The following is a 271,697-nucleotide window of genomic DNA, read 5'->3' as shown; positions in this document are numbered from 1 at the left end:
AGTTTCCTGACATTGAGAACAATTAACCAGTGGAACAACTTGCCTCCAGAAGTTGTGAATAATAAACCCAACACTGGAAGTTTTTTAAGAAGATGCTGGATAATCATTTGTCTGAAGTGGTGTAGGGTTTCCTGCCTAAGCAGGGGGTTGGGCTAGAAGACCTCCAAGGTCCCTTCCAACTCTGTTATTCTATTGTATTCTATTGTATTCTATTGTATTCTATTCTATTCTATTCTATTCTATTCTATTCTATTCTATTCTATTCCATTCCATTCCATTCCATTCCTATTCCTATTCCTATTCCCATTCCCATTCCCATTCCCATTCCCATTCCCATTCCATTCTATATCTGTATCTATATCTATGTATCTATCTATATCTATGACTATCATTAAGTGTTGTACCTTATGATTCTTGACGAACGTATCTTTTCTTTTTATGTACACTGAGAGCCTATGCACCGAGACAAATTCCTTGCGTGTCCAATCACACTTGGCCAATAAAGAATTCCCATTCTGTTCTATTCTACTCTGCTCTATTCTATTCTATTCTATTCTATTCTATTCTATTCTATTTATTCTATTCTATTCTACTCTACTCTACTCTACTCTATTCCTTCTATATTTCTATATTTCTATTCACACACATGCTCCCAACCAAGCTTCGTTTTCCTTGCACAGGTGTCAGTGGGGGGGCCTGGAGTCAATGCATTGGGTGAACCCAGTTCCTCTCTTTATTCACGATTTTTTTATTAGTTTGTAATGGAATGGCAGTGACATGAATGGGGGAGGGAGGGGGGAATGCTGCTCCCAAGGACAGGACAGGCCCCCATTTTCAGGGGCCGGATAGATGGCATTGTTTTAATTAATGGGACTCATAGCACAGAGCCTGTCTGTAATGTGAGGATCCTGACTTCTTATTTTTGGCCTCTTGGACGAGTACAATGTAGGAATATACATAGAGCATTTTTTTTTTCATCAGAGAAAAGTATTGGGAATGAAAACTCATAATTATTCGGAGCAAGAAACTTGGGCTGTGAATGTAAAACTATTTTGTAAACTTTTTTCTCTCCATCTTTTGAAGAGTTTGAGATTTATTATTAACTTAAGTAGAATTATAGGATTCTGGCCATTGCCTTCTCTTAGGAAGGTATCTGATCCACTATCTTCACCAAGCCTCAGTAGCAGGGGTGAAATGCTCCCGGTTCGGACCGGATCGCCTGATCCGGTAGGGATGGTGGCGGGTGGTTCGGAGAACTGGTAGCAAAAATCCCTGGGCCCCCACCACCACCATGCCCAGCTGAGCCGCACGATCATCAGAGGCTTTTTTTTTTTTTTTTACCTTTAAAAGCATTTTTTCTACAACCTCTTCCGACGAAAAAATGCTTTTAAAAGTAAAGAAAAAAAAGCCTCTGATGATCGTGTGGCTCAGCTGGGATCGTCAGAGGCTTTTCAGAGTATTTTTTTCTGCAACCTCTTGGCCGAAGAGGTTAATGTAAATGAAGCGGGCTCTGATAGATGACCACTGGATAACTTTCTATTCACTCTATTCTAAAAAGCAATGCATCCGGTTGGAAAAAGTACAAACTCAGCCAAAATCCTTTTGGTTCCTCTAGGAGGCCTCTAAGTTGTCAGAAGAAAGGAACATTCTAATGACATACAGCTTAAAGGTTGGTTAGGTCAAGGGGATCCACATGAGTTAAAAGTTGTCTATCGTCAGAGGATGATTTGAGTCTATGCTTCAGTAATCTACAAAAAGAATTATAACTGTTTTGCAAAGAAACTCAGTAATTAGGAAATGTCAATTAAAAATGACAAATGTATATGACCATATGAATTGCTGAGTTAACAGAATCCTTTGTCTAGAAGGGTATAAAAACCATTGTACCTAATTTCTTTGTTCAACGCTTCATGTACAGAGCTTTGAACCTATTGCGCAATATACAAATTGTCTCTGATTAACCCAAAAGTTGTGTTGGTCTTATTAAATCCACAACAAGGTGGTAAAAAAACTGCTTTGAAAAGTGTCTGACGAGCCCAGCTGACTTGCCTGATCGGCAGAGGTTTTTCAAAGCATTAGAAAAAATGCTTTGAAAAATTAAAAAAAAAAAAGTTGGCCACGCCTACCCAGTCACATTACCCCCCCACACACACCAAGCCACACCCACAGAACCAGTAGTAACAAATTTTACATTTCACCCCTGCTCAGTAGGTGGCAGTAGTTGTCTGACTTTGAAACCTAACCATGATTGGATCAGGCTGATAGTGGAGACTTGGATCACAGATTACCCTTGCAGAAAGTTTTGAAACATATTTTTTTTCCTTTGCAAATACATATATTTGTAAAGCACTAGCATTTTCATTTCAGAATCCACATTTTGCATGACTATTTGAGCTACATTACTTGAAAATTCAATCCAGCCTCTTTTGTGGTTTGTATAGGACCAGTAAAGGAACAAAGTTTTGGTTTGGTAAGGAAAAAAAATGAAATGTTGGAAACAGTCTGGGATTGTAAACAATAAAGCAAATTAAATTTCTATACCAGCCATCTCTCCTAAATGAGTCTAGACAGTTTAGAACATTGTAATAAAACCATATAAAACCATATATCCATCCAGAGGTGGATTTCAGCAGGTTTTGACCAGTTCTGGCGAACCGGTAAATACCACCTCCATCTACTCTCTGCCTCCCAAATCCCAGCTGATCGGAAGGGAATGGGGATTTTGCAGTAACCTTCCCCTGGAGTGGGGAGGGAATGGGGATTTTACAGTATCCTTCCCCTGGAGTGGGGTGGGAATGGAGATTTTACTGTATCCTTCCCCTGCCACACCCACCTAGCTGTGCCCCCCATACCATGCCACACTCACCAAGCCACACCCACAGAACCGGTAGTAAAAAAAATTTGAAACCCACCACTGATATAAACACTTGAATAAAAGCATGAATTAAAATCAGGTTAAAACTTCCAAGTTAAAAAAAGGTAAAAATAAATGCAAAAGCTAGGAACTTGACAAGGAAGTGGCAGTGTTCTTAGTTACAAAAAAAAAAATAGTTTGTCATTGCAATGTATTTCTAGTTTCTCCACAATTTAGATAAATCACCTGAAAAACAAAACATTTCACAACTTTAGAAAGATCAAATTTGCCTTAAGAGGAATATTTTCTTGGAAAATAGTTCTCTCTTTTTTTTACAGTGTTTTTCTGAGCCTCGGGAGTTTAAAATATATCTCAAGAAGGAAGGAGTGGCAGATCACTTCTATTCTTTGCCAAGAAAATCCTCCAGGAAGGTTATGCTTTTTATCGAATAACTAAGAGAAAATTGATTAAATACCAGTGAATACAAGGCTGTGCAACCTCAAGTCAACTGATTTGGCAGAATTTGCTCAACCTTTTCCATTCTGCCTTTCAGCAGTTTGAAAAGTGGACGAAGTAGATTGAATTACATGAGACAGATAATGTATTTTTGAACCAATCTGTGGTTAACTGAAAAATGGTTTATTTCAGTATTTCATTTTCCTGGGTTTGTACAATGCAGTGAGTACCAAATTTAACCATTCTGGCCAAGCATATTGTGAAGCAACGATCTGTATGTGTGAAAGCATGCAGAGTTGGTTGAATTAACACGCTATGATATGCCATAACATGGTTTCGTTTTAGCACACAACACAACTTGTAAAAAAATTAAAAAAAAAATAGCCTGGGTGTTTTATAAACCATTTATTGCTAAGCCAGTTAATGGCTACTCAATAAGCCATGATGAAGTCATGGCTTAGTACAAAGGGTGTATCCACCCATTATTGTAACCTTGAAGTTGGCAGCAGATGTGAAATAATGACCTACATTCAGAAAACAGAGAAGGGCAGGCAGCCTATTCCCTAATTAAGGAGTAATGTAAAATAATTAATTTCAATCATAGAACCATAGACCTTGGAGGTCTTTTAGTCCAACCCCCTACCCATAAGGCAGGAGTCCTTATAAGAGCAATGGCTAACCATTTTTTCCTCAGATGCCGAAAGAGTGCGCATGCGTGCGCGTGCCCACAACCATAATGCAATGCCCCCCGTGCGCCTTGACCCGTGTTTGCGTGCACAACCCCCCTGTGCTCCCTCACCCCCTGCGCATGCGTGTGCATCCCCCCCACGCCCCATTTTGGGCCTACCAGGCCTCCCTGAAGCCTCCTGGAACAAAAAACGGGATGCTGGGGGGGGGGAACCCAAAAATCAGCTGGCCGGCGGGAGGCACGCACACTTGTGCGGTGGAGCTGACTTAGGGCGACGGCTCGCGTGCCCACAGAGATGACTCCACGTGCCACCTGTGGCACACCTGCCATAGGTTCGCTATCACGGCCTTACACCATCCCGAATAAATGGCTCTTCAATCTCTATTTTAAAACTTTCGGTGTTGGAGCACCCACAACTTCTGGTGGCAAGTCATTCCACTGATTAATTGTTCTTACTATCAGGAAATTCCTCCTTAGTTCCAGGTTGAATTTCCCTCTGACAAGCTTCCACCCATTGCTTCTTGTCCTGCCCTCAGTGTGCTATAATACCGCTATTAAAGTTCAGAACATGTTTGTTGAAATTTTTGCCTAAGCACCTCTAACAATGTGTCTACCGCAGACAGATCTGTCTGATGTGACATACACATTATTACTACTAATCTTAATTGAATTCATCCAGGTGAATTAAAACACCGCAATAACACCCAAGCAAATAAAAATATTGCTACTGTTGTATATAGTTAATAGATATCTTTGCACCTGCATTGAGCTGATTAATTTCCAATCAAGTGTTAAAAAGTGTCAGCAATTTAAAAATCTCTTAAAGATGCTCAACTGCTATTTGCACATCTGATTGCCACAGCAAAAGCAAGCAGGATCTCCCCTTCTTCCTCATCTTATCATTTGTTGCTACTACACCCATTCATAAATAAACTTCGGGATTCAGATACGGCTGTATCCGGTGTGAGCTTTCCTTCTATAAAGCACACAGGAGAACAGGATGATGATAACTAATCCCGACAGACTGAAGCCAATAGTTGCTGGGATCAACTTCTTGTTTCTATCCAAAGTGCACTCCTCTTCTGCAATTCGGAAAAAAATATTAGACTTTAATAAAGAAGCATCATTTGATTCCACAGTGATTTTCATCTTCCACGGTGATTTTTATCTTAGTCAAATAAAGCTGTAGAGAATTATCCCAGACCTTGTGAGCACCATATGTGAAAGTTATCTTCGTACCAGTTAAAATCATTTCAACTATAGCAAATCCTTAGAAAGGCAGTTTGGTCTAGTGCAGGGGTCAGCAACCTGCGGCTCTGGAGCCTCATGTGGCTCTTTCACCCCTCTGCTGCAGCTCCTTGTCACTCAAAATATGCGTCACAACCGCCAATGTGCGACACCTGCCAGCATGCAATTTATTGAGCTTTTCAACCCCCGGTAGGCCAACCATGGATAAATCCAAGAAAATAAAGGTTTCAAAAGAAAACAGAATGTTTAATTCAACTACATATGCTAGTTTTGTGGCTCAGGAAATAGTCAGGCACAGGAAGGGTTTTGTGGCTCCCGGTGTTTTCTTTTCTGTGGGAAATGGGTCTAAATGGCTCTTTGAGTGTTTAAGGTTGCAGACCCCTGGTCTAGTGGTTGAGGCACCAAACTAGAAAGCCAGTAGACCATGAGTTCAAGTCCCGCTTTAGGGATGAAAGCCGGCTGGATGACTTTGGGCCAGTCACTCTCTCTCAGTTCAACCCACCTCACAGGATTGTTCTTCTTGTGATGAAAATAGGAGGAGGAAGGTGTGTTGCATACGTTCGCTTATCAGTTATTTATGTAAACAACAAAGGTATGATAAAAATAAATAATAAGGCTATGAATCTTGACAATTCCAATAAGATTGAAAGTGGTCGTGTTAGAGGCAGAGACCCTCTTCTAATTAGAGATGGAGACGCTTTGAGAACTGTATGCAACGAAATTCCATTTTAATCAGTGGTGGGATTCAAAAAATTTTAATACCAGTTCTGTGGGTGTGGCTTGGTGGGCGTGGCATGGCTTGGTGGGTGTGGCTTGGTGGGCATGGCAGGGGAAGGATACTGTAAAATCTCCATCCCACCCCACTCCTGGAGGAAGGATACTGCAAAATCCCCATTTCCTCCTGATCAGCTGGTACTCAGGAGGCAGAGAATAGATGGGGACAGGGCCAGTCAGAGGTGGTATTTACTGGTTCTTCGAACTACTCAGAATTTCCGCTACCGGTTCTCCAGAAGTGGTCAGAACCTGCTGAAACCCACCTCTGATTTTAATGTATGCCGGTCAGTGTACATTCAAAGTGACAATAAAGTTATTCTAATTTCTAAGTCTATGTGTTGCCTCCTGGTAGTCTGTACATCTGAAAATTATAAAAGCATTTGTTCTTTTGAGGGCTACTGGGAAATTTATTAAGGGAGTCCTATGCACATATTTATATGCATGCAAAATTGGTTTGGATTAAATGCAGCACGGCTGAGAGAGAATCAGTGAAAACGTCATCGCTCCGCATCTACCCCAAGACCTGGAGATCATGGTGTGAAAATGCCCCTTTGTGCCCTCAGCAGGAAACTCTTAATCATAGGAACCCCGGGGGTTGCATATACTAACCTTTTCCAAATTGGTTATTTACGATATCAAAGGCTTGAAGCTGGGAATTGGCAGCCTGCAGTTGAAAGTTGCTGGCCAAGCCCACCGTTTGCTTACTGAGACACTTGAAGGAGCTTCCCACAGATGTGGAAAAGAGGTGGTCGTTTTTAATTCCGTTGTACATAAAACCTGAAATTTGCAGAGAAAGACACATCACTGTTGATCTTTGCGGCTAATTTTATCTCTGGTGTATCTCTGTGTCTCTGCAATACCAAACCTTAAAACTAATTCCCGGTTTTTGCACAACACTGAGCTGTGCTTTAGATGACTCACCCCCAATAGTCAGTGATGGAGTCAACTGACTATATCGGGTTGCCGGGAGCCACAGCCACTCAGTCTTGGAAGGGTTGAGCTTGAGCCTGTTCCTCCCCATCCAGATCCTCACGGCCTCCAGGCACTGGGACATCACTTCAAGGGCATAATTGGGGTGGTCCCACAACACTGCCAAATAATTTACTAAGACTGTATTACTACTATTCTTCTCTTCCTTACTATCTATCTATCTCTATCTCTTCCCACTTATGACTATAACCATGTTGCTTGTTTCTTTCAATTTATATTGTTTTTATTTGCTTCCTAGTACGATTTGATAGCTTATTAGTAACCTTGACTATCACTGAGTGTTGTATCTTTTTATTCTTGATGAATGTATTTCATTCTCCTTATGTACACTGAGAGCATATACACCAAAGACAAATTCCTTGTGCGTCCAATCACACTTGGCCAATAAAGAATTCTATTCTATTCTAGTCTATCAATGGAAGTTTTTAAAAATAGATTGGAAAACCATTTGGGATGATATAAGATCTGCTTTGAGTAGGGGTTTTGGACTAAAAGACCTCCCCACCAAGGTCGCTTCCAGACCTGTGATTCTATGTTGTATTTGTAATCCAGCATTTAGTTGTGCCAGTATCTCAGGGAGAGATGGATTCCACTTTAGCAATCACCTGAATAGGTAGAAGACAACCTGGTACCTACCTTGCGAGAGAACGGTCAAAGAAGCTTCAATCATGCTGATATAATAGATCTTTTCTTTCTGGAAATAATAATGGAAAGAGAAATAAAGGTGTTTTTTTTTTTTTTAATCCCAATGACTTCTTAGTATTAGCTTGGATTCATGCATCACATTATGCCTTTATATTTTTCAAGGCTGATCTTTTGCATCCAGCAGCTTCACTGCTACACCAAGCTGACTTCACCGATTAGTTTCATTTAAGCTGAGCATGTTATGTCAATCTCCAGCCACTGTAGTTTACAAACTATAGGAGTTTAGCAATTTGTGTGAATTCAGCTAACTGTGCTTTGCTCTGCAAATCATAGTTAAGCAAAATGTGTTTTATCATTTATTTACACCAACTTATTATTTCTTTACGCCGAATTGCATGCCACCTTCTTCACCAGATTCAACAAGCTACAGGTCGTCCTCAACTTACAACAATTCATTTAGTGACCATTCAAAGTTACAACGGGACTGAAAAAAAGTGATGCATGAGCATTTTTCACACCACTGTTGCAAGCATTCCCCCCTTGGTCACCTGATCAAAATGTGGATGTTTGGCAAACAGTTCATATTTATGACGGTTGCAGGGTCATATGATCCCCTTTTGTGACCTTCTGACAAGTAAAGTCAACGGGGAAGCCGGATTCACTTAACAACCATGCTACTAACTTAACAACTGCAGCGATTCACTTAACAATGGTGGCAAGAAAGGTCGTTAAATGGGGCAAAAACAGCTGTCTTACTTAACAACAGATGTTTTGGGCTCAATTGTGGTCATGAATCAAGTACTACCCTGTTTCCCCGAAAATAAGACTCAACCAGAAAATAAATCCTAGCATGATTTTTCTGGATGCTCGTAATATAAGCCCTACCCCCAAAATAAGCCCCAGTTAAGATTGTCAGCCAGATGGTTGCATTTAGTACCATATTTTCCCCAAAATAAGACCTAACCAGAAAATAAGCCCTAATGCATCTTTTGGAGCAAAAATTAATATAAGACCCGGTCTTATTTTCGGGGGAACACAATACCTGTGCATAAATTATGGCTTATAGTCCACAGAGACTGGATTTCACATATCACACTGAACCTCATAAAGGCACAACATGTTGTGGCCCGTCAGTGGCCTGTGCGGATTGTAGCTGATTCTGACAGCGAGGAGGCTGGTGTGGTGCTGCACCAGCAGCCTGTGCAGCTGGCACTCGAGTCAGACAATGAGGAGGCTGGAGAAGATGTGGTGCCAGAGGCAGGGATTCAGCCAGGGCCTTCAGAACCTCCAGAAGCTCCTTTAAGTGAAGAGGACAAAGAGAAGGAGCCTCTTCTTGATGCACAGGCGCACAGAGCTGCCAAAAGGCAGGAGTGGCCCCTCAGGAGGAGGTCTCCTCGAAAGTAAGGCTTGGGGCTAATTGACCACTCCCTTAGCCTATTTAAGGAGGAACGCCGACTGAAGCAATTTGTAGGGAACAACTTTAGTTCATTCTCCTTCGCGTCTGGATTCTCTCCAAATTGCTTCTGAGCTTTCTGCCAACCTTAGTAAGATTGTGATTACTTTATCTTTGTTTTCTTGTAGACTGTTAAAAAAGTTTATTAACAGCCTTTGTTTGGAAAAGACTAAGTTATTTTAGTAAGTTTAAGTTTTGTATAGACTTTGTGTGTGCTGTGTTCTTTGGGGTCCGTAGCTGGGGCAGAACACAACATAAGGGACATGATTCTCCTCTACGACATCGTGAAGCAAAGGTCACCATTGTGTTTGTGTTCTGATGTGTGAAGCAAGTACATAAATTATGGCATTTCTGCAAATTCAATATGGTTCATAGTTCACTATTGCTCTCCATACCCTTCCTGGCACATCCAGGGTTGCATGCCTGTAACAAATAAAGCCTAAAGCAAGCCACCATATTATGGCTTACCACGATGGGTGAATTTGAGCCTTTTTCTTTGAATCAGTGGCTGCATTCATACAACACCCTTCAGGAGACTGGGGAAAGTCTTTTCAAATGCTTTTGCTAAGCACGATTAATCTTTTTCTCTCCACCTTCTTGGTCTAAAATCAACCCACTTGGTAGGTTTATGATTTCAAGTTTTGCACAGCTCAGAACAAAGTTTAATTCAGCAGTCTGTTGTGGCCCGTCAGCGGCCTGTGCAGCTAGTAGCTGATTCAGACAGCGAGGAGGCTGGTGTGGTGCTGCACCAGCAGCCTGTGCAGCTGGCACTCAAGTTGGACAGCGAGGAGGCTGGAGAAGATGTAGTGCCAGAGGCGGGGATTCAGCCAGGGCCTTCAGAACCTCCAGAAGCTCCCTTAAGTGAAGAGGACGAAGAGGAGGAACCTCTTCTCGATGCACGGGCACGCAGAACTGCTAAAATGCAGGAGTGGCTCCTCAGGAGGAGGTCTCCTCGAGAGTAAGGCTTGAGGCTCATTGGCCACTCCCTTAGCCTATTTAAGGAGGAACGCCGACTGAAGCAATTTGCAGGGAACAACTTTGTTCACATACCTTCGTGTCTTGTCTTGCTTATCTTATCAGCTTCCTGCAAATTGCTTCTGGACATTCTGCCAACCACAGTAAGCTTTCAGTATTATTCTTTGAATTCTTGGCAGCTGTTAATGCAGTTAATTAACAGCCGTTGTTGTAAAAGACTGGTTTATTTAGTAAACTAAGGTTTGAACGGACTTTGTGTGTGCTGCATTCTTTGGGGTCCGTAGCTGGGGCAGAACATAGTCTGATTATAGGTGTTTATTTATTTAGGAAAATTTATATAGCCACCTAACTGTCTCATGGCGATTCTAGGCAGTTTACAGAAAATCAAACCCAATATAGAAAAAATAAAATAAAAATAAAACGTAATAATAAAATAATACCCACCCATCTGCATTGTGTGAATGCCACCAGTCTTTATGGTATGGCCAGGTCTTTTTCTTTCCAAACTTTTTTCTATATTTTACCTTTTTTGAGTGCTCATAATGAAAGAAAATTAAACGTCACCTAAATACTAGGAATCCAGTAACTCAGATTCTGGTTGGTAAAGATACTTCTTGAGGAAATGGGGGAGAAACTTCATACCTACTCACATTTCAAGGAGCAGATTTCACCCTCCTCTTGAATCATGAAAGGATTATGCAATTCAGTACCTTTAGCAACACGGGCCTCGGAGGGCAATGGGAAGGCTTAGCCAACTCAAGATTTGCCATCATTGTTTCGCCAAAGCCATCGAGGTGCCTCTTAACCGCACCGCCTTTTCTAAGATCTTACTTGAGTGAAATAATACTTCACTTGCAGAGAAGCAAAGAGACAGAACAAACACTAGAAGCCGAGCCTTTATTTGAAATGCAGGGGGTTGGAGAGATAGAGAGGGGCTTACTCCATTATTCTGTACAGCAGGGCTGTCAAACTCGATTTCTGTTGTTTCGATGAAGAAAGACGCGTAGGCAGGAAGATGGTTCACGGGAAGGCCCCTCGGTGGGAAGGCCCCTTGTTCAAGGCACCCTGACCCCATTCAAAAGGCTCCCTTTTATTGTCATTTTACAACTATCATGGCAAAACATTAATCGACGTTTACTTGTACTGATTGGCTAAAGAAAGCTCGTGAATTCCATATGGACCCCTCGTGTTTCCCTCATGTTCTTTCCTGTGACAAACAATGCCTACGTGCTGGGTCCCCATGCCTTGCATATCTGAGATAGGGTCTCTGCCAGACATCCTGTCTTTACATTTCTGATAAGATTAGGACTTTGTGTTAACGTTGTTTAGCCAGCGTGGTTTACCGACCACTGAGATCACACCATCCCCACAGATTTCATTGAGGGCCGCATCAGGGTTGTGTTTGACCTCGGGGGGGGGCAGACATCACTCGTGTCAGGGCACCTGTGGCCTGAGCACTCTGCCAGTGAAAATGGGCTCCCGAGCTCCGTTTTTGGCCGCAACGGCCTCCTGCAGCCCTTTGCCAGTGAAAATGGAGTTCAATGCGGGGGGCTGCAGGAGGCATGCACACCGGGCGGCTGTTCTTCCAGTTTCCAGCACACGCATGCACACGGGCCAATTGGTCTTCATGCATGCATGCATGCTAGAAACCTGAAGACCAGGTGACCGGTGCACATGCATACGCCGGAAACCAGAAGAGCAGCCACCTGGCACACATATGTGCGCCGGGCGGCTACTCTTCCGGTTTCCGGCACACACACATGCATGCATGCATGCGTGCTCCCGTTTCGGCACTCGAAAAGGTTCACCAACACTGCCCTACACTATTTCTGACAGATGGCAGTCCAGTCTCTTCTTGAAAGCTTCCAGAGATGAAGCTCCCACAACTTCCAAAGGCAACTTCTGTTCCATGGGTTGATTGTTCTCCCTGTCAGGAAATTTCTCCTTATTTTCAGGTTGAATCTCTCCTTGTTCAGTTTCCATCCATTCTTCCTTGTCTGGCCTTCAGGTGCTTTAGAAAATAGCTTGACCCCTTCCTCTCTGTGTCAGCCCCTCAAATACTGGAACACTGCTATCATGTCTCCCCTGGTCCTTCTCTTCTCTTCACTAGACTAGCCATGCCCAGTTCCTGCAACTGTTCTTCATATGTTTTAGTCTCCAGTACCCTGGAGTCCCCTGGAGTCCCCTGTCCAAGCAACCTTGGTTGCTCTTCTCTGCACTCTTTCTAGACTAGAGTCTCAACAACTTTTTTATAGTGTGGTGAGCAAAACTGGTTGCAGTACTTTAGGTGTGGTGTTATTAAGGCTTTATAGAGTGTTAGTACATCATTTGATCTTTATTGTATCCCTCTGTTAATGCAATTTAGGATTGCATTAGGTTTTTTGGCTGCTGCCGCACACTGTTAGCTCATATTTAATTGGTTGTCCGCTAAGACTCCAAGATCCTTCTCACAGTTACTACTATTAAGCCTGGTTTCACCCCGTGTATATGTTATTGAAGCCCCTCATGTGCTCATGTGTCCACCATCTTGATTATTTGTATCTTCTCCTCTGCAGATACTCCAGATTGAATGCATTTGAACAAGCCACGAAGCACAGCTTACAACCGGATGCTCCCAGAAGTAGAGAAATGCATTATGATTCATCGTAATCCATGAACCATGAAAAATTAAAATAGCTTTATGGAACTGCCAGATTAAAAATGGAAAGGAAATCACATGATGGAAAATTGGAAGGAGAAAGGCAGGGGTGAAATGCTACCAGTTCGCACCGGTTCAGGCGAACCGGTAGTGATAAAAACTACTGGTTTGGGCGAACTGGTAGAAAAAAAATGCTACAAACTGGTAGTAAAGGTAAGTAGAACCCACCCCTTTGCAGTGGGGATGTATTGCATTATTTTATCTAGTATTTATTTACACATTTTACTTCACTATTCCCCAATGATACAACACATTTTTCTATCCCAGAAGTTTATAACCTACCTTTCCCTTAAAGAGATATATTGTGTGTCCCTTGGTATGTATTCTGTTTTCCATATCATATTTTACCAGCTTTATGTGATATACAGAACGGAGTCAATGGATAAAAAACATGACTTTGTTAAGGGAAGAAAACTACAGTTTAGAAACCTGTTTTAATGTTGGCTTGTTGATTCCAAGAAGTGGAAGCTTTGTGGCTTAGTCTTAGTTCGTTTTTATACTGTACCTAAACTTGTAACTAATTCACTAATGTTCAAAACAAGACTTAAGGAAGCTAGCTACGATCAATTTTCCATTGGAGAAGGCTGAATTTGCTGTGGTTTGGACTTGTTTTAGTTAAATAGGTCTGCATTTATTTTAGTCCTTCACTGGGGTTGTTGGCATATGCAAAGTGATACATGTACTGTATGTCGATAACTATGGTTTGAGCTCTTCTCTTGAAAGAACATTTGAGGGAGAATCTTATACAAATAAAACTAAAGCCAAGCATTTCACAACATTAAAGTAAGAAGTTCAAAGTCAATATGAATATGAATAGAACCCTTGTGGTGAGTTTAATTCTGTGTGTGTTGTATTTTCTACCTGCTCGATACACCATTTTGTGTCTTTAGGAAACTTGACCTAACTTCAGCAAAACAATTATTTAGCTATATGGATGTATCAATTGAATTAATCATGATTTTGTTAACCGTGGATTCTGGCATGTTCATTGAGTCATTTATTTGAAGAGGATTCCAAAGCCCTCAATTCTCCCATATACAGGTAGTCCTCGACTTACTACCACAGTTTGAGCCCCAAATTTATGTTGTGAAGTGAGACATTTTTTGAAGTGAACTTTGTCCTATTTCACGACCTTTCTTGCCACTGTTGCTAAATGAATCACTGCAGTTGTTAAGTGAGTAACATGGTTGTTAAGTGAACCTGGCTCCCCTCTTGACTTTGCTTGTCAGAAGGTCGCAAAATGGGATCACGTGACTGCAGGTCACTGCAATTGTCATAAATATGAGTCAATTGTTAAGTGTCCGAATTTTGATCACGTGAACCCCTGCCCCCCCCCCCCCCAGGATGCTGCAATGGTCGTAAATATGAAAAATGGTCAAAAGTCACCTTTTCAGTGCCGCTGTCACTTTAATGGTCATTAAATGAACTGTTGTAAGTCGAGGACAACCTGCCCCATTTCTGAAGAAAACCTTACCTTAGTAAAAATAAAATGAACGAAGCCACCTTCAAACGAGATGTTGAGCATCGATTGACCAGATCCACAATATCCTGCAGTGTGTGTGACGTTGGGATCAATATTAAAATATTCTAGATCGCCCTGTGAAATAGGCAAGACGTCAGTGCATTAATTTCAACCGAAAAACTGACAAATTATTATTGCTTACCAATTTAGAGCAAGAGAGAATGATTAGCTACACCTATTTGGTCCCCACATTACAGAAAAGATGTTGAGACTTAGGAAAAAGTGCAAAGAAGAGCAACTAAGAGGATTAAAGGCCTGGAGACAAAAACATATGAAGAACGGTTGCAGGATTTGGGTATGAATAGTCTAGAGCTGGGATGGCGAACCTATGGCACGCGGAGCCGTATCTGTGGGCAAATGAGCATTGCCCTATTTCAGCTGGCCAGCTGATTTTCAGGCGTTCTGGGCCCACCTCTGGGGGGGTGGGGAAGGCCATTTTCACCCTCCCCAGGCTCCAAGAAAGCCTCTGGAGCCTGGGGAGCAGTGGTGGGTTCCTCCCGGTTCGGCCCGGTTCGGCCGAGCCAGTAGCGGTGACGATATGATGTCACCGAACCGGTTCTCCCCCCCCGCCCTCCCACGTTATTCTTACCTTTTATTTGGTCCCACCCCCAATCTATTGCTGCCTCCTGAGTCCCAGCTGATGACTAGAGGGAAAAAAACTGTTCAAACTCTTGCCGCGGGGCTTCAAAGGGCCATCCTATAGCTGATCAGTGTTAAAAGCAAACAAAGGAGTCGGGTCGTAAGTGTGAGGACTGGTCGTAAGTGCGAGGACCTTCCAGAAATGACTCTGACCAGCTAGCCACGCCCACTTAGTCACATGACCTCTAAACCACACCCACAAAATAAGCCACGCCCACAGAACCGGTAGTAAAAAAATTTAGAACCCACCCCTGCTGGGGAGGGCAAAAAATGGGCCTACTTGGCCCACCATGCCATCGTGTGCCAAAAGCGGGGGAGCGCAGGAGGGTCACGCATGCATGCACGGTGGGACACGGCGCATTGAATTATGGGTGTGGGCACACGTGTGTGCGGACACCCCCCCCCCGTGCTCTCCCCGCTTTTGGCACACGATGGCAAAAAGATTAGCCATCATTGGTCTAGAGAAAAGGACTAGGGAGGTGGACATGATAGCATTATTCCAATATTTGAGGGGCTGCCACAAAGAAGAGGGGTTCAAATTATTCTCCAAAGCACCAGAGGGCAAAACAAGAAACAACGGATGGAAACTAAACAAGGAGAGAAGCAACCTGGAATTGAGGGGAAACTTCCTAACAGGGAGGACAATTACATAATCAATGGAAGAGCTTGCCTTCAGATGTTGTGAGCTCTCCATCACTGGAGGTTTTTAAGAAGAGACTGTAAGACGTCTGAAATGGTACAGTTTTCCTGAACCTTTTTGGCACGGAGTGCTGAAACGGGAGCGCGCGCAAGCACGCACACAAGGGAGTGCTGGAAACCGGAAGAACAGCTCCCCGGCGTGCATGTGCGCACCGGGAATCTGAGCTTCCAGTTTCCAGTGTGCACATGCACGCCAGTCACCTGGTCTTCTGGTTTCTGGAGCACATGCACACACGAAACCAGCTGGCTGGTGCGCATGCGTGCACCAGAAAACAGAAGCTCAGCTTCCATGCACATGCATGCATGCCAGGGAGCTGCTCTTCCAGTTTCCGGCATGCACATGCTTGTGAAGACCAGCTGGCTGGCGCGCATGTTCCCGCCAGAACCCAGGAGAGCAATGGGTGATACCTGGCATCACAGGTGGGTTCTAAATTTTTTTACTACGGGTTCTGTGGGCGTGGCTTATTTTGTGGGTGTGGTTTGATGATCATGTGACAATTCTTTAGGATTTAGCAGAGGTACTGGTTTACTAGGCTTTTAACTGCTTGCAGAGATGTACTGGTCTACTCATTTGTTTTTGGAGCGTTGTTTTTGGAGGCACCGGTCTACCACCACACTGCTGTTTAATACTGATCAGCTGTAGGGCGGCCCTTTGAAGCTCCGCGGCAAGAGTTTAAACAGTTTTCTTCCTTCCAGCTGATCAGCTGGGACTCGGGAGGCAGCGAATAGATTGGGGATGGGGCCAAATAAAAGGTAAGAATAACACGGGGAGGGTGGGAGGGCCCAGCTCCCGAACAAAGAGAACCGGTTTGGTGACATCGTATCGTCACCGCTACCGGCTCAGCTGAACCGGGCCGAACCGGGAGGAACCCACCACTGCCTGGCATGCCCGGAAAGATGGCTCTACATGCCACTTCCAGCATACATGCCATAGGTTTCCCATCACTGGTATAGAATCTCCTGTTTGAGTAAGGGGGCTGGACTAGAAGACCTCCAAGGACCCTTCCAGCTCGATTCTGATTCTGACTTCTCTCATTTTTTTAAAAAAACTTAATTTTTAGGGTCACCTGACTGGAAGCAGACTGGGGAAGACTGGATTAAACCCTTTCTGACAATACAAGGAACAAAAAGAAAGGAAGAGGGTGGGAAGAGCTACACAGCAGCTTACCGTTTTTGTGTTTGTAACGATCATCGTCAAGCCAACTAAAGCTTTAACACAATCTGCAGTTCCGTTGGAAACACTGTAAGTGCCCGTCAGAGCGGGTGATGGTTGAGGTGCCAATGTTGGTCCAGTTTGACTTGTTGGCGTAGGCGAAGAAGTCATGCTCTTGTGTGTTGCCGAACTTGTCTTCTCAACGGTTGTGTGTTTCCTCAGCTTCGTAGTGTCTTGCTCAGTAGCCCTGGAGACAGTCGTCTTATTCGCATTTTCCTTGGTTGTGCTCAGAACAGGAGTCACCTTTTTCCGACTAGCTGATAGCGGCGGTGTTGAGGTTGTTTCTTGAGACACCGTTCTTGTTTTGTGGGTTTCGGTCCAATCAGTTTGAGGCTCAGATGGCAAAAGTGTTGTCCTTGCAGCCTCTACGGGGTTCCACACAGCCTGTGATTTTGTCAGTGGAATGGACTCTGCCTTTAACATCTCAGCTGTGGGCGCTGAAGGAATTCCTCGTGCTATGCCATGGCCTAATCGATTAGCCAAAGCTTGTGAATGACTGTATGGACGAATCGTGGCTTGGGAATTGGAAGGAGGGGAGCGATCTGGAAGTGGTGCTCTCTGCAGAAATGAGGTGGGGCGTAGGGTTGTCCTACCTGGAGTCTCTCCATCCAGCACGTGACCAGTGCAAGAAAAAACTGCTGTAGACGAAAAGAGAGTTAGTTTTCCATCAGCTTTTGTTACCTTGTATGTCCCTGAGCTGCTTCATGTACCTCAAAAAAAAAAAAAAAAAAAGGAACACCTTTCTCCTTAGCCTAAGTTCTTGGTGTACCTTCTGAATTTGCTCACCACTATGGAACTGTAATTATGGAAAGATTATAATCTTTATTATTATCGCTTTTACAAAGCCTTGGTAAGGCCACACTTGGAATATTGCATTTAGTTTTGGTCGCCACGATGTAAAAAAAATGTTGAGACTCTAGAAAGAGTGCAGAGAAGAGTAACATAGATGATTAGGGGACTGGCAGCTAAAACATATGAAGAACAGTTGCGGGAACTGGGTATGTCTAGTTTAATGAAAAGAAGGAGCAGGGGTGACATGATAGCAGTATTCCAATATCTCAGGGGCTTCCACAAAGAAGAGGGAGTCAAGCTATTCTCCAAAGCACCTGAGGGCAGGACAAGAAGCAATGGGTGGAAACTAATCAAGGAGAGAAGCATCCTAGAACAAAGAAGAAATTTCCTAACAGTGAGAACATTTAACCAGTGGAACTGCTTGCCTCTAGAAGTTGTGGATGCTCCAACACTGAATTTTTTAAAGAAGAGATTGGACAACCATTTGTCTGCAATGGTATAGGGCCGGGATGGCGAACCTATGTCACACGTGCCACCTGTGGCACACGGAGCCATATCAGTGGGCACGTGACTGATACCCTAGCTCAGTTCCGGCACGCACAGCTGATTTTCAGGCCTTCCGGAAGTCGGCAAATGGGCAGGCCTCCAGGGCGGGTGGGGAAGGCTGTTTTCACCCTCCCCAGGCTCCAAGAAAGCCTCTGGAGCCTGGCGAGGGCAAAAAACAGGCCTACCAGGCCCACCGGGCCATTGCATGCCAAAAGTGGGAGGAGCGCAGGGGGGGCATGTGCGCATGCGTGGGGAGGGGCGGATGCATTGGATTATGGGTGTGGGCACGCATGCGTGTGACCCCCCCGTGCTCCTCCCGCTTTTGGCACGCGACGGCAAAAAGGTTAGCCATCACTGGTATAGGGTCAGTTACTTGAGGAGGGGATTGAACTACCAGAAGATCTCCAAGGTCTCTTCCAACTTTGTTATTTTATTTATTTATTTATTTATTTTATTTTTCAGATTTCTATACCGCCCTTCTCCTTCCGGACTCAGGGCGGTGAACAGCCAAATATAAAACATTCATACACAAAAGTTAAAATAGATTTAAAATAATTAAATAAAATTTGGCCCATAGTTTAAAACATTTCAATTAAAATCAATATCAAATTTAAAACCAACCATAAAATCAGAACAGCCCAGCTAACTGAAAAAAGTAGGTTTTAAGGGCCCGATGAAAAGTCCGGAGGTCTGGGATCACTTGTATCTCTGGGGGTAGATTGTTCCAGAGGGTAGGTGACACCACAGAGAAGGCTCTCCCCCTGGGGGTCGCCAGCCGACATTGTCTGGCCGACGGCATCCTGAGGAGGCCCTCTCTGTGGGAGCGAACTGGCCGGTGGGAGGCAATTGGTGGCAGAAGGCGGTCCTGTAAGTACCCCGGCCCTAAGCCATGGAGCGCTTTAAAGGTGATCACCAACACCTTGAAGCGCACCCGGAAGTCCACCGGAAGCCAATGCAGCTCGCGCAGGAGAGGAGTCACATGGGAGCGCCCCGTCGCTCCCATAATCCCCCGCGCGGCCGCATTCTGCACCAGTTGGAGCCTCCGGGTGCACCCCAAGGGGAGCCCCATGTAGAGAGTGTTACAATAGTCCAGACGAGAAGTGACGAGCGCTTGAGTGACCGTGGGTAGGGAGTCCCGATCCAGAAAGGGGCGCAACTGGCGTATCAGGCGAACCTGACAAAAAGCCCCCCTGGCTACGGCCGTCATATGCTCTATTTTGTTAGAGTTTCTGTTAGAGTTTATGCTGCTGGGAGGAGAGTGCTTTACATAAATCCGTTCAGAATTTCTCATATAATTTTGTGAATCAATTTCATACTAACTCTATTTCTACTGGAGTATTTCTTTCAGTTGCAAAAGAGAGTCACACAAGAGCCTTCAATTTCCTGTTTCTCACACTCTCCCATCACAGGGGGTTTTCCATACTGCCGAATTGAAAGCGTTTGCCTGCCCGTTTTTTGCATTGAATGAAAACAGTCCTACCACGAAATGTGCTGTGTGCCCATTGCCATTGGTTATCCTGCTGCAATTACTTCTATACAGGTGGTCCTCGACTTACAACGGTCCGTTTACTGACAATTCCAAGTTACAACGGCACTGGGGAAAGCGGCTTATGACCGCTGTTCAGACTTATGACCGTCGCAGCAGCTCCATGGTCACGTGATTTACATTTGGATGTTTGACAAACTGGTTCCTATTTATGATGGTTGCAGTGTCCTGGAGTCCCCTTTTGAAACCTTTTGAGGAGCAAAGTCAACGGGGAAACCAAATTCACTCGTCAACGTTGTTACTAACTTCACAACTGCAGTGATTCACTTGACAAATATGGCAAGAAAAGTCGTAAAATGGGGCAAAAGTCACTTAACAAATTTTTCACACAAAAACAGGGGTGAAATGCTTCCGGTTCGGACCGGATCGCCTCTTCGGCCAAAAAAATGCTTTTAAAAGTAAAAAAAAAAAAAAAAAGCCTCTGATGATCCCAGCTGAGTTGCCTGATCGTCAGAGGCATTTAAAAGAAAAAAAAGCCTCTGCCGATCAGGCAATTTAGCTGGGTTCGTCAGAGGCTTTTGAAAGCATTTTTTTACAACTTCTTCACCGAAGAGGTTGTAGAAAAAATGGTTTTAAAAGTAAAAAAAAAAAATGGCCATGCCCACCCAATCATATTACCCCCTCCCCACCAAGCCACTCCCACAGAACCGGTAGTAACAAATGTTAGATTTCACCACTGCACAAAAATATAAATTTTAGGCTCAATTGTGGTCATAACTTGAGGACTACCTGTATTTACTCATTGCAAGTCCCTGATTTCTCTCTAAGGTCCTGTCTAACCAAGATTAGTAAAAGATGCACTTGTTGAGGGGGCCAGTGACTCTTTGCCCAAGGTGGATTCGATAAACCTTGGATCTAAAATGAGCTCTCTCTTTTGCGTCACTTGAGATCCCAAGATTGCTTTAGAACAAACACTCATTACAAAAGTCCAAAGAGGGGAAAATGAGCACAATGTTCTCAGTCCCAACATACTTGGTTAAATACAGGTAGTCCTCGACTTATGAACCACAATGGAGGTCAAAATTGCCACTCTTCAATGTGACAGTTGCTAAATGAGTTTTGTCCCATTGAACGACCTTCCTTGCCGCACTTGTAAAGTGAATCACTGCAGTTGTCGAATTACTAAAACGGTTGTTAAGTGAATCTGGCTCCCCCCTTGACTTTGTTTGTCAGAAGGTCGCAAAAGGTGATCACGTGACCCTGGGATGCCGCAATGGTCGTAAGTGCGAAAAACGGCCATAAGTCACTTTTTTCAGTGATGTAGCTTAGAACTACACAAATGGTTGTAAGTCAAGGACAAAAGGTTGGAAAAAAGTTATTTCACAACAGATTTTTTTTCCCCACCCGTTGTTTACCTTAATCTCTGACAAGCCTACTTCCGGGATAGTGAAAACTGAATCTTCACTTGTATACAAACCAGTGAAGGGTTTCATTTTTTTTACTACCGGTTCTGTGGGTGTGGCTTGGTGGGTGTGGCATGGCTTGATGGGCGTGGCAGGGGAAGGATACTGTAAAATCTCCATTCCCACCCCGCTCCAGAGGAAGGATACTATAAAATCTCCATTCCCACCCCACTCCAGGGGAAGGATACTATAAAATCTCCATTCCCACCCCAATCCAGAGGAAGGATACTGTAAAATCTCCATTCCCACCCCACTCCAGAGGAAGGATACTGCAAAATCTCCATTCCCTCCCCACTCCAGGGGAAGGTTACTGTAAAATCTCCATTCCCACCCCACTCCAGGGGAAGGATACTGCAAAATCTCCATTCCCTCCCCACTCCAGGGGAAGGATACTGCAAAATCTCCATTCCCACCCCACTCCAGGGGAAGGTTACTGCAAAATCCCCATTCCCACCCCACTCCAGGGGAAGGTTACTGCAAAATCCCCATTTCCTCCCGATCAGCTGGCCCTCGGGAGGCAGAGAATAGATGGGGGCGGGGCCAGTCAGAATTTTTACTATCGGTTCTCCGAACTACTCAAAATTTCCGCTACCAGTTCCGCTACCGATTCCCCAGAACTGGTCAGAACCTGCTGAAACTCACCTCTGATACAAACATAATTCTAACACGTGCAAATAAAGTGTAACATGTAGCCAAGCCTGTAGATGTCTACTTACCTCCAGCCACGATTAGAAGAAATTCAATTAGTGGCTTCCATCGACTCATAATGCAACCACTTCAAACTGAATTATTGCGGTAAAAGAGGGATTGGATTAATGCAACGTTTTGGCCCTTAAGATGCCACAATGGTCTTGGTGGTTTTTCTTCCCGGCTACAGCAGGTTCATTTAGCCACTTCTCTGCAGAACAAAAAAAATCCACTGTTCCCTGATGAAGAGTTTTGAGCAAAGAGGAAGTGGTGCTCACGAAGAGTGAAATTTCTGGGTTATATAGGCAGTTGGTAAGTCACATGCGAGAAGGAAAGGGTGGAGAGAAAGCATCTTTGAAACATGTGAGCCTGCTTGCTAAAAGGCTGGTGGAACTGAAATTAAAAGCAAGATTTGCAGAAGTTATTGCCGGTTCATTTCATTTCCTTTGAACCTGCTTGTTAAAATTCTGCAATAGGCATTTCAGTCTGAGCAGGAGAGAATGGATCCCAGAGACAAATCCCGATTATCTAGGTAGGGACAATGTTTTCAACCTTAATCACTTTTCACTTAAGATATTGAAGGGAAACAATAATAAGGATATAATAAATAATACTAGGATATGATATACTGGTATACTAGATTCTGTAACCATTAGGTTCTTGTAATACACATATGCCTTTGTATTTGTATCACATATATTATGCCTTTATATTTGTATCTCCTGTAACAAACATATTCTGTTATTAGGCCTGTAATGTATCTGGTATTTGTCAAACATATGTCCCTGCCATTTGACCTGAACCCATATCAATCTTCTCCCTGTTTTTTTCTTGTGCCATCTAAGAGCATGGTACGTATCTCCAAGGGATAATTTACACCTCAGTCCTAATTCATGTTGATCTGGATAGACTCCTACTTTCCAGGGCCAGGGGGCCTAAGTGGCCAATTGAGTAAATAAAGAAATGCTCAAGATGACTAATTGGGAAGTTTCTATTCCCCCTTACAGGGCAACAAGGAATGCACGGGCCTGGATTGGGAGGCCAGAGTTGGATACTAAACTGACGTCTCTGAGGGTATAAAAGGACGCCATACCTTCCCCAACGTGTGGCTATCTCTATCTGTATGTTCTGGATATATTTCCACCCAGTATTTTGTTTTTGGCCATAAATACAATCTGTTTTTTTTGCAAGCCTCGTCTTGAGTCTCTCTCTTTGGCATTCTAGTGACTCAAGTGTATTTTGGGACCTTACAATATGTAAACTTCAACTCCCAGAATTCCCCAGCCCACATGATTGGCTAGGGAATTCTAGGAGCTGAAGTCCACATATCTTAAAAGTGATGAAGATTGAATGACGCTAATCCAGAAACATCTTGTTGATTCTCAGAAGCCGAAAGAAAATATTAAAAAGCCTTGTGGTTTTTCCCATCCTATCCCAAATCCTTTCAGATTATGGGAACCTTCTTTCCAGCACTGGTCAATTGAAACCGAGGAAGGATTCCTGCAGAATTTTAATCAATAAAATAAGTATTCCTTGCCTCTAATCACGGGTGAGGTTATCAAGCAGAAAAAAAATGACACGGCAGCATTAGTTTAGTTTTTAACTAGTTACCAGAAAGAATATTTGTTTCCCCATTAATTGGTTGTCATTACTTAAGCCTTGAATTGTAGAAGGAATAAGGTTTATTAACTGCATATTTCATAGTCATATTGAAAATAATATATGATAGTTGTTAGGGAATGGCTATTGCCTAACTGGTTGGGTTGGCAATATATATAAACCATCAATGCGTGTTTGCAGTCAAAATGTAATGTATAGCTTTAAGACTGTAATGTTGTATTACATCATACTGTATTCTGATTGGTTAGCTCTGTAGCCAACGTATTTAAGAGGAAGCTTGAATCATGGCTTATTTTTCTTATTACATTATTATTGCTACCTCTGCTCCTCTCTGCCTGTTCTCTCTGCATGATCACTGATTGATCATTGCTACTTGTTGTTTTCTACTGTTTTACTGATTGTTTTACTGCTATACTTGTTCCTGTTTGCAACTCCAAAAAGAACTGTTTTATTGCATATGACTGCAACAACTGGTAAGAAGACTTTGTTCTTGGAATATTCCTGGATTGACAATTTAACTATCTTTATCTGTGTATGACCTGGATTGTTTATTGGACTTTGCTTTACTTTTTCCTAAAAGTAAAGTAAAAGTAAAAGAATATCACAACTCAGTGTGTCTTTGTATTGACAGTGCTTAGTCACAATCACTCTCAGCCGTTTCTCATGTGCACAACCTTGCTACTCAAGGGTTACTCTGTGCATATTCCTTAACAATAGTGGCCTAAAAGGCCCTGATACAGGTTGCACTTTATCTTGTGATTTTTTTTAAATCTTTTTTTTAAATCTCCCAATATTATTCCTTATGGACCTTATGTATTCTTCAGCACAGAATCACATATTTTTCCCCCTTCCAGAATTCATGGAAGCTTTTCACAACATTTTGTGAAACGTTTCAGTTTCTGATCAGAGTTAACTGAAGAGATAACATTTCTAAAATGGAGAGAAGCTATCCCTTGTGAACTTCTTCAACAATTTCTGTTGTGCAAATAGGTGTGGCAACATGCCAAGCTTCCTTTAGTGAAATAATACATCTGAAATGTACATTAAATCTTTCCTAAAACCTTCTTGCCTCCTCGTGGACAAAATTAGCATTGCATGTATTTGTAGCGCTTAACAGTAAATCTACTTGGTTGATTTATTTGAAGGCTTCTTCCAAAGCTTTGATCTTGCCATTTCCTTGCTTAATTCACTGAATTGTAGAGGCCATCCATGGTCATTGCCTCCCATTTTTAACATTCACGCATTTCAGTGGTGGGATTCAAATTTTTTGACTACCGGTTTGGTGGGCGTGGCTTGGTGGGCGTGGCATGGCTTGGTGGGCATGGCTTGGTGGGTGTGGCATGGGAAGGATACTGTAAAATTTCCATTCCCTCCATACTCCAGGGGAAGGTTACTGCAAAATCTCCATTTCCTCCTGATCAGCTGGGACTCGGGAAGCAGAGAATAGATGGGGGCGGGGCCAGTGAGAGGTGGTATTTGCCGGTTCTCTGAACTACTCAAAATTTCCGCTACCGGTTCTCCAGAACTGGTCAGAACCTACTGAATACAACCTCTGATGCATTTCCTAGCAATGCTTCTTTTTATTTATTCCTTACTAGAAAAATCTGTTTAAGTATAGAAAAAAAGAATTAATCTTTTGACTGGGCTCTTTGTTGTACAATGTTCACAATTTTGTGGCATGTTAGCTATGGTCATTCCAACATAATAAAAAAAAAAGCTTTCTTTCAAAAGGCAACTGGACTTTCTTGTTTTGCTAGCAGACCTTTCTCTTCTCATCCAAGAAGCTTCTTCAGTTCTGACTGAATGATGGAGAACGGAAGAATGTATATCCCTTGCAGTCATGTGGTTGTTAGCCACATGCGGAAGAGGTTGTAAAAAATGCTTTTAAAAGCCTCTGATGATCCCAGCTGAGTTGCCTGATCGTCAGAGACTTTTTTTTCTTTTAAAAACATTTTTTCGGCCAAAGAGGTTGTAGAAAAAATGCTTTTAATAATAAAAAAAAGCCTCTGATGGTTGCGTGGCTCAGCTGGGCATGGGGGGGGCAGGAATTTTTTGCTACCAGTTCTCCGAACCACCCGCCTCCATCGCTACCGGATCAGAAGATCCGGTCCAAACCGGGAGCATTTCACCCCTGCTGAAGACCAATGTTAGTGCAAAGAGATTAGTGACAATTTTGATTTCTCCTTCATATTTAGAAAAGTCTAGAACTTTAGGTCAAACTCCGAGCTGAACTGCTTGCTTTTTCAATTCTTGCCTGCTGCATAAAGACTAGGGAGAACCTTTACATAGCTGCAAAGCTATGAAAATCTCACACATTCAGTTCCTATCCCATTATCACGTGCCATTCAGTCAAGTCTTGCAGCTTTGTGACTATAAAAGATGGGCCATGAAGTCATTATCAAGTTTCGATAAAACTTTTTTGTGTGTGTGTGTGGGGGGGGGGTTGTTGATTATTGGGAACTGAGTTTTGTGGAAACTGACTGCCGTTGGGGTATCTCTGCTGTCGTTATTAAGGAGCTCCTGACATTTTATAAGAGATTTTGATGTCGCCTTGCTTGTGGATGCATAGCTGGCTGGAGAATTCTGGGAGCTGAAGTCCACAACTCTTAAAGCTGCCAAGTTTGAAGGCCTCTGCTTTATATGTTATGCTTTTAAATCTATTTACTACAGCTAATAATGAAGCTTAAGATCCCTTTTTTTTCTTGGAAAGTTTATTGTCTCTGGATCCATAAGAACCAGTTGCCTGGGCATCTAATCACTGCCCTGACACTTAGCAAAACAATGAATCATGGCATACTTCTGACTAGTTTTTCATGCTAAACTGCCAGGTTTCCATAATGACAGCAGTGTTTGCATATTTTCTGTTAGATAGGTGTTGTGGTCCGCCAGCAGCCTGCGGACCTGGCAACGGAGTCGGACAGTGAGGAGGCTGGGAAGGACAATGGGCCAGTCCTGGAGTCAAGGGAAGGCCCGGACGAGGGCTCTGCGTCGGAGGCAGAGATAGAGCCAGGGCATCTGGGAGTGATGCGCAGACTCTGGAGCCTCCAGAGGCAGATAGCAGAGAGGCAGAGGAACAGGAGGAGCCTGTTCCTAGTGCACACATGCAAAGAGCTACCAGAAGGCAAGAGTAGCTGAAGAAAAAAGGACAACTCAGGAGTAATGCCAGAAGATGATTGGCCACTCCCATAAGGCTTAAAAGAGCAGCAATGAGCCGTTGGGTTCTTTGTAGAAAAGCAACGTTGATTCCAATGCTTCTTGTCAGCGTCTCTTGAACTTTGTGGACGTTTTTGCCAAGAAAAGCCTTTGGCCAGTTGTCGAAGACATCAAAGGTTGGTGATAAGGCCGATGGACTGGTTATGAAGAATTTTGTTTTGGACTAATCTGAGAATGAATTAATTCTCAGCTGTTTTAATAAAATAAGTTTGTTGAGGATTGAATTGTGTTTGGTAATCACTACTCGGGCCTTGGTCACAACAATTGGCTCCTCCTAATCAATGTTTAGCTTTCAGAAAGGAGATTTTTTTTCCTTTCACAAATGGGCAAAAGGTCCCTGCCTGCCCTGCTAATAATCTTGCTGTTGCATTTAACAAAAGGAAAAAGAAAAAAAAGAAAGAAACAACAGATTCGGTTGATTAATGCCAAATCTCCTTTAAGTCTTTGCATTTCGGTTTTATCTTCTGAGATGGATTGAGCTCAGCTTCACGTCGCGCTTAAAAGCAAGGGAAAAAAAAGATCGCAAGGGGTTTTGCAACATGGTATTTATAATTCTTAGAAAGTCAAAACAAAGGACTGGTTTTACACAGTTCGTAATGGTCTATTTACACAAAGTTCAGCTTCACACAAACATACATTTTTGGAGTACATTCATACATTCGGTCCTGATAACAAGAAATGAAGGAAGGAAGCAGAATTTCCCTGCTGCTCTTCCAAGCTATGATGAACCACAAATAACGTTATCCTCAACGTGGAAAACAAATTTAAAAATTACAGATCCCGGGCCGAGTAATCAAGGACATCTTAAGGGAAGAGATAACTCAAGTCAAGGCAGCGGCCATCAAGAGGATGCAACCAAAGCCCCGCCTCTTTTCTCTGTATAAAAAGGGGTGGGGCTTTGATTAGGGGGCCATGGCCGCCATCTTTTTTTCTTCTTCTTCCTTTTTTAACTCCTTTCCCGCAGACATCCCTGCAAATAACATTTGCAGGAGTTTTAGCAGCAAAATTTAGCAGCTCTGGGGCTAACACAGTACAGAGGAGGATTTTAAATACAGGTAGTCCTCAGCTTGTGACCACTACGGAGAGCAGAGGTTCCGTTGGTATGCAAGGCGGTTGATGATATGTGAATTTTGCCTGGGTTTTTTCCCCCCACGGTTGTTAAGTGAGTCACTGCACTTGTTAAAGGAATCACACGGTTGTTAAGTTAATCTGGATTTCCCCTATTAACTTTTACTTGTGGCAAATGGGGATCATGTGATTCCAGGACGCTGCAACTATTATAAATATAAGCCAATTGCCAAGCACCCGAATTCTGATCATGTGACAGTGTGGGGATGTTGCAGAAGTCGTAAGTGTGATCCCGCCCGGTTGGAAAGTCCCATTTTTCACGGCTGTTGTGACTTTGAACAGTTGTTAAACGAAGGGTGGCAAGTCGAGGATTACCTGTAGCGTGCTATCTTTCTGATCCCCAGATGTTTTTTTTTCCAAAGCTGTTCAGTGTATTTAAGGAAAGAATGGGAAAGCTAGGGAATGTAATGCAAATATAGCTAGAAGGTGCCACAGTGTGTTCCTAAGTGAATCTATCCATTGTGTCTGAACATGTTCTCCGTTCTGTAAGGGCAGAAATAGGTCCTGTACTGGATGCCAAGTTCAACTGTATTTTATCGCCAATTTTTTGCAAATTTCCAACCTCCTAATCGTGCCCCTAAAATTGGACAGGATAAGGGTTTTAAAAAAAAACAAAACAAAAAAAAAAACAAATCAATATGACAACCGTCTCTGGATCAAGGAAACTCAAAAGGACCCTGGAGGGTGCGAGTGTGTAACATGCATCTTCTTGACAAATGCAAACACACAGAAAACCAGGCTTTGCTTGCTGAATTGGAATGCAAGAATCTTTTCCTCCCCTATCTACATGCCTCAAAACTTGTTGTCACTGTGACTCCTGATCAGTGTAGTACTTAGGAAAGCAGAACAGAAATTAAAAGATACCCCAATGGGATTCCCTTTGTTTAAATCAGCGTTTGTCCACCTCAGCAACTTTAAGACGGGTGGACTTCAACTCCCAGAATTCCCTTGCTGGCTGAGGAATTCTGGGAATTGAAGTCGACCTGTCTTAAGAGTTGCTGAGGTGGACAAACACTGCTTTAAAGTTACAATCCCTCATTACCAGTCTTATCATACGTGCATGATTTAAAGAAGGAGTCTCCAACCTTGGCAACTTTAAGACGTGAGGACTTCAACTCCCAGAATTCATAGCTGGCTGAGGAATTCTGGGAGTTGAAGTCCGCAAGTCTTAACGTTGCTAGAGACCCCTGCTTTAAAGAACCAGTTTATACCACATAGGCTACACTCTTGTCTCATACTGTTTGGCTCAGTTTGTGTGATGGAATACCAGGTGATCTGGAAGCCCATGTGGAGCTTAAAACTCCTGAAACGGGCGCCTAACCTTGACAACTTTTAAGATTTGCAGACTTCAACTCACAGAACTGGCCAGCCAGCATTTCTCAACTGCTCTTGTCCCCAGCACCCACTTTATGACAAAGTTCCTTCCTCCGGAACGTCTGGTATCCCATGAGCCCTTGCATCAGGAAAGCATTAGCAAGGCTTCCCCTGTACCACTAGTCAGGAGTGGGCAACGATGGCCCCTTTACAACCTATGAACTTCAACTCCCAGAATTCCTGCAGCGGCATGGCTGCCTGGGGAATTCTGGGAGTTGAAGTTGACAGGTTTTAAAGTTAACAAGTTGGACATCCTTGCCCTAAATCAAGGTTCCAAAGTGGTCAGTAATGACCCCCCCCCCAAGGATTGATGCGACTATCCAGAGAGTTGCCGCTGTTGCTGTTATTATGATTTGTAGTACTATTAATTAAAGTCGTATTTGTTATTTTCATATAATAAATGTTTAGGGGTCGATAAACGATCAAACATTTCATGAAGGGGGTCGATGAGTCTGAGGAACGCTGCCTTAAACTAAATTGTAATGTTGCAAATTCAGCAGGAAAATGGCCTGACACAGTGGTTCTCAAGCTTTTTTTCCCCACAAACTCCCTTTAAATACCTTTTCTGGCCCACCAAGACTTAACTCAAGATTTAAATCATAACATTTTTTTCAAGCTTTTGTGGACCCCCCACTCTGACGACATTGTGGTCCCTCCAGAGTCTGCAGTTCATAGATTGAAAACCACTGGCCTAACATTTTAGCATAGGCTTATAGGACAAAGCCTTATTCCGGGAAATAATTCCGCTTTTATGGTGGGATTCAAGATCAGTCAAATCATTCAAGCGGCACATCTACCTATTGATGTGCCAGTCAAGAGGCATTGCTAAGACCCCAGAAATGCAACTTTCAGATTATGCGGTGTTGCCACATTCCAGGGATTGGAGAAAAATCTTTGGATTTCTCTTGATTGATCAGATTTTTATATAGCACTCCTCAATCATCCTATTCCTATGTTCAGAAAAAAAAAACATTTTTGAACATTACACTATAGGCAGATTTGTAGAAACCAGCTTTCCCCCTTCATCGTCAAAATGAAGAATTCATGCAAAATACTTTCACAATATAAGTCCCTCCCTCTGATGTTGACGTGCACCTTGAATCCTGCAAATTGCAATGCCTGGAGGTTTAAATGAAAAAAACTGGAGGTTTTTAAGGAGAGATCGGACAGCCATAGTATAGGGCAGTGAGTATTTCTCAACCATGGCTGCTTGAAGATGGATGGACTTCAACTCCCAGAATTTCACAGCCAGCATGACTGATGGGCTGATGGGTAAAATTGAGTTGAAGTCCACATATCTTCAAGCGGCCAAGGTTGAGAAGTATTGGATAGGGCCGTGATGGTGAACCTTTGGCACATGTGCTGGCAGTGGCACGCAGAGCCATTTCTCTGGGCATGTGAGTCGTTGCCTGTTGCTCTTCCGGGTTCTGGTGCGCCGGCCAGCTGGTCTTCACATGTGCGGGAGTGCTGGAAACTGGAGTAGCCGCCTGGTGCGCATGCGGGTGCCAGGAATATGATCTTCCGGTTTCCTGCACGCGCATGCCCACCGGCCACTTGTCAGCATTCTGATGCTGCCATAAAAAGACGAGGCTTGACTTTTCACCTACTTATTTTCTCTGTAGATAATATCCCCTAGGAGATGGGATGGGAGGGGGGAACATTCCTGTGGGGTGAGGTCAGAAGCTGGGGAGACTGACTTGGAAGATGGCCAATGAGAAGATGAGAATTGGGGAACGGAAAGGGAAGGGTTTGGGGGTCAGAGGGTTAGTATCGGCTACGACGAAGTCGGGGCCAGATCTGTCGTACTCAATAAATGGAATATTTCAGCAAAGATTAATTGTTTGGGAGTGCAATTTATTTGAGATGACATCGAAACCTGACACCACTTGGTCTTCCGATTTCTGGCGCTTGTGCATGTGCAAAGACCAGCATGCGCACTGGAAACCGGAAGATCATCTTCCTGGCGCACACATGTGCACCGGGAGCCTGCTGTTCTGGTTTCCGGCACACGTGTGTGGCTCCCGTTTTGGCACCCAGTGCTGAAAAGGTTCGCCAACACTGGGGTAGGGTCTCTGCTTGAGCAGGGGGTTGGACTAGGTCCCTGTATTCTCTAATCAGCCTCTGGAGCTTTTAAATTGAAGCAAGCTAATTTTATTTTATACTTATGGCAAACTCATGATATTGTTGAGAGGGCTGCAATGCTTCCCCCCCACCCCCGAAATATGACATGGCAAGAAACTTTCAAGCAACAGCACATTCTCCTTGGCAACCATTCCCTTTGCAAGTACCTCATTTTTTGGGGGGGGGGGTTATGGGGGAGAGAGACATTATATGGGGATTCATTAAATATTGGGGTGGGGAAGAAACTCTGTATCCTAATCCAGAGCCCAGCATAGGACAATGCCCAAACGCATTCCACGCAAGTGTAAAGCACTGAATTGCAGCATTAGACAGAACTGGATGCGAAACTTCCAGAGGGGGAACAAAGCTGGCATGTCGATGCCACATCCCAGAATTGCCTTCACGAAAGCCCTTTCCTCATCCCCTTTTTTGAGTTTTCACGCTACGTATTTGCTTCCAGTTAGCATCCAAAACACCCTGTAGAGACAAAAGATTACACATATAACCCAAAGCAAGTGACACCTTTCCCTGTTGTGCAAAGGTGTGGCCGTTGGCTCAGGTTCAGGAATTGCACTTTCTCCGTCGTCACTCAGCTTCGACTTTTTTTGGGGGGGCTCCCTTGGTTTTGATTGTCTTTGAGATAACAGCAGGTAAGTTAGATCGAGCCATGGAAAACGAGTGGCTGAGCAGCTGATCCAAACTGGCGAACGCTTTTCATTCCGCCCAACAGAACGACACCTTGAGGATCTGGTGATTTGAGTTTTGAGAATCCATCACTCCGCCCCGAAGCTGAGGGTTTATCAACCCAAACTGTTGTCGTCCGTCTAATTTAGGCTAATTTCGACAGTCGAAAATGCAGTGCAAAAAAAAATAAAAATGCATACGATGAGTGTGTTTTGTCAAATACTAAGGTAACTCGGACACCTTTGAAGTTTAGTCGATTTTGAAATTTACTAGATTCTTTTTTTTTTTTTTAATGTGTTTCACGTTGACAAAATATTGAATTGTGAAATCTGGAGCTTGGGTGAAAAAAAGGCAATTTGGTCCAGCATCGGCAGGTAAACAGAAAAAGTTGAACCCTGAGGAGATGTTTCCTGGTCTGCTCAGCTTCCAGCTTTCTGTCCAGCTGTTAAACTTCGGTTCAGCTCTCCCATCTTCATTTCTGAGTTTGTGGATGCAGAGCTGTGGGTATCGCTGTAGACATCTGAAATGGGAAAATGCACCAAGAGTATCAGTAATAACGATTTAACTTTTAGAGATAAAAAGTCTGTAGAGATTCTCAGTCATCCAGATCATGGTTGTCCCATAGGGGCTTTTTTAGGAGGCAACTGGACTTTCTTCTTCTTTTTCTTTTGAAGACCTTTCGCTTCTCATCCAAGACGTTTCTTCAGCTCTGGCAAGATGGTGGGGAATGGAAGGATTTATATTCCTTGCAGACAGCTGATCATTTGCATCCTTTTAGAACAGAGGTCCTCAAACTTGGCAGCTTTAAGACTTGTGGACTTCAACAACCCAGAATTGGGAGTTGAAGTCCACAAGTCGTAAAGCTGCCAAGTTTGAAGACCTCTGTTTTAGAGGGTCGTTGAAGCACTTGGAGGTTTATCTGTGTCCTCAGGATCGAGAGGGGGTTTCAGCAAGTTCTGACCAGTTCTGGAGAACCGGTAGCGGAAATTTTGAGTAGTTCGGAGAACCAGTAAATACCGCTTCTGAGTGGCCCCACCCCCATCTATTCTCTGCATCCCGAGTTCCAGCTGATCGGGAGGAAATGGGGATTTTGCAGTAACTTTCTCCTGAAGTGGGGAAGGAATGGTGGGTTAGAGTGCAGTACTGCAGCTACTTCAGCTGACTGCTAGTTCAGCAGATCAGCGGATCAAATCTCACCGGCTCAAGGTTGACTCAGCCTTCCATCCTTCCGAGGTGGGTAAAATGAGGACCCAGATTGTTAGGGGGCAATATGCTATTTAGTATACTGTCTTTGGTGTAAGCCGCCCAGAGTCCTCGGAGAATGGGTGGCATAGAAATATGACTAATACAATAAATAAATAAATAAAATAAAAATGGATATTTTACAGTATCCTTCCCCTGCCAAGCCACGCCCACATAACCGGTAGTAAAAAAAAATTGTATCCCACCACTGTCAGGGTCACCTGAGTAAGTGCTCCTGGTTCCTGTAGTCAGAACTGAAGAAGCTTCTTGGATGAGAAGCGAAACGTCTTCAAAGAAAAAACAAGAAAGTCCAGTTGCCTCCTGAAAAAAGAACCTTTGGGACAACCATGACCTGGATGACTGAGAAACCCTACAGACCTTTAGGGATGAACACTCTTTGAGTGGTGTGAGAATAGGAATGGATTTCCAGAGAAAAAAATTGCAGACCACAGGAACCAGGAGCACCACTCAGGTGACCCTGAGGACACAGATAAACCTCCAAGTGCTTCAACGACCCTCTAAAAAGGATGCAAATGACCAGCTGTTATAGACAGCATACTAAAAAGCAGAGACATCACCCTGCCAACAAAAGTGAGTATAGTCAAGGCTATGGTTTTCCCAGTTGCAATGTATGGGTGTGAAAGTTGGAGCATAAGGAAGGCTGAGTGCCAAAGAATTGAGGCCTTTGGACTCTGGTGCTGGAGAAGACTCCTGCGAGTCCCTTGGACTGCAAGGCGATCAAACTGGTCAGTCCTAGAGGAGATCAACCCTGACTGATCTTTAGAAGGCCAGATCCTAAAGATGAAACTCAAATACTTTGGCCACTTAATGAGAAGGAAGGACTCACTGGAGAAGAGCCTAATACTGGGAACGATTGAGGGCAAAAGAAGAAGGGGACGGCAGAGAATGAGGTGGTTGGATGGAGTCACTGAAGCAGTAGGGGTGAGGTTAAATGGACTCCAGAGGATGGTAGAGGACAGGAAGGCCTGGAGGAACGTTGTCCACGGGGTCACGATGGGTCGGACATGACTTTGCAACTAACAACAACAAAAATCTACATCCCCTCAAATTTGGGATATTCATGAGTACATTAATAGGATGAGAATAGTCTGGTTCACCAATGCTCTGTCTTCTCAAAGAAACAATATGCCAGAATTTTTTTTACTGCTTAGGAATGCAGAATTAAATTAGAAACATAAAACTTTTCAAACTTTGCTATGGCTTACCTGAATTACTGATTCTACAACTGCTGTTGGTTTCACTTTCTGCTGGTTGTAACAGACTGGATGGGATCCAGTCTGTTTTTTCCGAAACTAGCTTCTTCACTAACCTGAGTTTGGAGGGAGAAAAAAAAATAATTTCCTTTTTTTTCACATTTCAGCCACTGCTGGTACTGTATATAGCATGCAATCTTTCTGGGTTAATATAGGATTGTAATAAAGTTAGTCCACATAAAAATACTTCTTGCAGAAAGCAATCAGAGGTAGGGGAATGGTCAGAGACACATCCAAAATCTTATATATATATATATATATATATATATATATATATATATATATATATATATATATATATATATATATATATATGTATGTTCCAACATAACTCTGGAATGCCTTGAGCAATTTCAACCAAACTTGGTACACAGATGGCTTACTCTCTGGAAAGAAATACTATGGGGGTAAGACATCCCTAACACACCTTCGGGTGTGTGTTCTGTTAAGATACAGCCTGTTGTGCCTTAAAATGGCTTCTACTGTACTGCCTTAAAATGACTTCTACTGTGCAGCACAATGGAGTTGCCATGATAATGGCTTCACAGTACTCCACAAGCAGGCTCCCTCTGGTAAGGGGGAAAATCCAACATTAGAAATTACATTTGGTCTGGACATTTTCAACAAGTCTTGATTATTCTTGAGGACAAATGTATGGCTATGATCAATAAAACCAAGATCAGAAAAAAGCATACCAAATGATCATGGATCAGCTAGCAAAACAACAAGGTGGTATCATTTTACTTGATGCTCCTGGGGGCACAGGGAAAACATTTTTAACTAATTTAATTCTCGCCGAAATCAGGGCTCAGGGTGAAGTTGCTCTTCCTGTCTAATACAGGATTGGGATAAATACATACCTGGGCAACGCCGGGTTATCAGCTAGTTAATTATAAATTCATCTAATACCATTAAAGATGGATTTTTTTTCTTCCAGACAATCACTCCTTCCTTCCTTCTTCTTCAATTTCTGTTTTTTCAAGATTCAGCCAAGAACCCAGGGGAAAGCATTTTTTCCCTTTTAATTATGATTTAAAAATTGTATGAGCAAGTATATCATTTACTTACCATTGTCCATTCTCTCCTTCCTGAATAAACTGCACTAGATCGCCCTCTTCTAAGGTGAGGGAGTCTGGGAAGCAGGTATCAAAACTCCCTTCTACCCGGTATAGATTCGATCCCTAAAAATGAATGAAACCAAGCCACAGACAGTTATTTCTGAAAATAGCCAACGGTATGTCATGATACACTGCAAATGTTCATTAATATAAGCACGTTAGGAAAAGAGAAAGGAGGTATAAAAATATTATAAATATAAATGATCTACAAATATTTGGTACAGCAGTGACTACATTTTAATCTCTGTAATGGTATGTGAGAATGACCTTGGGGGACAGGAGAAAAAAACATGGACTAGACAATAGTCGATGTCATGCCACACCATACGATCTTTATATATTGTTGTTGCCCTCTAGCCTCATCTAGTGGCCGGAGAGACAAATATGCCCCAAGTATATTGTTTGAAGATGATCCTACCCATTTTACCCATCAGGCCACACTCTCAAACAAGTGCACGCTGGGAAACCAGACTCCATTTTTCTTTAGCATTTGGAGAAGTCAGAAGCACAAAGAAGAATCCATCTTAATCTGTGGCACATTGTCATCCAAGGACAAACCCAGTGGTGGGATTCAAATAATTTAACAACCAGTTCTCTGCCCTAATGACTGGGTGGGTGGGTGTGGCCATGGTGGGCGTGACCAGGGGGTGTGATAGACAGCATTCGGCCTCCTGCAGCCCCCTGAGAGCAAAAATAGGCCACGGGGGGGTGCCCATACCCCCCGCACTCTGTTTTGGGCCTAGTAGGCCTCCCTGCACTTACCTGGGAGCCAAAATGGGCACGTGGGGACCCCTGGACGGGGCAGGGAGGGGAGGGGCCAGCCAGAAATTTAACAAGCGGTTTGCCCGAACTGGCTCAAACTGGCTGAATCCCACCACTGGACAAACCCACATCCCACACAAGCATCGCCGGTGAGATTTAAATTGCTTGTATTTATTAATTGTTATGTTCAGCAGTAACTTAATACTGCCTATCTTGTATTTGGTTCTTGTTGTATGTATCCCTGTTTTCCCCCGTTTCACCATATCCTGTTCTTTCAATAAAGCATTCAGATCTACACACACGGTCTGTTTTATTGGAGGATAGGTGGGTTTAGCTGCATGTTGAGCTGCACACACAGACTAACGTGTAGTGGGGACAGAACAGTCAGATAAGAGGCATAAAGTTAATGCTGGTATTTCTAGGTGTTTTCTTGTCTGGACTCTCACGGCTGACATCTCTGACATTCTCAATGTTCTATACTTAGCGCTGAGGCTGAAGCTCAATTTAAAAGCAAGTTTACTGCACATATTCTTCTAGGCTAGGAGTCTCCAAACTTGGCAATTTTAAGAATTGTGGACTTCAACTCCCGTCTGGCTGAGGATTTCTGGGAGTTGAAGTCCACAAGTCTTAAAGTTGCTAAGCTTGAAGACTTCTGTTTTCAACTACCACACGTTCTCAAAAAGGTATTTCATTTGCACGTTAAAGGACACAACTCACAAAGACTGGCCTGAGAAAGAGTGATTGGCTCAAAGTTACCCAGAGAGGAGTCATGGTTAAGCACAGATTCGAATCTGGGCCTTCCTGGTGTCAGTTTAACTGGTTATAAAGGCAAACCAGTTGCCAAGCACCTGAAATAGAATCGTGTGACCGGAGGGGAAGTGTCGCAATTGTTAAGTACTAGGACAGGTCACAAGTAGTTTTTTTGAAGTCCATTGTAACTTCGTAACAGTTGTTAAGCAAGTGGTTTTTATGCAAGAAATGGTGATGATCTTATCCATTCAGACGTGCCAAACTCTTGGGGATTCTATGGGCCAGATCTCCTTACATCTTCTGATCTTGCACAATTTCGTTGAGTTGTTCTATGCTCTGGCTTGTGCCAGCTTTAATGGTGTCCAATCATTGTAATTTTGGGCGCCTGGTTTCCTTTTACCGCTAACTCTTCCAAACATAATTGTTTTCTCCAGCAAATGCAAGAACTACCTCTATTATTAAAGATCCTTGAAGCACCCAACCCAAAACCATCTTGGAAATAGACCTGTAGCCCGGAATTGGGTAAAACTGGTCTTTTTGACACGTCTAGATCTTGCACGAAGGTCAGAAGGATGTTACCTACATTAGAAGGGTGGCTGTCTTCATCCAGATCTGAAGAGTTTGAGAGGTCCTCAGTGCTGGATGGGATGGCTTCGAAGTCCTCAAATGTATCTAGCGATGGCATCTGTCTGCTCGGCCAACCTTCATTAAAAAAACACAGAACACAACAGTTGGCATTATCTCCTGTTGCGTTTTAGATATCAAATCAAATTTGATTTGATTTAGATAAAATAAAAGGTGTCTTGTAAATATAATAATAATAATAATTGTAGCCCCAAATTCAACTCCCCAAATCAGCATTGCATTCCTGGGTTGCTGGGATTTCTGTGTGCTGCTCAGCCATAGTGCCTAAGTCCAGCTACATTCCTGCTTTTATTTCTTTAGTTCTTGATGAACGAGATTAGCCCAATTTCTCTCTCCTAATATGCATGCGTTTATTAAAGTATTAAATGTAATCCTTTACCGAAATAATTCATATCTTATACAATGCTAATTTGTTCCTTTTGTTTAGAAGATTGTTTTTTCTAAAAAGTGCCAGTCCATCAATATTAGACAGTTGACAGTCAGCTTCTAAGACACGCGATATATAATATTTAGGGATTTTTGGAAGAAGAGATGATTTAAAAGTGGGATCGCGTCCTGTACGGTATTGGCTCAGTCAGACAGTTAAACACACCCGGAGAGCATCGCTTTATTGAAGATTGCAGTGTCAGAATCAAAACAGGTATTTCTTCTGAAAATCATAATCATGACAAAACGTAAAGGAATCCCTGTGGATTTTGTCAGTGTATAAGAGTTCATGAGTTGGAATAGGCATAGCAGCAAGATCAGCCAATGGGGGCTGTTTGGTGGTTCAGATAACTAGGAGCCTGGGCATGGCTTAGCTCAACTGTTCTGTATATAGGAGGAGTCTTGTCTCTTGCTGTCCCTGGCCTCTGTTTGTACCTACTTACAATCTTTTCTTTCTACCACGTTGGAAAAACCAGCATAGGTATTATATATTTGCCTTATGTGTTATTATATATATAAAGAAGTTTTGAATCCTGCTGAATTGTCTGATTGTGTGTGCTGCAACAAACTCTAACAGATTTTATTCATCTCCATTTCTTTAAGCTGGTGAGCCAGTGCTGTTCAAAGACATTTCCACAATCATCTGGCCAGCATGTCATCATGCTGCAGTGTAAAGTGTATGGTGAAACACGGAACATTGGGAACTTCCCACCAAAGTGGTACCTATTTATCTACTTGCATTTACATGCTTTTGAACTGCTAGGTTGGCAGGAGCTGAGGCACGTGATGGGAGCTCACACCGCCACACGACAGTAGGACTCGAATCACTGGAGTATAGACCTTCTCTGGACTCTTTTAATCATGACAACATGATGAGAATATCAGCAATGCATGAGGTGTGTTCTGAAAGAGACAACCTTTGCTTGACCATTTTTGGGCTCGGCCAGTTGTTAATATTTGGACGGGAGACCTCTGGAGAGCCCCAGAGACTGTGGGCATCCCTGGGAAGTTGGGGGAAAAAAAAAACATCCCAGAAGAAGACAATAGGCAACAATTTCAGCAGCGTTGCCAAGAAAACTGCCCTGTGTCCATGAAGTCACCAGGAATCAACTGGACTCACGAAGCAACATAGCTAAGTCAACCCTCTGAAGAGTTTATGATTTTCAAAACAGGGAGAAAGAAAACAGAGGATGGATAAATACAACTGAAGTCGAAGGTAGAAAAAAAGTTTAGATGGTCAATAGAAAATAAAAATGATTTTTTTCATGCTTTAATCAATCAAGAGGCTTCTGGCACAAACCTCAGTCAAGTTTTGAGACTATATTTAAGAATCTAGGGCTTCTTGTTGTGTAAAAGAGTTTCAGTCCATTTCATAGGGCTAACCCAGATAAATTTTCTCCATACCAGATCCTTTTTTTCTCCAAAGATGTTCTCAAGCGCATGAGCATCTGATCTTAAAAAGAATACTCTTGATTTCTTTTTACCTGTCTGTGAAGCTGATCTGGGTACCATTCTTGCAGAGGAAACGGCGTTGGAGTTAGCTTGAGCCAAGAGGGTGCTTTCAAAGGCATCTGGGATAGGAAGCAGAGTATTCTATAATTTTAAAAATGCTGGTTGGCGGCCATCTTAAAGATGAAATGGCGAGCATGCAAACTTTCCTTGACAAAGATCAAAGGTTGTGTTAAGGAAAACAGGTCTCCTCAGGACCCCTTACTTTGGATCAGTGGAGACTGTTAGATAGAACATCAACAAAATCAAGATGGCAGCCTCAGCTACGTAACCGAAGCCTCACCTATTGGTGTCTTTGCTATATACATTGACAAATTGGAAAGCAAGACCAGCTGCCCTTGGCAGTCACATTAAGAGGGGAGTGGACTGCGATATTTTTAGAGAAGGTTCTGCCAATTGCTTCTAAATTTCCTCAGAACATTTTAAAAAGCTGTTCCCCAACTGGGCCAATGCATGTTGTATGAGTTTATTTAGAACTTAACATTGAAGGACTGTATTACTAAGAGCTGTGGTGGCGCAGTTGTTAGAATGCAGTACTGAAGCCTACTTCTGTTGTCTGCCGGCTGCCAGCAGTTTGGCAGTTCGATTCTGACCGGCTCAAGGTTGACTCAGCCTTCCATCCTTCCGAGATCGGTAAAATGAGGACCCAGATTGCTGGGGGCAAATATGCTGACTCTGTAAATCGCTTAGAGAGGGGTTAAAGCACTATGAAGCGGTATACAAGTAGTCCTCGATTTACAAAAGTTCATTTAGTGACCATTACAACTGCATTGAAACATGTGACTTAGGACCATATTTCACACGTATGACCAGCGCTGTCTAAAGATGTCTCGATGGTCATGTGGCCGGCATGATTAAACGCCAAAGGCACATGGAACACTGTTACCTTTCCACCAAAGGTGGTCCCTATTTTTCTACTTGCATTTTTTTTTTACGTGCTTTCGAACTGCTAGGTTGGCAGAAGCTGGGACAAGTAACAGGAGCTCACCCAGTTATGCGGCACTAGGGATTCGAACTGCTGAACTTCCGACCTTTTGATCAACAAGCTCAGTGTCTTAGCCACTGAGCCACCGTGTCCCCTAATTGTGGCAAAATTGTGGCAAAATTGTGGCAAAAAAGGAGGCAAAAGTCGCTTAACAGCTGTCTCGCTTAGCAATAATTGGTCTTAACTGGGGTCGTAAGTTGAGGACTACCTGTAAGTCTATCTCACCTGTGGACTGGGATCAAGATAAAGGTATTATTATGGACACATGGGAGAGCCATCCTATTGTCTGGGAATGGTGTCATGGTTACCGTATTTTTCAGAGTATAAGACGCACCTACCTTTTTTGGTGAGGAAAAGAAGAAAAAGAAATCTTCCTTTGCCTCTGAGCAATTTTGCCACGTTGCAGCAAACAGCAGTCTGCTTTACTTTCATTTTTGTTTTCAGCATAGCTTGATTAGCACAAGGAAAAAAAAAATCTGCTCCAGCAATTTATCTCTTTGCAGCAAGCAGCAGAGCCCTGTGCAAAACAGCTGAGAGCAAATCAGCTGAGAGTCGGGAGGCCGATCCAATCAACTTGTGCTAATTAGGCTATGCTGAAGCTGAAAGGAGCTGATTTTCTTGCTGTTTGCTTGCAAGGAGGTAACTGCTACGAGGCACAGGCCAAAGGGTGGGGGCCAGTGGGTGGGTGGGGCTACATTTCACCTCCTTTTAGGAAGGAAAAACGTGCGTCTTATACTCCGAAAAATATGATAAATCAAACTACGGAAAGGCCAGGAGTCGCAAAAAATCTAGAGCAGGGGTGTCACACTCACATCGCCATGGTTTCGTCACGTGACGTATTGTGACTTTTTTCCCCTTTGCTAAACCGGGTGTAGGTGTGGCCAGCGCATCAGGCCCACGGACCACGAGTTTGACAGCCCTGAGATAGGCATCTGACATTTTCATAGAGACTTGAGGTGTCACAAACAGAATTTTCCTACCACTAGAGGGAGCAGTGATATTAAAATTCTCCTGCGCCCGGAATAATTTTATATCCTCTTCCACACTAAGTGAATGCTATAATTTTTACATTTTTGGATTTAAAAGAAAATATAAAGTCTGACAGAGGTTACATGCCAATGCTATTTGAACGTGGAAAGCATGCAGTTAATAAGTCACAGTAGGACTGCCAAGACATTTCGTGTGATTACTGATTAGCAAATAAAACAAGATTAGCATCAACCAAGCACAGCACAGGTAAAAAGATTGACGCAACAGGTAAGCATGCAGTCAAAGCCACTAGAGGTTAGCATTCTCAAAGACAGATGAAGGCAGAGCTGCATTTGTTCAAATATGACCGATGGAGATGGAGAAGATTAAGAATAGATAAAAGTAGAATGAATTGAACCGTGAACAAAAATAGATATTTTGTAGGCTGTAAGGCTGCCTTTGATCATGTCATTTTAGAGTTTCACGTCAAAACAATAACAGGTAAGGAGACAGGAGAAGTAGAACTGTGACTGAGTGCCTTAAAAAAATAATATTATATAGATTTAACTAATTGATTTGTTCAGTTGTGAAGAAAGTTCTCGGGTGAGAAGCGAAACGTCGCCAAGGAAAAACAAAGGAAGTCCAGTTGCCTCTTGAAAAAGCACCTTTGAGTGCTCAGAGATAGATATGACGGGTAATAAATACAATGACGGACAACCAACTAAGCTCATCTTGATATGGCGATTCAGAGAATGGTTTGAAATGTTAGTGGGTGATGTGAGAAAGGACAATCTACAAGTCAACAACATGCATGGATTCGGGAGCTGTACCTTCAAAACCGAAAGGAGTTGGGTCGCTTTTGATTTCGTGCCTCTTGACTTTAACCGCAGGAACAAGGGGACCTGTGTGAAGTTTGTAGATAATAAAGATTGGAAATACAGTTAGATGATGCCGGGCCTGCTCGCTTGGCTTGGAAAAACAGTTGCTACCAACCTGCTTTTCACTGAGGACCTGTATACCGCACGAGTCAAAAAATATTTACAGATCCCTCGCATCTTGGACATAAATTGTTTCAACTCCTACCCTCAAAACGACACTATAGAGTATTGCACACCAGAACAACTAGACACAATAACAGTTTTTCCCTAAACGCCATCACTCTGCTAAACAAATAATTCCCTCAACACTGTCAAACTATTTACTAAGTCTGCACTACTATTAATCTTCTCATCGTTCCCATCACCCATCTCCTCCCACTTATAACCTTATTGCTGGTATTCTTACGATTTATATTGATATTGTTTCCTGATTGCTTATTTGTTCCCTATGACTATCATTAAGTGTTGTACCTTATGATTCTTGACGAATGTATCTTTTCTTTTTATGTACACTGAGAGCGTATGCATCAAGACAAATTCCTTGTGTGTCCAATCATACTTGGCCAATAAAAATTCTATTCTATTCTATTCTATTCTATTCTATTCTATTCTATTCTATTCTATTCTATTCTATTCTATTCTATTCTATTCTAAAAGGGCTTAGCAGCTGATGGAAGAAGCACAATGTTGTGAGATCAGCAGCAAATTTACCCAATGCTTCGTTTTTATAAATTATTTCTGATTATTGAAAGAACCATAGGATTCCTATATAGGCTTGGGCTCAGACTGATCTCCTCTCTTAATGTTTTAAGAATTATTACATTTCATGCCCGTCTAGATGAGTTTCTGTGCGCATTAAACTTTAGCTAAGTAATCGTGATTCCAGCGCATGAAATTCTGTCTCTGTATTCTCTCCGACTGTAGAAAATTGAAGTTAAAAATGGATAGGACAACAGAGCCTCTAAATATTATGTTGACCATAAGAATACATTTTTGTATTGATAGATATTAAATTTCCCCTTAGTTTTTTCCCCCTTAGCGATTAAAGTTTGTTTAGTTTAGTTTAGTTTAGTTTATTTGGATTTATATACCGCCCTTCTCCCGTAGGACTCAGGGCGGTGAACAGTCAAAATAAAACACATACAATATAAAATTTAAAAAACAATTTAAAACATATTAAACAAATTTGGCCCATACTAATTAAAACACCCCATTTTTAAAAACAAATTAAAATTAAGCAATTAAAAAAGTTAGGCCAGCCCAACTTGTTGGAATAAAAAAGTCTTGAGGGCACGGTGGAAAGTGCGTAAATGTTGATTTACATCAGAGGTGTCAAACTCTTGTTTCATTGAGGGCCGCATCAGGGTTGTGGTTAAGCTTGGGGGCTGGGTGGATGTGACCGGGGTAGGCGTGGCCAGCTTCCCTACCTCCCTCCTTCTCATTCCCATCTCCCTCCCTCCCTCCTTCCTCCCTCTCTCCCTCCCCTCTGTCCTTCTCTCCTTCTCATTCCCATCTTTTTCCTTCCTTCTAAGGCTGACTGTGTTCCAGCCTGGATGGCAGCCATCAAGTTACAGATTAGCGCCTGGCTGGCCTGGCTGGCCTGGGCCAGAGCTGAGGCGCCGGGGGCCGGTCCTTCGCTGTCTCAAGGGCAGCTCTGTGGGCCAGACCTAGCCATGGGATCTGGCCTGCGGGCCTTGAGTTTGACACCCCTGACTTACATAAAATATTGCATTACCATGTTTTTAGTCAGATATATAACCTAGGACAGTGATGGCTAACCTTTTTGCCATCGCGTGCCAGGAGAGGGGGGGCAGGGGGAGGGTCACGCATGCACGTGCCCACGCGCATGCACACGCAACCCCACCCACCCCCGCTCCTGGCACATGATGGCCTGGTAGGCCCGTTTTTCTTTCTTACCTGATTCCAGATCCTTTCTATGGATCTGGGAAGGTCGAAAACAGCCTTTCCCACTCCCTTGGAGGCTCTACGGAGGCTGAAAGGGCCCATTTCCCAACTCTCGGTGGGACAGGAAGTGATGTTTTTTGCTGTCCCCAGCCTCCAGAACCTCTCTAGGAGTTTCTAGGAGTCTCTCTAGGAGTCTGTAGGAGCCTCTCTAGGAGTCTCTGGAGGCTGGGGACAGAAAAAAAGTCACTTCCTGTCCCACTGGGAGTTGGGAAATGGGCCCTTTCAGCCTCCGTAGGGCCTCCAAGGGAGAGGGAAAGGCTGTTTTCGCCCTTCCCAGATAAATAGAGAGGATCTGGAGCCAGGTAAGAAAGAAAAACGGGCCTTCCCCACCCCCCCAGGCCCTCCAGAGGCAGGAAACAGCCTGTTTCGCTACTTCTGGTGGGCCCAGAAGGCCCGAAAATCAGCTGTCCGGTGCGCGCATGCGCCCCAGAGCTGAGCTGGCGTGCCCACTAATATGGCTCCCCGTGCCACCTGTGGCACACGTGCCCTAGGTTCCCCATCACGGACCTAGGATAATAAAGATGTCCTTGAGTCAAACTCGGCTCTTGGTAATTGCATCCATCTCACACTTGGTAATTTCATGCAATTATCTCTGTCAGCAACTCTTCTGAAAAACTTGATGTGTTTTTTATTTGCCACTCTAAACTAAGAGCCCTGGGATTTTTCTGGAATTTACCCATCCAAGGGTTAACCGGGATGACCCCCACTTAACTTCAGAGACCCACTAAACTCAGTTAAGTATTGATAACATGCTGAGTATCATGACAGAAACTGAATCACAGGTTTCCAAGGGAAACTAATATTTTGGTAATCCAAAGGTTTTCCATGCAATATTACAAACTTGGCCCTTGGTTTTCGTCTCCCTTCGTCGCCTTTCGGTGTATCCAGAATATTAATTGGTAGGTTTACAATACTTTCCATTTGTTTTTCTAACTGACTGACATCTCACAAGAGGCTGGAGATGCATAGAAAACTGATCAAACATTTGCAAAGTTGTGTTTGGAAGAGGAAGCATTTTTTATGGCTGTCGTAAGACCCAACCAATCAACATGTTCAAATACAGAATTCTGCACCAAAATCAAAGAATTTCTTTCTCCCCCCCCCCCCCCAGGTTTGATTCGTATCAGAAGATTATATCATAGCATTAGAGGTAGTCCTCGCCTTAAAACCATTCATTTAGTGACCATTCAATGTTAAAACAGCACTGAAAAATACGACTTACAACCGGTTGTAACCGTACTTACAACCTTTACAGCATCCCCATGGCCACGAGATCAAAATTTGGGCACTTGGCAACAGGCGTGCATTTACAATGGTTGCAGGGTCTCTGCGGTTCCGTGGTGGCTATTTGTGACCTTTTTAGGGGGTTTCCAATAAGCAAAGTCAACGGGGAAAGGTAGATTTGCTTAACAACCACAATGATACACTGAACAATTGAGACAGAACAAAACAACAGAGTTGGAAGGGACCTTGGAGGTCTTCTAGTCCAACCCCCTGCTCAGGCAGGAAACCCTATACGATTCACTTAATGACTATGGCAAAAAAAGTTCGTAAAATCAGGTGCAGCTTACTTAAGAACTGCCGTGCTTAGCAACAAAAAATTCTGGTCCCAATTGAGGTCATAAGACAAGGACTACCTATTTAGCAAGTAGAGTTCCTTCATTGGGGTATTAATCTGTTGGCGCAACTACACAAATGGCAGTGTTATTCCAATACTAAAACTCTTGCTACTACAATGGCCCATTTCTCTGAGCCTTACAAGGTGTAACACCAGCTCTATTGTATAATTTTAGCAGTATTTGCAGCAATTTACATACAGGAAATTAAGCAATTAACGCAGGGGTGAGCAACTGTGGCCCTTTTACAACCTGTGGACTTCAACTCCCAGAATTCCTGAGACAGCCAAGCTGGCTCAGGAATTCTGGGAGTTGAAGTCCACAAGTCATAAAGGGGCCATATTTGCCCACCACTGAACTAATGGGTTAGTTAGTGTGTCCATACCTTTAGTTAGAGAAGATGTGTTAGTTGTGGAGTTGATGGAGGAAGCTAAGGAAAAGCGACGGGGAACGTCTCTCTCTTTAGACTCTGGATCTGGGAGAGCAGATAGATGCAGGTTAAGGATGAGGTAGAAACATGCAAAAAAATGAATAAATAAATTGAAAAGCAATTCTGCCCACCCTCGGTGCCCTTCAGACGATGTGGGCTTCAAGTAGAATTGTCCTCATTCTTGATTCGTAACATCTTATAGAATCTACCGGATTGCTGTGATGCCAAATCACTAAGAAAGACACATTTTATGGCTAAATTGATGGCCAGGAGGGCTTATAAAATATATTCACAAGAACAACTTAGCCGCAAAAAATGCCAGACGCTCACCAACAGGTGGCAGTGAGATCCTTAAATATGGAATTATTTGCTGCCATCTAGTGGTTACATTGATTTTTACAGCCCAGATATGGTAATGTTTCCATAACATAATTATGGAAGGTAAGGTAAGCCATAAGGCTTACCTCCACACCTGGGGGGGCGCTGGGGAAACACCCCCTGTTCACTCCATGCATGTTATCAGCACATTCTGTGAAAGGCACGGATGCACAACCAGCACAAACGGAAGGAATGGCTGTCGGAAAAGAAAACTTTACTGCAGTGCGTGAGGGATGGGAATGAAGCCGCAGCAGCGATGGCGGATGGCGAAATGGAATGGAAGACAGGCGTGGAGGCGTTTACCTTTGGGTAGGGCTCTGCGGTTGGAAAGGCCTTGTAATGTAAACCGCTTTCGAGCGAGAGCTGATCGCTCAAGGTTAAGGCTGGTGGAAGAATCGGCTAGGAGAGAGAGGCAGAGGAAGGAGAGAAGGAAGGCAAGAAGGGGTTAATCTGGCAGTTTAGGAAGACAGGCCAAGGTTCAAGCTTGAGGAAGCCAGGGGAAGGGACCGAGAATGGCTGGGCAGTTTGAGCCCACGGCTGTGGAGCAGGAAACGAGGAAGGAATAGGAATCTGAGGAATCAAGGAATCAAACCGGCCGAGCCAAACCGATATTCTCATGCACAGGATAATAGGTTTTAGTAGCTGGGCTTCATTAGTAAGCAAAATGGAAAGGGGGAGGGGGGTTTGCAATCCTGAAAGGACAACTCAGCGCAAAGTAATTTAAAAAAAGCAAACGTCAAGTGCCCACAAAACATCCCAATGCAGAGATTGGAAATTACATGCAGTCAAGTTTATACGGCATCCGTCGCAAAATTATCGTTAGTTTGTACACGAGAGGTTTTGGGTTTAAAGAGGACCACTATTGTGTATTCACAATGTAGCTGAAACTGCTGGCTGACGAAGATTATAGCACTTCCTCAGCATCCGTTCATTTGCTAAATATGAGAATAACTTTCCAGTTTAAGAAAACAAACGTGGCATACTGAAACAACAGCAGTTCTCTCGAAAATAATGACATGTTTTTCAAGGTAAAAGTTTTCCCTGTCCAGTTGCATTTGCCTCAATGGGGCAGTGCTCATCTCTGTTTCCTAGCCAAGGGAGCCAACATTGTTGGAAGACACTTCTGTGGTCACGTGGCCAGGATTGCTACATGTCAAAGGTGCACAGAAGCTGTTACCTTCCCATCAAAGTGGGTACCTATGTCAACTCTGAAGCTGCCTGACAAGCCATTTTGTAGCCAAAACAAAATAGTTTCCCCTGAGAACCAAGGACATTCTCACAAGGTGGCTGAAGAGAGGAGGAGTGAAGTTTCCAAGCAACCGGACAGCACCTTGACTGGACCATGTGACTGATTGTTTGGGAAAGTGGGGGAAAAAATTTACTTTTAATTAGTTGAAAACCATGGGAACCTTTAGAATCGGTTTTCACCAGTCGGTGAAATGATATATCCAATAAAACTGTTCTTTAAGGAATCTACCTGCCTCGGAGTTCTGGTTGCTATGGGTATATTACTTGGAACCCTGACAACCTATTTATCTACTCGCATTTACATGTTTCAAACTGCTAGGTAGGAACTGGGCAAGAATGGGAGTTCACACGATTACACAATACTTGGGTCTCGAACTGCCAACCTTCCAATCAACAAGCATCTTAACTTCTAGGCCATCACACCCCCATGAAATGTTATTAAGAATTGCTTAAAAATAACAAATTCAAAGCATTTTGTTGAATATAGTGTTGGTCTAGTAGAAAAAGTACACACTTCAGTTAGCAGCTGTGCTAATGCTAGAAGAAAAATAACAAAATACTAAGGCAAACAAGTTTCAATAAATGTCTCCTTTGAGTTGAGTTCGGCTCCTGAGGATGACTTCCAGCTTTCTTGGAAGTTTTCTATTAATTTTATCTCCTGAGATACTTTTTTTGACTTCTACTCCAGTCTACAGCCTTTCCTAGTGGTCTCAATTAACTTTCGTAAATCCGCCAAGTTTGCCCAACTGGGAAACAAGCAATATTTAACCCAATAATTTCATGAGTTGCATGCACAACAACTCGTGTAAGCTCCACTGTATCTTGGACAAGAGCTAGATTAATTTGCAATCCAGAATCAAAGGAAGGGATTTGAATTTTGAGCATGGTAAAAATAGGTTTCTGGGGGAAAAAAATAAAATCCAAAAAAGTTTGGATTTTAATTCATTATATTAAAATATTAAATACCTCACTTTTTAAAGTTTGTGACTTAAGTGCAGGAGGTGAAATTGAGATTAAAGAAAATTATGGAAATTAGGGTTTGCTGCTGTGTTTTTCTGTTGATTTGCTTTATTGATTCCTACTTAGCAATGCATGTACTCCAGGTTAGAAATAGGAAGGAAGGAAGGAAGGAAGGAAGGAAGGAAGGAAGGAAGGAAGGAAGGAAGGAAGGAAGGAAGGAGAAAAAGGTTTTCCTCTTATAAGATATAAGCTTTATATATAAAAAACCCTTGCTTTGGCTTGTTGATGTCAAACAATAAGGTTCGTCCTGCCAAATTAACTTAGCTGTTCTGTCTTGATCATACAATTAAGACAAGAGTTTCTGAAGGATGAAGGGAATTCAATGTGGTCACTTAGGCAACTCATCCCAGGCTCGCTATTATTCTCATGTACCTAGTAATCATCATTCTAAATAAAGCCGTAACAATCTTGTTTATCCTCATCTCACACCTGGAAACTGGGTCACTCTGGTACAAGCTATTTGTTTCTTGCTTCTGACGTATTTACCACGGACAGTTGCAATCATGCCATAGAACCCTTCCGAAAGAATCAGAGATTCCAAAACAGTGGAACAGGTGAAATGAATAAATTTACTTTGTTCAAGCTTCATACTGTTCCTCCTTGCTGTCTGGCTCTTGCTTACTTCAGAGTAGACACAGAGGGAACAGTATATGCAATTGAAGCCTCTGCTAACTTCGATAGTCTTTTTTTTTTTTAAATCCCCAATTCTATTCACTTTTAACTTTGTTCCCCGTCTCATCTGGAATGTGGTCCTTGAAACCTCTCCTCAGCCAGTTCAGGTTCGGGCAAACTGGTAGTTAAATTGCTGGCTGACTCCGCCCCTTCCCACCCTGCCCTTTCCAGGAGTGCCCCATTTTGGCTCCCAGGTAAGTGCAGGGAGGCCTCCTAGGCCCAAAACAGGGTGCAGGGGAGTGCAGTGCTCCCCCTGCAGCCCGTTTTCACTCCCAGGAGGCTTCAGGGAGGCCTCCTAGACCCAAAACGGGGCATGGGGGGTGTGCGGCGCCCCCCCTCCGCAGCCTGTTTTCGCTCCCAGGGAGGTGCAGAGTGCTGCCTGTCACACACCCCTGACCACACCCACCATGGCCATGCCCACCCCAGCCGGTCATTAGGACACAGAACCGGTGGTTAAATTATTTGAATCCCACCACTGACTAGGAGATGGAAGATTTTCTGCCCTTCTATAAGCATCATGAAATAAATATATCCTTGTCTGGATGGTTTATTTGGCTGGAATTATACAAGAGCTGAAAGATGCGTTGAGTATGGGGAAGAAAGGCCAAAACATTTGTGCACCGGATTCTGGGAAATAGGAAGGAAGGAAGGAAGGAAGGAAGGAAGGAAGGAAGGAAAGAAGGAAGGAAGGAAGGAAGGAAGGAAGGAAGGAGAAAAAGGTTTTCCTCTTATAAGATATAAGCTTTATATATATAAAAAACTCTTGCTTTAGCTTGTTGATGTCAAACAATAAGGTTTGTCCTGCCAAATTAACTTAGCTGTTCTGTCTTTATCATACAATTAAGACAAGAGTTTCTGAAGGATGAAGGGAATTCAATTTAATTTCTTCTCGGCCAGCAGGAGGTGCACAAGAGATGCTGTGATGATGCTACCCCTTCAACTCCTGCTGATTCTACGTCTCTCCCCATCTTCCCGTCTCTCCCCATCTTCCCGTCTTGCATTACTTCTTTGAGTTTTTCTATGCTCTGGCTGGTGTCAGTTTGATGGTATCCAGCAACCGTGTTCTTTGATGGTCTGTTTTCCTTTCACTGCTAACTCTTCCCAACGTAATTGCTTTCTCCAGTGGATTTCCCAGCATCACGTGGTCAAAATAAGTCAGACGCAGTGTTGTGATTTTGCCTTCAAGTGACTTATCTGGTGTTATGCACTCCAGTACTTGCTTATTAGTCAAAGAAATGCTCATGTACAGTATTTGTATAAAAAAAAAAAAAAGACCATTAAAATTTAAGGAAGAAGCTATCTAACTGGGTTCTGCTATTTTGTTCAAACTGAAGCTTTCTAGAGGCAAGAGGAGCTTAGAGTCTTGAAAAGGACACTCCTATTTTTTTCCATACAGCAGGGGTCTCCAACCCTGGCAACTTTAAGGCATGTGGACTTCAATTCCCAGAATTCCCCCAGCCAGCCAGCCCAGCTGGGGAATTCTGGGAGTTTGAGCTCCATGCGATTTAGAGGATGTTTTAGCTGAATGAAATGGACTCCCGGCTGATCTGCTCTACCAGGTTGTCCTGGTATAAGTTCAGATGAAGTGCTTCTCAAGGCCACCAGCTTAAGTGCTTTTACCTGCCACTAGCCTACAGCCAAAATAACCTCCCTTCTTCCTCTCCTCCTGCTGTGCATCAAATGTGGCTGGTTTTTTTGACCCGGTGTGGTAGAAACAATGCATCATCTCCAGGTGGCAAATGTATATTGTGGCAGGAATGCTCCCTCCTTTCTGTCACCAGTTGCTGCCCTCCAGGGTGATTTATTCTGGGCTGCTAGGCTGGCTGCCTCTTCTGAAAGAATGTGGAGGATGAGCCTCAGCGACTGTTATACAAGAGTTGCGATTATTTGTTTCCCGTGTCACTGGTGGACATCTCAAGGTTTTTTATTGTTAGAATAGTGAAACGATGGATCTTTTGCCTATCAATATTATCCAGGTAAAATTGACAACAGTTCTGCTAATCTTCCTTCCTTCCTTCCTTTGCCCTGCTGTCCTTCCTTCCTTCACCCTGCTCTTCTTCCTTCCTTCCTTTGCCCTACTGTCCTTCCTTCCTTTGCCCTGCTCTCCTTCCTTCCTTCTCCCTACTGTCCTTCCTTCCTTCCTTCCTTCCTTCCTTCCTTTGCCCTGCTCTCCTTCCTTCCTTCACCCTGCTCTCCTTCCTTCTTTTGCCCCACTCTTCCTTTCCTTTCCTTCCCTCTTTCCTTCCTAACTTACTTCTTTCGCCCTGCTTCCTTCCTTTGCCCTGCTCTCCTTCCTTCCTTTGTCCCACTCTTCCTTTCCTCTCTTTCCCTCCTTCCTAACTTACTTCTTTTGCCCTGCTCCTTTCCTCCTTTGCCCTGCTCTCCTTCCTTCCTTTGCCCAACTCTCCTTCCTTTCCTTCCTTCCTCCCTTCCTAACTTCCTTTCTTACTTCCTTTGCCCTGCTCTGCCTGCCTTCTACATTTCTTTCCTTCCTTCCTTCCTTCCTTTGCCCTGCTGTCTTCCTTCCTTCCTTCCTTCCTTCCTTCCTTCCTTCCTTCCTTCCTTCGCCCTGCTCTGCCTGCCTTATTTCCTTCCTTCCTTCCTTCCTTCCTTCCTTCCTTCCTTCCTTCCTTCCATCCATCCATCCATCCATCCATCCATCCATCCGATGGGAAGATGCCAAGTACAAGGGCAAAACAGCAGCTGGGCTCACACAAATGGTCTGTATTACAAATCCCATCTCAAAAGGCCGGCCTGCCACTTACAGCAAAGAGACTTGCTTTCCTGATATGGGATCAACAAGCAGAGAGATTCCCCAACCAGGGGCCACAGTCAGCACAGGCCAGACAGAATGCTACTTTTCATCACCACATCCCAGAGAGGAAGGGGTTGAAATCCAGAAAGGAATTTCTTACTCTGGCTTCATTTTCAGCCGGTGTATATAACAGCAGTCAAGAAACTCAAGATCGCACTGTGTATTTCACTGGAAAAAACATGCTGTGGAGGAGTCATACAAACTACAAAGTCAGTAGCTGACATAGGTTCGTATGTTTCTCAATCTACTGTCTACATCAGCGGTTGGTGATCACTGTAGTCTGAGTGGCATTGTACAATCTTGGTTGATGTACCAAACCGGCTGAATACCAGAGGTGGTATTCAGCCGGTTTGGACTGGTTCAGGTGAACTGGTAGCAGCGATTGTGGGTGGGTCCTGGCGTAATGCCATCCTATTTAGCCATGTTTTCAAGGCCGGGCGCATGCGTGGAAGGCGAACCGATGGTAAGAATATGTGAAACCCAATGCTGGTTAGGTCACAGGAGCCTCTCCTAGAATAAAATTATCAGCACTTTTTCTTCGGCAATCTCTCAAGTCTCAAACCAGAAAGCTAAACTCTTCCCAGAGTTGGGGAACTTGCCACATTCATCATCACTCTTAAATTTTTCATTTTAAAATTATTTTGGTAATTATTAAATCAGGTTGATAACTGTCAGACCTGCTTACGGAGAGGGAAAATATCTGCGTAATGGCTAAGAGTCAACACCAACTTGATGGCCCGTCATCAATCCATCTTACTTTACTTTACTTTACTTTATTCAAATTTCTATACCGCCCTTCTCCTTTCGGACTCAGGGCGGTGAACAGCCAAGATAAAAACATCTATACAAAACATCACAGTTAAAAAATAAAGTTAAAATAATTTATAAATTTGGCCCATAATTTAAAACTTGTCAATTAAAATCAATATTAAAATTTTAAAACTAACCCTAAAATCAAGACAGACCGGCTAACTGGAAAAAATGAGTTTTTAGGGCCCGACGAAAAATCCGAAGGTCGGAGATCACTCGTATCTCTGGGGGTAGATTGTTCCATAGGGTAGGTGCCACCACAGAGAAGGCTCTCCTCCTGGGGGTTGCCAGCCGACATTGTCTGGCCGACGGCACCCTGAGGAGGCCCTCTCTGTGGGAGCGAACCGGCCGGTGGGAGGCTATTGGTGGCAGAAGGCGGTCCCGTAAGTACTCTGGCCCTAAGCCATGGAGCGCTTTAAAGGTGATCACCAACACCTCTTGGGTGATCTTGGGTGATCTCCACATCTGGGGCATACAAAAGGCCCCAGGTTCTATCTTCAGCTGCATCAGTTAAAAAGGATGGCACATAGAGAAGTTGCAAGTAATACAAAAGTTGTGTTGTAGTTGTCTACAGGTACTGATCACTGGATTCCCCTATCCTTAGCCAGCTTAAGATTTCAGTACATCAAACGGGGAAAGATCAATAGAGAATAACAGAGCTGGAAGGGAACTTAGAGGTCTTCTAGTCCAACCCCTTGCTCAAGCAGGAGACCCTCTACCATTCCAGACAAGTGGCTGTCCGATCTCTTCTTAAAAGCTTCCAATGGTGGAGCACCCACAACCTCTGGAAGCAAGTGATTCCACTGATTAATTGTTCTAACTGTCTGGAAATTTCCCCTTGGTTCTAAGTTGGTTCTTTCCTTGATGAGTTTCCATCCACTGCTTCTTGTCCTACTTTCATGTGCTTTGAGAATAGGTTGTCCCTCTCTTCTTTGTGGCAGCCCCTCAAATATTGAAGCACTGCTATCATGTCAACCCTTAGTTCCTTCTTTTCTCTAGACTAACCATGCAACCGTTCTTTATATGTTTTAGCCTCCAGTTCCCTAATCATCTTTTTTGCTCTTCTCTGCGCTCTTTTTTAGGGTCTCAACACCTTGTTTCTATCGAGGCTTTATATCAAAGCTTTTTTTTTTAAATCAAGCTTGATCCTTTCCATGTTCCAACTGACCACATGAACTCTGTCCCAACTGAATATGCAAGGCCTATAACAGAGAAATTGTCAGTGTATTCATGACTGGCAGAGACATGATAACAAGGTCAGTCAATGGGAACTGTTTGGAAACTGAAACAGTACTTGACTGAAACAGCAAGGAGTCTGGGCGTGGCTTAGGCTTAGCTTAACTGCCCTGTATAGAGGAGGTTCTCTTGGTCTATATTAAACTCTGAGCTCTGAAGCTGCAAACTAGTCTGCTGAACTGAAACTGTTCTCTCCTCTGCCTGTGTTTGCTTGTCATCTCTACCACGTTGGAAGAACCACTCTTGTTATTGTATATATGTTTCATGTGTTATTATGTATATAAAGAGAAGTTAATGAATCCTGCTGCATCAGTTACCTGTGTGTGCTTTCTGGATTTGATTGCTGCAACAAACTCTGACAGAAATCTCTCACTCTACAAGAGCATGATAGAGTCAACAACTTCACTGCATCAATCCCTATTTTGATAGCCTAACTTCGCAAGAGTTTCTATCCCATGACCCCTTTCTTCTACCTTTTCGGTGAGAGGGTCTTCTGAACGGCCTACCTCTTTTCTGCCTGGTGCTGGGGCTCACGTTCCGCTTGTTTGACGTTTCCAAGCTTGAGAGTTCAGATTTATTTTCGCACAAACTCATGGATTTTCTGCCGTACCTTGTGGAGTCAAAAGAGATGTAACAAACATGGTTAGGTGACGGTTAACATGTTGAAAGGGATCTGTTGCAACAAGCAGAACATCTCAGTATGTTCTTACTGGGACACTTGTTTAAAAATGTTCCTTTTAGAATGGATCTGCGTGTGTACAGTAGTGGCCAAAATTGTGGAAAACTTTTGGGAAAAGTGTATTTTTGAGGTTTGATGGCTAATAACACCACTTTTTTGGGGGCAGTTTCAAGATAATCATATTCCACTGCTGGGAATAGTCCAGACCTTAACCCAATGCCGACTAAAGAAACTTGTTCGTCAGAAGCGACCCAGCAATAAAACCCAGTTAATAGAAGCCATCATTCAATCTTGGTTTCACACTATAACAGCTGCAGAACTAAAGACTTGGTTCACTCCATGGGAAGACCTTGTAAGGCCGTAATTCATGCTAAAGGTTACCCATGTAAGTATTAACTGACATGGTGATAATTTTTGTATATCTCATTTTTTCCTATGGTGATAGTTTTTGTATATCTCGTTTTTTCGATGGTGATAATTTTTGTATATCTCGTTTTTTTCTAGGTGTTTCATTTTTCTTCTTTATACTGTAACTGCTATTCTATTAGCAAATCTTTCATAAAAATTATTGCATAAATTATCTTTCCATTGGTATATAATTTTATGGTACTACTGCAAAAAAAAAAAAAGAAGTGGGGTTATTAGCTAGTTTTACATAATACACTTTTCCCAAAAGGTTTCCACAATTTTGGCCACTACTGTATGTAAATCCTGCATGGTATCTGCCTTGTTTAGCAACCATTCGAAGTTACAGCAGTGCTGAAAAAGTAAATCTGCAACCAGATTTATGACTATAGCAGCATCCCCTCAGCCATGCGATTGCCACTGGTGTACTTCAACACTGGCTTCCGACAAGCAGAGTCAGTGGAGAAGCCGGAAGTAAAAATTGCAAAGTTGTGTCACGGGATGTTTCGCTTAAAACACTGACTCACTTAAGAACCAAATGAAAAGAACTACATCCCAAGTCTGTCAACTCTGGAGATCTCTGGAGTTGAACTCCCAGAATTCTTCTTGGGGAATTCTGGGAGTTGTAGTCCGCACATCTTAAACTTGCAGAGTTTGACAAATACTGGTCAACAGTTGAAAACACTTGTGTGTGTTTCCCAAACTAATATAAGTGGCAGGAATGGTAAACAAATTCCCTGTTATGACAGCATCGGCAGATAAACCCAGTGGAGACAGAACTTGCAACATTCAACTGGCTGAACGTGGGCAGCTCTTTCAAACGCTAAGCCTGTTTCAACCTGCACAACATCTGTCCAACTCTGTGGGAAGCACCAGTCAGGCATCAAAAAGGCAGCTGGATGTCCAATCTTTCCTGTAGACCAAGCCAAAACGACCATGGAAGGAAATTGCAGAGATCAGAAAAGGAAGGGGGACACCATAGGAGCCTTGGTGGAGCAGCGGACTAAAGTGTTGTTAAGTAGCACTTAGCTGCCAGCTGCCTGCAATTACTGCGAGTTCAAATCTCACCAGGCTCAAGTTTGACTCAGCCTTCCATCCTTCTGAGGTAGGTAAAATGAGGACCCGGATTGTGGGGGCAATAAGCTGACTTTGTATAAAAAAGAACGCCGCTTTGTGGGGGGTGGGGGGTGAAAGCCCTACTAAGCAGGTATATACAAAAGTATGAAGGCTGTTGCTTAACGCATTGTAAGCCGCCCTGAGTCTCCGGAGAAGGGCGGCATATAAATCGAACCAATAAATAAATAAATAATAAATCTGCATTGGTAGCAAATTGCCAGCAACTGGTCCTCTTTGCAAAACATACATTTGGTGCCCACAACATCATAACATTTAAAAAAAAAATCCAACTTTTATCTGGGGTCCTAGTTCTTCCTACAGGGAGAGACCACCTATAATTCAACAGTCCAATTAGGAGTTGGGCAGATTGCAATATAATAATTCTTTTTCAATGAAGCATACTAGATTATATCAGAAATACTAGATATTTCTGAATACTAGATTAAATCAGAAATTATTTCAAGAGGAGAGGGGAAAATACTACACCTGGTAGTGCCAAGGACAATTTAACATCACATTTAACAGAATAACAGAGTTGGAAGGGACCTTGGAGGTCTTCTAGTCTACTCTCTGCTCAAGCAGGAGACCCTATACCCGTGATGGCGAACCTATGTCACCCATATCTGTGGGCATGCGAGCGTTACCGTAGCTCAGCTCCAGCGCACATGTGCGCACTGGCCAGCTGATTTTCGGGCCTTCTGATCCTACTAGAAATCAGGAAATGGGCCGTTTCTGGCCTCCGGAGTGCCTCTGGGAGGGTGGAGAAGGCCATTTTCATCCTCTCCAGGCTCCAAGAAAACCTCTAGAGCCTGGGGAAGGCAAAAAACGGGCCTACTGGACCCACCGTACCATTGTGTGCCAAAATGGGGGTAGCGCGGTGGGGTTGTGCGCATATGCGCCAGATGCATTGAATTATGGGAGTGGGCATGCGTGTGCACGACCCACCCGCGTGCCCCTCACTTTTGGCACGCGATGGCAAAAAGGTTAGCCATCACTGCCCTATACTATTCCAGACAAGTGGCTGTCCAATCTCTTCATAAAAGCCTCCAGGGATGGAGCACCCACAATTTCTGGAGTCAAGCTGTTCCACTGGTTAATTGTTCTCACTGTTTAGAAAATTTCTCCCTAGTTCTAAGTTTCTTCTCTCCTTGATTCGTTTCCATCTGTTGTTTCTTGTCTTGCCTTCAGGTGCTTTGGAGAATAGGTGGACCTCCTGTTCTTTGTGGCAGCCCCTCAAATGTTGGAACATTGCTATCACGTCCCCCGTGGTCCATCTTTTCTCTAGACAGATTAGACTAAGAAGGTGAAGCAATGAGTTGACGCCTGGGATGCTCTTTCTCGCATCCCACTAACTCAAGTGCTGCCATGCCTAACAACCTCTTTTTGTCTGGCCAGGTCTTCACGTCATTGTCTTCAATTCATTGAATTGAAGTCGGTGCGGCCACCAAGTCGGTGGCCACACCGACCCCCTGGAATGAATTACCCACTGAGCTCCAGACAGCCCCCGACCTCCGCTCTTTCCGCGGTGGCCTGAAGACATGGCTTTTTCAGCAAATCTCCTGATTTGCTGGGAATTTTTAGTTTTAACTGTTGGGGATTTTAATTGGATTATTTTAGCATTAATTTATTGTTTTGTTGTTTTATTGTTGTGAGCTGCCCTGAGTCCATCGGGAGAAGGGCGGCATATAAATATGAATAAAATAAAAATAAATAAATAAATAAATTGCCAGCCCATTGCTGGTTGTTGGAGATGGTTCTAACAGCTAAGCTTGCCTCTTTGGATACAGGTAAATCCTTGATTTACGACCACAATAGAGCCCCAAATTTCTTGCCACAGTTGTCAAAATCTCTCTGGGAAAGTAGCAAAGGATGATCACATGGTAGTGGCAACCATTATAAATCCACTTGCCGGTTGCCAAGTGCCTGAATTCTGATCACATGACCATGGGGAGGCTGTGATGGTCGTAAGTCCAAGGATAAGTTGTAAGTAACTTTTTTAGTGCTGTTCTAACTTCAAACAGTCGCTAAATGAATGGTTGTAAATTGATGACTACCTGTATAATCCAGCTGTTGATTAGACATAACACCTATGTACTTCTCTTTAGAAGGCCAGATCCTGAAGATGAAATTCAAATACTTTGGCCACCTAATGAGAAGGAAGGACTCACTGGTGAAGAACCTAATGCTGGGAACGATTGAGGGCAAAAGAAGAAGGGGACGACAGAGAACGAGGTGGCTGGATGGAGTCACTGAAGCAGTCGGCGTGACCTTAAATGGACTCCAGAGGATAGTAGAGGACAGGAAGGCCTGGAGGAACGTTGTCCATAGGGCCGCGATGGATCGGACACGGCTTCGCAACTAACAACGACAACAACATACCATCTCCTGGGGAATTCTAAATGACTTGTTTAGACCTATTATGGGAATTGCAATCTTCAAACATGCCCCATGTCAATTTCTTGTTATGTTTGATTAGTGAGGTATTAGTACTGATCTGGACTGCAAGTAAAGTCCTCAACTCTCTGCATATTTGTGCACACATAGATTAATGTATTTTTTTTTTTAGTTTATCTGGTTCACCTTTAAGAAATATGCAAATAAAGTTCCATAATTCTGCATTTATATTTCTGTAACTATCAATTTATACTTCTGGACATCTTTAATCAGGAAACAACCCAAATGTTTAGTTGAGTAAAATGCCACATGTAGAAAATGCTCTTGGCAATCTGTCCTTATGCCCTTGTCAGGCCCCCCTTTTTTAATGCATTCACCTCGAGGACAAAGCCGTGATGTAATTCACTTTGCAATACCGTCAATTCTTTAAAAACAAGATATAAATGTCATGTCATTATGGTTTTTCCTTAAGGCTGTCTTTGCATGCAGTGGATTTTTCCTCTCTGTGTTTCTTCCCTTGTGTGTAACAAATCAAAACCCAGCAAATTTTAAACCGGCTTTAATCCCTGTATGCAACTTTCTATAGCTTCGCTGGCCTCCTCTTTCTTCTAGAACCTTTATGTTTATTTTAGATTAAATTACATGACAGGCGTGACCATATGTCATGAAAAAAAGATGTTCTACTGCTTTATTCTGTAGGAGAAACCCAAAGCGGTTCCTGATAGTAGCTTTAGATTAGGCTTCTATACAGGTAGTCCTTGACTTATGACCACATAAATTGAGAGGCGGGGTCAAAAATGGTCAAGACGGCATCTACAACCATGTGAGTTTCCCTGCTTACACCTCTGAGAAACTAGGAGCCACATTCTGGTTTCCCGCTTCGGAAGCCACCAGAACTGCTGAGAAGTCATAGGAAGACGCTAGGCCAGTGGTTCTCAACCTGTGGTCCATGGACCCGGGGGGGGGGGGGGAGAGGGGCGATGTCATCACAGGCGGTCCCTGAATGCATGAAGAAATAACATGATTTAAATCTTGAGTGAAGTCTTGGGGGTCCCTGGCCATGGTTCACGGCCACAGAGGGTATTTAAAGGAAGTCCATGGTGAAGAAAAGGTTGAGAACCATTGCTCTAGGCCTTGGGGCCTGGGGAATTCTGGGAGTTGAAGTCCACAAGTCTTAAAAGTTGCCAAGATTGTTCTAGGCCACACAGTTTGGGTGTTCCATACCTGGAGGAGTTGGCTGAATTCATTGGTGCGTGATAAACGCTCTCTGTGATTCTTTGGTGAAGCTGGCTTGCTTCTGTCACAGGAAAAGAAGGAAAAACAAAATGAATATTTCATTTCTTCGCCTACTGGAACAAATAAACTTGCGGATAAGGTTTTTTTTTTTTTTTTTACAATAGTTAGACTTTTTTTAAAAAAATAGATTCCTCAGTTATGTTTTTATTTTATTTTATTTTAATTCACCATTTTTATACATGGGGCTATATATATGTTAAGTAAATAAATACATGGCATTTCTCACACCCTGGGTCTTTCCTATTACAACTTTAGCATGAACTGAAGGGATGAACAGGCAAGTGGCTGATCAGGGTTTTATGAATTATGGGGAAAGGAAAATAACTATTGAATTAGATTGTAGAGTGTCCTATATATTTTGATCTCCTTGGAACTCTTGTATTTCTGTGATCCACCGAAATAATCCACCTAAGGCATCTTTCAATAACATTTGGATCAGGGTAGTTGATGCAAAATCATTACCATATGATGAAAACCTGGGCTGAGAAGCACCTCTGTAATTGTTCGTTTGTATCCTGCCTTTATTATTTTTATAATATGTGTTATAATATTATAATATAATATATGTGTTATAATGTTAGTATATTCACAATGGCAAACATACTAACATTCCTTCCTTCTCCTATCTGATAGTGACTGACTCAGAGTTACCCAGCCAGCTTTCATGCCTAAGGCGGGACTAGAATTCACAGTCTCCTGGTGATTGGCCCAAAGTCACCCCGTTGGCTTTCATACCTAAGGGGGAACTAGAACTCACAGTATCCTAGTGATTGGCCCAAAGTCACCCAGTCGGCTTTCTTACCTAAGGCAGGACTAGAACTCACAATCTCCTGCTCATTGGCCCAAAGTCACCCAGTCGGCTTTCATATCTAAGGCGGGACTAATCTCCTGGCTTCTAGCCTAGTGCCTTAATCACTAGACCAAACTATTCCTAAGAAAATTTAGGGGTTGATATAGTGCCATATGTCAGTTGACAGTCATGAAAAAGACCCTGCAAGAATTACAGGAATTCCACTATAATTCCACTTATAACAGAATCTTAAAAGCCTGAAAGACTTTCCTTCAATCCCCATTTACACCAAACAAATTCAAAGTGGGTTTTTTTGAGTTTGTTTTCCATGCCTTCTTTTTTTTCCCATCCCCTATTTTGTCTTAACTGTTCCTGCCTATCTTCTTCAAGGTAATCTATGAATTCATCTGTATCTGGGGTGGGCAATTAATTTTCCCAAGAGGCCACATGAGAATCTGTGACTGCTGTGCAGGGCTAAGCCAATGAGGCTGAGAAGGTATGTAGGCATGCACACACACCCACACAAATGCCCCCAAGTCTGATCTATATCATACAATAGAAATTTTCAAGCTTTAATTCTAGTGTCCTCCTAGACTCACAGCTAAGATTAGAGCAACACCTGACTGCTGTGGCTAGGGGGACCTTTGCACAGGTTTGCCTGGTGCACCAATTGTGACCCTACTTGGATCGGGAGGCTCTCCTCACGGTCACTCATGCCCTTGTCACCTCATGATTAGATTATTGCAACACGCTCTACATGGGGCTACCCTTGAAAAGTGTTCGGAGACTACAATTGGTCCAGAACGCAGCCGCGCGAGCTGTTGTGGGTGCACCTAGGTACACCCACATTACACCAATTCTCCGCGAGCTGCACTGGCTCCCTATTGGTCTCCAGTCACAATTCAAGGTGTTGGTTATTACCTTTAAAGCCCTACATGGCTCAGGGCCAGGGTATCTTCGAGACCGCCTTCTACCGCATAGCTCCCAATGACCGGTAAGATCCCACAGAGTTGGTCTCCTCCGGGTCCCGTCAGCTAAACAATGCCGGCTGGCGGGCCCGTGGGGGAGGGCCTTCTCTGTGGCTGCCCCAGCTCTCTGGAACCAGTTACCTCCTGAGATCCGGACCATCCCCACCCTATTGGCCTTCCGAAAAGCGGTGAAGATCTGGCTTTTCTGGCAGGCCTGGGGCCGTTGATCTCGCTCTTGCGATCCGGCCATGAATGGCGTGAATGAGTCTTAATGTTTTTAATGTTTTTAATTCTTAAATGTTTTTATAATGAATTTAAATGCATTGTGAGCTGCCCTGAGTCTTCGGAGAGGGGCGGCATACAAATTGAATTAATAAATAAATAATAAATAAAATAAATAATTAACTGCTATTACTCTCCATGTGTGGCAATGGGAAAGGCATTTCATTTCCTTGATAAATATACACATATAAAGAATAGTGTGGCCATTGTTAGGGAATTTTAGCTTTCCAGATTTTTGAAGGGTATCATTTCCCATGAACCTCCAAGATGACCATGGAAGATGGGATTTGTAGTTTAACAATATCTGGAAGCCACAGTTTCTAGTTCCTAATCTAAATCTTGGGAGAGAAAAAAGAGAGGAAGCAATAGGAACATATGCCTAACTTTGTATCTGACATTTAAGATCCTTCAGAGATGAGAAATTTATTTTTCTCTGCCAGAACTGCTGGCACTGGAAGCCTTTAATTGATTTTTAAATTTTTTTTTATTGAATTTCAACATGCAAAGTCTGCTTTTGATGTGGGTTTTTCTTTGCCCTTGGTATGACAAGTAGGCTTAGTAACCCCAACACGTTTTGCTGCCTTGTTCAACATGATATTCGAAAGCCAGAGCTAATTCTGTCATGGGTAAAAAAAAGAAGAAGAAAAAAGTACATAATTTTACTGTAAATTAACATGGGAAACAATTGATGGACCTGATTCCCAAGGAAGTGAAATGTTATTGTTTGCTGTCTAACGTATTGCATAGTTTGTCCCGGGTTTCCTAGAAAAACTCGGATTGCTAATAAAAGCTTAGTGGGCTGGATCTGTCACTATTCAGACATGAACATTTGATGCTTGACTTTGGCTGATCTGGAGGCTAGAGGGAATGGCCTTGAATGAGGAGGAGCCACTGTCAAGGCAACGATCAATAAGGGCTCAAACTTCTTCTAAGATATGTGGTACCTCGCTCAATAGTGGTGACTGTGAGTGGTACTTGGAGTCCTAGTGGACAACCATTTAAATATGATCTGGCAGTGTGCAGCAGCTGCCAAAAAAGCCAACACGGTTCTAGGCTGCATAAACAATGGGATAGAATCAAGATCACGTGAAGTGTTAATACCACTTTATAATGCCTTGGTAAGGCCACACTTGGAATACTGCATTCAGTTTTGTTCGCCATGATATAAAAAAGATGTGGAGACTCTATAAAGAGTGCAGAGAAGAGCAACAAAGATGATTAGAGGACTGGAGGCTAAAATATATAAAGAATGTTGCAGGAACTGGGTATGTCTAGTTTAATGAAAAGAAGGACTAGGGGAGACATGATAACAGTCTTCCAATATCTCAGGCCAATATCTCCCACAAAGAAGAGGGAGTCAAGCTATTTTCCAAAGCACCTGAGGGCAGGACAAGAAGCAATGGATGAAAACTAATCAAGGAGAGAAGCAACCTAGAACTAAGGAGAAATTTCCTGACAGTTAGAACAATTAATCAGTGGAACAACTTGCCTCCAGAAGTTGCAAATGCTCCAACACTGGAAATTTTAAAGAAGATGTTGGATAACCATTTGTCTGAAGTGCTATAGGGTTTCCTGCCTAGGCAGGGGGTTGGACTAGAAGACCTCCAAGGTCCCTTCCAATTCTGTTATTCTGTTAAGAAACTAACTTGAGCATAGTCTCAGACAAGCGCCTTCTCATTCACCCGAAACTAAAAGGAGGGAATGGAGAAACACATTCCGATTTGCAATTCTTGTTTTTATAGCTGTTACAATGATAGTTTTGATCTAAACAGCGTTGGTTTCTCAGTCCGGTCTAACTTGTAGAGTTAACAGCCGGTATATCTGGAAAAACAACATAGCTACTTGATGTCCAAACTGTATTATCAGGAATTGTGGTAAATCCTGGAAATTGACTAGATAAGGTAGTCTTATGTGCATTGGGTTTTATGGAGATACAGCAGTGTTTCTAAGGGAGCCTTAGAACGTGGTTAGGATACTGGCTGACAATTGGCAAGCTCGCGTTTGAGACCCGAGTGCTGCTGTGTGGTGGAGTAAGCTGCCGTCACTTGCTTCAACTGCTGCTGACCCAGTAGTTTGAAAGCAGGCAACTGCGAGTAGATAGATGGGTACCACTTCGGTGGGCAACTTAACAGGGACATGAAAGTAGCATCACCAGTATTAGAAGGGACTGGCATTTGCTTTCTTTTTATATACAGTAACTTGCTCTGTTAGTGTAGGTGGGTTGGAGTAGGTGGGTTGCAGTTCCTTGATTAGGCTGTTTACTGTTAGCTTGTTGGTCTGTTGGTAGTTCCCTGATTGGGATATTGTTTACTTTTGGTCTAGTGTTGATTGTTGGTCTAGTGTTAATCTTGGTGTTAATCTCTGCTGATCTGGGTGTTGATTGCTGCTGAGGAGGTGTATTGGGCAAGCCAATAGTACCATGATGGCAAACCTATGGCACACAGAGCCCTCTCTGCAGGCATGCCAGCTGTCGCACCAGCCCAGCTCCACCATGCATACATGCACACCTCCCACTGGCCAGCTGGTCTTTGGGGTGCATGCGGGGAATGTGCGCATGCATGTGCGGGGCACTTGCACGGGGGACGGGGCACATGCACAGTGGCACTCACATTGCATTTGGGAGGTTCGCATGTGTGCGCTCCCCAGTGCCCCATTTTGGGCCTGGAAGGCCTCCTGCACCAACTTGGAAGCCAAAATGGGGCACAGGAGGTGGAGCGCATGTGTGTGTGTTTATGTGGGGGTGTATGCATGGGGTGCTCACATTGCATTTTGGAGATCCGGCACGCGTGCGTACATTCGCGCTCGTGCGCTTTGCGCACTCAACACCAAAAAGATTAAATCATCATTGCACTAGTATATAAACAGAGAGCAAACGCCACTCCCTTCTAACATTGGTGATACTACCTTTCATGTCCCTGTTAAGTTGCCCACCGAAGTGGTATCCATCTATCTACTCGCAGTTGCCTGCTTTCAAGCTACTGGGTCAGCAGCAGTTGAAGCGAGTGACGGCAGCTTACTCCACCACACGGCAGCACTCGGGTCTCAAATGCGAGCTTGCCGATTATCAGCCAGTGTCCTAACCACGTAAGCCACCGGGCTCCCTTAGAAACACTCCCTTTAGCATTGATGATGTTATCTAGTTTGGTAGTGAAACATCTGTAAGAAAACAACCAAGCTCGGAGAGTGTCAGGGATCCCGCAGAGAGGGATGTCTTAATGATAGGGATCCCTTGCCTATGACTTTGAAGGCTGCCTTAGCATTCATTCCCGGGGGACAAATGTAGGAGGGAAGGGCACAGAGGACCCTCTTCCCACTTTGCCACAGCTGGTACAGGATCAAGACAACAGTCAAGAGCGATGCAGAACAATCTGAGCAGCTGCAGCTTGGCTAAATATAGGTCCCAGGGGTTGCCTGGCCTCAAAAGCAAGGAGAGGAGGAAACCCTGGGGAGAGCTCAGGTTTTTATGGCGTCTTGTACTCCACACAATAGAAATATTTACAGGGAGGAGGGAAAAGTCAACGTGGCAGTATCCTGAAGTTGTATTGAGTGCACTGGAGAAGGTCATCCAAGGTGGAGGAAGCGAGGAAAAGCTGCTAGATGCGATGCTCCCACATTTGCACATATGTTTGCGCACACAGAAGCACAGCAGTAATCACATCTTGGTGGAAGTTCATGACTTTTTGCTGAAAGAAGGAAAGATTGAACTGATGATTTATGGGTCTGGGGATTAAAAAGGGTTAAAGAGGAAGGGGAAAGTTAAGATGGCAAGCCTTTGATGGAAAGAAGGGCCGAAGTGATTAATACTGTATTTTTTCTCACGTTTCTATAATATCTGAAGACTTAAAATGGACACCTAACGTTAAAAATGTCATCAACAAAGCTTATTCTAATTCTAATTCTAATTCTAATTCTAATTCTAATTCTAATTCTAATTCTTATTCTATTCTATTCTATTCTATTCTATTCTATTCTATTCTATTCTATTCTATATTTACTCTATTCTATTCCCTATTCTATTCTATTCTATTCTACTCTACTTTTTTTTTTTAAAAAAAATTTGATTTATATGCCGCCCTTCTCCGAAGACTCAGGGTGGCTTACAATGTGCTCAGCAATAGCCTTCATCCTTTTGTATATTTATACAAAGTCAGCTTATTGCCCCCACAACTGGGTCCTCAATTTACCTACCTTAGAAAGGATGGAAGGCTGAATCAACCTTGAGCCTTGGCGAGATTCGAACCCTGCAGTAATTGCAGGCAGCTGGTCTTAATAACCAGCTTAATAACAGGGTGCCTTAAACCACTGTACTACCAAGGTTCATTCTACTCTACTCTACTCTACTCTACTCTACTCTACTCTACTCTACTCTACTCTACTCTACTCTACTCTATTCCTTTTTGAATCTTTTTTGTCTTTTATACTCTAATTTTCTATACTTTGCTTGTATTAGTATGCATGTATGTTTTTATGGGTTGGTAGAAGCTATGGTTAGAAGGCATGGTTAGGAGCCCCACCTCAAGATGTATCGAAGGTAGCCCCTCACATTCTTGTTGAGTCTCCTGGTTAGACTGCTTATGTTTCCTTTACACAGGGCTGTCCTTGAATACTATCCAGAAAGATCAGCTTCACAAAATGTAGCTGCCTACTTACTTCCTGAAGGCTGGTTGCAACACTGCCATGGCACACCAGTGTTGTGAGGCCACAAGGCCAGGGGTCATTTGCCTTCTGCATCTCTCTTATATAAGGAGAGAGAGGGGTTGACCCCTCTGTGCTCCTTCTGCGGGTTCAAAGGGATGATAAAGAACACAACTGATTTGTCTATGGTTTAGGCACACTTAGTAGTTCTGGTAAACTATCTCGATGCACTCCAGTGAAGTGTGCTTGAAACATGTTTCTACAAGCTTTCAGAAAGGGAAAGAATGTGCAGTGTTGATGTGTCTCCCGGCTACGGTCCCCTTTATACGGCGTCCTCCTACCTCTGCAAGCTTCCAGTTGTCCTGTTAGGACTTTCCTGATCTCTGACACCCACGTGTTCTTCAGCTCCATAGACGCCGCCTGAAAAACAGGATACAACCGCAGTTACAATTACAGTCGCAACAGGATACTTAGCAATGGGATAGCGGCCAATATCTGCAGCTCAGGTGGAGGTTGAGGGTGGAGGCTCGTTCTCTGAGCTTGTGGGTTGGTTTCCGAATGTTTTGTTACCAGGCTAGGTACCATCTTCAGCGGAATTTAGGGAATGTCAGTGTTGATGTTCTTCTGCTTATAAGGGCTCAACCGACTCACAACCAACCCACACACACACACACCAAGCAGCACTTCATCTCCCAATGATCCTCACCTGACATGACCTCCCCATCATAAGACCCTCACCTAACGTGATCCACACTAGACCCTTACCTGATGTGACCCTCCCATCACAAGACCTACTGACCACATGAAGCCCTTATAAGCAGAAGCACACCAACAATGTGTTGTGACCCAGGCCCAAGTAAGTCGTAGGAAAATCAGTCCGTGAAAAGACAAACTTTATTCGAACAGCTGAGAATTACTTCATTCCCAGCGTCGTTCAGCTAAATTAAAGCAAATTCCTCCCAACACAGATTCCTCAGTCCTATCACAAACCTTGGTCCAATTAGGCAAACTGCCAAAGGCCTTTCTTGGCAAACGTTCAGAAGTCACAGATACAAAAATAAACGCAAGATGTAGACGAAGAAGAAGACGAAGCTACCAATGTTGTTTTCCGGCAAAGCCCAAATGCCGTTGCTGGTCTGTTTTAAGCCTTATGGGAGGGGCCAATCATCTCTTGGCCCTACTCCTGAGTTGTCCTCTTTGCTTGAGCTGCTCTTGCCTTCTGGCAGCTCTTCTCATGTGTGCATTAGGAACAGGCTCCTCCTGTTCCTCTGCCTCACTCCTATCAGTCTCTGAAGGCTCTGGAGTGCGCACCTCACTCCCCGATAGCCCTGGCCCCATCTCTGCCTCTGATGCAGAGCCCTCATCCGGGCCTTCCCCAGCCTCCAGGACTGGCCCATTTTCTTCCTCAGCCTTATCGCTGTCCGACTCCGCTGCCAGTTCCACAGGCTGCTGGCGAACCACAACACAATGACATTCCCTAAATTCCGCTGAAGATGTTACCTAGCCTCAGTGGTGGTATTCAGCCGGTTCGTCCCGGTTCGGGTGAACGAGTAGCTGAGATTGTGGGTGGGTCCGCCCACCCGTCCTGGCGTAAATACGTCATATTTAGCTCCGTTTTTGAGGCTGGGTGCATGCACGGAAGGCACACACGCGAGCAAAGCACATGCATGGAAGGCCGGGCACATGCGGGAAGGCTGGCACACGAGAAGTGTGCGTGCGTGCACGGGACGAACCGGTGGTAAGAATATGTGAACCCACCACTGCCTAGCCTGGTAATGAAATATTCAGAAACCAACTCACAAGCTTGGAGAACGAACCACCTTCCTCATACTTAGCAATTGCAAGAAATTCAGGCAGCTAAACAGTTTTGCATCTAATATGTTTTCCATTCTTTCCCTTCCTATTTATTTGGCCGTTTTTATCCTCTTGGAGATCTAAATACCTCCACCTACAGAACAGCAGAGTTGGAAGGGACCTTGTCCAATCCTTTCTTAAAGATCTCCAGTGATGGAGCTACTACAATTTCTGAAGGTAAGCTGTTCCACTGGTTAATTGTTCCCACTGTCAGGAAATTTCTCCTTAGTTCTGGAAATCTAAGCACTCTTTCCATCTTCTCCTTGAAGGGATGCTTACTGCAGAGTAACTTGTCAAAAGCTGTTCAACGAATTAGAAGTTGGAACGAACTGTGAACCAGGGCTTATTGGCTAGAAAACAAATATTAATCTTAGAAAGGGAGGAAGCCAAATCTTGTTCCTTTTTTAGTCTCTCTCTGTCCCCAAGGCTTATTTTCTCCTGTAATTCTGAATAATCAAGAATATGAATAATGTATTAGCGGGCGGTGGGGGGAAACATCTGGAAATGAAGAAAAGTGAAACTGCAATACCTGAATAATATAGACCTCTTCTCTGCCATTGTACCAGATCTCAAATTTCTTACAATCACCTTTGACATTTTCCGTAATGCCAACAGTGCTCATCTGTTCGAAAGAGAAGTTTGAATACAGAACACGATCATTGGTCATTGCAATACATTTTGTTTTTGTTTTTAAGTTCACCTTAAAAGCACATGAGCCAGTTTCCTATAGTGCTGTGATGGCGAACCTATAGCATGCATGCCACAGGTGGCACACAGAGCCATATTGGTGGTCACGTGAGCTCAGCTCCGGCACGTGCAGCTGATTTTCAGGCCATCTGGGCCCACCGGAAGTCAGGAAACAGGTTGTTTCCGGCCTCCAGAGGGCCTCTGGCGGGTGGGGAAGGCTGTTTTTGCCCTCCCCAGGTTCCTAGAAAGGCTCTGGAGCCTGGGCAGAGCAAAAAACGGGCCTACTGGGCCCACCGTGCCAAAAGTGGGGGGAGCATGGCGGGTCACACATGCATGCGCGGCGGGGCACATAGAATTATGGGTGTGGGCACACGCGCGACCCCCCTAGGCTCCCCATACTTTTGGCACGCGATGGCAAAACACTATCACTGCTATAGTGTTTAAGGTACTGACCTAGAAACCAGGAGACTGTGAGTTCTAGTCCTGCCTTAGGCATGAAAGCCAGTTGGGTGACTTAGGGCCAATAACCCAAAGGCCAGAGTGACTCTGGACCAATCACCAGGAGACTGTGAGTTCTAGTCCCGCCTTAGGCATGAAAGCCAGTTGGGTGACTTAGGGCCAATCACCCGGAGGCCCACAATGACTCTGGACCAATCACCAGGAGACTGTGAGTTCTAGTCCTGCCTTAGGCATGAAAGCCATCTTGGTGACTTTGGACCAGTCCCTTTCTTTCAACCCAATCCGCTTCACAGGGTTATTGATTTGGAGAAAAGAGGAGGAGGAAGGATATTATGTATGTTCACTACCTTGGGTTACTTATAAAGACTTTCTGGTTTTTCTTTGAAGACATTTCTCTTCTAATCCAAGAAGCTTCTTCAGCTCTGAAAAAGCACCTTTGGGACAACCTTGACCTGGATGACTGAGAATCTCCATAGACATAAGGCAGGGTGATAAATTTTAACTTTGTTTAGAGTTAAAGTTTGCCTTAGCATTAAGTCCTGGGGGCTGGGGGATATAAGTATAGCAGGGAGAAGGCACAGGGAATGTTGCTTGTTAACTACACTCACTCCTTACGTCACAGATAATACAATACACAAGCAATACAGAAGTCACAACGATGGTAAATTTCCAAGCACCTGCCAAGCAAAGTTTCAACCTTGCTCATGTTAGGAGGATACAATAAAAGGGAAGAATGTTGAATGAGAAGACTTTTGGGAGTCCCTTGGACTGCAAGGAGATCGAATTGGTCCATCCTAAAGGAAATCAACCCTGACTCTTCTTTGGAAGGACAGATCCTGAAGCTGAAGCTCAAATACTTTGGCCACCAAATGAGAAAGAAGGACTCAGTGGAAAAGACCCAGATGGTGGGAAAAATGAAAGGCAGAAGGAGAAAGGGGATGACAGAGGATGAGATGGTTAGATGGTGTCATCGATGCAATGAACAGGAATTTGGAAAACTCCGGGAGACAGTGGAGAACAGGAGGCCTGGTATACTATGGCCCATGGGGCTGTAAAGAGCCGGACATGAATTAACCACTGAACAAAATGTTGAATCCACTAAAGTGTAAGAAAGTGACATTCCTCTCAGTGTGGATTGCTTTGATTTCCACTTCATTATAGTCTACTACGGAATCCTTCTGCAGACGTTCTCTTGTTCTCTATATATCTAGAATTCAAAGCCATGATGATATAAATCGCAAACCACAAAACCTATGAAGTTTCTGTGAGAAGAGACTCACGTGGGGGTTAAAAAGAATGTTTGGTAGCAATACAAATGCAATAAAGAGGCAATTAGATTAAAACTAGAATGTGATGGGAGTGTCGAGGATAATCCCACCTTTAAAAAAAAAGGATGAAAAGTGAAGAGTGAAGTGTGTTTATTCCGGATTCTATTTGAAGTGTAATCTGGCAGCTATCTGCTCTTGGCCAGAGTAGTATTACATCCAACTCCATCTTCTCTTGTCCTTCCTAATTCCTTCAATGTTTCTTCATAGATCTGACTTTTTAGTTCCCTGGTCAGCTTCACTGCCATTCTCTGAAGCTCTTCCTCTTTGCCTGAATCCATCTTAAAGTGTGGTGCTAGCAATGGACATAATTCTGAAGGAGGGAAATCTGATCAGTTAAATGGAATCATGACTTCCCAACATTTGGAAAATATGTTCTGTTGACGAAGCCTTAAGTTAAATTTTCTTTCTTTCTTTCTTTCTTTCTTTCTTTCTTTCTTTCTTTCTTTCTTTCTTTCTTTCTTTCTTTCTTTCTTTCTTTCTTTCTTTCCTTCCTTCCTTCCTTCCTTCCTTCCTTCCTTTTCTTTTTGAAATGGCATCACATTTCTGACTCATATTCAGATTGCTATTCCAAGATCTTTTTTACATATAATATTGCCAAACTATGCTGTATCCAGAGGTGGGCTGCCGCCGGTTCGCGCGAATCGGTAGTTCCGACCAGCGGCTGGGTCCGCCCACCTGCCTTGGCGCTATCCCGTCCTATATAATCACCATTTTTTCGATGCCACGCACATGGGTGGAAGGCGCGCGCACACACATTTTCAGTTCTGGGCAAACCAATTATTACAGTATGTGATGCCCACCTCTGGCTGTATCTGCATAACTTAGTTTTTGTCTGTAATAAATGTTATTCTATTATTTTCAGCTTGCGTTTCTAAGGTATTCACGCTCAATTCATATTTGTCTTTTAGTGTTTTAAGTTTTGAATCCGTCTGCAATTTTATTTCAAGGGTTATCATCAAGCCATACATCCTGTATCAGTGCATTTTTTTTTCTATTTATAAATGAGCTTGTCTTTCATAATGTTTGGATAAACTCGTTTTTATGTTTGGCATAAAGCTTTTTCCTCTTGACACAGAAACTGTTTCACAAGGGCAATAGTTGAATTTTCCGTTGTTATGATTCTTTTGAACCTGGCTTGAAAAGATCTATCCTTGACTTCGGTTGACAAATGAACTCTTGAAATTCTAGAATAAGTAAAGAAACTGCTGAATTGTTTTGTCCTTGGAAAGGAATAGAATGAGGCTGTATCTTTATTTGCCAATTGATTCATCAAGTTTGCCAAGAAAAAACATTTTCAAGTTTGTTTTTTTGATAGTTCAATTGATGACTGTAAATAATCTTATTGTATATACAACGCTCATCAATGGATATAGGGAAACTCAACAGCAATAGTAATAGCAACAGCACTTAGACTTATATACTGCTTCATTGTGCTTTACAGCCTTGTCTAAGGGGTTTATAGAGTCAGCATATTTCCCCCAATAATCTGGGTCTTCATTTTACCGACCTCCGAAGGATGAATGGCTGAGTCAACCTTGAGCTGATCAAGACCAAAGGAATCGAACTCTGTCAGCATAATTAGCTGTGCCTCTAAGAAAACAAGATTTTTTAAAGCCGAAATGTCTATGGAGATTCTCAATCATCCATGTCATGGTTGTCCCAAAGGTGCTTTTTCAAGAGGCAACTGGACTTTCAGCTCTGAGCTGAAGAAGCTTCTTGGATGAAAAGTGAAACGACTTCAAAGAAAAACCAAAAAGTTCAGTTGCCTCTTGAAAATTGGATTAAGAGGGAAACCTAACACTAGAATTTACTTCCTTGTTTTCAGAATGAGTCATCAGAATTAACCAAGGAGATGGAAAGCCTCGGATGGAATTTTTCAATTTTGCCCAGGTAGTTTAGGGTTATAAGGGATCGTGCTGGAAATCTAGAGAATTTAATTTGAATATGATTTCTTTTAATTGCCTGATGCAAGAGTTTTTAATGCCGTTAATTTGATGGGCGTATTCCATCTTTTCAAAATACAAATCCTCCCCAGGCAACCTTCCTCTAGTAGTCTATTTGCACTAGCAAATAGTATTTTATCAGTAGATAAAACAAATATTATGAAGGCCAACGAAATCTCCAAGGCTCCCTTTTCTACAACATGAAAGCTTTCCCACCTGCAACTCTTTACAAGGAAAGAGCCAGTGTTACGTTCGTTTCAATGTGTGGCTTTGTTACTTTGATATATTTGTTGATTTAAAGGGGTTCTGTGGGGTCCTTGGTGCTCTTTAAACTTGGTGGCTTTCTTGCAGACATTTCACTACCAAACTAGGAAGCATCATCAGTGCTACAAGGGAGCGGGAGTGGGTTTTGCTCTTAATTTTTATATATGTCAAAGTATGAATATTCATAGACTGGAATAGGCAACAGATCAGCCTATGGGCACTGTTTGGAGACTGAAACATAGTATTTGTTGTATGGGGCCTAAGAGACAGTTTGGAGCCTGGGCGTGGCTTAACTATAAACTTGAGGGCACTAGCTTCTCCCTCCTCCATTTTGCCTTCTCCATTTTGTGCTTCCATTTTGTGCTTCCATTTTGTGCTGTGTTTCTCTTCTCTACAACGTGGAAAAACTTACAAGGCTATTGTAAGCCTGATGTGTTGTTATATATATAAAGACATTTTGAATCCTGCTGAATTATCTGATTGTGTGTGCTGCAACAAACTCTGACAATATACTAATGGTTTCCCCTGTCAGTTTTGGTGGTCCCTTAATTAGGCTGTTGTCTGTGGTTAGCTTGTTTATCTGTGTTGGTACTTTCTTGATTTGGGCACCGTTTACTTACTAATTAACGCTGACTAGTGTTAATTTCTGCTCATACAGGTGTTGATGTTGGTTTGTCCTCTGATTTTAAACTTCTCTCCCTTCCACCGTAAGAAATGATTTACCTTCAGGGAATTTTTAAAGCTGTAGGAAGGAGACTTCTCGTGACCGTCTGTGTTTTCTTCCCGTTTCTTGCAAAAAAGTAGGCTTTTTGCATATAAGAAGAGATGCCTCTGCATTGGCTTGAACCTGGCCAAATCTTTCACTTTGTTGTGTCCTTTCTTGTGGTCGGTCCAGATATTAAAAGAGCCCTGAAGGAGCAATTTACCCAGCTCGGCCACATCTCCCTAGAGGAAGAGAGAAACAGGACAGGAGAAAAACAAGAATAAAGCAAGGTTTTAATCAGTGGTGAAATCTAAAATTTGTTACTACCGGTTCTGTGGGTGTGGCTTGGTGGGAGGGGGGTAATATGACTGAGTGGGCGTGGCCAATTTTTTTTTTAACTTTTAAAAAAAGTTTCAACCTCTTTCAGCGAAGAGGTTGTTAAAAAATGCTTTCAAAAGGCTCTGATGATCCCAGCTGAGTTGCCTGATCGGCAGAGGCTTTTTTAAAAAGCCTCTGCCAATCAGGCAACTCAGCTGGGATCGTCAGAGGCATTTAAAAGAAAAAAACCCTTTTTTTCTTTTAAATGCCTCTGACGATCCCAGCTGAGTTGCCTGATCGCAGAGTCTCTGCCAATCAGACAACTCAGCTGGGATCGTCAGAGGCATTTAAAAGAAAAAAAGGGTTTTTTTCTTTTAAAAGCCTTTGACGATCCCAGGTGAGCCGCACAATCATCAGAGGCTTTTTAAAAAAAAACTTTTAAAAGCATTTTTTGGCCGAAGAGGTTATAGAAAAAATGCTTTTAAAAGTAAAAAAAAAAAAAGCTGCCTCAAGGTTATCTGGCTGGGAGAAGAAGGCAGTTGCATACCAATCTATGCTTGAACTAAAAACATCTTGCTTGGACATGATTGATCATGGGATGGGGTCAGCGATGGGAGGCAGGTAAGTTAGGGATTTTGGTGCATAATTCTCAGTTCTGGCTATGCATTACTACAATACACTTGACTTCTAATAAAATTATATCGTTCTGAATAAATGGAGCCAAGAATTGTTTCTATTTAGAAATTTAAGCACTGCTAGGTTTGACATTATTTTACCATTATTCTTTTTTTTTTTGCTCATAAATCTACTTTTCCTGGGAAAAGACAGTCCAAGACTGTCTTTCAGAACGTGGCACCTTCTAGATATTGTCTGAAATTCTCAGAATCAGAGCTCCAAGATACTTGGAGAGAACCTGGTTAAGGAAAACTTAAAATAAAATATCTTTATTTTAAGGAAGACAAGAAGATTTCAAAACTCTCCATTGTTTGAAAAATCAAGAGTTCAGCAACATACATTATCACAATGTTTCTCAAGCTTAGGCCCTTTAAGATATATGGATTTTAACTCCCAGAATTCCCCAGCCAGCATTTGGAATTCTGGGAGTTGGAGTCCACACATCTTAAAGCTGCTGCTAAAGTTGAGAAACACTGCTTTATTATTATTATTATTATTATTATTATTATTATTATTATTATTATTAGTTAATCTTTAGTGAGATTCACAGCCTTTGAGGCTGGTTAATAGCTCAGCAGCTCGAGTCCTAACCAAGGACCTAGGAACTGTTAAGGTATTGTCGGAGGATGTAAGCTGTTCCGAGTAAGGTGGTTTTTTGTAGAGTCAAAATGTTCAAGCCCGGCAAATTTAGAATTTCTAAATAGCGGGGTAGCCCTTTGGGTATTGCTCCAAGGGCTCCAATTACAATCGGGACAACACACGATTTCTTTTTCCACAGTCGCTCAACTTCAATTTGCAAGTCCCGGTACTTTGTGATTTTTTTCTTGCTGCTTATCTTCAACCCGTGCATCACCAGGTATTGCGATGTCAATGAATAATAATAATAATAATAATAATAATAATAATAATAATAATAATAATAATAATTTAAATTAATAATTAAAAAAAACTTCTTATTATTATTATTATTATTATTATTATTATTATTATTATTATTATTATTATTATTATTATTATTATTTCGGCAAGGCCTACCTCATAGCCTGTAATTGCTATTTGGTGCATGGAATCGTTCGCCGACTTGATGATATCAAGGACAGTTGCGAGAGCTTCTTCAAGTTCAGCAGTGCCTTCGGAATTCTTGCTGCATTTTAACATTTCCTGGTTGTAAAGGGAATTTAAAAAAAGCAAAGGTCACATCACAAGGCCTTAAAATGCTCCAGAATGTTGACATCCTTACATAGAAGGGAAAAAAATTTTTTTTTGTCAACGAAAGGAAAGAAAACAATGTTATATACAAGTTTATTTAATATCATTCAAAAATACAGGAACTCCTCAACTTACAACCACAACGGAGCCTGCTCATTATAGGTGTTGCGAAGGTTGTAAAGCAGATGATCACATGACCAGACCTGATTTTACACCATTTTTTGCATCAATTGTTAAACCCATTGTTTGCTATGGGATGTTTTTACCAAAACCATATGTAAACACCCAGTGGTGAAATCCATTTTTTTTTACTACCGGTTCTGTGGGCGTGGCTTGGTGGGCGTGGCAGGGGAAGGATACTGCAAAATCTCCATTCCCTCCCCACTCCTGGGGGAAGGAGATTGCAAAATCCCCATTCCCACCCCACTCTGGAGCCAGCCAGAGGTGGTATTTGCTGGTTCTTCAAACTACTCAAAATTTCCGCTACTGGTTCTCCAGAACCTGTCAGAACCTGCTGGATTTCACCCCTGTAAACACCACAATTTGTCTGAAATGGTATAGGGCAGGGGTGTCAAACCGGATCCTGCCCGTAGAGTGTTTAGATCTGGCCTGTGGGGCTGCCCTGGAAACAGCGAATGACTGGCCCGCGGTGCCTCTGACAGCAAAAACAGAGCTTGGGAGCTCTGTTTTCGGCTGCGATGGCCTCCTGTAGCCCTCTGCCAGTGAAAACAGCCGAGGAGGCCCACCTGAACTCCATTTTTGCTGGCAGAGGGCTGCAGGACATCGAGCTGGCCATGCCCACCTCGACCACTCCCCCTGGCCACATCCACTACCCCCCCACCAGCTCAAACACAACCCTGATGTGGCCCTCAATGAAATCGAGTTTGACACGCTTGGTATAGGGTTTCCTGCTTGAGCAGGGGATTGGATTAGAAGACCTCCAAGGTCCCTTCCAACACCATTATTCTGTTTCTGTTTCAATCATTTGTTTTGTTTTCACTCCACGCTCAGCATCAACCTTGGTAGTACAGGGGTTTAAGGCACCCTGTTATTAAAGCTGGTTATTAAGACCAGCTGCCTGCAATTACTGCAGGGTTCGAATCTCGCCAAGGCTCAAGGTTGACTCAGCCTTCCATCCTTTCTAAGGTAGGTGAAATGAGGACCCAGTTTGTGGGGGCAATAAGCTGACTTTGTATAAATATACAAAAGGATGAAGGCTATTGCTGAGCACATTGTAAGCCGCCCTGAGTCTCCGGAGAAGGGCGGCATATAAATCAAATTATTAAAAAAAAAAAACATGCTTTTAGAATGGACTGAATAGTCACCCTCTTGTGCAATTAAATACTGCAAAAATACGGTACTTTTATTAGCAGATGAACCGTTCTCTTACCTTCAGAAGCAACTGATATTTGGTAATTCTCTGGACCGGCTTTAAAAGATAAGCATCAAGGGAGAGTTTATGATCTAATTTCCTCTGACACTCCTGCAAAAAAATGTAAGAAAAAAAAAAGAGAGAATGAGGTGCTTCTGGTCTAACAAGGTATACTAAGAACTAAATGTTAGAAACCGGATCTAGCCCAATAACTCAAAGACATAGCCCAATTCTTTTCAGTAGTTTTATTGTTGGTCTGTTGGTACTGGAGGTCACTGACCTTGTACCTTTCTCTTTCAGGTATACATCTGGAATCATCTGTGGAACATGTGGTTGGCCCTTTTGTACCCAGGAGGAGGGGTCAAGAGGTAAGGAGTGGTTACAGGGATTATGGGATATGTGGTTAGTTAACCCTTGAAGGACCGGGTGGTCAGGGAGAAGTAATAGTTAGGCATTTATCATGACAAAACCCCCTCTAAATGCCTAACTGGATACCAGGGGTAATGTATGCGCACATACAGGAAATACACAAGTACAGACATGAATTACAAGCAAACACGCATTTTTGACATTAGGTAAGCATGTTGTTTATGTGGTAGGGGTTTAGTGAGAATATCTGCTGTTTGCTCCTCTGTGTCACAGTGTACTGCTCTAATGAATCCTATCTCTGAAAACTGCCTGACGTGTTTGTATTTAATGTCAATGTGTCTAGAACGCTGACCTATGGCATCGGCCCTAGAGATCTCTATTGCTGCTTTGTTGTCTTCGTGGATAACTATTGGATATGAGGGTTCAGCCCAGATGTCGCAGAGCAGGTCATCGAACCATACTAAATTGTTTGCGGCCTTTGATAGGCAAACAAATTCTGCTTCCGTGGTTGATGTGGCCACCAGTTTTTGCTTTCCAGTGTACCAATGGATGGGGCAATTGTTGAGTAGTAGCACGTAGCCAGAGGTGCTTTTTCTGCATCCTATGTCCCCAGCCCAGTCAGCGTCAGCATAGCAGGTTAGCTTTGGTTTCTCGGATGTTTCTGGTTCTAGGCAGAGTAGGGCATCCGCGCTGAATTTTAAGTATCTGAGTAGTCTTTTGATGGCGTTCCAGTGTATTAACGTGGGCTTGCTTACATGCCTGGACAGTAGATTGACGGCTAAGGCGATGTCGGGCCTGGTCCAGTTGGATATGTATAGCAGTGACCCTATCGTTGATCTATACAGTTTGTTGTCTGTGAAGGGTTCAGATTCCTCATACATGGTCTTCAGGAACTCAGGCTGCATGGGGGTCTCGCTGGGTTTTGCTTCGGACATGTTGCATTTGGACAGCAGCTCGATGATCTTTTCTCTCTGGGAGAGGCGGAAGCCCTTGTTGGTTTTTATCACTTGGACCCCTAGGTACCTGTCAATCTTCCCGAGTGACTTTAGGGAGAAGTGGCTACCCAGGTCGGTGGCGAACTTGTCACATCTGTCCTTGTGTTTGCTGATGTACAAGATGTCGTCCACGTAAACGAGCACACCCTCGAATGTGTTGTTTTCTCTCCTCGTAAAGAAACATTTGTCGGCTGAGGTGGCCTCGAAGCCCATGGATCTGAGGGCCTTGGCCAGGCAGTCATACCACCTTTTGCCTGACTGCTTGAGCCCGTACAGGCTTTTGTTCAGCAGCCAGGTTTGGTCCTCGCCTTTGTTGTATCCAGGCGGCGCCTTGACGTATATTTCTTTGTCCAACTCGGCGTGCAGGTACGCTGTTTGCACGTCGAACTGGAAGACCTCCAAGCCTAGGATGGTGGCTATCACCAGGGCGCTTTTGACGCTCTCCGCCCTGACGGTTGGCGAGTAGGTGTCTGTATAGTCTTCGGGGTATCTTTGGGCGAAACCCTGCGCGACTAATCTTGCCTTGTATAGGACCTTGTTGTCCTCTAATGTCTTGACCCTGAACACCCATTTGGTTCCTATTGGTTTTTTGTCCCCTGGAACTTGGGCAGGTGAGTATACCTGGAGGTTCCTTAGGCTTTCTGTTGTATAGCATCTCGTATGGTGTCTTATTGATAGAGCTTGACCACAGTCTATTCAGGGTGTAATTGGCGTAGTGTAATGCCTCTGACCAGAAATGCTGCCCCATCTCAGCATCCTCCAGGGCGCATCTCATCATGGTTTGCAACACCCCGTTTTTTCTCTCTGAGACTCCATTTTGGAAGGGGGAGAAAGGTGAAGAGGTGTAATGCGCTATGCCCTGCTCCCTCAGCCACCTTGTGAACTCTTTGGCCATGAACTCTGAGCCCCTATCGGTCATTATCTGCCTTATTCTCATGTTGTGTTGCATGTCTACTCTCCTGTGGAATTCTTTAAACCTTTGGAACACTTCATTTTTGTGTCTCAGGGAGTAGACATACCCGTACCTGGTGTAGTCATCTACAATCGTGAGGAAGAACCGCTTCCTATGTCCTACAGAGGGTTTCATTGGCCCTACCAAGTCCATATGCACCAATTGGAAGGGGTATTCCGTGGTTCGTTTGGATCCCCTGGGGATGGCCTTAACCTTGATCTTAGAACGCTTACAAACTGAACACTCCAAGTAGTTTTCGCAGTTCTTTACTTTGAGACCCTCGGTACATTCCGTCATTTTCTTTACAATGGGGAAGCTTATGTGTCCCAGTCTCCTGTGGAGGAGATGGGCGCAGTTATCATGCAGTGGCTTGCCGATAGATACGGACTTGCTTGTCTCCTCATGGCTACTTCCTGCCTCCTGCTGCACCCCCTCTGTTTCTGGATACTTATCTATCCTGTGGTTTGTGCTGGTATCAATGCCTTCTTCCTCTCTTGCATTGGGTGTGAAGTAGGGGAGTCCCTCGTGTATGGTTACCTTTCCTATCTCTTTCCCCTGCTTGATCAAGTGTGCCTTTCCATCTTTAAACTTTATTTCTATATTTGTGTCTCGTGTTAGCCTCGTGATGGCTAGCACATTGTGGGGAATCTCTGGTATGTACAGTACCTCCTTTAAGTCCCCTAGCTGTGTGATGTGTACGTTTCCTTTCCCCACTACTCTGACCTTGCTTTGGTTTGCCACCTTTATCTCTGAGTCTATTTTTGTGAGTGAGTCTAGCAGCTCTGGGTTACAGGTAGTGTGACTTGTGGCCCCTGAATCTAGAAGCCATGAGTTTCTCTCTATCTTGTGTTTGTCATCTGGGTCATCGTGCCTGATCCCGTACATGGAGCCAGAGCTACTCTCCCTGGAGTGGTCTCTGCGCTCGTGGTGTTTCTTGGGGTTGGGTGACCATCCTCGCCCCCTTTCCTTTGGGTACCTGCGTTCAGGTGACCTTCCCCCTCTACTGTCGTGCTGCCCCCTATCCCTATGGTTCCTGGGGCAATCCTTTTTTAAGTGGTTCCTCGATCCACAAGCATAACATTCTGAGGTATCCCTGGCCCTATCCTGGAAATCCACCCTCTTTGTGGGTCTGGGGTCCCCTTTGGCTAGTTGGCGTTCCCTCCTCAGGGTGTCCTCTGCAACAAGCTGACTGGTCAGTGAGCCTAGTGTGAGGTATTGCATGTTGAGGCTATTTAGTTGGGTCATGAATATGTCCCAGCTGCTATCAAGAGAGTTTATGATTATGCTTATCATGCTCTCTTCAGTGATGATTTCCCCCCTCTGCATGAGTTCTGTCCTTGCAGCATTCATCTTTAAGATGTGCTCACTCATGGGGACCCCTGCCTTATGCTTGGTGGAGTGGAACTCCCTGGATAGTCTAGTGGTGGTGGCTCTGCTTTGGCTATAAAACAGGTTACATAATTTTTGCATAATATCATAAACAGTTAGATTGTCCTCAATAGATGGATACATAGCGGATGGAATGGAGGTTAACATGATGCAAAATGCCCTGTGATGAATGCAGTCAATTTCCAGTGACCAGGGCTTTTGGGGAGGTTTGTTAGCTAGGAACAGTGCATTCTCTCTCATGAGAGCAACTCTTAATTGTTGGCTCCACTCTATAATATTACCCCCATCTAACTGCAGTTTTGGCAAATTGGCATAATTTGCCCCAGAAATGTTAGTAAGGTTACTTACTGGGGGGAGCTGTCCATGGTCCAAGTTGTGATTAAATTCACAATAAGGCTTTGGGATGTCTGTGGCCATTCTGTACTTGCTTGGATCTATGTAACTTGCTTCTCTTATTACAGGCAGGTACTGGGCATGCGCGAAGCTCATTCCGCGCTGGAGTCCATCGGGTGAGGTTCCTGTTGCTGGAGCTCCCAGGCCTAGGCCTAGGCCCGTCGGTGGGAGGCTGGACCCGCCTCCGGTGGGTCCGAAGATCCCTCCCTGAGGTGGACACCACTGCTGGATGGCCGGATCCCCGGCGAAGAAGGGCAGAAGGTGAGGGGGCGACGCGGTCGTAAGTCGAGGACTTTCGCGGGTCGGCGGCGCGGCAGCAGCGGAGGTCGTAGGTTGAGGACTTCCTGCTCCCGGCGGTTCGGCGGCAATGGCGGCGGCGGCGGCTGATCCTCCCTCGTGGTCGCTGGTCCCTGGTCGCGTGGACTGGCCTGATGGGTGTCGTGGCGTTGGTGAGTAGCCGGTCCTTCTCTTCTGCCTCGGGCCTCGCGTTGTCGGTGTAGCGGGTGGTGAGTTCGAGTCCTGCGGTTGACTTTTCCTGCAGGCGGGCGGTCTTTTGTGCCGGTTGCTGGTGCGCGCGGAGTTTTTTGTGGGCTGTGCCTCGGTTGCCTGGTCTCTGTTGGTTGTCCTGGCCTTCTTGTGCCCCCCGGGATTTTTCTTCGATTTATTGAGTGCCGCGGGAGGCTCGAAAGCAGAGCCTAGGGCAGCGGTGATGGTCTCGATTGCCTTTTGCAACTCGAGATCGGTGGGCGTTTTTCTTTTTGTTATTGCGATCTCTTCGTGGTCGCTTTCAGAGTTGGGCTCTTCGTAGTCACTTTCTGAGTCTCCCTCGTCTGTTTCGGGGTTCGGGCATTTTCGCGCCAAGGGATTCAAATCCTGGCTTCCCATTGGCTGGTGCTCGTCCCAAGATGGCCGCCGGGAAGGGGGCGCGGAGATGGATTCTGCCGGCTCAGGGTCATCGGGTTGGGGTGGCTTACCCTTTTTTGCTGGCTTTTCTTTCTCTGTGGTCTTTGGGGCCTCGATCGCTGCTTCTTGTTGCTCGAAGAGGCTTTGAAGGTCCGCGATGAGGTTTTCTTTGTTGCTGTTTCCCTCCATCAGTTTCAGGATGGAGAGTTTGAATTTATTCATTTTCTGTGCTGTTTCTTCTTCCGGGGCGATGATTTCCTTGGATGGCCCCTCTTCATCTGATTGTGAGTCCAGGCTGGAGTCCTGTTCGCTTCCAGCTTCTGTCTCCTCCATGGCTGTGGCTTCGGTTGCAAGCTTCTCAGCCATCTTCTTGGTAAGAGCTCTGGTCTGTGCTCTGTTTGCTTCTTCAGGATAGGTGTTGGGTTCAGTCATTGTCTGGAGTTATGGGCAACCGACCTCTGCTACCATTTTGTTAGAAACCGGATCTAGCCCAATAACTCAAAGACATAGCCCAATTCTTTTCAGTAGTTTTATTGTTGGTCTGTTGGTACTGGAGGTCACTGACCTTGTACCTTTCTCTTTCAGGTATACATCTGGAATCATCTGTGGAACATGTGGTTGGCCCTTTTGTACCCAGGAGGAGGGGTCAAGAGGTAAGGAGTGGTTACAGGGATTATGGGATATGTGGTTAGTTAACCCTTGAAGGACCGGGTGGTCAGGGAGAAGTAATAGTTAGGCATTTATCATGACACTAAATTACAAATGCAACTTTTTAAAAAAAGCTAAAAATCTTTTTTGCTTTTATAAGCTCAATGTCTTGGCTAGCCCATGGCCAATTATAAAAAAGGGGGTTATGTCTTACAAAAAAAATATATTTGCATGTCTTAGGGCAGGGGTCAAAGCCATTTGGACCCATTTCCCACAGAAAAGAAAACATCGGGAGCTACAAAACCTGGGTGGGTGTGGCCAACTCGATGTCACTCACTCCCACCCGGTCACATGACACACACCTCAGCCACCTCTATCCAGGTTTTGTGGCTCCCAATGTTTTCTGTGGGAAACAGGTATCTCTCTCTCTGCGTCTCTTTCTCTGCCTCTCTCTCTCTCAGGCTAGGCAAGGAGTGCCTGGAAGGGGAGGGCGAAGGGTGGGGCCAGCCAGTAGTGGGTTCAGCCAATAAAGAGCCACAGCAGGGGGACAAAAGAGCCACATGCGGCTCTGGAGCCACGGGTTGCTGACACCCATCTTAGGGAGATTAGATGGTATAAGGAAATAAACAGCACACTGTCCAAAGGTTTTTTTCAGAAGGCAACTGGACTTTGTTGTTTTTTCTTGAAGACGTTTCGCTTCATATCCAAGAAGCATCCTCAGTTCTGACTGAACGCTGGAGAATTAGAGAGCCAATGAACCATCATCTGCAAAGTGCTAACAACCAGATGACTGCAAAGGATTAAAAAAAAAATCCTTCCGTTCCCCAGCATTCAGTCAGAACCGAGGATGCTTCTTGGATGAGAAGCAAAATATCTTCAAGAAAAAACAAAGTCCAGTTGACAAATAGCACACTGGTACAAAAAAAAAAAAAAATACATTTACTGTATGTGTAATACGAGAGCCAATTTTAGTAGTTAAAGGTAATCAAACTAGAACCAGGCAAGAGCGAATCATTTTTGAAAAGGCTGCCAAGAAAACTGCAGAGGTTTGTCCAGGCAGTCACCAGAAGTTTAGATTGAGTTTCTACAAAAAAGAAAAGTATATAGCAGTTCATCTTTGTGATCTGCCCGTTTCAGCACGGTAAACGGCCAATTGCTATGCCTTTCCTGCAAAGAGATCTGGATGCTAACTTGCAAAGATCATTCATTTTGCTGACACACAAACTACCTTTGTTCCCAATTTCTAGAACTCCCATTGTTCCGGCCACAGACATGTATAGTGTGTTTGCCAGAGGATAGTTCAGGCAGCTACTGGACGGTCTTGGTGTCATTAGCGATTCAATCTCTCATGAACTAAGGCAAATATACGTGTCCCAGGATAATGTTGCAAGATCCAATGTTGGTCGGTCACTGGGACCACAGTTTTAGTCTTCCGATTTAGTCTTCCGAGTCTTTTGGACTCGTGCTGGAGCCCATCCTCAGGGAACTTCTCTCTACCAGAATGTACTGTATATATTCGAGTACAAGCCAAGTTTTTCAGCACATTTTTTATGCTGAAAAAAGTCCCCCTCGGCTTATACTTGAGTGAGGAAAAAATGGAGATACAGATGATGAGGAAGAATCCAATTTTGAAGGATTTTAACTCTTGTGTTTTAGCTTGGTTGCTGATTGAGCTAAGGTTTTAAAGGTTGTACTTTTAAAGTTATTGTTGATACCATATTGTTTTTGTTGAGCCTCTTTTCCACTTACAGAGCTAGTTTACTGTTTTTCTTTGAAATAAATATTCAAAAACATTTAACTTACTAATGCCTCAATTAATGTAATTTTATTGGTATCTATTTTTATTTTGAAATTTACCAGTAGCTGCTGCATTTCCCACCCTAGGCTTATACTCGAGTCAATAAGTTTTCCTAGTTTTTTGTGGTAAAATTAGGTGCCTCGGCTTATATTCGGGTCAACTTATACTTGAGTATATACGGGTAATAATATTCTCGTAAAGAGTAAGGGAGGTCACCTTGTTATAAATATGCAGGAACCATAATATAAGTAACGGGAGCTTAAACGTTATTGGACTCCTGGAAAATAAGATAATATTCAGAAGCAACTCAGTCAAGTATCTAGAATAGGATAACAGAGTTGGAAGGGACCTTGGAGGTCTTCTAGTCCAACCCCCTGCTCAGGCAGGAAAGGCAGAATTAAGAAACACTGATTTAGGCCAACCCCTTGCCTGGTGTGGGATCTTCTAACACACTTCTAAGACCTGAGAACAATGGTCTCTCAAGTTGGTTTGTTTTATTGAGCCTACCTGAAAAAAAAGGCTGTCTCCACACTGCCTCCAAAGAGCTTCTGACTTTGGCTTGTTTTGGCAATATTTTTCATAGATCTGGAGATCTTCTTTCTGCAATACAAAGGACATCAGTGTTGAATCACGTCAATCAACATACCCAAAGGAGAAGCTTTCTCCCCAAATAAATTTTGTAACTTTGCATCATGCTTATTGCAGATTTCATATTTTAAGAGCAAGCTTAGCTTTAGGTTTATGGGCAGGGGTGGGATTCAAAAATTTTAGCAACCGGTTCTCTGTCTGGTTGCTGGATGGCTTTCCTCGAGTCTGTGGGAGGGTGAAAATGGCCTCCCCCGGGCTCCGGAGGCCGTGTGGAGGCTGGAAACGGGCTCATTTCCAGACTTCCGGGAGGCCCGTTTTTCACCCTCCCAGAGCCTTCGTGCTAGCGCTGCACTTACCTGGCATCTAAAATAGGCCGCGTGGAGACTCCTGGGAGGGGCGGGGTGTGAGGGGCCAGTCAATCCTTGCAACTACTGGTTTGGTGAACCAGATATAAAATTAGCATCTAATTCGCCCGGACTAGTCCGAACCGGCTGAATCCCACCTTGCTTATGTGTCATGCTAAAATCAGGACTTTTTAAAGCCATTAAGAAGCCAAAACCAAACAATGTAATCTGAGGAACGTGCATTTTTTTCCACAACTTCTATGATATTTAGGTACCAGATCTGGAGTTTCAATGAAACACTCCCAGTCTCCAAAATAGCTAAGAGTTTATCCCTGCCTGCTCTAGTGATTTAAGTGCATTTTCACATCTTCTAAAGCCCTTATGCTTGGTGCTTGGTTGGCTCAACTCCCAAAAGCACAGCTTCAAAATCCACTTGACTCGACCGTCTTTGTCCATTCATGGTACCCCGGATAGGTTTGAATTGTCCCACGGGTTGATGGAAGTGAAGCCAATGTCATGAGCTGAGCAGATCACAATGAAGTGTTAATACCACTTTATAATGCCTTGATATGACCACGCTTGGAATACTGCATCCAGTTTGGGTTGCCATGAAATAAAAAGATATGGAGACTCTAGAAAGAGTGCAGAGAAGAGCAACAAAGAGGGTTAGGGAACTGGAGGATAAAACACGTGAAGAAGGGTTGCAAGAATTGAATATGTCTAGTTTAATGAAATGAAGGACTAGGGATAACATGATGGCAGTCTTCCAATATCTAAAGGGCTGCCACAAAAAAGAGGGGGGTCAACTTATTCTCCAAAGCACTTAAACACAGGACAAGAAGCAATGGATGGACATTAACCAAGGAGAGAACAAATCTAGAACTAAGGAGAAACTTCCCGACAGTCAGAACAATTAATCAGTGGAACGACTTTCCTCCAGAAGTTGTGAGTGCTCCATGACTGGAGGTTTTTAAGAATAGACTGGACAACCATTTGTCTGAAATGGTAGAGGGTCTCCTGCCTGAGCAGGGGGTTGGACTAGAAGACCTCCAAGGTCCCTTCCAACAACCTTCATGAAATGTTTCAGAAACAAATCCAAAACACAAAAGAAAAACGAACACCTAGTTTCAGTCCAAGCTCGGTTGATCTTGCTGAGTAGCAAATAGAACATTTTCTTATTCCAGATCATCACTTCTGGTTGTGGGAAATAGTAAGGTATCAGTTACACCATTGGTCACATCAGACCGACCTTTAGGAATGCACAACTCAGAAACTGATGTAGCTGAACGTACACAGGAAAGGGTGAAATGATAAATTGACAGGAAACTTTTGTAGTTTGTGCAAAGCTTAACCACAGTAGCTTATAGAAAAAGGTATACAGAGTAGGAGCATTATCTGGTAACCTTATTTTCTTAGGTTTGTACAAATAATTGACAGGAAGTTCTAGCCAAAGTAACCAAAGCTAGACTTGTGGTCAAAAGGTGTTACAGTAGACAAAGGTTCATCAGAGGGCTATGCTAAAAAAGGGAATGAATAAATAAATAAGGGGAAGGGGCGCTTAAAACATGGTAGTGGGAGGTGTAAACAGGGATGGAGATTCATGTGGGGCTATTAGGCATCTCACATAGGTTGTAAACCTTGTAATACCCAGCCACCGGGGAGGCAAGGGAGTGCTGGAAGAAATATCCATCTGTTGTGGTCTGCCAGCAGTCTGCAGAGCTGGCAGCGGAGTCGGACAGTGAGGAGGCTGGGGAGGACAATGGGCCAGTCCTAGAGTCAGGGGAAGGCCCGGATGAGGGCTCTGCATCAGAGGCAGAGATGGGGCCAGGGCCATCTGGGAGCAATGTGCGGACTCCAGAGGCTGACAGCAGACAGAGGAACAGGAGGAGCCTGTTCCTAGTCCACGCATGAGAAGAGCTGCCAGAAGGCAAGAGCAGCTGAAGCAAAAAGGACGACTCAGGAGTAAGGCCCAGAGATGATTGGCCCCTCCCAGAAGGCTTAAAAGAGCAGCAATGTCTTTTGGGAAGCAACGTTGCTACATTTGTTCCTTGCCACAGTCTCTTGCTTCTGAACTTTTGTCAAGAAAAGCCTTTGGCAGGGTGCCAAAGAAGACAAAGGTTGGTGATAAGGCCAAAGGACTGTTTATGAAGAACCATCTGGTTCAGTTCCAAGAGGGGAGAAAGACACCGGAAACATAGAGGCTAATTGGAAAGATGGTTTATTGATGAAAAGGACCACATGGGTCTGAGTTCCTGGTGCAGCTGACCACATGGAGCTTCCTGTTTACCGACCTCAGAAGGATGGAAGGCTGAGTCAACCTTGAGCCTGGTGAGATTCGAACTGCCAAATTGCAGGCCGTCGGCAGAAGTAGCCTGTACTACACTGCATGCTAATCACTGCACCACCAATTATGATTGCAAGATATTGCAAATGGTTGTAAATGCAGCCCAAATGTTAAGCTCCCATGACTTTGGGGATGGCCCAAACATTGAGGTCGTTTTAATCTGGGTTGTAAGTCCCATTTTTCTGGGTGCATCATAAATTTGAACGGTCACTAAGCAATCGGTCGTAAATCAAGGACTACTTGTTTTTGTTTCTCAAGTTGTGCAGTAAGAAAAGGCATGGGGGGGGAAGAGAATGAAAGATGGAAATGGAAAGATGTGGGGCAATGAAAAACTCTAGCATTGTCCTGCCAACTAACTGGAAGAAAAAAAATGTGATTTTTTTAATGTCTTTGGTTATTTGTTAACTGCCCAAGCAAGTTTTTTAACCTCACATGACATCTCATTTGGCTGCCCGCTGAAAGCCCAAAAGGAAGGAGTCAGAACACCGTCAAGAAACCAGATTAAAAGAAACACTGCGATTCACTTACTCTTTTTAAAAAGCACCGACCCAAAAGCTCAGGTTTTTCTATGCAGTTTTCCAGCTCTTTGAGGAAGATTCTGGAATGGAACACAAAATGAAAGCAAAAGTTTAAAAGTGGCTTTTCAGGTGAGGTTTTCTCCTGAATTTAAGCTACAAGGTCTCCTAGCAAGTAAGATTAACAGAGGTCTGCGGAGTATAATTTCAATAATTTTTGTTACTACTGGTTCTGTGGGCGTGGCTTGGTGGTGGTGGGTAATGTGACTGGGTGGGTGTGGTCAACTTTTTTTTTTTTTTACTTTTAAAAGCATTTTTTCTACAACCTTAAGAGGTTGCAGAAAAAAAATGCTTTTAGAAGCTTCTGACGATCAGTCAAGTCAGCTGGGATCGCCAGAGGCTTTTAAAGGCATTTTTTTTACTACAACCTCTTCGGCCGAAGGGGTTGCAGAAAAAAATGCTTTGAAAAGCCTCTGACGATCCCAACTGAGCTGCGCAGTCATCAGAGGCTTTTTTTAAAAAAACTTTTAAAAGCATTTTAAAATAGAAAAAATGCTTTTAAAAGTAAAAAAATCAGCCTCTGATGATCGCGCGGCTCAGCTGGACATGTGGGGAGGGCACAGGGATTTTTGCTACCGGTTCTCCGAACCACCCGCCACCATCGCTACCGGATCGAGCGATCTGGTCCGAACCAGGAGCATTTCACCTCCGGTACATTGTTGGCAGCAGGCCCAGAAATTTAGTCGTGGATGTGCACATTGGTTGTAAAATGATGTATTATTTTATGTTTTATTCAATTGTAAAGGAAAACACAGCTTGTCTGGACCTCTCACAAAAATTATCTGGCGAAATTTAGTTCCGTGCAAAAAAGCTTTGTTGAATGACCCTTACGTCTATATGGTAGCAGAAGGGAACCTAAGAACTGAAGTTTGAAAGTCATAATGACCGTATGTAATAGATGTTACGTACAATCCACGTGAGCTTTAAAATATCCAGATATATTATTTCCTTATATTAAAAATATTGCAGGTGGCCAGTTGTTGCAGTCCAGTCAGTGTAGTTATTTAGGACTGATGTTTTATGGCAGGGGTGTCAAACTCAGAGCCCGGGGGTCAGATTCGGCCTGCGGGGTGCTTAGATCTGACGCACGGGCCACCCTGGAAACATAAAGGACCAGCCTGTGGTACCTCTGTCAGTGAAAACGGAGCTTGGGAGGGCCGCACATGGCCTTCCTGAGCTCTGTTTTTGCTGGCAGAGGGTTGCAGGAGGCTGTTGCAGCCAAAAATGGAGCTTGGGAGCCCGTTTTTGCTGGCAGAGTGCTCGGGCAACCATAGGTGCCCCCACATGAGTGACATCGAGCTCGCCATGCCCACCCTGGCCACACACACACATCCGAGGTCAAACACAACCCTGATGCGGCCCTCAATGAGATCGAGTTTGACACCCCTGTTTTATGGCCTCTAGAAGACATGTCCTTCAAAGAAACACTTTACAGCTGTATTCGGAGTCCCACCACAAACCTGTTGTGAAATTCACAGATTTCTGAGAGGTTTCCAAAAAGAACTTCTTTCTTGTTCAAAACTACAGCTGGGATCAAGTGAATTAAATCAGGGTTGTCCATTTCTGATGCATAGCCCTATTTAAGAGAAAGAAAGAGAACAGTGAGAGGGGAACAAAACTATGAATAATGAGTAAAATATCAGAAGCAGAGAAATATCTTCTTCCCGCCCCTTCAGTCAGTTTTTCTATTCTAAGATTGCTTAAGAAATGTTAAATCTGGACCTTCCTTTTGAACTCAAAATAGATAAATTCTGCACCAACACAATCCAGATTTTGCAACTCAAAGATGTGAATTCCACCACCTCTACTCATTTCATAATATAAAGAAATTTCCCTGGTTTTCTCATTTTTCATCGTGTATTCCCTATCAACCTACTGGCTTTGAATTCCAGACATTTGCCTAGGTCAGTCTTTCTTAACGTCAGCAATTTTCAGATGTGTGGACTTCAGCTCCCAGAATTCAGTCATTTAATCTAGGGCACCAGAAGCGTCGATTCCATAAATAAATACATTTATTTAACACGTTTGTTTTAAAGTTCTGAAGCAGAGGTTCTCCTAACCACATAGGGGCAGTTTGGGATTTGAACTTTTGCAAAAGCAAAGAATCATGTAATAGATGAGAGGATAAATGCATGAAAATTGAGGTGCCACTTTTAAAAAGCAAGTATGTAGGTCCACATACTTTCACGAATAAAATCAGATAGTTTTACTGACACTTCTGAGGAGGAGTAAGGCAAAAACCTCTGTGCTGCTTTTGACTTCAAGTCTCGAAAGACACTCAACGTACCTCAATTATGCTCTGAAGTTCCTCCACGTAAGCACGTTCGGTTTCTATCAGTTCATTTATTATATGGCTGTGGGAAAGAAAGAGAGGGAGAGAGAGAGGGAGAGGGAGAGAGAGAGGGAAAGAGAGAAGGAAAAGGGAGAGAGAGAGAGGGAGGGAGAGAAGGAAAAGGGAGAGGGAAAGAGAGAGGGAGGGAGAGAGAGAGAGAAGGAAAGAAAAGGGGAGGGAGAGGGAGAGGGAGGGAGAAAGGGAGGGAGAGAAGGAAAGGGAGAGGGAAGGAGGGAGGGAGGGAGGGAGGGAGAGGGAGGGAGAGAGAAGAAAGGGAGAGGGAGAGAGAGAGGGAGAGAAGAAAAGGGGAGAGGTTGAGGGAGAGGGAGAGGGAGAGAGAGAGAAGGAAAGAAAGGGAGAGGGAGGGAGGGAGAGAGGAAGAAAAAGGGAGAAGGAGAGAGAGAGGGAGAGGGAGGGAGAGAGAAGGAAAGAAAGGAAGAGGTGGAGAGAGAGGGAGAGGGAGAGAGAGGGAGGGAGAAAGAGAAGGAAAGAGAGGGAGAGGGGAGAGAGAGAGAGAGAGAGAGAGAGAGAGAGAGAGAGAGAGAGAGAGAGAGTCAGTCAATATTTGTTAAGGAGCATTGTAATGAGATAACAAAGCTATAAATGAGAGGATGTGCCTGAATATTCAGACTTATTATTTATTAAGAACCTTTACAGGTAGTCCTCGACTTACAATGGTTCATTTAGTGACCGTTTATTACGACAGCACTGAAAAAAGTGACTCATGATCATTTTTCACACTTATGGTGGGAAAGCATGGTCACGTGACTTACATTTGGACGCTTGACAACTGACTCACCTTTATGAGGGCTGCAGTGTCCCAGAGTTACATGATCCCCTTTTGCGACCTTCTGACCAGCAAAGTCAATGGGGAAAGCAGATTCGCTTAACAACCGTGTTTCTCATTCAAGAACTGCGATGATTCCCTTCACAAATGTGGCAAGGAGAGTCGTAAAATTGGGACAAAACTCAACTTAACAAATTTCTCACTTAGCAACATAAATGTTGGGCTCAATTACGGTCGTAAGTTGAGGACTACCTGTATATGGCCAATCAACTCAGTCATGGTGATTCCCGGAGGCTTACAGAAACTAAACCCCAAATACAAAACCCAATAAGCCTTCATCCCCCTGGTGACAACAATCTAACCACCACTTGATGGGCTCCATTATCATCCTGCTGCCAAGACCATGTCTTTGGAGCTTTTCAAAAGAGTGGGGGCCAATTTTATTTCTGCAGGGTTGATTACAGGGAGGGAGCCAACACAGAGTGTTGTGGCCTGTACGCGGCCTGTGCGGCTGGTGGCTGATTCCGACAGCGAGGAGCCTGGTGTGGTGCTGCGCCAGCAGCCTGTGCAGCTGGCACTCGAGTCGGACAATGAGGAGGCTGGAGAAGATGTGGTGCCAGAGGCAGGGATTCAGCCAGGGCCTCCAGAAGCTCCCATAAGTGAAGAGGAAGAAGAGGAGGAGCCTCTTCTCGATGCACGGGCACGCAGAGCTGCCAAAAGGCAGGAGTGGCTCCTCAGGAGGGGGTCTCCTCGAGAGTAAGGCTTGGGGCTAATTGGCCACTCCCTTAGCCTATTTAAGGAAGAACACCGACTGAAGCAATTTGCAGGAAACAACTTCGTTCACTCTCCTTCGTGCCTCGATCTTAGTTCTTTGCAAATTGCTTCTGGGCTTTCTGCCAACCATAGTAAGATTAAGATTATTTATTCTTTGGATTCTTGTAGGCTGTTAAGAAAGTTAATTAACAGCCTTTGTTTGGAAAACACCACCACCACCACCACCACCACCACCAGGCTCAAGGTTGACTCAGCCTTCCATCCTTCTGAGGTGGATAAAATGAAGACTCAGATTGTTGGGGGAAAAAATATGCTGCTGACTCTGTAAACCACTTAGAAAGGGCTGTAAAAGCACTGTGAAGCAAGAGGGCTGTGAAAATATTTACAGACCCCTCGCATCCTGGGCATAAATTGTTTCAACTCCTACCCTCAAAACGACGCTATAGAGCACTGCACACCAAAACAACTAGACACAAGAACAGTTTTTTTCCCAAACGCCATCACTCTGCTAACCAAATAATTCCCTCAACACTGTCAAACTATTCACTAAGTCTGCATTACTATTACTATTAGTCTTCTCATCGTTCCTATCGCCCATCTCCTCCCACTTATGACTGCAGGACTGTAACCTTGTTGCTGGTATCCTTATGATTTATATTGATATTGTTTCCTGATTGCTTATTTGTAACCTATGACTATCATTAAGTGTTGTACCTTATGATTCTTGATGAATGTCTCTTTTCTCTTATGTACACTGAGAGCCTACGTACCCTATGCAACCCAATGCACCAAGACAAATTCCTTGTGTGTCCAATCACACTTGGCTAATAAAGAATTCTATTCTATTCTATTCTATTCTATTCTATTCTATTCTATTCTATTCTATTCTATCCTATCCTATCCTATCCTATCCTATCCTATCCTATCCTATCCCATTCCATTCCATTCCATTCCGTAAGTCTAAGTGCTATTGTTATTCCCAGCCTCCCTGCTCTGGTGGGATGGGTAAATGTAATTGGGAAAAGACAATCTTTCAAATAGGCTGTGTAGGGATTTAAAGACAACGAAGTGCAACCCAGAAGGCATTGTTATGAATTAGTATAATGTCAAGTATTTGCAAGCCATTGGCACATATATCATACAGACACTAGTGGAGGCAGGAAGTGCCCCCACCCCTATGTGGAGAGGAGGGGCTTACACTGAGTATAAAACCCCCTCTAACCTTTCCACCATGCTCTCTTTTACGTTTGTTCTCCATGAGACATGATCTTTGATAGGGGTAGTCACACACGCTGTGTGCCCCCTACCCTAATGGATATTAAGACAGCCTTTGTATATAGTTAATATGTTTTGTTATATGAATAAATACATTTATCACATTTATTCATGCATCTGCCTTTGGACTCTTCTATGCTCCTGGGTGTTTCTACGATCCCAATTTCCACAGAATGGTAGCAGAGGGAATGGTAGCAGAACTCCACTCCAGGAGCTGTTGAAAAGGCGAGATGCCCTCCAAAATAACCTGTGAGAGAAGCTCCCCTGTTGTGACCAGAGGCCTTCAACGGAGGAGAACTTCACAGCAGCCCCAGACTGAATCAACGATGGAAAACATTGAAGGGGGTTTCCATCCTGCTACACCCTGGCAGCCAGAGGCCACCCAGATGCAGCAAGAGATCCCAGGGGCTGAGCCAAGCGATGCTGGAGAAGGCTTCTTCAACACTGACGAAGAGGGGGCAGAAGGACCAGATGAAAGCCTGGACAGGCAAGTGGCTGAAATGTCAGAAGAGGAGTGCAGAGCAGCGCTCGCCTGCCTCCTGAAGACAAGGGCAGCAGCCAGAAAGAGGCCTGAGGAGGCAGCACCAGAGATGCCTGCCATCCCGGTAAGGACTCCCCTGCCTGATCTCTCCAAGATGGCGCCTGCCGCCAGAGAGACTGCCCCCCCACCCAGTTTCCCGCCAAACAAAATGGCCGCCAGGCCACTTCCGGAGGCAACTTCCTCCAAGATGGCTGCTCCCCTGGGCACTTTGCCAGAACCACGAGCCAGGCCCTCCCCAGCTCCACAACCCAGGCCTACAACGCCAGCCAGTCAGTTCAGCCTTCCAGCGGCCCAGAGGACCACTCCGAGCCCACAAGGCCCTTGCCAGGCCCCGCCTGCCATGGCAAACATCAAAGAGGCCATAGAGGCCCTGGTCGCTGCCCTGCAACTAATGGAGCAACCACCCACTGGCCCCCCCGAGGCCCCAGACCCAGCTGCCCACTCAAGGAGGGCCCCAAATCCAACCTCCCACCCCCGGAGGAACCCAGATGGACCTGCAGCCTCCCACCCCCCACTGCAGAGGCACTCACCATTCACTGAATGCTCCAGGGAGGCCCAGGCTGAGGCCTCCGCACCTTTCCGGCCCTGCTGGGATGACCCGGAGCTGCAATCCTGCTCCTCTGATGGAGAAGAGGAGATCCAGAGACATTTCCAGGCCTACCCAGCCCATGGACCTCATCTGATGGGCCTCCAGTCTCCAGAAAGATCTCCAGGCCTTCTTCCCACTCCTCCAAGGCTTCCCCACCACATCGCTGATGTCCGGGCCTATTCTGAGGCTCCAGCCAGACCTGACTTCAGAGCTCAGAGAGGGAGATCGGAGCTCCAACAAGAAAAGGCTTTGGAGCATGCTCCATTTCCTGCACGTGCCCAGTTGCTTCAAACTACAGAAGGACTACAAAAAGGAGCCAGACCTAAGCAATCGATCCCAGGCTTAGGGATCCCAATGCCATTCACAACAGTATCTCTTCAGCCATTTGAACAACTCCCCATGCAGTTTAATGGCAATAATTTTGTAACTTTGCCAAATAATTTTGAAAAATTACATTTAAGTGGTCAGAATTTTAAAAAATGGTGTAAAGAGATTCAGATAATTCTCTTAAGAGAAAATACTCTGGACATGATCAAAAGACCACCCCCTTTACCTTGGAGCCCTGAAATTGAGTTCCTGCATAAAAGAGCTTACACAACTCTGTTAAGTTCTATAGACACAGCTCTGTATGCCAGTCTTTCAGACGGCCTCACAGCTCAGGAAGTTTGGACTGCCCTATATAATTTGTTCCATAGTGACAATATGGCTGCAACCAGCAGATTGTCAAGAATGTTCCACAACTATAAACTCAGACCTGGTGTCAAAATGGGGGAACATTTGGCAACGCTTAAAGCCATGAGGGATGAGCTTATACAGAGGGGGGAGCCTGTTTCTGAATCCACTTTAATTAGTGTGATGTTGAACTCCCTAGACAAATCCTGGAGTCCCTTTATTATTTCTCTAGAAGGGGTTTCTAGGGAACAAAGAAATATAGAATACTTTTCTGGCCGCTTTATTGAGGAAGATTTAAGGCGCAGAGATGAGGAACAACAAGAAATGAAGGAGGCATATCACAGGCCTAGGCCTCAGAGGAGGCGCCAGGACACAAGTGAAAGGATTAATACCCTTCCCACCTGCTTTGACTGTGGTATACAAGGTCACTTTAAAAGGGAGTGCCCTCGCTCTAGGGCCAACACGGCTGGACTTAAGCACAATAAAAATAAAAGAGGCCGTGGAAGAGGGGGAGGTGGTCATAAAGGATACCAATACTGTAGTGTCACTAGTGACAATCACACCTCCCAGGTAAAGGATGCTGAGGGGCTGTGGCTTCTTGATTCAGGTGCATCAACGCATATAGCCAACACGAAGCAACGATTTAAGGTTTTACACCCACTCAAGTCCTCAGTAAAAGTTGCCACTGGGGACAAGGCAGAGGTAACTGGGGAAGGCGTGATCAATGTGCCTGGTATAGGAGATGTCACTGGGGCACTGTATGTTCCCTCAATCAAGAACAACCTTTTAAGCATCTTAAAATTGACTGAGGATAAAAATGTAAAACTGGTTTTTGAGAAGGGTGGAGGTTATGTTTCCGAAAATGGGAGTGTTGTTGGCGATATTGTAAAAATCAACAATTTGCCTTATTTTTCCCCAAAAGCACAGGTCAAAAGGCACAAGAAACCTAACAAGAGGGCTCAGGGAGCTAACGCCCAGATAGAGCAGAAAGCTTCTGTGCCAGCCCCCAGGTTGTCGAAACTCAAGGACCCTGGACCTAAAACCAATGAAGCTTTTAAACCAGCTCCTAGGACATCCAAAGCCATTAAGGCTGAGCCCATTAAGGTCACAACTCCTCAGCCAATCCTGAGGAACTCTAAGGTGACCTTTAATCCAGTGCCTACTCTCATTACTGAACAAACCAAAGCTTGTAATGGTAAGATACATAAGGTTGACAAAGTATGCATGGGTAAACCTTTACATTTGGATTGTGCTCATATATTACACCACAGGCTTGGCCATGCCAGCTTCCCGGTTATTAAGAAAATGCAAGATTTTTCTGATGGGCTTAAGATAAAGAATTGTAATACCTATTTGGAATGTGCCATCTGTAAGGCAGCAAAATCTAAAACTGCTGCTATACCTAGGGTCTCTTCCCGTCGTGCAAGGTACCCTTATCAGCTGGTACACATGGATTTGGTTGGTCCTTTTAGACCCTCCCTTGGTAGGGGGCGTTATTTTTTAACGGTAGTAGATGATTACTCTCGTTATGGCCATGTATTTATTTTAAAGGACAAAACTGAAGTCTTTACCAACTTCAAATATTTTTACAACCAGATCCAAACGCAACACAAGGTGTGCATCGCTCAGGTGCAGAGTGATAGGGGGACTGAGTTTACATCCAAGATTTTTGAAAAGTGGATGAAGGAGAGAGGTATCCTCCATTTTAAATCATCCCCTCGAACTCCGTCCGAGAATGGTATTTCAGAAAGGAGAAATGGAGTGCTGCAGAATGTCATGAACTGCCTACTTGCAGATGCTGACATGAGCCAAGTTTTTTGGGCAGAAGCGGTCAAAATGGCTAATTATCTAGTCAACAGGACGTGGAGTAGTGCCATTAACCAAACCCCATACTTCCTGGTCCATGGAAGGAAACCTAGCCTCTCACACCTGAGAATTTTTGGTTCCTATGCCTGGGTCCATATTCCCAAGCACCTCAGAAGAAAGGGGGGCAAAGCATCAAGGAGGCTCAGATTTATAGGTTATGCAACCGGCAGCAAGGCCTCTAGGTTTGTAGACAAAAATAACCTTGTCATTGTCTCTAGATCAGCTTCCTTTGAGGAGGGGTCAAATTGGTCAAAAATTCATTCCAATGAACCCGGTTATTCCCCTATTAGAAGCGACACTGAACAAGCAGCACCATCTGAAGAGGATGAACCAACAAACTCCAAGCAACTGACCAGCGAAGATCCAGATGGTGATGAATCCCTACCTGACTCTGACAATTCAGACAAGGAATCCCTGGGTGACTTCACACCTCCTGCCTCACCTAAACGACCATATCTTCGCAGCGCCTGGGACAGAGGCCCGCCCCATTTTGATTGGAAAGATACTTCCGGCAGCTCCAATTCTGACACCGATGCTCCGGATGACAATGATGATGGTGAGTGGCAATTTCCCAGACGATCAAAACGCTCCAATAAAGGGGTGCCACCCAAAAGGTTGGACATTGGCTGTGTTGCCTCGGTCAACAGCGTTACCATGGCCCCTAAAACGTACTCAGATGTCCTTCAGCTTCCCGAGGAAGAACAGCGCAGGTGGAGGGTGGCAATGGAGCGGGAAATGGACAGTCTCAAAAAATTGAAAGTCTTCATCCCCATGGAAGTCCCCAAAAAGAGGAAAGCAATTGGCACCCGTTGGGTCTACAAGGTCAAGCCAATGCCCAACAACAAACTCCTCTATAAGGCCCGGCTGGTAGCACAAGGCTACGCACAGCGCTACTTGCAGGACTTTGATGAAACATACTCCCCCACCGTGAGAGCGGAAAGTGTGAGGGCTGCTTTGGTCACCGCAGCAGCACATGGGGAACACATTTTTCAATTTGATGTGCAAACTGCTTATTTACACGCACATCTAAAACAAGAAATTTACGTCAGAGGTGCCCCCGGATTTCAACGGCAGGAAGGCCACACCTGGCTTCTGAAGAAAAGTTTGTACGGCCTCAAACAATCAGGCAGACTGTGGTACAAATGCCTGACTAAAACTCTCAAATCACTGGGTTTCCATCCATCTCCAGCTGATAAATGTACCTTCACAAGGGATACCAAAGGGGGGCTGGAGAAAGTCCTAGTGTATGTCGATGATCTTTTATATATAGGGCCTGACAAGGGGGGAAGTAATATATTTGCCAGGACCCTACAAAAAAAGTTCACTCTAAAGTCTTTAGGATATGTGGACAAGTACCTAGGCGTACAAATCATCACTACACCAAAAGGTTTTGCTCTCTCACAAAAGGAAAAGATAGAGGAACTCTTGGTGAAATGTAAAATGGAAGATAGCAAGCCAACGGCTATCCCAATGCAGACCGACTATTATGGGTTGGCACACAAGGATAGCCCAGAGTTCCAAAATAATACTCTATTTAGGTCAGTGATTGGCTCATTACTATATATAAGTAACTGGAGCCGTCCAGATATTGCCCTGGCCGTAAACCTGCTATCTAGACAAGTGGAACATCCTACCCAGTTCCACTGGTTAGCCATTAAAAAGCTATTAAGGTATCTCAAGACCACAGCAGATTACGTGCTTCGCTTGGAACCTGAGAATAGAGACAAGGCCCAATTAAAATGCTTCGCGGATGCGGACTGGGCCGGAGATACCAAGACACGTAGGAGTACTTCGGGCTTCTTGGTACTATTAAATGAGGCACCCATCCATTGGCATGTGGGGCAACAGAAATTTGTTTCGTGCTCCACCGCTGAGGCTGAATATGCATGCCTATCAGAGGCAGGGAACGATCTGATATGGTTTGATGCCTTAATTTCTAGCATCTGGACACCACCGACTTTGCCCATCCAAATTATAGAAGACAACACCGGGGCCATAGGCATTGCCAAAGCCTATGCGGTGGGAAAAAGGTCCAGACATATCGATATCCGCTATCAAAATGTTAGGCAACTAGTAGAGATGGGGTTTATATCTTTATCACATTGTCAGACCAAATATCAAACAGCTGATATTTTCACAAAACCTCTACCAGCAGATAGGCACAAAGATCTGTGTAAAAAGTTATGTCTCACAGGGTAAAATCTGTTGTGCATTGCATTTGTATGTTTGCATGCCATTGGCTCGCAAGGAGGGGAACTGTCAAGTATTTGCAAGCCATTGGCACATATATCATACAGACACTAGTGGAGGCAGGAAGTGCCCCCACCCCTATGTGGAGAGGAGGGGCTTACACTGAGTATAAAACCCCCTCTAACCTTTCCACCATGCTCTCTTTTACGTTTGTTCTCCATGAGACATGATCTTTGATAGGGGTAGTCACACACGCTGTGTGCCCCCTACCCTAATGGATATTAAGACAGCCTTTGTATATAGTTAATATGTTTTGTTATATGAATAAATACATTTATCACATTTATTCATGCATCTGCCTTTGGACTCTTCTATGCTCCTGGGTGTTTCTACGATCCCAATTTCCACATATAACATTATAATATAAGCAAACGACAAAGCTCAGAGGCCACACATTCTAAATTTAAAAAGTGCAGTTCGTGCAGTAGAACAAGAGTAAGATGAAGAAGTGTAAAATGTAAAAACATCTTATTATTAGTATTTTTCATATTTATGTGAACGTTTTTCTAACATTCAATTAAATCCATTATTCTAGGTTCCTGCATTCTGGTACATAGAAAACCTCCTTTTACAGATAATTCAAAACAAAACAAAACAACCCCCCCCCCCCCCCGAAATAAGCTCAAAGGGCAGACTTGATAGCCTTTTTTCCGTGGTCAGTTTTCTGTGTTTCTCTGTTTGTAAGGTGTGCAAATATTGTCATGTTTTTCTAAGCTTCTAGGCGATCTTCTAGGCAATAAGGAGCCTGGTGGTGCAGTGGACTAAACTACTATTAAAGTAGTATTTAGCTGCCAGCTGCCTGCAATTACTGAGAGTTCAAATCTCACCAGGCTCAAGGTTGACTCAGCCTTCCATCCTTCCGAGGTAGGTAAAATGAGGACCCGGTTTGTGGGGGCAATAAGCTGACTTTGTATAAAATAGAACACCGCTTAGGGGGGGCAAAAAGCCCTACTAAGCAGGTATATACAAAAGTATGAAGGCTATTGCTTAAAAGCATTGTAAGCCGCCCTGAGTCTCCAGAGAAGGGCGGCATATAAATCAAACTAATAAAATAATAAATAATAAAAATAAATCTTGTAACCTCTTGGCTCATCCTTTAAAAGAAAGAAGGTGCAATCTGATGTGACCAAAAGGAATGTTAAATTTTACACCGACTACATTTGTCACACCAGTGCTGACGGTCTGTGATCTAAGAAGAGTATGTATATCATAAGTAGAAAAATAATTCCAGTGGCAAAGGAATTTCAATAATTAAGTCAGTATTTACTTACTTAAACAGGTAATAGAATGACCACTGGCAGTAAAAAAAAAAAAAAACACAACAAAACTAGTGGGAGTGATGTGACCTCCAACTTCCTGTCAGATTTCTTTGCTTTTGGGAAGTTGTCAGAGTGTGTCAGAAATCACAAACATGCGAGAAATATATAGATTTCCATTGGAGATTAGAATTGGGTTCATATCAGAGGTGGTATTCAGCAGGTTCTGACCAGTTCTGGAGAACCGATAGCAGAAATTTTGAGTAGTTCGGAGAACCGGTAGTAAAAATTCTGACTGGCTCCGTCCCAGGGGTGGGTTCTACATTTTTTTACTACCGGTTCTGTGGGCGTGGCTTATTTTGTGGGTGTGACTTGGCGGTCATGTGACCAGGTGGGCATGGCTAGCTGGTCAGAGTCATTTCTGGAAGGTCCTCGCACTTACGACCAATCCTCGCACTTATGACCCGACTCATTTGTTTGCTTTTAACACTGATCAGCTGTAGGATGGCCCTTTGAAGCCCCGCGGCAAGAGTTTAAACAGGTTTTTTCCCTCTAGCCATGTGGCAGCAATAGATGGGGGGTGGGACCAAATAAAAGGTAAGAATAACGTGGGGGGTGGGGGGGAGGGCAGGGGGGGGAGAACCGGTTTGGTGACATCATATTGTCACCGCTACCGGCTCGGCCGAACTGGACCGAACTGGGAGGAACCCACCACTGCTCCGTCCCCATCTATTCTCTGCCTCCCGAGTCCCAGCTGATCGGGAGGAAATGGAGATTTTAAAGTATCCTTCCCCTGCCACCCCACCAAGCCACACCCACCAAGCCACACCACGCCCACCAAGCCACACCCACAGAACCCGTAGTAAAAAAAATTGAAACCCACCACTGGTTCATACATCGCCTTAAAACTTCTTATCCCATTGTGATTTGGGAACAGGAAGCTCTCAAGAGGAAGCTACAGATTCATTTCTGGATGATTCTCTGTGCCTGGCTCTTAGAGCGGGTTCACATATCACACTAAGTCATAGTGAGGTTTGGTCAGTTGTAGCTTGATAGAAACCAGTCACCATGGTATCGAAGCTACAGTTTTAGGCCTTAAAGATGCATAAATCATGGTAAACGAAATCATGTAAGGCAGTGGTGAAATCCAAAGTTTTTTACTACCGGTTCTGTGGGGGTGGCTTGGTGGGCATGGTGTGGCTTGGTGGGCGTGGCAAGGGAAGGATACTGCAAAATCCCCATTCCCACTCCAGGGGAAGGATACTGCAAAATCCCCATTCCCACCCCGCTCCAGGGGAAGGATACTGCAAAATCTCCAGTCTCACCTCACTCCAGGGGAAGGATACTGCAAAATCCCCATTCCCATCCCACTCCAGGGGAAGGATACTGCAAAATCCCCAGTCCCACCCCACTCCAGGGGAAGGATACTGCAAAATCTCCAGTCCCACCTCACTCTGGGGCCAGCCAGAGGTGATATTTGCCGGTTCTCCAAACTACTCAAAATTTCCGCTACCAGTTCTCTGAACTGCTCAAAATTTTCCCTACCGGTTCTCCAGAACTTGTCAGAATCTGCTTGGATTTCACCCCTGATGTAAGGATGGCTTGATTGCATCATTCAGTCTATCTAATGTTCCTTGGAAATCATTCTGGAATGTGTTAAACCATGACATTTTCTATATACGATAGTTACAAACACATCCGTGGTTCTATTTTGGTAGACATTTAACTTCCCCACAAATTCCTTTGTAGCTTTTTTTATTTTATTTTTTTAAATTTTTTTATTTATTTTTATATGCCGCCCTTCTCCGGAGACTCAGGGCGGCTTACAATGCGTTAAGCAATAGCCTTCATACTTTTGTATATTTTTTATACAAAGTCAGCTTATTGCCCCCACAAACTGGGTCCTCATTTTACCCACCTTAGAAAGGATGGAAGGCTGAGTCGACCTTAAGCCTGGTGAGAATTGAACTCGCAGTAATTGCAGGCAGCTGGATGTTAAATGCTGCCTTAGTAGGAGGCATTAGCCTCCTACACCACTCAGGCTCAGCTTTGTTCATAAATTTATTTAAACAACCATGGGCACATCACACCCCTTGCTTAATTTTGAAAATTTCATGTAGCATGCCATTTATTCTCACACATCAATCATATACTGCTGTTATCCCATTCAGTAACAAGTTCAGCATATGGTAGCCGAACGTCTTCATAAATAACCACCTATTAACTGTCTTTAAATCAACAAAGGAACATTATTTTTTTCTTTCCCACACTTGTCTCTGACTTGCTGGAAAGCAAAAATCTAGACCAGACACTCCCTGCCTACATACACAGAATACAAAAAGCCAATATGCTGGTTTTTTTTCCCCAATAGCAGTATTTCTCAACCTTTGCCCCTTTAAGATAGAAGCACTTTAATTAACAGAATTTCCTAGCCAGAATGCTGGTTGTGGGAATTCTGGGAATTATAGTCTACACATCTTAAAGTTGCCAAGATTAAGAAACACTAACCTATAGAAACCACAATCCAAAATTCTCATTACAGATAGAGAAATTCTCATAAAGTAGAGCAGTTGGACTTCTGTGGAATATTATATTTTTCAGAGTATAAGATGTACCTTTTTCCCTCAAAAAAGAGGGTGAAAATCTGGGTGCATCTTATACTCCGAATGTAGCCCCGCCCAGCTTCTCAAACGGAGGTTTCAGAGGCTGAAAAAATCATCAGAAACGAAGCTTCAGAAAAGAAGCCCCCAGACAGAGCTTCAGAGGCTTTTTTTCTGAAGCTCTGTTTCGGAGGCTTTCAGAGGCAGGAAAAAAAGTTTTTTCTGAAACGGTGTTTCAGAGGCAGAAAAAAAAGCAAGGCACAGAGCTCACAACCAAGGAACCTATTGCTAAAATTCACCTCTGGGAACAGCTGATTGGGGGTATTCCGGGAGGCCGATCCACCTGCCAGTCAGCTTTTTTTCTTATTTTCCTCCCCAGAAACTAAGGTCTTATACTCCGAAAAATACGGTAAATGGAGAACTAAGATGGCCCCGCTGAGAGCAATGGAGCAGAACTGTCAGCTGCAGTGAAATGAAGAGCAGATGAGTGGACTGGCTCTTTGCGATTCCTCTCTGGACAAGCAAAGGACTTGAGATTGCCCACAAGTGCTCCATACAGTCGCTCCTCACAAGAAGACTAGCAGTCTCTGGTGGATTTAGAGGTCTCAGAGATGAGGGAAAGCTGCCTTCATCTAAAAAGATGGCATTTTATGGACACTGGATTTGCATATTTTCTTTTCTAATCACTTCTGGCTATTCCCTGTTAACTGCTTTTCACTTAATAGAAATCTTAACAATGAATATGTTTCTTCACAGCACTATATAATGCTTCCTTCAATCCTTAGTAAATGTCAGGTGCAAGTAAACAGGAGTTGAGTTCAAAGCACTAAAAGTTTATTAAATGCAATCTATAGACAAAAATCTGATCTATTAATGGTCAAGGCAACCTCATGCTAGGTAAGAGTCAACAGAATTCATGGGGGTCTGGACTCAGATCTCTTATGGCTGTGTAAGGATTCCAAATTGATGACTTCTTTGAGCCTTCCTTCAGGTTGCGCCTGGTCCTCTCCTATTTTAGATAAAAGGGTAAGGACTTTAAAAAAACTCTTTTGGGGAGACGGAATAAATGGGAAAAAGGTAATTAAAATGTTAATTTTGGATAGTTACAAACAGGCTGATGAATTTCAAAATACGTTTCATGTAATGTAATCTTCCTTTCCCATGGGAAAATGCTGTTGTTGTTTTGAATTTTTAAAAAGACAAGCCATTCATTTCTTTCCCACACAGAACTAATGCTCAGAGGGGAGAAGCACTGAGGTAACTAGGAAAATAACTATATGAGGCAGCGGTGGATAATGGAGTCGTGTTTTGCCATAGACGCTTTTCTAATTTGCAGGGATTATGCGTAGCTTGCATGGACCTCAGAGCCTTTGAAAATCTAAAATTAAACTCAGTGGCTTTATGAATACAGGTAGTCCTTGACTTACGACCATAATTGAGCTCAAAATTTCCATTGTTAAGCGAGACAAGTGAATTTTGTCTCATTTCACAACCTTTTTTTGGCCACAGTTGTTAAGTGAATCACTGCAGTTATTAAGTTAGTAACACAGTTGTGAAGTGAATCTGGCTTCCCCATTGAGTTTGCTTGTCACAAAAGGGGACAGTACGACCCCCCAACTAGTCTGCATATGACTGCAATCGTCATAAATATGAGTCAGTTGCCAAGTGTCCGAATTTTGATCATGTGACCATGAGGGTGGTGCAACGGTCATAAATGTGAAAAATGTTTGTCACTTTTTTCAGGGCTGTTGTAATTTTGAACAGTCAGTAAACAATTTATTTATTTATTTATTTATTTATTTTTATTTTTATACCGCCCTTCTCCTGCGGGACTCAGGGCAGTGCACAGCCAAAATAAAACATAGCATATAAAATTTAAAAACAGTTTAAAAAACAATTAAATAATTTCGGCCCAATAATTTAAAACAACCCAATTAAAACCGAATCCAATTAAAACTGAGAGGATGGGATCAAGCCAGCCTTGCTAGATGGAACAAGTGTGTCTTCAGGGCCCGACGAAAAGTCCGGAGGTCTGATATCGTGCGTATCTCAGGGGGCAGGTCATTCCAGAGGGCGGGTGCTGCCACAGAGAAGGCTCTTCCCCTGGGGGTCGCCAGCCGGCACTGTCTGGCCGACGGCACCCTGAGGAGACCCTCTCTGTGCGAGCGAACCGGCCGGTGGGAGGCTATTGGCGGTAGAAGGCGGTCTCGCAGATACCCCGGCCCTTACAATGATTGTAAGACAATGACTACCTATAGATGTAATGGAAGAATCTGGATAGAAACAGCTAATGGGGTAAAAAAATGGAAGGGCTTTAAGAAAAAACATTTTATTCTAGTGACACCCAGTTCTGGTCAGACCCACATGAGGCATATTGTGGTGCAGTGTTTAGAATGCAGCACTGCAGGCTACTTCTGCTGACTGCTGGCTGCCTGCAATTTGGCAGTTCAAATCTCACCAGGCTCAAGGTTGACTCAGCCTTCCATCCTTCCAAGGTGGGTAAAATGAGGACCCATATTGTTGGGGGCAAATATGCTGACTCTGTAAACTGCTTAGAGAGGGCTGTAAAGTCCTGTGAAGCGGTATATAAATCTAAGTGCTATTGCTATTGTAAATTAGGAAAATCTTTCGTCCCTTTATTTTTGTCAAGAAGCTGGATGGAAGGTATAAATAGAATAAAAGGTAAAGGTTCCCCTCGCACATATGTGCTAGTCGTTCCCGACTCTAGGGGGCGGTGCTCATCTCCGTTTCAAAGCCGAAGAGCCAGCGCTGTCCGAAGACGTCTTCATGGTCATGTGGCCGGCATGACTAAACGCCAAAGGCTCATGGAATGCTGTTACCTTCCCACCAAAGATGGTCCCTATTTTTCTACTTGCATTTTTTACGTGCTTTCGAACTGCTAGGTTGGCAGAAGCTGGGATAAGTAATAGGAGCTTACCCCGTTAGGCAGCACTAGGGATTTGAACTGCTGAACTGCCGACCTTTCGACCGACAAGCTCAGCGTCTTAGCCACTGAGCCACCGCGTCCCCTATAAATAGGTGAAGTTAAATATTATTTTTAGGGGGGAAGGGAACAAAGGAAATCACCAAAGGCACTCAGAATTCCGTTGCAGAATCCAATGCAAAATAAACCAAGACATTTGCAAAATAGATAATGAGAGAAAGCAGATCTTGCAGAACGTGCTGTTTGAGGGAACAAGGCCTTGAGGGGAATAGCTTGAGCAGAGGCAGAAAAAATACGTGAGATGGAACACCGGCCTCTACAAAACACTGCTACAATAACAGCAAACAATCCAGCAAAAGGAGTGTACAAAAAATTCACGCCTACAGGTGAAACAGTAACAGCGCTCCCACCAAGGAGGCAAATGTGAAAATAGTGAGATCTGAACCTCATGCAGAAATGAGTCAGGGGTGAATGAGTCACTTACCTTCCCTACCATTTCGTAAATCTGCGCATGTGCAAAGGCTGAAAATCGTTGCAAAAAAAGGGACGTCATGACGTCTGCGCAGGTGGGCGGGGCTTAGCGCAGTTGGCCCTACTGTATTGCGCGATCCGGATAGAACCGGCTGAATTTCACCCCTGAAATGAGTGTAATATTTCAGTGTGCGCACTAAGACACACAGAATCCTGTGCTTAGAAGGCCACCCTGCATCTTACAGAAATTACTAAATTAACTACCAGTTCTGTGAGCGTGGCTTGGTGGGTGTGGCAGGGGAAGGATACTGCAAAATCTCCATTCCCACCCCACTCTGGGGCCAGCCAGAGGTGGTATTTGCTGGTTCTGCAAACTGCTCAAAATTTCCGCTACCGGTTCTCCAGAACCTGTCAGAACCTGCTGGATTTCACCCCTGAATTAGACTGATCCCTCCTGTATGACACGTCCCATTTTGAGGGTATACATTACATACATTACTTGTATGTTCAATCCCCTTGAACCCAAGAGTCACTTAGTTGAGTAAAGTGGCTATAAAAACTGGATAGATTAACTAGATGATAGATATAGATAGATAGATAGATAGATAGATAGATAGATAGATAGATAGATAGATAGAAATAGATGAGAGCAGTGGTGGGTTCCTCCCGGTTTGGCCGAGCCGGTAGCGGTGACGATATGACATCACCGAACCGGTTCTCCCCCCGCCCACCCCCCCCACCCACCCCCACGTTATTCTTACCTTTTATTTGGTCCCACACCCAATTTATTGCTGCCTCCTGAGTCCCAGCTGATGACTAGAGGGAAAAAAACTGTTTAAAAACTTGCTGCGGGGCTTCAAAGGGCCGTCCTACAGCTGATCAGTGTTAAAAGCAAACAAATGAGTTGGATCGTAAGTGCGAGGACTGGTCGTAAGTGCGAGGACCTTCCAGAAATGACTCTGACCAGCTAGCCATGCCCACCTAGTCACATGACCTCCAAGCCACGCCCACAAAATAAGCCACGCCCACAGAACCGGTAGTAAAAAAATTTAGAACCCACCCCTGGATGAGAGAGAGAGAGAAGCAGAGAGAGAGAGAGAGACAGAGACAGAGACAGACAGACAGACAGGCCGAACGAAGCCTCAGAGGCCTGATTCGGCCCCGGAAGCTCCATTTCAGCCAGAAGGTGCAACGGGCCCGGGGGAGGCCTCTGGGTGCCTGAGCGGAGCTTCCAGGGGGCGGATCTGCTCCTCGGAAGCTCCATTTTAGTTGGCAACATGCAGGATGAGTGTTGCAGAGCCTCTGCTGTTGTTTGTAAGAACAAACAACTGCCGTGGTGCTGCAAGATTCTTAGTTTCGGGACTTGTTCCAAAACGCTAGGGGGTCCTTATTGTGTCACTTCCAATGTTCACTAAGGGAATTAAATATGACAAATGTATATGTATATGATCACATAAACTGCTGAGTTAACAGAATCCTTTGTCTAGAAGGGTATAAAAACCATTGTACCTAATTTCTGTCTTTGTTCAACGCTTCATGTACAGAGCTTTGAACTATTGCGCAATATACATTGTCTCTGATTAACCCTGAAAAGTTGTGTTGGTCTTATTAAATCCACAACATTTGGGCATGTTCTGCTTTGGTGAGCCAGGTGCACTGCAAATAACAATTAAAAAAATGTTTCAACTTCAGAATTATGACACCAGCATCTAATTAAGCCCCTGCAACAGACTCGGCAAGGCAAGTATTACTGGCTTTGTTTTGAATGAGTACGATCCTTTAAATACTGAGAAAAGAAAGCAGAGATGCTTGTTTTGTGAACTTGAGGAAGGCTAAGGTGTCTTTTTCCTTAAAGAGGAATGACCCCAATCATTTGGGGTGGGGGGCTAGGGATGTTGCACCCAGATATCCTTTTTATTAGCCCTGCTCCTGTGCTTTTTCCAAGCAGACAAACCTACCAGGGATGGGTTCTAAATTTTTTTACTACCGGTTCTGTGGGCGGGGCTTATTTTGGGGTGTGGTTTGATGGTCATGTGACAATTCTTTAGGATTTAATAGAGGTACTGGTCTACTAGGTTTTTAACTGCTTGCAGAGCTGTACTGGTCTACCCATTTGTTTTTGGAGGCACAGGTCTACCACCACACTGCCTTTTAACACTGATCAGCTGTGGGGCGGCCCTTTGAAGCCCCGCGGCAAGAATTTAAACAGTTTTTTTCCTTCTAGCAGATCAGCTGGGACTCGGGAGGCAGCGAATAGATTGGGGGCGGGGCCAAATAAAAGGTAAGAATAACGTGGCGGGGCAGGGGGCCCCAGCTCCCGAACAAAGAGAACCGGTTCGGTGACGTCATATCATCACCGCTACCGGCTGGGCCGAACAGGGCCGAACCGGGAGGAACCCACCACTGCAACCTACTGAAAAGATACTGGCAGTCCTTGAATTACAACCCTTGGTTTAATGACCGTTTGAAATGAAAAAAATTACTTAGGGTCATTTTTCACCCTTACGGCCGTTGCAGAATCCCGGGGTCACATTATCAGAATTTGGATGCTTGGCAACTGGATCATATTTATGACAGTTGCAACGTGTCCCCCACCCTGGGGTCATGTGATCATCTTTTGCGACCTTCTGATTAGCAAAGTCAACGGGGAAGCCAGATTCCCCGTGTTACTCACTTAACAATTTCAGTGATTCGCTTAACAACTGTGGCAAGAAAGATTGTAAAATGGGGGCAAATCTCACTTCACAACCATCTCGCTTAGCAACAGAAATTCTGAGCTCAACCGGTGATCATAAGTCAAGGACAACCTGCAGCAAAGTTTTTCTCTGATTGCATAGAAAATTGTCCGGGTCAAAATTAATTTCTTTCTGATGGGCAAGAAAGAGAATCAAAGACTAATAAAACAAAGCGGCAAAGTCAGATTAGAACTTAAGGTTCAAGTCTTGCCAAAAAGGGTTTATCTTTTAAAAAAAACCCACATCCTTGATTTTATAATATGAACTGCTCTGTTAAAAATCCAGCTTCTGCCCTGATTCCTGAATTTTTATGCTGTGTTCTTACAAATAGGATTAAGAGTGGTGGTTTGGTTACAGTTGACTTGGATGGCCATCTAAACCACCATCTGGATCTTCATCTGAAAAAGGAGGGCAGGGAAGAGGCAAGCTCCTCCTTGGGGAACCAGGCCTCAGGACCAAATCATGGCAGGACCAAGCTCCCTACAGCACCTAATCTACACCAGGGCTGGGCAATGATGATCTCTTCATGACGTGAGGACTTCAACTCCCAGAATTCCTGAGCCAGCATGGCTGGTTCAGGTATTCTGAGAGTTGAAGTCCACAGATCATAAAGGGGTCATCGTTGCCAACCCCTGCTCTACCCTCATGGATCCGAATGTGGGTATTGAAATCTGGCCAGCCAACCTACAAGAGCCCACAAGGACAGAGAAAGAGAAAAGCATTCTTGGAAGAGCCTATCACAAGTAATGGCTTACTACTTGGAGCTAATAAATTACTCAGGAAAAAGTCATTGTTTCCAAGTAACCCAATTGTTTTGCTAACCTCCACCTTCTTTAGACATATTTGAATAGTTGCCAGAAGCTTCCAGTATTTAAATCTCCAGCTGACAGCATTGACATCCTGGAAATTATGTAAGCATGTTTGATGCTTAGAAGTCCCCAGCCTTGCCTGCAACTGGCAAAGCTTTACTCCTCTACCTCCTGGTCTTTGATTGCTAATATAGATCGTGTGCCCTGAACTGTAGATCAGGTTGTCCAACCTTGGCAACTTTAAGACATCAGGACTTCAACTCTCATACATGCGAATTGGCTGAGGAAATCGGGGAGTTGAAGTCCATGGATCTTAAAGACACCCCTGCTGTAGATTTATTTATTTATTTATTTATTTATTTATTTATTTATTTATTTATTTATTGGTTCAATTTTATTTATTTATTTATTTATTTATTTGTTCAATTTATTTATTTATTTATTTATTTATTTATTGGTTCGATTTATTTTATTTATTTATTTATTTATTTATTCAATTTATTTATTTATTTATTTATTTATTTATTTATTTATTTATTTATTGGTTCGATTTTATTTATTTATTTATTTATTTATTTATTTATTTATTTATTTATTTATTTATTTATTTATTTATTGGTTCGATTTATATGCTGCCCTTCTCCGGAGACTCAGGGCAGCTTACAATGCGTTAAGCAATAGCCTTCATACTTTTGTATATACCTGCTTAGTAGGGCTTTCGCCCCCCCCCCCCAAGGGGTGTTCTTTTTTAAACAAAGTCAGTTTATTGCCCCAACAAACCGGGTCCTCCTTTTACCTACCTCGAAAGGATGGAAGGCTGAGTCAACCTTGAGCCTGGTGAGATTTGAACTTGCAGTAATTGCAGGCAGCTGGTGTTACTTAACAGTGCTTTAGTCAGCTGCGCCACCAAGGCTCTTGTATCAACAAGGCTCTTGTATCTTGATCAAACGATGCTTAGAATAGAATAGAATAACAGAGTTGGAAGGGACCTTGGAGGTCTTCTAGTCCAACCCCCTGCCCAGGCAGGAAACCCTACACCACTTCAGACAAATGGTTATCCAACATAGTTCCACTGTTGGAGCATTTAACACTTCTGGAGGCAAGTTGTTCCACTTGATTAATTGTTCTAACTGTCAGGAAATTTCTCCTTTGTTCTAAGTTGCTTCTCTTCTTGATTAGTTTCCACCCATTGCTTCCTGTTCTACCCTCAGGTGCTTTGGAGAATAGTTTGACTCCCTCTTCTTTGTGGCAACCCCTGAGATATTGGAAGACTGCTATCATGTCTCCGCTAGTCCTTCTCTTCATTAAACTAGACATACCCAGTTCCTGCAACCGTTCTTCATATGTTTTATCCTCCAGCCCCCTAATCATCTTTGTTGCTCTTCTCTGCACTCTTTCATGCGTATCAGTTCTCTGCATATCAGTTCTAACACAACTGATAACTGTCACTTTGGGACTGGGAATTGTTCCAGTGACTCTTGGAAATTGCAAATTGAACCCATCAAGACAGAAAAGAAGCATTACCAACGAACCAACTCTTGTTATGCTTTAAAAAAAAAATTTTTTTTAACGGCGTCCTATAAACAGCTTCTTCTCCACGCTCCATTTCTGCCAGGGTTGATGATTAGTTTTACGCAGAACAGAAGGCTGCTATTACTAGGAACGTTAGCAGAGTGAAACAGAGTCCTTTTGTAGAATATGCCAACAGCAGAGAAGAAACTAAGTGAACGTTCGCTGGTGGCCAAAAATGAGTTAGTGACCACTGACCAAAAGGGAGAAAGGTAACAAAGAACTAATGGCCAGGCTGAGGAACACCTGCGATGTCCCAGCAAGCAAACTATCTGCCACCAACTCATTTATAGTTGAGGGGGGGATTTTTCTTCCTCTCTAGAATGAGATAAGCAGATGACTGGACAGCAAACTAGGGCATACAAAACTTTTGCCAGACCAATTCTTGAATACAGCTCATCTGTCTGGATCCCTCACTGCATATCGAACATGTATACAATTGAACAAGTCCAGAGATATTTCACGAGAAGAGTCCTCCACTCCTCTGCTCACAACAAAATACCTTATGCCACCAGACTCGAAAGTTTGGGTGTAGACAATTTAGAACTTCGCTGTCTTCGGTCTGACCTAAACGTAGTGCATGACGTCATCTGCTACAATGTCCTACCAGCCAATGAATACTTCAGCTTCAACCAAAACAATACAAGAGTACACAATAGATACAAACTCATGGTAAACCGATCCAAACTAGACTGCAGAAAATACGACTTCAGTGACAACTCCAGGAGTTGTCAATACCTGGAATGCACTATCTGACACTGTGGTTTCTTCTCCAAATCCCCAAAACTTTAACCTTAGACTGTCCACTGTAGACCTCACCCAATTCCTAAAAGGTCTTTAAGGGGCATGTATAAGCGCACCAGCGTGCCTGTCCTAATGTTTTCTTTTATTCGTATCCTTTCCATGTATTTATAATCATGTTTACACTTGTATCTATCATAAAATACACGCTTGACAAAAGTAAATAAATAAAAAGGGCAATATCAGCTGTTATTGTTATCAACAACAGAATAACAGAGTGGTAGGGACCTTGGAGGTCTTCTAGTCTAACCCCCTGCTCAAGCAGGAGACTCTATATCATTTCAAAGAAATAGTTGTCCAATCTCTTCTTAAAAACTTCCAGTGTTGGAGCATTCACAACCTCTGGAGGCAAGTTGTTCCACTGATTAATTCTTCTAACTGTCAGGAAAGTTCTCCTTACTTCTAAATTGGATCTCTCCTGGATTACTTGCCATCCATTGCTTCTTTGTCTTGTCTTCAAGTGCTTTGGAGAATTGGTTGACTCCCTCCTCTTTATTTTATTTTATTTATTTGTTTGTTTGTTTGTCAAACATGTACAAGATAGCAGGTATAAATATGAACATGGACATGAACAAAGGAAATAAATACAAATAAATGGGGACAGAAGGACTGGGATGGTAGGCACGCTGGTGCACTTATCCACGCCCCCTTTACGGACCTCTCAGGAATGGGGTGAAGTCGACAAGTAGGGGTACAGTAGACAAGTTTAAGGTTGGAGCTGTGAGGGTTTGAGGATGTAACAACAGAGTCAGGTAGTGCATTCCAGGCATTGACCACTCCATTGCTGAAGTCGTATTTTCTGCAATCGAGTTTGGAGCGGTTTACCTTGAGTTTGTATCGATTGTTTGCCCGTGTATTATTGAGGTTGAATAATGTGGCAACCACTTAGATATTGGAAGACTGCTACCATGTCACTCCTAGTCCTTCTTTTTATTAAACTACAGGTAGTCCTTGATTTACAACCATTCATTTAAGTGACCGTTTGATGTTACAACAGCACTGAAAAAGTTGACTTGTGATCGTTTTTCACACAACTGTTGCGGCATCCCCGTGGCCACGTGATCAGAATTCAGATGCTTGGCAACTGGCTCATATTTATGACGCTTTCAGTGGCCCGGGGTCATGTGATCCCCCTTTTGCAAGGGGATTCCGTCAAGCAAAGTCAACAGGCAAGCCAGATTCACTTAACAACCACGTTGCTAACTTAACAACTGCAGTGACTCACTTAACAATTGTGGCAAGCAAGATTGTAAAACGGGGCAAAACTCACTTAACAACTTTCTTGCTTAGAAATGGAAATTTTGGGGTCCATTGTGGTCAAAAGTCAAGGATTACCTGTTTTTGTCCTCTCTGTTTGTAGGAAAAAGGTTGACTGCAAATACTGGTGGTTACTTTTTTTATAAGACGGTTTTTTTTCCCCCCTTGTCTGCAGCTGTTTAAAATCTCAAAGAAAGTCAGAGGTCACGTTTGTTTGAAGTGTATTTTTGCTCACTGTTAAATCTGTTTGGTTATCCTTTTTCCTTTTATGCTTGTTTGTGTTTTAACATTTGATAGCAGGATGTAATAAAGATACTACAAAGGAACGCAAAAAGTGAGTGAACAGATCAATGTGGAAGCAAATAACAATAAAAACAGAGCGTTGGTAAGAACAGCAATTGCATCATTTCCCATTACCTCGCCAATTATCCCCTGCAGTAGCGCTTGTTAATGCCCCAAATGACTACATCAAAACAGGAATTGCTGTTGACTGTCATCTCTTCTACCTCATGCTTTCCTTATAACAAAGAAACGTACCAACCCTCCTGACAGGTAGCAGCTATTTCAACAAAATGTAGACTGGAGTAGGGTAGGGTAGGGTAGGGTAGGGTAGGGTAGGGTAGGGTAGGGTAGGGTAGGGTAGGGTAGGGTAGGGAAGGGAAGGGAAGGGAAGGGAAGGGAAGGGAAGAGAAGAGAAGAGAAGAGAAGAGAAGAGAAGAGAAGAGAAGAGAAGAGAAGAGAAGAGAAGAGAAGAGAAGAGAAGAGAAGAGAAGAGAAGAGAAGAGAAGAGAAGACTAGACTAGACTAGACTAGACTAGACTAGACTAGACTAGAATAGAATAGAATAGAATAGAATAGAATAGAATAGAATAGAATAGAATAGAATAGAATAGAATAATATTGGAAGTGACCTTGGAGGACTTCTAGTCCAGCCTCTGCTCAAGCAGAAGAACCTATACCATTTCAGATAAGTGACTGTCTAGACTCGGGGTGTCAAACTCAAGGCCCACGGGCCAGATTCATCCAGTGGGGTGCTTAGATCGGGCCCGTGGAGCCACCCTGGAAACAGCGAAGGACTGGCCCATGGTGCCTCTGCCAGTTGAAACGGAGCTTGGGAGGTCTGCTGGCAACGCTCCCAAACTCTGTTTGCCCTGGCAGAGGGTTGCATGGGGCTGTAGGAGCCAAAAACAGAGCTTGGGAGTCCGTTTTCGCTGGCAGAGCGCTCAGGCCACCACAAGCGCCCCCCCCCAACACGAGTGACATCGAGCTGGCCATGCCCACCCTGGCCCCCCAAGGTCAAACACAACCTTGATATGGCCCTCAATGAAATCAAGTTTGACACCCCTGGTATAGACTCCTCTTAAAGACATCCAGTGATGGAGCGCCTACAATTTCTGGATGGGTAGGAAGAACCTAATGTGATTACACTTTTTTTAACAAAAAACACAGACGCGATCGGTAAGATACATACCAGTAATCCTCCACTTACAACAGGTTGTTTAGTGACCATTCAAAGTTACACCGCCACTGAAAAAAATGACTTACAACTGTTTTCCCCACACTTGTAACCATTGCAGCATCCCCATGTTCATGGGATCAAACTTCGGATGCTTGGCAACTGATTCACCTTTATGATGGTGGCAGAATCCCAGGGTCGTTTGATCCCCTTTTGCGACCTTCTGACAAGCAAAGTCAATAGGAAAGCCAGATTCGTTTTACAACCATGTTACTAATTTAACAACTGTTGTGGCCCCTACGCGGCCTGTGCGGCTGATGGCTGATTCAGACAATGAGGAGGCTGGTGTGGTACTGCGCCATCAGCCTGTGCAGCTGGCACTCGAGTCGGACAATGAGGCTGGAGAAGATGTGATGCCAGAGGTGGGGATTCAGCCAGGGTCTTCAGAACTTCCAGAACCTCCCTTAAGTGAAGAGGACAAAGAAGAGGAGCCTCTTCTCAACGCACGGACACGCACAGTTGCCAAAAGGCAGGAGTGGCTCCTCAGGAGGAGGTCTCCTCGAGAGTAAGGCTTGGGGCTAATTGACCACTCCCTTAGCCTATTTAAGGAGGAATGCCGACAGAAGCAATTTGCAGGAAACAACTTCGTTCACTCTCCTTCGTGCCTTGATCTTAGTTCTTTGCCAATTGCTTCTGGGCTTTCTGCCTACCATAATAAGATTAAGATTATTCATTCTTTGGATTCTTGTAGGCTGTTAAGAAAGTTAATTAACAGCCTTTGTTTGGAAAAAAAAACTTATTTAATTTAGTAAACTAAGGTTTGTACAGACTTTGTGCATGCTGCATTCTTTGGGGTCCATAGCTGGGGCAGAACAACAACTGGGAAGATTGGGGAAAACTCTGCTTTCATTTTTGTTGTTGTCCAGTTGCTAAGTAGTGTCCGATTCTTTGTGACCCCATGGACCGCAGCATGCCAGGCCCTTCTGTCCTACATTACCTTCTGCAGTTTGCCCAAATCCATGTTCATTGCGTCCATGACACCATCCTCTGCCGTCCCCTTCTGTTTTTGGCCTTCAATTTTTCCCAACATCAGGGTCTTCTTCAGTGAGTCCTCTCTTCTCATTAGGCTGGCCAAAGTATTTGAACATCAACTTCAGTGTCTCTCCTTCCAAAGGACAATCAGGCAGTAGTGAAATCCAATTTTTTTTACTACCGGTTTTGTAGGCGTAGCTTGGTGGGCATGGTATGGTTTGGTGGGTGTGGCTTGGCTTGGTGGGTGTGGCAGAGGAAGGATACTGCAAAATCTCCATTCCCATCCCACTCCAGGGGAAGGATATTGCAAAATCTCCATTCCCACCCCACTCTGGGACCAGCCAGAGGTGGTATTTGCCGGTTCTCCAAACTAATCAAAATTTCTGCTACTGGTTTTCCGAACTACTCAAGATTTCCGCTACAGGTTCTCCAGAACCTGTCAGAACCTGCTGGATTTCACTCCTGCGATCAGGGTTGATTTCTTTTAGGATTGACTGATTTGATCTCCTTGCAGTCCAAGGGACTCTCAAAAGTCTTCTCCAACATCACAATTCGAAATCTCAGCGCTCGGCCAACACTCACAGCCATACATTACTAATTACCTTAATTACACTAGGTATACATTGTGTTGGAGAACTGGCTTTGGTACCCTTTCATGATTCTGTTGCTTTACCCTACTAGGGATAAAGATCATTTGAGAAATCCAAGTGGTCTTTGTTTGTTGACCTTGCCAGCCTCACTGGGATCATGCACAAAGGGTGTCGCAAGACTCCACAGAGGTTGGAATGCACTAAGAAGCTACAGAAGGTTTTTCGTAAGGAAGTTGGAGACAGGAAAACAAAGAAGGAAGATGACTATTTATGATGGAATTAGGCGGCTGTCAGCTGAATTCTGCTTGCTCAGTTATCAGATTGGAATAGTTAACCTTTCAAATAAGGAGATATCTTTCCATGATTGTTAGGATAAGAAGACGGGAAAGAGTTGATACGGTTCACAAGGTCTTTGTGTGCTGCGTCTTGTCTGAGTAAACCAGACAACTCACAACTTGTACCTAACAAAGGCAAGACGCTGGGAGCCGACTAATTCTGACATTTTCAGCCTTTGCAAAATATACAAAGCCCAGTTCCCAATATCATCTATCCCATAATAAATATTATTAATATTTATTAATAAATATTATTAATATTTATTAATAAATATTATTCCATTTCAGGGGCATTCATTGGGCAGGGGGAAGGGGCAATTGAAATATCAAGAAATTGAAATCCCAGCCTATATGAAAGAATCTTGGGGTTTTTTTGGCAACATTTTTGGGAGAGGTTTGCCATTGTCTGTCCTACAGCTGAGTGGTGCACCTGGCAGAACTTGATCCACCTGGCTTGGTGCTTAAGGGAGGTTTAGAACTCCCAAACCTAGCCTACATCCTTCAACCATGAGATGAAACTAGCTCTCAAGATTATCAGAATCAATTATGGAAGGGACCTTGGAGGTCCTCTAGTCAAGCCCCATTTCAGACAAATGGCCATCCAGTCTCTTATTAAAAACCTCCAGTGATGAATCCTACAACTTCTGAAGGCAAACCGTTCCACTGGTCAATTGTCCTCACTGTTAGGAAGTTTCTACTTAATTCCAGCTTGCTTCTCTCCTTAATCCTTAACTCGTTGCGCCCATGTAACACCTCTCCTACGCGAGCTGCACTGGCTCCTGGTGGTCTTCCGGGTGCGATTCAAAGTGTTAGTCATCACCTTTAAAGCGCTCCATGGCTTAGGACCTGGGTATCTACGAGACCGTCTTTTGCCACCAATAGCCTCCCACCGACCAGTTTGTTCTCACAGGGAGGGACTACTCAGGGTACCGTCAGTCAAATTATGCCGAATGGCGACTCCTAGGGGGAGGGTCTTCTCTGTGAGGGCTCCAACCTTTTGGAATGAACTGCCCCCTGAGATACGAAATATCCCTGATCTCTGTGCTTTCCGCCGTGCCCTCAAAACCCTGATGTTCCAACAAGCGGGGCTAAACATATGAACATGTGAATGTTTTTAAAATGTTATCTAATTTTAGGTTCTATTTAATTGGGCCAAACTATGTTATAATAATAATTTTAATTAGCAATTTTATGATGTTTGTGTATCTATATTTTTCTTGACTGTACACCGCCTTGAGTCCTACGGGAGAAAGGCGGTATAGAAATATAATAAATAAATAAATAAATAAACAAATAAATAAATAAATAAATAAATAAATAAATAAATAAATAAATAAATAGTTTTCCATCCATTGTCTTGCCTTCGGGTGATTTGGAAAATAAACTGACCCTCCTCCTCTTTGTGGATTAAAATATTAAAAGCTGCTACTTAGAACTGTCTCCCGAGAAATGTTGGATTCTCCTACAAGGTTTCATCCAAATTTAAGGATTGTAGACATCTCTTCAGGATGTGGTGGACCAAAAACCAGTACAGCATAATGGTGAAGATGTGGGCTGGTTCCCTGAGGAGACTTGGGTTATAATCTCTTCATAGCCTAGAAGCTGCTGTAGAAAGTTAGCACCCACCCCTCTCCTAGAAGAATGAAATATTTTAGGAAATATTAAAAAGGCAGAATATTATAGTTCCCTAAAGGGAGAAATATGTTCTGGGAGACAGAAATCAGCCCCCACCTTTCTTAATAGCCCTCAGCAGATGTTAGCACTTAAGAGATAAAGAGATAGATAGCTCTATTCATAAGCAAACACCCTCGTCCAAGATCCAACAAAGGTAGGATTAGCCCTCAGCCACAAAAGGAATTGCCCAACACAAGCCTTCATTGCATCACCATAAGAAACTTCAACCAAATCTGGGAGCTCAGACGGCCTACAGAGCCAGCTATGACCCCTACATAACCCCATGGGAGTCTGACAACAGCCAATAGAACACATGTTCTTGCACAGGAACAGGACATTCAAGTGCAAAGCCCAAGAGAAGGTATAAAAGCCACCCACTCTCAACTCCATGTGGTCAGCTGCACCAGAGAGCCATATGCTTGGTGGTGCTGCTTCATCAATAAACCCATCTTTCCAATCAGCCTCCATGTTTTTCCAGTGCTTTTCTCCCAGCTTGGAAGTGAACCGGATGGACATTTCTTCCCGCACTGCCTATGTGACTTTGGATCATCAGTCCCTCTCTCTTAACCTCTTAATTAACTCAATACTATCCCAATAGGTCTGCAGAAGCTCCGCTCTTCTCCGTGCACCCCTACGCCCATATTTCCATTCATGTGCAATTAATGATTAATAGGCTTGCTTTGCTGGTATCTATGACTCATACATGTATCGAAGCAAACATTCCAGGATTATCCGGCAAAGAACAAAAGTTCTGCTCCTTATGGGTGTTGTAACCCAGAACAAGGAACAAATGTTGGAATACCTCAGAAACAGGCTACCTTTGTAAACTCAACCACATTCCACACAGACAGTAAGGATCCGGGGTCCCTTACAATGTAGGCTGATTTGGAAGATGACGTTAATGTGAATAAAGTAGGAATCATACAGGGTCAGTTACATGAACACTAAAGGACCCTCTCTATTCACATTATTATAAAGGAGAAATGTGTTTGTTTGGAGATTATATTAAAAGTCAGATAAATCCCATTATTGGTAATATATCTTCTGATGAGGCCTAGCTGTCATGGAAGGACAGCCATATGGAAAACATCTGAGGGGCCTCACTGTCAAAGACACAAGGACATGTATGTTACAAAGAGTTACTTATTACCTAAGGACAGCATAAATCTCCCGTATTAGTAATTACAGACCTAAGGAAGGTTGTCTAGCTAAAGATAATCTTATAAACTAGAAAATAATGGTTTAGTAATTAGGAAGTGTCAATTATCATATAACAAGTGTATGTTAACCATATATGGAAAAAATGCATGTGCTCACCAAACCCTTTGTCTTGGAAACATATATAAGCAGTTGTATCAGAGCTTTCCGGGATTCAGAATTTCAGGTACAAATCTGGCTCTGAACCTGCGCAATAAACTGTATCTGGTTGACCCAGGAATGTTTTTCAGTCTTTCATTCCATAACAACGTGAGAAAATGGTTAGCAGAGACAGGAAGAGTTTAGAAGTTCTTCTGAGTATAGATCTTTTTTTCATTTCATTCCCCGCCCGCCGCCCCCCACCGTGGTAAAATCTAAAATTTGTTACTACTGGTTCTATGGGTGTGGCTTGGTGTGGGGGGGTAATGTGACTGGGTGGGCGTGGCCAATTTTTTTTTTTACTTTTAAAATCATTTTTTCTACAACCTCTTCGGCGAAGAGGTTGTAAAAAATGCTTTCAAAAGGCTCCGACGATCCCAGCTGAGTTGCCTGATCGTCAAAGGCTTTTTTTTCTTTTAAATGCCTCTGCTGATCAGGCAACTCAGCTTGGATCGTCAGAGGCATTTAAAAGAAAAAAAACCTCTGCCGATCAGGCAACTCAGCTGGGATCATCAGAGGCTTTTTTTTTTTTGTTTACTTTTAAAAGCATTTTTTCGGCTGAAGAGGTTGTGGAAAAAATGCTTTTAAAAGTAAAAAAAAAACCTCTGATGATTGTGCGGCTCAGCTGGGCATTGGGGGAGGGGGCAGGGATTTTTGCTACCGGTTCTCCGAACCCCTGCCTCCATCGCTACCGGATCAGGTGATCCGGTCTGAAGCGGAAGCACTTCATCCCTGCCCCCCCATGTATCCCTAAATAAATATAGTCGTCCTCGACTTACAACAGTTCCCTTAGTGACCATTTGAAGTTACAAAGGCACCGAAAAAAAATGACTTACGATCATTTTTCACACTTACAACGGTCAAAGCTTCCCCCAGGGTCGCATGATCAAAATTCAAGATGTTTGGCAACTGACTTCTATTTATGACGGTTGTGGTGTCCCAGGGTCATGTGATCATCTTTTGAGAACTTCTGACCAGCCAAGTCAATGTGGAAGGCAGATTCACTTAACAACCGAGTGACTAATTTACCAGCTGCAGTGATTCACTTAACAACTGTGGCAGGGAAAGGTCGTAAAATGGGGCAATACTCACTTAACATCTTTCTTGCTTAGCAACAGAAAGTTTGGGCTCAATTGTGGCCGTAAGTTGAGGACTGTAATTCATAGAATCATAAAAGGGACTTGACTTAGCAAAAATCTGAAGTGCATCCCATTTTCTTGTGGGAGTTTGGGTTATTATTTAAGATCAAATACACAAAGATTGAAACACCCAGAATCATGGATCTTATCAACTCCTGCCCAGCTGCACACTTTCAATACAACGGACACACTTATCAACAAATCAAAAATACACCTATGGGATCACTGCTTTCAGGATCATAGCGGAGGTTGTAATACAATGTCTGGAATTGATAGCATTCCCACACATACAACCTGAAGTATGGATCAGATCAGTGATGAAATCTAAAATTTGTTATTACCGGTTCTGTGGGTGTGGCTTGGTGTGGGGGGGTAATGTGACTGGGTGGGCGTGGCCATTTTTTTTTTTTTTTTTACTTTTAAAACCATTTTTTCTACATTCTCTTCGGCGGAGAGATTGTAAAAAAATGCTTTCAAAAGGTCTGACGATCCCAGCTGGGTTGCCTGATCGGCAGAGGCTTTTTTTTCTTTTAAATGCCTCTGCCGATCAGGCAACTCAGCTTGGATCATCAGAGGCTTTTAAAACCATTTTTTCTACAACCTCTGAAGAGGTTGTAGAACAAATGTTTTTAAAAGCCTCTGACGATCCCAGCTGAGCCGCACGATCATCAGAGGCTTTTTTTTTTTTACTTTTAAAAGCATTTTTTCAGCCGAAGAGCTTGTAGAAAAAATGCTTTCAAATTTTTTTTTTTTAAAAAAGCCTCTGATGATTGTGCAGCTCAGCTGGGCATGTGGGGGGGGGGGCAGGGATTTTTGCTACCAGTTCTCCAAACTATCTGCCTCCATCGCTACCGGATCGGGTGATCCGGTCCAAACTGGGAGCATTTCACCCCTGGATCAGATTTGTAGACAACGCCTTCGCTATAATTTTAACTTGGACTTCTGTTTTAATTGTTTGTCTTTTTTGTTTTATTGTTCTGAGCCGCCCTGAGTCTTGTGGAGATAGGGTGGCATACAAGTCCCAACAAACAAACAAATAAATATATAAATAAATAAATAATAAAGGACGTCAACAACGTCTTCAAAGGAATCCAATTCACAAGGGAAGAAGTAGATAACAATATGCTACCCTTTCTGGATATCCTTATCAGCTGAGACTATGATGGCAAACTAGAAATACAAGTGTAGTGAAAAACCATCCATACCAACCAGGTGCTCCACTACCAAAGTAACAACCCAACTTCCCACAAAAGAAGCTGTGTAAGAACACTATTTATATGAGCACAATCACATTGCAGCAACCGTGAACAGCAGAAAAAGGAAACAGATCACGTATACAAAAACCTTCCGACGAAATGGATATTTATGCAACTTCCTGAAAAAGTGCCTGACAACTCAACCCAATATATAGCACAATCAACACAAGCTGTAAAAAGGATAACACTGCCGTACATTTAAAACAACTCAGAAATCACCAACGGTCTACTTCAATCACGTGGCATCAAACCAACTCTGCAAAGCTCTGCAAAATATCCTACGTAAACCAAAAGACCCATCAAAATGGAGTCATCTACAACATATAATCTAAAGATTGCAATGGCCGCTATTTGGACAAACAGGTGAAAGACTAGTAGAATGAATCCATGAACACCAGTTACTAGCAGTCAGAAGACATGATGAAAACTCTTCAATTTCACAACATGTAGACAGACGTGTAGGGTCATGTAGGGACGCGGTGGCTCAGTGGCTAAGATGCTCAGCTTGTCGATCAAAAGGTCGGCAGTTCAACAGTTCGAAACCCTAGTACCATGTAATGGGGTGAGCTCCCGTTACTTGTCCCAGCTTTTGCCAACCTAGCAGTTCGAAAGCACATAAAAAATACAAGTAGAAAAATAGGGACCACCTTTGGTGGGAAGGTAACAGTGTTCCATGCTGGTTTCACAGAACATTCTCAGCAAAACAACAACAACTAATCAAGATTTGCATTAACCAACTTTACTTTTTTGGGTAAATGCACCTGCAGTTACATATCCCCAGTTTTGTGTAACTACTCAAGGCTATGATTCAGCACTAAAGTTCCTGATTCATTGTCTTGCAAGCGATCAAACGGTAACATGACAATGAGAGAGTTAAGAAAGGAAAAATATCCACAAAATATCTTCTCCTTTTATTGTGCTTTAATAGAAAGTGCAAAAAAAAAAAAAATAGTGTTTGTTCCTCAAATGTTCCTTCCAATATTAGAGGGGCTGCCACAGAGAGGAAGGGGTCAAGCTATTTTCCAAAGCACCTGAAGGCCAGACAAGGAATAATGGATGGAAACTGAAGGAGAGATTCAACCTGGAAATAAGGAGACATTTTCTGACAGTGAGAACAATCAACCAAAGGAACAGAAGTTGCCTTCGGAAGTTGTGGGAGCTTCATCACTGGAGGCTTTCAAGAAATGACTGGACTGCCATCTGTCAGAAATCGTGTAGGGTCTCCTGCTTGGGCAGGGGGTTGGACTAGATGACCTACAAGGTCCCTTCTAACTCTGTTAATCTAATCTAATCAAATGAACAATGAAAAGCAGAGTCACTTAGATTTCTGGGACTTCTCAAGAATAGCTTTCTTTACCATTGGCGGGGTTGATGTAACTCAACAAGGTTCTGCAAATGTTGACAGATCAGCTGCAGTGATTAAGCAACCATTCTGAACGTTGGTAGTCTTTCAACAGGAAATTCCGTTGTGGCATTTACTTTCTTACCTGCAAGCTGGGTGTCAACATAATAGCCTACTTTATGGCATTCTTAGGAGAATAGATGGTGTTGGAGAAGACTCTTGAGGGACTTCGTGAGAGTCCCTTGGATTGCAAGGAGATCAAATCAGCCAATCCTGAAGGAAATCAACCCTGACTCTTCTTTGGAAGGCCAGATGCTAAAGCTGAAGCTCAAATACTTTGGCTACCTAATGAGAAGAGAGGACTCATCAGAAAAGACCCTGATGTTGGGAAAGATGGAAGACGATGAGATGGTCAGAGCCATGGTGGCACAGTGGTTAGAATGCAGCATTGCAGGCTAATTCTGCCGACTGCCAGCAGTTCGATTCTCACTGGCTCAAAGTTGACTCAGAGTTCCATCCTTCTGAGGTTAGTAAAATAAGGACCCAAATTGTTGGGGGCAATATGCTGACTCCATAAATCGCTCAGAGTAGGGGTCTCCAGCGCATGCTGGCTGAGGAATTCTGGGAGTTGAAGTCCACAAGTCGTAAAATTGCCCAGGTTGGAGACCGTTGGCTTAGAGAAGGCTGCATTATGATGCAGTATATAAGTCTAAGTGCTATTGCGAAGTGCTAGATAATGTCATCAACACAGCGAACATGAGTTTGGGCAAACTCTGGAAGACAGAGTGCTATGGTCAATGGCAGGACTGGGCTTCAAAAAATTTAGCAAGGGGTTTTTTGCCCGGCTGCTGGGTGGGCATGGCCATGATGGGTGTGGCCTAGTTGGCCTCCTGCACCATGGCGGGTGTGTGTGTGTGCTTTTGCCCTCCCCGGGCTCCGGAGGCTTTTGTTGAGCCTCCGGTAGGGCGAAAACGGCCTCCCCAGGCTCCAGGACCCCTCTGTAGGCTGGAAACTCAATAAGCCCGTTTTTCACCCTCCCTGAGCCTCCACATGCACCCTACACTTATCTACTTCCAAATCGGGCCATGTGGGGACTCCTGGGAGGGGTGGGGTGGGGTGAGCGGGGCCAGCCAGGAGTGGGATTTTCTCCGAACTGTACAGAATCTTAGCTAGAGGTTCTCCCGAACTCCTGCGAACCCCCAGCAGCCCACCCCTGGTCAATAGGGTAACGAGAGTCAGACACGACTTAGGAACTGAACGACAACAAATATGAGAATAGAGCATTCAAAAGCACTGAACAAAGAAGCAAGAGTTGTTTTAAAGATGCAGCTGTGGAGATTGTCATGCCCATAGCAAGGCATGAAGCCAAATCCCATGTTATGGATTCCATCGTTGGCTTTCATAATGCTTCGTTTCTGTATTTTAACTGAGCCCCCTTCTTTATTTGAGCCAAAACTTTTAAAACTAATCTAACCCTTTAGCTGACTTAGCCTGACTTGACTCAAAAATAACCCAATGTAAGAACTGGAATTTAATTTAAAACAACCATATAATTAAAGGAAGAAAGTAGCATTCTAACCGATCCAACCACCAAGAATTTTCAACTGAAATCCTTTAAATATTTATTTGGAATACGCTGTAGCCCTGCCATGGAGTTGTGTTGTTACTACCTGCATCAATTGCAATAACATCACGATGTACAAAATATCCTTGCTACCACGGATGCCTATGAAATTCTCTATACAGGTAGTCCTCGACTTACAACAATTCATTCAGTGACCATTACAATGGACTGGCAAAAGTGACTTACGACCAGTTTTCACACTTATGACCATTTTAGCATTCCCTAGAGTCACGTGATCAGAACGCAAACGCTTGGCAGCTGACTCATATTTATGACGGTTGCAGTGTCCCGGGGTCATGTGATCCCTCTTTGCGACCTTCTGACAAGCAAAGTCACCAGATTCACTTAACAACTATGTTACTAATGTAACGCTTGCAGTGATTCACTTAACAACTCTGGCAAGAAAGATCGTAAAATGGGGCAAAACTCACTAAACAAATGTCTCACTTAACAACAGAAATTCTGGACTCAATTGTTGTCGTAGGTTGAGGACCTACGACAACATGAATGAATTACAACAATTCATTTTGTGGCTACTACAATAGAACTGGAAAAGTGACTTAGGATCATTTTTTCCCATTTGCGGCCACTGCAGAATCCCCATGGACACACGATATAAATTCAGGCACTTGGTAACTGCCTCATATTTATGGCGGTTGCAATGCCTTGGAGTCAGTTTTGTGACATCCTGACAAGTGAAATCAATGGCAAATCCAGATTTACTTAATAACCATTTTATTAATTTAATAAGGGCAGTGGTTCACTTAACAACTGTGGCAAGAAAGGTCATAAAATGGGGCAAAACTCACTTAACAACTATCTCACTTAGCAACAGAAATTTTGGGCTCAATTGTGGTCGTAAGCCCTACCTGTGCATATGGAGAGAAACCCTACAGCTCCACCTACGATACAGTTTAATATTTTAAATGATCAGGTAGATTTGTATTGCTCCCTTGAGGCAGTAAAAGCTAATCTGTTAAAATATAATGCCAAGAGTCAGTGTTTCAGGCTTTCCCCAAAATTCTTGATTACTGGGCCACTGACTTCAATGGAAAGAAAGCAGAAGGATTCAAGAAGAAAATGAGAGAGAAAATCAACATTATATTCCCACTAGGTTCTTGATTTTATATTGCACATCTATCCCGAAGGTAAAAACATAGCACTGTTCTTTTTTCTCCTCTCCCGTTAATATTTTAAAATAGGAGAACAGACTGGGGAAAGAAAGAAAGAAAGAAAGAAAGAAAGAAAGAAAGAAAGAAAGAAAGAAAGAAAGAAAGAAAGAAAGAAAGAAAGAAAGAAAGAAAGAAAGAAAATTATTTGTGGGGTGGGGAGGGGAGAAAATCAGGGGTGAAATCCAGCAGGTTCTGACAGGTTCTGGAGAACCAGTAGCGGAAATTTTGAGTAGTTCATAGAACCAGCAAATACCACCTCTGGCTGGCCCCAGAGTGGGATGGGAATAGAGATTTTGCAATATTCTTCCCCTGGAATGGGGTGGGAAGGGAGATTTTGCAGTATCCTTCCCCTGCCATGCCCACCAAGCCACACCCACAGAACCGGTAGTAAAAAAAATATTGGATTTCACCACTGGAGAAAATGTTTTAAGCACGTTTAATTCATTAAATGTGAATGAGCAAATCAGGAAATGTGATACAAATGTATGAGGTGGAAAACTGGCAATATTTGCTTGCTGAACTTTCTTTTAAAAGTTGCTTTTAAGGTTTTTGTCCGCTCCACAGCCCATAAAGTCACAGGCGATCCTGGACAACTAGTACAGGTAGTTCTCGACTTACAACAGTTCATCTAGTGACCATTCAAAGTTACAATGGCACTGAAAAAACTAACTTATGACCATTTTTCACACTTACAACCATTGCAGCATCTTTACGATCGTGTGATCAAAATTCAGATGCTTGGCAACTGACTCATATTATGGTGGCTTATCAAGTAAACTATAATGACTGGGTTTGCAAAACATCATAAATCCAAACAAACTACAATAGGCCTAAAAGGAGTATTTTCCTGGCTGCAAGGTGTCTTTACTCTGGGGAGACTTTTTTCACACTATGAAAGTGTCATATTCTTAAATCTATTCCAGTAGTGAAATCCTATTTTTTTTTTTTACTACTGGTTCTGTGGGCATGGCTTGGTGGGCGTGGCAGGGGAAGGATACTGCAAAATCTCCATTCTCACCCCACTCCAGGGGAAGAATACTGCAAAATCCCCATTCCCTCCCCACTCTTGGGGGAAGGATATTGCAAAAACTCCATTCCCACCCCACTCTGGGACCAGCCAGAGGTGGTACTTGCCAGTTCTCTGAACTGCTCAAAATTTCCGCTACCGGTTCTCCAGAACCTGTCAGAACCTGCTCGATTTCATCCCTGATCTATTCCCATTGCTATTCAAATGGACATAAGGACAGCATTCACATGTTATGGCACAATTAACTGGGTCTGTGCTAGGTTGCTAAGTGTATGCAAAGGATTGTTTTTAAAAATGAAAAAGTAAACTATCTTCCGGGATGAAAAGCCTGGTAAAATTCTACTTCTCTTCAAACTTCTTGCCCAGACAACTTGACTGTTGGAAGTTAGACTGCCAAGCCATACAACAGACAAAAGATTAGCCAACCTCATTTTAGTTTGGCAAAGGTTGAGCAAACAGCATATATATTTGGTTAAACAGTCTGGGTCCTGTGCAAACTCAGAAAATGGGGGTTATCTTAAGTAAGCCATAGTTTATGGTTTAGTCTAGCTCATCATGGCTAAGAATGCTGCATAAAATTCAGCCAAACATCTCATCATGAATCTTAATTGCGAGGTATCCCTTTTCTTTTTCTAGAGTAACTATCGTTTCTCAACCTAATGGGCGGACCTCAATTCTTGAAATTTTAGGAGCTGAAGTCTACCCATCTTAAAGCGGCTGAGGTTGAGAAACACAAGCCAGAATTGAAGCTTCTTGGATGAGAAGAAAAACGTTTTCAAGGAGGAACCCCCCCCCCCACGAATGTCTAGTTGCCTTTTGAAAAGCAACCTTGGCTCAACCACAACCGGCATGATTTGAGAATCTCCGCAGACTTTGAGAAACACTACATACTCTAGAAAATATTCTCCAAATCATGAGTACGATGTAGCTTATCTAAAAGTAGTTTACCATGATATTTGGGGAGAAAATACATGCGGTTGCTAAGAGTCAGAAAACACCTGATGGCACACAATCAGTTGTACTGCATGCAAACCCGGTTAAGAGCAGAAAACTGGATTCACACAACCGCATGCAACTGGTCAGATTTATATTTTCACACCGGTCCACACAACACATGGGGTTAGCCAGCTTGGGGATCCAGTCCAATGTTCTGGGAATCCAGGCATTGCCCATCATGCGAGTCAAGGTATTAAGTTATTAACATCTGCTGCTTGCAATTACTGCAAGTTCAAATCTCACCAGGCTCAAGGTTGACTCAGCCTTCCATCGTTTCAAAGGTAGGTGAAATGAGGACCCAGATTGTGGGGGCAATAAGCTGACTTTGTATAAATATACAAAAGTATGAAGGCTATTGCTTAATGCAGTGTTAGCTGCCCTGAGTCTCCGGAGAAGGGCGGCATATAAATTAAAGCCAAAAAAAAAAAAAAATGAAGCCATCACACACTTCATTTGCATGCCAGTCAAACTGGTTCCCCGATCCGGGGTTTATAGATTCGCCAGGGGTGTGACCCGCCCGTCATCCTCTAATAGTCAAATCTACTCTTGCCGGGCTTGTGACACACCGGTTGAGACACAACATCGGTCTTTCTGGTTGAGTGGAATTCCAGATGTGCCCAACTACACCCCCCTCCCCATCATTCTCCCCACTCCACCAGAGGTGGGTTTCAGCAGGTTCTGACCAGTTCTGGAGAACCGGTAGCGGAAATTCCGAGTAGTTCGGAGAACCGGTAGTAAAAATTCTGACTGGCCCCCCAGCCCCCATCTATTCTCTGCCTCCGGAGTCCCAGCTGATTGGGAGGAAATGGGGATTTTGCAGTATCCTTCCCCTGGAGTGGGGTGGGAATGGAGATTTTACAGTAGCCTTCCCCTGCCACGCCCACCAAGAAACACCCACAGAACCGGTAGTAAAAGTTTTTTTGAAACCCACCACTGCACTCCACCTCGCAGGCTGGAAAAAGAAGGCGGGAAGCATTGCAAAGGTAAGCAAGCTAGCCCGGAGCTGGGATGCAAACGAAGCGCTCTCCGTCTAAGCCAATCAGCGGCCTCCGAAGCCGCCCAGCAAAACCCGAACGAAAGCCGTCCGGCACGCGGAACCGCTGCCATTTATTCCTGGGACGCCTCGGGCTTCCCCCGTTCGCCTGCCCGGGTTTTAACTTTGCCCTGGAAGCCAATCGGGCCAACTTAACCTCCAGGAGGAGGCTCGACTAGAAGATCCCCAGAGACTCCGGACAGAGGTCAGCAGCTGGGTTGGGCTGCCAGAGGGGGAAGATGCGTTGCATTCTCGGCAAGGATGGGGAGGCAAAGCAGCCCGTCGGAAGGCGGAGATGCCGCCCAACCCCGGCAAAGAAGAAGAAGAAGAAGAAGAAGAAAGCTTCAGCCAAGCTCTCTCTCTCTCTCTTCTCTTTCTCCCAAGGAAAAAAATACTTTCTCCTTGCCGGCTTCGGCTGCTTTGAGGCAGTGAAAGTTTTAACCGTCTTGATGAAGCCGATCACGGCTTTGCAACGCGCTGATCTATCGAGGTTCCCCCTAGACTTTCCGTTTCTGAAATCTCGCCCGTCCCTCCCTCTTTCTTGTTCTTTCTCTTTCTTTCCTTCCTTCCTCTTCCTTCCTTTTTATTTCTTTCTCTCTTTCTTTCTCTTTCCTTTCTTTCTTTCCTTTTTATTTCTCTTTCTTTCCTTCCATTCTCCTTTCTTTCTTTCCTTCCTTCCTTCCTCTTTCTTTCTTTCTCCTTCCTTCCTTCCTCTTTCCTTCCTTCCTTCCTTCCTCTCCCTTCCTTCCTTCTTTCTTTCTTTCCTTTCTCTTTTCTTTCTTTCCTTCCTTCCTCTCCCTTCCTTTTTCTTTCTTTCTTTCTTTCCTTCCTTTTTCTTTTCTTTCTTTCCTTCCTTCCTTCCTTCCTCTTTCCTTCCTTCCTTCCTTTCTCTCTTTCTTTCTCTTTCCTTCCTTCCTCTTTCTCTCTCTTTCTCTCTTTCTTTCCTTCCTTTTCTTTTTTCTTTCTTTCGTCTCTTTCGAAAAAAACCGAGCCGGCTCTCTACTAGTCCAGTATGGAGGAGTGTGGTTTTTCACTGCCCATAAGCCCCCGCCCTCCCTGGCAGATTCCCCAGCCGGGTTCCCTCCAGGAAGAACGAGCTCATCCAGCTTCGCTTCGGCATTTGCCACCGGCAGCATTGCAACATCACTTTTGAAGCCGGAGTGGAGGTGGGTGGGTTGGAAGGTGGAAGCCGGGAGAGGTTTTCTCGCCCAACCGAGTCACTTCTACCTTCCTGCCCCGGATTGCTTTCGGGCAACTCCCAAGGGCTCCCTTGCCTTCCCACCCGGGAAGGCTATATAAAGGGGGGCGGGAGAGGGAGAGGCCGCCCGCGGGAGGCGAGACCCCGTTTCCCTCTCCCTTCCTTCCCTCCATCGATTTAAAGCCGCGATTGCGCCTCCTTTGACTTGGAAATCGGTCCGCTTCAAGTCGCTTAAGGTTACTCCCGGGTAAGTCTGAACCTGTGCCGACCGCAGCGTCTCCATTTCTCCATTTCCCCATTTCTCCATTTCCCCATTTCCCGCCTGCCTTCGTTTCCCCTTCAGGTGCTTGTTTCTTTCTTCCAGGACTTAATTCCTGCCTTCTTTATTTTATTTTATTATTTGTCAAACAAGTCTAAGATAACAGATATTAAGTATAAACCTGATTATGAATACAGGATATGGAGACCAGTAAATGGGGACAGTAGGACAGGGGTGGTAGGCACCTTGGGGCGCTTATGCACGCCCCTTACAGAGGAATGGGGTGAGGTCAACAGTAGACAGTCTCAAGTTAAAGTTTTGGGGGGTTGGGGGAAGAAACCACAGAGTCAGGTAGCGCATTCCAGGCGTTGACCACCCTGTTGCTGAAGTCGCGTTTTCTGCAATCGAGTTTGGAGCGGGTTTACCTTGAGTTTGTATCTATTGTGCGCTCCTCTATTATTGTGGTTGAAGCTGAAGTAGTCACTGATCTTTCCTTCCCTCTGCATTCTTCCCCCCCCTCCGACACGAATTTCCTCAATATACCTATCCTTGCCTGCACCCTTCCCTTGCAAATTGTAAAGGTGGTTTGTTTGTTTGTTTGGCAATTCTGCTGAGCTGAAAAGGAGAACTGAATGAGGGTGGATGGAGGTTCGTTGTTCCCCTTTTGTTAGCAGGCTAGGGAATATCTTCAGCAGAGTTTAGAGGATGTCAGAGTCTGTGTTTCTCCTGTTTAATAAAGGCTTCAGGTGTAGGAACTGAATCCCCATCTTTCCGTTCCTCTCCAGAGGGGACCAGACTTCAAATAGAAATAAATACAGGTATTCCTTCGACTTACTACCCCAATTGAGTCCAAAATTTCTGCTGTTAAGTGAGACGTTTGTTAAGTCAGCTTTGCCCCCATTTTTATGACATTTCTTGCCAAGGTTGTTAAGGGAATCACTTGCCTGCCGTTGATAAATTAGTAACCCAGTTGAGTGAATCTTGCTTCCCCATTGACTCTGTTTGTCAGAAGATTGCGAAAGGTTGACATAACCCCGGGGACGCTGCAATGGTCGTAAGTATGAACCAATTACCCAGCATTTGAATTTTGATCACATGAGCATGGGGATGCGGCAAAGGTTGTAACTGTGAAAAAACGGTTGTAGGTCACTTTTTTCAATGCTGTTGTAACTTTGAACGGTCACTAAATGAATTGTTGTAGGTCGAGGATTACCTGTACACAATCAGCCATTCGGAGCTTTACAGATAGAAGATTTGTAGCTCAGGATTGAATTGTGGGGCTCCTTGGGGCTCTCTGAGTTTGGTGGTTTTCTTGCAGGCCTTTCATTACCAAACTAGGTAACATCATCAGTGCAAGGCTGTTTTAAAGCTGTCCTTGTTTTCATTTGGCCTTCCATGGTGGAAGAAACGGTAGTTGGATTAGTAGTTTCCTTTTCTAGTAAAAAGGGTTGGGTACTGTAGTTAATTTGTCCCTCTGTCCAGCTGGAATGTAGTTCGATGGCATCTAGTCTTTATTGGCCCTTCCAGAAGGGATTCCAAAGACATTGGAGATTTTTATGAGATATATGAGATTTTTTTAAAAAAATCATCTTTCTCCTATCCCGAAAAATAATAGCTTGGATTTCTAAAGTTGAACTTCATATTGGAGAATAGAGGTAGCAGGCAGCCTGCAATGCAACACAGGTTGCCCTTGACTTACAACTGGTCACTTAGCAACCATTTGAAGTTAGATGGAGGTACTTATAACTTAGTTTTGGTGGCCATCCCCCCCTATGGTCACATGACCACATTTTTGGGTGCTCAGCAATCAACCCACGTTTATTAGGATTTGCAGTGTCCTGTGGTCGTATGGCTGCGATTTACGTTTTTGCCAAAAACCAGCATTTACTTCTAGTTTTGCTAAAAATGCTCCATGGTGAAGAATGGGTTTACTTAACACAATAACAACAGAATAACAGAGTTGGAAGGAACCTTGGAGGTCTTCTAGTCCAACCCCTGCTCAAGCAGGAAACCTTATACCACTTCAGACAAATGGTTGTCCAATCTCTTTTTAAAAGCTTCCAGTGTTGAGGCATTCACAACTTCTGGAGGCAAGTTGTTCCACTAATTAATTGTTCTCACTGTAAGGAAATTTCTCCTTAATTCTAGGTTGTTTCTCTCCTTGATTAGTTTCCACCTATTGCTTCTTGTCCTGCCCTCAGGTGCTTTGGAGAATAGCTTGACCCCCTCTTCTTTGTGGCAGCCCCTGAGATATTGGAACACTGCTATCATGTCTCCCCTAGTCCTTCTTTTCATTAAACTAGAGACCTACCCAGTTCCTGCAACAGTTCTTCATATGTTTTAGCCTCCAGTCCCCTCATCATCTTTGTTGCTCTTCTCTGCACTCTTTCTAGAGTCTCAACATCTTTTTTACATTGTGGCAACTAAAACTGGATGCAGTATTCCAAGTGTGGCTTTACCAAGGCATTATAAAGTGGTATTAACCACCTTATTGTACAATTGTAGTGTTTTTAATGGCTGCTAAAAAAAAGTAAAATTGAGTTGCTCACATGATGATCCACTTTATGACCGCCACAACTGTAATAAGCAGGCTCCATTATGATTGTAAGTCAAGAACCACCTGTATTTTTTAGCTAGAAATCTTGTTCAGTCATCAAGTTGTGTCTGACTCCATGACCTCATGGGTGTTGTGGCCCGTACAAGGCCTGTGCGGCTGGTGGCTGATTCAGACAGCGAGGAGGCTGGTGTGGTGCTGCGCCAGCAGCCTGTGCAGCTGGCACTTGAGTCGGACAATGAGGCTGGAGAAGATGTGGTGCCAGAGGCAGGGATTCAGCCAGGGCCTTCAGAACCTCCAGAAGCTCCCTTAAGTGAAGAGGACGAAGAGGAGGAGCCTCTTCTCGATGCAGGGGCGCGCAGAACTGCCAAAAGGCAGGAGTGGCTCCTCAGGAGGAGGTCTCCTCGAGAATAAGGCTTGGGGCTAATTGACCACTCCCTTAGCCTATTTAAGGAGGAATGCCAACTGAAGCAATTTGCAGGGAACAACTTATTTCACTTTCCTTCGTGCCTTGATCTTAGTTCTTTGCAAATTGCTTCTGGGCTTTCTGCCAACCATAGTAAGTGTCAAGTTTCGAGGTCGTCTCAAATAAATTGCATTTCAAACAAAGTCTTTGAAGAAAAACTCCTATTTATTAAGCATGACATTCTAACCCGACTCCAATCGAAGCCAACACTGACTTCCAGCCCCCAAACCCTCCCTTTCCATTCCCCACTCCCCTGCACTCATTGGCCATCTTCCAAGTCATTCTACCCCTAATCTACTCCAGCTCAAAGGAATTTCCCCCTGCCCATCCCATTTCCTAAGGGATATTATCTCCAGGGAAAATAAGTAGGTGAAAAGTCAAACGTCCCTTTCCAGACTCCTTCGCTTCTCCTTCTTATGTCAGCACTAGAGTAAATGCAGGTTGAAGTGCTGACAGTAAGATTAAGATTATTTATTCTTTGGATTCTTGTAGGCTGTTAAGAAAGTTAATTAACAGCCTTTGGAAAAAAAAAACTTTCAATACCCTTTAGGGTATTGGAGTGCATTACAGCAGATATGTCACTAGAAAGCAAAATCACAAAACTGTGTCTCATTTACTTTGGCCACATCACACAGGGGAATTCATTGGAGAAAGCAATTATGTTGGGGAAGAGTTCGTGGTAGAAATCAAAGAACACGATGGCTGGACACCATCAAACCTGACACCAGCCAGAGCATAGAACAACTCAAAGATGTGGACGGACCTGGCCCACAGAATTGTCAAGAGTCAGAAACCACAGAACAGATAATGCCAGAGCTGTAGTGGCACAGTGGTTAGAATGCAGTACTGCAGGGTACTTCTCCTGACTGCCAGCTGTCTGAAATTTGGCAGTTAAAATCTCACCAGGCTCAAGGTTGATTCAACCTTCCATCTTTCCGAAGTCGGTAAAATGAGGACCCAGATTGTTGGGGGCAATATGCAAACTGCTTAGAGAGGGCTGTAAAGCACTATGAAGTGATATATAAGTCTAAATGCTATTGATTATTGCTGTCATCATGAGAACAAGGCTCCTGCTGTTCTCCCAAGTCGTGTGTCCTATTCTTGGGGGAAGACCAGTTTCTAATGGGATCTTGCAGGAGATAAGGGACAGCTGCTTGAGAAGCTAACGGAAGCCCAGTTACAGAGGAAAAGGAATGTCCACTTTCAGAGGCAAAGGAAGGCCTGCTCGTGGAGGGAAAGGGACGTCGGTTTGGAGAACAGCATGAGTTAGTGGAGGTCACCTGGGCAACGAAGGGACAATTGAAGATGCCACTGCTGAGTGGTGCTGTGCAGATCGGCCTAGATGGGTGAGGAGATAGGTGGGGGAGAAATAGCAATAGCACTTACACTTATATACTGCTTTACAGCAGGGGTGAAATCCAGCAGGTTCTGACAGGTTCTGGAGAACCGGTAGTGGAAATTTTGAATAGTTTGGAGAACCAGCAAATACCACCTCTAGCTGGCCCCAGAGTGGGGAGGGAATGGGGAATTTGCAATATCCTTCCCCTGGAGTGGGATGGGAATGGAGATTTTGCAATATCCTTCCCATGCCACACCCACCAAGCAATGCCCACCAAGCCACGCCCACAGAACTGGTAGTAAAAAAATTTGGATTTCACCACTGCTTTAGAGCTCCTCTCTAAGCGGTTTACAAAGTCAGCACATTGCCCCCAACAATCTGGGTCCTAATTTGGTGACCTCGGAAGTATGATTCAACCTTGAGTCAGTCAGGATCGAACTGCTGGCAGTCAACAGAGTTAGCCTGCAATGCTGCATTCTAACCACTGCACCACCCCGGCTCTTGCACGCCACCATGACTGTAAGGAAAGGTGCACATCCATGTGCCTGAATTTTCTCATATGACTGTGATGGCCATAACTTCAGGTAGAGATCATAAATCCCTTCGTTGAGGCCATTGTAATTTCAAAAGATCATTGAAAGAATGGCCATAAATTGAGGGCTACTTGTAGAACAAAACAATGTGGAGTAAATGTTCTACTGCTAGTGCACATAAGTTCTGTAGATGGAACACGGGAAACTAACAAACATTAAAGAGAGGAGAGATAAAGTGACAAATAATTGGAGAACATACATAGTTCCTGCTTTCAAAACAGGGAGTTAAATAAAATTCAGTGAACTACAATTTAGTCTTTAACCTAGTAAGATTCTGGAGCAAATCAAAAAGACATTGATATATAAACATCTTGAAAAGTAAGCGATAATTACCAGTGTGTGTTTGAAGAACTAGTCTTGCTAATTTAACTTTGTTTTTTTAAAAAAATGGGTAATTTTCTTAGTCAATTGTGGGAATGTAATGGACATATCTTGATTTCTATGAAATGGTTGACAAAATACACTATATTCTGATTAGTTTGTTATGGAATGAAAGACTGAAAAACATTCCTGGGTCAGCCAGATAGTGTTTATTGCGCAGGTTCAGAGCCAGATTTGTACCTGAAATTCTGAACCCCGGAAAGCTCTGATACAACTGCTTATATATGTTTCCACGACAAAGGGTTTGGTGAGCACATGCATTTTTTCCATATATGGTTAACATACACTTGTTATATGATAATTGACACTTCCTAATTACTAAACCATTATTTTCTAGTTTATAAGATTATCTTTAGCTAGACAACCTTCCTTAGGTCTGTAATTACTAATACGGGAGATGTATTGCTGTCCTTAAGTAATAAGTAACTCTTTGTAACATACATGTCCTTGTGTCTTTGACAGTGAGGCCCTTCAGATGTTTTCCACATGGCTGTCCTTCCGTGACAGCTAGGCCTCATCAGAAGATATATTACCAATAATGGGATTTATCTGATTTTTAATATAATCTCCAAACAAGCACATTTCTCCCTTATAATAAAGTGAATAGAGAGGGTCCTTTAGTGTTCATGTAACTGACCCTGTATGATTCCTACTTTATTCACATTAAGTTAAGACGGCTCTAGATGAGATGACAATTTGTAGATACAAAGCTTGAACATCAAAGGTTCCTCATAAAACAGAAATGAAGTCTATTATACGTTCATAGTTTTGCACCATGTATTCTTTACCATTTGTATTGATGACTTGAATAAAGAATAGAAATGTTATAGATAAAGAATAGAGCTGACACCATTTTGTGCAAGCCTTTCATTTAAAAATAATAGTCTCTTCTAAGAAAGCTTTGTTTAGCAGATGCTGCAGGAAATTGGGCTAGAATATTAAATTACAAGCAGAAGCTAAAACCACAAAAAGGAAAAAAAAGACCTATTTATGAACCTATTAGAATATATCACCTAATGCATAGTAACAGTAGCTTTCTTAGTGGTACTGTTCTGATAATTAATTACTTTGCTAGTCTTAATAAGCTACAAGAAGTCTATAGAGGTCCTCATTCAGCAACTGCTTCATTTAGTGCAGGGGTGAAACCCAGCAGGTTCTGGAGAACCAGTAGCGGAAATTGTGAATAGTTCAGAGAACCGGCAAATGCCACTTCTGGCTGGCCCCAGGAGTGGGGTGAGAATGGAGATTTTGCAGTATCCTTCCCCTGCCATGCCCAAGCCATGCCCACCAAGCCACGCTCACAGAACCAGTATAGGCTGTATATTATGCCTTAAACTTGTATTTATAATGGGATAAAAATGAAATGCTGAAAACCTTCTTATTGGTACTGACCTCTACTTTATTCAATTATCTACAGCATTTCAAAGATAATACTTGTTAAATTTGCAGAGTCATTTCTTTATATATCTCTTTTCTTTTTCTTTACTATATTCTTATTTTTTTTCTTTCTTGCCCTTTCTAATTTTTTTATTTGTATTAGTTTAATGTTGTGGTTGCAATTTTTAATAAAATTACTATTAAATGAAGATGAAAGGCAGGTAAATTTAAGCCTGTTATAAACTGGGGTTTAATGAACTTCCTTCTCTTCTCAATTATTATTTGATTCTTACCATCAGAAAATAAGACAAGATTTCCTTTCTTTAATTTTGGAAAAGCTCAGAATATCACTAGTGTTGTAGTTAGCAGTAAGGATTGATAGCTGAGCAAAGAACCATAGTTTGGATTATAAAATTATTGCTTTAATAAAAATCCCTTAAACATAAAAAAAAAAGAAAGAAAATGAAAATAGGACAAGATGAAGCCTGTTTCAAATTTATATTTTTGTAATTTGTATTATATGGGTGATTAAACAGGTCTTACGATTTGGCTGAGTGATGTTGGCCTCCTGTACTATATCTGTTTTTTCAGTCCTTATTACTACATATGTTAGACTTTCCTATCTGATCTCCCAACTGTGGTTGTGAACTTCAGCAAGGAGGCTCTCAGCCATCTAACTGACTAAGTTTATGGCAAATGAAGTACAGTTGGGTTAGGGTTAGGGTTGGACAGGGGTGAAGTCCAGCAGGTTCTGACAGGTTCTGGAGAACCGGTAGCGGAAATTTTGAGTAGTTCAGAGAACCAGTAGCAGAAATTTTGAGTAGTTCGGAGCACCAGCAAATACCACCTCTGCTGGCCCCCGAGTGGGGTGGGAATGGAAATTTTGCAGTATCCTTCCCCTGCCACGCCCACCAAGCCACACCCACCAAGCCACACCACATCCACCAAGCCACACCCACAGAACCGGTAGTAAAAAAAATTGAATTTCACCCCTGGGGTTGGTTGGAGTCTGAAGCATTTACTCTTCTTTATTCCATAGTCCATAGAGCAAACCTTGGTTTTTCATATATGCCTTAACACATTCTTATAAACAAACAGATGAAAATGGCATGGACATCATTATTGGTAGCCTAAATGTCTATGGAGATACTCAGTCATCCAGGTCATGGTTGTCCCAAAGGTGCTTTTTCAAGAGGCAGCTGGACTTTTAAGAAGCTTCTTGGATGAGAAGTGAAACATCTTCAAAGAAAAAAACAGAAAGTCCAGTTGCCTCTTCAAAAAGCACTTTTGGGATTGGTACCCTAACTTAATATTTTGTAGCACACCTTTTTTGCGCCAGTAACTGCACTCTCTGAATAACACTTAAAACACTTTTCAACTGGCAATTTCTCCCACTCTTCTTCAGCAAATTGCTCCATTTAGGCTCAGTTTTGGTAGGTTTCTTTTCCCAAATGTGATCTTCAGCTCTTTCTGTAGATGTATTTTTTCTCCATTCAATCATCTACAGATACATTTCTATAGTTTCAATTACCCAGTAGAACAGCTTGTCGTCAGAAGTTGTTGGTGCTTCATCGCTGGAGATTTTTCAGAAGAGACTGGACAGTCACTTTGTCTATGGTGTAAGGTCTCCTCCTTGAGCAGGGGGTTGGACTAGAACAGGGGTCTGCAACCTTAACACTCAAAGAGCCATTTGGACCCGTTTCCCACAGAAAAGAAAACACCGGGAGGCACAAAACCTTGGTGGGCATGGCCAAATTGATGTCACTCACTTTCACCAATCACATGATCCCCCTAGCCACAGCTACCCAGCTGGTCATTAGGGCAGAGAACCGGTTATTAAAAAACAGTGGGAACCACAAAACCCTTTTGACATCTCTCTATCTCCCCCCCCTCCCTCCCTCTCTCTGTATCTCTCTGTCTCTGCCGCTTCTCCATCCTCTGCCATCACCCTTACCTTCTCGGGCCAGGTGAGGAGTGACTGGGAGGGGAGGGCGAGGGGTGGGATCAGCCAGTGATGGGATCATCCAACGGAGCCACAGCAGAGGGCCCAGAGAGCCGCATGTGGCTCCAGAGCCACAGGTTGCAGACACCTGGACTAGAAGATCTCCAAGGGCTCTTCCAGCTTTATTCTGATTGATTGATGAGTTGGTTTCAGATTGGGACACATAGCAGGACACATTACGATTCCAAATTTGCTTTTCAAACATTCTTCTCTTAAATGTACGTTTTGGGCTATTATCTTGCTGATGGACCCATGACATAGACAGAGATTGCGCATTAAGTATCCTTTTAGAATCTACTTCCATTGTGCCCTGACCAAATTCAAGGCACCCAGTGCCAGGAGCAACAAATCAACCATATAGCATTATCCTTCATGTTCACATAATTTTTTTATCTGTCCAAAGGACATTCTCCGAGAAGGATTATGGCTTCTACACATTCATTTTAGTAAATACAAGTCTGGCTTTTTGGTGGCTGTCTTTCAGGAATGGGGTCTTCTACCCTTCTACCCCAGTTATGTCGGCTGGCGACACCCAGGGGGAGGGCCTTCTCTGTGGGAGCCCCAGCCCTGTGGAATGAACTGCCCCCGGAAATACGTAAGATCTCCGACCTCCGGGTGTTTCGCTGCGCATTGAAGACCCTGTTGTTCTGCCAGGCTGGGCTATCAACATAATAATTTTAAATTGGGGTATTTTAAATTTCTGGGGTTTTAAATTGAGCCGAATTTATTTAATAATTTTTAATTTTTAATTGATGTTTGTCTTGTGTTTTTAAATAGGCTGTACGCCACCCTGAGTCCTTCGGGAGAAGGGCGGTATAGAAATAAAATTATACTTAGACTTAGACTTACCCTGGAGGCCAGTTCCAGTCAGAGAGCAACAGATGGTCTGACTTGATACTGCTATACCTTGAATCTGGGGGGTCAGCTAGGATGTGTTTTGAAGTTCTCTTGGTTCTATCTATTCTTCTACTTCTATCTTCTACAGTAGAAGAAGAGCTCAGGGTTGAACTGTGGCGTTCTTGATGTTCTCGGAGCTTGGTTGTTTCCTTCCTTCATGACCCAACTAGATAACATCATCAGTGCTTGAAGGGAGTGGGTTTGCTCTCTGTTTGTATACAGTGGCTTGTTCAGTCAGTATGGATGGGAGTGTTGTTTTCTTCTCAGAAGTTCCTTGAACAGACTGTTGTTTACTGCTTGATGGTCGGTCTAGTATTAAACCTGGTGTTAACTCCTGCTAATCTGGGTGTTGACTGCTGGCGAGGAGTTATTTTGGTCTGTATTTGTTTTCTCATTTTTTTCCTCCACCATTCAAACTGTTGTTCTATTCAACCTGGGTTCAATTTTCCTCTTGCGACCATGTCCAGGGAGGTTTGCTATGGATCTTAACCTTCTTGATAATACTAGCATCCATGGTCCCGGGAACATAAAGCTCTTTGTAGCCTTTTAATTCTTTCCCTGAGCCATGGTGGCGGCAGTGATTATAATGCAATACTGCAGGCTATTTCTGCTGATTGCCGGCTGCTTGCAGTTGGGCAGTTCGATATTTACCGGCTCAAGGTTGACTCAGCCTTCCATCCTTCCGAAGGTGGTAAAATGAGGACCCAGATTATCGGAGGCAATATGCTGACTCTAAACCATTTAGAGAAGGCTGTAAAGCACTGTAAAGCGGTATATAAGTGCTATTGCTATTGTCCTCCCTGGCTATTGCCTTCTTTTCCTCTGCAGGCAACTCTCTGCTTTTCTTTTTCTTCTGCTTGTTAATTGTGCTGCATGCAGTGATACAAAATACTTGGGTATGAGGGGTCCTTGGTGCTCTCTTAGGTTTGATATTTTCTTGCAGACATTTTATTACTCAAACTAGGTAACATAATCATTGCTGTTAGGGAGTAGGGTTTGCTCTCGGTGTATATTTCAGTGGTTTGCCTATCAGTGTTGGTGGGAGTGGACCTAGGCTGGGCTGTTTACTGTTAGCTTGGTTGGCTGTTCCTAGACTGGGATATTGTTTACTGCTTGATTGTCAGTCTGATATTAATCTTGGTGTTAATAGATAGATAACCTTTATTGCCATTTTTTACTGTGGGAACACTGGCGCACATTAAAAATGAAATTTTGTTGCCTGCTCTCAAAACTATACACATATATATGCTACATGCATATATACACCCACACTCACACATAAATACATACAGGGGTGAAATTCAAAATTTTCCCCTACTGGTTCTGTGGGCGTGGCTTGGTGGGCATGGCAGGGGAAGGATATCGCAAAATCTCCATTCCCATCCCACTCTGGGGCCAGCCAGAGGTGGTATTTGCCGATTCTCTGAACTACTCAAAATTTCCGCTACTGGTTCTCCAGAACCTGTTAGAACCTGCTGGATTTCACCCCTTCATACTTACTTACTTACATACATACAGGTAAAGGTTCCCCTCGCACATATGTGCTAGTCATTCCTGCTAGGGTGCGCTTCAAGGTGTTGGTGACCACCTTTAAAGCGCTCCATGGCTTAGGGCCGGGGTACTTACGAGACCGCCTTCTGCCACCAATAGCCTCCCACCGGCCAGTACGCTCGCACAGAGTGGGCCTCCTCAGGGTGCCGTCCGCCAGACAATGTCGGCTGGCGACCCCCAGGGGGAGAGCCTTCTCTGTGACGGCGCCCACCCTCTGGAACAACCTTCCCCCAGAGTTACGTATAATAACAGACCTCCGGATTTTTCGTCGGGCCCTGAAAACCTATTTATTTCAACTAGCTGGGCTGGCTTGAGCTAAATTTTAAATTGATTTTAAATTGGGTTGTTTTAATTTATGGCCAAAATATTTAATTATTTTAATACTGTTTTTTAAATTTTGTATGCTCTGTTTTTACTTAGGCTGTGCACCGCCCTGAGTCCTATTTGGAGAAGGGCGGTATAGAAATTTAATTAATAAAATAATAATAAAATAAAAAAATAGGGGGCGATGCTCATCTCTGTTTCAAAGCTGAAGAGCCAGTGCTGTCTGAAGACATCTCCATGGTCATGTGGCCGGCATGACTAAACGCCAAAGATGCATGGAACACTGTTACCTTCCCACCAAAGGTGGTCCCTATTTTTCTACTTGCATTTTTCACGTGCTTTCGAACAGCTAAGTTGGCAGAAGCTGGGACAAGGAATGGTAGCTCACCCCATTACGCGGCACTAGGGATTCAAAACGCTGAACTGCCGACCTTACTGATGGAAGGTGTTTAAGTCTTTTTGTTTCCTTTTTGGCTTGTTGATTGTTTCTTTTGAATGGTAGTAAATGCTGTTTATGTCTATGTGCTTATTGATGACCAATTTGCCGGGTTTCCAGGAATTCCTACCAACACTGACAGGGAAAGCCACTAGAATATAAATGAGAACAAACCCTACCTCCTACCAGCACTGATGATGTTACCTAGTTTGGGTAATGAAACATCTGCAAGAAAACAAGAAGCTCAAAAAGCACCAAGGACACTACAAATACTTTCCTCTATTGATATTTGAATATTTTTCTCCATTCAAGCAGGCTGAGTATCTGATTATGAGATTGAAGATACCTGTGATAGCAATTAAAGTAGTCTGCTTGAGAAGTCATTAAAATCCAATAATGTCTTTTAATTTCTAAGGGTAGCAATAATTATGCCATGCCATATTTCATTAATATTATTTACAAGAGTATGTTAAGTCATACATGCAGAGTCTGGATTATGGAATAAAGAATGGTTGAAACCATTTAGCTGGGTCAATTTCAATTTATTTCAGGGCAATTGGGAAAATATTTTGGCTGTACATACACACTAAGGGGGTGAAAGCTGACATGCTTAATGTGCATCTAATTCACACAAATACTTGCAAAGTTGGGTGCCATCACTGGGTTTTTACCTGCAGGATCCAAGCATATTTCTACTAATGGTACAAATATGTAAATATAATTTAAATGAATTAGTTCTTCAGAAACAGCAGCATAACATTTTGAATTCCTAATTTGTGTAGGAAGTGAGTGGGTAAATGGAAAATGGCATATGATTGATTTGTTGATTTTATTTCCTGCATTGTTACCTAAGCAAGACATTGTTTGGATATGACAGAAAATAGTGGTAGAGATAGAGGTGGAAGTTCTCAAATATTTCTAACCTTTTAGTGGTTAATTAAATTGTTAGTTTATATAGTTACAATAGAAATCCAATTAATAGATTGAATGAAATAATACCATTTTATCTGTCAGCAACAGAAGAAATCTCTAGTATTTTCCTTGCTGAGTTGTTTCATTCATTTGATATGTGTTGTGTAATTTTTGTAGCCAAAATAATAGAGCATGACTTGTGCTGTAAAATGTGCTGATTTCAGTTGTGCCAAATTGCTTGTACAGCTCATTTTATGTTGCACATGACAGGCTCCAAACTTGGGATGTGTTGGTCTGTGCTAGAAATAGCAATTTGGACAATCTATTGAAATAAAATAATTTGCCCATTAGTTTATATTAAAAGGTTCTTTATTTTCACACGAAAAACTCAAGATTCCCTTTCTTCTCCTGAATGGTGTTTAGCTGCAGTTTTTTTAAAAAAAAGCCTCCTTTGCTTTTTATTTTAAATCTGAATTTTATGTTTTATGAAATGATAAATTATTTATATTTATGTCACAATTTTCATGGTCACAAACACAAGCTTATGCTAAGGTAATTTTCTGTTTTGCTAGAAGAGCAACAGTGGTGCTGCAATTGGCAGAACAGCAATAATCTATTGACCTATCGATCGATAGATATAGATATAAAGAAAACCTTGGTAAACTAAGAAATTGAACTCGTCTGGTTTTGTTGGGTTAATTTCCACATAACAATCAAATGTAAAGTTTCTCCCATTTGTGAATGAAATTAATATATAAATAATTCATTTGCATTATGGACAATAGCAAGCATATAAATGGCATAATGTTTGAAAACGCCTTTCAAGCCTTCAGTTGGCTTTGCGAAACTGAATGTGGTCAGGCTTTGTGCAGTATTGAAAAAAATGCAGATTTTCTGGATCAGTTCCATCCTCCAGAGTGATTTATATTGACAGTCAAAGATTTCGGATGGTTTCCTATCCTCATTTAGCTTGTAATACTCCAAACGTCTTTGTTTGGGACATAGGAGGAATAACTACAAGACTGTTCTGTGTTTTTCTGACATATTTAAAATAGTTGTTTTGTGTTGTTTCATAAAGATATTGAAGGGAAATAATAATCCCTCACCTTGCATGCAATGGGCTGCTGACTGCTGTAAATGAGGGCAGATGTTCAGATTGGATTTGGCATTTTTGTCTGCCTATCGAGTCCTTCATGAGGACCTGGGATAGGCAGACATAGGTGTTACAGGTATCATTGCAGAATGTAAGCTGTTCCAAATAAAGCTGCCTTTTGCAATTGACCAGTGATGAATTTGTCAATGCCTATGGTATTCAAATGATGCTCCAGATATTTTGGGATTGCATCCAAAGAGCCTATTACTATTATTATTATTGGTTTCTTGTGAAGCCAGATGTTTAGACTAGATTTGGAATTTTTGTTCATTTATCGAGTTTATTATTGTTGTTGTTATCGTTATCCCCCCAAGAGTCACTAACAAGGTTTGTATGAAGAATAGCTTTTTGGTGATTCAGAATTTGCTAGACTCGCAGAAAAAAATTAAGAAAAGTACATGTAAAGACTAAGCAGATGCATCCACGCAATTTAAATTGGGTTAGTGTTAAACTTCATTTATTTCCTAATTTAGCATATTGAGAAAACATGGCTTGATTGGTTGTTTATGGTTTAACATATTGTGTGAAGCCAAAAAAATGGGTGATTTCAGAAGTTGTGTGAATGGACTCTGGAATGGGACGTTGTGTGAAGTAGTGTATTTCCCTTTCCAGTGATTTCAAAGCTTCTCAAGCTAAATTTTTTTATGTTATTTACTTTTTATGTTTTAAAACGTTAACTGTACACCATCCAAAGTCCCTCTGTGAGGGAGATGGGCAGTTTCTAAATGTGATAAATAAATTAAAATAAATGAAACACATTAATTAATTGTAGCAGAGGATGGAAAGTAAGTTTCTAATTTGGTCAAAATAATAACTGTACAAATGATGGTCAGGCATTTGGCACACTTTGTACTAGCAGCCAAGTTGGAACAAAACCAAAACGAAGGATGCCCAAAACTGGAGATCAAAGTTTGCTCTGTGCAGAGCTCACAATGTGGCAGATGAAGAAATAAAATGTGTCTTTGGGAGCCCCTGAAATCTTTCTTATAGGGTGGCTTTTCCATTAATTTTGTGCTCTCATAAAAAGAAAATAGGGACAGCCAAGCAAGACCTAAGGGGGTGGGGTGGGGGGAATGACTTCTTCCTATCAACTGCTACCAATCTGATACCCTTTAGATGTATGGGACTTCATTGCCCATAATCCTCAGCACAGGAAGCTATGCCAGGCAAAATTGCCTCAACATCTTCTCACTGCTGCAAGCAACAGGAGGCCTGGACTGAGGCCCCATTGATTGCGAATGATGCTTTTTGTCAGTCAGGGGGCGGCCCCTGCTTAGGCCCTGCAAGGATGGGAGACCACCAGGAGATCCTGGGGGCAAGTATCAAAGACTTGTTATCTCAGGAGTGATGTGGCCTTCTAGTCCTCTAAGCATGGTTGGGCCCATGTAATAGCGATCACCTCAACTACAAATGCTGAAAAAAAGGCAGAAGACAAAGACACTTTCCATATTTCTGCTGAGGAAACTGGCCCTCATTTCCTCTTTAGTTTGCCCCTGAAGGTGAAACCAAGTTTTAGGGAGAGACCCCAAAACCAAAGATGGCCAAAACAGACAACAAAAGAGAGCTGGTGGCCAAGAGGTGAGGGGGTGGGAGGGAAAGAGAATCAAGATGGCTGCGGGAGGACATGTTGGATTTTAGACAGGGAAGAATTCTATTGGGAAACCATTCTCGGCTGATCATTCCACGTGCAACATTGTGCCCTGTCCAAACTTGAGGGTTTTCTTGGATAAAGGGTTCATGTTTTGATTTGATCTGACGTTTCCAGATTTGGCTGAACAAAATGGCCAAAAAAGGTCAAGATGGCGTCTGTGATGGGCCAATCAAAGCTCTCCTTCTGCAGCACATTTTTTTAAAAAAAAGGGCGGGGTTTTTATGACCGTTATGGCCGCCATCTTGACTTTTTTTTTTTTTTTACTACAGCCTGCAGACACCCATTTTCCAGTATTTACTTAATGGGTGTGTATGTGTGTGTATATTTTAAAAAGCATACTTCACCTTGAAGTTCATGTGGGTTCTATTGAGAAAATAGGCAGAGGAATCTTAACACGTTGTCAGCCTGGACAGCCTGCCTGTTTTTCTATATGTATATTTATTTATTTATTTGGTTGGTTGGTTGGTTGTGCAACCATCATTATCACCTAAGTGACTCTGAGAAGCTACGAGAATTAAAAAGCACAGCAAAATATAGTGATAGCTAGCTAGCTAATATATATAGCATAAATAATAGGTGGTTAGGTTAGGTTAGGTTAGGTTAGGTTAGGTTAGGTTAGGTTAGGTTAGGTTAGGTTAGGTTAGGATGGATGGATGGATGGATGGATGGATGGATACATACATGGATGCATGGATGGATAGATAGATAGATAGACAGACAGACATGGATGGATGGATAGATAGAGATAGATACATAGATATATGGATGGATGGATGGATGGAGATAGATAGATAGATAGATAGATAGATAGATAGATAGATAGAGAATTAAAAGGATTCTGGTGTGTTTTTAAAACCCTGTACTTTACTCCTTGCCCTCCATTTTTCTACTATTTTGCAAAGAGTGTAAGAAAGCAATTGTATGATTGCTTTCTTACACTCTTTGCAAAATTAAAAAGAAGGGAGAACAGCTTATTTTCTAAGACAATCTGCCATCCCCCTTTTCTGCTTTCCCTCAACATCCTGACACTTAAAGGAGGGTGAAGGGATGATTTTAGAAGAGGAGAATAAAAAAAATGTAGGTTTTCTCAGCCTGGAAGATGAGCATGACCACATACCTGTTATGTACAGTATATACTTGTATGCACACACATCCTCCAGTATGGGGCTCTTGGCCTTGGGGTTTATGCCTTGCTTTCCCCCAAGAGTTCCCAGGACTGGAGAAATGGCCTGCCCTGTTTTGTTTTGTTTTGTTTTGTAAATCTTAGTTTTGGAGGATGATGGTCTTCTGCGAGTGAACCTTTCTTCTCTATTGTAGATAAGCCAGGACTGGTCTCCGAAAGGCTCTGAAGGCTGGAGTAACATTGGGAGAGAAAAGGCCATCAGAGGCCAGGCTTGGGAAAGTGGATGCCTTTTAATACAATTGGTTAGCCAGAAAAAGTGCTACCAGGTTCCTCCTGAGTGTTGACTATTATAGACCAGGAGTGGGCAACTGTGACAACTTTACAATCTTTGTGGACTTCAACTCCCAGAATTGGATGTCTCAAAGGTGCTTTTTCAAAAGGCAACTGGACTTTCTTTGTTTTTCCTTGAAGACGTTTGCTTCTATTCCAAGAAGTTTCTTGAATGAGAAGCAAAATATCTTCAAGGAAAAAATCCAGTTGCCTTTTGAAAAAGCACCTTTGAGACAACCATGACCTGGATGACGGAGAATCTCCATAGACATTCCCAGAATTTGAGTTAGAGAGTTAATGACCAACCCTCAGAATACTAATAACCAGATAACTGCAAAGAAAATAAATCCTTCCATTTCCCACCAGTTAGTTAGAACTGAAGAAGCTTCTTGGATGAGGAGAGAAATGTTTTCAAAAGCCCAGTTGCCTTTTAGAAAAAGTATCTTTGGGACTACCATGACCAGAATGATTGAGAATTTCCATATTGGGCAAGACCAATTCTCAGATGCTTGAGTCTGTGAAGTAATTATCCCTCTCTGTTACCATATCATATAGAAATTATGAACTATACTTAAGATGAATTTTGTTTTTCTTGTGTTTTGCAGATGATGGTGCTGTAACTATTCAGTTTTGAGCTGATATTACATCAGGTGAAGAGGCAACGAGAATCTTTGTATGTTGTCAAAGTCCTCTTACATTCACCAAAATTCTTTGGAAACAAGATGACTTTTAAAAGTGAATATATTGGATTTCATTGATGTGACTCTCCAATAACTCAGATGCATCTAAAATGAACACTTTTCCTGAAAAAGAAATGTTGAAGCCTCATATGAGAACTTATTTAAAAATCCAAATCTTTCATTGGAATCATATATAAAGAAGTGAACCAGAATGTATGTTAATTCTAGAAGAGTTAGAAAATATCAGTTTGTGCACATTTTTGCCACTTGTTTTGTCCTGTGCTTCATGTTTTTTTGGGTAGAAATTGATAACCCTAACCTTGTGCACTATATGAAATCTCTCTCCTACAAATACCTCATAAACAGCTATGCTTTTGTGAATGACAACCTAACTACTAGCAGATGTAACAGGGTAGCAAGGCATCGATATTTGATCAATCACGAGGAGAAATGTCAAGGGCAAGATGTTCTCCTCTTGATCTTTGTAAAGACTTCACCTGAAAACTACCACAGGAGAGATGCAATTCGACAAACATGGGGTAATGAAGACTACGTTCATCACTATCTGAATGCCAACATAAAAATCTTATTTGTTTTAGGACAATCAAGAAATTTTTCACTGAGAAGTCAAATGCAAATGAGGCTGGAAAAGGAAGACGAGAGGCATGGTGATCTGATTCAACAAGACTTTTTGGATACTTTTTACAATCTTACCTACAAATTACTGTTGCAGTTCAGCTGGGCAAACAAGTTCTGCCCTCATGCCAAGTTTGTCATGTCAGCCGATGATGACATATTTATCCACATGCCAAATCTTATTGCATACCTCCGAAAACTAGCACAAATTGGGGCTCAGGATGTTTGGGTTGGGCACGTCCATCATGCAGCACCTCCCATAAGGAATAAAAAAAGCAAATATTATGTTTCCTATAAAATGTATCCATGGCCTGTCTATCCTGACTACACAGCTGGAGCTGCATATGTTCTATCCAGAGACGTAGTCGCTAAAGTATACCGAGCCTCACAGACTCTTAATTCAAGTTTTTACATAGATGATGTTTTCATGGGATTTTGTGCCAACAAAGTGGGAATTGTACCACAGAATCACCCCTTCTTTAGTGGGGGAGGAAAGGCTCCATATCATCCTTGCATTTATGACAAAATGATTACTTCTCATGGACATGTAGAAGACCTTCAGTATTTTTGGCAACAGATTACAGATCTAAAAATGAAAAACATTTCTTCTGGAGTTTGGGGTAGTATATATTGTAGAATAGTTAATATTATGCTGCTTTGCAGATTATATAATCACGATACATATCTTTGTTCAGCTGCATTTTCCTGATACTTGAATATCAGAATAGATTTACTGAGCCAGAAATGAAGGAGGAAATCACTTGCTTTCTCCATAACAAATTAAAATGAACATAGCAAAAGTTCAATAAAAACTTGCCTGCAGATTGCACAGTTCTCCAAAGGTACATTATAATTATAAAAACAATTTTCCTATTATAGTAAAGTTTCCCACCAGATAACTTTAAGAACTAGATAGATCTTGAAGTTAACATTTATACTTTTTGATCTAGAACTATGAAATTACCAAATGGAAATGGAATTGTCGATTAGTTGAAAAACACACATTTTCTGATATGTTAATATTTGCAGGTCACATGAAGAATGATAAAGTACTTGCTGTGACAGTATATTAATGCAAGAGCACTTTTCCCACACACACACATAGTTCTATCACTTCTAAGCACGTTATTACATTTTGATCTTATGTTTTTACAACTCAATAGCTTTACGTGTTTTATTATGTGATCACTCAAGATGAATTTTAAAAAAAACAACCTGATCCTATGCAAGTGGTGCTACTGTTGACATTAAATACTTCTAATAAATTTTGCAAAGCTGTTGTCTTACATTTCATAGTTTTAAATTGCACACTAAAACAAACAGCATAAAATTGATGGCCCTGCCTCAATGCTCCAATCTACAAAGCCCCATTTGATTTATTCAGTTGGTGTTCACGGCAATTGTATTATTTCCCCAATGATTCCCATTAAGCAAGAGATATTTTTAAGAGATTAATACTGAAGGTACACTCCAGGAACACAAATATGAGCCCTGCAGAGCACTCTTTTAAAATGTTATGTATTTAATTCCGTTTTTTTTTCTTTCAAAAACTATGAAATCGGCATATACATGATTAGGCAGCATAAATATATTTTAAAAGAAATTAACTGTTTACATCCAAACTGTGCCAGTTTCATAAAGTAATTTTCTCTTAATCAGAGTTCCAGGGATTTTATCATTTGTACTCGTTCAATTGAAAACTTCTCCCATTCTGCATTTGTTAGTGTGAGTAAAATAACTACAACTTCCACTTCCAGAATGGGATGAAGCAGGGTTGTGTTGTTTGCATGCCTCTAGGCATTCTTTTCTTCAAAACGTTTCCTTTACTGGTTTCTCTCCTCCCTATTTACTGAGTTTTGATGTTGAAATTAAGACAAATGTAATATCGATTTTATTGGGGTGAGAATTCTGTTTCTGTAACCAATTTCAAAATAATATAAAGCTAACTACTGATAGACAGACCATAGACACAAAATGTTTGAATATTCTCATCTTGCCCTCAAGCGAACATTTGACTTGTCTGTTGTGTCAGATTAAATGCTTATGTTTTTGCAGAATTACAAAGCATAAACTCACCTGTGTGCTAACTATGAAAAGGCTATGTATGGTTTTTGTTTTATAGTAGGTTTGTTATGTTGAAAAAGTATTAGCTAGTTGTTAAGGAATAGAGTTGTAGATTGTTTAGCACAGAGAAGAATGATTAATTATTTAAATACTTTATGAAAGCATCCTTTTTTTCCCTTAAGACTCTTAAGCTTGGGGATCTGAACATTATCTTTAAAAAATTTTAAGAGGAAATTCTTAGGTTTACTAGTGTTTCAGATGCAGGGCTGAAATACTATTTTTTTCTTGGCTTCACAAGTACTTGCATCAGCCTGAATTGTCACTCAAGCTATGTATTGTTACACGATTGTTATACTAGTTTTTACGTGTTTGGTTTGCAGCTATTTGATTAAAAAAAAATATCTAAGGGCAGCAATTATTTATTCACGATACTTTGTTCTGAACAGTGTTTTATAAAATATCTATTTTCAATAAACATGTTGTGCATTTTGTAAATGTTCTCCTGTAATTTTTCCACAATAACATTTGCTTCTTATAAAATAGAACATTTGGAATAGATTATCTGTTTTTCTTTAAGGTTGCAATTCCAATAATTGTCAATAAGATTTTGTCTCCTGTCTTAGGTGGGGCATTTAAACTGTGTGCACATGAGATGCTAAATTAAAAACATCAGATAACAAGTACACACTGTGATTTAACCTCCATTGCAGGCAATTTTAACTGTGTTTCTTGGTACATTTTAGCCACAAATTTGGTTTCTGGAAACCAGGACATATCTTTGTAATGTGAATAAAGTAGGAATCATACAGGAACACTAAAGGACCCTCTCTATTCACATTATTATAAAGGAAAAATGTGCTTGTTTGGAAATTACATTAAAAATCAGCTAAATCCCATTATTGGTAATATATCTTCTGATGAGGCCTAGCTGTCACAGAAGGACAGCCATTGGAAAACATCTGAGGGGCCTCACTGTCAAAGACAAGGACATGTATGTTACAAAGAGTTACTTATTACCTAAGGACAGCAATAAATTCCCGTATTACTAATTACAGAACTAAGGAAGGTTGTCTAGCTAAAGATAATCTTATAAACTAGAAAATAATGGTTTAGTAATTAGGAAGTGTCAATTATCATATAACAAGTGTATGTTAACCATATATGGAAAAATGCATGTGCTCACCAAACCCTTTGTCTTGGAAACATATATAAGCAGTTGTATCAGAGTTTTCCGGGGTTCAGAATTTCAGGTACAAACCTGGCTCTGAACCTGCGCAATAAACTGTATCTGGCTGACCCAGGAATGTTTTTCAGTTTTTCATTCCATAACATTTGAAAACAGCCTGATTTTATCAAAAGGCCTGATTTAATCTCAATAGCCTGAAATATTGATAGGAATTAGTGATGGCAATTTTGCATGTACTAAGTATTTTACTTCTTTTGTAGCAGTAATAGAAATCTGTATTCTCTATAGGATAATAACCTTTCCACGGTTATTCAAATACTGAACGTTAATGTATTTTTTTAAAGGTGCACCTTAAATATGCCTATGCTCATGAAAAACAGATTATAATTGGAAGGAATACGCTTTGCCAAAGAAACACATTTTAAGAATCTTGTATTTTAAACCTCTCCCTAAACATTATGCAAAGCCTTGGGTTTGGTGAATGGTTCAACCCCCCCAACCTCCAAAAAAACACAATAGATTATTTTACAAAGGTCTTCAAATTCAGCAACTTTAAGACTTGTGGGCTTCAGCTTCCTAGGAGTTGAAATTCACAAGTCTTAAAGTTGCCAAAGTTGGGCACCTCTGCTTCTCCTCCTACCCTCAAAATCTTTAAAAATGTATTTGTTCTTCCAGGCCTTGTGTAGTGTGTTTATGGAAGCTTATTGGTAATTTCTCATTAAAGGGAGTATGATTGGCAGGACACATGGGATTACATTTACAGTATCTATTTTTCTAGCATGGTGCCTTAATGACTACATCGAACTGGTTTATAGATTTTAATATATAGTACTATTTTTATTCTTATTATTCTTGACATAAGCCACCCAGAGTCATTTTGGAGTTGTGGGGCTGTAACTCTTATAAATAAAATAAAATAAATAATTCTGGAGATTTTCCTGTGGAATAAATATGCTTCCATACTATAAAACATGCCAAAGTGCGAATATTTATCTATAGGAATAAAGAGGCCTTAAGAGTGTGCTTTTATAGTATCCCAATTCTATAATCTAATACTTAGTATATCTGGAAAGAAGATCATACAGTTACTTATCAATCACATTACACCTGGGACACTCAGAAATGTAATTTTTGCCAGGTCTGAATCCTCCTTCCTCATAAATGAATACAAAAACAGATTTTTAGCCTTTTCTATAATTGTATCAGTAATTCTATCCAAGCCTACCGTTTAACATAGTTTAGTTGTTGTACATATTTATTTTGCAGTATTCTGTCTTTTTAAAAAGGCAGTTTCAACGAGTTGTTGATTATTTAGATGAGTTAGATACATCTGTTAGTCTTGGGAGCTTATGAAATAGTCAAGAATTAAAGCCACTGTATTCAAAAATCATATGTATGTAGGATTCTCTTCCATGTATGAAGTTACAAACAGACACAAATTCTTCCAAGATATAAATTTTAGAGATCTCTAAGATGGCAACAAAATAATGTGAAAATTGGATTAAAAGCATTTAAAAATAGTTCCCGTTACAATAAGGAAGTGATTTATCAATGACAAAATTCATTAACAGGGTTTGGAAGTAGTGTTGGAGGATCATTCGAATGGGAAAAATATATTAATAACCATAATGTTGCAAAAGTTTTCACTTATATCACATTAACAAATATATATGCATTCATATATACATATTGTAAAATACCATTCCCACTCAGTTATGCATAACATGGCTTTTCCCTTAAAAATTAGGGAAGTAGTTTTAAAGTATTATATACATTATATACATCTGGTTTCAGAAAAAATATTCCCCTCCATAAAGATAAGCATTTAATAAAGATAAACAAGGATTTATAAATACATATTTATGAATAAATATTCCTAAGTATAAAATACATATTGATTTATAAACACATCATAAAGTACAAATATGTATTTTATACAAACATAAATAAAATAGAAAATAAATTATAGTTAATAAATAAAATATTAAATGGTTTTTAGTGTATGCAAATATTTTTGAGAGGAGATACTTCTGAATTTCCATATTATTCTGGAGAAAGCCTTTTTCTCTATATTTTGCAAACCAAGCATCTTGTCAATCCTTCATGCTAGATGAAAAAAACTCCAGTCATGGGAGATCTGATTATTACATTATTATATTTTGATTATTCTTCTCTGCATCTTTTATTTTTGCTCCATATTATTTTTTTGAGATAGGTCCATGTTCTGGGTTCATACAAGGTCAATGAACCCTAATTCATCCTTTTACAAATAAAATATACACAACATTATCTTCAAATTTTGTGCTAGAGACCCAAGGAACTAGTAATGGAATACAGGTAGTCCTTGACTTACGACCATAACTGGGACCAGAGCATCTGTTGTTAAGCAAGGCGGGTTATTAAGTGAGTCGCGCCCAATTTTCTGACCTTTTTGCTACGGTGGTTAATTGAATCACTGAGTTGTTAAGTGAATCAGACGGTCATTAAGCGAATGCGCCTTCCCCCATTGACTACGCTTGCCAGAGATAGCTAGGAAGCCCACAAATTGCAATCACTGATGCTGCCACATGCCCATTGCCAAATGCCCAAATTTTGATCACATGACTGTGGGGATGCTGCAATTATAAATGTGAGGACTGGTTTTATGTCACTATTTTCAGCACCATTAGAACTTGGAATGGTCACTAAACGAATGGTTGTAGGTTGAGGACTACCTATATATTTGGAACGTAAGAGCCTCCTTTTTTTCCAATCCCACCCATGGTCCTGAAATTGCACATATTTCTGACACAATAGTAACACACCACTTCCTTGATCAGAACAACAGATGGATCCATTTTTTAAAAAAATAATAATAATAACCACTTTTCTGAGAACAATAAATTTCCTACCTTCTCCTAGTGGAAAGATTTTCTTCACTTTCACTTATTACCAAGACTCTGCTGGAACCTCCCTGACTCGCTTCATGCATCACTTCAATCTGGATATTAGTTTTTTTAAAAACACAGGAACAAAACACAAAACAAAAGAAAAAAGTTTTGAGATTCAGGGCTCCTTTATCTGCCTAGAAGACAACTTCTAAATTTCCTATAAAAACTGCCGTCACCTGGAAACTCGCATCTTAAAGAAATGAAAATTTATTTATTTATTTATTTATTTATTTTATTTTATTTGTATACCGCCCTTCTCCAACAGGACTCAGGGCGGTGAACAGCCATGGTAAAAATGGCAAAATCATTCTGGTTTGGCTCTCAATTTTGTTTTGACTCTAAAACTGGTCATCTCACAACCACCTTTATGCTGCCCAATTCTTACTTGGCCGGGAACCTTATATGAAAAAAATAACAGGAATTCATTTATGAATAATATAACTTGGAAGTCCAATGACTCTTGAAAAAATTTCAATGTCTGAACTTTCATGTGCCTGTCTATTCCAGTATTTACTCCTTGTCCTCTGTTACTTCCTGTGCCTTGATGGTTTTGTCTGGGAGTATCAGAAACTGACATTAGAAACTATCTAGGATTAGGCACAACTGAACAACAACAAAAGGTTTAGTAAATCAAGCCATTTCTGACTGGAGATCAATTTAATTATTATTATTTGATTCCTTTTGTCAGATCTGTTTCCAAGGATTGCAGGAAACAAAGCTGGTGACCAATCATGTTCTATAACAGTGATGGCACCGAGTGCCGAAAAGGTTGCACGGAAACATCGCATGTGTGCGTGCACACTCGTTGGGGTCGCGCTCTGGAAAACCCGAACTTCCGGATTCTAGCACGTATGCATGCCTGAGGATCAGCTGGCCCGCACGCATGCACAGACCAGTTTTCAGCACTGCCACATGCGTGAAGGAATCATGCTCTGGAAAAGCTGAACCTCCGGGTTCTGGCACGCATGTGTACGTGACAATCAGCTGTGCGGCGTGTACGCACACACTGGTTTTGGGCACTGCCGCGCGCGCAAAGGACAGCTGATTGTCGCACGCACATGTACGCCAGAAACCTGGAAGACAAACAGGCAAATGCTGCTTGCCAGGCGATATGGCTTTGTGTGCCACTTTGGACATGCATGCCATACGTTGGCCATTACGGTTGTATAAGATGGGCCTAGCCTTCTGGATATGTATGTATTTTGGAAAGTGGAAAACAGATATATTAAATTTTGCAATGATTTGACCTGCCAGTTTTACTTCCAACACACTTCCACCAAAACCTTCTGAAACATGGCGCCACCAAAAATGGATGCTGTTAGGTATTTACAGGTAGTCCTCAATTTACGACTGGTTGTTTTAACTACTGTTCAAAGTTATGACGAACCTCCCCAAGTTCTACTTACAACTCTGTTTTGAAGTTCCAATGTCTGCTTCCCTTCCCCCACAGTCCCATGATCACATTTTGGGCCTTTGGAACTGGCCCACCTTTATGGCCGTTTGCAGCTTCTTGTGGTCACATTTCTGGCAAAAAATGGCCATCAGGTACAATGAGTTCAATTAACAACCACTGCAAAAAATGTTGCGAAATCCGGTGCGGTCATTTGATGACGCACTTAATAACCGGCACGGCTTATGACCATAATTCTGGGCTCAATTATGGTCATAACTTGAGGACTACCTGTATTACTACAATTTTATGTGCATTGTTGGCAATAAAATCTTGTGAGGCGAGGGAGCAAAGTCTAGACATCGGAAAAATAGAAGGCTAATTCCAAACTTCTCTAAATCGCTAAGGTTGAGAAACATTGCTGAAATTTCTCTCCTGAAAACTTAATTTGCAAATATCACAACTCTCTTACCTTAATTCCACCTTTAGCCTTCTTTACACTTTTCTTTTTTGACAAATCTGCATCAGAAATGGATTTTGGAGGGCTAGGAATTTCTACTGATCTTCTATTGGGAGCTGGAAAAAAAAAAAGACCAGATAAACAGAACTCTCAAAAGATCAGAAAATGCCACACCATAAGCACAAAGACAAGAACTGGCAGCTCACTGGATTAGGCAGCATTTCAAGTTGTGTTATCAGATGTCTGAAAAAAAAAATTATCCAACTTAATTATGCTGCTTATACAATAGAATTTTTAAAAACTTGGAATTTTTTCCTCTCTTCTCCCCTTTTTACTTACCATTAGTTGTGTTTATGCAATGCACAGAGAGGGCCTCCTCAGGGTGCCGTCGGCCAGACAGTGCCGGCTGGTGACCCCCAGGGGGAGAGCCTTCTCTGTAGCAGCACCCGCCCTCTGGAATGACCTACCCCCTGAGATACGCACGATATCAGATCTCCGGACTTTTCGTCGGGCCCTGAAAACACACCTATTCCATCTAGCCGGGCTGGCTTGATCCCATCCTCTCAGTTTTAATTGAATTCGGTTTTAATTGGGTTGTTTTTAAATCTTGGGCCGAAATTATTTAATTGTTTTTTAAATTGTTTTTAAATTTTATATGCAATGTTTTATCTTGGCTGTACACCGAGTCCCGCGGGAGAAGGGCGGTATAGAAATAAAATAAAATAAATAAATAAAATAAATAAATAAATGCAAACAATGTTTTAACTGTTTTGCGAGAACCCCACCCGCGTTATTTGAGGGTTCAGTGTACAGATAGTCCTGGATTTACAACCGTTCATTTAACAATGGTTCGAAATTACAGAAGCTTTAGGAAAAGGTGACTTATGACTCATCCTTAAAGTTATAACCATCACACCAACCCTGATGGTCATGTGATCATGAGTTGGGTGCTTGACCATCATCTTCCACAGCATGGTGGGGGAGGGCACCCTCTATCCTTATCACTTTCTATAGAGGGACTATTGAAAGCTTCCTATTGTATCCACTGTGTGGTTTGGAGTTATCACTGTTTCGGACAGGAAGGTTGGGCAGAGAGTGGTGAGGACGGTAGAAAAGATGATTGGAAGTTCACTTCCTTCTATCCAAGACATGGCATAAAAGCGATGTTTGACCAGGGCTTGCGGTATCGTCAGGGATCCTCTCCGTGACCAGTTTTCTTTGTTACCTTCTGGGTGGAATCTTTGAAGTATCCAAAGCAGAACAACTAGATTTCATAATAGTTTTATACCAATGGTGGGTTTCAAAATTTTTTACTACTGGTTCTGTGGCTGTGGCTTGGTTGGCATGGCATGGCTTGGTGGGTGTGGCAGGGGAAGGATACTGCAAAATCTCCATTCCCTCCCCACTCCAGGGGAAGGTTACTGCAAAATCCCCATTCCCTCCTGATCAGCTGGGACTTGGGAGGCAGAGAATAGATGGGGGCGGGCCCAGTCAGAATTTTTACTACCGGTTCTCCGAACTACTCAAAATTTCTGCTACTGGTTCTCCAGAACTGGTCAGAACCTGCTGAAACCCACCTCTGGTTTATACCATATAGTATCAACTTTGTGAACTCTCAAGATTCTTTTTTTTGCTATGTATTCTAAATGGTCTGTATTTTATATATATATATATATATTTATTATATTATAGTTTATTATATTACATTATATTATATTATATTATATTATATTATATTATATTATATTATTATATTATATTATATTATATATTATATTATATTATTATATTATATATTATATTATATTATATTATATTATATTATATTATATTATATTATATTATATTATATTATATTATATTATATTATATTATATTATATTATATTATAGATATATCTCTTCTTCTCTCTTACATTGCTTAGGAGGAATTTATATAATTTATAATGCTGGTAAAAAGGGGATGGGGCTTTAATCATGTCTCTTGGTGACATTTTGACTTCTTATTTTTTTTTTGTATTCCCTGCAGGCTCCCTAATGGAGAAACAAGTAACATTTCTATTTCTAATGTCACCTTTCACTACTGCTCCATTGCCAATAAAAAATAACCAATAAAAACTAAATATAGTAATATAGCTCTCCTGCTATTCGCAACCTTAATTTTCTTATCTACACACAATCCAAACACGCCTGTGCTTTTATTTTTGTCTGTTGCATTTCCTTTCCCGGCAGCATCCTTATACAGATAGTCCTCAACTTACAACCTTTCACTTAGCGACCGTTTGAAGTTACAATGGCACTGAAAAAAGGGACTTATGACCCTTTTTCACATGGTTGCATGATCAAGATTCAGAAGTTTGGCAACTGACTCGTGTTTATGACAGTTGCAGTGTCCCAGGGTCATGTGCCAGATTCATTTAACAACCGTGTTATGAACTTAACGATTGCAGTGAATCACGTAAGAACAGGTTGTAAAATTGGGCAAAACTCACTTAACAACTGTCTTGTTTAGCAACAGAAATTTTGGGCTCAACTGTGATCGTAAGTCGAGGACTACTTATATCCAGTTACAAATATGTACCATTTCCCCCCCAAAATAAGACCCTCTCTTATATTTTTTTGAACCCCGAAATAAGTGCTTGGCCTTATTTTCAGGGAGGTCTTATTATTTTGGGGTGCATGGAGCAAGACGGGGCTCCTCTTGCCGTCTTACCTGATTTCCAGCTCTGTCTCCATTTAAATGCCCGCTGCACTGTATTTGATAGTACAGTGGTCTGCGCACCCTGTTATTAACACAGCTGCCTGCAATTTACTGCTGGTTCGAATCTCTCCAAGGCTCAAGGTTGACTCAGCCTTCCATCCTTTCTAAGGTAGGTGAAATGAGGACCCAGTTTGTGGGGGCAATAAGCTGACTTTGTATAAATATACAAAAGTATGAAGGCTATTGCTTAACACATTGTAAGCCACCCTGAGTCTCCGGAGAAGGGCGGCATATAAATCAAATTAAAAAGTGCATGCGCTCAAAAGCCTGATTGGGCTTATTATCAGGGGATGTCTTATTTTCAGGGAAATACGGTATGAATTCCCTTCTCTTCCTGCATTTCCCATCTTTTCTTGCTGTCTCCTTTGGGGGTCAGCAGGCTTGCTGTCCAGGCTTGGGCAAGACAATAGAGATCTTATTAAGTGAGAATTAAAAAGACCTAATTCTGCTATTTTACAATTATCTTTGCCTAAGGTGCAATCAGACAAGCCCTGGAGTCCAATCCCTTGCTCGGTGGAAAAAAAATCCAATTTAAGAACCACAGAGAGATAGTTGTTTAGCCTCTGCTGAACACTACAAAAAAGGGGACACCACAACTTGCGGTAAATTCTACCATTAAATCGTCGCAGTGCAGAAAATTCCAGGAGTTGTAAAGTCACCGGTAGTTGAAGAACTATGACTCGCACATTCAGAAAGACCTGTAGGACTAGCTTGAGAGTAAATATGTAGAAACATATAGGTGATTAAAAAGACTCTTAACCTGGGTGCAATTCCAGGAACCAGCACCCTACTAAAATAGCTAGAATAAATAGAGAAAGGACAAACACCTGGCCAAGAAAACCTGTCGAGCCTAGCAACCTGCTCGACATCGCTAACGTGTGCTGAAAGCATCGAGGGACATATACATACTTGGTGGTGGTGGCACTGGGTGAAGGCGGCTGTATGCGGGGTGTGGGGTGGTGGTATCGGGTGCGACGGGATTAGGGCCGTTCCGGAGGACACAGCGGCAGCACCTTCCAGAACACGCTGAAGACCAATTACGCCCCTAAAAGAGGGGCGTGGTAATAAACAAGGGCGCAGTCCTAATGAGTTAATGAAAAGATGGGCTATATAAACGCCCCATTCTTGGTGTAACGTAGCGCCGATTTCAATCGTGTTTACGAATCACAGTGTGTAGCCGGATGCGGATGCAAATAAACCAGCGGGCCAAAAGAGCTGAATAAGGCTGTAGCTGTGTTTTGATTGCGTCTCGCACGGCATTCCTGAGACCATCTCTCTAAACATGTGGCTCCAGAGTCACTCAGTCCCACGGTATTCCCCCAAAACCTTACCTAACGAGGCAGGACGGACGGTTTTAGGAGAGGGTCTCTTGGGCGAGGATTCGGGATGAGGGGCAACGGGTTGTACTGGCCGGGTCTGCTTGGCTGCCAACTTCTTGAGGCTGACTTGTCTCTTCTCAAACATTTCTTGCACGTCTTCGAGTTTCTGTAGTACTCTTTGGGCATTGCTCTGCAGGAGAAAAAATAAATAAATTGGGGTTATGAAAGGAACCAATAAAGGGGACGTGGTGACTCAGTGGCTAAGATGTTGAGCTTGTCGATCGAAAGGTCGGCGGTTTGAATCCCTAGTGCCGCATAACGGGGTAAGCTCCCGTTACTTGTCCCAGCTTCTGCCAACCTAGCAGTTCGAAAGGACATAAAAAATGCAAGTAGAAAAATAGGGACCACCTTTGGTGGGAAGGTAATAGCGTTCCGTGCACCTTTGGCGTTTAGTCATGCCAGCCACATGACCACGGAGACGTCTTCGGACAGCACTGGCTCTTTGGCTTTGAAACGGAGATGAGCACCGCCCCCTAGAGTTGGGAACGACTAGCACATATATGCGAGGGGAACCTTTACCTTTAAGGAACCAATGCAATGCTTCTACTCAAAAGCATCTTTTTGGCACCTGATGCTTGGTCTTAGCATTGATCCGGGATGTCCAACCTTGGCAACTCTGTGGACTTCAACTCCCACAATTCCACAATTCCGGTAGTTGAAATCCATAAGTCTTAAAGCTGCCAAGGTTGGACACCTTTGATGTTGACTATCAACTGACATTATTGCCTTCAGATTTGAAGGCTCTCAAATACCCTTGGACGAATGTTCATCAAACACTGGCTGCCCACTTAGGATCTTACCTTTATTTCTGGGGTGAGAATCATGTCAAACTGGTTGTAGAACTCCTTTGCATTCAGCATCTGGTAGTCTTTGAGAGTTTCCAGGAACTTCTCTATCTCACAAAGTGCAGTTTCAGCTCCCTCTTGTGTCTGGCATTTGTCTACAGCTTGGGAAGCTAAGAGGTAGATTCCAGCTTCACCCCACTGGCTAGCCTTGAAAAAGAGGAGATGAATATGCTGTTAAAAGCTCAGATAATACATTTCCTCAGGGTCCTTGTGGTGTGAGCTGGGTCGTTTTAGGGGAGCAGAAGAATGAAGACTTGGCACCATTAATATACAGTATTAAATGGATACGTTACCATCAATCTGTGAAATTAGGCATTTTATAGAATGCCTAGGAAATCTATAGAATGACAAAAATGGAACGCCAAAGGATGTAACACTTAATATTGCACACGTTCTATGCAGTGCCAAAAGGCAAACCAGCAAAGTGTAGAATACTCCTGCTAAAATCCTATTCTAGCCTTCCTTGTTGCAACAAGTAATCAATACTGGACTTTTTCTCTTTTCTCTTGGGTTTTTTTTTTCCAATAGGAAAATCCTATATTTTATTTTGCATTTCTTCTTTCATTTTCATATACATCTTTTAAATAAAAGGTTAACATTAGGGTTAAGATTAGGATTAGAGTTAGGATTAAGATTAGGGTTGGGATTAGAGTTAGAGTTAGGATTAAAATTAGGGTTGGGATGAGGGCTAGGGTTAAGAACAGAGTTAGGGTTAAGAATAGGGTTGGGGTTGGGGTTAGGATTAGGATTAAAATTAGGGTTGGGATTAGGGTTAGGATTAAAATTAGGGTTGGGATGAGGGTTAGGGTTAAGAGTAGGGTTAGGGTTGGGATTAGAGTTAGGGTTAAGATTAGTGTTGGAATTAGAGTTAGGGTTAGGATTAAGATTAAGATTAGGGTTGGGATTAGAGTTAGGGTTAGGATTAAAATTAGAGTTGGGATGAAGGTTAGAGTTAGGGATAGGGTTAAGATTAGGGTTAGGATTAAGATTAGGGTTGGGATTATGCAAGCCTAATCCTAGCCATTTTCATGACTCTCTTTTCATACTTTGCTTAAACAATTCTTGTCATTCTGCATAATACCTAGGTATTATATACAATGCCTAGGGAAAGTATATAGCATGTTAAACTAACACAGACATTTCATGCTTTGCCTAAAAATGTCACACATTCTATAGATTTCTTAGGCATTCTACACAATACCAGTTTTTCACACATTGCCGGCAACATATACACCATCTCAGGCCAAGTAGTCTTTTATGTAGCATGAGAGGCAGGGGAGCCAACACAGTCAACAGAAAAGGGATCACAAAAGTTATAATGGTGGCTATAATCATTTTATCGAATCCTACTCTTTTTATGTGTTCCGTAACTTTGAATGATTACCATGCAAAAAATGGTGGATTAAATTTATTTATTTATTTATTTATTTTATTTCGAATTTATATACCGCACCTTCTCCCGAGGGACTCAGGGCGGTGTACAGCCAGATAAAAACATACAATACAAACATTAAAAACAATTAAAAGAATATATATTAATTTGGCCCCAGTTTAAAAAGACAAACCAATTAAAATATTTAAAAATATGTTAAGCCAGCCCAGCTTGCTGGAAAAAGAAGGTTTTAAGGGCACAGGGGAAGGCACTGAGGTCTTGGATTCTCCTTATCTCTGGGGGCAGCTGGTTCCATACGGTAGGTGCCCCCACAGAGAAGGCCCTCCCCCTGGGGGTCACCAGCCTACATTGTTTGGCTGATGGCACCCCGAGGAGGCCCTCTCTGTGGGAGCGCACGGGTCGATGGGAGGTTGTCGGTAGCAGCAGGCGGTCTCGAAGATAACTAGGTCCTATGCCATGGAGCGCTTTAAAGGTGGTAACCAACACTGGGGAAGTCACAACTGAGTTATTAATGTAACTGCAGTGATTCACTTAACAGCTGTGGCAAGTGAGGTTGTAAAATGGGGCAAAATTCCCTTAACAACTGTCTCACTCAACAACAGAAATGTTGGGCTCAATTGTGGTAGTAAGACTGACTGTATATTGTTCCGTGAATCTTTAATACTATTGAGCAATTAATTTTTTCTGAGCTTTACTCACAGTAACCCAGCCTTCTTACCTTATCTAACTGTCTGTGTAATTCAAGGGATTTCCCTAAGATATCGTATTTTTTCTTGGTTTCATTGGCAAAGTCATCACAGATCCTCCTGAGTTCAACACACTTCGGTCTAATGGAATCAATTGCATAATGGTCGTTTTGGATTAACTGGTCTCCGTGGACAGCTAAGGACTGGGCTCTTTCCAAAGGTTCCTGTAAAAGAAGGAAGGACAAAGAAAACATCAAAAGGCTTAAGGGAATAACCCACAATTTAATTGGAGTTTCAGCCATCTACATCAGGGGTGGGTAATTTACGGCCCCTTTACGACCTGTAGACTTCAACTACAGAATTCCATGTTGCAACATCAGCCATGTTGCAATCATGTGGTGTCTTGCTTAACGTCAGTGTTGCTGGTCACAGTTACGATTGTTAAGCAAGAACAAGCTCTATTACAAAGCCCAATTTACCTGTCCTCTTTCTTCTAATTGTCTTTGTTCCCTCAGGATATGCTCCACGCGGGAGATGCTGTCTCCAATATCCGTGAAGACTGCTTGCACTTCCATCAAGTTGTCCAGTGTTAATTTGACCTACAAGAAAAATGGGCACAAAAAGGTGGAGCAAATTTGCTACAATTCTCTGGCTGTTAGACTACAGAAGTCAAAGCAAATCATAGATAATCAAAGGAATAATTCTTCTACCAAGACAGACAGACCGCAGATTGACCGATAATGCGTACTTTCTATCCACAACTAGAATATAATAAAACAGCTTTTCATAATTCGATGTCCTTCAGTTATCGTTGCCTGCTGGATGAAGATGGAATTTGTAATCTAATGCAATTTGAAGAGCCTGTAGTACAGTGGACTAAAGCACTGTTATTAACAACTGCTGCTTGAATTACTGCAAGTTCGAATCTCACCAGGCTCAAGGTTGACTCAGCCTTCCATCCTTTCAAAGGTAGGTGAAATGAGGACCCAGATTGTGGGGGCAATAAGATGACTTTGTATAAATATACAAAAGTATGAAGGCTATTGCTTAATGCATTGTAAGTCGCCCTGAGTATCCGGAGAAGGGCGGCATATAAATTAAAGAAAAAAAAAATTAGAGAGGGCAGTTTGGCAAATGCTATAATCATCTTGGATTATTTCACATACAGGTAGTACTTGCTTACCAACCATTCATTCACTGACCATTCAAACTTACGACGGCACTGAAAAACTTTCACAACAGGTCCTTGAGGTGGCAGCCATTGCAGTGTCGCTGTGGGCACATGATTGTGATTTGGGTGCTTGGCAACTGGTGCATCTTTACAACAGTCACAACACCACGTGGTTGCATGATAAACATCTGCAACAATCTCATCTAGCTTCCAATGAGCAAAATTAATGAGGAAGTTGCCAGAAAGTTGCAAATCAGTTCTGTGACATTAAACTTAAGGACCCGCAGTGATTCACTTAAAGTCCACGGCCAGAACTGCCAGCTTAAGTTGGCGTGGACCCATAACATCGTGCTTAAGGATCACGTTGATTAGTCCCTATTGTGGTTGGTAAATGAGGACTACCTGTACTGGATTTCTCAGTGGTTATGGCAGAAGTACCATCTAGATCATCGCTTATTCATCAAACGTTCACGGAATCCATGAATTATTTTTACGTATCCACAAAACTATTCCATGAATCTGTGGCAGTTATGTGTTCTTGGTTGTACAAGTCAAATAAGTATATATATTTATGGAATGAGTTGGGACCGTAACTTGCTATTGAGTTCTTTATTTAAGGACCAGAAACACAACTACAGAGAAAGGATAATGGACCAGGAAACTATGATAACCATCATCAAAATATTCAAAGATTTGTCTCATAGAAAACAGTCCTAAATTGGCCTTGTTCAGTTCTCATTTTCAAGGGGTTAACATCAGCTTTGAGACTGGGCAGCATTTTCTACTTCAAACACAATAGGTGGAAATGTACTTGTTTGTTTGTTTAAATTTACTGCCCATCTTGTTTCAAACAACTGAGGAGCTTACAGTATAATAAACATTAAAATCATTGAATATAAAATGACAGAAGACAAAAATAGAGAGGAGCAGGAGCAGGAGCAGGAGCAGGAGCAGGAGCAGGAGCAGGAGCAGGAGCAGGAGCAGGAGCAGGAGCAGGAGCAGGAGCAGGAGCAGGAGCAGGAGCAGGAGCAGGAGCAGAATAGAACAGAACAGAACAGAACAGAACAGAACAGAACAGAACAGAACAGAAAAGAAAAGAAAAGAAAAGAACAAACATTTCCCCCTACAATTGCTGTTCTGATCACAGCTGGATAAGAAGAAAAAAACACCCATTAGTCCAGCTGTGACTTTACCTAGATCAGGGGTCAGCAACTTGTGGCTCTGGAGCCACATGTGGCTCTTTCATCTGTCTGCTGCGGTTCCCTGTCGCTGGTCGGCTCCACAATTGATAGGGCTTTCGGTTAGGGCAGGTAGAGGAAAAAGGACACCGCGCTAGGAGGAGACTCTATGGTGGGGGAACTGGACTTCTGGTCAGCAGAGAAAAAAGGATGCCACACTAGGAGGAGACTCTATGGTGGGGGAACTGGACTTCTGGTCAGCAGAGGAAAAAGGACGCCACACTAGGAGGAGTCTCTATGGTGGGGGAACCGGACTTCTGGTCGGCTCCAGAATTGAATGGGGGGCTTCCGGTTAGGACCTTTGTGGCTCTTTGAGTGTTTAAGGTTGCCGACCCCTGACCTAGATCATCTGAAGTTTAGATATTAAATCATGGATATTTTAAGGCTTATTAAGTTCTCCCATCTTGAAATCCTGCTAAGAATCACTGGCTGACAGTGACCCAGGTGTCTTATAAGTTGAATATCTGTTTTCCTTTCTTGCAGATTTGGTTTTGGATGAGAATAATACATATAAAGGAACAAAACTGATCTGCCAAATTCCCAGGAAGGCAACGGAGGAGGGGGAACAAATTTAAGGGTTAAGAGACGTGCAAAAGAGTTACCTCACGGAAATTCTGTTCAAAATGTCGGAGCTGCAAACACTGCTCTAATTTTAGGTGATGCTTGGACCAAAATTGATCAAAAGCTCTTTCGGTCTCATCCAACTGGGCAAGCAACCTGCCGAAAGAATGACATTTGATGCAGAAACATGATTTCTTCCTTTGAATTTCAAGGTACTGAAATAAGCCTAGATGAAACCCATCTCTTTCTCCGCGGAGATGGGACAATTGCAAAGCAACATTTAAAGCTTTTAGTTCTTTCGTAAACAATCCAGGTTTGTTCCTACAACTCTGAGAATAAAGCAAGCAAATGCAAAAAGCTACTAAAGATCTGTAGTTTGGCTTGGAAGCACTTGACAAATTTTACTCACCATAAAAAAAAAAAAAAATACAGCCTGCCATGTAAGGATTCTGCTAGTTAGGAAGTCCAAAAAGTGGCTGAATTAATTATTTCATTATCCTACAAAGAATTGATGTGGTGCACTGGTTAATGCGCTGGATTACAGATGGTAGAGGGTATCTAATTTTGGCAACTTTTAGACTTGGGGATTACAACTCCCAGAATTCTCCAGTCAACCATCCTGACTGGGGAATTCTGGGAGTTGAAGTCCCCAAGTCTTAAAGTTGAAGTCCACAAGTCTTGAAGCTGTCAAGGTTGGAAACTCTCATGGTTGAGTATGTGGAAATGACCTTCAGAGAGTAGGAGAAAAAGCTGAAGACTGGATAACCAGCATATAAACAATATCTCAGCCCAGAGAAAGTGAGGAGGGCAGGTGGAAAATGTTTCAGGAGTGCACCTACCTAGTTTTCCAAAGGGTAAAAGGAAAGGATAAGACAAAAAGTTAAATCTTGCAAGATTCTGTTATCGTTCCTATTACCCATCTCCTCCACTTATGACTGTATGACTGTAACTTTGTTGCTGGTACCTTAAGATTTATATTGACTGTTTCCCTATGACTATCATTAAGTGTTGTACCTTATGATCCTTGACTAACGTTATCTTTTCTTTTATGTAAACTGAGAGCATATGCACCAAAGACAAATTCCTTGTGTGTCCAATCACACTTGGACAATAAATAATTCTATTCTATTCTATTCTATTCTATTCTATTCTATTCTATTCTATTCTATTCTATTCTATTCTATTCTATTCTATTCTATTCTAGTCTAGTCTAGTCTAGTCTAGTCTAGTCTAGTCTAGTCTAGTCTAACTCTACAGTAAAGTTAGAAGTAGCAATCCTAGTTGTATTTCTTGTCTGGGCTACTTCACGTCATCTAGTCCACATCCAATAGATTATTTTTGCATTTCCTGAAGCATCACTTTTGCCCTGGTCTCAAAAATTGGTACAACATATATAAAATCCTCCTAGCATTTTTGGGATATGTATCCTCTTCTCCCATTTTGACATTAGTTACACTTCTTGCTATTCTTATCACACGCTTTTTAAAACTTTGCAAGCACTTTTCTGAGGCACAGAGACGAAATGCTTAGGTGGGAATGACACTAAAATTGATCATAATTAATTTAAGTTGCAATCCCAGGCATGTAAACCCAGAATTGGTATTCAAATCAACGATCATAATGTGTGAAAAATGATCCTCGTTTCTTCTTCTTCTTCTTCTTCTTCTTCTTCTTCTTCTTCTTCTTCTTCTTCTTCCTCCTCCTCCTCCTCCTCCTCCTCCTCCTCTCTTCTTCTTCCTCCTCCTCCTCCTCCTCCTCTTCTTCTTTGCACCAAGAAAAATTCCTTGTGTGTCCAATCACACTTGGCCAATAAAAGAATTCTATTCTATTCTATTCTATTCTATTCTATTCTATTCTATTCTATTCTATTCTATTCTATTCTATTCTATTCTATTCTATTCTATTCTTCTATTCTATTCTTTTTTTTTTTAATTTTGATTTATATGCCGCTCTTCTCCGGAGACTCAGGGCGGCTTACAATGCGCTAAGCAATAGCCTTCATCCTTTTGTATATTTATATAAAGTCAGCTTATTGCCCCCACAACTGGGTCCTCAATTTACCTACCTTAGAAAGGATGGAAGGCTGAGTCAACCTTGAGCCTGGCGAGATTCGAACCTGCAGTAATTGCAGGCAGCTGGTCTTAATAACCAGCTTAATAACAGGGTGCCTTAGACCAGGGGTCCCCAACCTTTTTATCGCCGCGGACCAATCAGCCTTTGATAATTTTACCGTGGCCCGCTGAGCGCGCGCAGGGGTGGGGGCTTTGGGCCACACGTGCGTACCTGCGCGGGGCTCTCTTCCCTGGAGCCTTTGCGCACGGCCCAGGAGCTTTTGCGCACGGCCCAGGAGCTTTTGCGCACGGCCCAGGAGCCTTTGCGCTGCAGCGTTCATGTCCCCCGGCCGCTGCGCGGCCCGGTGCCAGGTACTCCACGGCCCGGCACCGGTCCGCGGACCGGGGGTTGGGGACCACTGCCTTAGACCACTGTACTACCAAGGCTATTCTATTCTCCTCTTCCTCTTCCTCCTCCTTCTTAGCGTATTCCCACAAGTGCATGGTCAGCTTTTCGGATCATTGAGCACCACTTTGCACAGTCAGCTGCATCTCCAGGGCGCAGGGCTGCGGTTTGCATATCTTTGTTGATGGTGTCTTACCATCTCTGTTTTGGGCGCCTGCGAGGTTGCCGGCCATTGACTTCTAGTTGGTAGGCAGTCTTGGCCACGGTGGAGGGTACTGCTCTCTGGACTTGTCCATATCAGTGGAGCCGGCCTTCTCTCATCTACTCTATAATTGATGCCATACCAAAATGTTGTCAAATGGTGTCATTTGTGATGTGGACAAGAAGGGAGATGCCCGATACCCAACGGAGCATTTGCATTTCCATGGCATGGAGATAGCGTTTGGTCCCTGTTGTTGCTGCCCAGCATTCAGTGTCATACAGTGCAACAGAGCGGATGGTTGTCTTGTAAATCTTAGATTTAAGACGGGTTGGCATTCATCTGTCACATAACACACCTGTTGTGGCCCGTACGCGGCCTGTGCAGCTGGTGACTGATTCGGACAGTGAGGAGGCTGGTGTGGTGCTGCGCCAGCAGCCTGTGCAGCTGGCACTCGAGTCAGACAATGAGGAGGCTGGAGAAGATGTGGTGCCAGAGGCGGGGATTCGGCCAGGGCCTTCAGAACCTCCAGAAGCTCCCATAAGTGAAGAGGAAGAAGAGGAGGAGCCTCTTCTTGACGGATGGGCGTGCAGAGCTGCCAAAAGCCAGGAGTGGCTCCTCAGGAGGAGGTCTCCTCGAGAGTAAAGCTTGGGGCTAATTAGCCACTCCCTTAGCCTATTTAAGGAGAAACTCTGACTGAAGCAATTTGCAGGGAACAACTTCGTTCACTCTCCTTCGCGTCTGGATCTTAGTTATCAGTTTCCTGCAAATTGCTTCTGGGCTTTCTGCCAACCATAGTAAGATTAAAATTATTTATTATTTGGAATCTTGCAGGCTGTTAAGAAAGTTAATTAACAGCCTTTGTTTAAAAAAACCCTGATTTTATTTTAGTAAACTAAGGTTTGTACAGACTTTGTGTGTGCTGCGTTCTTTGGGGTCCGTAGCTGGGGCAGAACAACACCGGTGAGTTCTCGCCAACGCATCCAGGCTGCATTCACAAACAGTCACTAAACGAATAGTTCTAATTCGAGGACTACCTGAACTACAAAAGAAATTACTTCACTGTTGAGGTCTTTACCTTTCCACCGTTGCCACGTTTTCTAGTTCATCAGGACTGAGTCTGCTGGTGGCACTTCGTGAGACAGGTTCTCGGATACAAGTCAGTAGCATGGCTCCCTGCTTTACCGCTAGCTTCAGCTCGTCCTGTAGGACATGGGAAACAGGGAGGGGGAAAAAAAGTTCTCATTTAATCTTAAAGTCCTACAACACCTGTCACATATTGCTAGAATTGAACCCCGAGGGTCATAAGTGCATTGAGTTATAATCAAATTCTCTTCTTCTCTAGCCCCAAAGGCCCATCCTGGATAGCAATTTGGCTCCCATGGTTATAAGCCTAACTTCATGACATGGTTTGGAGCCTGAGAAAGATAAATTTGGTTCTGCAACCCAATAAGACAGACACAAGACTTCAGAGGATAATTAGAACTGCAGAAAAAACAATGGCTACCAACCTGCCTTCCATTGAGGACCTGTATACTGCACGAGTCAAAAAGAGGGCTGTGAAAATATTTACAGACCCCTCGCATCCTGGACATAAATTGTTTCAACTCCTACCCTCAAACTGATGCTATAGAGCACTGCACACCAGAACAACCAGACACAAGCAGTTTTTTCCCGAACGCCATCACTCTGCTAAACAAATAATTCCCTCAACACTGTCAAACTATTCACTAAGTCTGCACTACTATTCATCTTCTCATCGTTCCTATCACCCATCTCCTCCCACTTATGGATGTATGACTGTAACTTGTTGCTGTATCCTTTCGATTTATATTGATTGTTTGTACCCTATGACTATCATTAAGTGTTGTACCTTATGATTCTTAACAGATGTATCTTGTCTTTTTATGTACACTGAGAGCACATGCACCAAAGACAAATTCCTTGTGTGTCCTATCACACTTGGCCAATAAAGAATTCTAATCCAATAAAAAGAACATACCAAAAAGAACTGATGAAGTGACTGATGGCCAATTTTTGCTCCTATGAACACTGCAGTATCCCCATGGTTGTGTGATCAAAATTTGGGTGCTTGACAAATTGAGTGTATTTATGGCAGTTGCAGTATCCCAGGATCATGTGATCATAATTTGTAAACTTCTCAGCTGGCTTTCGACAAGCAAAGTCAGTGAAAGAAGCCAGATTCATTTAATGACTGGACGATTCATTTAACAACTGTAGTGATTCGTCTAACTCAGGGGTCTGGTCTGCAACCTTAAATACTCAAAGAGGCATTTGGATTCGTTTCCCACAGAAAAGAAAACACTGGGAACCACAAAACCTGGGTGGGCATGGCCAACTGGATGTCACTCACTTCCACCAGTCACATGACACCCTCCCTAGCCCCGCCTACCCAGCCAATCATTAGGACAGAGAACCAGTTGTTAAAAAACACCAGGAACCACAAAATCCTTTTGACTTCTCTCTCTCTCTCTCTCTCTCTCTCTCTCTCTCTCTCTCTCTCTCTCTCCTCCATCCCTCTCTCTCTCCCCCTCTCGCTGTATCTCTCTGTCTCTGCCCTGGCCGCTTCTCCATCCCCCGCTGTCACCCTTACCTTCTCAAGCCAGGTGAGGAATGACTGGGAGGGGAGGGCGAGGGGTGGGGCAAGCCAGTGGTGGGATCACCTGACAGGGAGCCACAGCAGAGGGCCCAAAGAGCCGCATGCGGCTCCAGAGCCACAGGTTGCTGACCCCCGGTCTAACTGAAGCAAAACAGTTCAAAACTGTGTTGCTTAAGTCAATTTTAGGCTCTACTGTAGACTTCAATGGAAGACTACCTACAGTATATACCCATGATGGCGAACCTATGGCACATGTGCCACAGGTGGCATGCAATGCCCTCTCTGTGGGCACGCGAGCCATTGCCCCAGTTCAGTTCCGCCGTGCATGTGCGTGCGCCTCCCACTGGCCAGCTGGTTGTCAGGTCTCTGCCACGCATGCGCAAGGGGTGGGGCACGTGCAGGGAGCGCAAACACATGGGCATGGTGTGTGCGGGGGACATTCGTGCATTCTTTTTTTTTTTAAACAAGTTTTATTGGTTTTTTTCTCCTCTCCCACATTCACCCACATCTCTTTTTTTTTTAACAGAGTGTTGACCGTTTCTTATCTTATACAATTAATCAAATTCAAATACATTTTACTCAATTACAATTTTTTTCCAAAATCGTTTTCCCCCTTTTCTTTTCTTTTTTTAAAAACATATCTCAATATTTCTATACTTGCCTACATAAACCATCTTCATTTGTCCCTAGATTCTAACTTTATTATTTATTCATATTTATTCATATTTATTCTCTTTTATTCTTAAACAGTTCATTCTTTCTCTTAATATATTTATATTTGGAGCTGCCTTTCTTCCACTTCATCTTTTTTATTGCACAGCAATCTTTCTCCTCAAACCTACCCTCTCCCTCTTCCCTATCTCTTCCTACTTTCTTTCCCCACCTTCTTCTTCTCTTCTCTACTTCCCCTTCCCTTCTCCTTCTCCTCCTCTCTTCCCCCGTCTTACCTTTTCTCCTACTCTAATTTCCCTTCCCTTCCTTCCTCCCTACTCTTCCATCCTTCTCTCTCCTTCCTCCTCCCTTCCAACTCTCTTCCCCTCCTTCATCTCTCTCTCTATTGCTGTATTCATTTTCAATGTAATATTTTTCACTGTGGAGTCCAGGCAGCCCCAATCCCTAGACATGCGTGCATTCACGGGGGCGTGGCGCATACACGGGGCAGCGTGCATATTGCATTTTGGGGGTTCGATCGCGCTTTGGCCACTCGGTCCGAAAAAGGTTAGCCATCACTGGTATATACCATACTGAGTTCTTGTAAGGGGAAATAAGCCAAACGGATAAGTAAATGAAATAATTAAAAACTGACTTCTGACCTCCATCTCAGGAAACCTTTGTTTGGATGGACAGGGAGACCCTGGCAAAATCCCCTACAGAGTTGTGAAGTCACACAGGCTCACCTTCAACTTGGTGTGTTGTTCTGTGTGGGAACACAAAAGTTCTTCCGTGCACTGGACGTTGTTGGGAAGTTCAGTTTCCGCCAGGTTTGTTCCAAAGGCCTGTAACATCTGTGCTGTGGTTTTCACAGTCATGGCAAAATTTTCAATGGCCTGGGTGGAGGGTGCAAATTAAAAAGAAGAAGCATGAGCTATACCCGGATTCACAAAGACAAGGAATTATTCGTGCAAAGCCCCAAATAATACAAATTATTCATTTATTTGGAATGAAATCCCTCTGGGTTCAAAGAAGCGCACTGTACAGTCAGTAGAATTATATTCTCAGATATAGGATGTCCTTGATTTATGACCATACATTTAAGTAACTGTTTGAAGTTACAATGGCTTTAGAATGAGACTTATGACCTGTACTTGCATTTACAACTGTCCCAGCATCTCTATAGTCACGTGATCAAAATTTGGACATTTGACAACCAGCATGTATTTATGATGGTTGCACTGTCCATCCAAGGGTCATGTGATCCGGGGGTGAAATGTAAAATTTGTTACTACCGGTTCTGTGGGCGTGGGTTAGTGGTGGTGGGGTTTAATGTGACTGAGTGGGCGTGGCCAACTTTTTTTTTTTTAACTTTTCAAAGCATTTTTTCTAACGCTTTGAAAAGCCTCTGCCGATCAGGCAACTCAGCTGGGATCGTCAAGAGAATTTTCAAAGCATTTTTTTTATCACTTCTACGGCCAAGAGGTTGCAGGAAAAAAATACTCTGATGATCCCAGCTGAACCGCGTGATCATCAGAAGCTTTTTTTTTTACTTTTAAAAGCATTTTTTCGTCGGAAGAGTTGCAGAAAAAAATGCTTTTAAAAGTAAAAAAAAAAAAAAAGCCTCTGATGATCACGCGGCTCAGCTGGGCATGGGGGGGGGGGGGCCACAGGGATTTTTGCTACCGGTTCTCCGAACTACCCGCCACCATCGCTACCGGATCAAGCGATCCAGTCCAAACTGGTAGCATTTCACCCCTGATGTGATCCCCATTTGCAACCTTCCCAGGCAAAGCCAATGGGAAAAGTCAAATTCACTTAACCACCTCTGCGAAATAGGTCATAAACTTCGGTGTCATTCACTTAATGACTGCCTCACTTAGCGATGGTGGAAGTTCTGGCCCCCAATTGTAGTCATAAGTCAAGAACTACCTGCAATTTCATAAAAGCCAGGGGGGAAAAAAAATCACTGATATATTCACGCATGCCCACAAAACAGTATTATGTCTCTTTATTGATTAATTTTTTTCCTCAATTTGTCCCGTCAGGTCCTAACCTAAGCAATGGGTTTATTCAGTTCAAAGGAAGACCCAGCGAGGAAGATTTATGGATAATCTTTTTATTTACAAAGACGAAGGTTGTGAAGTTATTAAGGGACAAAACACCCTGAACAGTAGCGGTTTTCACTTACCTTCGCTACCGGTTCGGAACTGTGAGCGTCCGCATGCGCGTGCTCACTTCGCTTGCACATGTGCTCTCTCACTTCGCTTGCGCGTGGCACTTCTGCGCATGCGCAGAACCTTCTGTGCATGCGCAGAACCTTCTGTGCATGCGCAGAGCATCCGTGATGTCCAGGCAGGTGGGCGGAGTTTCCCACCGTCGCTACCAGTTTGCCTGAACCGGGGCAAACCAAGACAAACCTACCACTGATCCTGAAACATATATAATGTTTAATGCTTTGATTCATATTTATGATGGTTGCAATATCCAGGGGTCATGTGATCACCTTGTATGAGAAGCAAAGTCAGTGGGGAAGCCTGATTCACTTAACAACCATGTTACTAACTTAAGAACCGCAGTGTTTCACTTAAGTGTGGCACGGAAGATTGTAAAAAGGGGACAAAACTCATTTAAGAACTGTCTTGTTTAACCACATAAATGTTGGGTTCAACTCAGCAGTGAAATCCACTTACCTTCGCTACCGGTTCAGGAATGGGAGCGTGCGGGAGCACAGGGGCATTCGCAGAGGGTCAAAACAGGACGTAATGACGTCCCGGCGGGTGGGTGGAGCTTCCCACCACCGGCGCTACCGGTTCGTGTGAGCCGGATAGATCCGGCCGGATTTCACCGCTGGTTCAACTGTGGTTGTAAATCGAGGATTACCTGTATTGACTTCCCTCCATTTCTTTAAATGTCCAGCAATGGAACACATTGTAAAAGATGCTTTTAATGTGTGTGCTCCATTTGCAAACAAAGACACACAAAGAACAAAATACTTTGACAGCCGCTGTCACCATCTTGACACAAAACCCATACAACAAATGTCCCTGAACAGCCACTTATTGAAATGGATGCGATCCATATTTTCCAGTGTTTGGTTCATCCTTCTTTGGAGTTCGACGTACTGAACTGCTAAAGCATTTGACCATTTCTGTTCAGCCATGCGTTCACTAATGGCCCCGAGCCACCGTAGCGATGAGGGACTTCAGGGCGACAAATATAATTTCAAACTATTGCAAACTTCTCCAAATCAGAAAGTCTATGTGGTATTCTGCTTCTCAGGCTGTGTATTATTTCTAATTTAACAGAATAACTTATAACTTATAAATGTAATAACTGTAATTGCTATCTGAGGAGCAGACCGCAATGAAATGTTTTATTCTTTGGGTTTTTTAAATATTTGCCTTTTTTTACATAATATTGTGGACCATCCAAAGTCATGTATTCAAGAAGTTAAGCCACATAAATTGAATACATAAAAATTAGATTAATCTATCCATACGTTATAGTAAAATACATGTATCACCTTCTGCTCTTTGTTTAAACTTCCTATTTAAAAATCAAATTATTATTTAATTACTAGTGTAATTCCCATTTTTCAGTCAAATGTGTCTCCAGATACAGAAACAGCAGCTTAGAATTTCTGTCTTATTCTCTTATTTTTAGAGGCTGGGAGAGAATCTAACAGTTTACTATGACTGTACTTACGGTTCGATGGTGTATCCACTGACTGTGTCCATATTCTAAGGTTCCTCCTAACTCCCGAGTAAGCTGACTTGAATCAATGTAACCATGTAAGTCAGACACTGAATTTAACATGATGATCTGCACCGGAAAAAAAAACACAACAAAAGGGTCTAAAAACAAAATCTTTCCACCAATCAATCTTGATTCCTGAAAGATATAGGGGGACATCCATATAATTTATATTATATAGTTTAACGAAAAGAAGGACTAGGAGTGACATGATAGCAGTGTTCCAATATTTGAGAGGCTGCCACAAAGAGGAGGGGGTCATCTTCTGTTCCAAAGCACCAGAAGGCAAGACAAGAAACAATGGATGGAAACTAATCAAGGAGAGGAGCAACCTGGAAATAAGGAGAAACTTTCTAACAGTGAGGACAATTAACCTCACAATTAGCCTCCAGAAGTTGTGGATCCTCCAACACTGGAAGTTTTTAAGAAGAGATTAGATAACCATTTCTCTTTAGTGGTGTAGGGTTTCCTGCCTGATCAGGGGGTTGGACGAGAAGACCTCCAAGGTCCCTTCTAACTCTGTTGTTCTGTTCTGTTCTGTTCTGTTCTGTTCTGTTCTGTTCTTCTGTTCTATTCTATTCTATTCTATTCTATTCTATTCTATTCTATTCTATTCTATTCTATTCTATTCTATTCATATGACTTTCCTTGCAGACTTCCCCATTGATTTTCCTTGTTGGAAACTGCCTGCGGAGATCACAAGTGGAGATCACGTCACTGTGGGATGCTACCAATGGTCGTAAGTGCGAGGACCAGTTGTAACTCGCTTTTTTTTCCAGCACTATCACAACTTCAAATGGTTGCTAAACAAATAATCATAAGTGAAGGACTACCTGTAATGATACTCAATAATCACTGCCGATAGAAAATTAGCACATTGGTGAATCAGTGTTACTGAGAACGTTTTACTGAGACGCTTTGGCTTATTCTGTATACAGGATGTATACTCCCGTATATACAGGTAGTTCTCAACTTATGACCATAATGGAGCCTGTCCATTATAGTAGTAATGGTTGTAAAACAGATCATTCATGCGACCCACCAGATTATACAATTTTTTTTTTTGCAGTGGTCGTTAAGGTTCGCTACAGGCACAGACAAAACCGTCGTAAAATGTGGTCACATGACCAAAGGATGCTGCAAAGGAAGCCAGATTCACTTAACAACCGTGTTCCTAACTTAATAGCCACAGTGATTTACTTAACGAATGTGGCAAGAAAAGGTCGTAAAACTGGCCAAAATTCACTTAATAACTGTCTCGCTTAGCAACGGAAGTTTTGGGCTCCATTGTGGTCATAAGCCGAGGACTATTTGCAATTCTGCTGGACATATCCTGAAGAGGGAAGAAGAGAAGGAGAGATGTTTCCTGGAGGCCAGAGAGATGCAGAATCAGAAGGAGAAAAGTGCTTACCGGTACCTTCATTTTAAAGTCATCGCGATACAGTTTGATGCCGATGTCAGCGATCGCCCTTTGGATGAAACGGGACGGCCGGAGGACAAAGACTAGCTGCAGATTCCCGGGAAATGCTCCCTAAAAAAGACAGGAAAAAAGGAAATCTAAATCTGTAATGATCCAACCCTTCAACCTTTGAAGAAGAGGAAAAGCTCTGAAGGCCAAATCCACCAACATGCCAAAACCACAAAGCTGTTCACTAGTGAATGGGTCTCCAACCGTGGCCACTTTAAGACTTGTGGACTTCAACTCCCAGAATTTCTCAGCCAGCAAAGCTTTAAGACTTGTGGACTTCAACTCCCAGAGTTCCTCAGCCAGCAAAGCTTTAAGACTTGTGGACTTCAACTCCCAGAATTCCTCAGCCAGCAAAGCTTTAAGACTTGTGGACTTCAACTCCCAGAGTTCCTCAGCCAGCAAAGCTTTAAGACTTGTGGACTTCAACTCCCAGAGTTCCTCAGCCAGCAAAGCTTTAAGACTTGTGGACTTCAACTCCCAGAATTCCTCAGCCAGCAAAGCTTTAAGACTTGTGGACTTCAACTCCCAGAATTCCTCAGCCAGCAAAGCTTTAAGACTTGTGGACTTCAACTCCCAGAATTCCTCAGCCAGCAAAGCTTTAAGACTTGTGGACTTCAACTCCCAGAATTCCTCAGCCAGCAAAGCTGGCTGAGGAATTCTGGGAGTTGAAGTCCACAAGTCTTAAAGTGGCCAAGGTTAGAGACCCGTGCACTAGAGCACCAATTTAATGCTATTAGCACAATTACTCTTATTCTAATATAGTGGTTTTTAATTTAAAAGTTTTGTTGTTGTGACTCTTGGCTGGCCACCAAGAGAGAGATTTTAAAGCTGGACGTTAAGATGGATCTTCTTCACCCACTCACTATTCGGACATGTAATTGTTTATTTTATACAGGACTCACGAACCTGTATTTCCCATCAGTTATAGGGAACAGTTTTCATTAGAACATCAAAACCATAAAACCGACCAAAATTGAATCAACCACTGTGAGATTAAAGGAATAAGAGAGGGTGCACAGGCAGCAGAAGGTCAATCTCTGGTGTTCCTGAGAGTTGTAATGAAATTGTTATAATACTGTAATAAAAGGAGAAGAAGTAATAAAAGGGGTGGGGGGGGACCAGAATCAGGCTGTTAAAGCTACAAGGGCCTGAGTTAAAACTAGTCTTTGGGAGAAACTTCTTGACTATACAAGCTGCCACTCAGTGGAACAGACTGTCACATGAAGTGGTGAGGTCTTCTGGCATAGGCCAGAGAGTAAATTGTCAGAGATGTAGTAGTAGGTCATGTATTGATTAGAGGAGTGGGAAGGGGAAGAGGAAACAGGGGAGGGAGATAGGAGGGGTGAGAGATGGAGAAAAGAGGGAAGGAGAAAGGAAGGAGGGAGGTGGGAAAGGGAGAAAGAGAGAGGACAGGGGCAAAGAAGGTTTGGAGGGAAGGAGAAAGGAAGAGAGAAGGAAGTAAATGGGAGATGGGGAAGGGAAGGAGAGAGAGGGAATGAGGAAAAAAGGGAGAGAGAAAAGAAGAGAAAGGGGAGAGGGAGAAGGAGAAAGGAGAGAGAGAGGGAGAGGGAGGGAGAAGGAAAGAAGGAGAAAGACAGGTGAACAGACGGGAGAAAGGAGAGAGAGTGAGGGAGAGGGAGGGAGAAGGAGAGAAGGAGAAAGACAGAGGTGAACAGAATAGAGAAAGGAGGGAAAGAGGAGAAGGGAGAGGGAAAGGGGAGGGGGGGATGGAGAAAGAAGGAGAGAGAGGGAGAAAGGGAGAAAGAGGGAGAGATGGAGATAAAGAGGAGATGGAGAGGAGGAAGGGAGAGACAGGGAGGGGGAGAGGAGGAGGGGAGAGAAGGCGAAAGGAGGGGCAGATATGAAGGAGAAGGGGAGAGAGAGCGGTGATGGAAAAGGAGCAAAGGAAAGAGACAGGTGAAGGGGAGAGGGAAGGGGAGATGGAGAAGGAGAAAAGAGTCTGACTTGTAGAGGGGGAGAGAAGGGGAGGGGTAGAAGAGATGGAGAGGAGGAAAAGAAGAGAGGGTGGAGGAAGAGAGGGAGGTGGAGAAACAGAGAGCGTGGTTATAGTGAGCTTTGGTGCTGTTTCAAAAACAGAACTTATTTAGGTCAGCCTGCATTTTTATTCTTTGTTCTGAGAGTCCTAACCATATTTGACGTTGTGTTACTTACAGCTTTACAAAATCACCAAAGACTTCCTGCCTGCTTCCGGGAATGCTCTTCTCTTCAATGCAGAAAGAAGGGAAAAATATTTTCCAACCGCATCCCTTCTTGTGGTTCCCTTGCATTCAAAGTGGTTGATAAATATTTTTTCCCACCACTCTTATTTGACTCACAAATGCAAGGGCTGCTGCTTCTGCTCTTGGCAAATTTATCAATACTATTATTTAATTTACACCTCGCTTGGATTTGTACCGTTGAAGGCACAGAGAGGAAGGAGGTCAACCTATTTTCCAAAGCACCTGAAGGCCAGACAAGGAATAACGGATGGAAACTGATCAAGGAGAGATTCAACCTAGAAATAAGAATACATTTTCTGAAAGTGAGAACAATCAACCCATGGAACAGAAGTTGCCTTCGGAAGTTGTGGGAGCTTCATCACTGGAAGTTTTCAAGAAGAGACTGGACTGCCATCTGTCAGAAACGATGTAGGTTCTCGTGCTTGGGCAGGGGTGGGGGTGGGGGTGGACTAGATGACCTACAAGGTCCCTTCCAACTCTGTTCATGTTAGTTTGCAAGCTATATGTTACAGCTTAGCATGCTTCGGGCCATCCGAAGCAAAGATGTTTCATTTTAAAAGCCGGACTTAAAGAGAGCAACGCGGGAACCCTATTCAACACTCACAAAGCTCCACTGCGTGAAGAATCCACGCGTGAAAGGAACACGCTTGCTTTCCCACGGAAAATGGAAAACCCTCCCTCCTCGTCCTTTGGAAGAGCGCCCTTCAAAAAGCATTGCATAAACACCGCTTTAGGGCCAAGGCTATTTATATTTCCGTGCATCATTTGTCCCATTTTGCTGTCCTTTTTGGGTTGAATGGGGGGCGGGGAAGGGAAGAGACCCAGCAGCTCGTGCAAGCGCGGGTCCGCGGGAATCCCTCCAGCAGCAGAGCCGGGAGTGGGTGGGTTCAGCAAACCCCCCCCCTTCCCCTTTGGCTGGCCGTGCAATCCAACGGGGGGGGGGGAGATGGGCCGTGGAAGAAAGACGGCAAAGAGAAGCCCTCCAACCAACCAATACCCCCACCGGCCCCTAAATCTGCAAAATGCAATTGTAGTGCAACTGCCCCCCCACACTCAAGGTTCTAGTTACCACCTTTAGAGCGCTCCATGGCTTAGGACCTGGTTATCTACGGGACCGCCTGCTACCACAAATAGCCTCCCACCGGCCGGTACGCTCTCATAGAGAGGGGTTCCTCCGGGTGCCGTTGGCCAAACAGTGTTGATTGGCGGCCCTTAGGGGGAGGGCCTTCTCTGTGGGGGCACCTACTATCTGGAACAAGCTCCCCCCGGAGATACGGAGGATCCCGGATCTGCACACCTTCCATCGCGCTCTCAAGATCTTTTTATTCCATCAAGCTGGCCTGGCCTAATCTTTTCCCCTTTTCCCCTTTTTTCTTTTATAATTTTATAATTAGGAGCCTGAGTGGCGTAGGAGGCTAATGCCTCCTACTAAGGCAGCATTTAACATCCAGCTGCCTGCAATTACTGCGAGTTCAATTCTCACCAGGCTCAAGGTCGACTCAGCCTTCCATCCTTTCTAAGGTAGGTGAAATGAGGACCCAGTTTGTGGGGGCAATAAGCTGACTTTGTATAAAATATACAAAAGTATGAAGGCTATTGCTTAACGCATTTTAAGCCGCCCTGAGTCTCCGGAGAAGGGCGGCATATAAAAATAAATAAAAATAAAATAAAAATAAATAAATAATGTAAATTTTAATCTGTTTTAAATTACTGGGGTGTTTTAAATCTGTCTTGGGCCAAATTGTTTCATTCGGTTTTATTCTGCTTTTAAATTTTTGTATTTATGTGTTTTATTTTGTGGCTGTTCCCCGCCTTGAGTCCTTCGGGAGTAGGGCAGTATATAAATCCAATAAACAAACAAACAAACAAACAAACAAACCAAGAACAAAAAATACCAAGAGCCTTGGTAGTACAGTGGTCTAAGGCACCCTGTTATTAAGCTGGTTATTAAGACCAGCTGCCTGCAATTACTGCAGGTTCAAATCTCGCCAAGGCTCAAGGTTGACTCAGCCTTCCATCCTTTCTAAGGTAGGTAAATTGAGGACCCAGTTTGTGGGGGCAATAAGCTGACTTTGTATAAATATACAAAAAAAGGATGAAGGCTATTGCTGAGCACATTGTAAGCCGCCCTGAGTCTCCGGAGAAGGGCGGCATATAAATCAAATTAAAAGAACAAAACAAAACACTCCTCCTTCCCTAATTTCTCCCGAGGCTGCTCCGGCGGCTCTCAGGGCGGTCGGAGCGGCTTGGCAGGTTGCAAGCGGCTCCTTTGCATTTTTTTTTTTTTTTTTAATTTGATTTATATGCCGCCCTTCTCCGGAGACTCAGGGCGGCTTACAATGCGTGAAGCAATAGCCTTCATACTTTTGTATATTTATACAAAGTCAGCTTATTGCCCCCACAAACTGGGTCCTCAATTTACCTAGCTTAGAAAGGATGGAAGGCTGAGTCAACCTTGAGCCTTGGCGAGATTCGAACTGGTGTAATTGCAGACAGCTGGATGTTAATTACGGTGCTTTAGTCTGCAGAGCTAAACCAGGCTCCTGGTTTAAACCAGGCGCATTTGAAATGCGGGGATTTTTTTTTTTTTGCGTGGGGCTTTTTTTTTGCAGAAAAGTCAGTCGCCCCCCCCCAACCCTTTCCCCCCTCCTCCCGCGAGCATGCAACAGGGGCGCGCATCTGGAGGGCAAAAAGCAAAGAGATTTGCCGCAGGAGTTTTTGCCAGAAGCCACGCGGAGCAGCAATAACCACACACACGCGCGCGCGCACACACACACGCAAAAAGACCGTGGAATCTACACTTACTGCGATTCGGGTGAGCGATGCCTTGACCGCGCTCCATTTGTCCCGCCGTCTGTCTATGATGGTGATGAAACCGATGCTGGCAGCCTCCAGACTGCAAAATAACCAGAGGAGATATTGGGGAATGCGAAAAAGCAGCAGCAACAGCAGCAGCAGCTCCGGTCGTTCCCCGGCTACACAGTTACTGCAGCAAAAATCCCCCCCGGTCCGTGCCGACATTTGCTCCCACTTGCTCCGAGCCAGGGAGGCAGAGGGGCACGGGCGGTGGGTGGCATGCCACGTTTCCTCCCTGGCATCGCTTTTTCCCAAACGCGGATAGTTTAAACCCCCCACCCCCCCACCCCAAGATCGCTTCTGATGGATTGCAGCCTCTCCCCCCCCCCCCAAATGACAGCAGCAGGACGAGTTTAGGATTATTTGCAGGTTTCAGGCTTGCAAAACGCACATCTGGGGGCTGGGGGGGGGGGGAAAGCAAGGAGGCCCGGTGAGGACAAGCTTTTTGCTAAAATCTGTGGGCCAGGAGCAAAAAAAAAAAAAATTGTGCCAGTCCAGTAGATCCCTGGAGAGGCTGTGCCATGAAAAAAAAAAAAGAAGAAGAAGAAAAGAGCCTTGGTAGTACAAGGGTTTAAGGCACCCTGTTATTAAGCTTATTAAGACCAGCTGCCTGCAATTTCTGCTGGTTCGAATCTCTCCAAGGCTCAAGGTTGACTCAGCCTTCCATCCTTTCTAAGGTAGGTGAAATGAGGACCCAGTTTGTGGGGGCAATAAGCTGACTTTGTATAAATATACAATAGAATGAAGGCTATTGCTTAACGCATTGTAAGCAGCCCTGAGTCTCCGGAGAAGGGCGGCATATAAATCAAATTAAAAATAAATAAATAAATAAATAAATAAAGTTACACGCACCTTCAGAAATCTGAGAAACATCTGAGCATCCGTGGGAGTGCAGTGCACTCTTCTTATGGATGAATGACTGCAGAATTCATAAGCTGGACCTGGTGTCTGTGCTAGCAGTGCCGCTAGGATCTAACCCCGGGACCTCCAAGTAACAGTGTGGGAAGGGGCCTTGGAGGTCATCTAGTCCAACCCCCTGCTCGCGCAGGGATTCGAACCACCAACCTTTCTGAACCTCATTCACAAGTTCAAGTCACCACCCCCTCTCCTGCATTTTGAAGAACCTCCCCTCCCCTTCATTTTATGAAGAGTGTTACTGAAGATTTGAAATTCTCTCTCCCGTATAGGTTGTCCTCGACTTACAACCACAATTGAGCCTAACGTTTCTGTTGCTGAGTGAGGCTTTTGTTACAGTTTTGCCCCGTGTTACAATGTTTCCTGCCACAGTTGTTAAGTGAAGCACTGCAGTTAAGTAACCCAGTTGTTAAGTGAATCTGGCTTCCCACTGACTTTGCTGGTCAGAACGTCACAAAAAGGAATCACCTGCCCCCCCGGGGACACTGCAACTGTCATAAAGATGAGTCAGTTGCCAAGCTTCTGAATTTTGATCACGGGACCGTGGGGATGATTACAATGGTCATAAGTGTGAAAAATGGTCATAATTGCTTTTTTCAGTGCTGTTGTAGGTTCAAACGGTCACTAAATCATTAAAATTGCCCAGAATATCATCGGACTCCAGCTACCAGCCCTGGATGACATCTTCAAATCTCGCTGTTTGACAAAGTTGCATAACATCCTCAGAGACTCTTCCCATCCTGCTTACAATCTTTTTGGACTGTTGCCTTCTGGCAGAAGATACAGAACAATTAAAACTCGGACCACACGTCTTCTGAATAGTTTTTATCCCAGAGCTATAATTGCACTCAACAATGAACTAAAGGGCCTCCATCAGTGAGCTGTTGGACAGTACTACTTGGTCTGTTGTGTGGATGTTTGGGTGGTTTAGGGGTGGGGGATTTGTGGTGGGTGAGAGTGTGTTTGGGGAATTGTTATGTGTATTGGAGCTGGTCTTTGGATGTTAAGTGAAATTCATTGTATGGGTATACTGTGTATACCCATACAATGACAATAAAGTTATTATTATTATAAATGAATTATTGTAAGTTGAGGACCACCTATATTTATTTTTTATTTTATTTTTATTTTATTTTTGATTTATATGCTGCCCTTCTCTGGAGACTCAGGGCGGCTTACAATGCGTTAAGCAATAGCCTTCATCCTTTTGTATATTTTTATACAAAGTCAGCTTATTGCCCCCACAAACTGGGTCCTCAATTTACCTAGCTTAGAAAGGATGGAAGGCTGAGTCAACCTTGAGCCTTGGCGAGATTCGAACCTGCAGTAATTGCAGGCAGCTGGTCTTAATAACCAGCTTAATAACAGGGTGCCTTAGACCACTGTACTACCAAGGCTCATATCACAGGGAACATGAAGGAATAACTTCTAACACGGCTTCCAAACCCAGGTTAAAAAACCCACACAATCTCTAGGATGACATGAGGATGATGCAGTGATCATTAAGTGTGAAAAATGGTCATATGTGAATTTCAGCTTCCAGAATTCCCCAGCCAGCATGCTTGAAGATAAGTGGACTTCTGCTCCAGTGGTTGGTTGCCCCCAGTTTGGTCCAGTTCTATAGAACCGGTAGTAAAACTGGTGGGAGGCTCCACCCACCCACAACGTCATCATGGGTGATCTGCACATGTGCAGAAGGTTCTGTGCGCGCTTCCGTTGCAAACCGGTAGTAAAGGTAAGTAGAACCTACTCTGTTCTGCTCCCAGAATTCCCCAGCCAGCATGCTTAAAGATATGTGAATTTCAACTTCCAGAATTCCCCAGCCAGCATGCTTGAGGATGAGTAGACTTCAACTCCCAGAGTTCCCCAGCCAGCATGCTTGAAGATAAGACTTTAGCTCCCAGAATTCCCCAACCAGCATGCTTGAAAATGGCTGGACTTCAACTCCCAGAATTCCCCAGCCAGCATGCTTTAAGTTGAGAATGGACCTCAACTCTTAGAATGCTTGTTGGGGAATTCTAGAAGTTAAAATTCACACATCTTAAAGTTGACAAAAGTGAGACCCACTAGTCTAATCCAAGCTTTTTTTTTTTGGTTAGCATGTGAACCCTGTTTTGCGTGGCTCAGCACGCTGGGTGAATCGAGATCAGCTGATGTGTTCAAGATTTCCAATATTATACAAACAATAGAAAATGAACATGGGCTATTCAGTAAACCAGGTTAAACCTATTATGTGGACACAACTTTTGCTTCTGTTCCTGACCTACTGACTAGCCGCTTCCATCGCTGTCTTATAGAACAATGCTATCCTTTTTTTTTTTTAGCTGAATTTCACAATAGGAAAGATTTTGCTGCTGTTACAATTTTAATTTGACATCTGCCCTGCACAGAAAGAACAATCACTCTGCATTAGCTTGCAGAAGAGTTGGCCATCTTACAGTTTATTGTTTCAGGATGAAGATATTTTCAAGCCCTTATTTTAGAAATCAGAGGGAAAGATTACAAGGCGAATAACGGATCCAGAGCAACGTTTGGCACAGAAAATAAATAGTGATAGCCCGGGATGTTTTCCTATTTGTACTGAGCGCAGCAAAAATGGGCACAAAGCCCTTGGAACAAAGGGATATTTTCTTCCCAGTAAACATGAAGATGTGTGCAAAAAAATCCATGGAGTTGGAAGGGGGCCATTTAAGCTATTACTTCCAACCCCCAAATTAAAACATCCTCAATTGACGGCTGTCCAGCCTCAACACCTCCAACAAAAGAGAGACCATCACTTCCCTGAGCAAGAGATTCTGCTGTTATGGCTCCCATAGCCAGACATTATCCTAACATGTAATAAGACCCATCCATAAGGTAAACCCATTATTTAACTTCCTAGACTGGGGTGGGGAACGATGGCCCTTTTATGATTTGTGGACTTCAACTCCCAGAATTCCTGAGCCAGCCACACCATCGGCATTGACAAAATCACCATCAGTCAATTGCAAAAGGCAGCTTTACTCGAAACAGCTTACATCCTGCTAGGATTCCTTTAAGACTATCAAACATCCACATTTGCCTATCCCAGATCCTTGGCAAAGACTCAACAGGTAGATAAAAATGCCAGGTCCAATGTCCTAAAGATGCTTTTTCAAGAGGGAACTGGACTTTCTTGTTTTTTCTTTTGAAGACGTTTCGCTTCTCATCCGAGAAGCTTCTTCAGCTCTGACAGGATAGTGGGGAATGGAAAGATTTATATTCCTTGCAGACAGCTGGTCATTTGCATCCTTTTAGAGGGTCATTGAAGTGTCCTTGAAACAACCCTCCAAAAGGATGCAAATGATCAGCTCTCTGCAAGGAATATAAATCCTTTATATTCCTTGCAGAAAGGGGAAAAAAGGGTATTTAAGATGAGTAACTTCTTAGATAAATCAGAAAAAAAATGTGGTCATATCTGTGGGCACGCGAGCGTTGCCCTAGCTCAGCTCAAGTGCGCATGCACGCGCCAGCGAACTGATTTTCGGGCCTTCCGGTCCCACCGGAAGTTGGGAAATGGGCTGCTTCCAGCCTCTGGAGGACTTCTGAGGGGGTGGGGAAGACTGTTTTCACCCTCCCCAGGCTCCAAGAAAGCCTCAGGAGCCTGGGGAGGACGAAAAACGGGCGTACTGGGCCCACCGGTAACTTTTTGCTGTCGCGTGCGAAAAGCAAGGGGAAGTGGGGGGGGGGGTCACGTGTGCATGCGCAGGGGGTCAGGGCACAGGGGGCATGAATTATGGGTGTGGGCACGCGCACGGCGACCTCCCCCCGCTTTTGGCACGCGACGGCAAAAAGGTTAGCCATCATGATCTATATTTCCCCTTTGTGGTCAAGTAGATCATAAGATGTTATACAACCACTGATGTCATGAGTTCTACAAGGGAACATTAAATTTTCCAACTTGGCACCTGCCAGGCCTAGAAATAATTCTTTATTTTTACTTTATTTGTTCTTATATGCGGCTGCGCGGGTAGTTACGGGAGCTGCATGGCGCTCCCATACAACACCTCTCCTGCGTGAGCTGCAATGGCTCCCAGTGGTCTTCCGGGTGCGCTTCAAGGTGTCGGTTATTACCTTTAAAGCGCTCCATGGCATAGGACCTAGATATCTTCGAGACCGTCTGCTGCTACCGACGGCCTCCCATCGACCTGTGTGCTCCCACAGAGAGGGCCTCCTCGGGATGCCATCAGCCAAACAACGTAGGCTGGTGACCCCCAGGGGGAGGGCCTTCTCTGTGGGGGCATCCACCCTCTGGAACCAATTGACCCCAGAGATAAGGAGAATCCAAGACCTCGGTGCCTTCCACCGTGCCCTTAAAACTTTCTTTTTTCAGCAAGCCAGGCTGGCTTAACACTTTTAAATGTTTTTAACTGGTTTGTCATTGTTTTTTTTAATTACGGGGCCAAATTTATATATATCTTTTTTAATAGTATTTTAATGTTTGTAGTTTATGTTTTTATTTGGCTGTACACCGCCCTGAGTCCTCAGGGAGAAGGGCGGTATATAAATTTGATTTAAAATAAAAATAAAATAAAAATAAATATACTTCATCCTGCTTTTCGTCATTGTCATTGTCCTGTGTTGGGTTTCCTGCCTAAGCCTTTCCCTACGCTAAAGGAAGATACTTGCTGAAATTTAAACTCTTACTGAGTAATGTGAGCCAGGATTTTGCTGAGTTTCTTTTAGTAGTGGCATCACATTTAGGCTAAGTGACCATTGGAAGTTACAACAGCACTGAAAAAGGTGACTGTTACAGGTGTTATGTCTGCCTAGTATATAGCTTTATTCCTCTCTAGCATTCATTTCCATTGCTTTGTGATGCATTTCCTGCCTCTCTAGGATTTACCTTTATCTGCTCCTTATTAGACTACTTGAAACAGTGACCATTGCAGCATCCTTGTGGTCACATGATCGAAGTTCAGATGCTGGCTATTGGCATGTACTCACTTTTTGTGACCTGACAGGCAAAATCAACAGGGAAGCCAGATGCATTTAATAACCGTGATATTAATTTATCAACTGCAATGATTCACTTAATAACTATGGCAAGGAAGGTCGTAAAATGGGGCAAAGTTCAATTGACAACCTCTTTGTTTAACAATGAAAATTTTGAGGCTCAATTGTGGTGTCAAGCGCCGGGGAAACCAGGCGATTCGGGCAATTCAATTGAGTATAAAGATTTATCGCAAGCTTAAATTCTCTACAAGAATCTGACCTACTAACAATGAAGGGAAATTAGCAGGAATTAAGAAAGGCATTCAAGGTGGTTGGACTTAGATCTCTTATGGATGTGCAGGGACTCATGACTAATGATATGTTTGATCCCTCCCTCAGGCACAGCCCGATCAACTCTTACAGTAAGTCAGGTAAGTAAATAAGAGTAGAAACTCACAAAAATACGTCTTAGTGAACAATCACTTAATTTTTCTGAAGTCCAAATGATAAAATAAAGCTTTCATTTCCACTTATGTATGAAAGGACAGTATCCTGGAATTGATACAGAAATGTCATCTTGAATATAAACTGTTTGGATTATTGATTCTGTTTTCATAAATAAATTGGGTGCTATTTATCCACTATTATATACCTATGACATATGGAAGCTAGACCCAAGAGATGAATGGCATGCAAAAAAAATGCAGGTTATCTGGCAGCAAGCATTCAGGTCTTAAGAGAATATATATCGAGGCGGGATCAAAGAAGGAATATTCCAAAATTTGGAAGGGATGAAAATAATGCTATTTGATCTTAAAGGTAAAGGTGAATGTTCCCCTTGCACATATGTGCTAGTTATTCCCGACTCTAGGGGGCGGTGCTCATCTCCGTTTCAAAGCCGAAGAGCCAGCGCTGTCCGAAGATGTCTCCGTGGTCATATGGCCGGCATGACTAAACGCCAGAGGCGCACGGAATGCTGCTACCTTCCCACCAAAGGTGGTCCCTATTTTTCTACTTGCATTTTTTTACGTGCTTTTGAACTGCTAGGTTGGCAGAAGTTGGGACAAGTAATGGGAGCTCACCCCGTTACGCGGTGCTAGGGATTCGAACCGCTGAACTGCCGACTTTTCGATCGACAAGCTCAGTGTCTTAGCCACTGAGCCACTGTGTCCCTTCTTACCCTGGGGAAAAATAAGGAGTGAAGTCATCTAGGTTCAGAACCAAATGAAAGCTTGCAGAAGTTGAAGACTTACCTGGGAATGCTAGTTAAGTAGGTGACAACGTTCAGAAAATCTTCATCGGGGATCTCACTGAAACCTGGATATTCGGGGAAAGTAATGATTGGTGCCCCATCTTTGCCTCTTCCACCTGCAAGAGAAATTGGACCTCAGTAGGCAAAAGAAAAAAAAAGAAAACCACTCCAAAGGACATTGATAAGAAAAAAATCCTCTTTTCACAGGGCATCCACACAGGTCCTATTAGAACTTGGGTAGCTGCAGGTAATCCTTGATTTACAACCATTCTTTTAGTGACCGTTTGAAGTTACAGGGGCACTGAAAAAAGTGACTTACGACCAATAAAGGAGAATATTTGTAGCTCAGGGTTGAAATAAGGGGCCCTCGGTGCTCTCTGAGCTTGTGTTGTGGCCCGTACACGGCCTGTGCAGCTAGTAGCTGATTCAGACAGCGAGGAGGCTGGTGTGGTGCTGCGCCAGCAGCCTGTGCAGCTGGCACTCTGAGTCGGACAGTGAGGAGGCTGGAGAAGATGTGGTGCCAGAGGTGGGGATTCAAGCAGGGCCTTCAGAACCTTCAGAAGCTCCCTTAAGTGAAGAGGATGAAGTGGAGGAGCCTCTTCTCGATGCACGGGCGCGCAGAGCTGCCAAAAGGCTGACCTTTCAATCAACAAGCTCAGCATCTTAGCCACTGAGCCACCGTTTGCAGGGAACAACTTCGTTCACATACCTTCGTGTCTTGTCTTGCTTATCTTATCAGCTTCCTGCAAATTGCTTCTGGGCATTCTGCCAACCATAATAAGTTTTCAGTTATTATTCTTTGAATTCTTGGCGGCTGTTAATGCAATTAATTAACAGCCATTGTTGTAAAAGACTGATTTAATTCAGTAAACTAAGGTTTGAATAGACTTCGTGTGTGCTGCATTCTTTGGGGTCCGTAGCTGGGGCAGAACAACTTGGTTGTTTTCTTGCAGACGTTGCATTACCCAAACTAGGTAACATCATCAAACCAGCACTGATGATGTTTACCTAGTTTGGGTAATGAAAGGTCTGCAAGCTCAGAGAGCACCGAGAACCCCTGACTTATGACCGTTTTTCACACTTAGAACTGTTGCAGCATCCTTGTGGTCACGTGATCAAAATTCGGATGCTTAGTAATTGGTTCATATTTATGGCGGTTGCAGTGTCCCAGTGTCACGTGATCTCCTTTTGCGACCTTCCGACAAGGAAAGTCACTGGGGAAGCCAGATTCACTTAACAACGGATTCCTAACTTAACAGCTGCAATGATTCACTTAATAACAGGTGTCACCAGCTTAACCGCTGCAATGATTTACTTAATAACTGTGGCAAGAAAGGTCGTAAAATGGGGCAAATTTCACTTAACAACTGCCTCGCTTATTTTGGGCTCCGTTGTGGTCGTTAAGTCGAGGACTACCTGCACAGTATTTGATTAATTATTCCTGCAATCACAATTGTTGTTCATCGTTGCAGCAACATCTGCATTCAGTGGTGTCATTGTTTCCTTTCTCAACTGAAATGCATTATGTGCACTTCCGTTTCAAACTAAGGATGCAAATAGTGGAGCCGGCTACATAGAAAATGGAATCCTATGGCTGGAAGGAACCTCCGAGGTCTTCTAGTCCAACCCCCTGCTCAAGGCAGGAGACTTTATACCCACCCAGTGACACCCATTAAAAGTGCCAGCTTTCTCCCCATCCTGACTCGGTCTTCTGCATCTGAATCATTTAATGCAGAGTTCCCTGAGCACCAGGCCGTAGCCTGGTACTGAGCTGTGATCCTTTTGGAACCGGCCATGCCTGCTGCTGGCTATTGTGGTCCGAAAGCGGCCTGTGGAGCTGGCAATGGAGTCGGACAGTGAGGAGGCTGGGGAAGAACATGGTCCAGTCCTGGAGTCTGAGGAAGGCTCGGACAAGGGCTCTACGTCGGAGGCAGAGATGAGGCCAGGGCCATCTGGGAGTTATATGTGGACTCCGGAGCCTCCAGAGTCAGATATCAGAGAGGCAGAGGAACAGGAGGAGCCTGTTCGTAGTGTGTGCATGCACAGATCTGCCAGAAGGCAAGAACAGTTAAAACTAAAGGGATGACTAGGGAGTAAGGCCTGGAGATGATTGGCGCCTCCCATAAGGCTTAAAAGAGGAGCAAAGCCCCATGGGACCTTTGCAGAAAAGCAACGTTGTTAATTCTGTTCCCAGTCAGCATTTCTGTTTGATTCTGGACTCCGTGTGGCTTTGCCAAGTAGGTCTTTGGCAGAGTGTCAAGGGAGATAAAGGTTGGTGATTATCCTGAAGGACTTCTCCCAAAGGACTTTTTGCAACTAATTGGGACTCAGCTGTGAATGAACGTAATTCACAGCTGTTGCAATAAAAGAGGTTTTTGGGACTACTCATGTGTTTTAATGACTCAGGAAGCCTAGGTCACAACACTGGCACAAATGGAGCTTCACACGCATGCCTGAGTGCACATCTCTCTCATGCAAATGGAGCTGCACATACGAGCAGTGATGGGATGCTGTTGGTTTAACAACCGGTTCGGTGATCGCGTATGCTTCGCGCACGTGCACCTAACGCACGCTGTGTGCACGTGCGCAGTTTTACAAATACTAACATTCTTTGTTATCACTTGACAGTAACACAGCTGAAGCGCCGCAATCCGCTCTGCCACGCCAATCAACTGAGAAGATAAAGGTAAGTAAAGCGCAGGGGTGGGGGGGCAGGGGGACCTGATCATCGGCATAAACCAGTTCGCTCCCAGCTGATTGTCGGAGCTATCGGTTTGTCCGAACCAGTCCGAACCGGTAGAATCCCACCCCTGCATACAAGCGCTTGCACAGAACTATTTCCACTCCTCTCCCTCTTGTTGCTCTGCAAAGCCAGAAAGGTTGGGGACCACCGATTTAATAATTCTGGTCTTTTGTTGTCATAGAAGCATAGCAATTCTCTCGTTTACCCCTCTGTGAATCTGTCATCCCATTCAGGATCCTTAAAGCGGGGGGGGGGAGAGATTTATTCTACTCTCTAGCCTTGCTTCATGTTTCTCCCCCAACTCTTCACAGTTACAAGAAAGAAGTCACAAACACAAAGCAAGTCACCAAAAGTTAAGTTTTACAAGTCTCAGACTGCCAAGGGAGCCAGGAATATTTGTGGTTTTTTGGGGGAAGATGTTCATGGTCGGCAGAGGGAAGTAACAGAAGATTTAAATAGGATCAGCTCAAAACTGGGTAGCCAATGAAGACACTGTAAAAATACCGTATTTTTCGGACTATAAGATGCTCTGGACTATAAGATGCACCTAGCTTTTGTAGAGGAAAACAAGAAGAAAAAAATCTGCCTCTGCCTCGCAGCAATTTGCCTCCTTGCAGCAAACAGCAAACAGCCTGATTAGCTTCAGCACAGCCTGATTTGGCATGAGCAGCTGATTGGAGGTTGGATTGGCCTCCCGGAATATCACCTATCAGCTATTCCAAACTGTGGGGATTGCCACCATCTAGTGCCACCGTCGCTGCCCATTGCCACTGCCACCTATTGCCACCTTTTCATGTCCCATTTTTGGCCTCCACTGGTCCCATTTTTGGCCTCCGCATGTCCCGTTTTTGGTGGCGAGGATAGGTGGTGTCCCGCCACCTGGAACAGGCCAAAAATGGGGTGCACAGAAGCCGAAAACTGGACATGTGGAGACCGAAAATGGGGCACGCGGAGGCGGCGATAGGTGGCAGCAGCAATGGGTGGCAATGGCGGCAATGGGCGGCAGCAATCCCCGCAGCCTGGAACAGCTGATAGGCGATATTCCAGGAGGCAGATCCAACCGCCAATCAGGTGCTCGTGCTAAATCAGGCTGTGCTGAAGCTGACCAGGTTGTTTGCTGTTTGCTGCAAGGAGGCAAATTGCTGCGAGGCAGAGGCAGATTTTTTTTTTCTTGTTTTCCTCCACAAAAGCTAGGTGCGTCTTATAGTCCGAAAAATACGATATTTTTACAGCGTCTTCATTGGCTACCCAGTTTTGAGCTGATCCTAATCCTAATCCTAAGGAAAATTGCTGGGAGGCAGAGGCCGAAGGATGGGGGCCGGTGGGTGGGCGGGGCTTCTGCAACATTCACTGTATAAGACATACAGACATTTCCACCCACTTTTGGGGGTGGGGGGAGAGAAAGTGCGTCTTATACACCGAAAAATACGGTATATGGTATGTAAGGCAAAGAAATTACTGGAAGTTACAAAAGACCTGTGACGACATACAGAATGGAGTTCCTGTATGGCCACCAGTTAAGCAGGCCAACACTGAGACTTTGGAGTTGCAGTGATGACCTCTGCGGTTTGAATGGTTGTGGGTGAGCAGTGATAGGAAATGTGACTAACCTATTTATAAAATACAATTGTATTAATCTGAGGTTTTCCTTTCAGGCTGTGGCTATGCAACATCCCTTTCTAATGATCCTGCAGTGCAGAGTTGATGCCTCTGGTGTTTATAGGAGAGTCAAGTCGGATAACCAAAGAGAGCAATAACCGCAAAAATATTTTTGTGTCGAGGAGCTGCCTGAAACTGCTGATATTTCTGCTTTCCCCAACTGGAAATATTCAGATGAGTTGTCTATGGAGATCCAGGTCATGATTGTCCCAAAGGTACTTTTTCCATACGGCAACTGGACTGTCTTGGAAGATCTGACTGAGGAAGCTTCTTGGATGAGAATCAAAACATTTTCAAAGACAAAAAAAAAACAACAACCAAGAACATCCAGTTATCTTTTGGAAAAGCACCTTGGATTCAAATGGGTTTTAAGCCACATGGTGTTGTGGCCCGTCAGTGGCCTGTGCAGCTAGTAGCTGATTCCAACAGCGAGGAGCCTGGTGTGGTGCTGTGCCAGCAGCCTGTGCAGCTGGCAATCGAGTCAGACAATGAAGAGGCTGGAGAAGATGTGGTGCCAGAGGTAGGGATTCAGCCAGGGCCTCCAGAACCTCCAGAAGCTCCCATAAGTGAAGAGGAAGAAGAGGAGGAGCCTCTTCTCGATGCACGGACGCGCAGAGCTGCCAAAAGGCTGACCTTTCAATCGATAAGTTCAGCGTCTTAGCCACTCAGCCACCGCGTCCCTTTTAAAGGGAGACTAGTATAGATCTATTTCAAGCTATTTAGCTCTCATCAGCTAGCCATACCCTTCTAGGAATCCAGAAGGGTATGGCTAGCTGATGAGAGCTAAATAGCTTGAAATAGATCTATACTAGTCTCCCTTTATTTCTTTGTCGGTAAACATAAATTCAACACATTCATATCATAGCTTGATGGTTGTGGGGGAAGTGTTGTTTATGCAGGAAAAAAAAAAAGACAAGAACAAGAAAAAGGAGGGGCACTACTGACACTTTGTGGACAGGATTGGTAATGTAACAATGGGGGGGGAGGGTTGTGCTGTATTTTGGAGAGTGAGCTCAGCAACATTAAAAACAGCAGCAGCAGCAGCTGGTATATGGTTCTGCGTTGGCGCATAGAATAAAAGTAGCCTGCATGATTGATTGCATCTCTGCGGTGCTTGGGAATGTGATTAAATATAAACAGATATATATATTTTTTAATCCCCATATGAAGGAACTTCATTCCAAGTACGCTAGGTGGCTCAGTGGCTAAGACGCTGAGCTTGTCGATCAGAAAGGCCGGCGGTTCGAATCCCGAGTATGTGTGTGAGCAGGGGGTTGGACTAGATGACCTCCAATGTCCCTTCCAACTCTGTTACTGTTACTTCGAGATTGGGGGAGGAGGAGGGAGGGGGGAAGAGGACATCCATCTTTCCCCAATTCTCTGCTTTTCTGCTATCTCTGTTCATCTGCAATCCAAGATTACACATTTTGCAAATGAGAAGCAACAGGAAGTTTGCTACACGGGGAAGGGTGAAAGCATGTGATATTCCATTCGGCCTCCTGCTACTAATTCTAGTATTGGGAGGGATGTTTCTTTTTTTGCCCAGCATGTCTCACTTTTGAGCTTTGTTATGTGGGAAGCCCTCCCCGCCCCCGAAGAATGAAATATTTTGGGAAATATGAAAATTATTATATTTCCCCAAAGGAGAAAAGGAGAAACATGTTTTTAGAGGCAGGAAGCAGCCCCCAGTCTTTCTTAATAGCCCACAGCAGATGCCAGCACTTAAGGAGATAAAGAGCTTATTGAAAGAGGAAGCCTAGATGGCTCTATTCATAAGCAAAGCAAATACTGCCAGCAGAAGCCCATTCAAGGCAGGATATATCGAAATTCCTTGCAGCAAAGTTTGACAACTAACAAAAGCAGAATGGTAGGATTCGAAAAAGCAGCCCCTCACCCAAGATCCAACACAGGCCGAAAGCCATTAGCCACAATAGGAATTGCCCAACATCCTCTTTAGAAACACAAATCCCAAACTTCAAAGACACAGAACCATATAAGAAACCTTCCTCTCACTCAGCTAGTTATTCAGCTGACCCAGAACTGCACACTGTCTTTGTATGTGATTCTGTTCATCAATAAATGGGCCTTCTTTCCAAAGCCTCCGGCCTCCATTTTATTTCCAGCATCTTTCTCCCAGCTTGGAACTGAACCAGATAGATTTTCCTTCCAACAGTTTGTTTGATCTAGGCTGGGTTATCCATATCCAACCTTGGCAACTTTAAGACCTGTGGATGTCAACTCCCAACATGGCTGGCTGTGGAATTCTGGGAATTGAAGTCCACAAGTCTTAAAAGTTACCAAAGTTGGACAACCCTGACCTAGGATTTGGAGAAGGCAGATTTCAGAATGGCCTTTTTTTGGTTTTTTCGGAAAACGGGCCAAAAAAGCTTCGAAAATGGGCTGAAAAAAAGCCTCAAAAACAGGCCGAAAAAAGCCTTGAAAATGCCTCCCAAAACCCTTGAAAGTGGCCCGAAAAAAGCCTCAAAAACGGGCCCAAAAAAGGTAGGCCAAAAACCTTTTTTTGTTGTTTTCCTCTTCTAAATTTAGGTGCATCTTATAGTCCGAAAAATAGGATAATAGGATGTGTGGATGATCATATGGGAATTGAAGAGATGCTGCACAGGAAACAATCAGACGAGAGGGGGAACTAACAGAACTGCTGTCAGAAAGCACAGGTAGTCTTACGACCACAAAGGAGCCCAACTTTTCAATTGCTAAGTGAGACCCTTGTTTAAAATATGTTTTGCCCCATCTTACGACCTTTCTTGCCATGTTCATTAAGGGAATCACTGCAGTTGTTAAATTAGCAACATAGTTGTTAAGTGATTTTGGTTTTCTCCATTGACTTTGCTTGTCAGAAAAGGTCACAAAAGGTGGATCACACGACCCCAGGACACTGCAACCGTCACAAATATGAGTCAGTTGCCAAGTGTTTGAATTTTGATCGCGTGACCATGGGAGATGCTGCAACCGTCGTAAGCGTGAAAAATGGCCGTAAGTCACTTTTTTCAGTGCTGCTGTAACTTTGAACGGTCACTATATCTATCTATCTATCTATCTATCTATCTATCTATCTATCTATCTATCTATCTATTGGTTCGATTTATATGCCGCCCTTCTCCGGAGACTCAGGGCGGCTTACAATGCGTTAAGCGATAGCCTTCATACTTTTGTATATACCTGCTTAGTAGGACTTTCGCCCCCCCCCCCAAGTGGTGTTCTTTTTTATACAAAGTCAGTTTATTGCCCCCACAATCCGGGTCCTCATTTTACCTACCTCGGAAGGATGGAAGGCTGAGTCAACCTTGAGCCTGGTGAGATTTGAACTTGCAGTAATTGCAGGCAGCTGGTGCTTCTTAACAGCACTTTAGTCTGCTGCGCCACCAAGGCTCTTGACATATGACATGTTGTAAGTCAAGGATGACCTGTAAACTACCTGGCCACATTGCATTTCGTGTGACTTTGTATCTGACATGCAGGGAACAAGACCAAAGTCTGGACTTATTTGTTCCCTCAAATGTCATTTGTTGAGCAGGGGCTACATGAAGCCCTGATAACAGTCACTCTGAAAAATACCAATAATTCAGAAAAATCCAAAAGAGAGGCAAAGACTTTTTATGGGAACTATAGCTGCTAATAGTACCCAAATGAAACAGCAGGGGGCAATATTTAGTCAGCCTTGATCGATCTCCAAGAAGATAAGCAGGGTTGATATAGGACAGTGATGGCTAACCTTTTTGCCATCGTGTGCCAAAAGCGGGGGGAGTGGGGGGGGGGGTTGCACCCATGCACCCCCACACCCATAATTCAGTGCACCCTGCTCCCCCCGCACAGGCATGTGTAACACCCCTGCGCTCCCCCCCCCCCGCTTTTGGCACATGATGGCACGGTGGGCCCAGAAGGCCCGTTTTTTCGCCCTCCCCAGGCTCCAGAGGCTTACTTGGAGCCTGAGGAGGGCGAAAACAGCCTTCCCGATCACCCCGGAGGCCGTCCGGAAGCCAGAAATGGCCCGTTTGCCGACTTCCGGTGGGACTGGAAGGCCCATTCTTCGCTCTCCCCAGCCTCCAGAGTCTTTCTAGGAGCCTGGGGAGGGCGAAAATGCCCTCCCCGCGCCCGGAGGCCTCCAGAGGCCGGAAGTGGCACGCGTGCCATAGGTTCGCCATCACGGATATAGGATATAGATAAGAGACATCTGGGAGATTTTAAATCAGTAGGTTAGCCTGAGAATCTCAGGCCTGAGATGAAGGAATGGCAAGCTCATTTCAAATTATTACCAAGAAAACAACATGAGCTAGTCCATGTACTCACCAGAAGCCAAGCTTGGCTTGAGGTATCTAAGCATATATTTTATTGATTAAATAAACAGATTTTCCAGACATTCTGGATCTATTTCAGTTAACAAGAGGAAGAGCAATAGCAATAGCACTTAGATTTATATACCACTTTACAGCCCTTTCTAAGCAGTTTACAGAGTCAGCATATTGCTCCCAACAATTTGGGTCCTCATTTTACCCACCTCGGAAGGATGGAAGGCTGAGTCAACCTTGAGCCGGGTGAGAGTTGAACTGCCAAATTGCAGGCAGCCGGCAGTCAGCAGAAGTAGCCTGGAGTACTGCACTCTAACCACTGCGCCACCGTGGCTCAGTGGCACCCAATACAAGTAGTTCTCAACTTACAATCATAATATCGTAAGTCATGATGGACATAAATCAAGGCACTCGTGTGGCCTCGACTAAATTTAACAACTTTTTTTTTCCTGTGGTTATTAAGCGAAATGCCACGGTTGTTAAGTGAACAGGGAGATTATTAAGCAAACACCATGGCCGTTAAGAGAATCCATCTATTCCTGTGAGTGCTTTGTTTTGCTGGAAACTGGCCCCAAAAAAACCCATTACAAAACCATCATGAATCACAGTCATATGACTGATGAATACTGTAACCGGGCATAAAGGCCAGGCGAGCACCTGAAATGCAGTGATCACAAGGTGGGAGGGATTGTAGCCATTCCAGCCCCAAAGTATTTTTTTGGGGGGTGGGTGGGTCCTTCATAACTTCAAATAGTCACTAATCCACTGGTCATTAAGTGAGGACCACCCGTAATGATTCCAGGAAAATTAATATAATGAGATTGGCCGCAGGGCTTATGGGGCCGGACTTATGCAAATCCCCCTACAGAATTCTCCATTATTGGAAAACTGCAACGATAGACATCTGTTTAACAGATGCCACAAAAAGCTTCAATTTCACTTTCTTTTTTTAAAAAAAAAAAACACTTTCCATTAACAGAAGACAGTTAGCAGACTGTGACGTGCTAATTCCCATGGATTTATTTGCAAAGTGGATTTGCAAAAGCAGGTCCATTTTTTTTTGGAGAAGTAGCCTCGAGTTTGGGGAGAAAAATCTTTGAATCCACTGCATTTTTATAAGCAGTGATTTGTCCCTTAAATTGGTGGTTCTATCGGCAAGACACCCAAAAGAGAGAGGTTATCAAACATAAATGAGTAACGGATGTAAGACTCATTACTCTGCAGAAAAAAATATAAGTGTTAAAATAAGCAAGGTTTTCCTCCATACTTGTCAGCCCTCTGTGCAGTTAGGAAGCAAATCTTGGCTGCAGAAAGTACAGATAGTCCTTGACTTACGACCACAATTAAGCCCAACATTTCCGTGATTAAGTGAAACATTTGTTAAGTGAGTTTTGCCCCATTTTACAACTTTTCTTCCCACAGTTGTTAAGTGAAGCACTGAAGTTGTTAAATCACATGGTTGTTAAGTGAGTCTGAATTTCCCATTGACTTTGCTCGTCACAGAAGGGGATCACATGACAATGCAACCGTCATAAATGTGAATCAGTCACCAAGCATCTGAATTTGGATCGCGTGACTATGAGGATGTTGCAACAGTCATTAGTGTGAAAAATGTTCATAAATCACTTTTTTTCAATCCCGTTGTAACTCCGAACGGTCACTAAATGAACTGTCGTAACTCGAGGACTGCCTGTAGCTTAGATTCTTCCAAGTTTGACTCTCATGTGTCTGAGAAAGTAACTTTGCCTGCTAAATGTTTATATGACGTGTTTGCTATTAAAGCCAAACATCCTCCCCCTTCCCCAAAAAATCTGACAACAATCTTTGTTGTCAAAGGGACATGGACTCTCCCATGAGACAACTTTGTAGATTTTCACTATTGTGATATTTAATGGCTTATGTAGAGCCAGTTTGGTTGTATTGGTTAAGCTGTTGGTTTAGAAAGCAAGGGACTGTGAGTTCCAGTTCCGCCTTAGGCATGAAAGGTGACTGGGTGACATTGGGCCAATCACCAGGAGACTGTGAGTTCTAGTCCCGTTTTAGGCATGAAAGGTGACTGGGTGACGTTGGGCCAATCAACAGGAGACTGTGAGTTCTAGTCGCGCCTTAGGCATGAAAGATGACTGGGTGACATTGGGCCAATCACCAGGAGACTGTGAGTTCTAGTCTCACCTTAAGCATGAAAGCAAGCTGGGTGACTTTGGGCCAGTCGCTCACTCTCAGCTCAACCTACCTCGAAGGATTATTGTTGTGGGGAAAATAAGAGGACGAAGGAGTGTATATATCTGCGGCCTCGAGTTACTTATGAAGTAATATCGGTATAAAAATCAAATATGTATGTATGTATGATGTATGATATATGTACAACAGGGCTGGTGAGAGCTTTTGGGAGAAGTGTTAATGCTTTTCCTATTTAGATGGAACTAAAAGGAACTATTTTTCGCATTTCTGGATCTGCACCAGGAAGGAAGAAAAAGAGCTGAACATTGATAAGAAAGAATTGCAATGATATAGTTGATTTTGGAGACCAAAATGCAGCTTTTGGTTAAATACTATCTGCCTGTATTCTATCTTGGTTTTTTGCTTGCTCAGCCTACAACACTTAGATATTTTAAAATGGGAAACTCTGTCCCACATCACAGTGGACGGAACAAAAGAGGCAGGGTTTTTTTCGTCATAACAACTTGATGCTGTTTTTTGTCATTCTGTCCCCCTGCAGATCCTGCTGGTTTGGCCAAACTGAATTTCTAACTGAAATTAAGTCCCAACCATCCTTCTTATTAAAACAATAAAAAAGACACCCCTCCTACACATACACAAATAATTTATCTAGAGCATACAACACGATGCTGCTTTTCTGAAAGGGAATCCTGCCGTTGCACTTTTAACAATGTTGAAATCCAAAAAGGTTAGACTTTAGAACCCCACCTAGAATCATAAGTCTGGAAAGGACCTTGGAGGTCTTCTATTCCAGCCCCCTGCTCCAGGCAGGAGTCTTTATACCATTTTTGGATAAATGGTTGTTCAATTTTTTTTTTTTTTAAAAAAAGAAACCCTCCAGTCATGGAGTGCCCACAATTACTGAAGGCAAACGGTTCCACTGGTTAATTGTTCTCACTGTCAGGAAATTCTTCCTTATTTCCTTATTTTCAGGTTGGATCTCCCTTTGACTGGTTTGATTTAGTTGATTATTTAATGTGTTGAGCAAATCCAAACGGCTCATTAATCAAGTAAGTTGTGTGAATTAAACGGGCTGGGTGAAGGCAACCCCCCCCCCTTGAGTTCTGTGGTCCTGCATGATGAGTCAGATTGTCTCAAGGTGACAAGGGTCCAGGCGATCAAAGCGCCATTTGAACAGTTTTCAAAGAGATGCCTCCAGACTTACAGGCAGAAGACTTTTAAAAACTTTTAACTGGGAAAACTCTGGATTGGGTTTATCTGTCAAAAGCACACGGCAATTACTGTTCGTGCGATTTGTTCAGGGTGGGGAAGGGAAACCTGGAGAGGCAGCCCATCATTTGCAAAAGGACATAAGGGAAGCTGTAACAGAATAACAGAGTTGGAAGGGATCTTGGAGGTCTTCTAGTCCAACCCCCTGCTCAAGCAGAAAACCCCTATACCATTTCAGACAAATGGTTGTCCAGTCTCTTCTTTAAAACGTCCAGTGTTGGAGAACTGGGATTCAGCCTGTTCGAACGAATTGGTTGTGAAATTTCTGGATGGCCTCGCCCCTCCCCTCCCCTCCCCTTCCAGGAGTCCCCCCAGGAGTCCTAGGTAAATGCAGGGAGGCCTTCCAGGCCCAAAATGGGGCACGGCGGGGGGGGGGGGGAGACAGCACGCCCCCCTCCCCATGGCCCGTTTTAGCTCCCAGGAGGCTGCAGGGAAGCCTACTAGGCCCAAAACGGGATGTGGAAGGGGATGCGGTGCAGTCCTCCTATGGCCCGCTTTTGCTCCCAGGAGGCTGCAGGCAGGCCTACTAGGCCCAAAATGGGGTGCGGGGTGTGTGTGTGCAGCACACACACACACCCCCCGCGGCCCGTTTTTGCTCCCGGGGGGTGCAGGAGGCCGAGTGCTGCCTGTCACACCCCTGGCCACTCCCACCCAGCCAGTCATTAGGGCAGAGAACCAATTGTTGAATTATTTGAATCCCACCACTGTGGAGCACCCACAATTTCTGGAGGCAAGTCGTTCCACTGATTAATTGTTCTAACTGTCAGGAAAAAATATGAAGACCTTTGAAGCCAGCCCCCAGGTCTTACCTGACAAAATAGCAAACTGTCGGTGTAGTTGTTCAATGATCTCCACCGCCGTGACAGGCCTGATCTCCTGCTGCATTATTTCATCTGTACAAGAAGGGAAGAGAGACAGAAGGAGGAATTACGCCATAGCCCAGCCATACAAAGCAGATACTCAGATGCAAAGAGCTAGGTTTTTTTTGACAGTTTTGGCCCTGTTTTCATCTCTGGCTTTGTCAGATGATTCCCAACCCCTCCATCCCTGCTCCACCCTGGCATGCAAAATCTTGTCGGTGAAAAAGTGGCATCTTTACTTTCATTTCTCTGTGTGTTGCCTTTGCAGTCGTGCAGAACAAATCATAAAACAAGCCTCCAGAGTGCCAGTGGGGTGGCCTTCCAGCACAAAACAACTTTTGTGGCTCATGCTTGTAAGATAAAACAAGGGTTATCTCGGTTCTGTGAAAGGCTCCTGCCTGTGTTGAGCAATTGCTTGCTGGACCTCATCCAGATGAGAGATATGCTGGGTTTTTTTCCAGAAATGTATGAAAATATTATGATTTGTGTTTCAATTGGGCATCTAATGCATTCATCCCTAATGCCTGCTCCAAAGGATGTAGGATTTTAGGGCATGACAAAACTCATTTCTGTCCACCCATAGAGCTTCTGCCGTGAAAAAGTGCAAAAATGGATACAAGTAATCCTTGACTTATAACGGTTCACTTAGTTACTGTCTGAAGTTAAAACAACACTGAAAAAAATGACTTATGACCAGTGGTGAAATTCAATTTTTTTTCCCTACCGTTTCTGTGGGCGTGGCTTGGTGGGCATGGCAGGGGAAGGATACTGCAAAATCCCCATTCCCTCCCAACTCCTGGGGGAAGGATATTGCAAAATCTCCATTCCTACCCCACTCCTGGGGGAAGGATATTGCAAAATCTCCATTTCCTCCTCACTCCTGGGGGAAGGATATTGCAAAATCTCCATTCCAACCCTACTCCTGGGGGCAGCCAGAGGTGGTATTTGCCGGTTCTCCAAACTATTCAAAATTTCCGCTACCAGTTCTCCAGAACCTGACAGAACCTGCTGAATTTCACCCCTGCTTAAGACCATTTATCACACTTATGACCGTTGCAGCAGCCTGTGCTGCCCCGCTTCCTACGGGAAGGTAGGGTGAAAACGGCCTCTCTCTCCCCCTGAGGCCCTCTGGAAGCCGGAAATGGCCCATTTCCTGACTTCCGGTGGGACTGGAAGGCCTGAAAATCAGGTGTCTGGTGCGCTCTTGCGTGCTGGAGCTAATATAGGGCAACGCTCGTGTGCCCACATGTATGCCATAGGTTCGCCATCATGGGTATAGGGTTTCCTGCTTAAGCAGGGGGTTGGACTAGACGACCAGTTGTGCTATTCTGTTAAACTTGACTAACTATCTAGAGCAGGGGTGTCAAACTGGCGGCCCATGGGCCGGATGCGTCACGCACAGGCCACGCCCACCCCAGCTCCGTGAAGGGAAAAAAATGTTGCGATATGTCACATGACAGCAACGTGACACGGCAAGTTTGACACCCATGATCTAGAGAAAGCATGACAGTAAACGTTTTTTTTTAAAAAAAAAACCCCGTTTCTCCCCAAAATTCAAGGGAGGGGGGAAAAAAACGCATAATGAAATTTTCCGATTTTGCTGCTCCTTCAAATTGTGTTAACTTTTTCCACCTTTGCTTAAAGAATCTCAGAGCAAGCTGTGTAAATCTGTCTACGCAACGCTCACTTCCTCATCGTGTAATGAGATATTTGCAAGCTTCGCTGCATATTTAAAGCACTGGTTTTCCCTTCCCATGTGTAATCATTTTACACTTCTTCTCTGAACTGTCCTACTATCCCACTCACCCTATGACTCCAGCAAAAAAAAATAATAATAATCTGGGTCATTTAACATGGTTGCTGTCTTCCACCAGCTGGATTTATCATAATATATTCAGAAATTAATGGAAACCTCCAGGAAGCTAGAGAAAAGAACCGTGGAAGATGGCCCAATTTTTACGCTTCAGTGCATTCCTTTAAAAATAGCATATTCACGCCTGCATTTCTAATATCTTGTTTTATTAGTAAGGGAAGTTATTTCCTTATCCCTGGGTTTCAGAAAAACTCCTAAATCTGCAATAAAATCGGACAGAGCTATAAATCAGGGTCACAGTTTTCTGCCCCATACAACCGCATCCACTGAAAGAATTTATACAAAGAAACATCTTTAAAGTAATAATAAAATGTCACAATAAATAATCAGCAATGTCAGCAAAAAAAAAGCTCAGAATCAGGAAAATTCTTGCATGATGATAAAGGCTTAAACGTAGAGAAAGGTAATTGGTTTGGCAGCAAGAGAGCAAGGTCCAGAGCCACAGATGGATTGTCTCAGTAAAAACCAAAGTAATTTACATTTTAAATCAGTTTTCCCAATCTCAGCAGCTATAAGATGCGTGGACTTCAACTCCCAGAATTCCCAAGCTAACATGCTGGATGGCAATTTCTGGGAGTTGAAGTCCACGCTCAGTTTAGAAACACTGATTTGAATTTGTTTTTTAATTTTACAAAAACTCGGCATCTACCCTGCAATTGAAATTATGAGTATTGAGTATTATAAAGTGCATATTATAAGGAGTCGTGGTGGCACAGTGGTGAGAATGTAGAATGTTAGAATGCAGGCTAACTCTGCCCAATGCCAGGAGTTCAATTCGGGCCAGGTCAAGGTTGACTCAGCCTTCCATCTTTCCGAAGTCAGTAAAATGAGGACCCAGATTGTTGGGGGCAAATATGCTGACTCTGTAAAACAGCTTAGAGAGGGCTGTAAAAGCACTGTGAAGCTGTAAGGAAATAGATATACTGAAATACTAGAATTAGTAGAAACTTGTTAATTGTTTCCAGCAACATATATATATATGTATGATATATGATGTCTTTGTCTACCTGCATGCTGTAAATATTTGTTTCCTGTGACACTGACGTATATATTATGCCCTTTGTAGTTATAACACAAACACAAACTACTGCAATGCTCTCTACATAGGGCTCCCCTTGAGGAGCACCTGGAGGCTCCAGCTGGTCCAGAATGCGGCCGCGCGGGTGGTTATGGGAGTGACGGGGCGCTCCCATGTGACCCCCCTCCTGCGCGAGCTGCACTGGCTCCCAGTGGTGTTCCGGGTGCGCTTCAAGGTTTTGGTTACCACCTATAGAGCGCTCCATGGCTTAGGACCGGGGTATTTACGAGACCGCCTTCTGCCACCAGTAGCCTCTCACCGACCAGTACGCTCCCATAGAGAGGGGCTCCTCAGGGTGCCATCAGCCAAACAGTGTCGACTGGTGGCCCCCAGGGGGAGAGCCTTCTCTGTGGGGGCACCCGCCATCTGGAACAAGCTCCCCCCGGAGATATGGAGGATCCCGGACCTGTGCGCTTTCCGCCGTGCCATCAAAACATTTCTTTTCCAGCAGGCCGGCCTGGCCTAACCTCTTTTAAACTGTTTTTTAAAATTTTTAAAATTTTTAAATTTGTCTTATGAATTTGGGGTGTTTTAAATTTCGTTTTTCGGGCCAATTATTTAATTGTATTTTAATGGTTTTTTAACATTTGTATTATATGTATTTTATTTGTCTGTTCACTGCCCTGAGTCCTTCGGGAGTAGGGCGGTATACAAATTCAATAAATAAATAAACAAACAAACAAACAAATAAAACAACCATGCCACATTGACTAACTTCCTGGACTGTTATTGGGGTCTGTTGTGAAGTATCTGGCATTTGTCAAACTATATGATCATCTTTCAACTATATGAACTATATTATCTCTCCCCACCCACCCCACGCCCAGAATTTATCAGATTGGAGATGCTAACACTCAATCGGCGTTGAGTTCCGTTCCCTTCACACCAAGGAGTCAAGTGGTCAATTGTGAGAACAAAGGAAAGAGGTAATGATGCTCATTAAGAGGCTCTACCCTGTTCCAGGGGATACACAAGCCAAATTCCAGAGATGCACAAATCAAAGATGCCAGAATTCGAGGTTTATGACGTTCCTAAAGAATATAAAAGGGATTCAGATTCCCTCTCTTTTTGTAGTAGTTACCTGCATGTATCTTGTATATGTTCGGAACAGCTAACCATTTAAACTTGATCAAGATTAAATGCTATTTAACTCAAGCCTCTGTTTAAGTTTCTTGTTTGGCATTTATGAGCTTAAACATATTATTATTGGACCTTACAAGGCGATATATAAGTCTAAATGCTATTGCACTGTATTACAATACAGGTAGTCCTCGAGTTACGACCACAACTGAGCACAATTTTTGTTGTTAAGTGAGACATCTGTTAAGTGAGTTTTGCCCCATTTTACGAACTTCCTCGCCGGATTTGTTAAGTGAACCACTGCAATTGATAAGTTACTACCACGGTTGTTAAGCACATTGATTTTGCTTGACAAAAGGGTGATCTCATCATGACCCATAAGACACAGCAACGGTTGTAAGTTTGAACCAGTTGCCAAGTATCTGAATTTTGATCACATGATCATGGGGTTGCTACAAAGGTCGTTAAGCGTGAAAAATGGTCATTAGTCACTTTTTTCCAGCCTCGTTTATAACTTTGAACCAAGGGTGAAATCCAGCCGATTCTGACAGGTTCTGGATAACTGGTAGCAGAAATTTTGAGCAGTTCGGAGAACCGGCAGCGGAAATTTTGAGTAGTTCGGAGAACCAGCAAATACCACCTCTGGCTGGCCCCCGAGTGGGTGAAAATGGAAATTTTGCAATATCTTTCCCCCAGGAGTGAGGAGGGAATGGGGATTTTGCAGTGTCCTTCCCCTGGAGTGGGGTGGGAATGGAGATTTTGCAGTATCCTTACCCTGCCATGCCCACCAAGCCACGCCCACAGAACCAGTAGTAAAAAAATTTGGATTTCACCACCGCTTTGAACGGTCACTAAATGAAGTGTTGTAAGTCGAGGACTAACTGTATTCAATTCCCACAGCCCTGTTCTTTAGATCAGTGCTTCTCAACCTTAGCAACCTTAAGATATCTGGACTTCAGCTCCCAGAATTCCCCAGCCAGCATACAAGGTTGACAAAACACCGCTTTAGATGATACTGAGCAGAGTCAGGCAATACGTAACATTGTGCTAAAATGTGCCTGGAGAATTTATGACCGATAACAACCATCCTAAGATTTATTTCCTTGGCTGGCAAGCGTGTTCTATAAACACAGGAAATGTCTCTTGTAAATCCAGATTTACAATTTATTATCGTACATTGTGTGCATCTGGCCAATGTTGGTTTTTCATTTAGCTGTGGCAAAGCTGCCCTGAATTTACAACTCTTATTTCTAATCTCTCAGATAGAGTGAAGCTTTTGAATGTCTGCTTGAGAACCTGAAGTGCCAATTGTTTAACCTGACCTCTAAAACGCTCCCTTGCTTCCCCCATTGACCAAATCTGCCCATCAATCCTGAATTGACTCAAGCTGAATTTATGCATCTGCCCTGTGACCTGAAACATAAATTCAGATCATTTTCTCTGAGCTAGGTTATAAATTAAATCCAGCAATTCTGGCACTTCGAGGAACTGCAGTTGCAATATATTTGGACTACAGGTTGTGGAAGCTGCTCCTGCAGCCCGAATCATAGAATACAGGTAGTCCTTGACTTACAACCGCAATGGAGCCTGACATTTATGTTGTTAAGTGAGAAATTTGTTAAGCGAGTTTCGCTCCCTTTTACGACTTTTCTTGCCACATTTGTTAAGTGAATCTCTTGTTAAGTGAATCTGGCTTTCCCGTCGATTTTGCTTGTCAGAGGTTTGCAAAAAGAGATCACATGATCCTGGGATACTGCAACAAGTTATCACGCATTCAAATGTAAGTCACGTGACCAGAGGTGAGTTTCACATATCTTTACCACCGGTTCACCCAGCCTCGAAAACGTGGCTAAATAGGATGGCATAGCACCGGAGCGGGGGGACGGGCCCATCCACGGTCTCCGCTACTGATTCGCCCAGACTGGTACAAACCGGCTGAATACCACCACTGCATGTGACAATAAGGATGCTGCAATGGTATAAGTATGAAAAATGGTCAGATGTCACTTTTTTTCAGTGGGGTTGTAACTTTTGAATGGTCACTAAATGAACTGTTGTAAGTCAAGGACTACCTGTGTAGAATCATAGGGCTGGAGGCAGGGGTGGGATTCAGAAATTTTAGCAACCGGTTCTCTGCCCAGTTGCTGAGTGGGCATGGCCATGGTGGGCGTGGCCTATTCAGCCTCCTGTACCATGGGGGCGGGGCATTTTTCCCTTCCCCAGACTCTGGAGGGCTCTCCGGGAGGGCGAAAATGGCCTCCCCCAGACTCCGGAGGTCCTCTGGAGGCTGGAAACGGGCCCGTTTTCAGACTTCCGGTACTTCCGGTAGGCCCGTTTTTCACCCTCCCCAGGTTCCAGAGGCTTTCCTCGAGCCTCTGGGAGGGTGAAAATGTCCTCCCACGGGCTCTGAAGGCCAGAAACAGGCCCCTTTTCCGGACTTCCAGTAGACCCGTTTTTCGCACTCCCAGAAGCTCTGTGCAGGCCCTGCACTTACCTGGCATCCAAAACAGGCTAGGTGGAGACTCCTGGGAGGGACAAGGCGGGGTGGGCGGGATCAGTCAGTCCTTGCAACAACCGGTTCGGCAAACCAGATTATAATTAACATCCGGTTTGCCCAAACCGGTCGAATCCCACCCCTGCCTGGAAGAGACCTTGGAGGTTTTCTAATCCAACGCCCTGCTCAAGGCAGGAGACTTTACACGCACCCAGTGAGCCTATAAACTGTCAGCTTTCTCCCCATCCTGACTTGGTCTTCTGCATCTGAATCATTTAATGATTCCGGTCTTTTGACAACTGTTGTCACCACTGCATAGAAATTCTGTTCTTTACACCATGTGAATCTGTCATCCCATTCAGGACCCTAAGGGGGGAAAATATCTTACCCCCTAGTCCTACTTCATGTTTCTCCCCCAGCTCTTCACAGTTATACAAAGAAGCCACAAACCAAAACAAATTACCGAAAGTTAAGTTTTACAAGTCTCAGATTGCCAAGGGAGCCCGGACTATTTGCATTTTGAGGGAATATGGTTGGCAGAGGAAAGTAACAGAAGATTTAAATCAGGGGTGTCCAACCATGGCAGCTTTAACACTTGTGGACTGCAACTCCCAGAATCCCCCATGGTGGCTGGGGAATTCTGGGAATTGAAGTCCACAGTCTTAAAGTTGCCAAAGTTGGACACCCCTGAATTTAAAGTTCTCCACATCAACTTACTGCTTATGAGCCATGAAGTCATTGTTGACTCTTAGCAACGACCTAAATAGATTTTCTTTCCCCATGGAGATCGACTTATATCTAGTCTAATTAAGGCAGAATCACTCTGGATTTCCTTCACATTTCTCCCTCTGTCCTAGATTCAGGCATTTTTCTTGTACTGACCCTACTCCCTCCTTTTACAGAGTTCTGAATGTTGTTACACATTCCAACACGCACACCATGTTGCACTGAACGATGCATTGCAGAAGAGTTAAATCAAAGATACTAACCACTGGAGTTTTGAGAGGTTTGAGAGCAGCAGAATAACAGAGTTGGAACCCCCTGCTCAAGCAGGAAAACCTTATACCATTTCAGACAAATGTTTGTCCAATCTCTTCTTAAAAACCCCCAGTGTTGGAGCACCCACAACTTCTGGAGTCAAGTTGTTTCACTGATTAATTGTTCCCACTGTTAGGAAATTTCTCCTTCATTCTAGGTTGCTTCTCTCCTTGATTAGTTTCCACCCATTGCTTCTTGTCCTGCCTTGAGGTACTTCGGAGAATAGGTTGATCCTCTCATCTTTGTGGCAACCTGGAGCCTGGATAGCTCAGCAGACTAATGCATTGTAATTTAACTCCAGCTGTCTGCGATTAGTAAGTTCGAATCTTGCCAGACTCAAGGTTGACTCAGCCTTCCATCCTTTCTAAGGTAGGTGAAATGAGGACCCAGATTGTGGGGGCAATAAACTGACTTTGTAAAAATATACAAAAGCATGAAGGTTATTGCTTAACGCATTGTAAGCCGTCCTGAGTCTCCGGAGAAGGGCGGCATATAAATCAAATTGGGGGGAAAAAAAAAAAACACCTCTTAAATATTGGGACGTGGTGGCTCAGTGGCTAAGACGCTGAGCTTGTCGATCGAAAGATTGGCAGTTCAGTGGTTCAAATCCCTAGTGCCGCGTATTGGGGTGAGCTCCCGTTACTTGTCCCAGCTTCTGCCAACCTAGCAGTTCGAAAGCACGTAAAAAATGCAAGTAGAAAAAGAGGGACCACCTTTAATGGGAAGGCAACAGCGTTCCGTGCGCCTTCGGCATTGAGTCATGCCGGTCACATGACCACAGAGACATCTTCGGACAGTGTTGGCTCTTCGGCTTTGAAACGGAGATGAACACCGCCCCCTAGAGTCAGGAACGACTAGCACATATGGGCGAGGGGAACCTTTACATTTACCTTTACCTTAGATATTGGAAAACTGCTATCATGTCCTTCTCTTCACTAGACTAGCCATGCCTAGTTCCTGCAATTGTTCTTTGTATGTTTTAACCTCCAGTCCCCTAATCGTCTTTGTTGCTCTTCTCTGCATTCTTTCTAGAGTCTCAACACCTTTTTTACATCGTGGCGACCAAAACTGGATGCAGTATTCCAAGTATGGCCTTACCAGGGCATTATAAAGCAGTACTAACCCTTCACGTGATCATGATTCTATCCTTCTGTGTTTACCTAGCTAGTCCGTGTTTTTACAGATGGCCATTCTGAGTTGCACTTTCCCAGAATAGCGGCTTTAATGGGCATAGCTAATCACCAAACATCCATTTGACCTACAAAAATAAATAAATAAATAAGTGATGAGCTTGCTTTCTACTCTTCCTCCTCCAAGCAAGCCCCAAGGGCTGCTGACATACAAATTTTCTCAGTTTCCAAAAAAAAAAAAAAAAATGCATAAAGCATTTGTAAAAATAGAAACCACTATAGAGGCTCCGAATTTGCTTTCAGCCAGATGGCTTTTCATTTAAATGTATTTTTTTTTCCCTAGTGGAAGAAAATAAAATTATCTCGAACTCAGGTAGCAGGAGGATTGTAGCAAGCCGGAGACTGGCTAGTTCACAGATTTTATATGTGTGCTGTGTATATGTAAAAAAGGAAATAAAATAAAGCTGAAGGTCACACCGCATGATTGAAGCCCCACTTCTATTTTACATTATGTAATGTATAATGTATTTTGACTTTTTGATCCATCCTGCTCATTTCCCAAAACGAAAGGAACCTACGGCATCCTATAAATTACTGTATTCACACATTCTCCATCTAGGTTAAGAAAACACCATTTCTTCCTTTGTATAACAAGCTATATCCAAAGAAATAAATGTTAGTTTGGCTTAACATGCTGGTTTGACTCCCACAGCAAATCGTAGTCTACACTTACGACTGCTTATGACCCAGTTCCAAAGTGATGACAGCCACTTCCATAGTCACGTGACCACATTCCAGGAGCTCGGCAACCAGTCCAAGCCATTTGCAGCCTCTTGAGGTCATGTGACCACATTTTGCGACATTTTCGTTGAATCCTGGTATTTACTTCCGGTTTTCAGCAAAATTTGCCCAGGGTGAACCTTTCACTCACTTAAAACTGTATCATTTGCTTAACAACTGCTGCAAAAAAGATCCTAAAATTGAAATCGTCACATGGGTGACCTGCTTTATAACCATTACAACTTAGGACTGTGATGGGCAGGTTCTAGTATGGTCAAAGACTTTTTTTTTCTTTTTACAATCCTGTAATCCCTTTAATTTGGGTTGGGGTCTGGGCGACTGGGTGGAGCTGAGAGTTTACTGGCTGGATGCCCTTCCTGACGCCTATGCAGAATTCGCAGCAGATAGTTTTTCTTTGTGCCCTAGGAGAGAGAAACATCTGCCGCTACCTAGGATTGAACTCTCAACCTTCCGAATGGGAGGCGAGTGTCTTCACCACTAGGTCACCGCTCCACTCAGTCATAACTCAAGGGCTACCTGTAGTCAATTCCATATCAGTCAAGATGAACACATTGTGTGAACTCAGGCCCATGAGTAGTGGCGGGATTCAGCCGGTTTGGGCAAACCGGTTGTTAAATTGCTGGCTAGCTCTACCCCTCCCTTCCTCGCCCCTTCCAGGAGTCCCCATGCACTCCGTTTTGGCTCCCAGGTAAGTGCAAGGAGGCCTACTAGGCCCAAAATGGGGTGTGGGGTGTGTGGCGTGCCCCCCCATAGCCCATTTTTGCTCCCAGGAGGCTGTAAGGAGGCCTATAGGCCCAAAACAGGGAGTGGAGGAGTGGCGCACCCTGCATGGCCCATTTTTGCTCCCAGGGGGGTGCAGGAGGCTTAGTGCTGCCTGTCACACCCCCTGGCCACACCCACCATGGCCACACCTACCCAGCCGGTCATTAGGGCAGAGAACCGGTTGTTCAATTATTTGAATCCCACCACTACCCAGGAGTGACAGCAAAGGTTGAGGAATCGCTATGGGGATGTCTGGTTGTGGGAAAATAGTCGCTTGCTTCTTCCAGGCGAAACTGGATATTATTTTCGCAAACGAAGACAGTTGGGTGACAAGGATACCTTCTCAGCAGAGCTTGGAGTGGAAAAAAGTGATAAGGAAGCATGACCTACTTTGCATACAGGGGACATCAGCTAATCCAGTGATGGGATTTTACTTAAATCATAAAGTAAATCCTCTGCATGTAATGGTTAATCTGGATCTGGGGTTTCATGCACTCATCCACCCAGGACAGAGCCTACAGGCAGCCCTAATTCATCTAGCCAGAAAGAGAAAGAGAAAAAGCGAGTCCTTCCAACTGAAATTTTGGAACAGTTTAAAGTAGGGCTAGGCTGGGAAGTCAAAAATACAGTAGCAGAGGTGGGTTTCAGCAGGTTCTGACCAGTTCTGGAGAACCGGTAGCGGAAAACTTTGAGTAGTTTGGAGAACCGGTAGTAAAAATTCTGACTGGCCCCGCCCCCATCTATTCTCTGCCTCCGGAGTCCCAGCTGATCGGGAGGAAATGGGGATTTTGCAGTAGCCTTCCCCTGGATTGGGGAGGGAATGGAGATTTTACAGTATCCTTTCCCTGCCACGCCCACAAAGTCACGCCCACAAGGCCACACCCACAGAACGGGAGTAAAAAAATTTGAAACCCACCACAGTACAGTAGGCATCCCAGAAGGAAGCAGTGGAAAACAGTTTTCATTTTGCTGCCAAGAAAAGTTTGTGTATTTCGCCGATTGTGAATTACTGGGATTTGAACATGACTTGAAAGGAACTTTATGGAAGGGGTTGTGTCCAGTGGTGGGATTCAAGCAATTTAACAACCAGTTCTCTGCCCTAATGATTTATTCCAACAACCAGTTTGCCAAACTGCTCAGAAAGTTAACAACCGGTTTTCCCGAAGTGGTGCGAACCGGCTGAATCCCAACACTGGGTGTGTCATTGCCTTCTTCTGAATTACAGAATAACAGAGTTGGAAGGGATCTTGGAGTTGTTCTTTTCAGTTGCTATTATAGTTGTTTTCATTTCCTGAACGACCTTATATTCTCTAGGATTATTCTGGTGTCTCCCATTCATCTCCTTCTCCTTCTCCTTCTCCTTCTCCTCCTCCTCCCATGTCTAGATCAAACTTTAAACTGCCAGAATGAAGCCACCTTCTGGGGTTTGTCGTTGGCCAAAAATAAGTCATTATTAGTACATGTTTCTGGTAGTAGCTGACATACCAGCAAATGGGCTGGTATGTCACACTAGTTTAAATCTGGGAAAACCAAGGAATACATGTTCTAACCAGGCCCAATCTGCTTAGATTTCCAATATTAGCTAGGTGCCATCAACATTAGTTGGCTACAACTCTAAATCTGTAAAGATTAAAGAAGATAAATCTTCACAGAGACAATGCAGGATCCGTGACCCAGACAAAAGAGGCTAAAGCAGGGGTGAAATCCAGCAGGTTCTGACAGGTTCTGGAGAACCGGTAGCGGAAATTTTGAGTAGTTCGGAGAACCGGCAAATACCACCTCTGGCTGGCCCCAGAGTGGAATGGGAATGGAGATTTTGCAATATCCTTCCCTTGGAGTGGGGAGGGAATAGGGATTTTGCAGTATCCTTCCCTTGGAGTGGGGTAGGAATGGAGATCTTGCAGTATCCTTCCTCTGCCACACCCACCAAGCTACACACCACGCCCACCAAGCCACGCCCACAGAACTGGTAGTAAAAAATTTTGAATTTCACCATTGGACTAAAGCATTTTTTTTAAAAGTCCAGGACTACATTTGGAAGCGGATAAGCAGATGTCTCCTTAATTCGATGGCATATAAGAAGAAGAGGGTATAGCATGATCAGACTTCAAAAATTGTGCTATGATAGCCAATCTCAATAAATTACCTTTAGCCTTTCTCCTGCTTGGTCAGGGGGCTGGACTAGAAGACCTCTGAGGTCCCTTCCAGCTCTATTCTGATTCTGAGATTTATCTAATAACTCCTTGCACAAGCAGGGACCCTATACCATTTCAGACAAATGACTGTCAAGTTTCTTCTTGAAAGCCTCCAGTGATGGACCAACCATAACTTCTGAAGACAAGCCGTTTCACTGGTTAATTGTTCTCACGGTTAGGAATTTTCTCCTCAGTTCCAGGTGGCTTCTCTCTTTGATTAGTTTCCCTCCATTGCTTCTTGTCCTGCCTTCTGGAACTTTGGAAAATAGATTGACTCCCTCTCTTCTTTTCCCTTCCAGCTCTATTCTCATTGATTGATTGATGATGATAATTGGGGAGAAAATATCATTTATTTATTTATTTGTTTGTTTTAATTTGTATACCATCCTTCTCCAGCAGGACTCTGGGCGGTGAACAGCCAGAATAAAACAGAACATACAAAATTTAAAAACAGTGGCCTTTGGCTCTAAATTCCAGATGTACGCCAGCAAAAGTGGAATAATGTCCGAGTACTGGCAGAAAGTTAGAGATTAATAATTATGAAGAGACAGTGAAAAGATTTCACTGAACATCAGGCCAACCCCATGTGCCACCTCAGAGTTTGGATATCAGCCAAGCACACATAAAATCAATAATGTCTATTTGCCCAATTATAAAAGAGCGAGACCATTAGGAATTCATTGTCTACCTTTAGGCCCTCAAAAATGCTCCCAGCCTGGCTGAGTTACGGTGTAAAACTCAGAGGTCTAACTTTTCAGGGTTTCTGGCTTTGTCCTTCTGCTCAGCAAAAGGCTGGTTTTAACTTATCCGTGCCAGCGGTTGAATTGGTTTCAGCTTAGCTCATGCATTTGTGGGAAGAAAATGGCTTCACTTTTTCCAAACCTTTCCACTTTATAATCCTCCAGCGTCTAGGTCAATTCTCGTGTGTGTCTGTCTGGGTAAGAATTTTTTTCCCCTTTCTTTTGTACAGAAAAATCAAGAAGGAACCACTTACCAGCAATGCAATCATAAGCAACTTTTATTCATATTTTTTTCCAGTGGAGTCTAATCCCTAATAAATGTGAGAAGATGGCTTGTATCTGTTAATTCTGTGGCTTGCTTCTTCTTTTAATCAGAAATGGTCTCTTTCTTTGAAAATAGAGACTTGTTCAACATACAAAATTCTAATAACTGTGCTCAAAATCTATATTAAACTTCTGATTAATTTAAAATGCTGAGAACAGTACTCTGACTTAAAAGGAATTATTTGCTTCTCAATTGTGCTATCTGTGAATTAAAAAACAAAACAAAATAAGCTTCTTCTTTTTTTAGTTAAAGAGATACTATGTGAATACTATATTTGAACTTTATAATGGACAAACCAGTCCGTTATATTTTAATTGTTTTAAAATTTATGGGGGATTTAATTTTACAACCAATTAAGTCACAGAATAAGTATCTATAGTTATGCATTTTGATTTGCCAAGCCATACTGGCAGAATCAGAATTTATAAATGTCATGCAATTTTTCTGGATGTTTAGATATTTCCAAAAGAGCATGTAACTTGTTTTAATGTACTTGTCATAATATTGATTAGTGGTACGTTCATATGATATGCAATTGTATAGAAAAGCAGAACAAGCAATACAATAAAAATTACAACCCAATATAAACTAATATCAATACAGATAGTCCTCGATTTACGACAATTGAACCCAAAATTTCTGTTCCTAAGCAAGATATTTGTTAAGTGAGCTTTGCCTCATTTTACAACCTTTCTTGTCACAGTTAAGTGAATCACTGTAATTACGTTAGTAACATGTAGTTAATAACATGTAGTTACCCTAGTAAAAAATATATTAAAAAACCTGTTTGAACTGGCAACATAGTCTCAGCCAATTAAAGGATTGAAAGAAATAAACTGGAATAGGAAGAAATAGGCATCGATTTAAAGAAAGTTTCTGATCTTTAAGGCTTCCAAATGTTTGTATCCCCAGAGATGTCCTGGAAAATAATAATAATAATAAAAAAATGAAACAGGGGAAGAAGAGAAAGAGCAATCAGGGTGAAAGACGACATGTCTGGCTTTGTCCATTCAACTTAAAATCCTAGTTAAGACGGCTGATTCAGAGGAAACATGCTGCATAATCCAAAATCGGATGAAAGAAACACATCTGGATTGGAAATTGTGAATAACACCTGGATGTCGTTAAATATGCCAATTAAATTGAAAAGCAGAAATGAAAAATAAAAATCAAGGATCCAATAACGAAGTATGTTAGATCTGGAAAAGCAAAGATATAAATACAAAAAGCAGGCTAGTTAGAGCAACTGTCTTCCCTATAATGATATATATATATATATATATCATTATATACATAATATAATGATATACTATAATGATATAATATAATGATGTATATATAATGTATATAATGTAGGTCTTTGGTTATTCGGGTCTTCTCCCACGTAAAATTGGAAGTGTCTTGGCGACGTTTCGACGAAGTCTCATTCGTCATCTTCAGGCTGGTGTTCTCGGCTTCGTGCTTCCAGGAACAACTTCCATTGCTCCTGGAAGCACGAAGCCGAGAACACCAGCCTGAAGATGACGAATGAGACTTCGTCGAAACGTCGCCAAGACACTTCCAATTTTACATGGGAGAAGACCCGAATAACCAAAGACCTACATACAAACACCCGCGAAAACCTGAGAAAACAATGTATATAATGATGTATAGTCAAGGCTATGGTTTTCCCATAGCCTTTTCCCATGTAAAAGTTGGACCATAAGAAAGGTTGAGCGCCAAAGAATTGAGGCCTTTGAACTATGGTTCTAGAGAAGACTCCTGCAAGTCCCTTGGACTGCAAGGTGATCAAACCAGTCAGTCCTAGAGGAGATCAACCCTGACTGCTCTTTAGAAGAGTCTCCACCTTTGGGGTCTTTTTGTATGGGTTGTAGGGGGGCAAAAATTCCGACTTGGGGTCTGCTTCAGCCTCCTGGTGCGGGGCTTTGGGCAAAGGCTGGAAGGAAGTGCCGCTGGTAGCGAAGAGCCGAAGGGCCTTGTTCCAGTGGGACTGTATCATGGCCTGGAACTGGCTGACCATCTCAGCCTGCTGAGCCTCCGGGCGCCAGTACCTGGCCTTGCACTCCCGCAGGTCTTCCCTCTGCTTGGAAAGCCTATGCTCATAGTCCTCAGTGAGGTGCTTCTGCTGAGCCTCCTTCTTGGTCAGATCCAATTTGAACTGAGCCAGCTGTTTTGCCAACTCTTTTTCATGGTGGCTGCTTAGCTCCAACAACTGCTTCCTGTTGGGGCACTAAGGAGCCTGGGCGGGCAGGGGAGGAGGGGCTGGGAGGGGAGGGGCGAGAAGAGGCTGGCGAGGTGCCCCTCAACGTAAGTGACATTGAATTAACTACGCCTACCGAGTCACATGACCACCTAGCCATGCCCACCCAGCCAGTCATTAGGCAGATCGTATTAGTGATCCACGGGACTTAAAATTATGAATTTAGCGGTCCCTGAGGTCCGAAAGGTTGGTGACCCCTGGTTTAAATCATATAAAACCAGACAGATGACTAGAAGCTAAAGTCAGAAGATTACATTTAATTTACTTTGGCCATGTCCTATGTGCAAATTCATTGGAGAAGGAAATGATACTAAAAGGGGCAAGCAAAGAACACGCTGGCTTGATAACATCAAATCTGATGCGAAGTTGAACATACAACAATCGAAAGAAGCTGTGCTTGGTAGGTTAGCATGGAGAGCACTTGCCTATAAAGTCACCAAGAGTCGGGCACAACTAAACGTTTAAAACAACAACAATAACTAAAGTACACAAGAAAGCAACAATGGATCTCAGATCAAATCCTGAGAAACATCTACACATGAAATGAAGGGTTGAGCATAGACTTTTCCATCTGACTGAAAAAGTGCAATGGGAAATACAGGACTGAAACGAACAAAATCTTGTATTGTTGGTGCCTAATGAAATTAAAAAAAAAAAAGATATTAACATTTTACCACAGAGAAATGCAGTAGCACAAATAGTGATGAGTTCCCGTTTTGTATTAGTCACCAGCTGCCACCTAAGCTGACTCAGCAGAACCTGCTCGAAGCTGTCATTGAAGTGAGTCAGCGAGATGGGTCACTGACATGAAAGAAATACCGAGAGACTAAGTGACTTCTATGTAGGCAAAAATGAAAGAGAAAGCCCTGGATGACAGCTAGAACGAAGGTTTTGTGAGTTTTTCAATACAGAAAATCTGGAAAAAAAATAGCTATCTATAAGAAAACGAGATCAAGAGACATCACAGTATACTTAAATTTCTCATATACCATCAAGTTAGTGTTGACTCTTGGAGAACCCATATTGTAGATTGATTTTCTTCATAAAAGATCCGTCCCCAGTTTGATCCTTCAGATCTTCTGATACTGAGGCACCCTATCTGGCTACTGCTTGTCCTCTTCTCTTCCTTGCCACCTTTCCCAGTATAAAGATTTCCTCAGACAACAAAGTCTTCCTAGAATGCAGTGATGGCTAACTTTTTCCGGACCGACTGCCCGAAGTGCATGCGTGCACAAACCAAAATGCAATGTGTGCGGCCCCCGTGCATGCATGCCCCCCGCACATGCATGCATGTGCAGCCCCCTGCACAGGCCCCCCACATGAGTGTGTACCCCTGCACATCCCCCACCCCCCTGCGCATGTGCAGCAGAGACCCGAAGAGCAGCTGGCTGGTGGGAGGCTTGTGCGCATGCACAGCATAGCTGAATTGGGGCGACGGCTCGCGTGCCATCAGAGAGGGCGCTGCGTGCCACTTCTGGCACACATGCCATAGGTTCGCTATCATGGCTATAATGCATCAGAATAACTTTCTCACAGATCATATGTTCATGGCCTGTTTGGTATCCACATCACAGAACTATTCAGGCTAAACTTGTATATCTATCTGCTGTTGATTTTGGAAGAGTTCAACAACATGTTCTACCATCAACTGAGTTCCTTATAATTTGGTTCAGACGATAGTCTAGAACAGTGATGGCTAACCTTTTTGCCATCACGTGCCGGGGGGGTGGGTTGGGGCGTGTGTCCACACCCATAATTCTATGCACCCCTCACCCGTGCATGCAATCCCCCCCTGCTCCCCCCACTCCTGGCACGCAATGGCCTGGTAGGCCCATTTTTCTCTCTCACCTAGCTCCAGAGCCTTTCTAGGAGTCTGGGGAGGGCAAAACCGGCCTTCCCCACCCCTCCAGAGGCCCTCTGGAGGCCAGTAATGGCCCGTTTGCCAACTTCCAGTCCCACCACTCCTAGAAAGGCTCTGGAGGCTGGTGAGAGAGAAAAACGGGCCTTCCCACCACCCCCCCGAGGCCCTCCGGAGGCAGAAAATAGCCTGTTTCCCTTCTGGTGGTGTTGTGGTTCGCCAGCAGCCTGCAGAGCTGGCTGCGGACAGCAATGAGGCTGAGGAAGAACATGGGCCAGTCCTGGAGGCTGGGGAAGGCCCAGATGAGGGCTCTGCGTCAGAGGAAGAGATGGGGCCAGGGCCATCGGGGAGTGAGGTGCACACTCCAGAGCCTCCAGAGACTGATAGGAGTGAGGCAGAGGAATAGGAGGAGCCAGTTCCTAATGCACGCAGAAGAACTGCCAGAAGGCAAGAGCAGCTCAAGCAAAGAGGACAACTCGGGAGTAGGGCCAAGAGATGATTAGCCCCTCCCATAAGGCTTAAAACAGACCAGCAACGGCATTTGGGCTTTGCCAGAAAACAACATTGGTAGCTTCGTCTTCTTTTTCGTCTACGTCTTGCGTTTATTTTTGTATCTGTGACTTCTGAACGTTTGCCAAGAAAAGCCTTTGGCAGTTTGCCTAATTGGACTAAGGTTTGCGATAGGACTGAGGAATTTGTGTTGGGAGGAATTTGCTTTAATTTAGTTGAATGACACTGGGAATGAAGTAATTCTCAGCTGTTCGAATAAAATTTGTTTGTTTTTTCACTGACTGATTTTCCTACTACTTACTTGGGCCTGGGTCACAACAGGTGGGCCCAGAAGACCTGAAAATCAGCTGGAGCTGAGCTCGCATGCCCACTGATATGGCTATGCATGCCACCTGTGGCATGTATGCCATAGGTTCGCCATCACGGGTCTAGAATGATCCAGAAGATGAAACCACTTATTCTTCTGGACAAAACTCAAGGTAAAATCTCACTTAGCTGGGTATGATTAAGGAAGCAAGGACATACGCTGCTTTCAGCATAATGCATCTTTAATGCTACTCTGCAGTAAATACAGAATTTGGAAGGGGAATTATCCTCCTTTAAAATTAATTCATGGACGTGCAAGTCTCTGAAGGTATTTATTTACATAGATTTTAAGGAATGGGGAACCATTTGAAACATCTTCTTTCTAGGTTTTCCCTCAATTGGGCTAAGCTGCCATTTGTGAGATAAGCTCAGTGGTGGGATCCTGCTGGTTTAACAACTGATTTGGTGATCGTGTGCTTTGCTGCGCGTGCGTGCGTGCGCAGTTTTACGAAAACTTACCTTCCGCGTTACTGCTGGGGAGTAACACAGTGAGGCACGGCAATCCTCTCTGCCGCGCGAATCAACTGAGAAGATATAGGTCAGTAAAGCACAGGGGCAGGCGGGCGGGCCCACCTGATCGTCGGAGCGAACCGGTTCACTCCCAGCTGATCGTCAGAGCTCCCAGTTCGCCTGAACCGGTCTGAACCGCTGGAATCCCACCCCTGGATAAGCTCCCAAATGAATTTCTCCCAGTTCTGCCTTCCATTCTTCTCCCAAGCTTTCTGGAAGTTTTGTTCAAGCAATCACAAATAGAGCCCTCAAAGCTTGTTCCTCAAGTATGCTGGCTTGGTATTCAAGGAGTTATCAAACCAACATCTCATTACGAAGCTGGAAAGTTTGCACTAACAATTGTCTCTCACAGAGTTGCTCTGTGGTGGCCCCTCAAACTCATGATAGACTTCTCGGTTCTTCTAATGCTTAGGTCTGGGGGAGGGGGAGTAAGCAAGAGAGTGACAAGCCCAAATTTTCTATGATGATACCAATGATCCCAGATAGTCTTCCGAAAGATAGCCAGCTCAATACAAGCAGTCCTTGACTTACACCAGTTCATTTAGTGATCATCACGGCACTGAAAAAAAGTGATTTATGACCATTTTTCACATTGATGACCCTTGTAGCATGCCCATGGTCACATGATCAAAATTCAGATGCTGGGCAACTGATTCCTATTTATGACGGTTGCAGTGTCCCTGGGTCATGTGATCACTTTTTGTGACCTTCTGACAAGCAAAATCAACGGGTGAAGCCAGATTTACTTAACAATGGTGTTTGTAACTTAACAACTGCAATAATTCACTTAACAACTGTGGCAAAAAAGGTCATAAAATGGAGCAAAATCACTTAATTGTCTCGCTTACCAGCAGAAATTTTGGACATAATTGTGGTCATAAATTGAGGTCTACCTATATTAAATGCAAATAAGGAGCTAGATAAGCCAGCTAAAAGCTTACAAACACTTTTCTTGAGAGTGTAGATTCAAAACACAATTGGAGATGAAATAACATGTTTTTCCACTTTAAAAAAAATCCTCAGCTGTGGAAAATATTATTTCTCCTTTCCTTAATAACCTACTAATTTTAGATTTTTACCTTATTTAAGGAAGATTTTTTTTCTTTTTGCGGTACTGAAACATGATCTCCTTCAACAGCATTTAAACAGAAATTTTTAATGAAAAAATACATATTTACACATTAATGTCCAACATCTGCCCACAAAGCCAACATTTTAAATATGCCCGCCCCTTTTTGTTTTTTAAAATGCTGACTGATCTATGATATGCAACACTTATTTATAATTTAGATTATGTGATTATGATGGATATTTTTGTATGGGACTTAGCCTTCTAAACCTTTTCATCTTTTATGGGAGTGAAGCAAAATGGGAGGAAGTTTCAGACAAAGGCATTCAAGCCTGAGGAAAGGACTGGAGGGAGACTGAATTTTTCAAACATAAAATTCTTCCTGTTGTTTTTTTTTTTTTTTTGTCTAGCATAAAAAGACACGAATAAAGCTCCTTTTATCGCTGATTACATTACAATATTTATTTGTCTTAAACACAAAAGAAATGCTCGTCTGAAGTCTTTAACAACAATCTCTAACAATTATTTTGTTCAACCTCAGAATATTCATTTTCAATATTTCTCTCCCATTAAGACACTTGATTAAATTATTCATCTCCACAGACTGATCTGCAGCTAAACAGTACCGCAAGAAATCATATATTTTGCCATGAAACAGTTTCGCAGAAATACACATTTTACAGTGTCCATTTAAATAAATTCTCTCTGATCTGATGCTCTACACACCAGGTAGAGCACCAGGTCAAAAAATGTCAAGTTGTCAAACCATGCAGTTGAAGCCCCACCCATATGCAGGATCTGCATCAGTGGTGAAATTCAGCCGGATCTATCCGGATCGCACAATCCGGTAGCACTGGTGGCGAGAAGCTCCGCCCATCCACCCAGACCTCATCACGTCCCGTTTTTGACCCTCTGCGCATGCATGGAGGAGGCGCACGCTCACATTTGCGAACCGGTAGGGAAGGTAAGTGAATGTCACCCCTGATTGGCATAGTGCACCTGTCTTCCCTCCCTTCCCGATCTCATCCCCAAACTTAAATCCTATATGAATTAAAGTACTTGGTGGATCTGATGAAGTGAGCTGCAGCTCATTGTAGAAAATTAGCACCCTCCCTTCTAAGAAGAATGAAATATTCTAGGAAATATTAAAAAGGCAGAATATTATATTTCCCTGGATGAGAAATGGAGAAACATGTTTTTTAAGGCAGGAAGCAGACTCACTCTTAATAGCCCCCACCCTCCTCAGTAGCCCACAGCAGATGTCAGCACTTAAGAGATAAAGAGATGGCTAGGTCTATTCATAAGCAAATACCCTCACCCAAGATCCAACAAAGATAGGATTAGCCCTCAGCCATAATAGGAATTGCCCAAAACCATCTTCATTACATCATCACCCAGCAAGATTCAACCAAGCCTGGGACTCAAGACAACCTACAAAGTTACCCCTGCATGGCCCCATGGGAGTCTGACAACCAATCAGGATACCTGCTCGTACACAGGAACAGGAAACAGTAAGGTAGGGCCCAAGAGAGGGTATAAATAACTCTTTCTCTCTTCCATCTGCTCATTTTGCCCAGGACCCAAAAAACCCATGTGGTCCTGTCCACCATTAAACCATCTTCCCCACTTGGAACTGAACCCAGATGGACATTTCTTCCAACATCATGAAATCTTATGCCTGTTAATGAAATTTGTTAGTTGAAAAAGTTGCTACCAAACTCCTGATTTTTTTATGCCACCACGGAATTAACAAAGGTGTTTTCTCACAACAGAATTTCTAACCAAATGTGCTGATGGAGTTGGGGAAATTAGTAGATCGGTGTTTCTCAACCTTGGCAAAATTAACTCCAAGTTCAAGCTGGCTGGGGAATTCTGGGAGTTGAAGTTCACACATGTTAAATTTGTCAAGTTTGAGAAACACTACTGTAGACCAAAGCAGCTGGAGTTATTACCACTTAATCCATAGCTTAACTGGTGATTTGAAGAACAATTCCCCTTTTTTCTTAAAACACAGTTGTGTTGAATTAACTGCTTTAGCATTACAAGACAAGACAAGACAAGACAAGACAAGACAAGATAAGACAAGATAAGATAAACTTTATTGTCAGTTTTTATTATGAGCACACTGGCACAGATTAAAAATGAAATTATGTTGCATGCTCTCAAAAGAAAGTATATATTTATCAACCCATAAACATACATAACACACATATACACATGCTACATACATACATACATACATACATACATACATACATACATACATACCAGGGGTGAAATCCAGCAGGTTCTAACAGGTTTTGAAGAACCGGTAGCGGAAATTTTGAGTAGTTCAGAGAACCGGCAAATACTACCTCTGGCTGGCCCCAGAGTTGGGTGGGAATGGAAATTTTGCAATATCCTTCTCCCAGGAGGGAAGGGAATGGAGATTTTGCAGTATCCTTCCCCTGGAGTCAGGTGGGAATGTAGATTTTGCAATATCCTTCCCCTGCCATGCCCACCAAGCCAAGCCCACAGAACCGGTAGGGAAAAATTTTGGATTTCACCCCTGATACATACATACATACATACATACATACATACATACATACATACATACATACATGTTTTTCCTCTAGCCAGGTTTTTCCTACATAACCAAGGTTTTTCTGCAGCCCCAGCTCAGTAGAATCACATCCGCTCGATTCTGGGCTTTTTTCTTTTCTGGCAGCCAGCAAGTTCCAGCTGCCAGGTGAGAGACTTATAGATCTATATATATATATATATTATATATATATATATATATATTATATATATATATATATATATATGTATATGTATATGTATATGTATATGTATATGTATATGTATATGTATATGTATATGTATATGTATATGTATATGTATATGTATACTGGTTAAGTTCACAATACCTACAAAATTATGGTTTCGCAATCTCATTTGTTTGCCCCACATGCTACTCATAAACCATGGTTTATAAAGCTTAAAGCTGAGTTTTCACAACAAATGGCAGCACATTGTTGACCTTTGCCATTTACAAAAGCTAAGCAGAGTCACCCTTGGTTAATACTTGGATGGGGAACACATGGGAATCGCAAGGCTTGTTGACCAGACTGGGAAGTTGTAAACACATCCAGGAGGAAAGCAATGGTAAGCCATTTCTGTAACTTGGCCAAGAAAAATAGGTGGATCCAATCACAAGGGAATTGAAGTCAAAGCATCTTTGCTTTTACCTTATGCCAAAGACACACACACACACACACGCTCACACACACGCACATGCACACACACACACACACACAGCCATTTTTGCTAAAGCAAGTTGAGTGAAAGCAACCTTATCACATTTCAAGTTGAGTGACAGCACCCCAGGGACAGCTCAGAAACCTCCTATAATCCTATTCTGGAATTCTCACATTTTGTGATATTGTAACTCTCTAAATCTAAAACAATCGATTTCTCCAATTAAAATTAATGAAATATTTCCCCTAAAAGGGAGACAGAAACTCACCCTCCACACACACACACCTTTGTCAATGGGCCATTAAGGCCTGGGCCAGTCTATCCTACATAACAAAGATCTACCTCCTTCAGGCGGAAAGGAATCCCAAAGCCCTTTCATTACATCATCACCCAGCAAGAGTCAACCAAGCTTGGGACTCAGGACAGCCTATGGCCCCATGGGAGTCTGACAACCAATCAGAATACAAGCTCAAATTCAAAAGCCCAGAGAGGGCATAAAATCCTGGCACTCTCAGCATCACTTTCTTTTTTTTTTTTTGCCCAGGATCTCAAACCATGTGGTCCTGTCCACTGTTAAAAACCATCTTTCCAATGTTTCCAGTGTCTTTCTCCCCACTTGGAATTGAACCCAGATGGACATTTCTTACAACACTATATTATTTTGAGTTTCTTTCTCATGCTCCCTTTGATCTCTGGCCTGTGTTCTCTCTCTGTTCTGTCCCCATCTCACACACGCACACAAACAGACAGACAGCTGGGGGTTAAATAAACTGGCAGACAACCAATTCTTCCGATAAGAGGCTTGGCAGCAACCCAGTAGCTGCTTGCCAAGAACTTTACTCATAAACAAAATACACACAGTTCAAGCATTGTCCAGTTCGTAAAATAAATCCAAGGCAGATAATGTTGTTTCCAAAGATGCAATGTGACTCGATAGTAGTTAGTTTTGTCCGTCACAGTGTCTGACTGGTCACCTCACCCCCTTTTATACCCTGTGGGGTGTGGTCCAGTGACTCAGCTTAATCTCTGGCACGCCTTTTCTTCTGTTGCACGCACTTATCTCTGTGACGCTGCCGAGGATCCAGCCAAGACTCATTTCCCTCATCACTGTCCACCTGTGGCTGCGTGGACCTGCTTGGCCCCGGCCCTATCACTTGACCTTCGGCGGATACCGAAGGCATTGCCAGAGAGGAAGGTCCTGGAGAGGGAGGCCTTGCCAACTCCTCTCCTTCACTCTCGGAGTCCTCTCCTGCCGATGACACAGGCTCAGGTAACGGAGCCACAACACTCTCCTCCAAATCTCTCCTTAATGGTTCTTTCATATGTGCCTCAAGGTTAGTTCTAAATCCCTCAACACCGACCTTTTCAAATTCTTCAGCTATGGCATCTTCTCTTCCATCGGTCATTTTTTTTTCTCAAGGCTAACCCTACCCAACTCTTTCAATCTCTCTTCATAGGGCTTAGTTCCCAGTCGCCAATGATGTTCATTTGCCTTCCCAGAACGTCTCATGTTTCTCTGAATCCTTTTCAAAAATCATCCTCAGAACCGGATATGGGACTTGAGGTAAGGCTTGACAAAACAGAATAAATCTTGCGATTTAGAAAGGGTGCCCCTTCTGATACAGCCAAAAAATACATTTGCCCTTTTTGAAGCACAATATCCTTCCAGCTCGCACTGCTATCGACCAGTGTTCCAATTTTTTTCGTTTTCATTAATAGTATTCCCAAGCCAGGTTCCACCTCTCCACTTGCATCTCATCTACTTCTCTTCATCCTTCTCAGCCTGTCCCACTATTTACATGCAAATGTTTTTCACGTGAGCAGCTGCTGCAGCGCTAAAAGGATTTTAAATTGTATTTACAACGCACTGCTGAGCATTAAAGGAGCCAATATTTTTAGTTAATGGGCCTGCGTTGACTTCGTTTAATTCCAATTCAGATCTTGAAACAGAGATCTGCGAAGTTTATATGGGAGGCCAATATTACATCCTCAGATATTTTCCTTAATTTTTCTTTTTTTTTTCGGGCTGGCTAGGGAGTTGAAGTCTACATGTCTTCAACTTGTCAAGTTTGAGAAACTCTGGAGACCGTCTTCATTTTATCATTTTCCATTTAGGAGGCTGGGAAGATATTGATAAATAGCCCACTGTTTCTCCTTTAAAAACTATAGGTAGCCTTTGACTTACAATCACAATTGAACCCCAAATTTATGTTGCTAAGCAAGACAGTTAAATGAATTTTGCCCCATTTTACGCCTTTCCTTGCCACCGTTGTTAAATGAATCACTGTGCAGTTGTTAAGTTAGTAACCCGGTTGTTAAGTGAGTCTGGCTTCCCCATTGATTTTGCTTGTCAGAAGGTCGCAAAAGGGGATCACACGATCCCGGGACACTGCAACCGTCATAAATATGAGTCAGCTATCAAGCATCTGAATTTTGATCACGTGATCATGGGGATGCTACAATGGTCGTAAGTGTGAGAAATGGCCATAAGTCATTTTAGTCAGTGCCACTGTAAGTTTGAACTGTCAGTAAATGAACTGCTATAAATTGAGGACTACTTTTACACAGAATTATTCCAGTCTCAAATTCTGATATTATAAGGTAGGAAAAAAAGATACACTCCTTTGAGACGAGCGCAAATCCTGGTGTTTTCATGAAAAGGAGAATAATAATATAAAAGTGAATGTGCTTTCTTCCATTACAAGTCTGTAGAGATTCTCAGTCATCCAGGTCATGGTTGTCCCAAAGGTGCTTTTTTCAAGAGGCAACTGGACCTTTCTCGTTTTTTTCTTTTGAAGACGTTTCGCTTCTCATCCAAGAAGCTTCTTCAGTTTAGAATAGAATAACAGAGTTGGAAGGGACCTTGGAGGTCTTCTAGTCCAACCCCCTGCCCAGGCAGGAAACCCTCCGCCACTTCAGACAAATGGTTATCCAACATCTTCTTAAAAATTTCCAGTGTTGGGGCATTCACAACTTTTGCAGGCAAGTTGTTCCACTTATTAATTAATTCTAACTGCCAGGAAATTTCTCCTTAGTTCTAAATTGCTTGTCTCCTTGATTAGTTTCCACCCATTGCTTCTTGTTCTACCCTCAGGTGCTTTGAAGTATAGCTTGACTGCCTCTTCTTTGTGGAAACCCCTGAGATATTGGAACAACCCTATCATGTCTCTCCTAGTCCTTCTTTTCATTAAACTAGACATACCCAGTTCCCGCAACCGTTCTTCATATGTTTTAACCTCCAGTCCTCTAATCATCTTTGTTGCTCTTCTCTGCACTCTTTCTAGAGTCTCAACATGTTTTTTACGTCGTGGAGACCAAAACTGAATGCAATATTCCAAGTGTGGCTTCTTCCATTCCCCTCTATCCTGTCAGAGCTGAAGAAGCTTCTTGGATGAGAAGCGAAATGTCTTCAAAAGAAAAAACAAGGAAGTCCAATTGCCTCCTGAAAAAGCACCTTGGGGAGATCTTCCGTTACATTTTTTTTTCAATTTTGCACTCTTCTCTATAGTCTTGAGTTTCCCTAATCATCTCCCAGATATTAATCAGGTTCAACTCTGCTTAGTCTTATTTATTAACCAAATCAAATTATTATTAATTATTTAGTCTTTTGGAGATTAATCAGGGTCTACAAGGGTACAAAATGAATAAAGAATTTTCATTAGTTTCTTCATGTTAACGTCCCACTAAAAAAAAAAAAAAACCAGCAAAAAAAACCCCAGGTCTTTTCAAAAGTAATTAGTATATTCATCTACATGCAGGCTTTTTTTTTTTTTTTTTTTATTGTGCATGGTCTTTTAGCTCTACATTACATATAAATGGAAGCAGCCAGACTAAGAAAGGATTTTAACCAAAAAAGCATTCTGTGTCTGGAAATAAAAAGGGATGAAAAATTAGCTGCCCAAATATTAATGGAGATTGTATATTAAAATGAGACAGGTATAGTCTAGGGGTGAAATGCTACCGGTTCACCCCAGTTTGGGCGAACTGGTAGCGGCAGCAGCACCACGTAGTTCAGCTAATTGGTAGTGGCTATAGCGCGAGGCTCTGCCCATCCGCCTGGACGTCATTACATCCTGGCTTTCACCAGGAAATAACCTGTTTTTGACCCTCTGTGCATGAGCAGAAGGCTTTGCGAATGCTCAGAGGATCCAAAATCGGATGTGACGATGGCGCGTGTGCGAGTGGAGTGGGGACACGTGTGTGGCGCACACAATTCCAAACCGGTAGGGAAGGTAAGTAGATTTCACCCCTGGTATGGTCTAAAAAGTCAGGATGGGGATGACTATGGTGCATCTTTCTCCTGTCCTGGCCACTTTTTACAGAGACACGATTGAAAGCATTTTAACAAACTATATCACTGTTTGGATTGATAGCAGCAGTGTCTCAGATAGAAAGTCCATACAGAGAATGGTGAGGACAGCCGAGAAGATTACAGGAAGCTCATTTCCTGTTATTCAGAATACTGCTTATAAACTCTATGTGCTTAGAGCTCAAAGCATTGTTAGAGACCACACACACACATACTTTACGGTCTGTTTCTGTTTCTCCCCTCTGGGAGGAGGTTTTGAAGTATTTCTAGCAGGGCTACCAGATTCTGTAACAGCTTTGTTCCCTATGCCATCCATCTGGTAAACTCGCAAGATTCGTTTTTCTCGTCATGTACGTGTATACATCCAAACTGGACTGTGTCATTTCTCTGTGTCATATATGTGGGTATATGCATAATTTTGTATTCATTATTTTGTCATGTTTATGTAGTGTAAAATTAGAGGTGGTGACCCTTTGAGAGCGGTATGCAATCAAATTTCATTTTAATGTATGCAGATTAGTGTACATTCAAAGTGACAATAAAGTTATTCTATTCTATTCTGTTCTGAAGCTGTGAGTATTTCTTGTGTGTGTTGCACATGTGATTCACAGAAAAACACCTAGAACCGTGATGGCGAACCTATGGCACAGGTGCCACAGGTGGCACGTGGAGCCATATTGGTGGGCACGCGAGCTCAGCTCTGACACGCATGCATGCGTTGGCCAGTTGATTTTCAGGCCTTCTGGGCCCACCAGAAGTCAGGAAACACACTGTTTCTGGCATCCGGAGGGCCTCTGAGGGGGTGGGGAAGGCCGCTTTTGCCCTCCTCAGGCTCCTAGAAAGGCTCTGGAGCCTGGGGAGAGCGAAAAATGGGCCTACTGGGCGTGCCAAAAGCAAGGGGAGCATGGGGGGGCGCATAATATTATGGATGTGGGCACACATGTGTGTGACACACACCCCATGCTCCCCCCACTTTTGGCATGCGATGGAACAATGATTCTCAACCTTGGCAATTTCAATTGGACTTCAATTCTCAGAATTCCCCAGCTAGCTGTACCTCTGTAAGCAACCGTGGCATGTGTCTAACCTCAACTTTGGAATAGGATATTCCTCAATGTTGGGGAGGGAAGCACAGAGAAGGTGGCCTCCTAGCCCACACAGGTAATCCTTGACTTACAACCCTTCATTTAGTGACTGTTCAAAGTTACAATGGCACTGAAAAAAGGGGCTTACGGCCGTTTTTCACACTTACAACCATTGCTGTATCCCCATGGTTCAATGATCAAAATTTGGACACTTGACAGCTGTCATATTTAGGATGGTTGCAGTGTCCTGGGATCATGTGATCACCTGGGATCATGTGACAAGCAAAGCCAATGGGGAAGTCAGATTCACTTAACAACCATGCTACTAACTTAACAACTGCAATGATTCATTTAACAACTGTCATCAAATGGGGCAAAATTCACTTAAACAACTGTTTCATTTAGCAATGGAATGTTGGGGTAAATTCTGGTCCTACATCAAGGGCTACTTGTATCTCTTTCACCTCTTGTACTATCAACCCTTCAAGGTAGGCCAGATAAGAAATCAAACCTTTAATACTAACACTACCTTTATTGTAAGGTTATAGTAGCCAGACCCTTGCAGACAGTGGTGGGTTTCACATTATGTTACTAGCGGCTCGCTCCGCATACACATTCACTTTGTGTGCTCACGCACCAGGTTCGTGCATGTGCGCACCTTCCGTGCATGCGTCTGGCCTTCCGTGCATGCGCTTTGCTCATGCACATGCCTTTCGCACATGCGCCTGGCCTCAAAAACATGCCTAAATAGGCTGGCATAGAGCCGGGGTGGATTCCGCTACCGGTTCTGGTGAATTGGTCCGAACCAGCTGAATACCACCTCTGCTTGCAGAGTCTGAAAATGTATCTATCTCCACTTGCCTTTATTTTCCAGAAGACTAAAGGAGAGTCCCTTCTAAGATGCTTTCCACATCCCTATTCCTTCTGTGGGCTGAGATGTCTCCCATCTGTCTACTTGGCTACAGCTTTTTTTCCTCCTGTCTCTCAAGGATATTCCCACGGGCCATTATATGTACTTGGAAGACCTTGAGAAAAATGACTATTACAAGCTGGAGGGAATCAATTTGAGTAAGACAGTCCCTTTTGCAATCTTATACAGTAGATAACACTCAACTCTTTGAACTGGGCCCAGAAACTTATAGGTGGCCAACTCACCCACCACTAAATCCTACCACGGTAGGTTCCACTTATCCTACAATGGACGGTTTTTCTTGGTAGCAATCTGACTGCTGGATTCTGTGTCAATCACAGCTTCCAAATGAACTTCAAAAGTAGGCCCACAGAGAACACAGGTAGTCCTCGACTTAGAACGGTTTATTTAGTGACCTTTTGAAGTTACAGCGGCACGGGGGAACAGTGACCTATGACTGTTTTTCACGTTTTCGACTGTTGCAGCATCCCCAAGGTCACGTGATCAAAATTCGGATGCTTAGCAACTGGTTCAGTTTTATGACGGTCGCAGTGTCCCGGGGTGGTGTGATCATCTTTAGCGACCTTCTGACAAGCAAAGTCAATGAGGAAGCTTAACAAGCCATGTTACTGACTTCATTGCAATGATTAACTTAATAACCAAGGCAAGAAAGTTGTAAAATGGTCCAAAATTCACTTAACAAATGTCTCACTTAGCAACAGAAATGTTGGGCTCAATTGTGGTCATAAGTCGAGGACTACCTGCAAATGGCAGTAGTCAATGGCATGAATCGCCAAGCTTCCTCGCCCAACTGCAGTCACAGATAGTAACCGGCTGAAGCTAAACAAAGCTTCTTCCCTACTCTTATACATACACAGAATTTAACAACTAGTTTTTTTTTTTAAAGGGAAGTAGGAATCCTAGTAGACAATCACTTAAATATGAGCCAGCAGTGTGTTGCAGCTGCCAAAAGAACCAATGCAGTCCAGTGGTGGGATTCAAAATTTTTTACTACTGGTTCTGTGGGCGTGGCTTGGTGGGCGTGGCAGGGGAAGGATACTGTAAAATCTCCATTCCCTCCCCAATCCAGGGGAAGGTTACTGCAAAATCCCCATTTCCTCCTGATCAGCTGGGACTTGGGAGGCAGAGAATAGATGGGGGCAGGACCAGTCAGAATTTTTACTACCGGTTCTCCGAACTACTCAAAATTTCCGCTACCGGTTCTCCAGAATTGGTCAGAACCTGCTGAAACCCACCTCTGGTGCAGTCCTACACTAAATTAACAAAGGGAAAGAATGAAGATCATGTGAAGTGTTAATATCACTTTATAGCGCCCTGGTAACAACACACGTGGAATATTGCATCCAATTTTGGTTGCCACAATATATAAAAAAAAGATGTTGTGACTAGTGGTGGGATCCTTCCGGATTAACAACCGCTTCGGTGATCGTGCGTTTCGCTGTTCAACGAAAAATCACCTTCCGCATTAGTGCTAGGGAATTAAAACAGCTGAGGCGCGGCAACCCGTTCTGCTGCGCTAATCATCTGCGAAGATAAAGGTAGGTAAAGCGCAAGGGCGGGCAGGCAGGCATAGCTGATCGTCGGAGCTACCAGTTTGCCCGAACTGGTAGAATCCCACGCCTGGTTGAGACTCTAAAAAGAGTGCAGAGAAGAGCAACACCAAGATCCCTTCCAACTCTAATTCCTCATTCCGATTAGGAGACTGAAGGCTAAAACCTATGAAGAATGGTTGCAGGGATTGTACGTGTCTAGTTTAATGAAAACACTGAGACCAGTGTTTTAATATCTAAGAACAGGGGGGCTGGTGGGGGTGGGGGAAGTCAAGCTATTCTTCAAAGCACCTGAAAGCAGGACAAGAAACAATGAATGGAAACCAATCAAGGAGAGAACGAACCTACAACTAAAGAGAAATTTCCTGACAGTGAGAACAATTGTTCAGTTGGACCAGAGGTGGGTTTCAGCAGGTTCTGACCAGTTCTGGAGAACCGGTAGCGGAAATTTTGAGTAGTTTGGAGAACCGGTAGTAAAAATTCTGACTGGCCCCGCCCCCATCTATTCTCTGCCTCCCGAGTCCCAGTTGATTGGGAGGAAATGGGGATTTGCAGTAACCTTCTCCTGGATTGGGGAGGGAATGGAGATTTTACAGTATCCTTCCCCTGCCACGCCCACCAAGCCACGCCCACCAAGCCATGCCATGCCCACCAAGCCACACCCACAGAACCGGTAGTAAAAAATTTTGAAACCCACCGAGTGGAACGCCTTGCCTCCAGAAGTTGTGGGTACTCCATCACTGGAGGTTTTTAAGAAGAGATTGGACAACCATTTTATCTGAAATGATATGGGGTCTTCTCCACAAGCAGGGGGTTGGACTAGAAGAACTCCAAGGTCCCTTCCAGCTCTGTTACTCAGATACCAATTTTGTAAGAGAGGAATTGAGCTTGGGAGTGAACAAAACTAAGCCCTGGGTTATACCAAAAGAAAATAGAAAGTTTATTTCTCGCAGTATCTCTAACAGTATCACACCATTTGCAGTCTTTAATCAGTTCTTCGTTCTCCCTAGCCTTCCTATTGATTTGAGATTTCTAATTCGCTCCCTCCAAGTTTTCTTGGGGACTTTCTTGGGGACTGCAAATTCCCCAAACCCACTAATAGAATAATTCAGATGCAACAAAAGAGGACTAACAGTACTCCTGACGCGATTATTCAACATCCATTTCTTTGCAATTTAACGATACCTTATTCTCCTCCCTCCCTCTCTTTCCACTTAAAAGAGAGGGGGGAAAAAACACCTTGCTTTAAAAATTTTGTTCCCTGAGAATTTTGATCTCAAGAGAACGACATTGGCGATTGTAAGAGATTTCAACATACCTGTCTGTGCCATCTCCTCCAGTTCTGCACACTTTCTTAAGAAAGTATAATAGGACTTCATTTCTCCTTCTGTTATTCGGACGAGGGAGAAAGGAGGGCTCTGGCGAACGTATTTTCTGCACTGCTCACACCGGGAATCCATTGAAGGTCCCAAGGAAGTGTCAATCACCTTACACCTCTTATTATGCTGCTTCTCCCACCGCCGGCTTTTACTCATGTCAGCTCCCTGTTCTCGCAGGTGATTTATCTGGCTTAAGTTCATTGAAGGTCATTGTACTTTGCAGAAATCTCCCAGTGCTATTGGTCCAGATTATTATAGGTTTATTGACTGCATTTCTTCCCTCCCATCTGCTTTTAATACCAATATGGGTTGCTTTTTTTCCCCTTCTTCTCTTCTTTATTTCACTGAGTTTGTGGTACAGTATTGTGCAGAATGCACTTTTAAAAAAATGCTAATCACAACCAAAGGGAGGACAAATTATGATGGTTCTTTTTCCTGCACAAAACATGCCTTTCTCTTCCTTTCTGCTTCTGCCTGTTCCCGCTTGCGATTATCTTTTGCCAAGGAAGGAAGGACGTTCACAAATTTGTTCATTTTCTTGTGAGCGGTAAAAAGCTTTCAGCTTTTTGAAATAATCAGAATAGCTGATGCATTTTCCATGCAGATTTGAATATGGCATTGTGGCCAAGCTCCTTTGTAGAACTAGTCAAAATAAAGAGGTGGGGTTATTCAAATCAAAGCAGGTTCTTTGATTGGTTGGTGTCACCAGAGGAGGAAGCAAAAGTTTTAACTCTCTCACCCCACCCTTTATTTAATGCAAAGAAAGGGTGGTTATTAGCATTAAAAAGGAGATCTTTTCAGCTGTAGCTGTAATGGTTTATGAGAATGACCTTGGGGGATGGCTGCAAGCTGAACAACCAGAAACTCAGCTCACAGAAGGAGTGGAGGAGTGGGAAGGGTTTTTAGAAGGGATCCTCTTTAGTTTTCTGGAGAGTAAAAGGAAGGGAGGGGAATAAGAGAAATACAGAGTTGGAAGGGACCTTAGAGGTCCTCTAGTCCAATCCCCTGTTCAGGCAGGAGACACTATACCAATTCAGACAAATGGTTGTCCAATCTCTTCTTAAAAACTTCCAGTGTTGAAGCATTCACAACTTCTGTGTGAATGTTCCACTGATTAATTGTTCTCATTGTCAGGATATTTCTCCTTATTTCTAGGTTGCTTCTCTCCTTGATTAGTTTCCATCCATTGCTTCTTGTTCTACCCTCAGGTGCTTTGGAGAATAGTTTGACTCCCTCTTCTTTGTGGCAGCCCCTGAGATATTGGAACACTGCTATCATGTCTCCCCTAGTCCTTCTCTTCATTAAACTAGACATATCCAGTTCCAGCAACTGTTCTTCATATGTTTCAGCCTCCAGTCCCCTAATCATCTTTGTTGCTCTTCTCTGCACTCTTTCTAGAGTCTCCACATCTTTTTTTAAATAGTGGCAACCAAAATTGGGTAGGAGCCTTGGGAACCCCACTGCATACTTCCCTCCATGTAGATCAGGGGTGTCAAACCTACAGCGTCATGGTGGCGTCACGTGACATATTGGGACTTTCCCCTCCTTCGCTGGCTCCTTCGGGGCCAGCACATGACACATTCGGGCTGCGGGCCGCGAGTTTGACACCCCTGATGTAGATGTAGTTCCATTGAGGACTACACTTTCAGTCTTGTGAGATTCATGTTAACTCTTCAAGATATCTTTATTGTTCAACTACAATAACAAAAAAAAATCCTCTTGTCTCCCAAGATTCCCACATATTATCACAGTAGCTAATTGACTTAACCCTCTTATTCTAAGCCAGGTTAATCAGCCATGATTTATTAAAGTAGCCATGGGTGAGTTCGCATTACATGCCAAAACTACGTAGACCACATTATCGCAATGACTGCATGATATACAGGTAGTTCTCGACTTACAACCCTTTGTTTAGTGACCGTTCGAAGTTATAACACCACTGAAAAAAGTGACTAATGGATGTTTTTCGTATTTATGACAGTGGCAATCTCCAGGGGTCATGGGATCACCTTTTTGCGAAAATAAAAATGGAGAAAGAGATATAACTATATTCAGATATATAAAGAGAAGCTATTGGTTAGGAGGTGATGATGATGATGTATTTTCAAAGGAAAATAGGACCATGTATTTGTTGTAGCTACCTATGTATCTAAATCGTAAAAAGGTAAAGGTTCCCCTCGCACATATGTGCTAGTCGTTCCGGACTCTAGGGGGCGGTGCTCATCTCTGTTTCAAAGCCGAAGAGGCAGCACTGTCCGAAGACGTCTCTGTGGTCATGTGGCCAGCATGACTCAATGCCAAAGGTGCACGGAACGCTGTTACCTTCCCACCTTCCTACTTGCATTTTTTACATGCTTTCGAACTGCTAGGTTGGCAGAAGCTGGGACCTTTCAATCAACAAGCTCAGCATCATATCCACTGAGCCACCGCATCCTATGTAGATTTCCTCTAAATATAAGGAAAACCTTCCTGATTGTAATATGTGTACAATAATGAAACAGTCTACATATATATATATATATATATATATATATATATATATATATATATATGCATATTCTTTCTAGCCAGGTTTTCCCTACGTAGCCAAGGTTTTTTTGTAGCTCCAGCTCAAAAAAACCTTGGCTACGTAGGTAAAACCTGGCTAGAAAGAATATGCACATAAAAGCCTACGAAAAAGAAAAAAGATATATATATATATATATATATATATATAGATATAGATATATATATCAATTTTCTTACTTCTTCGTAGGGTTTATGTGTGTTTTTCTTCTAGCCAGGTTTTCCCTACGTAGCCAAGGTTTTTTTGAGCTGGAGCTACAAAAAAACCTTGGCTACGTAGGGAAAACCTGGCTAGAAGAAAAACATATATATATATATATATATATATATATATATATATATATATATATATATACATACATACATATACATATACATATACATATATACATATATATATATATATATATACAGGTAGTCCTTGATTTATGACCACAATTGAGCCCAACATTTATGTTGTTAAGTGAGAAATTTGTTAAATGAGTTTTGCTCCATTTTACAACTTTCCTTGCCACACATTTGTTAAGTGAATCATTGCAGCTGTTAAGTTAGTAACATGGTTGTTAAATAAATCTGGTTTCCGCATTGACTTTGCTTGTCAGAAAGTTGCAAAAGGGGATCCCAGGACACTGCAACCGTCATAAATATGAGTCAGTTGCCAAGCATCTGAATGTAAATCACAGGACCATGGTCTTAAGTGTGAAAAATTAGTAATTAGTAAAAAGAAGTAATTTTTTTCAGTGCCGTTGTAACTTTGAACGGTCAGTAAATGAACTGTTGTAAGTCGAGGACTACCTGTAGTATGCTCTTCATCTCTGAAGGTTTTTAGAAAGGGAACAGACAACCACTTCTGGAGGATGAGCTCAACTCTCTTGCAGAGGGTTGGACTAAATCAAGGGTCGGCAACCTTAAACACTCAAAGAGCCACAAAGGTCCTAACCGGAAGCCCCCCATTAATTCTAGAACCAACCGGAAGTCCGGTTCCCCCATCATAGAGTCTCCTCCTAGCATGGCATCCTTTTTCCTCTCCTGACTGGAAATCCACTTCCCCCACCATAGAGTCTCCTCCTAGCACAGCGTCCTTTTTCCTCTACCTGTCCTAACCGAAAGCTCTATCAATTGTGGAGCCAACCGGCGACAGGGAGCTGCAGCAATGGGATGAAAGAGCCACATGCGGCTCCAGAGCCGTGGGTTGCCGACCCCTGGACTAAATGTTCCTTGAGATTCTTTCCAACTCTTCAATCCCATGGCTCTATGACTCAAAACTTCATCAGCTTTTAAAGTTTTGTGGAATGCAGAGCAATTAATGACTAGTGTCTAGCATGATGACGTGTGATTGAAGGCCTCTTTCTGACCCAACATAATTTCTTCTCTCTGCCTTTTGAAAGATCAGGAAGATCCTTTTAAACAAAAGTCCAGGACTTTCTTGTCAGCTTCAGCATAAAAATATGAATATTGATCCACCTTAGACAGGACGTCAATGACATTAGAAATGTAACAGGTCTCAACATCAAATTCCAGAGAGAAGGCATTTATAGCTCTGCTTTGAACTTGAAAGAAGTTTTTTTGATCAGCAAAAGAGCAATTATAGTGCAGTCAATACAGCCCGAGCTATTGCAGTGAAGTTAGATGGCAGACCCAACACATTTTTTTCAACATGTATTTTAAGCAACACAATGAGACTTCTGCAATAGATGGTGGGTTGACATCATATTTAAATACCTAGACACTGAGTGTCCGGGTATTTAAATATGTAAAAATGAAACCTACAATTGGGAACTGCTATACAAGTAGTCCGCAACTTAGGACAATTGATCCCAAAATTTATGTTGCTAAGTGAGACATTTGTTGCGATTCCCCCCCCCCCCCGAATTTTGATCTTTCTTGACCTAGTTGTTAGATGAATCACTACAGTTGTTCAGTTAGTAACTCAGTTGTTAAGTAAATCTGACTTCCCCATTGATTTTGATTTTGAGAAGGTCACAAAAGGTGATCACATGACCACAGAACATTGAATTTTGATCACGTGACCATGAGGCTGTTGAGACTCTAGAAAGAGTGCAGAGAAGAGCAACAAAGATGATTAGGGGACCGGAGGCTAAAACATATAAAGAATGGTTGCTGGAACTGGGTATCTCTAGTTTAGTGAAAAGAAGGACTAGGGGAGACATGATAGCAGTGTTCCAACATCTCAGGGGCTGCCACAAAGAAGAGGGAGTCAAGGTGTTCTCCAAAGCACCTGAGGGCAGGACAAGAAGCAATGGGTGGAAACTCATCAAGGAGAGAAGCAACCTTGAACTAAGGGGGAAATTCCTGACAGTGAGAACAATTAATCAATGGAACAACTTGCCTCCAGAAGTTGTGAATGCTCCAACACTGGAATTTTTTAAGAAGAGATTGGACAACCATCTGTCTGAAATGGTATAGATTTTCCTGCCTAAGCAGGGGGTTGGCCGTGAAGACCTCCAAGGTCCCTTCCAATTCTTGTTATTCTATTCTATGTGTGATCATTCTATTCTTAAATATTTTTGCGCACTTCTGCAAGTCTTGAGTCTTTTCTGAGAATGCTGAGGTGTTGTCGATGCCTTAGGGCAGAGGTCTTCAAACTTGACAGCTTTAAGACTTGTGGACTTCAATTCCCAGAATTCTCCAGCCAGCTATGCTGACTGGAATCCACAAATCTTAAAGCTGCCAAGTTTGGGGACCCCTGCCTTAGAGCAAAGTGGGGAACTATGGTCCCTTTGTGAAATGTGGACTTTAACTCCCATAATTCCCGAGTCAAATGATACATTTGGTGTAGGTAAATAGGTCCAAGGTTTGTGGTGCCTGCTAAGAGCAGCACACTGCCTTAGCTCATGCTCTGTGGATCTTGACTGCTTACCTCATTGTTGGCTTGGATCTGTATTATCTCATCTTACCTAGAAAGGATGGCATCTTGAGAGAGGGGTGAATAGTTTATCCAATTAGAACCCTGTTACTCTCCTACCTTTTATCTTCCTGTGTAAAACTGTATAAAAATAAAAGCTCTCGGGGAAGCGAGAGAGACATCTTGGAACAGAGCAAAAGCCTGGACCTCTGATTTACAACAATTTGGTAGAAAGAGAAGACTTGAACACCTGGGTTCTTCAAGTTTCACAATTTTATCTGCCACTCAGAAAAATCTTTAATGTGCTAAGCGTCATATACAGGTAATGCTTGAGTCGCAACAGTTTGCTTAATCCGGTGGCACTGAAAAAAGGTACTTGTGACTTTTTAATCACACTTTATTTTTTAATTTTATTTTTTTATTATTCATATTTCTATGCCGCCCACTCTACGAGGACTCTGGGCGGCTTACACCAAAGACAGTATACTAAATAGCATATTGCCCCCAACAATCTGGGTCCTCATTTTACCTACCTTGGAAGGATGGAAGGCTGAGTCAATCTTGAGCCGGTGAGATTTGATCCGCTGATCTGCTGAATTAGCAGGCAGCTGAAGTAGCTGCAGTACTGCACCCTAACCACTGCGCCACCTCGGCACTTACCACCTTTGTGATATCCCCATGGTCACGTGATCAAAATTCAGACACTTGGCAACTGACTCGTACTTACGACGGTTGCAGTGTATTGGGGTCATGTGTGATCAACTTTTGTGACCTTCTGCTGAGCAAAATCAATGGGGAAGCCCGATGCACTTAACAACCGTGTGGCTAACTTGACAATGGCAGCGCTTCACTTAACAACAAGTGACAAGAAAGGTCGTAAAATGGGGCAAAACTCACTTCACAAGTGTCTCGCTTAGAGGCAGATATTTTGGGCTCAATTTTTTGGTTGTAAGATGAAGGTTACCTGTATGTGGAAAGTTCAGGCTGGGATCTTCAAGAAAATGTAGAGCAGTGTTTCTCAACCTTGGAAGCTTGAAGATGGGTGGACTTCAACTCCCAGAATCCCCCAGCCAGCGCTGCTGGCTGGGGGATTCTGGGAGTCGAAGTCCATCCATCTTCAAGCTACCAAGGTTGAGAAACGCTGATGTAGAGGGAAGATACAGAGTTTTACACAATTTCAAAGAAAGGGTTAAAAAAATCACCACGGACCCTGTTTTTCCTCTACCACAACTGAGCCCTATTAAAAGTGATTTGTGTCGGAGAAATTGTCATCTGGTTCCTATTCAGTTGTCTGGCTTAAAATATTTAGTCCTTTGGCTTTTTGAAGAGTTAAAAAAAACCCCTCAAGATTCTTAAACTCATCCAAATAACAAGTTTTGGGCATACTTGAGGAAGATCGATGTACTGATACAGTAATGTTTCTGCCATGGTTTTCTTTTTGTGTTTGTTTTGGGGAGCTTTAAATCTTCGATTTGCATTTCATGAAGTGGATTTATCTTAGCTTAGAGTTAACGGTGGTGGGATTTGTTGTATTCTGTTGTATTCACCAGGATTCAAATAATTTAACAACCGGCTCTCTGCCCTAATGACCGGCTGGGTGGGCGTGGCCATGGTGGGCGTGGCCAGGGGGTATGACAGACAGCACTTGGCCTCCTGTACTCCCCTGGGAGAAAAAATGGGCCGCGGGGGGGATGCGCCTCCCCCCCTTGCGCCTAGTTTTGGACCTACTAGGCCTCCCTGCAGCCTCCTGGGAGCAAAAATGGGCTGCGGGGGGTCCGTGCTACACCCCATATGCTCCATTTTGGGCCTAGTAGGCCTCCCTGAAGCCTCCTGGGAACCAAAATGGGGCATGTGGGGACTCCTGGAAGGGGAGGGGTGGGGAGGGTCGGGCCAGCCAGCAATTTAACTACCGGTTTGCCCAAACCGGCTGAATCCCGCCACTGCTTAGAGATATCTAGGAGAATATCATTGAACCCGACTGCAAATTTTGGGATGTTTGTGCCCTTAAAGGAAAAACCCGTCCTTTAAAACAGTGGACCCCAAAGGTTTGGGCACCAGTGACATGCTGCCTGCATCCCGCAGATGGGGCTTCATTTGTTTGTGTGGCCCAGTTCTGAGATGCCACAGACTGGTGCTGGGTCACGGACCAGGGTTGGGGACCCCCACTTTAAAAAAACTCACAGGATGCTAGAATTCCTGTACTGAAATGGATACATTATTTTATTTGTTCATTGAAAGAAAAGAGGAGAAAGTATCTGAGCTTTCCCAAATTGGGGCTCTCTAAATTAAATGGGCATAACATTTATTTTCTCCACTGCTGATGCCTATCCTGCCTCAATGTTCTCAGACACTATCAGTCTCCCAAGTCCTTCATCCATGGGTCTCTAAATGGGTGACAAACTTCAGTGGATTTTACGCATTTTGAAGCCACCCTTGGATGATGCCAAAATAAGGTGGGAAACTCCATCTGATACATCAGTTACATCAGGGCTCTCCAGACAGTCACTCATGCCCAGTAGTGGGATTCAAATTTTTTTACTACCGTTTCTGTGGGCGTGGCTTGGTGGGCATGGCAGGGGAAGGATACTGCAAAATATCCTTCCCAGCCCACTCCAGGGGAAGCATACTGTAAAATCTCCATTTCCACCCCACTCCAGGGGAAGGATACTGTAAAATCTCCATTCCCTCCCCACCCACTAACCTGCTTTCCAGCTCCGTTCTCCTGTGCAGGGCAACAAAAGAAGACCCAGCAGATCAGCTGGGACTCAATCAGCTGAGACTTAGGAGGTAGCCAATAGATCAGGGGCGGGGCCAGTCAGAAGTGGTATTTGCCAGTTCTCTGAACTACTCAACATTTCCGCTACCGGTTCGCTAGAACCGGTTAGAACCGGCTGAATACCACCTCTGTTCATGCCCTAGCCCAGGAATCCACAACCTTTCTTGGTTCAGTGGACCAGTGTCAGCTTGGTACGCATGCTTCAGCGGCCCGTTTGCAATCCACACGCACTTTTTCAGCTTGACTACTGTAATGTTCTGTACATGGGGCTGTCCTTGAGGACCACCCAGATGCTTCAGCAGGCCCAATGAGCAGTACAAGCAGTATTGGGCAGAGAGCGATGTGACCACCCCCCCTCACTTTATCACCCTCACTATCCTCAAGTTCAATGTTATTGGGTTGATTGTGAAGGAAGCACTCCCCCCTCTAGAAGAATGGAATATTTTGAGGAATATTAAAAAGGCAGAATATTATATTTCCCTAAATGAGAAATGGAGAAACCTGTTTTTTTAGAGGCAGGAAGCAGACTCATTCTTAATAGCCTCCCCCCAGCAGATATTTTGTGCCCATTAAGAAAGATTGGGCCAGCCCATCTACAAAACAAAAGACCTTCAGCTCCAGGATGATGGGATTATCCTTCAGGACGAAAGCCATTAAGCTACAATAGGAATTGCCCAACACCCTTTCAGAACATGAGCCCTTCATTGCATCACTCTCACAAACTACAACCAAACTTAGCTCAGACAAACACCTAGGATTTGTACTTTGCCTATAGAGCCAGCTATGACCCCTACATAACCTCTACAACAGTCAATACAATACATACTCTTGTACAGGAACAGGAAGCTCAAATGCAAAGCCCAAGAGAAGGTATAAAAACTCCCCACTCTCAACTCCATGTGGTCAGCTGCACCAGAACCCATGTGGTTCTGCTTCATTATTAAACCCTCTTTACAATCAGCCTCCAGCCTTGTTCTGCCCCAGCTACGGACCACAAAGAACACAGCACACACAAACTCTATACAAAGCTTATTTTACTCAAATAATTCAGTCCTTATCAACCAAAGGCTGTTAATAAACTGTCTTAACAGCCTACCAGAATTCTAAGATAAGGTAATCAGTCTTACTAGAGTTGGCAGAAAGCCCAGAAACAATTTTGCAGAGAATCCAGACGCGAAGGAGATTGAACTAAAGTTGTTCCCTACAGCTTGCTGCAAGCGGCGTTACTCCTTAAATAGGCTAAGGGAGTGGCCAGTTAGCCCCAAGCCTTACTCTTGAGGAGACCTCCTCCTGAGGAGCTACTCCTGCCTTTTGGCAGCTCTGCGCACCCGTGCATTGAGAAGAGGCTCCTCCTCTTCGTCCTCTTAACGTAAAGGAGCTTCTGGAGGTTCTGAAGGCCCTGACTGAATCCCTGCCTCTGGCACCACCTCTTCTCCAGCCTCCTCATTGTCCGACTCGAGCGCCAGCTGCACAGGCTGCTGGCACAGCACCACACCAGTCTCCTCGTTGTCGGAATCAGCTACAATCTGCACAGGCTGCTGACGGGCCACAACAAGCCTCCATTTTGTCTCCAGTGCCTTTCTCCGTGCTTGGAACTGAACCAGATGGATATTTCTTCCCACAATTGCAATTCCTGTTTTTGGTTGCCGTGAACCTCCCGGAGTTGACTCATACGAGTTTAATATATTACGGTGTTATTCACTATTATTAAATGTAACTTTAACCTCCGACCAGTTAAAAGACCACTTATGACAGTCTCATTCTTGATCTGGGAGTGAAATGAGATTTAGTAGTAGTAGTAGTAGTAGTAGTAGTAGTAGTAGTAGTAGTAGTAGTGGGAAAAAGACCCATAATCCTGATTCAAATGGAGACTCAACAGCTGAAGGCACAATGTGTCATTAAGCTGGAATGACTGATTGAATTGTGACTCTGTTTTCTTTTTCCCATCCAGCCCAGCTTTAATTTGGTATAGTGCGTAAAATATTGAGTAGAGAAAAACTGCATAAAACAATATCCAAGCTGACCTGGGCATATCCGGCTGTGTACAATGCGGTACCATTAATAAAGTGGCTCAGTTTACAATCCTAATGCAAAGTATGGCGGCTAATCATGACAGATGCCCATAATTCTCACGTAAAAGCATAACAGGAAGGAAACAAAATATTAAGCAGCAGAGGAAGTCTTTTGGCACAACCCATTGCTAGCTTTCCAGTACAGGAAAACACAACATTTGATATATTTTAAGATGCATCGCTCTGCAGACATGGGCATAGCATAATGTTTTCCAGCAGGGTGGATTTGATTTGATTTAAAAAGGCTTGATTCAAAATCAACTCGATTTAAATCATACTTTTTAAAGAGCAACTGGAGCATTTTAAGGAGCCTTGGTGGCGCAGCAGACTAAAGTGCTGTTAAGTAGCACCAGCTGCCTGCAATTACTGCAAGTTCAAATCTCACCAGGCTCAAGGTTGACTCAGCCTTCCATCCTTTCGAGGTAGGTAAAATGAGGACCCGGATTGTGGGGGCAATAAGCTGACTTTGTATAAAAAAGAACACCGCTTTGGGGGGGTGTATATACCTACTAAGCAGGTATATACAAAAGTATGAAGGCTATTGCTTAATGCATTGTAAGCTGCCATGAGTCTCCGGAGAAGGGCAGCATATAAATCGAACCAATAAATAAATAAATGAATAAATAAACGAATAAATAAACTGTCATCTCTGTCCTGCAGCGGCTCCTCCTCTGGCCTGCTGTTGACTCACCGACAGCCCCAATATTGCAGAATATACAGCCCCATGTTATACATCCGTGATGGCAAACCTATGGCACGCGTGCCCAAAGTGGCATGTGAAGCCATGTCACCCGGCATGCACGGTCTTGCCTGTTTGTCTTCTGGGTTTCTGGCGTGCATGCGCATGTGGCGATCAGCTATCCTTCATGTGCACGGCAGTGCGGAAAACCGGTGTGCGCATGCGCGCCAGCCAGCTGATTGTCGGGTGTGCATGCGTGCCAGAACCCAGAAGTTTGGCTTTTCCAGAGCACAATCTCTTTGCATGCAAGGCAGTGCCGAAAACTGGCCTGTGCATGCGTGCTGGCCAAGCTGATCATCGGGCGCAGTGCTGGGTTGCCCCCGGTTCGCACCGGTTCTATAGAACTGGTAGTAAAACCGGCGGGAGGCTCCACCCACCAACCCCAACATCATCACAACGCGTCTGCACATGCGCGGTCCTGTGGGGAACCGGTAGTAAAGGTAAGTAGAACCCACTCCTGGTCGGGTGCGCGTGCGTGCTAGAATCTGGAAGTTCGGCTTTTCCGGAATGCGGCCCTGACAAATGCAGGCACACGTGACATTTCCGCATGACCTTTTGGGCACTCAGTGCTGAAAAGGTTCGCCATCACTGCCGTACATAACTAAGCTCCATTTCATGCTGAATAAACTAAATTATTAATCTATCTTAACTAGAAAACTATCTTTAGGTAGATTTTTTACTCCAAAAACATTTTATTAAAATACATTTGATTTAAAAAAAAAAATCCGATTTAAATAAAAAAAAGTCCCATTTAAATTTAAAAAATCTGATTTTTTAAATTATTTTTTTTTTAAAAATCATTGATTTTTATCCACCCTGTTTTCTAGCCTGTACTGAACAGCCCTGAGAGAGAATGCATTTCTGTTCAGGTTTTCAGAATAAGATGCTGAGCTTGTCGATCAGAAAGGTCGGCAGTTCGGTGGTTCAAATCCCTAGTACAGGTCTCCTGTGTGAGCAGGGGGTTGGACTAGATGACCTCCAAAGTCTCTTCCAACTCTGTTACTGTTACGGGTTGCATTGGGGAAATTAAACCTTTTAGGGGGTGCTTATTGGCTAGTTTCTGGGCCACCAGTGATAGATAAATCCGTATCATTTTATTGTAATCTGTTAAAAAAAAAAAGCAATAACATGCAAGTACACGTAGCCCTTGATTTACAACCATTCTTTAGTGACCATTTTGAAGTTATTGAAAAAAGTGACTTACCACCATTTTTCACACTTAAAAGACTGTTGCAGCATTGCCATAATCAAGCTCAGCATCTGGAGACTTTATTAAAACATCGAGGGGTTGTTGTTGTTTTTTCCTTCTTGTTAATGGTTTCCGGAATTTTATTTTTTTACATTATTTCCAGGCTAGCCTATAGTCCTGGAATTTCATCTATGAATGGTTTACCAACTAAACATTTACCAGATTACCCTGCAAAGTGAGCCAGGAGCTAAGACATCAATAAAAAAAGCAAAAAATCCTGCAGTCAGCTAATAGCCAAAGTCCCGTCCCCATGAAATAAAAAGCAATTATATAATAACCAGAGGAATAGTGGACTTCCCGACAGCCTTTAAGATATATGGGCTTGTAAAAGGCTTTGGAAAGGAACCATTTCCCTCACCATAAAAACTGTCCTTTTCCTGGCCTCTACTAAGTTGATGCAGCTAAATCACGATTCATGGCTGAATCTGTCACTGAGCAATTGTGGGAATTCAGAAGGGACGATATATGGCTCTTGAGGATTAGTTAAAGTACAGGTGAGTGGTTCAGGCAAAGGACAGGAATAGTATTAAATAAATTTGGAATAAAGTTTTCACATGAATGCATTTTCATCCTGTCTTGGACAGATAAAAGAGCTCATACAGTACAGATCTTTCCTTTTTCCTGCAAAAATATTCATCAAAGCTATGGCTAAGCTGAGATCGATAATAGTGTAATGCAGGGGTGGGTTCTAATTTTTTTTACTACCGGTTCTGTGGGCGTGGTTTATTTTGTGGGCGTGGTTTGATGGTCATGTGACAAATTCTTTAGGATTTAGCAGAGGTACTGGTCTACCAGGCTTTTAACTGCTTGCAGAGCTGTGCCGGTCTACCCATTTGTTCTTGGAGCGTTCCGGTCTACCCATTTGTTTTTGGAGGCACCAGTCTACTCATTCATTTTTGGAGGCACTGGTCTACTCATTCATTTTAGAAGGCACTGGTCTACCACCACACTGCCTTTTAACACTGATCAGCTGTAGGGCGGCCCTTTGAAGCCTCCCGGCAAGAGTTCAAACAGTTTTTTTCCTTCTAGCTGATCAGCTGGGACTCAGGAGGCAGTGAATAGATTGGGGGCGGGGCCAAATAAAAGGTAAGAATAACACGGGGGCGGGCAGCTCCCAAACAAAGAGAACCGGTTCGGTGACGTCATATCGTCACCGTTACTGGCTCGGCTGAACCGGGCCAAACCGGGAGGAACCCACCAGTGGTGTAATGGTAAAATATATCTCCCCCCCACACACAGGTATTTCTTGATTTACAATCATTCGTTTAGTGATGGTTCAATGTCACAATGGCACTGAAAAAAGTGATATTAATTTTGTTGTACAAGGTATAATGACAATAAAGTAAGCTAAATTAAATATGACCATTTTTCACACTTTACGACCATTGAAGTGTCCCCAAGGTCACGTGATCAAAATTCAGATGCTTGGCACCTAGCTCCTATTTATGACGGTTGTAGCGTCCCGGGATCATGTGATCCCCTTTTGCGACCTTCGGATGAGCAAAGTCAATGGAGAGAGACCTCAGATTCGCTTAACAGTCTTGTGATTCACTTAACAATTGTGGCAAGAAATGTCATTAAAGGGGGGGCAAAACTCCCTTAACAACTGTCTCGCTTAGCAACAGAAACTTTGGGCTCCAGTTTGGTCATAAGGCGAGGACTACCTATGTGAGCGGCAGGGAGTGTGAAAACGGTCATAAGTCACTTTTTTCAGCACCGTCGTAACTTCGAATGGTCACTAAGTGAACTGTTGTAAATTGAGGACAACCTGGAGATAGCTTCTTTGGGTTTTTGAAAGCAAAATCTTCCCAGTTACTATAATTGAACTTTTATATAGCAATCATTTTGTTCAGCTTATATGACTTACTTGTCGTGACTTAGTAACTCTGTGATATGTAATGTTTTTAGTTTACTATGATCCTTAGGGTCATTTTACTAAATATCTTTTTTGGGTCACTTTCTTACAGACCCTTCTTCCTTTTCTACCTTGTCTGGTTAAAACAAAAGAAACAAAAGAAATTTACTGCTTTGAAAACCTATGTTAGATAATGTATCAAAAGAAGGAAGCTTTTACTTAAAAGTTGCAAAGGAAGTTCAGTCAGTGAAGTTCCCAAGAAGGTTTTTGTTCGGGGTGGGTTGGGTTGGGTAAAACTGCACAATATTAAGTCCCTGAAGAAACACTGTTTAAATTCTACTTGCAACTAATTGCTGGAAAGCCCCAACAGGGCAAAATGATCTAACGAGGAAGCTGTGGCAATATAATTCCTCCAGCCCTTTCAATGCTTATGCGGTGATAACAATCCCCTTTATGGTTGATAAATAACGTAACCAAATAGTGTGGGAAGAGACTGAATGCAAATATATATATAATATATTTGCACCTGGCTCATGGCCTGAAGCTGGGAGAAAGCTTGACAGTGGATAGTGGGGGACCTATTTGTATTTCCTTTAAATCTATTCTGCCCCAATTTTCAGAAGTAGTTGGGACAATAGAATAGAATAGAATAACAGAGTTGGAAGGAGACTTGGAGGCCTTCTAGTCCAACCCCCTGCATAGCAGAAAGCAAGGAAGATTAGCCCTTTCCAAACAAATTTTGTCTAATTTTTTTTCTTAGAAATGTGCTCAACATTTCTGGTAAAACTGTGGGTTATTTTTTAAAATCTTACTTTTATTAAATATTGCTTGCGTAACGCTATGAGCCATTCTGGTGCCATTTATTTGAATTTTTAGTGATTTAACATTTTTATTAAAAAGGGTCCCATTCAGGGGTGAAATTCAGCAGGTTCTGACAGGTTCTGGAGAACCGGTAGCAGAAATTTTGAGTAGTTCAGAAAACCGGCAAATACCACCTCTGGCTGGTCCCAGAGTGGGGTGGGAATGGAGATTTTGCAATAACTTTCCCCCAGGAGTGGAGAGGGAATGGGGATTTTATTTATTTATTTATTTATTGGTTCGATTTATATGCTGCCCTTCTCCGGAGACTCAGGGCGGCTTACAATGTGTTAACCAATAGCCTTCATACTTTTGTATATACCTGCTTAGTAGGGCTTTCGCCCCCCCCAAGCGGTGTTCTTTTTTATACAAAGTCAGCTTATTGCCCCCACAATCCGGGTCCTCGTTTTACTACCTTGGAAGGATGGAAGGCTGAGTCAACCTTGAGCCTGGTGAGATTTGAACTTGCAGTAATTGCAGGCAGCTGGCAGCTAAGTACTACTTTAACAGCACTTAGTCTACTGCGCCACCCAGGCTCCTGGGTGCAGTATCCTTTCCCTGGAGTGGGGTGGGAATGGCGATTTTGCAGTATCCTTCCCCTGTCAAACCCAGCAAGCCACACCACGCCCGCCAAGCCACGCCCACAGAACTGGTAGTAAAAACAATTGAATTCCACCACTAGTTCCGTTCCCTATTGGTAAGTTACTAATGCTGATTTGCAATCAGATAGTATTCCCCTTCATCTTTTGCTTCAGGTAATGTTTTAAAGAAGAATTATTGTTTTTTTTTCCCCTGCTGGTTCTTGTTTAATTTGCTGAAAGGAGGATTTTTTTTAAAAAAATTGATTTATATGCCGCCCTTCTCCGGAGACTCAGGGCGGCTTACAATGTGCTAAGCAATAGCCTTCATCCTTTTGTATATTTATACCCCCACAACTGGGTCCTCAATTTACCTACCTTAGAAAGGATGGAAGGCTGAGTCAACCTTGAGCCTGGTGAGATTCAAACCTGCAGTAATTGCAGGCAGCTGGTCTTAATAACAGGGTGCTTTAGACCACTGTACTACCAAGGCTCTTAGCATTTTTAGCTTTAGTATTGGCATCCATGCATTTATTTATGTTAAGCATGGCTGGCTGAGGAACTCTTGGAGTTGAAATCCATGCATCTTACAGTTGCTAAATTTGAGAAATACTGATTTACGTACAGTACTTAAAAAATAAATGTGCCTTTTTAATTTTTTTACCATCGACCACTCAATCACCCTGTCATTCCATGCTCAATTAAATTCTAAAAGAATGTATTTCTCCTGGATTATTTTTTTTTTCTCCAGCTTGAGTGCTGTGGCAGATAGTGGAATAAAAGTGATAGTAAGAGTGATAGTAAGGCATGCAGCAGAAAGAAATAAAATCCAACCTCAGCTATTGCATTTTGATCAAAGAAAAAAAAAAACCCGCCTGAAAACCTTGTATGAAGATCAAACGGATGACTTGGAAATTTGGGGATTTAAAAAAAGACCTAGAAGAAGTCTAGAAGTTAGGGGAAAGTGCAATATGATAGTTAATAGAAAGGGGGAAGGCACTGTAGGAAGCCCCCCTCCCAGAAGAATGAAATATTTTGGGAAATGTTAAAAAAAAAAAAAAGGCAGAATATTATATTTCCCTAAAGGAGAAATGGAGAAACATGTTTTTAGAGGCAGGAAGCAGCCCCCAGTCTTTCTTAATAGCCCACGGCAGATGCCAGCACTTAAGGAGATAAAGAGCTCATTGAAAGAAGAAGCCAACTATCTAGATGGCTCTATTCATAAGCAAAGCAAATACTGCCAGCAGAAGCTTGTTCAAGACAGGATATTTCGAAACCCCTTAGAGCAAAGTTTGACAGCTAACAAAAGCAGAATGGTAGGATTTAGAACAAGTAGCCCCTCAACCAAGATCCAACACAGGACGAAAGCCATTAGCCACAATAGGAATTGCCCAACACCCTTTCAGAACACAAGCCCCTTCATTGAACAACCCCCCAAAACAGTTAAAACTTCAAAGTCACAGAAACCTATAAAGATCCATCCGCTTATTCAACCATTTGGTCAGCTGTCCCAGAACCACATGCGGTTGGTGGTTCTGTTTCATCCAATGAACCAACTTTCTTTCCAATCAGCCTCCATATTGCTTCTTTCTCCCAGCGTGGAACTGAACCAGGTGGATTTTCCTTCCAACAGCACAATGGTATTTTTTTTCCTTTTTTCCCCTTATCTTTCTATCTCTTATTTTCCAACTTTTGTTTTGCACATTTTTCCATATTGAAAAAATGTTATTTTATATACATACATACATACATACATACATACATACATACATACATAGGTCTTGCATCTTCTGCCAGTGTTATTAACTTAACTACAATGGTGTTACTAACGTAACAACTGCAATGACCCATTTAACAACTGTGGCAAGCAATGTAAAATGGGAGCAAAATTCACTTAACAACTGTCTTACTTAGCTACAAAAATCTTGAGCTCAATTGGGTTTGTAAGTCGAGAACACCCTGTCACGAGGGAGAAGAATATGTATCAGTGGCCTTCCTTTGCTGGCAACCCACTGTTTTTTTTATTTACTTATCACTTATTATTTATATTTATTTATTATTTATGAATCACATTTAGATGGAAGTCTCTCTCAGACAAAGCAGCTCTTTCATCAGGGAAAATGGGTGGCCACATCAATTTTTAAGAGAAACATAAGGCAAAAACGCCTCTCATAGGACTTGCATGACCAGGCTTTTCCAACAAATCTCCAAGCTAATTTAACCTAATTAAGCCCAAACTGCAGCAGTCGGCAGTGGCTAGAATCCAGATATGTGATATTCCGCAGTAAATTGTCACCCTGACCTCATTGGCAAGAGAGACATAGAGGGGAAAGAAATTGAATGCTCTCCCATTTGGTGGAAAGGTGGAATGAGCATCCAAGGAAATGTTCAGGAATTTCAGATATGTATTTCCTCTTTTCAAACATTAGGATAGGATAGGGTAGGGTAGGGTAGGGTAGGGTAGGGTAGGATAGGATAGGATAGGATAGGATAGGATAGGATAGGATAGGATAGGATAGGATAGGATAGGATAGGATCGGGGTGAAATCCAGCAGGTTTTGACAGGTTCTGGAGAACCGGTAGTGGAAATTTTGAGTAGTTCGGAGAACCGGCAAATACCACCTCTGGCTGGCCCCAGGAGTGGGGAGGGAATGGGGATTTTGCAGTATCCTGCCCCTGGAGTGGGATGGGATTGGAGATTTTGCAATATCCTTCCCCCTGGAGTGGGGAGGGAATGGGGATTTTGCAGAATCCTTCCCCTGCCACACCCACCAAGCCACGCCCACCAAGCCACACCATGCCCACCAAGCCACGCCCACAGAATCGGTAGTAAAAAAAATTGAATTTCACCACAGGACAGGACAGGACAGGACAGGACAGGACAGGACAGAAGAGAAGAGAAGAGAAGAGAAGAGAAGAGAAGAGAAGAGAAGAGAAGAGAAGAGAAGAGAAGAGAAGAGAAGAGAAGAGAAGAGTTGAAAGGGACCTTGAAGGTCTTCTAGTCCAACCCCCTGCTCAGGCAAGAAACCCTGCCTACACCATTTCAGACAAATAGTTGTCCAATCTCTTCTTAAAAGCTTCCAGTGTTGGAGCATTCACAACTTCTGGAGGCTAGTTATTCCACTGATTAATTGTTCACACTGTCAGGAAATTTCTCCCTTAGTTGCAGGTTGCTTCTCTCCTTGATTAGTTTCCACCCATTGCTTCTTGTCCTGCCCTCAGGTGCTTTGGAGAACAGGTTGACCTGACCCCCTCTTCTTTGTGGCAGCCCCTGAGGTATTGAAACATTGCTATCATGTCACCTGTGGTCCTTCTTTTCATGGTTGAAGTCACCACAAAGGTGCTTATGTGTTCATTTGATATCTCGTGTCACTGAAACCCTCCCACTCCTGAAGTGGAAAAACCTTCTCGCTTGAATTTATAAGCATGCAAATACCCATAGATTTGATTTTGGAGGATTACCTCTATTAGATGATCTGCTTTAGAGTGCCCCAAAATGCAGTAGTATTGGGGTGGGGGGGAATCAGAAGATGTCTAAGAAACTATGTACAAAGCCAGCTGCGAGCTCCTGAATTTATTATTCTTACAAGAATCTTTCCCTTTATTTCTGGAGCCAGTTTTACAAATAGAGCTGCTGTCACAAGAGAAACCTGTTACTAGAAATTATTATTGTGGGGTGCCACAAGGGTCGGTCCTCTCGCCCCTTCTGTTCAACATTTATGTGAAGCCACTGGGTGAGATCATCCGTGGTTTCGGGGTGAAGTACCACCAGTACGCTGATGACACCCAGCTGTACATCTCCACCCCGGACCACCCCAATGATGCCCTTGAAGTGATGTCCTGGTGCCTGGAGGCTGTACGGATCTGGATGAGGAGGAACAGACTCAGGCTCAACCCATCCAAGACCGAGTGGCTGTGGTTTCCGACATCCCAATATAGTCAGTTGGTGCCATCACTGACTATTGGGGGCGAGTTGTTGGCCCCCACGGAGAGGGCTCACAACCTGGGGGTCCTCCTGGACTCACAGCTGTCTTTAGAAGAGCACTTGATGGCTGTGGCCGGGAGGACATTTTATCAGGTTCGCCTGATTCGCCAGTTGCGTCCCTTTCTGGATCGCGACTCGTTAAATACGGTCACTCATGCCCTCGTCACTTCCCGCCTGGACTACTGCAATGCTCTCTACATGGGGCTCCCCTTGAGGAGCACCCGGAGGCTCCAGCTGGTCCAGAATGCAGCCGCGCGGGTGGTTATGGGAGCGACGTGGCGCTCCCATGTGACCTCCCTCCTGCGTGAGCTGCACTGGCTCCCGGTGGTCTTCCGGGTGCGCTTCAAGGTTTTGGTTACCACCTTTAGAGAGCTCCAAGGCTTAGGACCGGGGTATTTACGAGACCGCCTTCTGCCACCAGTAGCCTCTCACCGACCAGTACGCTCCCATAGAGAGGGGCTCCTCAGGGTGCCATCGGCCAAACAGTGTCGACTGGCGGCCCCCAGGGGGAGAGCCTTCTCTGTGGGGGCACCCGACATTTGGAACGAGCTTCCCCCGGAGATACGGAGGATCCCGGATCTGCGCGCTCTCCACCGTGCCATCAAAACTTTTCTATTCCAGCAGGCTGGCCTGGCCTAACCTCTCTTTTAAATTGTTTCTAAAATATATTTAAAAAAAAAAAAAATTAAATTTGTCTTATGAATTTGGGTGTTTTAAATTTCGTTTTCCGGGCCAATTATTTAATTGTATTTTAATGGTTTTTTAACATTTGTATTATATGTATTTTATTTGGCTGTTCACTGCCCTGAGTCCTTCGGGAGTAGGGCGGTATACAAATTCAATTAATAATAATAATAATAATAATAATAATAATAATAATAATAATAATAATAATAACAACAACAACAACAACCACCTTTCATGCTTAGTGGTAAAAGGGATTTGAGCCTTAAATTGTCAGGAGGGGCAGTTTTAAAATATAATCATAAAATAACGTTATGGGGATTAAGCCCATTGCAAATAAAGCCAAAATAGTTCAGCATCTGCATTATATAGAATAGGAATAGCATCAACCTTGGAAGCTTGAAGATGGGTGGACTTCAACTCCCAGAATCCCCCAGCCAGCAGCACTGGCTGGGGTATTCTGGGAGTTGAAGTCCACCCATCTTCAAGCTACCAAGGTTGAGAAAAACTGATTTAGACTGATATAAAGATAGTCCTCGACTTATGACAGCTTGTTTAGTGACCGTTGAAAGTTACAATGGCAGCCAATAATGACTGTTTTTCACACTTATGACCGTTGCAGCATCCCGGTGATCAAAATTCAGCCACTTGGTAACTGGCTCATACTTAACAACGGTTGCAGTGTCCCAGGGTCATGTGACCCTCCTCTCTTGCAATCTTCTGACAAGCAAAGTCAACGAGGAAGCCAGCTTTCACTTAAAAACCATATTACTAACTTAATAACAGCAGTGATTCACTTAACAACAGTGGGCAGGAAAGGTGGTAAAACAGGAGCAACATTCACTTAACCAATGTCTCACTTAGCAACAGAAACTTTGGGCTCAATTGTGATTGTAAGTTGAGGGTTACCTGTACCTCCCCATAGCGCATTACGGCACTCTCTGAGCAGTCTACCATGGCAGCCTATTGCTCCCCAGCAATCTGGGTCCTCATTTTACCAACTCTGGAAGGCTGGGCCAATCTTGAACCCTGTCAGGATTGAACTCTTGGCTGTGGGCAGAGTTTACCAGCAATCCTATATTCTAACCTCTGTTATCACCAGAGTAGTCTTGATCAGGGCCCTCCAACCATTTGGGCACCAGGGACCAGTGGAGAGAGGTTTTTCCGTGGACCGGAGGCGGGGGGGTTTCGTGTGCTGCCTGCATACAGCAGATGGGGCTTTGCTTGTTTGCGCAGCCCAGTTTCTGGTATGCCATGGACCGGGGGTTGGGGACTTCTCGTCTAGATTACTTTAAAAATTGTGCTTTGCCACTGGCTCCAAGAAAGTTAGAAGGTCATACCTTAGCTAGCTACAGGGTGTCCACCAGTGGCGGGTTCCTCCTGGTTCGGCCCGGTTCCGCCGAGCCGGTAGCGGTGACGATATGACATCACCGAACCGGTTCTGCCTCCCCGTGTGTTATTCTTATCTTTTATTTGCCCCCACCCCCAATCTATTGTTGCCTCCTGAATCCCAGCTGATGGGCTATAAGGAAAAACTGTTTAAACTCTTGCCGGGGGGCTTCAAAGGGCCGCCCTACAGCTGATCAGTGGTAAAAGGCAGTTTGGTGGTAGACCGGTGCCTCCAAAAACAAATGAGTAGACTGATGCCTGCAAAAACAAATGAGTAGACTGATGCCTGCAAAAATACATGGGTAGACTGGTGCCTGCAAAAATACATGAGTAGACTGGTGCCTGCAAAAATAAATGGGTAGACCAGTGCCTGCAAAAATATATGAGTAGATCAGTGCCTGCAAAAAATAAATGGGTAGACCGGTACAGCTCTGCAAGCAGTTAAAAGCCTGGTAGACCAGTACCTCTGCTAAATCCTAAAGAATTGTCACATGACCATCAAACCACACCCACAGAACCGGTAGTAAAAAAATTTAGAACCCACCCCTGGCGTCCACCAAACAGCGGTAAAAAAAGAAACCAAGATAGTGACTACCACAGAACACTCAAAGCCTCACCTTTTTTCAATGTCCATGCAGGCTTTGCTCATGCCACCATCTTTGACATCTTTAATCTCTTTTATTTTCTCCTTTCCCCCCCCCCTTTTTATTATCTCGTAAATTTTATATTGGCATTATATTGTTTGGATGTAACGATATCAATGCAATATGAATTAAACATTATTGACAAACCAAGTTTTAGATAACTTAGAACATCGGCAATATAAATAAAAAAAAAGAAATATCCCATCAATACGAATGACCGTTTAGAAAGTCTTTTTTCATTCCCCCATGAATATCCAGGAAAGGACTTTTGATTATTAAAAATTTCCAGCCGCCTTGGGGCTTTCCTGACTGAATCTCATGGCACGAGCAATACTATTTTTCCTCCCCTACTTTCTGGAGGTATCAAAATCCAAGGCACCAACCAAAACACTTATCATGACCTAGAGTTCGCAGTTTGTTCCCTCTCTCTCTGTCTCTGTCTCTGTCTCTCTCTCTGTGTCTCTCTCTGTCTCTGTCTCTGTCTCTGTCTCTGTCTCTCTCTGTCTCCATCTCTCTCTCTGTCTCTCTGTCTCTGTCTCTGTCTCTCTGTCTCTCTCTGTCTCCGTCTCTCTGTCTCTGTCTCTCTCTGTCTCTGTCTCTCTCTCTCTCTCTGTCTCTGTCTCTCTGTCTCTCTTTCTCTCTCTGTCTCTGTCTGTCTCTCTCTGTCTCTGTCTCTGTCTCTCTCTCTCTGTCTCTCTCTGTCTGTCTCTTTCTGTCTCTGTCTCTCTCTCTCTCTCTGTCTCTCTCTGTCTCTGTCTCTCTCTGTCTCCGTCTCCCTCTCTCTGTCTCTCTCTCTCTCTGTCTCTCTCTCTCTCTCTGTCTGTCTGTCTCTCTCTGTCTCTGTCTCTATCTCTGTCTCTCTCTGTCTCTCTCTGTCTCCGTGTCTCTCTCTCTCTGTCTCTGTCTCTCTGTCTCTGTCTCTCTCTGTCTCCGTCTCTCTCCCTCCCTCTCTCTCTCTCTCTCTCTGTGTTTGTTTGTTTGTTTGTTTGTTTGTGTGTGTAACCATTCCTGCTTTATTAAGTTATTAATAAAGTTCAGCAGCTTTAAGATATATGGACATCAATTCCCAGAATTCCTCAACCAGCATTGTGGCCAAGGAATTCTGGGCGTTGAAGTTCACACATCCTGAAGTTACTGATGTTGAATAACACCAATCCCAAAAAACACTTGGATGGGACACCACCAGGAAATCCATGACTGGTAAAGCACGACTAGAAATCAAACCAATATTTTAATTACCTAAAAGAAGATAATAACCATCCACTTCCTTACTGCAGCTAAGAAAATAGGTGGAGAAACCCATAAAGTCATCACAATCAAGCATGCCGCAAAAAAAGCTTTACCATAGGTAATATTTCTCAATCTTGGCAACTTTGAGATGGAATGTTGGCAAGTTTTAAGATTCTTCAACTGCCAGAATTCCCCAGGTGGAAAAGTTCATGCATTTTAAAGTTGCCAAGGTTGAGAAACATTGCCTTAAGAGGAAAATAAATGAGAATAGTCATTCTATTTACCTGCCTATTTAGAGAGATTAATAAATGACAATCTAAGATGTTTCAAGCTTCCAATGGCACAGGCCTGCAAGCAGGAGCGTCTGCAGGGCCTGGTAAAAAAAATCAAGTTAGCAACTCTGATGGTGCAGTTGAAGTTCTACCAGGGACTGCCTTTGCCTGCAAGAAATGCCTTCTGTCATTAAACTTTGATCTTCAGTCCAGGCTTCCATCATCACCGGCTCTATAACAATTTGCCACATACCCAGAGGGAGAAGTTAGCAGTCTACACCAGCAATAAGGACAAAGAACATTCTCTACAGCAATGTTTCTTGACCTCGGTGACTTTTAAGACCCTTGGATTTCAATTCCCAGAATTCCCTAGCCAGCATGCTGCCTGGAGAATTCTGGGAGTTGGAATCCAGAAGTCTTAAACTTTGCCAAGGTTGGGAAAGAATGTTCTATAGCAGATTCCATGACGTGGTTAAAATGATTCTGCTATAGAGCAGTGTTTCCCAACCTTGGCACCTTTAACACTTGTGGACTTCAACTCCCAGAATTCTCCAGGCAGCTGGGGAATTCTGGGAGTTGAAGTCCACAGGTCTTAAAGTCGCCAAGTTGGAAAACACCGCTCTATAGCAGAAACATTTTAATCAACCAAATCATGGAATTAGTAAAGAATGTTAATTTCTGACAAACACCCCCCCCCCCCCATTTTATGCACTTAGTGGAGACACAAGCAAGCAAGCAAGCACGCACATAAATTAACACTACCTCTTGTGGCTGGAATTGGAGCATTTTCCAGCTCAGCAGTTCTTTTAAGATGCCACCCGTGGCACAGCTGTCTTTTCAATGGGCCAACAGCTTTACTAAGGAGCTTCACCAGCGAAAGTGTCCCCATCCAGTGCTGGATTAAGGGACTAATTGGGACCACGCCAAAAGCCTGGCTTGGCCGATTCCTGCTCCCGTTGCAGACACGGCATTGATGGTGGAAAGGCTCACCTGTGTAGGAGCCACAGAGTGGCTTTTTACCTCCCTTCCCTTCCGCAGCTGTTTTTTACCTCCCAGAATGTGAAAGGGCAAGAGGGAGGCGGATTTCATTCAAAACCAGGGAGAACAGCAATTCCTCCTGGATCATTTAAATACACACATATTAAAAAGCCAACAGCATCCCAAGCTCGCTGAGAACCATGCAGGAGAGAATTCATGAATCAATTCCAAGTCGGAAAATAAATAAATAATAATTTTTTTAAAAAAAAAATGGTAAGGAATGAGCCAGCCTGGGCTAACATTCAGTGGGCAGAAAAATGGAAACCCCCTTTGCAGTGAAAGATAGATAGATAGATAGATAGATAGATAGATAGATAGATAGATAGATAGATGATAGATAGATGATAGATTGATTGATTGATGATAGATAGATGGATAGATGGATAGATGGATAGATGATAGATGATAGATAAATGATAGATTGATGATAGATGATAGATAGATGATAGATGATAGATGGATGGATAGATGGATAGATAGATGATAGATAGATAGATGACATATTGATTGATTGATGATAGATAATAGATTGATTGATGATAGATGATAGATGATAGATAGATTGATTGATAGATAGATGATAGATGATAGATAATAGATGATAGATGATAGATTGATTGATGATAGATGGATAGATGGATAGATGATAGATGATAGATAGATAATAGATGATAGATAGATGATAAATGATAGATATTTAGATTGATTGATGACAGATAGATGATAGATAGATAGATAGATAGATAGATGATAGATAGATAATAGATGATAGATAGATGATAGACAGATTGATTGATGATAGATAATAGATTGATGATAGATGATAGATAGATAGAGACAGCAATAGAGATATATAGCCCCCCACACACCTTTCCTTCCTCCCCAGCTCTTCTCCCCCCCCCCCCCATCCGTAACACTGACATACAAAAGCTTCCCCAACCCTTCCGGGCATCACCCAAGCCGAGAGAGAGGGCGGTGATTTCTCTCTCTCTCTCTCTCCCCTCACCTCCCCCACCCCACCCCCCAATCCCCCAAACGGGCAGAAGGCCCAACGGGTTGGAGAAAGGCAGCCCAGGGCGACGCCAAGCGATGCCACCATCCTTACCCACATGGGTGATGACCGTTGCCAGGCGCTGGCTGAGTTCCCGATGCGACATTTCTTCTTCTTTCAGCCAGACCAGCATTTCACACCCGGAACCGTCGGCGCAGCCTTCCAGACCGAGCCTCAGCACCTTTGCTTTCCAAAGACCGCCCGCCGGAGAAGGAAGGCAAAGCAAGGCAGCTCCTGCCGCCGCCGCCGCCGCCGCGGGGACAATGCCCGCTGCCACTCCCACCGCGACAAAAAGACCACAAAAAAAAAAAAGCCTTTGCCGGGTCGCACCTGCCTTTTGACTTTAGCGCGGGCGGCTCTCGTCACGTCCCCCGCGGCGATGCTGGTCCGCCGGCAAGGTCGTTGCCACAGCCGCCGTGCATTTTGGTGACGCCCCCGCCCGCCGGTCCCAAAAATCCCAAATCCCGGCCCGCTAATGGACCAGTGGCGGCGGCGGCTGCTGCTTCTTTGGCTGCGCCCGCATTTCTCCTCAGCTCCGCTCTTTGGCTCGCTCTGGCTGAAATGAGCGGAATCTACCCAGGGGTCTCCCGGCGCCCAAACCAGGAGAAACCATTCCCAGCTGCGGGGAAGCAACGCTCGCGGGCCCCCGCCCCCCACTTTTTTTTAATTTTTATTTTTGAAAATAGAAATTGGTCCCTAAGGCTGTTTTCTGGGCATCTTCCCCCCTCCCCCCCCACTCTCCTCAGACCCGGTTTCTTCCCCGCCCCTCCCTCCCGCCCCTCCCCACCCGTTTGGCTTTCAAGGAACGGCGGTGGTTGTGGCCAGGCTGGGCGACTTGTGTGATGGAGACGCTGCAAGTGGGTTTCCTGAGAGACGTGGCGGGCATGGAAAAAAAGGCAGTTGGTTCTTCTACCTGGTCTATAATGACGATGGGCCTGGCGTTCCTTCTCTATCAACAGAAGGGGCGGGAGGGAGAAGAAATTGGATGGACCGGGTCTGACAAACATATGCCCAGATCGATCGATCGATCGATCGATCGATCTATATCTATCTATCTATCTATCTATCTATCTATCTATCTATCTATCTATCTATCTATCTATCATCTATCTATCTATCTATTTTCTCTCTCTCATTTATCTCTCATCTATATCTATCTTCTCTCTCTCATCTATGTATCTATCTATCTATCTATCTATCTATCTATCTATCTATCTATCTATCTATCATCTATCTATCTATTTTCTCTCTCTCATTTATCTCTCATCTATATCTATCTTCTCTCTCTCATCTATGTATCTATCTATCTATCTATGTATCTATCTATCTATCTATCTATCTATTTTCTCTCTCTCATCTATCATCTATATCTATCTTCTTTCTCTCATCTATCTATCTATCTATCTATCTATCTATCTATCTATCTATTTTCTATCTCTCATCTCTCTCATCTATATCTTCTCTCTCTCATCTCTCATCTCTCATCTCTCTCTATATCTATCTATCTATCTATCTATCTATCTATCTATCTATCTAATCTATCTTCTCTCTCTCATCTATCTCTCATCTATATCTATCTTCTCTCACTCATCTGTATCTATCTATCTATTTATCTACTCTCTCATCTATCTCTCATCTATATCCATCTTCTCATCTATCTATCTGTCTATCTATCTTATCTATCTATCTTCTCTCTCTCATCTATCTCTCATCTATATCTATCTTCTCTCACTCATCTATCTATCTATCTATCTATCTATCTACCTACCTACCTACCTACCTACCTACCTACCTACCTACCTCTTTTTAAAATGAGATCAGGCAATCATTTGTCTGAAATGGTATAGTTTCCTGCCTGAGCATGGGGTTGGACTAGAAGTACTCTGAAATCCCTTCCAACTCTGTTTATCTAGTCTTCCTTCCTTCCTTCCTTCCTTCCTTCCTTCCTTCCTTCCTTCCTTCCTTCCTTCCTTCCTTCCAGGAGATTGGATAGCCATTTGTCTGAAATGGTACAGAGTCTCCTGCCTGAGCAGGGGATTGGACTAGAAGACCTCCAAAGTCCCTTCCAACTCTGGAAGGGACTTTGATCCTTCCAACTGTAGCCTCTTTATATCTATCTATCTATCTATCTATCTATCTATCTATCTATCTATCTATCTATCATTCATTCATTCATTCATTCATTCCTTTTACCTGTAATTCTGTTCAATAATTTTATTTGTCATTCAATCATTCTGTCCATCATTCTATGATTCTATCATTCATTCTATCTTTGTCATTGTTATCTAGCTATCATTCTTTCCATAATTTAATCATTCTGTCTTTGTCTATAATTCAGTTATTCTATCTATCTATCTATCTATCTATCTATCTATCTATCTATCTATCTATCCATCCATCCATCCATCCATCTATTTCTACACTGCTCAACTCTAAATAGCTCCGAACATTTATTTTCTTGATAAAAGACATTTGGTGGGCCTCCTGTTAAATTTAAGCTACTTCACAGACACAGAACCAAAACACATCCTATCAGTATCCACATATTAATTACTGCACTGCTTATAAAGGAGAAGATATCAAGTAAAATATGAGTTTACAAAGGACAGAAGAATTCTCTCTTTTACCCAATAATTTTTGTGCTTTCCCTTCTTGTTATCTTGAAGAATATTTGGGGGTGGGGGCTATTTTTGTTAAAAATTCAGGATGGTGGCCCTGGCTGCGCAATCAAATACCATCATGCATGAAGATGTTAAAAAGGGACAGGTTTTTATCCCATAATCCTGACCACTATTTCGATTAATTTGTGTATCTCCTTCTTGAAAGCTTATGATTCCCCCCAAATTTTAGCAATTAATCTGTGGGATGCAAAAAAAATAAAAATAAAAAATAAAGCCTGTCTCTACTTTCAATTTATAATTTATAATTATTCCTGCAAATGAAAACAAATCATTATACAAAATACATAATCACAATACAGGAAGCACATCCTGGTAGGAAATGCACCATCAGCAATAACAAGGATTAAATCCTGTACTGTTTTTTTAAGGCTGGAGAAATTCAAAGCAATTCACATACCTTTTTTTGGATGGATGACTTCAGCCTAATGCAAGGTCCTTTTTATTCTACATGTCCAGCCTGACAACTTTCTGGCTAAAAAGATTGCATTCTTCCTTCAGACCGACCATCCTGAGAACTATTGAGGAATATCTTGACCAAATTGTTTATAGTATTGTTTTTGATACAGAGACAGATCTTTTTGACAATAAATTCATCCCCTCCAGCTAAAGGTTAGAGCTGAAATGTTGAATGTCTGTGTACAACAAGAAAGACAATGCATTGCTCTACATACAAGGGTGTTCACAGAGGTGGGCTGCTGGGGGTTTGCAGGGGTTTGGGAGAATCTCTAAGATTCTATGCAGTTTGGAGAACCCCCAAATCCCACTCCTGGCTGGCCCCGCCCACCCCTCCCCTCCCAGGAGTCCCCACGCAGCCCGTTTTGGATGCAGGTAAGTGCAGGGTGTGCACGGAGGCTCGGGGAGGGTGAAAAACAGGCCTACCGGAAGTTCAGGAAGGCCAGAGGGCCTCCGGAGCCTGGGGAGGCTGTTTTCGCCCTCCCGGAGACTCGAAGAAAGCCTCCAGAGCTCGGGGAGGGCAAAAACGCTACCACCACCCCGCTGTGGTGCAGGAGGCCAACTAGGCCATGCCCACCATGGCCACGCCCACACAGCAACCGGGCAGAGAACCCCTTGCTAAAATTTTTGAAGCCCACCCCTGGGTTTCCATGAGGTGTGACCAAGCCAGTCAAGATGGCGGCTGCATGATATGTTTAAAATTCACTGCCTGAGTTTTTTATACATGCACAATGCATTCAGAACAGGGGTAAAATCCAGCCGGTTCTGGAGAAGCGGTAGTGGAAATTTTGAGTAGTTCGGAGAACCGGTAGTGGAAATTTTGAGTAGTTTGGAGAACCAGTAGCGGAAATTTTGAGTACTTCGGAGAAGTGATAGCAGAAATTTTGAGTAGTTCGGAGAACCGATAGTGGAAATTTTGAGTAGTTTGGAGAACCAGCAAATCCCACCTCTGGCTGGCCCCAGAGAGGGGTGGGAATAGGGATTTTGCAGTATCCTTCCCCTGGAGTGGGGTGGGAATGAGATTTTGCAGTATCCTTCCCCTGCCACACCTACCAAGCCACACCCACCAAGCCACTCCACGCCCACCAAGTCACGCCCACAGAACCGGTAGTAAAAAAATTTGGATTTCACCACTGATTCAGAAGCTTTTAAAGAAAAGTCTGAAATCAATTTGATTCCTTTATCCAAAAAATATATTTAATTTTGTTTCTATTTGGAAATCACTTCTGGATTTTTGTGCTTGTGATGGGGGAAAAAAGCCCTGAAAGTTTGATTTTGTTTTTGCCTATTAGATAGGTTTGTTGTCATAGAAATGGTTAGCATGCCCCTTTTTTCCTTCCCCTAGTTTTCCATTACTTTTGGTTTTCCTTAGTATTTTATATTTTGATAAACTAATAAAATTTGTAAATGGAAAAAGAAGAGACTGGACAATCAGCTCTCATTTATCTCTTTTTTTCCATGCACATGACAGAGAGGTTGGCCTTCTTGGTCCTTTCTAAGGGTTGGTCTTTCTTTAGATGGCCATTTTTAGATGGCCTTAGATAGTCTTAGATAGAATTGAAGCCTTTGAACTATGGTGCTAAAGACTCCTACGAGTCCCTTGGACTGCAAGGCGATCAAACCGGTCAGTCCTAGAGGAGATCAACCCTGACTGCTCTTTAGAAGGCCAGATCCTGAAGATGAAACTCAAATCCTTTGGCCACCTAATGAGAAGGAAGGACTCCCTGGAGAAGAGCCTAATGCTGGGAACGATGGAGGGCAAAAGAAGAAGGGGACGGCAAGAGAAGGAGGTGGCTGGAAGAAGTCACTGAAGCAGTTGGAGTGATCTTAAATAGACTCCAGAGGATGGTAGAGGACAGGAAGGTCTGGAGGAACCCTATCCATGGGGTCGTGATGGGTCGGACACAACTTCGCAACTAACAACAACAACAAGATAGTCTTTTCTTAGGTGGCCCTCCTAATGGCCTTTATGGTCCCTTCTAAGTGTACAATCCTGTAACTGGGTGACAAATGCAACTGGTGACCTTCTTATTTTCTTTTTCTAGGGAGGAGGAAAATTTGTCATGTTGCTGAATGACAACCTCCAATAGGCCTTTGCCGAGCTTCTGATTCCTGGTAATGTGTGTATTCCAGTATTCCTCCCACCCGACATCTGTTTTCCCACTTATTCAGAAAGCAGGGGAGCAACCTGTTGTTTTATGAAGATCATAGGATGAAAGGGTTTAAGGTTCCCACACCCTGATCTACAGTGTTTTGCGGGTAAAATCATTGCTTCCTTCTGGATTTTACAGCAAAGAAGTAATCTGATACAGCAAAATTTCTGGTTGTGGTAGGGATTCCTTGGCAATCCTGTAACTGCAGAAAAAGTCATCCAAACAAAGAGGTCCCCTATTATTTTTCTTTTTTCTTTTCTTTTTTTTTATTTTTTTTTTATTTTTTTTAAAACACACAAATAAACATACAATACATCTGTTCAGACAGAGCATTGATCCGGTCATAAATTTGTTCAACTTTTTGTTCATCTTTAACAGAATGTTATATATTCTATTTTTGCCATAATAGAGATCCCGTATTATTTTTCATTTTCCAATTTTAAGCCAAAACAAACAGGAAGAGTTTAGAAATCGGACTTTTCTTAACTAAGGAGCAGACAACCTATTGCTCATTCCTGAATATACAATCTACCAGTCTCTGCAGTCTGGTGTCTAATGGTCATCTTGGACCACAGCTCCCAGAATTCCATTGGCAATGTTAGCAAAGAATTCTGGAAGTTGTAGTCTCAATACATCAGGAGGCCATGATGAATCACCACACTTTGGAAACACGAACTTTATAAAAGTAGCTCTCGACTTACAACCTCAGTTGGAATCAGAATTCCCATTGCTTATCAAGGCAGTTGTTAAGTAAGTCGTGCCTAGAACTCTTTTGCCATTGTTGCTAAGCGAAACACTGCAGTTGCTAATTATGTGGTCATTAAGCATTCCCCCATTGATTTTACTGCCCCAGATTTGTTCTGCCACAGCTATGGACCCCAAAGAACGCAGCACACACAAACTCTATACAAAGCTTATTTTATTCAAATAACTCAGTCTTTATCAACCAAAGGCTGTTAATAAACTGTTTTAGCAGCCTACCAAAATTCTGAGATAAGGTAATCACAGTCTTACTAGAGTTGGCAGAAAGCCCAGAAGCAATTTTGCAGAGAATCCAGATGCAAAGGAGAGTGAACTAAAGTTGTTCCTTACAGCTTGCTGCAAGTGGCATTCCTCCTTAAATAGGCTAAGGGAGTGGCCAATTAGCCCCAAGCCTTACTCTCAAGGAGACCTCCTCCTGAAGAGCCACTTTTGCCTTTTGGCAGCTCTGTGCGTCCGTGCATTGAGAAGAGGCTCCTCCACTTCATCCTTTTCACTTAGAGGAGCTTCTGGAGGTTCTGAAGGCCCTGGCTGAATCCCCGCCTCTGGCACCACATCTTCTCCAGCCTCCTCATTGTCTGACTCGAGTGCCAGCTGCACAGGCTGCTGGCGCAGCACTACACCAGCCTCCTCGCTGTCGGAATCAGCTACTAGCTGCACAGGCCGCTAACGGGCCACAACATTGTTGGAAGATGACTGGGAACTTCTCCATTGGCGATCACATGACCCCAGTACTTGTTAAAAGCTGGATCTAGCCCAATAACTCAAAGACAAACTCCAATTCTTTTCTGTAGCTTTATTATTGATCTGTTGGTACTGGAGGTCACTGACCTTGTACCTTTCTCTTTCAGGTATACATCTGGAATCATCTGTGGACCATGTGGTCGGACCTTTTGTACCCAGGAGGAGGGGCTAAGAGGTAAGGAGTGGTTATAGGGATTATGGGATATGTGGTTAGTTAACCCTTGAAGGTCCGGGTGATCAGGGAGATATAGTAGTTAGGCATTTATCATGACAAAACCCCCTCTAAATGCCTAACTGGGTACCTGGGGCGGTGTTTGCATACATACAGAGAATACACAGGTACAGGCATGAATTACAAGCAGACACGCATTTTTGACATGAGGTAAGCATGTTGTTTATGTGGTAGGGGTTTAGTGAGGATATCTGCTGTTTGCTCCTCTGTGTCACAGTGTACTGCCCTAATGAAACCTATCTCTGAAAACTGCCTGACGTGTTTGTATTTAATGTCAATGTGCCTAGAACGCTGACCTATGGCATCGGCCCTAGAGATCTCTATCGCTGCCTTGTTGTCTTCGTGGATAACTATTGGATATGAGGGTTCAGCCCAGATGTCGCAGAGCAGGTCATCGAACCATACTAAATTGTTTGCGGCCTTTGATAGGCAAACAAATTCTGCTTCCGTAGTTGATGTGGCCACCAGTTTTTGCTTTCCAGTGTACCAATGGATGGGGCAATTGTTGAGTAGTAGCACATAGCCTGAGGTGCTTTTTCTGCACTCTATGTCCCCAGCCCAGTCAGCGTCAGCATAGCAGGTTAGCTTTGGTTTCTCGGATGTTTCTGGTTCTAGGCAGAGTAGGGCATCCGCACTGAATTTTAAGTATCTAAGTAGTCTTTTGATGGCGTTCCAGTGTGTTACCGTGGGTTTGCTTACATGCCTGGACAGCAGATTGACGGCTAAGGCGATGTCGGGCCTAGTCCAGTTGGATATGTACAGCAGTGACCCTATCGTTGATCTATACAATTTGTTGTCTGTGAAAGGTTCAGATTCCTCATACATGGTCTTCAGGAACTCAGGTTGCATGGGGGTCTCGCTGGGTTTTGCTTCGGACATGTTGCATTTGGACAGCAGCTCGATGATCTTTTCTCTCTGGGAGAGGCGGAAACCCTTGTTGGTTTTTATCACTTGGACCCCTAGGTATCTGTCAATC

The 271,697-nt window shown here is 43.2% G+C and overlaps 3 protein-coding genes across 3 annotated transcripts; 1 reads left to right on the top strand and 2 right to left on the bottom strand.

Moving 5' to 3' along the window:
* Positions 1 to 4,940: 4,940 nt before the first annotated feature.
* On the bottom strand, positions 4,941 to 21,906 carry LAMP3 (lysosomal associated membrane protein 3). Its single transcript, XM_070946095.1, has 6 exons — positions 21,858 to 21,906; positions 16,810 to 17,492; positions 14,256 to 14,378; positions 7,647 to 7,704; positions 6,630 to 6,797; positions 4,941 to 5,080 (listed from the first exon to the last, which is right to left on the bottom strand). The coding sequence occupies exons 1-6, from the start codon at positions 21,904 to 21,906 to the stop codon at positions 4,941 to 4,943; spliced, it is 1,221 nt and encodes a 406-aa protein (XP_070802196.1).
* A 10,481-nt stretch (positions 21,907 to 32,387) lies between these two features.
* MCF2L2 (MCF.2 cell line derived transforming sequence-like 2) lies at positions 32,388 to 263,832 on the bottom strand. Its single transcript, XM_070946454.1, has 34 exons — positions 263,754 to 263,832; positions 205,212 to 205,295; positions 192,245 to 192,359; positions 185,073 to 185,163; positions 179,971 to 180,090; positions 178,512 to 178,628; positions 175,550 to 175,699; positions 172,611 to 172,735; positions 168,918 to 169,032; positions 166,386 to 166,505; positions 165,939 to 166,130; positions 163,783 to 163,974; positions 162,935 to 163,112; positions 158,856 to 158,959; positions 156,955 to 157,043; positions 91,679 to 91,745; positions 90,852 to 90,967; positions 89,345 to 89,414; positions 86,048 to 86,140; positions 78,112 to 78,204; positions 76,548 to 76,673; positions 74,540 to 74,761; positions 69,665 to 69,757; positions 67,623 to 67,701; positions 60,535 to 60,607; positions 55,223 to 55,326; positions 47,219 to 47,314; positions 46,493 to 46,582; positions 42,479 to 42,550; positions 39,670 to 39,756; positions 37,698 to 37,816; positions 35,553 to 35,665; positions 34,437 to 34,540; positions 32,388 to 32,488 (listed from the first exon to the last, which is right to left on the bottom strand). Exons 1-34 carry the CDS (start codon positions 263,830 to 263,832, stop codon positions 32,388 to 32,390), a joined length of 3,789 nt encoding a protein of 1,262 aa, XP_070802555.1.
* B3GNT5 (UDP-GlcNAc:betaGal beta-1,3-N-acetylglucosaminyltransferase 5) lies at positions 150,389 to 151,522 on the top strand. Its single transcript, XM_070946455.1, has one exon. It carries the CDS (start codon positions 150,389 to 150,391, stop codon positions 151,520 to 151,522), a length of 1,134 nt encoding a protein of 377 aa, XP_070802556.1.
* Positions 263,833 to 271,697: the final 7,865 nt, after the last annotated feature.

The sequence above is a fragment of the Pituophis catenifer genome, unplaced genomic scaffold (assembly GCF_029215685.1).
Source record: "Pituophis catenifer annectens isolate HBS135680 unplaced genomic scaffold, rPitCat1.0.hap2 SCAF_6, whole genome shotgun sequence".
NCBI lineage: Eukaryota > Metazoa > Chordata > Lepidosauria > Squamata > Colubridae > Pituophis > Pituophis catenifer.
The sequence above is the reverse complement of the archived record's forward strand: the minus strand, read 5'-3'. Positions and strand labels throughout refer to the sequence as shown.

What these genes read in the sequence shown, in the direction of transcription:
- LAMP3 (XM_070946095.1), bottom strand. Translation starts at nt 21,906, where the DNA reads ATGAGTCGATGGAAGCCACTAATTGAATTTCTTCTAATCGTGGCTGGA. An exon ending in TCTTCTAATCGTGGCTGGAG is followed by an intron (nt 17,493 to 21,857) that starts GTAAGTAGACAT and finishes TTTCGTCTACAG; the next exon opens with CAGTTTTTTCTTGCACTGGT. An exon ending in TCGTTACAAACACAAAAACG is followed by an intron (nt 14,379 to 16,809) that starts GTAAGCTGCTGT and finishes CCTATTTCACAG; the next exon opens with GGCGATCTAGAATATTTTAA.
- B3GNT5 (XM_070946455.1), top strand. Translation starts at nt 150,389, where the DNA reads ATGTATGTTAATTCTAGAAGAGTTAGAAAATATCAGTTTGTGCACATT.
- MCF2L2 (XM_070946454.1), bottom strand. Translation starts at nt 263,832, where the DNA reads ATGCTGGTCTGGCTGAAAGAAGAAGAAATGTCGCATCGGGAACTCAGC. An exon ending in AGTGGATACACCATCGAACC is followed by an intron (nt 175,700 to 178,511) that starts GTAAGTACAGTC and finishes CCCTCCACCCAG; the next exon opens with GCCATTGAAAATTTTGCCAT. An exon ending in AAGACAGCCACCCTTCTAAT is followed by an intron (nt 35,666 to 37,697) that starts GTAGGTAACATC and finishes ATTCATTTTTAG; the next exon opens with GGATCGAATCTATACCGGGT.